General features: G+C 35.7%; 3 protein-coding genes and 3 long non-coding RNA genes across 15 annotated transcripts; 3 read left to right on the forward strand and 3 right to left on the reverse strand.

Annotated features, from left to right (window-relative positions):
* Positions 1–4198: 4198 nt before the first annotated feature.
* Positions 4199–220739, reverse strand: GRIK1 (glutamate ionotropic receptor kainate type subunit 1). Of its 9 annotated transcripts, none has more exons than XM_087895062.1 (18): positions 220574–220739; positions 215745–215892; positions 85822–85989; positions 77877–78134; positions 71895–72076; positions 63096–63149; positions 61081–61254; positions 55297–55440; positions 48682–48789; positions 33361–33474; positions 31697–31900; positions 30324–30547; positions 22693–22811; positions 18570–18787; positions 16391–16616; positions 11924–12174; positions 9918–10083; positions 4199–4639 (listed from the first exon to the last, which is right to left on the reverse strand). In XM_087895062.1, the coding sequence occupies exons 3-17, from the start codon at positions 85973–85975 to the stop codon at positions 9934–9936; spliced, it is 2580 nt and encodes an 859-aa protein (XP_087751188.1). In that variant the 5' UTR covers positions 85976–85989; positions 215745–215892; positions 220574–220739; the 3' UTR covers positions 4199–4639; positions 9918–9933. The 9 variants fall into 9 exon arrangements, with proteins under 9 accessions (XP_087751188.1, XP_034286054.1, XP_034285973.1 ...); XM_034430163.3 differs by lacking the exons at positions 215745–215892; positions 220574–220739 and adding exons at positions 41192–41236; positions 161129–161879; XM_034430082.3 differs by lacking the exons at positions 9918–10083; positions 215745–215892; positions 220574–220739 and adding exons at positions 41192–41236; positions 161129–161879.
* On the forward strand, positions 22341–46760 carry LOC148113361 (uncharacterized). 2 transcript variants are annotated; one of them, XR_015734468.1, is made up of 3 exons: positions 22341–22453; positions 26060–26154; positions 46708–46760. It is a non-coding gene; the product is annotated as an uncharacterized LOC148113361 (long non-coding RNA). The 2 variants fall into 2 exon arrangements; XR_015734469.1 differs by lacking the exon at positions 46708–46760 and adding an exon at positions 27973–28160.
* LOC117673451 (uncharacterized) lies at positions 56002–63856 on the forward strand. The gene is made up of 3 exons (XR_009621071.2): positions 56002–56024; positions 60367–60431; positions 63362–63856. It is a non-coding gene; the product is annotated as an uncharacterized LOC117673451 (long non-coding RNA).
* LOC117673501 (uncharacterized) lies at positions 116474–152024 on the forward strand. Its single transcript, XR_004593497.3, has 3 exons — positions 116474–116581; positions 141590–141721; positions 151607–152024. It is a non-coding gene; the product is annotated as an uncharacterized LOC117673501 (long non-coding RNA).
* Positions 220740–232048: 11309 nt separating the features above from the next.
* LOC117656721 (claudin-17-like) lies at positions 232049–233964 on the reverse strand. Its single transcript, XM_034404925.3, has one exon. It carries the CDS (start codon positions 233883–233885, stop codon positions 233247–233249), a length of 639 nt encoding a protein of 212 aa, XP_034260816.1. The 5' UTR covers positions 233886–233964; the 3' UTR covers positions 232049–233246.
* Positions 233965–241274: 7310 nt separating this feature from the next.
* LOC117656819 (claudin-8-like) lies at positions 241275–242844 on the reverse strand. Its single transcript, XM_034405027.3, has one exon. It carries the CDS (start codon positions 242635–242637, stop codon positions 241957–241959), a length of 681 nt encoding a protein of 226 aa, XP_034260918.1. The 5' UTR covers positions 242638–242844; the 3' UTR covers positions 241275–241956.
* Between the last annotated feature and the right edge of the window lie 949 nt (positions 242845–243793).

Raw genomic sequence — 243793 nt, forward strand, 5'->3', positions numbered from 1 at the left:
ATCCTGTGAATAGGCTTAATCAGTCCTCTGTGATTTTTAGTACTCGACTAATACATGTCATTCAAGTGCATTAATCTGGGGATGGTGGATGCATTTTTCTTGAAATAAAATGTCTGAAAATAGAAATGTGCCATGAATTGCAAAATGCTTCTGCCATCAGAATCAACTGATTATAAAGCATATTGATGGACATATTGTTCCGTGTAATGCACATATAGGAGGCAGAAGGCTAAAAATAACGATCAGAGTTCTCTGCCCAAAATAGTCACTTTCACTAGCATACATCGCTCACGTATATTGTTCGGATATATATATATATATATTTAGCAAAATTCTTGTCTTTCTAGACTGTACACTGTACCTGGGATTTGTAAGTAGAAAATATAATATTTGTTGTTGAATAGAGTATATGATTCCTTGAACTTGCTAGAAAGGGGTGATCATGGGATTAAAAAAAGGCAGGGATTTATACTTAAAGAGAAAAAAAAACCCTTCAGTTTGTATCAGTGTAATTATAGTAGCAATCAAATAAACTGCTTCCTCAGAAAAAGTTTGGTTATAATAATATGAGAATAATATGGGAAACGTACATTAACTATAAATAGGAATTAAAAAATAATTTCCAGATTCCATCAGGAATGAAACTGATTCAATTCCAGGTTTGGTTTACCTTTGTCCAATAGGGAACAATATTCCACTTGGTTTTTAAAATGTGCAAGTTGCCCAAGATTGAAGACATTTGTTTCCTTTATTCCTTTTATGAATTAAAAGGAACTCATGATTGTTCACCAGCTCCAGTTGGGCAAATTTTCCATTGGGGAGAAGGTGGATGTTTTTATAAGAGTAGTAAAAAATGTCCTAGATCTTCTGCCAATATTATACAGAAAAATTTACCAGATATAAGATGGTTTGCTGTTTCCCTATTAGTGGATTCCATACATTTTACTGGTTACATACAATCAGTATGGCAAAAAAGTGGAAGTCTGATTTGTAGTTCTGTATGAATATTTATTGAAACAGAGATTACTATGTCAGAGTAGAAGATCCTTTACAGATAGTACTGCAGAAATCCACAGTGCTTACAAAAAGTAATTTATGTTTATGTTTATGTTTATGTTTATTATATTTGTATACCGCCCTTCTCCCGAAGGACTCGGGGCGGTGAACAGCCAGCAGATAAAATACAAAAAATACAAAATTTAAAACAATATTAAAATCCAATTAAATTAATTTGGCCCACAGTTAAAACACCCCTATATTAAACCCCATAATTTAACAATTTAAAATTAAAACAATTTAAAAAAGTTAGGTCAGGTCAGCCCGGCTTGATGAAACAGAAACGTCTTTAGGGCACGGCAGAAAGTGTGCAGGTCTGGGATCCACCGTATCTCCGGGGGCAGCTCGTTCCAGAGGGTAGGTGCCCCCACAGAGAAGGCTCTCCCCCTGGGGGCCACCAGCTGGCATTGTTTGGCCAACAGCACCCTGAGGAGCCCCTCTCTGTGGGAGCATACTGGTTGGTGGGAGGCTACCGGCAGCAGAAGGCGATCTTGTAAATACCCGGGTCCTAAGCCATGGAGCGCTCTAAAGGTGGTAACCAATACCTTGAAGCGCACCCGGAAGACCACTGGGAGCAAGTGCAGCTCGCGCAGGAGAGGTGTTACATGGGAGCACCGAGTCGCCCCCATAACCACCCGCGCGGCTGCATTCTGGACCAGTTGGAGCCTCCGGGCGCTCCTCAAGGGGAGCCCCATGTAGAGAGCATTACAGTAGTCCAAGCGGGAATTTAAGTTCAAAACTCTATTAGTTTCTATTAATACCTGTCTTTCTGGCTCAATTTTGTTATATTTACTTAGTCTTCATTTTCTTGAAATCACTGGATGAATATTTTGCCAATGCAGAAATATTTGAACTCCCTTAAAGATTTGTGCCATAAAGTTCCCAACAAATAATTTTTTATAAAATATCTCTGCATTCCTTCTAAATTGCCTTAATAAACAGAAATCACTGATTTTGTCTGATCAAATTCAGTAATAAGTTTGCTGTTTTATGCATTTTAAAAATTCAAGAGGTCGCTTTTCTGTATTATAGGAAATATAACAATATTTTATACCCTGTTTCCCCTAAAATAAGACATCCCCTGGTAATAAGCCCTCCCCAAAAATATTTAAATGCATTCACAGCCGGTCCCCACCATTTCCTCTGGTTAGGTTTAGGGAGACAGAGCTAAAAATCAGGTAAGATGGCAAGAAGAGCCCCATCTTGCTCCACACACCCCAAAATAATAAGTCATCCCTGAAAATAAGGCCAAGCACTTATTTCAGGGTTCAAAAAAATATAAGACAGGGTCTTATTTTCGGGAAAACACAGGTATATAACAATCATTAATGAATATTGATGGACCTGCTATCATATTTTGCACCTACTCTCATCTGTGGACTAAGCAAGTATCAAGTGACCAAAGTCATTCATTTAGGGAATTGTTCATTCTGAACAATTATCAACAATTTTTAAGGAAGATTGTAGAGGAGGTGATTAGATAGCAGTTGCAGAGGATCTTGGAGAAAATGGATTTTCTGGATCTGTTTCATCTGGATTTCATAGTGGGCTATAGTACAGTGTTAGTTATGTTTGTTTATAACCTTTGCTATAGATGTATAAAGGGCATCCATCTTTGAATTTCTTGATCTCTCACTAACTTTGGATACCATTGACCAAAACCACCTTCTGGACTGGCTTCAGGGATTAGAAACGTGAGGCATTCTGTTGAAGTCATTCATCTCCTTTCTAAGTGACTGGTGTCAGTTAGTGTTGATAGGGGGAAAATTGCATTGACATCCCTACACTTGTGGGATGTCTCAGGCCTCAATATTCTCTTCTCTTTGAAATCAACTTTTCTTTTCTTTTAAAACAAAAACAAAACATAAAAACATTATCATTCCAAACAATTACAGACAGTATATCGATTGGTGACATTCTTTTGTGCTCCTCCTCTCTTCAAATTATCACTAAACATCCCATCTTATTTCCATAATAATTTCACTTAATTTATCTCAACTTCCACTTATTTACTAATTATCTCCAGATTTTATTGTCCATCCATTGATAAAATAGATCCCATATCAAATAGACCTCAGTATTCTCATCACTGTGTTTAACATCTACATGAAACCACACCTGATGGCCTTCCTGGATTTGCTGCTTGAAGAGCAAGTGGCAGCTGTGACAGGACATCCTTTGCACAGGTTCATCTTGTGTACCATTTACACTTTCCTCAACTGGAAGGCCTCTAAGGTGGTTACTTAGGCCCTGATCACCTCACAGATTGGATTATGCTTTCTGCATGGAGATTATTTTATTATTGCACTGCACTCTATATGGGCTTGGCCTTGGAGAACATCAAGAGGCTACAAATGCAGCAGTGTGAGAAGTAATGGCACTTTTGGTTATGTCCATGTGTCACTGATGCTGCGGAAGCTGAATTAGTTTCCAGTCAGTTTCCAGGTGCAATTCAAGGATTACATGTACCTGTAAGCCACCCAGAGTTGCTGGGAGTATTATTACCTGTGACATAAAACCTAGTATCTGAGGATCCATTTATGTCCAGTTGTTTCTGCCTGCCCTCTATCAAATGATGTCATCATGCAGAACTGAGGAAATGTACCATCTGTGTTGCGATCCCCACCTTCTGGAACAGCATCCCCCCCAGACATACAGACTGCAATCTATCTCTTGGGATTCTGGAAAGCTTGTAAGACCTGGCTCTTGGCCACGGCCTGGGGTTTGTGGAGTCCCTGTTGTATAGTTACAATTGTTTTAGTTTGGGTTGCCTGTGTAGTTTTTTGTTTTTAACTATTTTTTTACTATATTTGTAAACTCTCCAGAGTCTGCTAGGATGGGAAGCCCTAAAAAATATAAATAATACAACAATAATTAAAGCCTATCCCGGCCTTGAGAAGGACTCAGTAGGTAAATAAACATGCTAAATCAACTCTAAACAACTGGGTGTCTGAGGAACCAACAATAACAAAACAAATCTTGGAATCACTGAACTAATCTAATTTAAGGTACCACTAGACTGTATAAAAATGCTTGCTAATGAGGATAGATGGGTATGTAGACATTCTTATATGTGAAGATAGTTTCATATAACTGAAATAAATATTTGATGATTTCTGATATGAAGAAATTGATACTCCAATCCCCAAAAATCTTTTTTTATTTATGTATAAAGCACATACAGCAAAGAACAGGGAAGAGCAAAGGGATGCAAAATAGTGATATTATTCCAAAAGTAAGAATGAAATGCTTTGGGATGATTAGTAGTCTATGAGTCATATGTGAAGACTGAATCTGTTGTATTTCCTCTGGATTAAAAAGAAGAAAATCAGACTATGAAATAAAATAGTTGTCTTTTCATAAGTAGGCATCAAGGTTTGTTTTTGCCTTCTATCCTGATATTTCCTACAGGGAAAATTGCATTTATTCAAGCCATGGTTTCTTTTCTAAGAGTCCGTCTTTGATGACAAGTAAGGATATTTGTGAAAGATGTACGCCCTTTAGTTCTTGATCTTTTCTTTAATTTCTTCTGATGTTTGAGTGAAATTCCAAGTTCCTCCATTATGGCATTAAAAGAAAGACACTGATAAAAAATAGGAGAGAAAAATTTATTGGAGTTAACAGCAGATTTCTACCATGAATTTAATAGAATTTAAATCTAGCTGTAAATGTGACAATCATATATTGTGGAAGTAATTATGAATATAATAGTGATTAATTTGTCCACTGATATCAATAAAATAACCTCCTCTTAAATACAAATCATCATTTTGGTGGATTTCAGAAAACTTTTGATGCCTGATAATTATTTGATTATCATCTTTATTGTTACTGATTGATTATATATTATTAACTTTTGGACCAGAAAATATAGTCAGTTCTTTCTTCAGCCTTCAATAGCTCTTGACTTAGCTATGGTTTTTCCACCCTGTATGAGGTGCACTGTGGCTAATAAATCTCATGTATAGTAAAAAGTATAATAAATGTATAGTAAAAAAGTAAATAAAACCAATATAATTTTTTTAAAACTATAGTGGTACAGCCATGAGAAAAACAAAAGAAAATTAACTATACCAAGATTAGTACTTAAGACCCAGCAACAGAATTACAGCAGTGTGGAAAGAAGGTTTTGTTTTCTTCATTTAAATCTGTGTCATTTGCAATGCAAGCCAGATTCTTGTTTCTTTGATAAACAAATTAGGAGTCAGTTTCAAGTTGCAATGCTCATTTTAAAGAGCAATTTTAAGATACATCTGTATCTTGACAAGAGGAATAGCTGTAAATAATCAAAACCATATGTTTAGTGAAAGTCTTTAAATTGTAGACCTTAGTTTTCTACACCATTTTTAAAGATTAGAGTCCTGGTCAATTAGTATCTTGTAAAAAAAAAAAAGAATATACTGTAGGAAAGGAACTGAAAAAGTCGTAATTAAACAAGCCAAGTGACAAGGTTGTTCATGGCCAATAGGGAACTTGTTTTTCCCCTATTCCATCTGTTTTATTGAGAATGAATAAAATGTTTTTGTTGTTCCAAAAACACCTGCAGTATGACTGTTTTTGAGGACTGGAGTAGGAAAAAAATGCAACTTTCCAGCAAGTAGGCAGGTGTATATATATGAATAGACGATTCTCATATTTATCTTCAAGAAAACACCTTTACTCTGTAGAACGCAACATGCTTTGCATGCAGTAAGTTCCAAATTCAACTCCTAGCAACTGAAAATAGTATAAAAAAACACTTTGGAGAATTGCTGCCTGTCAGAGTAGCAAGCCATTTTTCCATGTTTCTGTTATACGTTCTGTGTAGAAGTCATTGTCTGTGAAAGTAGAAACCTGCATGAAGTTTTTTTTTAAGTCCTTATTGTTCTTGATAAGGTCACCTCCCAAGAACATTATCAACTAATGTAAAGACCAGAAATCTGTACCATTATATAATAAGACAATATTCTTAACACATAATAAGATAAAAATATAGGACGCTCAAAATATTCACATCAGGGGAATGAAAACAACAAGAAAACAACAATCAAGGAAAAACCATCTGTATGGTCTAGATGTTCTAATACCTGTGCTCTCTTGGGAAATGAAAATTGTGGTCTTATACATCTGAAGACACAAAAGTTGGAAAGGCTGATGTAGAATACAGAAATATGCAATAAATGAGTATAATGATCTAATGGTCAGATTGACAGGTTATACAGTATGTATAAAACATGCAAAAAATATTCTTCACCCATATTTTTATATATAGAAAATATTTTTAAAAATGTAATAAGATTATGACTTCTTAACCCTACATCTTCATTTATTTGAATAATGGTTGTATTCAGAATAGTTAAGATAAGCATGAAACCAGTGCAGAAACTCACTGTAAAAATATTAAGCATAGTTTAACACCTTAATATATCAATTTAGATAAAAGGGAAAATGGCTCACAGAGAATATAAAAATAATTAAATGTCTGAATCTGAAGACTAAAACAATTGCAATCACTTTTGGAATGTTATTTCATATATAAACATATTAACAAATCAAGGGCCTTAATTATAATCTGAACTACCTTAAATTATTACATTCAAATTCACACAAAGAGGAGGATCTAAACAGTTTTATATCTGAGCAGTTTTGTACCTAAAATGACTGAATGAAAGTTTGGGGGCTTCCTATTACTTAATTTCACAATGAAAACCAAGCAAAAGTTGAGTTGATTTTACAAGTTAAGAATCCTATTTATAATGCTGCTGGAATGGGCATGTTTACTTTTTTGCAAATGTACTGCAGTCCTCAGCAATTGGCAGCCAAACATGCTATGAGGCAGTGAGGACTTCTGCTCTACCCTAACCATTTTGTACCACAAGATAAATCCCTTTCCACTTTAGTTTAGTTTAGTTTAGTTTAGTTTATTTGATTTGTATACCGCCCTACTCCCGAAGGACTCAGGGTGGTGAACAGCCAAACAATAAAATACATATATACAAAAATTTAAAAAACCAGATAAAATCGAATTAAACCATTTTGGCCCAGACAAATTAAAACACCCCAATATTTAAAAACAGATTAAAATTTACATATTAAAAAGAGGGAAAAGATTAGGCCAAGCCCGCCTGGTGGAATAAAAAGGTCTTCACAGCGCGGCGGAAGATGCGCAGATCCGGGATCCTCCGTATCTCCGGGGGGAGCTCATTCCAGACAGTAGGTGCCTGGACAGAGAAGGCTCTCCCTCTAGGGGCCGCCAGTCGACATTGTTTGGCTGACGGCACCTGGAGGAGTCCCTCTCTATGAGACCGTACTGGCCGGTGGGAGGCTATTGGTGGTAGTAGGCGGTCCCGTAGGTAACATTAATAATAAATTTAAAAGATATATTGTGTACTTGTGTACAGTCCACTTATCCTGCGTATTGGGGCACCCTGTACCCAGTCCTCATTTTCTGCCATGAGACCATGGTATTAGGAGTTAGAAGGTGAATGAGCCAAAGATTTCCAGACTATCCACTACAACACAATCTCTCACACAGTACTGCCATTTCTGCTATAATTCTCACTGTGGAAAAATGGGAGTTCCTAGTTTAAAACAAAGTGCTACTAAACATGAAGAAGCTGTGGAAAATGCTATAGTAGACACAATCTATTTGTTGAGGTTCAGTTTGATTTAATGTCAACCTGTCCCAAAAAGTCTTTTTTCTTAGAATTTTTTTATTTTGCTCTTTTTATGTCTTTCTTTTTGTTCCTGTTCTATCCATTTTGAAAAAGACATTATAGACAGCAAGAAACCATATACATTGGCCACAACATACTCAATCACTAGTTGTGCCATCATAAAGTTACTTACCTAACAGCTGTGACTTTGGATTTTTAAACATATATTTCCAAGTGCTGAGCTCCTGGCTCAGAGAAGAGAAAACTGTAGGCAAGTACCAAGTTATTGATGAACTCTGGCATTCTGTTAAAGATCTTACGCATTGAAGCCTGATTCAATAGTTTCCTTGGCTGGATTGTAGGGGAGGTGATATCTTAAACTATAGTTACAAGGCCTTATCACAAGGCCAGAAACAGTAGGTTTTTGGCAAAATGAACTCAGGTAGAACAAAAGAATGGACTACAGAATACAAATAAAGTAGGTTATAAGATTCACCGTAGAGTATTTTAGTTATAGGATTAATTCTTAGCTCATCTAGTTTATTTTAATTATTCCTTATCTTACAGCCGGTGTAATATATTGAATTAGATAACTATGATTCTTCCCCCTTCCCATTATTGCATATATCCCTGAGACCATTAACAGCCAATGTTAACGGGCTCCTGCAGGCTCTTGTTTGGAAAAGAAAGACCTCATTAACTTATTACTAAAGATAATGTTTTAAAACCTCATTTTTACATTCACTCCAAAGGAAAAGTATGATTTTAATTAATTCCATCTGGGAAGTAAAATGAAGGCAAATTATTCATATCTGAAAAAAAAGATGAATCATACAAAAATAATCCATAGTAGTTACTGATCCCAATGGAAATGCAGATGCAAGCAGCAAGATAGTAACTGTTAACTGCTGTAAGTCATGCAGGGCCAGCACGAATGAGCATTCCCACTGGAGCAATGGAACAAGATTCGTATTTCTCTCCACATGGTTAAATAAATGATAAGGCCCATGCACTGCATTACAGATGAGGATTCTATCTGATCGCTATTGGCCATTTTAAAGTGTTTTAGAGTGTTTCAGAATAGCCATGCTCACACACACTTGTTCTGTACAGAACTTATCATTTGAGGAGTAATTTGACATTTCCATGCAAGACCTAACTACCATATCCGTACAGAAGTACAGGATGATGGTTGCTGCAGCACAATCAATGCCCCACCATTTTTCATAATTATATCAGTGCACAGAGGATGGGACTTTGATCACATTGTCACAACTGTTATATTTATTTATTTTTATAATTGTTCCCTTATCCCAATCTTGCAAACATCACTAGTCTGCTATTCTGGAAAAGAAAACAACTTATTGTCATATTATATTCATAATGTTCTACTATACAGTTGTGGCCAAAATTGTGGAAACCTTTTGGGAACCGTGTATTTTTGAGGTTTGATGACTAATAACATCACTTTCTTTGGAGTTTCAAGATAGTCATATTCCACAGCTGGAATGGCCTGGGAATAGCCCAGACCTTAACCCAATTGAAAATCTATGGAGCCGATTAAAGAAACTTGTTAGTCAGAAGCGACCCAGCAATAAAACTCAGTTAATAGAAGCAATCATTCAATTTTGTTTCACATTATAACAGCTGCAGAACTAAGAGACTTAGTTCACTCCATGGGAAGATGCTGTAAGGCCGTAATTTATGCTAAAGGTTATCCAACTAAGTATTAACTGACGTAATAATTTTTGTATATCTTGTTTTTTCTATGGTGATAATTTTTGTATATCTCATTTTTTCTATGTGTTTCACTTTTCTTCTTTATACTGTAACTGCTATTCTAATAGCAAATCCTTCATGAAACTTATTGCATTACATTCTTGATTCAATTATCTTTCCATTGATATATAATTTTTTGGTACTACTAAAAAAAAAGTGGTGTTATTAGCTAGTTTTTTAAAAAAATAAATTTTTCCCAAAAGGTTTCCACAGTTTTGGCCACTACTGTAGTATGGACAATGTAAGACATTTACCTACATTTTCTCAAATAGGCTGAAGGATTACTTGTTTTATTTCTTCTTCCTATGCTATTTCACATGCTAGGGTTCTATTGGAAATACCAACCCCAAACATCCTTGGGTACATGAAAAAATAAGTTATTTTGACCTTAGAGTTTCTCCCCCTTAATGTATGTTGTGGTCAGAATTTGCTCTTAGCTAAACACACCTTTCCTTTATGGTAACTATACAGTATGGATTGAGGGTTGTGTTCGAATCCCTTGTTCTTCCCGAATTAATTTGCCACAGTCTAACTCTGTAGATAAGGTAGTTCCAGAAGTGGAGTTGGATGGATGAGTTTGTTTACATTGTTGTCCATAAAAGAAACAAAAGGCCTTGTTGCATGCAGAAAGGAAAAGATGGAAGAAAAAGAAAAATTAAGAATATTAACTAATGTAACAAAATTTTAAAGAGAATGATACCAAAACTTATAAAACAATATACTTATAGAAAATGAAATTTGTGAAACGTATCTAACTTCTCTAGGATACATATGTAGATTTTACTGTATTATATAAAATGTGTTAATATATTAAAAATTAACAACTACCTTCATATTTGTCATCTCTTTTATTAAAACTTGATTGCAGAAAAGAATTTGAATTTTTACTTTCTTATTATTTTATTGGCTGACAAGAATCAATCCATTTTCTCAGGAATATATATATATATACACAATATTTGAGTCAACTTTGCTTTAATGTTGATCTCTATCTGCTTTAGACCATTAAGAAGGTAACATTCATGTACCTCATATAATTTTGTAACAGAGATCCAAACCAATCCCAACATGTAAGCATAAAAATAAGGGATCATTGCAATAATAACAAGTATTTATATGGAAAATTTTGAGGGCAACCCCAGGCTTTGCATATTGAGGGTCAAATCTTCAAAAAGGCAGGATGCCTTTTCCTGGAGGTGAGGAAGAGGAGGATTAAGGGATAGTTAATCCTTTGCAAACGTTAAAGTAATCAGTTTGCCTCTTAACTTTTCACCTCAAAAATAATAAAAAGAGCCAAATGGGATTTAGGGTTTGCAAAGAGATGCTGCACATTACAGTATGTACCCTGCTGTAAATCATGGTGTTTTCTAGCATGGTTTGGCCAAACATGGCTGTTATATGATATGGGGCTATACTCACACATACTAATTCATCTTCATGCAAATATGCACATAGGGGCCCATATTATCATAGATCGTAATACCCTTTATATTATTTATTTATTCAATTATATATATTTTATATTCCCTGCATTCTCTCTCACACCGAGTTATTTTTGCACTCCACCATTCCCATGAACAAAGATGTTCATTCTTTGCAACCCTCACTCTCCTAACATCAACCACTTGGACTGTGCACTCTACACTGAAGGTGTACAGTGAAGATTGTACACCTTCAGATCAGTCTCCTGATATGTCTCTCTTCCAACTTAAGTTGCAACTCCAATGTTAGAGAAAATTGCTCATTGGGAGCATCATTCTTATGTGTCATCTATTTAAATTATACTTTTGCTTGCACCAGGAGTGGCTTGGGGAGTATTGGTAAGGAAGATGCTTGTGTCCTTTTTTACTTAGCAGGGTCATTTGTTCCAAGTAAGGCTTGGAATTCTTTGTTGAAATACCACAGTTTCATTCCCTTTCTCTGCCTCACACAAATAATGACAAAAGATTTAAGTAGTGGAGGCTGAAAAAAGCCCCAGTCGTATCCTCACTTTGACTCTTGAAATTCTATAACTTCTTTTCAGCTGACCCTTAATTACTACCCAGTATACTCTCCTGCAGATAAAAAGCATGAACTCTGCATTTCTTTCATTGCACTAGGTGGAAAGGTCTTATCGAGATTAATGGTATTGTTATAATGATGATGAAGCAATGACACATTGACTTTGCTGACAGTTATAGCCTTATAGAAGTGCCCATTGCACTAGCTGGAACCTATTGTATAGAGCTGATCATTGGGAAAAGGCTGGTGTTGGGCAGAGTGGCTAATAAAAAGACACAAGTGGTTCATTATTAGTTATTTCAGTTATCTTAGTACAAAAGGCTTTAGGCCTGATCAGCAGAAGGCAGTTCTTCTGGAATTCAATAATAAGGCAAAAGTGGGTTTTCTCTGCTTGATTGGATCCCATTCTTTTATGTGAAGGTACTTCCCACACTGAACGCAGCTGGACTTACCTGTTCAATGTCACTATTTTTCCTTGATTTGTAAAAAAATTCTCCAATAGCTACAAACACAGAAAGAACTAGTCCTGCCGCAAGCACTATGAAAATGCCCCCAATGTTTTCCACGCCGAGGGCACTAGCTTCTTTACTGTCCTCCTCTGGGCAGCCATTGCCTCGCCACCACTTTTCCTTCATCATGTGCAACTTTCCTTCCTCCTGTAACTGGAGAATGGCAATGGTGATTTTGTCTCTATAAGGAGAGCCTGAAGGAAAGGAAAAGGAGTAAAACAAAATTGAATATGTCAGGCTATATAGGACCATGTTAAAAACAGTCACACAGGTGCAATCCTCCCCAGCGCACATTTTTTTTGTTTATTTGTTTGTTTGTTTTTAATTTAGAATATAAATTCACCCAACTCAACACTGATTCAGGACTGCAAGCAGTAAAATACTTCAGGGTTATAATATTGAATTATAGTATTGAATTGCTTCCCTTTGGAATAGTGAAAGTCTTATATTGGTATCTTATAACATTTGGTTCATTTACCAATCAGATTTGTAATCTAGTTACAAAGGTACTTTATCAAGAAATAAAACATAAGATAGCCAGTTAGATATTTCAAAATTTGATCTTTATCTAAGAATCTTACAAAAACAATACTAGTTATTTCTTCTCCAGAGAACTGGTTAAAAAAATGCTTTGACACAAACAGATTGTGCATATATTGGCAAAATCTGGGATGGTGACTTTAAATCAATTACTGTGTAATTATTATTTTAAAGATTTGAATTTGGTCTTTTGTAGTTCACAACAATGCCAATATTCCCAGATTAAGCAAGTTTTAATAGCTCAGTTTGGGGCCAGATGCCTTGGCCACTTCAAAGGCACCTGAGATACATGACTAAACATATTCTCAACATATCGTTATTAAAAGTTTGAGGATATTTTTATAGTACCGGAGTAGATCAAACATGGACCATAGAATTGGAATCTCCACCAATGCTCCCAATAAATGGTTTCATGTTCTTAAGAAAGTTTAAATAGTAGTGATGGATTTGAGATTAAAACTGATTAATAAAAATATATATTTAGATTGTATTAGACTCCCCTAAGAATAGATTCAAAGCAAGAACATCAGATTTTCTCTGTTGGAGGATTTGACTACTAGCTGAAGAATGGTGGAGTAGTACATTTCTGAATAAGCAGAAACAATCTCATGGTCTTGACCAAAATACCAGTAAGTAGACTATCCCATAATACTTCCCTGGTTAAGGAGAGGATGGGAGATCATCCACTGGTATTCTGGATGGCTGTTTCTCATAAACAGGACAGGCAATTTTTGGAGACAAAGGAGAACCATCACACTCTCAACCACAGAAGAGCTTTTTTTAGGACACTGAGTTCGCTAACCTCACTTTCTAATCACTTTCGGAAATTACATGTAACTATTTTAAGGCTAGTAGAGATCTTTAAAATGACAATTTTGCTGAGTTTACTTTCATCTAGAACAAAAGAAAAATTATAAGTTTAAAAATTTAGAGTATTTGAATTAAATGGCAAAAAGCTGAATAAGACTAAGAAAGTTATAAAAAAATTAAGCAATCAGATGAATTTGGAATTTTAGGATTTTTGCTAAAAGATTTTGGCAATAATTATTTTGAATTATAATTATATAAATAAATATTACCTTTGTGGGAATTAAATTATTTAGTCTATTTGAATTAAAAACAGAAGTTTTGAGATAAAGGCAAATTTGAGATTTTATGATTTCATATTTTGGACACTAGAGGGGACTAAGTATTCAGGCATAAAAGAAAAAAGAGGCTTGTCTTGTTTCTGGTCAGCATTGGGACAAAAATGACAAAAAAATGATATGACATTTGAATTGTTTCAGGAGATATTTAAATTATGGGGACAGAAACTATAGCAGCTCCAATGTCAGCAATAATGTCTGCTTGTTTAGATAATTGATGTGGTGGAATGTAGTCTGGATTCCCAGAAGGGAGGGGCTGCATTCCAGAGGACAAAGTTGCAGCTAAGGTTAGATACTTTGGGAGAACAAGAGTTAAACAGGCTCCTCCCTAGCAATTCTTAATGTATATATATATAGTGATACAAGTAGTTGGTTTAGTTGGCAATATTTCTGTTTACAAGTGAGGAATAATAAAGGAAACTGCTGAGAAGTAATTCCATAAGTTGTTCTTGGTTCCTGGGGCCTGAGAGTTTATTTCCAAAAGGGGTTAAATACGAAATGACAGATGCGAAAGAGAATGTTCTGAAAGATTTACAGGATCAAGAACTGAAAGAAACCTCATCCAATGCAAAAATATTAGGATACAAAAAATATGTTGAAATATTGGAAAACTAAAAAAAAAAAGTGGATTACAACACAGAGACGGCAGTTAAAGTGGAAATACAAATGATAAGCCAACAGCCATTATCCTGCTGGATAGTGATTACTTAGTGGATTTACAAAAAAGGTTTTCCTAAAGCCTTCAAAAAGACTTTGAAATGGAAAAAAGAAAATGGAAAGGGAGCTAAATCATATGACAACTTCTGAATAAATTAAATATCAAGCTTGTTAGAAGCAAAAGGAAGGAGTGCAAAGTTGGTTTGTTTGACCAAAGTTAAAATAAAATATGTTTTTATAAAACACTGGGAATCCTTTTAGGAGTTTTTGCTGACACCATGACTGAAATGTTGATGTGCATGGATATATGCATGAATCGGTCATCTGTACTTTTATAACTGTCTGGTTTGGTACAGCAACCAAATAACACAGGTACAGTCTTGAATAGATAGTTAGGACCGCAGGAAAAAACAAATTGTAATCAGCCTGTCTTCTATTGAGGACCTGCATACTGCATGAGCCAGAAAGAGGGCTGAGAAAATATCTACAGACCCCCCATATCCTGAACATAAACTGTTTCAACTCCTCCCCTCAGGACACTACTGTAGGGCATTGCATGACAAAACAACTAGGCATAGGGACAGTTTTTCCCTAGTGCCATCACTTTGCTGAACATCTAATTTCTGCAGGACTGTCTTATGTCTAAAAATGTTTAGCCATGTAGCAGGGCTGTATTACTATTAATCTTCTCATTTTGCCTTTTGCCTTTTACTATTGGTATCTTATTATTATATTACTTTGTTGTTTGTATGTACACTGAAAGTTTATGCACCAGAGACATATTCCTTGTGTGTCCAATCACACTTGGCCAATAAAGAACTATTCTATTCTATTCTATTCTATTCTATTCTATTCTATTCTATTCTATTCTATTCTATTCTATTCTATTCTATTCTATTCTATTCTATTCTATTCTAATTCTAATTCTAATTCTACTCTACTCTACTCTACTCTACTCTACTCTACTCTACTCTACTCTACACTACTCTACTCTACTCTACTCTACTCTACTCTACTCTACTCTACTACTCTACTCACCTCTACTGGAAATTATAATGATTAAAGTTAGTATAAAAGTTATTTTAAAGATTAATAAAGAGTATTAGCATAAAAGGTATAGGAAAAAGAGATATTTGCATATGCCCTTGTGGGGTAGGTGGGAGGATAAAGGATCATTAAGTTTATGTGTAGTGATGAAGATCAAACTTGCTTCTTTAAATATTTTTTCTCTTTTTTCTTTTTTCCTCTTCCTCTTTTTTCCTTTCCTTTCTTTTATTGCATGTTGTATTGTTTCTTTTTCTTTCTGAATTTAGTTTGCACAGTCTTTTATTATTATTACTAAATTTTTTCAATTAAAACTATTTTTTAAAAAACATTTTATCTTTTGGAGCTACAAAAAATATATTGAGAATTTGGATAAGTGATATTATTCCAGATATTGAGGTTTGGCATTTGGAAATATGTGATTTATCTGTCCTTCAAAAGGCATTATTTTCTATTACTGAAAAGATGAAGCAAGAAGTTGATGTTTGGCATATGTAGATTTTATATTTTACAATAATATTTTCATTATAATATTATATGCTACATCTTTGTAAACCAGTGGCTACAAGTTCAATATAAAATTTTGTTTTCCTTTTTTACAGTTTTCTTTTCTTTCCTTTTTAAAAATCATTTTTAGTTTTATGGTTTATTTAGTTTACCACTGCTACTGTTGTGTACCTTGATACTTTGCTTGTCTTTTATATATTCTTAAAAAAAAAGAAATATACTTTAATGATTTTAAACAATCAGAGATTAAAAATAGCAGCAATGATGATGCTTTAAACTCTTTGGATTAAATTGATTAAAACAAGTCAGGAGGTAGCACAATACTGTATGTGAACTATCTGCATTTATTTATAGGACATAATATAATTTTTCCTGCTTTTCAACCTGCAAAACTTTTGTTGACATTATGTTAAATAAAATATGTTTTATATTACAAAGTATTATGAAGTATTACGAAGTATTCCAAAGTGCTTGCCATCAGCTATCTACCAATAATTATATGTATCACTTTTCTTACCAATGGGAGTTCCTACGCCATAACCTTTTGAATCAATGAGTCCCCCAATCTGGGTGAGATTGCAGTTTCTCTGAGTGACATATTCTATACTGGTTGATTCCATCAGCAGAGCATAATCAGTAGTGAGCACCCGCTGGATGCCTATATCATTGTTCTTCACCAGAGCTGTCAGTTGCCTGCTGCTCATAAATGCCCACATTTTCTCATATGTTGATATTTTGGATTTCTAAGGAAAGAAATTATAAGCAGTAGAAATCAGTACTCTTCATGCGTGTTAATTGCTAAGCATTCCAAGATGACACTATCCTTGATTTGGACCTCAGGAAAAAAGGACCCAGTTGTCTTTAAATGATTTCTGCTAAATTTAGTTCTGTGGACAGCATTTTTACATTCAAAGAATTTGCATCAGCCAATAGATTGTTCATGTGGCTTCTAATGTCCTTTTTGGGGGTGTGCATTTTAGAATGCATTGCATAACAGAATAGTGGTTCCTCTGCTTGACTATGGTAGATTGTATTTAAGGCTAAGTCTACGAATTTTACAGATTGTTGTTAATGTTTTTTTTAAAAAAGATATACAAAATATATAAGGGAGTCAGATAGGTAGCTAGAGTTTAATAGAGTGAAATTGTTAGTTATGTCAACAACAAACTTCATCCAAGGAGATAATAACGTTTCTTTTGTTGCCGTGTCACATCAAGTGTCTGGTAGTTAAGTTCAAGCCTAACAAAAGAAAGAAAGAAAGAAAGAAAGAAAGAAAGAAAGAAAGAAAGAAAGAAAGAAAGGAAGGAAGGAAGGAAGGAAGGAAGGAAGGAAGGAAGGAAGGAAGGAAGAGTGAGGAAGGAAGGAAGGAAGGAAGGAAGGAAGGAAGGAAGGAAGGAAGGAAGGAAGGAAGGAAATTGAAATGTGGGTTTGGAATAATGAAAGATAATCTTTTTGTTTCATTACTAGAAATTGACCTATATGTTAGTTAGTCAAGCATAGGAAAAACATGTGTTCCTTTCTACAAATTTTCAAACATTAAATAAAAGTGAACTGAGAAGCATGCATATGAAAAGCCTCTAGGATGATAACAACATTCCTATGTTGATGCCTATATTTCAAGCTTGTTCCATTTACAGCATATTATGTGAAGGAATATTCCTGTCTGTTCACATTATATTTAAATCATTTATTAATAGAAAGAGTTACTTCGATCTGAGAATAGAAGAATAGAAATAGCTACTTGGATCTGAAATCTTTTTACAAAGAAAGAAAGATTCCAAGGCAGAGAGTTGCTATTGGAATGATCAACGTTTACATGTATCTTTAAATTATCACTTAATTGTAGAGTTTATTGTACTTTAACTTTTAGTAGTTAAAACTCTTGGTGAGACTGCATATTTCTAAGTGTATTTAATATTGTGAAAACCCAGAAACATTCAAATCAACTGCGATAATAAATTTAAAGAATTGTAGTCTAAATATAATTTAAATGAAACATCATATTTTATTTATTTATTTATTTATTTATTTATTTATTTATTTATTTATTTATTTATTTATTGGTTCGATTTATATGCCGCCCCTTCTCCGGAGACTCAGGGCGGCTTACAATGCATTAAGCAATAGCCTTCATACTTTGGTATATACCTGCTTAGTAGGGCTTTCGCCCCCCCCCAAGCGGTGTTCTTTTTTATACAAAGTCAGCTTATTGCCCCCACAATCCGGGTCCTCATTTTACCTACCTCGAAAGGATGGAAGGCTGAGTCAACCTTGAGCCTGGTGATATTTGAACTTGCAGTAATTGCAGGCAGCTGGTGCTATTTAACAGCACTTTAGTCTGCTGCTCCACCAAGGCTCTATATATTGATATGTATTTTTTAGAAAACAGCTTATTTAACCTCTGTTGGGCTTTTTTTTCTTTCCAAATTATGGCTTAAATCCCAAATTGATATTGGCCATGCCTATTTACAGGGGGACAAATGAAAAAGTTGGAATTTTCCTTGAAGGCTGACCAACATATTTTTGAATAAACACCTAGAATCAGAAGGATCCAACAATCAGAAATCCAATATGTATATCCAGTTTTGACTTACCTGCATAATTTATTCTCATTGTCCAAATGTACTATTCAATGTATAACACAGTATTAAAAAATCTTAACATTTCACCAACAAAAAGCTTTCTTAGCATCTTACCTTGAAAAATGTCATGGTTGATCCATCTCTAACAGCTCCATATTCTATCCTAGTTTGTTTTGCTAAATCATCTGCTGAATCAATAGGTGACTCCATCCTCTCAACCGTTAAGAAGGCAGCCAAATTAGCAGTGTAGGATGATATTATAATTAAGGTAAAAAACCACCATATTCCTCCTACTATTCTGGTGGAAAGAGCTTTTGGCATCAGCTCTGATCCTGTGTGACACCATCAAAACAATTTTATTACAATAGGATGAAAAGAAATTTTAAGATCTCGCTATGGAATGTTACTTTCAGAAACATGTTACATTAGGAATACAGAACAAGAATGATTTGATGCTATAATTTAGATGTGTAGTGTAATGATAGACTCAACAAATACTTTTCATAAGATGAATGCAGTGCTAGATGACAAACAAATAGATGTCTTTGGATCAGAATTGCCATTTACTTTTTTTCCCCTTAATGATTAACATATCCCTTAATTGCTTTTTGAAGTAAAACAGCTGAAGTATGATGATGGATATTCTTATTTGGAAGTAAGTTTTATTGATGTTTCTGTAATAAATAGGACCAGAATCAGAATGAAAGAACTTTCAATATTATGCCCTATAATATGAGGATATATTACTTTTCCTTTACTGATTTCCTCAAAATATATGAAAAATTAGGCAATATTAAATATAGCAAGGTCAGGAAAGTAAATGGATAATTGCATATTATTTAATTATTAAAGCATTTTTCTCCCTCACCCTGGGAAATATCAACATTCGTTCTAAAAATTCATATTGCTCCTCCCACCCCATAGTATCAAGTGAGAAATTCTTCTGTACATACATTTGGGGAGAAACTTGTCATTTGTTTATTTTCAGAAAACAGAATATTTTCAATAAATGTTCAGTTTATTATAAGTAATGATTTACTCTAGCATTTCCAAAAATGTTCTGGTGTAATCTTCCCTAATTGTCCTTTGACCTTGTCTATTTTGTTAAAAGTGAATACTGGTTTAATATTATTGCAGACTAGGATTATGCAAAATGATCTGAACTCAAGACATCTTGCTCCAAGCCTGAAATATTGTTTTAGCTGCACAACATCTGATTCAAACATGAAATTGGGAGTTTATATCATTTGGAAATCTTTTGAATTCAAAATTTTAATTGGAAATTGGGCTCCGGATTTCAATACACATTTTTCAGATTTCTAGTTTACAAATTGCATATTAGGCAAGAGTATAAGCAAATTAGTTTGTTGAAGCTGCCATTGCTACCTTTAAATAGACTTTCAACTTTCCTTTATTCGTTCCTCATTTCCATGTTACATAGAATGAAAACTACCCTGCAACATCTAACTTAGATAAAACAATACCATTCAAGCTGCATCTGGAGTTTTGAGCTGCATATGATGCATAATTTCTGATCTGTCAATAAACAATTGCAGAAAAATCCAAGCAAACCTTCTATCAAGGAGATAAAAAAATCCTTCAAATTTTTATTGAATTTCCAGTGATGCTTAAAAAAGCATCAGCAATTAAATTTCCTCCTCTTCACAACACCTCAGCAGGTGGTCAAACTCTTTATACGCTGACTATCATGAAAGTGTATTAACTGATCTGATTTGTTTACCAAACCTTTTTGGCACTGAGGTGCTATACCTTCTAAAACAATTATGTAGAAGGAAAAAGCATGATTTATGACATTGGAAAATATCTTTATTTGTAAACTGAATATTGTATTTTCCAAATTAAATATTGGAAAATATCTAATTTGAATATTTTTGTTGTTAGCTGCGAAGTCGTGTCCGACTTATTGTGACCATTTTCCAAATTAAATATTTCAGATAAAATCTTGTGTTATGTATGGTTTAAGGCTGCAAATTGTATTTATATAAGACAGTCAATGGAACTTAGCTCTGTCAATAATACTGTAATTACAATAGCTGTAATAACAGCTATTGAATAATAATTCAATAGCTCACCGTGTTATAGCATTGCAACTTGCCAAAATGATATGATTTCTGCTTCCAATATAGATATTCTACACAGGGAGGTTCTGAAATTCTTACATTCTTTAATGTTAATTTTGAATTTCCTTTGATTTATAAGAAAAGCCCATTGCTGGTGTGAAAAGAAAGAATGCATTTCATTTAGACATCTGCTTGTTGCCAACCATACAGGTATCAGAAGATACCAAGAACAATAACTTCAACCACAGAAAAGCTGAAACCATACCATTGGCTGACAGAATGATATTCCCCTGGTTTTGATTAAATCCAAAAGAAACAAATGCCTGATATTGAGCAGAATGCAGACTTCTTTGAAAAATGAATGATCAGATATAATTAATCCTTACAATTGCTACGTGAGCATCCTTCCCAATTCATATTATGGGAAAAGAGTACTGATACTTTTACATACAGTCTATTTAGCTGCTAAATACATGAAATAAATTTGTCTTTTCTGTATGTGCATAGTTGTGGTATGTGCAGAAAATTGCTGTGTCTGATTTTTATGGTACATTATGGAATCTTATCTATTATTCTTAACAGGTTCATCATTGATTCTTATAAGACTGCATTCGTTGGAATTTATAACTCTACTGGTTAATTTGCATGCCGAATATTGACTCGAGTAAGTACAGTATATTTACTAAAATCTAAGGTGCATTGAATTCAAGGAAGTTATTCCCAGAGAATTGGGATTAGTCATGACAGCTTTCTGGCTTAGAATAACAATTTCACTGTGGTTATATCGGCTTGTAAGCGGGGGATTTTAAGTTGTTCTGTTTTCTATATACATTAATCTCTAATTATATTGCATGTTCAAAGAAAAAATTGATCTGATTTAAAAATCAGGGAATGGTAGGGAAATAAATGTTACAAATGAGTGACAATACTTGCTGAAGACTCTCTAGGGTCTGTTTTATTTGTTTTGGCAGACATGACAGCCAATCCTGATCCAGACTTTGCTCAATCTCTGTAGAAAAGAGAAAGTCTGATGATCACAACTTACAATTTAATAAACAATGCTTTATGATTCAGCAGCTTTTGTTAACAGAAAAAGAGCATACCAACAGGTGCAGAGGTTAAAGCCATTCATCTCTTGTTCAAACACTTCATGTTAATGATGCTGCCCTTATAGTCCACACGTACCACAAGTTTGTACATGGAAATATTTGCTGCGGTTTACAAATGTTTGAGTTTAGTTTTCTTTTTTAATGCTTCTTCAAAGACAAGCAGAGTCTGGTTGGGGCTGACTGTCATGTATCCAAGGTAGTGGTAACTTGCAGACACGACATCCCACAGTTTGTTGTGGATGTTGGTAAACTCCAAAAAAAGAAGATGATTAAGAACACCAAATTTAAACATAAAGTACTCTGAAGTATACACCTGTCCAGTAGTGAGAAATCTTAATTGCTATATTCACCAAATGACAAAAAGAACTTACTCTAATGGATGAAATTATATTTCCTCACCCTGTGTATAATATACTTTGGTACGCATATCTTCCTACATATGCCAAAAAAGCTAGATGAATACAAGAAAAAAAATTGGCTTATATTTTTTCCAGATTTTAACAATGTTTTATACTAGCAAAGCTTTTTAAAATGTTGTCTACTCTAATAATTTGCTTAATGTGTGATCAGTATTGAAAGGATTCACAGTAACATAAACTTTATATAAATGTATGTGTCATATGGAGGCAAAAATGCAAGTCTCCCAGTGAATACCATACAGTATCAAAGGCATCCTATTAATTTCACAGCCAAATGGGCCTTTTGTGCAATTTGTAGAAACAACTGCAATTGTGAGCATCAAAGATTGGATCCATTTAGAAGAGGCAAACATCTTAAATATCTGCAGAGAAGTCTTAATTCTGTTTTGGTAAGTAACATAAGTTTGACAAGTATTTTCAAATGAAAGGCTCTTTTCAGTTGGGTTCCATGGTCATTCTTCCCAAGTGCATCGTTAAATTGTCAGGACATAAACAAATGTAATTATATTTTTCCTTCCAAATTAGGCTTTCAAGTTTTTGCTATAGCTACCAATGGTGGAGTTTACCAGCAAAGCAGCCCTCCATCAAACTGTGGGATATGTGTAGGAGTGAAGGGTAACCGCTGTACCTTGCTGCATGAGAGCTCCAACTCCAAACCAGAAACTATTAAGTAAAGTAAAATTGTTTTCCACCACATCTGAGTCAGGGTTGCATGGGTGGGGGTTATACCACTCGTAGGGTGTAAACCTGTGGTAGTTAACAGAAAGAATTGGTAAACATCACATAAAAATATGCCAAACACTGAACAAAATCCAAAGATTAATGAGAAAAAGGAAAAAAAAAAAGGAATCAATTAAGGCCATATTCATAAATATGCAATCACAGCATAAGAGATCCAAAGCAAATTTGCAGTGCAAAGCATTTTAGAGTACACTTTTCAATAAAAAGACTAATTCCATTAAAGTCTATTCAACTTTGGTTCATAGCCAGCATGTAAGTCCATGCATCATATAAAAATTAGGAAAACCACTTTTACACGACAACCTTCCACAATGCACTTTTTTTAGACTAAAGAAAAGTAGACCAAGGATTCTTCAGAGCTGAAGAAGCTTCTTGGATGAGAAGCAAAACGTCTTCAAAGAAAAACCAGAAAGTCTAGTTGCCTCTTGAAAAAGAATCTTTGGGACAACCATGACCTGGATGACTGAGAATCTCTATAGACCAAGGATTGCAATTTGTAAGACACTGATAAAAGTGAAACCAATTGCAATAGATCCAGATATCAGGTCTTGATAAAGGTGCTCCAGTTACATGTCACCTATTTTCTTTATATGAATTATCTTCTATGTCAATAATATGTGTCTGTATATTTCTGGAACAATCTTCCATACAATAATAGTATTTGCCAAGTATCTGTCAGAATTTTTATGTGCGTAGGTTGGATGCATGAAAGCAAATTCACAAATGGATGTAGCCTATGTGCTATTTGCTGCACATTCATTGTACAAGATACTTTCCTTATCCTCAACTGGTACAGGTAAACAGAACTATGCAAGGTTTGATTGAAAACGATCAGGGGTAATTTCAATAGGAAGACAAGAGATAGCAAATTCTTCAGCACATGGTTGTACTCTCAACTGAATTCCATTGATGAACCCACAAAATTTACGTGAACTCTTATTGTTAATGTTTTTTAAAAAACTAACAAATAGCATTCAGAAGTACATTTTGCCCCATCTACGACTTCCTTTAATTTATATTTCTTTTGTTATCACTGGAAATTATACAACCAGATTCAAATCATTTATCAGGAAAAAACCTCAATGAATGATTTTTCACTCTATTCAATTTAGCATCATTATTTTAGAACAATTTTAACTTTATAAAATATTTTATACCACCTCTACAGTATAGAAATGGGGGAGATGTATGAATCAGGATTCTCATCAGGCAGGCTTTATATCTTATTTAATTATTGGAGTTCTTCAAACTTGGCTGTTGGGAAGAATGAATTAGTGTCGTGCCAGATGCTACAGTTCCCATTATCACTCATAATTGACCTGACTTCTACAATTCTTGTAGAACTATCCAAGGAATGACAGGCTCCCCATACCTTCCCTAGTTTCTTGAGATCCATTTGCCTGCAACCAATCATGTAAATAAGGTTATATTTGTCAAGATCAACACTTAAGCTGGAGTATTACTTCTGTCACATGATCCATTAGCTCATCCAATTGCACCGGTTCTTAACAAACAATTACTAAGGACAGAGCCCAAATCTTCTTGGAATAAGAACTATAAATGTCTATGGCATTAATATTTTGTTTTAATTTTTAGAATTGTTATGCAAAATTATATTAAAATCAGCAACATTATTTTAAATTCATTACCTATAGATGATTGCAGATGGATAATTTCACAATTGCAGGACATATTTTCATTATTATAAATATGGCCTTAATTGACAATATCATGCCAATACAACAGTACTTAACTATATACTTAAGCTTTGAATATATGCATTCTTGTTATAAGCATTCTTGTTACTGAGCATTGTGTTAGACACGAAGCAATGAACATTGATAATAATGAAGGTACTGATTGAAACAGTTTGTAGTTTAGGATGCTGTTAGTTAAATAATATAATCATCAGTATAATAGCTAATTAAAAAAATCAAAACGAGATGGTTATTCAAGAAAACATCTCACATGCATTATATGAAATGTACCATTTAAAAATACTCCATCAAGCTCTTGAATTTGAAATTCAAAATTAAAGTAAACATTTTAATCAACAACACAGGATCTAATTATGGTAACAACAGGACTGTGCCAGCATTGAGGCAGAATATGCTTCAATTTAAAAGGCAATATTGAGATTTTTAATCTATGCACCATCATTTAGAATATTACGTGCTTAGGTTTCCATGACTATTAAACAAATAGCACCACAGGCAATATTGGGACTGGGTAATCATGCTTTGGGATCAGAAGATAATGGATGGACAAAATAACTAGTGGCACTATATGTAAGAGTACCTGGGAAAGAAAATTTCATCATACCAAAATCCTGAAACTGAAAGTGAACTCAACTCTTCTGTAGAACATAGGACTGTATAAATTCTAGTCAGTAGGACCAAATCTTCTAAGATAAAATATATAAACTCTACCAACCAAATTAGGTGTAATCATAATGCATATACAGGGAATCATCGATTTACAACAGTTCATTTAATGATCATTCGAAGTTATAATGGCATTGAAAAAAATGACACAATTGTTTTTCAGACTTATGACTGTTGCAGCATCCCCATGGTCACATGATCAAAATTCAGCCATTTGGAACTGACTTATATTTATGATGGTTGCAATGTCCCAAGATCATGTGATCACATTTTATGACCTTCTGACCAGCAAAGTCAATGGGGAAGCCAGATTCACATAACAACCATGTTATTAAATCAACAACTGCAGTGATTCACTTAACAACTATGGCAACAAAGAATGTAAAATGGGGCAAAATTCACTTAATAAATGACTCACTTAGCAACATAAATGTTGGGCTCAATTTTGGTCCTAAGTCAAGGACTACCTGTACACAAGAGAATATGCTCAGTAGCATTTTGTCAATATGTAATATTTGAGGTTTGTGGAACAAATTATTCAAAAACCGAGTTTGCCTTTCATACAGAGAGAAAAGAAATAACATCTTGAGTAAGAGATAGATTCTTGTGGCATATTGGTTTGAATGAAATTTCTTTTCCTTTAATGAATTTCCTTATATCCTCACTGAACTATTAGCCAAATAAGGAAATTAAGAAAAAACTAGGCAGAATCTCTAAAGCTCAAAGAGTCCCAAAGAAGGGAAAAAAGAGTAAAAAGCACTGAAGGGTAAGTAGCTACCCAATTCCTCAGTGGACACATCTGTTGCGAAAATAAAATAGAAAATAAAACAAAGTGTCCTGACAATCATGTGACTGAATTTCTTTTTGCAGGAGAGTTCCTGTGAACACCATCTTGATGCAAAAGCCTAAAGGAAGTACAAAAATTGCTGCAGTAATTCTATGTAACCAAGCTGGCCAAGACTTAGGTACTGAAATGTAATTGAGTAGTTACCTTTTTATTGATTGATTGATTTAATTTCTAACGCCACCCAACTCAACCAAATGACTTTAAAGAAAAAAGGGAAGTAAACAAAGCAAAATAAAACAAAGCAAAGCATAATATACTATAGTATATGCTGGAAAATAATTGTGGAATTTCCATGCATAACCAATCCTCATTCCAGCAGGTTTTTTAAGAAGTCAGTGAAAACATCCAAATTTAAATTAGATTGAAATTATTATTTTACAGTATAGTATTTTATGAATTATTCTGCTCTTGACCCTGTACTTACAAAGTGTAATGCTGAATAGGGAGACATTCCTTTCAGGACTTGAAGGGATGGGGGCCATCTATGTTTATTATAGAAATGCACCACGCCAACCTTTATTATAGAAATGCGCCGCGCCGCGCCAACCTAAAGACATGGCTCTTTCAGCAAATTCCCTGATCTGCTGTGCATTTTAATTTGGGGAATTTGGGGTTTTTAAATCGAATTTTAACATTTTAATTCTATTTATTGTTGGGTTGTTTTATTCTGTGAGCCACCCCGAGTCCCTCGGGAGAAGGGCAGCATATAAATATGACAATAAAAGAAAATAAATAAATAAATTATGCATATACACATATTTTATTGCACCCTTCGAACCTTGGGGCCTTCAGTCCTCAGTTACCATTGCCATAACTCAAGAATTTAGAAAGTTTAAGTCACCTCATCTTTAGATCTTACTAGCTTGCCAATTAGATCAGCTATGGATCTACATTTGAAATTGACCTCAGTCCATACCAACCTATGCCGTAGTCATGCAAAAATTTTAGATTTTAGGGTATTTCCAAATGATTTATAATATTTACAGTGCACATGTTATAGTTGGTTTCTAACAGCAAAATGGAAGAATGGAATGGAGAACTATCCAATTACACCAAAAAAAAAAAAACAAAAAAAAAAAACCTCTTTGCCAAAGGGCACAATTTTGAAGCCTAGTATAAATATCTGACAAAATTCTTGTAGGTGCTGACTTTTTATAGGGGTTATATTTCCCTATCAATTATTCCAGTTCCTAGCTTTAAAAATATAAAATACATTATTTATTTATTTAAAAACAAACCATAAATTGGTTTATATATAATTTATAACAAATTATAAATTGCAGAAAATAAAAAAAATAAAACAAACAATATTATGTGAACAGCTTTTAAATATGATGCCTAATCCTATTATCTTTCTTTTTTTATTCACTCTAATGAAAGCCTGAGGATTTTAATATATTTTATTGAAGTTGTTATGGAAGAAACAAATAAAATTGGATTAAAATCTAATTCTGAAGTCATCAGTTGCAGCTGTGCACAAAATTATGCATATATAATTTCCTTTGGAGGTATTAAGAAAATGTCAGAATGAAGTTTTGCATTGGGTGTAGGATGTAAAATAAATTCTAACTTTCACTTGTAGTTCAAGGCATCAGATACATCATCAATTAATGTCTCAAATTGCCAATACATCTTGTGTGTTCTAATTCTGCTGTTTTAAAATTCTATCTTCTAAAAATATTTCTAATTCTATTTTTTAAAATTAATTTCACAGTTACTCATTTATTCTCCATACTGGAGCCTGTTAATCAATTATAAACTTGAAAACCTTATGTAAAATGAAATGTAAAGGCAATTTGGAACTATGAGTAGAAGGTTCCTGATTTTTATATCATTTGAATATGCAATCAGTAGAAATTGTATAAGCCAAAGATATATTTGTTATTAGTAGAACTACTTTTATTTTCCATTTCTCGATACATTTTTCTATTCACAGAGTCCAAAATTCATATCAGGGGCTACAAATGAAAGACCTTTAGAAAACAGCTTCCACAAGAAGGATGAGGATATTAAACTAAGAAACTTGATGACAGAGAAATCCTTGAACAAAAGTATAATAAGCTAAAGCTGCCTTGTTTGCTTTTGTAGATACATCATAGAAATATAAGCCCAAATCTTTTAACTATGAAGATCATTAAAAATAACGTTTAGAAATAAGAATAAAAAGTGTGAATGCTTCTAATTTGGCCTCACTGAATATTTTACTCATCTAGTGAAAATTGTAAAATGATCAAATCTTTATCCATTATCGAAAGGAAAGAAAACACTAAATATACCAGTTTTACTTTTTTGGGCAGTATTTGCATATCCCCAAACCCACTCTATGTCAGAAATACGGCAAATGAAGTTTTTAATGAATACTTTTCATGTCTCTGCCATGAAAAAAAATCTATTTGGGAAATTCCTATCTTTGCCAGGACACACTTTGTAAGAAGCTATTTAGATATCCAAAAGTGTTCTGCAAATTGGCATGGCAACCTTTTGAGATTATTATTCATTTTAGACTTCTTCAATGTGGAATCAAGCCCTTGTTAGCAAAGGTTCCAGGTAGCTGATTTTTATCCATCTTTCTCACAGTGGGAAAACAGAATAGTTTTCAGTCTTGCCTCATTACACAGAGGAAAAAAATCTGGCAATGATGATCAGATGGTTATTAGTCATTCCAAAGTTGTTGATTTACAAATAGCCAAATCTGTGCTTCACAGTACAGTGAGCATAGTTCATAAGCATTTATTGTTGCAAATGGTAGTTTTCAAGAGCATTGTATCAGATTTGCATGAAAATCAAGGCATTAATTCACTACCTGCCTTGCTTTTGACACATAGCGCTAAGCAGAATATCTGTCTAAGATATTTTGTTACAACTGTTCTTTCATTGCCTTACATGAAATATGCAGTTTGGTGTGCCAAAAAATAATAGCTTGATAGTACCTGTGCTTTTTACAATCACTTCAGTGCTATTAAAATTATTTATTCTGTAGCTTTCAAACTTTTAATCTTCAAAAATCGGTCCATAGCAATACATTTTCAAGATGGACTTTACATTGCTGGAGATTTTGTTAAATGTCCTACAGACAGTTTAACATAAAAATTCTGCCTGATACATCTCTATCATCTATCTATCTATCTATCTATCTATCTATCTATCTATCTATCTATCTATCTATCTATCTGATAGATAGATAGATAGATAGATAGATAGATAGATAGAAAGAATATTATTCTTTCTATCTATCTATCTATCTATCTATCTATCTATCTATCTATCTATCTATCTATCTATCATCTATCTTGGAAACATAGTTTTGGCTACCATTATCGAACTTGCATGGTATACATTATACTTTTCCATCCAACTCTCCCACTTGCTTCACCAAAAATCCAATGCCTTCTCCTTTGGGTTAAGGAGAACATGGGATATGTAGGGAGAAATAAGGAAAAGAGAGTGCCAAAGCTAGACAGAGACAGATTGTACAAACATCTTCCACCTGAACTGGCATGATATATTTGTTCTTTTCTGTTATGAGAGGCAAGAACAACTAGACCAAATATGCAAGATTCAATTTGCTTATGACTATGGGATATCTATCAAGCTTTGGGTTAGAAATCTCTGTCATCCATCCAGAGCAGAGGTCCCCAATGTTTCCTACTTTGCGGACCAGTGGGGGATGGAGAGGGGATGGTTCCCCGCCAGCAGCTGGCATGCACTTGTGCCTGCCACTCTTATAAATGGAGTTTGCGCGCATGCACTTGCCTGCTGTTCGCGCAAATGAAGATGTGTGCATGCGGACGTGCACTCACTGTTTCTGTGGCCTGGTTGCAATCCCCTCATGGTCCACAGGTTGGGGACCGCTGACCCAGAAAATCTAAGGGTTCCTTGGAATATAATTTGAAAACCACCAAATAAAGTGTTAACCTGAAAAACGTGGCAATACAAAGAATGTAACCCAGACAAGGGTACAAAGAAATTAACTGAACCTTTAGTTGTGTGCCTGCTTGTCCCAGGCAGGAAATGAAAATTGAATTAGCTACTGTCACTGATCCAGCAGGCCTCTTTCCTTTCTTTCTGCATAGATTGCAGCCACTCCGATAGCTTCCCAAATTCTTTCTCTTCCATTATTTGCTTTTACAGTGTCCAGCTTGGCAGATTCACATTATTAGAGGGTAGTGATGCAGAAGATGTAATTAGATTATCATTTCTGAACCAAGAATAATTTACATGCCCAGAGGTATCACTCAGAGGAATGCATGTGTTTTGCTATTACACAAGTGGGGCCTTTAAACTCACCGTGCAATGACAAAGAGCACACAGCTGACTCCCAGGCAGGCTAGCAGCACATACATCCAAATATCAGCAGAAAGAGGGTTTAAAAAGGAGAAAACCCCAGGATTGGTGCCATTAGGCTTCCGGTACAAAATACTGATTCCCAACGTCATGAATGGCTTTGAAAAGTCTATTACTTTTTCTCTTACGTAGGTAATAGTGAGGGGAGCAACTGCCAGGTCAGCTTTCTGGGAATACAAATTGAAGAATTATCTACTCATTTCCACTGTAAAAACAAATAAACATATTTTTATTGTATCAGTTACTCTCTCAAGCATCAGTATAGGTCAATAAATTTTAAAAAAAATGTTTTTCTCGTTAAAGGTTGTTGAGAAAGAAACAGAAATGTGCAACGTTATTGTATACATGTCTATTCAGCAATAAGTTGCCATTGTATTAAGGGATACACTATAAGAAAAACACACTTATGGTATCTTCTGTTTATTTATTCAAAAACACATAGCGCAAGGATGCTTTGTAAATAATGTATTTTTATGATTACAGTATATGATTTAGTGTGTCATCCTTTTAGGTGGCTCTTGAGCTGCTATGATGAAGTGCTCTTGGTAAACACTGAGTATACCGAATCCATTAAGTGTAATAGGAAAAGTGAAACTCTGAGAGATTCCAAAAGTGATGTTTTTCAAGGGAAATTTTCTTATACAAATATAAATTTAAAGTGCAATTTACTTAGATTTAATTCTACAGTTCTTCATGCCTCCTTGTCCATATATTAGTTGGCTGTTTCATCTGCATTCTAACAGCACATAATGTTCATGTTGTAAGGAATGGTCTAATACAAAACATTATGCTCAATGAGTGAGTATAGGCTCTCCTTCCCAAATGTTAATTGTGATAAGGATCACAGTCAAAACTGATGGATGATACGAGTTGTGTTCCAGCAAGATATGAAGGACAACATTTTGATCATCTCTGATTCAGAGAAGCAAGGAATATAAACCATTAATGTGAATAAAATTAGAAGAAAAGTGGCCATCAGCCATTTCTTCCTCCTATATCTGTAGTTAAGGGTGCAGAATGTTCAGAGTTCTTAAAATACCTGGTTTACTAATTATCACATGATAGCTTGGCTCATAGTAAGGGAATTGCATTGCATGTAAATTTTTAAGATTGAAGACTTTCTGCAAAAAAAAAAAAATATCTCTCCATTCTAATTTTGTTCTTGTATCAAATAAGTACTTAATCTACAGAAGAAAAAGAAGTATGGAGGTCTAGTAGTTTATATGCTTCTTTTAGTGACCAATGTCAGTTTATATGTTTCTGTTAGTGATCAATGCAAGCTGAAAAGAATGACCAAGATGACAATTCAATCTTACATGATCTATGAGTTCTTTGACCATCCCATTCCATTCTCCTTTGTCATTCTGGGCTCCATATTTTCCATCAGATACTAGTTTTACTTCATAGATGAAGCCTAAAATACTTGATAACTCCTTCAATAAATCCAGGCAGTAACCTTCAAATCGATCATTACCATAGAGAGGTTTGTCAGATTTCTTGTACATGACATAGGGATCTTCCTGTATAAAAATACATAAGTAAAACCAGCTATTTTTGAAATACAGAAAAAGATTAGTGATATGCTAAAAAGTACATATGCTTAGCTTAATATTAACATTTTATCTGAATCAATTATGTGAAACAGAAACTCTAGCTTGATTTGTTTTCTGAGGTCATCACATAGCTAAATCTGATTAAGATAGTAAAAAGGAAACCAATTTGCAAGGATTCACTGCTCAATGTATTTATTCACACACTAAAAACAAACAACTGAAAATTTTAGGATGTACTAAATCATACAGTTGCTAGGATCACAGTATGGTAATTAAACCCAAGTTATTAAACAAGAGAAAACTCTACACTCAAAACCACCTTGAGGTTTCCTGCCTAGTTGTACAGTATATGGAACAGATAATTAAATAGGAAACACTGAGATAGTGTTTTCTAAGATTAATATTGTTATTGTGGTATTAAGATGTACTGCTGCCCAAGATTCAGCAGCATGTGGTCATTCACTCACATTAAGGTGCAACCATATCACCCTGGTAAATAACATGGAAAATCCTACATTAATTTGTCAGTTCCTCCAGTAATAAGAAAATAATAATAATTAAGAATTGCTGATCTTTCATGAAAGATCTAAGCTTGTTGTTTTAGATGGATTCATTGTTTGACATTGCAGTAAGTTATATGTTTTTAGTACCAACATACCATAGAGCCATTTCACGCAATGTTTAAAACATTTTAAAAACATAATAAATAAAATGAGTTAAATTCTAAAATAGCCAAAGTCTGACGAGATCATACTATATATGAGAATCTTTCAAGAATTGGGTAATTTATGAGTTATTGACCATCTTAACATTCTTTGTTTGTTTTTTTAAGGGATATAATAACCAGTGATATTCCTGGGCATCAGACTGTCAACCTCAATTTTATATATAGTGTATAGCCATTATTGTTCAGAGGTAGATTACAGACACATCTATTTCTTTTCATTTTCTTCTCAAGATTGGTTTCTCAAACTTGGCTTCGAAATAAAACATGAACACATTTCATCACAGACTCAAACACTACTTCTATGTTATAATGCATTTGCTTTAAACAAATAAGTGAACTTGCCTAAATAGTTTGGAAACACGATGAAGTTAGGAAGAAAAATAGGAACATATGCTCTAGAAATGTGGGGTTTATAAAATATAGAACAATTTCATCTGTGACAAGATTTAGATGATTACCTCAGAGTATATGTGCTGCTAAATTGTATGTGTGACATCTACAAGGGTTTATGCTTACACTATTTAAATCCCCAATTCTTGTGACGCTGGTACTACAGGACATTGTACTGAGAGCATCTGTAATATAAGTTTGTGATTAATTAAAAAACATGTCTTTTTTTAATTAGATAGGCTGTTAGCAAAGCAAATATTATCTGTAAGAAAAGCAAAGAAAACTAACCAGAAAATATGCCAGAACTTACCAAAATAGTGGTGACTATGAGTGTCCGGTTTGCTAGTGAATCTGTTATATTGGTAGACCGGTCTTTATTGCTGTTAGTCATATTAAGGCCACGGTTTGAATTCCAAATCCCAATCTATATAGAAGAAATTGGATATATGACTGCTAACCAGTAATTTTAGGAAAATGTCTTTATACAAATGAATGTGTATTATGGATCTGTTGTGGAAATGTTATGATTCACATCACAGCAGCAGACTAAAATAGCAGCCATAACAGATACTGAAGGCATGGACCAGACATATTTGAAATTACCAATCTAGAAAATGATGGATTATCAACACAATAAATTACATGAAATACACTGCTGAGATGGGATTAATTATAAGGGAGTGATGTTAGTTGCATACTAGTTACCAGAACTACTTTGTCTTAGAATACATGAGTTTTACATGTTGCTTTTGTCTTTTTAATGAATGTTTTGAAAATGGAAAAATGAAAACCTGGTTTTCATAAAACACACTAAGAGTATGCTAACAGGCATAATCACTAATCTTTTTCTTCTCTGCTGAAAGCAGTGATTACTTGACTATTCTAATGATGGAATTAATAAAATGATCACTGATCAATGACACTTGGAAAATTGAGGCTGAGTGGGAAAATTGAAGCCGAATTAAAAAAGAGAGATGATTTCCCAACTTCTTGACTAATATTTACAGAACATTATAAATGATTTGGCCCTGAAGAATTTCAAGGGAACATGACACTATCTAGTTGTGTTAATTGAAATTACAAAATGGGAATGGCATACTTATAAAATCAACCTTACATAATTTCATCTTTAAGTTTAATGGTATTGGAGTATAATGGAATTGTAGCACAGGAACCACAGTATACTATAGTTGGCAATTATTAGTCAGTTATTCTTTTTGCAGTGTAAACACCAGCTTCAGGGGAGATTGAGCAGCATTAGGGGAAAAAGTGATTATTCTTGGCTATTCTTGGTTATAGTAGATAAGGGAGATCCACCCCAGGCACTATTTACATTGACAGAAAAGGCTCCATTAAGGTTATTTACTAATACAAATAACAAGACTGGAGGTCTTTTTGTTCAGATGAAAGGAATAATTTTCCATGACTTATATTTGCTTTAAAGATTAATACCATGATTTCATAAATGTCATATTTCAGTGAGTGGGTGAATTTTTACAGATATAAACAGGTTGAATAACCATTTATTACCTAGCAAATAGGGAAACTACATAAGAAAGGGCAATTAATCTGTCAAAATCATTCCTAGGTTTTAAGAGTTAGAAGAGAAACTGGAGCAAGGCATAAAGAAAGAAATCAGAAAAACAGAAATGTTTTCAGAAACTTACAGTGAAAAATGACAATTATCCAGTTCATGATTAACCATTAGAGCAGATCCCTCAAGGATCAGCCTATTGCCACAGCCGAAGCAGATTAATGAAATCACTTTTGGGAGGCAAAACTATAAATGCTAAAATTAGACAATGGACATATCTCTTCCATAAAAACACTGAGCACCCACCTGATCAGGTTTATAGTTTATATGTTTATACTTCATGCCTATGAGATCTTTACTGAGATAACCAGTGATAGACTCATTTCTAAGCTTCCAGAAAATCATTGTAAGTCCGTCAAATAAAACACATCTGAATCTATCGTATTTTTCGGACTATAAGACGCACCTTAGTTTTTGGGGAGGAAAATAAGAAAAAAGCTGATTGGTGGGTGGATCGGCGTCCCAGAATACCCCCAATCAGCTGTTCCCAGAGGTGAACTTTAGCAACAAGTTCATTGGTTGTGAGTTCTGTGCCTTGCTTTTTTTTCAGCCTCTGAAACCTCCCTTTCAGAGGCTTTTTTCAGCCTCTGAAACTTCCATTTCAGGGGCTTTTTTTTCAGCCTCTGAAACCTCCATTTCAGAGGCTGGGTGGGGCTACATTCAATGTATAAGACGCACCCAAATTTTCACCCTCTTTTGGGGGGGGAAAGGTGCACCTTATACTCCAAAAAATACAGTACATTTTGTTGAACAAGTAACATAAGACACTAGTAGATCTTCAAGAATATCATTATTTAATGTTTTCACCAGGAAAATGACATAATGGCTCTCTTGACTGATCACAAAAAAGATTCAGTATAAATCAAGTTAAATAACACCAGAATTAGAAATCATGAGATTATACAATGTATATATAGCAGAAAATATAGTTGTCAACAAATTACCAGGATAAAAGAGACAATGAAACTGCAAAAAAAAAAATTACAGTAATTTTTTTTAAAAAAAAATAGGAAGTGGATAGAAAGCGCTACACAAGGGTCCTCCAGCATAGTGAATATAATTAAGAAAAAACATAATGAAATGATTTCAGAATGGTGGAAAAAGTATATTAGAGATTAGCATGGTGCTAATTGAAATGAATTCTATAAATGTTAATGTCAAAACAAAATGATGAAAATAGTCATAAATATTGTGAGGAGGTTAAAATAATTTAAGGATGCATGTGTTGACAGTGTAACTGGAGAAACGTTAAAATATTTTTGCTTAAGGAGAGATTATTCAGCATGTATCTCAAGCCTGTATCTATGCTTGATAACTAGAAGAATGCTGTTATTCTCTCACATGAAACAAAATGTCACAAAGTTGAATACAGAAATCATAGACAGATTTATTTATTTTATTTATATGTCTGCTAACAAAGAAACAGAGTTTGGGCAGTTTACAGAATTTGCATAATAAAACAGACAAAATCAGAATAAAGGTTATTAAAATAATTAATAAAATAAAAAGTAGAATTCTATAAAGTAGGGGCTAAATATAAAAGCTTTTTTTCCCTGCTTCTGGAAAACTATGAGAGCGGGAGTCATATGAACTTTAGAGGAAAAACTACTCCAAAGGGGAGCTGCTACAGAGAATGCTCAATTATTATCATTTCCCCTCAGATGAAGATGATTGTTTAGGTAGACCAGGAAAAAGATTTCTTGTTTGATGTACTAATTGCCATTTGATGATCAGTCTCAATGTGAGATTGACCTTGTTCACTTTACTCCCAGTAGCATCCATTCCTTTTTTACAAAGTTTAGAAAAAATACACAAGATGATGAACATACCAATAGTCCTTTCTTGTCCTATTTTCCCAACAACAGCGATCTGCGAGGTAAATTGGGCTGAGAAAGAATGACTGGCCCAAAGCTACCTAGTCCGCTATCATGCCTAGTGGGACTACAACTCACACTCTTACTGGGTCTATCATCTTGTTCATAATTTATTACAAATAGACCTGACAGGGAATCATCCTGAGTCTGGAATGGCTAGCAATTCATTAATCTAATTCCCAGGTTGAAGTTGGGAGGCCAGAAGTAAGATTGGAATCAGATTTTGAATTTCTTTCCCCTGAAGCAGCTTGAAAAATTAATCAGTTAAGTTTCACAGAATTCTGATTGAAAGAAGTACAAGCTGAACTGTATCTTTTGCTCTTCAACAGACAATAGATAATTTAATTTGATTTAGAGAAAGTATATGAAAACTGGATAAAATAATGGAATTTTTCATGAAAATGGAGTTGAATGATTGTTGCTAAATGGCTTAAGAGTAGTATATGATGGAAGTTCAACATGAATGAAAGTAAATTACATTTTTAGAAAATAATTAAACACTGAGTAGTTAGAGAGACAGAGAAAAACATTTAATGTATTTATGGATCAATGTACAAAGAATGTTTATGATGATGTTAGATGTATGCTGGCAGGAAATGTGAATGTGTGTGTATATTTGAACACACACAGAAGTTATACATAAATTGGAACAAGTAGATAAATGTTTACTAATGATGGGGACATGGCTACAGACATTTAATACACTATGTGCCAATTCTTTTAGGAAAATAACAAGTAACATGTAGTTTGATGACATGGGTGAATGTGTCAAAGTAAGTAAAAATCAAGATATATAATTGTGTGCTTCTGTGTCCTTTGTTCCTGGAAGTGAGACTTAGCTATGTCACAAGAAACAAAAAAATAATGTGAATGCAGTGGTAATGGGTGAGTTTTGAAGCATCATGTGTCATCTATGGTCAATGGATGATGAATGAATATAAATTGTGTAAATATAAAAATGAGTGACCAATGTGAAAAAAAAAGTTTTTTAAAAAAATAGTTTTTATTGATAGAAAATATACAAACAAACATAAATACAACGTACAAAACAAACCAACATCAATTCAGTCCCCTGACTGACTCTTACAGTTTCTACATCGGTGGGTTATCAAGTTCTCTTATCTTTCTCTTTTCATATCTATCTATATGTTCACATATTTATATGATTGTATATAGGACATTTTGTTCACTCTTTGTTTAATTCTATACATTCCTATTGAATATTCAAAAATTGTTTTTATGTTCCTATTTTTCCCTCCAGCCAGCTGTACCAACTTTGCCACACTAAATAGTAATCAGTATCATCCTTCTCTTGTAGTTCTTTTGTGAGCTTATCCATTTCTGCACACTCAGTGATTTTGTCAATTAGTTTATCTTTTGTTGGTAACTGCTCAGATTTCCAATTTTGGGCAAATAGTATACGCGCTGCTGTGAGGATATGAATAATCAGATATTTTATTTCTTTGGTGTATTGTGCTGTGATCATTCCCAATAGGAAAATTTCCGACTTCATTTCCAGTTTTTGTTTTGTAATTCAAGATATATAATTGTGTGCTTCTGTGTCCTTTGTTCCTGGAAGTGAGACTTAGCTATGTCACAAGAAACAAAAAAATAATGTGAATGCGGTGGTAATGGGTGAGTTTTGAAGCATGCATGTGTCATCTATGGTCAATGGATGATGAATGAATATAAATTATGTAAATATAAAAATGAGTGACCAATGTGAAAAAAAAAGTTAATGAGATGGTTTAGGCATGAATATATGAAGAATATGTGAATGAACTAAGAAAAAAAAGAGAAGACTAAAATAGTTCTGGTTGGACAGTGATGATGGGATTCTCAGAAGGAGAAGGAGGAAAAGTTTAAATAACAGAAAGGAGTGCATAATGGAATGCATGGTCAGGGAGGAGGCAAAGATGGCTTTGCAAGGTTAAGTTATGTAGAGATGCTTTTTTCTGAATTAGTAAATGGTGTTCAGCTATATTTTGTCTTTGCATTTAATTAATTTTGCTTTCTATTTCTTACTTCTTTTCTGTGCTTTGTATGATACCGCTTATGCCCCAAAGGATATGTGCATATACAGTACATATTTGAAGGTATGGGTACATCTTTAGATTTTCCAGGATTCAGTACAGTACTTTGGTGAAGTCTTTTCAGATTATAATCTCACAGACACCATCTATGAGTTGGCTCTCAAAAGTAGTTTATAGTCTGTTGGTTGGTCTTTTCTCAAATATCAAAATCTGATGGCAAACTCAAAGCAGAACTATACTTATTTTCTACTTCTACAAATCCAGAATAACAGTGCCATTGTTTCAGATAATTATTATATGCATTTATAAAGAAATAAATTCAACAGCATTGATTCTAAATTATATCATAAAGTAGGGTTATTTCTTCCCCCCCCCGAGAGAAGTATACCATTATACAAGAACCAGAGAGAGGAAAACCTCTAGATGTTGATGGAATCCAAGTTCCATATATTCTATCCAAAATGGCCAGGAAAGGGAAAATTAAAATGATAGTCCATTTATAAACGATAAATTAATGGTCGTCCTCTTTCTCTGGGCAGTAAAGTCATAAAAATAAGAAGATGCTGTATACTAACCTTGACCAATCATCTAATTTCTCTGGTGTTGATCAGCACAGCAAATTTCAGATTTGCTTCCCAGCTACTTGAGATGTACTGACTTAACCAAGATTACTGGTTATTGAAGCCTGAGTGGCGTAGGAGGCTAATGCCTCCTACTAAGGCCGCATTTAACATCCAGCTGCCTGCAATTACTGTGAGTTCAATTCTCACCAGGCTCAAGGTCGACTCAGCCTTCCATCCTTTCTAAGGTGGGTAAAATGAGGACCCGGTTTGTGGGGGCAATAAGCTGACTTTGTATAAAATATACAAAAGTATGAAGGCTATTGCTTAACGCATTGTAAGCTGCCCTGAGTCTCCGGAGAAGGGCGGCATATAAAAATAAATAAAAATAAATAAATAAATAAATTGAGAATGCTGGGCAAATTATTTCTTCTTTTTCTCCATCCCTGGAAGCTAGACTTCTATTTTCCTCTGTTTCTACTGAAGGGCACATTTATTAGTATACGTTTTCTCTCCTGATCTCTTTCTTTAGTCTGATATGCTGTTCCACTGGCTCCAATCCTACCCTGACAGTGTTAAAGCCACAATCTTTTGGTTGTAAAGATTCTATGCTTTCACAAGTTGCCACCTTATATTTTAAAATATTTTAAAATGTGTTTGAAATACAGGCAATGAGAAATTATAGAAGCATCAGTATAAAAACAAAAACTAAAACCAACCAGCACAGTCACAAACAGTACAAGATAAAATATAGAACTACAATACATTAATATTAGTGGGATGACAGTGTTAGTTAGTTTTACAGCAATGAAAGATCATAATTGTGTTTGAAGGAATAACATCACGGATCACATCACTAGGGGAATTCAGGTTTATTGCAGTTTAGTGACAATTCACTGTGAGAAATACGTCCCAACACATGAACTGAATAAGAACCAAATTAAATTAATTTAAAATAAACTCCCTTCACATATATTATTACATGTCAGATTGTGAATGATAGTTATCACTGATAATAAAAATATTAAGAGCATGCAGATTGTTTCTGATTCTGAATTTGAGACTTTGACTCAGACTTATTCGGCTTCATTAATGAATTCAAATGATCTGAATCGTTTACTAAACTGAATCTTTGCATTCAGCTTCAAATAAACTTTTGTTCCTTATTAATTAGCTTCACAGTTATAAAAAGTTTAATAATTAGATATTTTATTAGGAATATAGCTCAAACTAAATATACTGAGCCAATTGGTGCATTATAAAAAAGACTATGTTTCCTGATTAATTTATTTGTGGTACAAAAATATGTGATACAAGGGATTTAAAAAACAGGGAGTGATTCTATTTAATGACTTTTTCAATATGCAAGGGGATTTATTATGGATGTATTACTTTTCATTCCAGTGAACAATTCTCAATATGTCTCTTATGTGGAAAGAAGTGTTCTTTGATAAAAAATAATTTACATCTATATTATAACTGATATTGGTTTTTATACACGCACATGCCCATATATATTATATTAGTCCATATTAAGCCAAAAATATTATTCAATATCATCCACAGTAATGTTGCATTGATCAAAACATCTTTGTATCTACATCCAGTGCTCAGTAGAACAAAAAGGTGGATTATAAATCACATTAAAGGAATCTGATCCAATCATTATAAGGTGCAAATTGATGTTAAATCAATACCTTGAAATGCATGTAGCACCCTTTCTATTAAATCTTTTACTAACTATTACAAATCCTTGAAGGAGGGAGATCTTTATTCATTCATAAAAGCACAATGAGAATTTAATTTTGATTTTTGGCAGTACAGCTAATACTTTGGTTGACTATGATTTGGATTAAATCAGATTGATAACATCATTGTGTTCTAAATTGTAATTATTATGCATTCATCCCAGTCTATTGTGTAGCAAGACTTCCTATATGCTCAAAAATCTGTTTTGCACAGGAAAACACATTCCAATATATTGTCTCTAAACTGCAATTTAATACCATTTTTCAAAATCCCAAGGAATAGTTTGAGACTTGAAGTAACAGTTCCTTACACAACTTGTCTAGATACAAACCTTCTTCCAAACTTTATATAAATGATTAGAAACTTCACCAGCAACCTTAATTTATAAAAAAACAAAAAAGAATACATAACAATTCTTCATTAAAAATAAAATGCAAAACTATTATAATTGTATACTTAGATTTTCATTATAATTCTCTAATAGCATTAAGATTTACTGAGTTAATTATTGCTGGATTATTATATTTAATAATTAATAGTACTGATCTTTCATCTATCTAAATTAGAAATGCCCTCATATTGATTTTATTTCAATTTTTCATATTTCTTACATGTATTTTCTATGGGCCCTTTCTTTCAGGAAACTTCACAAAATGTATTTTGCTTATAATTAATATATGGATCTGTACTAGACCTGAGCATTTTTTTTTCTGTTCTATTCTTGTAATATATACATACAGTAAGTACTACAGTACAATTATCATATATGGTGACAGGAATAACTTGGACAATCTTTTTCACTTTAATAGTTATATAGTTTCTGTTGTAAACTAGAAATAGATTTTGACATAATGAATTGACTAATTAATGAATGAATTCTTTTATTGAAAAAAGTTGGCTCATCAATAAAGTAGCTAAATGAGGAGATGAATCAAGCTAAGGAATATACATCACATAAGGCTGAATTTGAAATTGAATTAACTTTCTATTATGTGGTTCCAACCAATTTGTATGTACCACAAAGTAAAGCTTTGTGAAAAGTATAACATTTGAATATTGCAGATATACAGTACTATGCATGCGAAAAGATTCTACCCTTGTCTGTCACTTTTCCAAAATAGGGAGAGAAGGGGATAAACAAGTAAAATTGAATCCATAATGCTGAACTGGGTTCAAACTGGACTATATGGTCACTATTAATTTCTAAACCAGATCTAATCTTATGGGATTCTAAAGTCCATCTTGATAGAATAATATAATCTGATAGTTTTGCTTATATATGGACATCTTATTGAAAAAGTTAGCAAAATATGAACTTGAACAAATGGCATGATGTCATCTCATGCAAATATAGTGTTTGTGAAGGATATATATTTAGAGGAAAATCTAAAGAAAAATCTCTGTCCACTCAGTCTGAACACACAGATGCAATGATTTACCAAAGTAATTTGGTAAAATAAAATATTTGTGTCTCTTGCCCTGAACACATATCTTTTTCTTCTTCCGAGATTTGTCCATACTGTATATAATTGTGAGCATTAGCTATGTGTGTGTTTGTGATGGATGTGGAAGTAGGGCTGTGTAAACTCCCAAAGAGACTCCCAAACACTTACTTCTTATAAGGAAAGATTAAGTCTATAAGATCATATTTATGCCAATAAGGATAGTTTGCAGAGGAGTAAAAACTTGTATGCTATGAAATAACATAAACCAGCCCTGATGCTTCCATTTCAGATATGGAGCTATATGTGAGCACCATCATCTATTAAATTCATCTGTGCATGCATTACATAAATTGTGGCATTACAATAAAGTGGCATATCAGAATGATACTGGTTTCCAGATTCAAATGTAGACCAATATATCTATTATTCAGTTTATATACATTTGACTGATCTTGGGGTTAGTTTGTCAAAATCCTATATATGCCTCCAAAGTTAAGCTTATGTTTTCAAATTTGTCACCTTTGAACCTCAGCACAAGATCATGGACAATTCCTAGTTTCAGATATTGTAGATCCTTGTCTACCTACACAACATGCTATGGCTTTCTATAATTAATTAGAATTCTACACCAATTCTTAGATATAAAGGCATATCAATTAAACTGATGTTTTTCTACATACAGCAGACTGTACAATATATTTGTGCATTTGGACAGCTGTAAATATAAATTATCATATACTGGAAGAAACAATTTTTTGCTCATACATATATTATTAAACTCTTAGATATACTGTAAGTTTAAAAAAAAGTATTGTATATCATTCCCTTTCAAACATATACCACAATTGATTTATTAAAATTAAAACATGAAAATAAGTAAATAGACTGTATATTGCTAATATATTTATTTCTTTGAGTTATTACTGATTCATAGTTTATATAAATTTCTATATTCCAATGTTCAAGGCAGCTTACAAGAATCTACAGGTTACCTATTACACACCGGGTCTGTATTAAATTCAAAGGCTCATTTTTATTTATTTTTCTATATTTGTTCCAAAAGAGATTCATTATAAACATAATACAGATGCAAACAAGTTTGTTTTATTTAGCTGAAGGAAAGTGAAATAAATGTCACTTTGAGTAGTGAAAAAGCATTCAGATATTAAATGACACTCAGCAAATCAAATAACATTTAGTGTTAATAGTATCAATGGCAATAGTTGAAATAGCATGCACACAGCTATTCAAAACTAGTTATAACGATTTGTATCCATTCTTTGGCAGTGAGAGAATAATAAAGGGCCAAAATATCAGTATATTTGTAACAAGTTTTATAGAAAAACGTGTGCATAAATGTTTAGATTGGTTGAAAAAAGTCACCTGTTTCAGATTTTTTTGAGCATGTAGTTCCTAGTCATTCTTGCAAATTCACAAAGCTTCTAATTATGTAGGAGCTATCATATTTATCATTAAAAATAAAAGTTACATGAGCTGTAAGAAGTTGTATAAGACTTATATTAAAGACAAATGTTACAAGTAAATAATTGGATAACTTCACACTAATGCTGTCAATTGGTACAAACCATGAAGTGTATATTGTTACAGAAATAGTGAAATAAATAGGATATTCATAGGAGTGAAGAATGTTCTTGCAAGTAGAGCCTTTTAGGGAGCAAGATGGAAACCATTCCCGACTACACACCGCTTTTTTTCTTTTTCTTTTTTTAAAAAAAATCAGATTTATGCCATTTATTCAAGTTGTAGTACACCAAGATGAGTAACTTTTTCTGTATTTTGTGTTTTCCCACAAACGTTCCATTTACCTGTTATCGGTCCACTTACTTATTTTCAGTTTCATCAATGTATGCTCTGATGGCTTCTTTTCTCTAGGCCTGCTAGAAAGGTAGATTGCCTCAAAGTCAGTTCAAGAAGCTTTCCATCCTTAACTAGCTTACAGAATGCTTGTGGAATCAGCTAAAGTTTATCTTTTTAAAATAGAAACCCAGGTTTTAAAAAAACTGATGTTCAGAAACTATTCAATAAAAGGGGGGAGGGGGAATCACAGAAATAGTTCACTGTCTGGGATACAAGGTGGAAGTGTCTTTAAACTTAATTTTTTGGAAATGGAATGGGTTACTTTTACAGTTGAGCAGCAATAATAAGAACTATACCACACTCCTTTTCTAATATATGAAATAAATTATTCCAATAAATCAGCAACAAAAATATAAAGTGGCTCTTCTATTACATCTAATCCTATATTATAGATTTTAAAAAACAAGGCTGTCCAAGAGATTATAATTCTACACTTGGCTCTGTCTCCAATTAGTTTTGATACACATAATTCTAGATTAAAATTTTAGTGCATGAAAATTACTAGCAAACTAAATCTATAAAATCTCAAATAACAACAACAAAAAAAAATTGCCTGTATTTATTGAAACTGAACTACCCCTCTTGAAATTCCTGCTTGATGTCAAACGATCAATAACCAGCAACTGATTCTCCTGTTTTGAATTCACTAACTCGAGATCAAATCAACCAACCTCCTGAAAACATCAAAAAATAAAATATCAATATGGGTTCTGATTAAAGTTTTAGGACCTATTAGTGTTTTATCTTCCATCTGTGGCTGATGATGAGAAACACACACACACGCATACACATACACATTATAATATCAGCACTTCAGTTGCAAAGAACTAAGGAAACAAAAGAACTAAGAAAAGTCAGTATAGCTAATACTCCATAAAACAGGTAACACTTCATAAAATGTATATGGAGATTCTCAGTCATCCAGGTCATGGTTGTCCCAAAGATGCTTGTTCAAGAGGCAACTGGACTTTCTGGTTTTTCATTGAAGATGTTTCATTTCTCATCCAAGATGCTTCTTGAGCTTCTTGGATGAGAAGCGAAACATCTTCAAAGAAAAACCAGGAAGTCCAGTTGCCTCTTGAAAAAGCACTTTTGGGACACCCCATAAAATCTTCACATTATTGTACAAATAGAGCAATGAAAAACAAAGATATGCTCCCCAAAGCAGTAAAATCTATTCATCTACTTGTATTTGATGATTTCAAACTTCTAGGTGTGCAGGAACCTGGGCAAGTTACAGAAACTCACCCCATCGTATGGGTCTTGAACAGTGGTGGGATTCAAGTAATTTAACAACCGGTTCTCTGCCGTAATGATTTGGCAATTTGCCAAACTGCTCAGAAAGTTAACAACCAGTTCTCCTGAAGTGGTGCGAACTGACTGAATCCCACCACTGATCTTGAACCCAGGCTGTCTATCAGGGAAGAACCTAATGTATCAGCAGAAAATATTCTTATCATCTAACCTTTGTAGACAAAAATTCATTTAAAGAATTATTAAAGAAATGTAAAATGTATATGTTGATAGAAACTCTGACTATTTTCAGAACTTCAATGAAAAATCAGAATAGGATTGGGTAGCGCAAACATTTTCAAAAGTAAAACATTATTTGGCATCCTCTGTACTGGGTTGAACATTAAAAAGTAGAGAGAGATGTAGCTAGAAATGGCTGTTAAATCAATAGGAAATATTTTCTGTTTTGCCTATAAAATTCTACTGATTCACAAATATAAAATATATTTTTGTAAAAGGGGATTTTTTAAAGGGAAAGAAATATGAAAAAGTATGAAATACTGTATTTTGAAAGGTATGGCCTAGCATTTACAGAACAAATATGCAGAGAACTCACATACATTAGACATACATAAATATGTCTAATGTATGTGAGTTATAATTATGAGCCACAGTGATGTAGTGGTTAGAGTGCAGTATTGCAGGCTACTTCTGCCTGTTGGCTGCCTGCAGTTCGCCAGTTCGACTTTCACCAGCGCAAGGTAGACTCAGCCTTCCATCCTTCAGAGGTGGGTAAAATGAGGACCTAGATTGTTGGGGATAATATGCTGACTCTGTAAACCGCTTAGAGAGGCTGTAAGGCACTGTGAAGCGGTATATAAGTCTAAGTGCTATTGCTATTGCTATTTCTATTGCTATAATTATGTTACAAAGTTTCTTACAAAAAAAAGGGTTCCATTCCATGATGAGATCCAAGTTTGGGATCTCTCCATAATGGATCTTACCTTAGACCACTGGATCTTAGCATCCAGTTGGATCTTATTCTTGGGCGGTGCATGACAGAGCATGAAAATAAAGTCAACCTTTCATATACCTTTTCACATTTCTGTGGTAAACAGATTGAACTAAAGATGAATTAGATATGTATAAAAATAATTCAGGAAATTAAAAATGTGTAGAACTTATCTCTTATTAATCCTATACCTGGCATTTATTTTATAAAGATTGGACGTGCATTTTTCAGTATTGTTTCATTGAAGAACTGACTTTTATGTTTTGTGCCAATTGACAGCCCCTCTGGAGAAACCCAGATCAATGACCTTGAAATGAAGAACTGCATAGGACACAAATAGGTGAGATAATGCAAAGCATGTGACAGCAATATCAGGTCTTTCCCAGCTCATCTAAAAAGCATGAACAACACACTCTGTTGCCACTTGTGTTGGATATTCTCTGAACTTGGTTGGGGTAATAGTATAAATAACAACCTTTGTTTAGAGGCTTTAAACACATTGGGGCTTATTGGACCAATTGACCAAAAGCACTATAATACACCAAACAGCATCTTTTTTTAAAAAAAATCCACCATCAAGATAAGGCTGCATGGAAGAGCCCATATAAACCGATTGCTTTCTTGAAAGCTTTGTTAATAATTTCAAAGAAAATATGGTGAACAATGGCAGAACTATAATGGTGATAGCTTTTGAATAAAACAAACCAGATCATGGTCTGCTACAGCCAGCATACAATAATTTCAGAATTTGCTTATGTGGCCCAATGAGTGGGTCAGAGCACCAGGTGGAACCACTAAGCAGTAGCAAAGAGATACCTGAATACTTAACTCTTTGCTGTTATTTAGAGGTTATTAATTCTTGCAGGCCAGACCTGTACTGATAGAACATCCAGTACTATGCCATCATTGCTTCCTGTTGTTTCCAAAAGTAACTTGTGTATGCAAGCTTCAGGCAGAAGGCAGTACTGTTCCTCAAATATAGATACTATTGATCACATATGGTGGAACGTGATGTTTACCATGAGTCCAGAGAAGACTCCTTATAACCTTGGTAGAGAACATAGAAGGAACTCTTTGGTAACAACTAAATAAGTAAATAAGACAGTAAAGCAATGTCCTGACTTGGATTTTATTGTGTTAGCAAAACACTCTAAAAGTCATTTTCTGATCTTGGGAGAATAATGTTTTCTTATCATTTTGTTTATGATAGCTATAACAGTTTTGAACATTTGAGGAAGAATAAAAGAGATAACGAATCCTCAGAGGGAAACCACATGCTTAGATGAAAGATCAACATGAATGCACAAATCAATTTTTCCAGGTAAAAAGGAGATTTGCAAACCAACTAGAAAAGATAAGTTTAGGCTGGAAATCTATTACATTACATTAAAGATTGTTCAAAAAATGTTCTTCATATATAGTAGAAACAAATTTATCTAATTTGCTGACCTTGCACAAGGCTTCTGAAAAACAGGATCCTTTCAAGAGGAGGCAATGTTCTTGGGATAGCTTGATACAAAGCTTATCAAATTTACTTTTCTTTAAAATGAAAACATTTCCTTCTTTTTTTAAGATAACAGAAATGGATGAGATAATTCTAAGACCACACACAATACTGTGAAAATTGTTCACAATAAGGCACTTGTGAAATGTTACTATCCCTACTTCAAATTATGAACAAAATAGAGCCTTCTCCAAACTAACCCACTTAAAAGTATTACGGTCTATAATGCTGCAGGAAATATATTAAAAATAATTTATATAATGATGACAGGATGTAGGCTCAATTTAAAATAGTCATGGTCTCTACCCGGCATGATGGTAAGTACTAAGGAAGATATTGTCCTTATATCTAAATTTGTTTATATTAGCATATGGAATATGAAAAATAACACAATTTGTAGGATTCCTATCTTTTGCAGAAGAAAACAATAGTAGTGCTTTAATTTTATGGGTATTTTATTTTAATACATTATTCTCTTAATTTTGCTGCCAATGTAAATAATTTTTAATAAGATGATATGATTCTAGCAGTATTTTTTTCAATCTGAGAAAAACATTAAATTTGCATAGGTTGCTATGAGAAGAAAGTGGTGGAGAAAGGCCTTGAATATTCATTTCAATGTGCCTTGGTCAGCTTATGGTATAGATAACAATATAGCCATCTGTAGTCAACTAGGCCTTTAAATATCTACCGCCTTGCTGACTGTACCATGGGTCACATTAGGAATACAGTGGTACCAAACTGGTTACCTTTTCCATTCCTTCTTCCTTCAGGCTGATGATATCCAAATCAAAATCTTTTCTTAAACCATCTGTTTTGTTGAAAGAAATGCGTCCTGTCAAACCACTCCAGTGGCCCTAAAAAACCAGATTGAAAGGGAGATAGAAATATGATTATGTGCAGTATGTTTAGCTTCATCTTTTATAAATAAAAAATAGATGTGTAACTTCTATTCCTTGATATAATTACTTTTGAAAGTGGTTAATGTAGCTTTGTTTGATTAATTCTATAAAGGTAAAGGTTCCCCTCGCACATATGTGCTAGTCATTCCCGACTCTATATAAACAGATATCTATATCTATATCTATATCTATATCTATATCTATATCATATCTATCTATATAGTTTATATAAACTCTATATAAATGGAGATGAGCAGTGTTCATCTCCGTTTCAAAGCTGAAGAGCCAGCGCTGTCCGAAGATATCTCCGTGGTCATGTGGCCGGCAAGACTAAATGCCAAAGATGCACGGAACGCTGCTACCTTCCCACTAAAGGTGGTCCCTATTTTTCTACTTGCATTTTTTAGGTGCTTTCAAACTGCTAGGTTGTGATCTGTCCCCGTCCCCACACACACACAACACAGCCAGCCGAGGGTTAAGGAAACACTTTGGAACGCACCCAGTTCTTATCTCCCTCTTGGCAGCGATAGACACACCGTCTGCCAAGGGACTTTATTTTCACAAACAGACAGATAAGATACGAACGTTCAAGAAAGTCCAAACAGAAATAATATTCCTCCCAGCAGTTCCGGACGAGGCTTTAGTGACTGTCCAAGGTTTACTTTGTTCGTCACAAAAGATCCTTGACCACCACCCTCTATTATATAGTCTCTGGGGTGTGGTCCAGTGACTCAGTTCTAATCCCTAGCACGCCTCCCAAGCTGCTGCAAACGTTTATCACGCCTTCGGAGGCGTGAGTCCAGGAATGATGTTTCATTATCACTTTGATTCGAATCAGCTGTCTCCTCTCCCTCGACCGGCACTTGAGACAATGCCAGAGGGGAGGGGCCTGGAGAGGGAGGCCTGGCTGACTCCTCTTCCTCATGCTCGGAGCTTTCTTCCTCCGATGGGACAGGCTCAGAGGGCGGGGCCACAACAGGTTGGCAGAAGCTGGGACAAGTAACAGGAGCTCACCCCATTATGCGGCACCAGGGATTTGAACCACTGAACTGCCGACCTTTCTATCGACAAGCTCAATGTCTTAGCCACTGAGCCACCTCATCCCCATTAATTCTATACTTTTCTTTAATTTAGTATTTCATCAATAGCTAAGTACTACATGCACAGAAGAACCTGAACAGTGTAGGAATGGAGCTCAGTTCTTTGTTTCTCTAACCCAGTTCAGGATTTTCCCTCCCTTCCATCCACAAAAGGGAACTTCTGCAAATGAGCCAAACTTTCCTTCTGCAGTCTGACAAAAGGATTTCCACACACTTCTCCCTGTTTATGGAGGGGAGGAGAAATCCTTCAGCAGGTAACAACAATTTGGCTTTCTAGGGAAGTTGGCAAATAGCGATAACATGTTCATAGAGTGCTTGATAGCAAGTTGCCAAGCACCTAGATCACGATATGTGGCCATCGGGGACAGAGCGACATTTTAGACATCGGAAGTGTTTTACAAATCTTTCCTCAGCCATCATAACTTTGAATGGTCATTAAACAACTGGTTGAAAGTCTATAATACCTGTAATAATGATACTTAACAATACAAATATTGAAGCCAGAAAGCAGATTATGCACTAATGAAATTGAAAGAAAAGAATTTCAAGGAATTTTGAATTACCATTTATCACAGTATTATTCAACTCCTGGAATTATTAACATAATTTACGACAGAAATTTATGACTTGAGATAATAATATTTCCATTCCCATCTTATTTATGGTAACATTACTACATTTTAAATATTTACAGATATTTACAGAATTTATAGTATTCATGGATTTTTATACTGATGGACTTTTATATTGGATTTTTATATTGCTCCCAAATCTTCAATTTCGTATCACTAATGTTGAGTATAAATCATATATAATACTCATTCAATCCATATAGGTAGGACAAGGCACATACATGCCTTTTCTGTTATTAATCAGCCAGATGTTTAGACTGAATTTAGCATTTTTATCCATCAATCAAGTCCTTACTAAAATCCTGGGATAGGTTGTTTGATGGTGTTTTAAAAACATGATAGTTATATCAATGTATTAGAAATGTATATATATTTGAATAATATTTTCATTAGAAAAGTATATATAGAATTCTAACAGCGTTATTGTAATTACATACTGTATATTTTTTTATTGTTGTATTTCTATCACTTTTAGAGCACTTTTTATGTATGCATCTCCATTACTATAACATTGTTATGTGTTTTGCTCCCCTTTTCTTTGTTATTAATTAAAAAGCATGTGTGTGTGTGTGTGTGTGTGTGTGTGTGAGAAAGTTTTGGTGTATTCGGGTCTTTTCCCATGTAAGATTGAGAGTATCTTGGCGACGTTTTGACGAGGTCCCACTCGTCATCTTTAGGCTGGTGTCTTCGGCTTCGTGCTTGTGCGAAGTTTCCTTGCACAAGCACAAAGCCGAAGACACCAGCCTGAAGATGATGAGTGGGACCTCGTCAAAACGTCGCCAAGATACTCTCAATCTTACAAGGGAAAAGATCCAAATACACAAAAACTTGCATACTCCTACCCGTGAAAATCTACGAATATATATATTCAGCCAGTTCTATCTGGTTTGGGTGAACCAGTAGCGGCTGTGGGAGGCTCCACCCACCCACTGAGACGTCATCATGTCCCATTTTTTACGCTCTGCGTGCACGTTCACATTTCCGAACTGGTAGCGAAGGTAAGTGAATACCACCCCGATATATATATATGTGTGTGTGTGTGTGTGTGTGTGAGAGAGAGAGAGAGAGAGAGAGACAGACAGAGAGAGAGAGAGAGTGGAATGCATTCTTATGCCTCCAGAAGGCTTTGCCACATCAAAGCAATGTGATGTATCCCAGTGAGATTCACGCATAGAAAGATACATATAAGAGGCATTGAAAGTTATTTGATGATTACTCTTTGTTAGACAAATGGCTGTTATGATATAGTTTAGGATGGATGCGTGCTGAATTTCTGAAAACAAGGATATATAAAAATACAGCATCCATAATACATTCCGCTATGTAAAAATGTGTCCTTGTTATTCTGACGTGGAACACATAGAAAGCAGCTGTGCACTTCTATGATGAGAGCATAAAGAATGCACATGTATTCACAACAGAATAAACTCTGCCTACATTTGTGTAGAAAGTGAAGATGAACTTTACTCATCTGTGACCGTGTAGTATTGCAACCTATTTATTCTGTATCATAAAGAGTTTGGCAGCTCCTAATTCCAATTTCAAATCTTTATTTGTTCATTCATTGGATAATCATATAAGTGTTCCAAACAAGCAGACAAAATGACTTAATTTTGTCACTAACATTATGGGAAAATTGATTTTAATAGGGTTTTAAAACCAACAATTTGTTACAAATTATAAAGACCATCTTGAAATCTGTTTCTGCAGCCTGGTGTTTCTGTTTCTGCATGTGGGTGGATTGGGATTTCTTTTCTTTTCTTTTCTTTTCAGCATTCAGCTTTTCTTAAAAACCTAGCAAATTATCTTGCCATGCTAAGAAAAATAGCCAAGTGTAGATCAAATGGTGTATATGAGATATCTTTATGTGCTCCTTATTTATTATTAATCCTTATTTAGCAGCTGTTTTAGGAAAATATTTTGAAGGGGACAGATTTAGGAATAATTATTTAAGCTAAATGAAAAGATTATACAATATACTGAGAAAAGATGGCCAGTGACCTTGTGATCCTGTCCAATTTTCTGAGGCTAATTGATTTGAGGAAGAAAATAAATGTGAGGAAAGAGATAGTTATATTTTTCTTCTCAAAAATGCCATTAGTTCCTCCTTTTATTACTCAAGAAAAAAATACACCCTTGTTTTTGCAAGGAAATTACCGCTTTTTCTTAAGGAATATACTTATTTTTAAAGGGAGAGTGAAGCATTAATCTAAATTTGATTTAGATATCAAATGACATAAGATTACAGGGGTGAAGCCTTTTGGAAAAGATTTAATCTCCATGACTGATTGAACCTGAATGCATGGTATATCATATCAATCCACATGAAAACTAGTTGATGACCTCTAATTCTGTTATATTAAATCACTAGAGAAATCATAGGCTGATTTCTAATTCTCCTACATATACCAGAAAGTTTCATTTGTGCTATGAAATAATTGTAGGGTGTTTTGAATTTTTGACTTTGGGTCACTTTCTCTTAACCCAACCCATGTCATAGGATTGCTGTTGTGGGGAAAATAGGACGAGAAAAGTATGTTGGATAGGGTCTAGGACTTTTTGTCTCTGACTGTTCAGTGTATTCTTTACTTCCGAGTAAACCAACTGTTTCATTTGAAATACTAGGCAAATATTTCACACTGCAATCCTAGCATTGAATTTGGTGAGACTTACTTCTGAGTAAACCAACTGTTCCTCCCTGTATTTGGAGGGGGGTAGAGAGGAGGCTGATGGGGGGAAGAGAGAGAGAGAGAGGGAGGAAGGCATTTTGGCAAATTCTTTTATACCTCTCTCCTTTCGCTGGATTTCTATTACACCCACTCTAGCCAATTGGATAAGGGCTAACTGTCACGGAGGGCGGAACACCCAGGAGGAACCCTCTTTCTGCGAATGGGCCATGTGAAAGGGTGCGGGATGCAGGGGCCGGTAGCCCATTGCCCAGGGCAAATGAATGGAGGTGTGTCAGCTGAGGAGATAAGTCGGGGGAGAATCGCCCAAGGAGAATGAACAGTCGGAGACGAAAAGTCCCATTCTGGTTGGATAGGCTTGCCAGCTTGAGTTATTTGTAAAAAGAATGAATGAATGAATGAATGAACAAACAAACAAAATTGTTTCCCAACCCAGAGATACTGATGGCGGTGATATTTAGGTTATTAACCAGAAATATAAAACTTTAAAACAGATAGACTATTTTCAGCTAGGAAAATTATTTTGCTGTATGTGGAATGTAGAAATGTTTTATTTTGTTGTTATATAAAATTCCTTGGACGTTTACCAGGTAACCCAACAAATAATGAGGGTGGCTGTCTTCATAGAAATTGCAATTTAAAACAATATGGATCCCTGTTTTGATATTTCCTGTGCTCCATAGACAATTACATTGTTCAATCTCTTCTATATGCAAAGCATCAAAAAAGGCCATTGAAAAATTCTGTGGTATTTAAAGTTCGTAATAATCCCAAAATAGGTTGCTGCTCAAGTACAGATCTGATTTATGGGATATGGGACTACTTTTGCCAGGTTAGTATATGGGCCTGTTTATGGTAACTATAACACAAATAGGATTTAAAAATAATATTTTTATTGCAATAGAAATAAATGGATTACCTTCAGATCAATAGTACAACATATGATACAATTTGAATGGGCAATTCTGTTTCTTGAATTTTCCAAATTGTATCCATATTCTTAAAATGGGAAATCTGCTCTACCCTGTGATTATTCCATCTTCTTATTTTAGTGTATTCATAATTTATTCATAGCATCTGTAAAAATTTTAGTGCTATTGTGATGAACTGTAAATTCTAAGGTCAGAAACAAATCCATTTAGCAAAATAATATGCATTTCTCTCTCTCTCTCTCTCTCTCTCTCTCTCTCTCTCTCTCTCTCTCTCTCTCTCTCTCTCTCTCTCTCTCTCTCTCACACACACACACACACACACACACACACACACACACACACACACACTACCCAACCCCCCCTCCAAAGTCCTGTGGTATGAAAAGATTCTGAAGCAATCAGAAGAGGATCTAAATTTTATCTTTAGATATCCAATGCTGTTATAGCATTCAGTTGTCTAGCTAAGTGTATAAAATCTAGCTGAAAGCACTGCCTTCTCAAAAGAAGGGAGGGAGGGAGGGAGGGAGGGAGAAAGGAAGGAAGGAAGGAAGGAAGGAAGGAAGGAAGGAAGGAAGGAAGGAAGGAAGGAAGGAAGGAAGGAAGGAAGTTTCCCTGTATGATATAACACACAGGACAATTAATGGCAATTCTAGTACATAAGAATTGTAATACAATTGTAGACATAAGCTAGATAAATTTCACTGTTGCCCTCTTTGTGAGAAAAAATGAATGAGCTTTTTGGAAAAAATACTTGAAAACAAGGCCATTCATTCTCTGCATTTCAGCAAATACATTCTTTTGAGGGAATTCTGAAAAAAAGAATAATTGTTTCAGTTTCCCAAGCTGAACAAATAGAAATTTACTAGAAGTTGAAATTTAATAGTTTCTTGATTAATTCTGAAGCCAGAATTACTGATGTTTAAAACTTAATTCTCCTTTACAACAAACTAAACAAAATTTGGGCAATGCTAAGATGATGCTTCTTTGTCAAAGAAGGGAATTTGAATATATTGGGACACTGGAGAGACATTGAACATTATGAATAAAATAGACCATATTCAGTAAAGGTAAAGAAAGCATCGTTTTTGATGCCAAGAACAACCATATATACCTCTTTTATCAGATTCATAAAGCGAGTTCCAAACCTCCATGGCTTATGCCGGTGACACTGGAGGGAACTGACTGTCATTTGGAAGGCCCGTTGGGACGCCACTGCTACCATGTAAACGCCATCATACATCAAAGCTGATTCTGTCTGTTTTGGGGAAAAGACAAAAAAACCCAACAACATGAGAGGAATAGCATGTTTTCGAAATCTTATTTTCTTCTAAAATGCTAGTTATTTCTCCTATTTTGGGTTTTCTGCCAATTTAATGATTTTTGTTTGTTGTTTGTTTGTACATTGAAACCAATTGCTTAGACTTTGGGAAGTATATAGAAAAGCAGAAGTAGAAAAAGTAATAGAAACAGCATAAGAGAACTAGAGGTTTCCTAACTTTTACATTTTAAAATTTTACACTTTTAGCCAAACTGTCTTCAGAGCCTTTCTGGATGTAAGGAATGATGGGGTCAGTTGTAGTTCTTGGCCAGTCTTTTCCATGCTGTGAGGGCTACAGTAACTCATTTCTTCATACAAATAATTAATAAAAATTTTGAATAGGACAGGGCCCAAACAGAGGTCTGGGCTTGTGGTATTTGTCCCACTGCTATATCCAAGTTGCTATGGAGCTATCTATGACAACTCTCTGGATGTTGTCATTCAGCCAACTATGAAGTCATCTAATAGTTGTATCATTGCAATTTAACAAATAATGATGAGTAACTTTATTGAATAGTAAGGTCAGGCACACAATTTCTATGGCATTTTTCAAAGATAGTAAGCTAAAATGCCTCACGTTATGGTTCTTGTTGCATTTCTATCACAGTATTCCCAAGTATGTTAGTTCATAATCTGCTGGAGGAACTTGCCCAATTTCGTTCCTTAGGATGAAATTCATCTCCTCCCCCACCACTGAATTTGGTGCCTTTGAGTTTTGCTGACTCTTGGTGACTGCCTGGCAGTCCAAGCAGTTTTCTTAGCAATAGTTTGGAAGGGCTTTGCCTTTGCCTTTTTCGAGCACTGAGAGAATATGACTGGCACAAAGTCATCCAGCTGGATTTTGTGCTCAATGTGGGATGAATCGTGGTGGCACAGTGTTAGAATGCAATATTGCAGGCTAATTCACTGCTCACTGCAAGGAGTTCAATTCTGACTGGCTCAAGATTGACTCAGCCTTCCATCCTTCCAAGGTCAGTAAAATGAGGACCCAGATTGTTGGGGGCAATATGCTGAATATGTAAACCACTTAGAGAGGGCTGTAAAGCACTGTGAAGCGATATATAAGTCTAAGCACTATAGCTATTGCTAGAATGCAGGGTCTCCCAGTTTTTGGTCTACTGCAGGGGTGTCAAACTGGATTTCTTCAAGGGCCAGATCAGTATTGTAGTTCCCCTCCATGGGCCACGCATGGGGTGGGGGCACGTGTGGCACCCCTGTGCCCCTGGATGGCCTCCTGCACCCTGTTTTGGCCAGCAGAGCATTGCAGGAGGTCTTCCAGGCCAAAAGTGGAGTGTGGGGGGCACACCTGGCCCCCTCATTCTCCCTTTTATCTGCCAGAGGCACCATGTGCCAGTCCTTTGCTATTTGCAAGCTGATTTAAGCACCCCACAGGCCAATTTCGGTTTGCAGGCCTTGAGTTTGACACCCCTGGTCTACTGCCTTAAGCACAATGCCAAATTGGCTGTCTTCCATTTGGCTGTAATGACCTACCTGAATTCATATAAAGTAATTAACTGTTCTTTTCACTTTTCATTGTTTGCAGTTGTATATCTCTTCTTCACTACTGGCATAATTAAGACTAACTATGGCTTCATTTCCTTTCTGAAAGAAGACTGTGTCAGGGTTCTGACCGGTGCCCTAATTAAATCATGAGCCTCGAGCCAAGCTTCAAAAGAAATCCCGTTATTTATTAGGAGCTTCATGTCAGCACATTCCAAGTGAAGCCAACTCTGACCTCACTTAATTCATGCCCCGGCTCTGACCCTGTTCCCCCCTCCCCCCAAGGTGTGTCATCAGTCACATTTCCCTACAAAGCAATTTCACGGGTTGTAGAAGTCCCTTCCTCCGGCTACTGTGGGTCTCCGTAGAGATAGCCTTGACATAGAGATGGCTGGAATGTGCTTTTGTTTTGACTGAAGTGCAATTCCCTCACTTGCGAGGCTTGGTTCCCCATCCCCCTGCCTATGGCAACTCGAGAGCAGGTCAGGAATGCTCTGCGAGTTGACAGACTGATTTTAAAATATTCTTCCTCCCCACTATCATGCTTTACCAATTTAGCCCCTTGTCCTTACAACGAGCTTATGCTTTCTTTATTTTCCTTTTGTATCTCTCATACCCTTCAAGCCTTTATTGTTGCTTGAGCACTTTTCACAAACTATCTGAAAATATATTTCCTATACATATCTCTCCATTCCACACACACACATGAATTTTAGAAAACTCTGCATCTATCTAGAGTTTTAAATGTTTTTCATTTCTTTCTGCTACGAATTTTGCAACTGTCCTTCAAGTATCTTGTTTCACTTTTTTTAACCTTTCCAGATACCTTTCTCCATCACCCTTTCAACTATTAGATCTGGCTTATCTTCCATCCAAAATATTATAAAACCAATCTTGAAATATAATAAAGAAGGTGACTCTTGTCTATTGCTTCTTTCCTTACCATAACATGGATAAGTTCTCCCAAGATTCCTGTCACTTCCTTTAACAAACTCCCCAGGGGTGGGCTGCTGCTGGTTGTAACAACCAGTTTTCCCAGCACCAAAAATGTGAATGTGTGTGGCCTTCTGTGCATGTGCGTAGCTTCACAATCATGGCGATATAGGATAGGATAGCACAGAAGTAGTCCGAACCGGCAGCAGTCCACCTCTGAAACTCCCCCTTTTCATGAGAATTAGGTCATGGATAATAAACCACCTTATTCTCAAGAGTTTATGACCACAATGGCAACTGTGAATGGGCTATTTGTCTACCCTTATAAATAAAGGGACCTACCCTTTAGCCACCCTTATCAAAACCACCAGATAATAAACTGGTAGTCTTATTTATTTGTTTGGTCGTTTATTGAATTTTTCGCCAATCTCTTAGCAAATGATTTTATAATGTGATTCATTCCTTGTTTGAAAGAGTTAGGCTGCTTTTGCGAGTAATCTAATATATGATGTATAACATTTCCTAGATTATTACACAATTAAACTTTGACTGGACAGAGTTTGTTTCCTGTCAGATAGAAATGTGATTTTATCAGATTATCTGGGAAGAGTCTGAGCTTGACTTCTGAGGAAGTCATCAGAATCCTCGTAATAGTATGTAGGAATGACATTACGAGAGAGGAGGAAGAGCCATGGGCTGGACTACCATCATGTAAAGGATATCTTAGCCCACAGAAAGGGGTGTGTGTGGGAAGCATTTCAGAAGGGACCCTCCCTATTTTTCTGGAAAGTAAAAGGACACCTCTGTTTTGTGAGCTGTGTTAGCAGCCAGCGAACCTCTGAGTTAATTCACGATGCTAGTTATAAAGCAGTTCATGGCATAAGGGTTGGTTATTTGAGGATTCAAACAGTATTGTTGCCGTTGCTTAAACAATGTCACATGGTGGGTCTCAGGAAATGGCCTTTTTCAACCATTCTCCCCATGATTCATGAGTACCCCGCCCCCATTCTATTTAAGCAAGCCATGAAATCCTGGCTCTACCCAAGGGTGAGAATTCTATCCCTTGAGTATTTTTTAAAAAAATCTTTTGAGTGGTTCGGGTTTTTTCCCCAGCCTTTTTTCCTCCCATGTGATTTCTTTGCTTTTATTCTTTTGTGGTTAGTTTTGTATTTTCTAAGCCATGTACTATCATGACAAGCTGAGGCAGACTGTAGCTCCAAACTCGATCAATAATTTTTTTAGCAGAGTTAGACTTTCAGCAGATGTAAACTAAGCTGAAATTTCCTGCTATCACACACTTCTTTGAAAGAGACCAATATCTTCTGCTGTCCTGGCAGATAACTTCCATGAAGTTATCACTTGTGTTTCTCTTTCAATTTATTCTTACCCAAACATTCACTGCAGAATTTTCTTCCTATGGTTCGTGAATTTCTGTGTAGGCATATGCTTTCTTTATGCAATACATTTATGGCTTTACAATAAATTGTCTATGATAAAATAGCAGTAGGCCTAAGTTCAGACATTTGTTTTCTGGACCAGCAAGTCCCTGAATCAGGTCACTAATTAAAATTTGCTAACATTAAATTGTTGAGATGAGAGCCTTACAATGTTTAATTGGTCTAACCCTGTGATTTGGTTAAAAGACTAAAACCTGTAGTGAAATGTAGCATTATTTATTATTAAGCTTCACAGTTAATTCAAAAGTTAATTGTTCAACCTGAAGAAGAAGAATGGTTTTGATTGTTTTTTGAGGCAGATTGTTATATAACAACCAGCTAATATGTACTGTTGTGCTATTCTGACTTTTTTCCAATTCTTAAATAACATTTTTTCCTAAAGGGGAAAAATGTGGTAGGTTACCAGTACAAAGTAGTGTTGTTTTCCCTGACATACAAAATTTAATGAATTAAGCAAGAAAGCTGCATGATTATCCTGATGAGATAATAACACTATTGTGTAACAGCTAAGCTAATCCACTTTGTAGTTACATGTCTATGCCAGTATTATAAATCCTTCCGGAAATTAACAGATTACTTCTCTGTTTCATTAACCTACATAGATCATTGCAAAACATAGGCAATGTGAATTTATCAGTTACCTTTAATTGCAGCACAACTCTGGAATCCCTTTGAAGTCTCAATCAATACAACTAATTAGTATTACATGTGAACTATTCCTGTACTTTGTTGTATTTATATCATGCCTTTCCTTTAGAAGCACAAGGTTGAATTTGAAGACTGGCCCAAAGTCATCCAGTGACATTCCGTGGTTGTGGGTGGGTGTGAATCTTAATCTTCCTATCTTAATTCAATATACTATCATCATACCATAAGCTCCAAACTTCTCACAAGCAGGAATTTAGCCACAATCCACACATCGAGAATCGCTTTGAATTGTTTAACAACATAGTTTCTTACTTTTTTTCTTTAGAATACTGGATGTAAAAGAAGAGACCTTAGGATATGAGAACACCATCAATACCATAGCAACTGCAGGTAGTTCTCACTTACTGATCACAATTGGTACCAGCAACTTCATCATTAAGCACAGTCATTAAGTGAAACATCATGCTCTTACGATAACAGAAATTCATTGTTTTCAATGCATTTGCAGGTAAACACTGCCTTGCACTGTAAAGAGCAGGTTTCTGGGTTGTCTCAATTTCTACGGCATTTCTGAAAATTCAGAATTGTTCAAAAAAAAAAAACTTACAGAATTATTCAAAGGCATTACTTATTCCAAAATTACCTTGGCTTCCACTCAGTTGTGGCTATCTATAAAAGTATGGCATGAACTTCTTTTACCTAAACTAGAATTTCCTAAGTTTCTTCCTGTACAAAACACTTTGCCCTGGAGAAATGTTGGGCTAATTGCATCTTGAAAGGAAGCCATTTGCAGTCTGATTTCAATTGGTTTAACCTGGGACATGATTGCAATTAGATTGGTTCCAAAGATGTTCCAGATCTCATAGAGGCATAAATGTACCATGTTTCTGCAGCTCATTAATATAACCATATCTTTGCATATGAACATAGAGCAGCTGCAATACTCTATTGATTTTATGTCACCAACTCACTTAGAATTTGCTTGTCATTAAAATAATATAACTTCTTATTTCATTTCAAATGGTGTTTTGTCACTTACAGTCATCATGCCGTCCAGGAGTCCAGTCTCTGGCTTGGGTGGTGCCTGTAATCTTTCCATTGACCACTTATCAATAACAGAAGCCACTTGTGTATTGTCAATGTTAAGCAGACGAAATCCAGTCATATTGACTCCACTGTACCTATAGGGTTCCAGGTCTAGTGCAAACAAATCCTGTATTACCAAGATTTTGTTGGTAATACAACAACAAAAGGAAAAGACAAGGGCATTAAAGATAAAATGAATCATGTTGTATTACTTCAATCCAATAACATGAAAGTGCTACACTGGGTTGGTAGAACTTTATATCAATTATATAGCTTCCAATTAGTTATCCTTGTATTATTCTTTGAGCAGAGAAACTGAAATAGTCCAATATGGAAAATAGTATTTTGTATCAACAAATACCATCTATGTAGACTTAAAGCTGAAATAATACAGCTGAATGTGAAATCTTATCTTTGCCTTTCACAATTTCTGCCAAATCCCTATTGGTATTGAATATATATTTTTCTTCTTAAGTCCAGGTTTCTAGACACTGCATACATTATTAAATCTAAATAATGATGAGCTGAATATGATTTATTAGATATCATAGGTATGATTTGTGTTAACACAGAACTCCAGATATTTGCAATATTATATTCTAAGAAAGGTGCCCAGGAGTATATGTGCTGATTTATAATATTTTTGTAATAATGTTTCTGCTACAAACACCGGGGGGGGGGGGGAGAGAACCTACCCAGAAAATCATGACAAATTGATTGTTTCATCCCTTGAAAGAGTCAACAACATAAACAATATAATTTTACAATTTAGAAGCTTGGTATTTCTCTTGCCTGCTACCTGGGGTAAATTGCTGTCATTTTATCTGATGTATGTATTATATCAGCGAAGAAGCAGTTCCATGTAAATTAGAGGTTTGCAAAGCAGGAATATAAGAGCTAATTTGAGTGATTGTGTGGCACATTTTAAGATCATGTCATAAATAACATAACATGAAAGAATATAAATCATTTGTCAGGATGTGAAATCCTTCCGTCCATCCATCCATCCATCCATCCATCCATCCATCCATCCATCCATCCATTTAGATACTACTGTATACTCTGGTTTTAATTAGAACATTCTCATCTTTCACAATGGTAGAAATAATTAAGTGAGGGAAGAAAAAGGAAAAAAATTCTTTCTGTATATTTGAAATGTTTTCTCAATATGAGACTGTAACATTTACAAAAATTATTAATAATAATTTATTTTCAAGGATGTTAAAGTAGAGTTTTTTGTAACAATATTGATTTTATGGTCAACTTTTGTACACAAAAGATAATCCACTGATATAATAGGAATTATTTGAGAAGTTGCCCTTACTTTCATTATGGAACATCTCTGGCTTCATTTAATAAAATCCTTGAATAATATGGATTGCTCTAAATCAATAACATCCTGAAAGCCTAAACAAATGTGTTTGATTCAGTTAAAATATAATCAGAAACAATTAAGGATACTAGTTTGATTTTGTGACCAATTCCTCCATTTTAGAGAAATCCTACGGAAACCTTAAGTAAGACTAGTTCAGCATTCACCCACTGGACATACTCCATCTATGTTGATTACAAAAATCTATTGTTTACAGCCAACATGATCACAAGTTCCCAGAGTTCCTGGTTGGAGATAATTATTCTATGACAAAATAATTACAAATTTCATAGTAGACTAGTAACTTTGATCTTTTCCTCCTGCCCAACATTTTCAAGAATATGCTGTTAAAGTGTGAGTTCTTCACTAAATTAATTAGCAGATTGAAGAGAGATGAAAAGAGAGTATGTGAATTGCTGATTGAGATGGATACGCCAAGCCATCTTGTTTACAAGATCTGACTGCGAGCTATAATCATTTTGAGCAGAATTTTATTTTTTTGAAATCTACCATGGCTATACATAGAACACTGCCATAAAATAAGCTCTTCAGCTATTTCTGTGGTAATGGTACAAATAATTACCGAAGTATCTTACCAGAGTTGTAAAAAAGTAGTGATAATATTCAGTCATCATTCCCATGGAGAGAATCTGAGAAAGAACAAAGTGGGGAGATGAACCAAAGTGAAAAAACACAGCATAGGTAATAATTGATTCTGTAATGCTGCAGTTTTCAAACTTTTTCAGACTGCAGAATCTCTCAGTTTTTTAAAAAAATTCTCCTGAGCCAGAAGCAAAGCTCTAATCATAGAAAATTGTTTGCATTCACTTTATTTTTCTTCCTTTCTTTTTTTCTTTGTTAGAGCCTCATCCGAAGGAATCCCAGCAAGCACACATCCTGGAAACTTAGGGTTGTGCACGACACAATGTGAAAAATGCTGCTCTAATATACCTGTGACAAAATCTTCATAGACTATGAAATAGTGCAAAGCAGTAGTGGAGGGCCGTATGCCTGAAGCAGAAGAATAGATGCCTATTTATTTATACTTGTAATAGCTTTGCAATAATTACAGTAACCACAGGCAAGTCATCAGCACCCCCTCTCCTTCGGATGAAGGCTTTTTGATATAATTTTAAGGTAAATAAATTGGTGTGGAGTATAGTAATATCAAAGTAAAAATCTTTGATGCAGTTCATGGTTGGCAGAATGAAACAGCTGCCAGAGGAAGTGGATTTTAAATGTCAGGATACCACAGCAATGATTTTAAATTTATTGTCATTGCATTTACACTGCCAGGAAAAGGAAAATGTGTCACTGGGAGCCCTTCTCCTACCAGAAATTAAATAACTTGACTGGCTTTGGTGCATCTTGCCTTGTATGCTATTTGTTATTCTTCAGTCTAGTTTGCTCTAAATTAGAGGCATAGAAATCAACACCAATGAAATAAGACAAAATCCTTAGCGCACATTATATAATGTGCTGTATTATAATAAGAAAATCAACATGAAAAATATAAAATCCACAACAGGATGCTAACCTCCCATTATGTGTGATTAAGTTAAGATTTGGAACCAGCTGATAATGTCATTGTTTCTACCTAAAAACAAGCAAGTTTTATCAGAGTAATAATATTTAATTTGGGGGAAGCAACCAGTTCTAACCCCCAAAACAGCAAATAGCTGGCTGATGTACTGATGTGAGGACTGCATCTATACTGCAGGCTGACTGTATTTTCATGATCAATTTTTTTTGGGTTGCCTCGGGCCATACCCTCCCCCCCACTTTTTGGCCTGTGCAGGCCTCATTATGGTCATTACCCCAACTGCGTTTTTGCCTCTTCTCTGTCTTTCCGTGTGTCACCGAATTCTGCCCCCAGGCTTACTATTTACTTCTGCCTCCTGGCCTGGCTTTATTCCATCTATGCCCCGGACTATAGGACAAATGGACAGCTTTGATGTGGGTTCTGAGGGAGTCCAGGTTACTACTGCCATTCCTTACCAGAGGGGACAGCTTTCTGAACTTCTCCATAGCATATTCCATCTGGCCACGCTGGACCTGGTTTTTATCTCTGGACAGTGGTTGAGTGATCTGGAGATAGGGGATATAGTCACCGAGCCCTTGTCATGTTGGATCACTCTCTCCTTCACCTTGACCTTCGAACCGCTGCACCTCGCCGCAGGGAGGCAGAGCTGGTAAGATTGTTCTGCCCCAGGTGCCTGATGGAGCCTGACAGGTTCCAGATGAAGCTTGGGCCATTCCCTGAGGCTCTGGCTCACACCTCGACTGGAGACCTAGTGGCCGCCTGGGACAGGGCGGCCGCTGGAGCTCTGGATCGGGTCGTGCCTTTGCTGCCTCTGACCCAGCGCCGATCTCATCTGGCTCCTTGGTTCACTGAGGAGCTAAGGGAGATGAAGTGCCAGAAAAGACGCCTAGAGAGTAGTTGGAGGGCCAGTCTTTCTGAGTCTGACTGGACACTGGTAAGATCTCATATTAAGAATTACCTAGTGGTGATAAAAGCAGCAAAGTGTAATTATTTTGCTGCTCTTATTGCGTCATCAGAGAACTGCCCGACCGCCCTGTTTAGGGTGACCCGCTCCTTGCTCCATCAGGGAGTGCGGGAGGACCCCTTGGAGGGTAGAGCTGATGACTTTGTACAGTATCTGCATGACAAAATCACTCAGATTCGGGAAGGTCTGGACTCCGACTGGGTAGTTTCAGGGGGGATGACTGAGGCAGGTCTTGAGAATGTTATCTGGGATGAGTTTGATTCTGTGACTCCTGATGACGTGGACAGGATTCTGGGTAGACTGAACGCAACCACATGTTTGTTGGACCCATGTCCCTCCTGGTTAGTGCTGGCTTCTCGGGAGGTGACGCGAGGCTGGCTCCAGGGGATTATAAATGCTTCATTGAGTGAGGGTGACTTCCCTGCCGCCTTGAAAGAGGCAGTGGTGAGGCCTCTCCTCAAGAAGCCTTCCCTGGACCCAGCAGTGTTGTCTAATTATCGTCCAGACTCCAAACTTAGCTTTGTGGCGAAGGTTGTTGAGAATGTGGTTGCGCGACAACTCCCCCAGCACATGGATGAAACGGTGTATCTGGATCCGTTCCAGTCGGGCTTCAGGCCTGGGTACAGCACGGAAATGGCATTGGTCACGTTGGTTGATGATCTCTGGAGGGCTCGGGACAGAGGTTGCTCCTCTGTCCTGGTCCTATTAGATCTCTCAGTGGCTTTTGATACCATCGACCATGATATCATGCTGCACCGACTGGAAGAGTTAGGGGTGGGGGGGCACTGTGTTGCAGTGGTTCTCCTCCTTTCTCTCCCACCGGTTGCAGTCTGTGTTAGCAGGGGGGCAGAGGTTGACCCCGAGGTGCCTTGGGGTGCCACAAGGGTCGGCCCTCTTGCTCCTTCTGTTCAACATTTATGTAAAGCCGCTGGGTGAGATCATCCGTGGTTTCGGGGTGAAGTACTATCAGTACGTTGACGATACTCAGCTGTACATCTCCACCCCGGACCACCCCAACGATGCCCTTGAAGTGATGTCCCGGTGCCTGGAGGCCGTGCGGATCTGGATGGGGAGAAACAGGCTCAGGCTCAACCCATCCAAGACCGAGTGGCTGTGGTTTCTGACGTCCCGATATAGTCAGTTGGTGCCATCATTGACTATTGGGGGCGAATCGCTGGCTCCCACGGAGAGGGCTCGCAACTTGGGCGTCCTCCTGGATTCACGGCAGTCTTTAGAAGAGCATTTGATGGCCGTGACCAGGAGGATTTTTCATCATGTTCGCCTGATTCGCCAGTTGCATCCCTTTCTGGATCGGGACTCCTTACGCATGGTCACTCATGCCCTCGTCACTTCCTGCCTGGACTACTGCAACGCTCTCTACATGGGGCTCCCCTTGAGGAGCAGCCGGAGGCTCCAACTGGCACAGAGTGCGGCCGCGCGGGTGGTAATGGGAGCGACATGGCGTTCCCATGTAACACCTCTCCTGCACGAGCTGCACTGGCTCCCGGTGGTCTTCCGTGTGTGCTTCAAGGTCTTGGTTATCACCTTTAGAGTGCTCCATGGCTTAGGACCTGGTTATCTACGGGGCCACCTGCTGCCACCAGTAGCCTCCCACCAGCCGCATAGAGAGGGGCTCCTCCGGGTATCGTCGGCCAAACAATGTCGACTGGCGGCCCCCAGGGGGAGAGCCTTCTCTGTGGGGGCACCTACTATCTGGAATGAGCTCCCCCCGGAAATACGGGGGATCCTGGATCTACACACCTTCCGCCGCATTCTCAAGACCTTTTTATTCCATCAGGCTGGCCTGGCCTAATTTTTCCCTTTTCCCCTTTTTAAAACGCAAATTTTAATTCATTCTTAATTTATTGGGGTGTTTTATTTATTTATTTATTTTATTTATTATTTCAATTTGTATACCGCCCTACTCCCAAAGGACTCAGGGCGGTGAACAGCCATAGAATAAAACATATAAATACAAAATTTAAAATAAAGTAAAACGAATTACATAAAAAAAACCCTCAACCCCCTCTTCGCCCCATGCCACCTCTCTGGGTTCCAAGACCCGTCATTGAGGTAGGCCCTCGATAACGTGGAGGGCCAGGCTTGCAAGAGGGGGGAGTCTCGCAATGCAAGAAGCTGTGCCCTTAAGTACATCTAAGCTCTGAGGTAGTGATAACGTATGGCCAAGGGCTCCATCCTAGATGGTCAAAACGACCCCCAGAGACCCTCACAAGCCAAAACACCCCATCTCTATTACAGCGAGCCTAGAGCCGGGTCGCCATCTTGGAGCATGTTAGATCTGTCTTCGGCCAAATTGTTTAATTCAGTTTTATTCTGTTTTTAAATTTTGTATTTATGTGTTTTTATCTTGTGGCTGTTCACCACCCTGAGTCCTTCAGGAGTAGGGCGGTATATGAATCAAATAAACTAAACTAAACTAACTAAAAATAGTCTCATAGTGTTATCATGGAATAGTTTTTTAAGTACAAGCTTTTAATGTAAATATATGGCAGTCCATTTGACAGAAAAGTCAGGTATTTTTTTCTGAACAAAATATATAACTGGATAAGCACCCCCAAAAATAATAATTCAGAAATGTTCTGTAGCTTGGAACTCCAACAGCCATTTTGGGTATTCATAAGAAGAAACAAAGCCGAACGATGAGGTTTAAATTTTAACAATAATATAATAATGATATCATGAATCATGCAGATGCTTCAAGTACTATCAATCAAAATATCTACCTGCATATACAGACTTTTCCTACTGTCTCAGGTAATTACAGCAGGTCACTGATTTTCATAGCATTCTCTTAGTAATCCCATATCCCCATATGATGGAAGAATAACAGAGAGCATTTCTTTATTATCTGCCCACAGAAACCAATTTAACATAGGCATCCCTTTGGCACTTTGTGGAAAGAATAGGAAGGAAGTTGCTGTCATTCTAATGCACATAGAAACATCTAGTGATTGGCTTTGGAATGAAGTCACATTTCTCAGAGGTATTCTGTCAAGCACAGCATGCTAATGATAAGCATGAACAATGCCAAATGGAGCAACATCGTCTTTTCTTTCTGCCAGCCTCCCTTCTGATAAAACATGTAAGTCTCCTTCCCTACCCTGAAAGGGAATGTTTTATGTTTTACTGGCATGAATCAGAGAGAGTGAGAAGCTAGTCCTGCCCTTATTGATACTATTCTCACTTATCAGCATTAACCAAAAGTTTTCAGCTTTCATTCAGTTGTAATTCATTTGGATTTTTGCCTGAAATTTCTGGATAGAAATGTTGAATTTTTCCTCCAAATGTTGAATATCAATATTATGAATTATTTCAATGTACTTTAGTTCTTCGTCCCAGAGTACCAACATCCAGGCTAATTTTTCTAATTAAAGTTACCTGTGGGCATTCTTGATATCATTTTCTAGCTACACTTCTGGTATAACTATTGCCCTTCCCAGAGAATTTTTTCATGTTTCATTCATTGTATTACATTCTCCTATTTGTTAGTCTATTTCTCTGGACAGTTAATCTGTTGAGTAAGCCTATCATGCGGAAAGTCAGTGAAATAGAACCGCCAAATTTTTCTCCTCCTTATAGACACATATCTCTTCATGCAGTGCACATATATGTGTTTTATTCTTTTCTGTCTGCTAAAGCTTAGCAGAAATCCTTGGAAAGATTTTTCCCCCCATATATTCTGTTCTTATATATATTCTCATCCTGACTTATCTGCACAAAGCTGAAACCTCGCTGAAACTATCAAGTACCAATTCTCTCACTTCCCTTGCACTCCTTTATTACTTTTGTCAGGCTTCCTTCAACTTATTTCTTTCTTCCATGAGATACTAGCAGAATACAGAACAGCATTCTGTACTCAATACAGTACAGTGACTGGCAAATTAACCAGAACATTTAGGCACACAGTTTTCACCTGGAAGCAGAATCTGAAATGATATAAGCTAAAATTGCTCATATAGCACAGTTTTCATCAATAATAAATTATTTTTACATAACTTGTGGTTTAAAGAAAAAGTTAGTTAAAGAAATAAGTCAGAATGCATAAGGTGTCAATGATAAATTTTGGTACAATTCTTGCTAGACAATTTTCTAGATATCAGAGAAGTTGAATTCCATCAAGGGAAGTACTAACTGATAGGATTCTAAAATCCCAATTAACCCTTTCTTTGTGTGGAAAAATCTGCCATTTTTGTGATGTGTCCAATCTGCTTTCTGTCAGGTTGAACTAAAAATTCTCAACCTAATTGCAATAGAACAAGTCCTGGATTTTAAAAAAGAATTTACTCGAGTGGAATTCTGATATCTTAACTTTCAGTCCAATGCACTATCTCAAAGACATTAGTCCCTTTTATTAACATTGGTTTATTGGTACAGGCATCTATTACACAATGAAGAGCCAATTACTTGCAGACTAGAATTTCTGACCTTCAGTATTTGACTGCCTGTATTAGCTGAACTAACTCTGGCTTCCTCAAAATGCTGCTTCAAATATGTTCCTGCTTTAGCAGAGGTGTCACTGCAGTGGACACTGAGATGCAGCTGCAGAGTCAAAGACTGGGAATAGTTCTGCAACCTTGATTCCATGCATTGCATCACAAGTATTCTATATTCTCCATCTGAGTAAGTGTGAACATACTATGACACTCAATCATGAATTCTTCATTTAATGAACATTCACAACTGAATGAATGTTCACAGTATGCACTAATCTTGATAGCAACTTTCTATCTGGGCATATGTTAAGATTACTAAAGATTCAGTTTTCCAACATCTCAAGGTACTTTCAGTATCTCCCTAATTGTTACAATATATACTATGAAATAATATATTCAGTCTGAGTTAATTAAGATAATCCTCAGTTAGCTACATCTACGGAGAAAGACTCCATATGCACTATATGCTGGTGTTGCAAAACAAACAAATGTACACCAATGAAATTTAAAAATAAAAACAAATCTACACGAGAGCTAAGAAGTCTAGTTATACATTATTTATATTAGGATTTTAGAATGATTGCAATTAGTTATAAGATTAGGAGATCAGTTATTTATTAAGTGATTCGGCTATGCAAATAATATTTGTTTCAGAATTCAAAATATACCAAAAGCTGAATAGTGCTTTCTGCAATGTATAGCATTGCTAATTTCAGATATCAGTCAAGTTATTGCTAATGCTGTAGAAAATTCAATTCCTTTAGCCATTCATATTACCTTGAAAATGTACAGAACAGGTTAGTCTTGTCTAGATGATATATAACTCCAATACATTATGATAACCTTCCATCTGTTTATAATCATTGTCCATAACAAAATTCAAGAAATTTATAATGAGGCCTCTATTCTAGTTTACATTAGATAGATAAATCATTGCTGCTTGAATGGGTTTTTATGTTTTTGATTAGCTTCAACCCTTAAATCACTAATAATATTTCAACAGGTGTGTATGTATGTATGTATCTATACACACACACACACACACACATACCAGGGTTGGGTTTCACTTACGTTTGCTACCGGTTTGCACACACGCACACCACTTCTGCACATGCACAGAAGCTTCTGCACATGCACAGATTGTACTTGATGATGTCCGGGCGGGTGGGCATAGCCTCCCGCCACCGCTGCTACCAGTTCGCCTGAACTGGGGTGAACCGGTAACAACCAACCACTGACACACACGCGCGCACACACACACCCCCACCCCAAATGTAATATTATTTCATTTCCTCACTAGTAATTTACAGCATTTTTTCAGTCATCAAACAGCATCATGTGCTGACAGAACATCAGTGATAATACATATTGCCTCAACCATGTCTGAATAACAGGTTTGTGTATAAATAACTTTAGTTTCTTCCTACAAATTCAAAAGTTCAAAGGTCTAAGGAGACACTCAATTATCCAGGTCATGGTTGTCCCAAAGGTGGTTTTTCAAGAGGCAACTGGACTTTCAGAGCTGAAGAAGCTTCTTGGATGAGAAGCGAAACGTCTTCAAAGAAAAACCAGAAAGTCCAGTTGCCTCTTGAAAAAGCACCTTTGGGAAAAGTTCAAAGGATTCTAATAATACAAAATATAGTAGGATTCAGTAGAGACAACTAAACATGTAACTGTAAACAACTGTCTGAATCTCAGATCCATGGGTCTTGACCCTTTGATCTAAAGTTAAGATTTCAACCAGATGTCAACATTTATTTGACCAAGGGACCTCCCATTGTAATTATTGCTTTTGCCCACATCAACTATTGCAGTTGTGTTTATGTCGTTGATTGTTAACCAGTCACAATTTTGAGCAAATTTATTTGCAGCTTTTACCTCGATCACACTGGCAGCTCCCAGGCAAACAATAATAAAATATAATTCTTCATAAAACAAGAAATTGTATCCATAAAACTGAAACCTAGGATATAGCTTTGGTAAAAATACATGTTAGGAGGATGCAACAAATCCTGGGATATTTTTAAACTTTTCATTGTTCAAAGTGTCAGGTATGCCTCCATGGGGGAACAAGTTATACATTAGGATAGCTGTCACTAGCAATTGGGCAAAATTAAGTTTATTATTCATTACCATCCATCATTTTTTATATCAGATGTCTGCCATTTGAAATTGGGTATTTAGATAGTGCTTAAGCTTAGGACATGCGTATAATCTTTATATCTGCTTGAGATGAGTGCTATCCCAGAGGCCAATTGCTGATGCTGATCATAACTTTTAAATGGGTTTCTCCTTCAATCAAGAAGGCTAAAAGAACTTTTCTGTTCTCAGAGAGGGATTATGGTAATGAACAAAAGCTTAAACCTCCCCCAAATGATGCTGTGCTTTCTAGCAACTGCAAACCAGATGACGTGGGTCTTTCACTCCTTCTTACCTGTTTCATGATTTCAGCTGCTGTGTCATGTGAACAATCAAATATCACAAAGAACTCTCTGCCCCTCTTCATCTCCTTGAGTAATGGCCGAGCATCTTTATTTCCAGAGGGCAATTGGCGTATTTTGATTTTAATGTTATACCTTGAAGGGGCTTTGATGAGTTCTTGCAGACGAATTAGACCTAGAAAATGACATGCAATCATTCAGATGTCCTTTCTGTTCAATGAATCTTTGCTGCCATTTATATTCAACATTTAAATTGACTGTTCTGCAACAAATTTCAAGTTTGCACCAACTAAAAGCTTAATTTGATAGACTATAATTGATCACACAATTCATTGAGAAAATTTATAGACTTTTTTCCCTTCCTTTTCTGAACTTTTATGATATGCTTTCAAACCAGGTTTTTGGGGCAGCCCTACATCAGAGAGTTTTACCAAGGTCATTGGAATTTTTTTTTTGTTTGTTTTACTACCATTTTTTCTTATAAGAAGAAAAATAAATTAAGAGGGAAAGCTGAAAGATGTATTTGTATGTTAGTGCTATAGAATCTTCATCTAGAAAAAGAGTAGAAACTATATAGTCGTCAAATAAATTGACACATTTTCCTGTGGGAGTGGTTTTTTTTTGTTGTTGTTGTTAAATGAGTTTTATTATTTAAAACAGGGGTGTGCAAGGCCAATCCACATGTAGACTTTGAATAATATATAAAAAGGCATAGCCAAACAGTGGGAAGATCTAGGACAAAATTTGCTATCTTTGCATTACGAATGGTAATTAGCCAAGTTGTATATTTCATAATTTTATTTCACATTAAAAATTAAAATTTAATGACAAACTTTGGAAAATATTTCAGGAGCTCATGTGTTTCATGTAAGTATACCCTGGTATAAGTATTGCCATTAAAAAAAAAACCTCTTAAATATCCAAGATCACTGAACAATTAAATAGTGCACAAATGGAATAACGTTTCATAAAAAATTCAGCAAGTGAACTGTTGCGATATTCAGCAGTATTTTTTTTAATTTTTTATACTTTTTTATTACAGTAGAGACATAAAGCGAACAGGGGAAAAAATGATAATGAATAAAGAATTATTTATTGATTAAAATAAACTAAAGAAAAGGGGGAAAAAAGATCCCGAGGATAGCAACGTAAAATTAATTTACTGTTAAACATTACCAACTGCATACTGTTAATATGAAAATATTTTGCTGGTCAGTTTCTTTGCTGGTCAGTTTTCACCAGCACTGACATGTTCCAAATGTTGCCTTTAGTACCATGGACAGTGTCCATGCAACCATGGGAATTTTGGAATTTGACATCTATACACCTAAAAGACGGCCAGGTTTGGCAATGCTGAGATAGGCAGCAAGATGAGGGAACCAGCCATGTGACTCCCCTGTAATCCAAGATTCAAAAGGAGATATCAAAGTGAAGGAAACAGAATTGTGGTGGGTTTGGCAAAGGAGAAATGAGACAGTCACTCCAAGGTTGTAGAGGGAATGAAACTCAGAAAAGTTGAAGTTACATAGCAAGATAAAGGATGGGAGGTATATTGAAATATGGCATAACTGGGTTAGAAATGCCTAATGTTTTGCTAGCTTTGGCCAAGGACAGAAACACAGGGTAAAAGGGGGTCTACACAAGGTGACTACGTCAGTACCAGAGCTCACAAACAACTTCCCTTTTTATACATTACTTCTATCATATTTCTGAAAATAACTAAACAAGAAATGAAAACATAATGAGGTGCTACACATGAAAAATAGTGCACAGGTATCAAACATAGAAATTTAAAGTGGTACAGGATGCTGGAGAAAATACATACAGTTGAATATTTTATGTTTCCTCAAAAAGTAAAGATGCTTCCGATATGTGTGTGTGTGTGTGTAATAACCTTGTTACAAATATGAATGGATGTGTTTTGCTAAATTCAGTATATAGGTAATCCTCGACTTTCTGTTGTTAAGCAAGACAGCTGTTATTTGAGTTTTGAAAAGTCTATGATTTTTCTTGCCACAGTTGTCAAGTGAATCACTTGCAGTTGTTGTCAAAAGGTTACAAAAGCTGATCACATTACCCTTGGACACTGCAACTGTCATAAATGCATGCCAGTTGCCAAGCATCCACATTCTGATTAATTGATGATGGGGATGCTGCTATGGTAAGTGCAAAAAAATGGCCCAAGTCACCTTTTCACTACCATTGTAATTTCCAACTGTCACAAAATGAATAGTTATAAGTCAAGGAGTACCAGCATAGTACTCTCTATCAGCCTTCCAACCATGTATGCAAATAATTCTTCCTTTATGCATATATGTGCATATACATATTTAAGATTTTTTCCTATTAAGTCAAAAGAGAGCCTGCAAAGAAAGAATCTGAATACAAGCAAGGGTTGCTTAAAAGAACCCTCTAACAAATGGTAATTATGGTAATGAATCTTCAGCAGATTTGTGAATGGACCCATTTGCTTTGCTTTGTATGGCTCCCTTTAACAGCTGCAGCATAAGAATTGCACTAAAAGAATGCAAACTGATGTATAAAACAGCATAAAGCATCACTCTAGTTACTCTGATGTGCAGGAGTGATTGCTCTCTTGCCAGCTATTGTCTTTGCTCAAGGCCTGATAAAATTGACTTTTTTCCTGGTAGACTGATTTTCTTCTTTCAGTTTTTAAACATCCACAAGCCAATAAAAAATATAAACCATTATGACTATTGAAGTGAAAATTGTAGAAGCACTAAACAAATCTGGTATTGGCTGGATCAGGTTTGTGGGCCTCCTGAAAAGACTTTGAATATAAAGGTAGATATGTAAGTTGGCTGTAAATCGACAGCTTGGCTAACTTAAGCTTCTATTGCCAAAGAAGCTTCTTCAGTCATTCCTGAAGGTTACAGTAACAGAGAAATGCATAATAATATCTGCTGTAATTATGGTTTAAAACTTCTTGGCTCAAAAAGATCCTTTATCATATGGTGTCCTCAGCAAGAAAAATTCACATTATAGCTGCTGGTGAATTTTAATGGGGGAAAATGGATTAATTAAGGAAAAGTCTAATCCATAATGCCTACAGATCTCTTTTCATATCTACAAATATGTTCTGTGAGGTGACAAGAAAATATGTCAAAAGGAAGAAGAGATTATATTACTTTTCAACCCTTATCATTTTTGGTTCCTTTCCCATTTAGCTCCAAAATAAATGAGAGCCCATCTGATGCAAAAATGATCTTGTCATGAGGATTAGAAGGGATCTAACTCTTTGCTATCTGCTCTAGCTTTGGTTTGAACAGGGCTTCCCACTCCTATAAGTTGCATGCTGGGAAGGGAGATGGTAGTTAAGATCATTGGGTGGTTTTTTCCCCACTCTGATAAATTACAGACACATCGTCCCTTGATATGCATCCCTGATATTTCATAGCTTCCTGTCTCAAGGATAGAGTCTGAGTTTGGATTCAAATGCCTACTTTGGACTAAAAAGAAGTAATAAATATATAATGCATAAATGCTATGTAGGCAAAATATCATTAAAAGAATTCAATATTTTTTAATTAATTTAAGAATTACTTACAATAGATACAAAAATAGGCTGGCAAACCTACAGAAAATATCATTAAAAGAATTCAATATTTTTTAAATTAATCTAAGAATTACTTACAATAGAAACAAAAATAGGCTGGCAAACCTACAGAAAAAAATTAAGAATAGAATCCCATGGATTACTTGATTGAATGTCTATTCCATTTTCGTCTATTGGAGGTGGTGCAGTGGTTAGAATGCAGTATTGCATTCAGCTCACTGCCAGCAATTTGATTCTCACCGGCTCAAGGTTGACTCAGCCTTCCATCCTTCCGAAGTTGGTAAAATGAAGACCCAGATTGGTTGGGGCCAATATGCTGACTCTGTAAACTGCTTAGAGAGAGCTGTAAAGCACTAAGGAACAGTATATAAATCTAAGTGCTACTGCTATTGTTACTGTACCTCAGGGGTGAAATCTAAAATTTTTTGCTGTGGGCGTGGCTTAATTAGTGGGCGGGACTTGGTGGTAAGGTGACTGGGTGGGCGTGGCCAAGTCAATGTCACTTCTTTGCCCTTTTTTAACCTACAAAACACAACACAACACAACTGGCTCACCCACAATGTAACAGCAGCTGTGCTAGATCCAAAATGGCCCCGCAACAAGCAGGAACCTCACACAGCCACAAAAAGCCCAAAAAAACAACTTTCACACTTTACACACACACAACACAACACAACACAACTGACTCACCCACAATGTAAAAGCAGCTGTGCTAGACCCAAAATGGCCCTGCAACAAGCAGGAACCTCACACAGCCACAAAAAGCCAAAAAAACAACTTTCACACTTTACACACACACAACACAACACAACACAACACAACTGGCTCGCCCACAATGTAAAAGCAGCTGTGCTAGCCTCAAAATGGCCCCTGCAACAAGCAGGAACCTCACACAGCCACAAAAAGCCCAAAAAACCAACTTTCACACTTTACACACACAAAATTCCACATACAGCTATGTGAGATTTTGTGTGGTTGTGTAGTTAGAGTGAAACACTACAGAAACACACTAAATCTCAGAAAGCTGCACAAGTACAGCTATTTTATTTTAATTTATTTTTATTTTTATATAAAAGCAGCTAAATTTAAAACTTCCTAAACTTTAAATGGCTAGGCCTAAAAAAAGAACAACTAAAAAAAATCCCAATTAACTATTTTTTTTAAAGCTCCCAAAGGGGAAAAAAACTTACCCAATAGAACAGGGGTCTCCAGCCTTGGCAACTTTAAGACTTGTGGACTTCAACTCCCAGAATTCCTCAGCCAGCTTTGCTGGGAGTTGAAGTCCACAAGTGCAGATAGAGCGGCTCACTGATGAGCTTGATTGCAGGCAGAGAGATTCAGTTGCTTGCTGATGCAATGGATTGCAGGTATTACAGCAAGCAAAGCAAGGCAGGCGTTGTGACCAGCAGCTAAGGTAAGTAAGCTGGAGGCTGGGGTGGGGGGGGGGGAGGAGAAAAAGAAACTTTTTTTCTTTTAAATGGGTCTGAAAATCCAAGCTGAGTTGCCTGATTAACAGGCAACTCAGCTGGGATCGTCAGAGCTTGGCTCGTCAGAGCTATTTAAAAGGAAAAAAAGGCTCTGATGATCGCGCGGCTCAGCTGGGCATGGGGGGCAGGGATTTTTGCTACCGGTTCTCTGAATTGCCCGCCGCCATCGCTACCTACTCGCCCGAGCCGGTCCGAACCAGGAGCATTTCACCCCTGCTGTACCTCCAATTCATCCCTAATCCTATAAATGTTCATCTTCTGTTTAGGTCAATGGACCTTATTCCCAGGCAAGTATTTAAAGGACAAAATTTCCATAAAAAGATATAACCAGCATCAAATAGCAATGAGATAAAACAACAAGCATAATGAGAAAAACTATGCACGTTTTTAAACAATAAGCACCTCCATGAGACCTCTGTGATGAGGTACTAGGAAGCATCATGGAGGTATCCTGGAGGCCTTGCAAGGTGAGGTGAAGTGTCACAAAGACCTGATGAAGGCCTAACAAACAGCAGCAGTTGCCTCAGCTGGGTATGCTTCATCAGTAGCAAGAAGAAGACAGAGAAGGTAAGCTGGTGATAGTGGGGGGCAACATGGCTAGGCAGCAGTGGCAGAGTGGAGGGCAGCCAAAAGGGTAGAGATGAGGGGGATAGGTGAGGGGGGGGAGTTTTTTTCCTTCTTGCAAGAGATAGATTGGGCTAAGTATCAATAATTAGCCCAAGGTCACCGATTGAGTTTCTGTGGCTGAAGGTTGATTTCAACCTAGTCTTCTTGGTTGTAGTCCAGTATCTTAGGTGAATGCAGAAGAAGAAGGCATAGTGCTTCTGAAGTTCTGATCTAATAATTAAGCAGGCAGAAAATCGGGAGCATTTCTGTTAATATAATATTTTTAAATGTTTCACGATACTTACTTGTACTGTCTTCATATACAACTGTTACTATCTTCCAGTTGTAATGTAGCACCAAATCTAAAACTGCCCGGCTGATGGCTGCATAGTCTGGATAGAGGTTGATGTAAAAAGAGTCTTTGAGGTCCACTGTTGGATGTTTCCATCGTATCTGAATATGTGGAACTTCAAGGGCATTGCAAATAGATTGTACTGCACTGACTGATGAGCTGTGGGATGGTCCAAATAATGCAGCTACCCCAAGAGCAAGCTGGTCACATGCTGAGAGAGGGGGGGAGGGAGGGAGGGAGGGAGAGAGAGGGAGAGGGAGAGGGAGAGGGAGAGGGAGAGAGAGAGAGAGAGAGAGAGAGAGAGAGAGAGAGAGATGGAGTTGTAACAACATTTCTCATTTGTAATGCTTTTTCTAAACAGAAAAATGCAATAAGAATAAATTGTTTCATTTGTGGAAAAATAATTACACGGCAGAAAAAAGGGAATTATGTGTTCATCAATGCTTCACTGTTTTAAATTAACCAATAAGGAGGCTTCCTGTTACAAAATTCAGCATACAAAATAAATAAGGGAACTAAAAACAACAACTAAAACTAGAAAATCATAGGCATACTAATTATAGGTATACTAGTATTAACAAGAGCCGCAGTGGTACAATGGTTAGAATACAGTACTGCAGGCTATTTCTGCTGACTGCCAGCTGCCTGCAATTTGGCAGATCAAATCTCACCAGGCTCAAGGTTGACTCAGCCTTCCATCCTTCCGAGGTCAGTAAAATGAGGACCCAGAGTGTTGGAGGCAATATGCTGACTCTGTGAAACCACTTAGAGAGGGCTGTAAAAGCACTGTGAAGTGGTATATAAGTCTAAGTGCTATTGCTGTTGTTATTAAACATTGAATCAAGTTTTTAAAAGGTCTATATCTAGTAATTGTAGTTTGATTTAATCAGCTATGTTTATTGAGAATTTCTCAAGATAGGTTTAAGCTCAAAATTATATAACAAATATTTATTTTTTTATTATATAAACCCAAAATAAACAATTTAATTATTTTGAATATAATTTTATGAGTAAAGCTTTCAATACAACTTAATGAACAGATGAGAGTAATTGCTTTGTCATTTTTATTTAATCATAGATATACTAATTCCAATTAATTCTAATTTCTATTTTGTCTGGATTATCCTATGTAAACACATTTTATGTGTTGTATACAGACAGACAGACACAATATATTAAAAAGGTTAACAAGAATTTGAAACATCAGAGGAAATATACAGTTTTTCCACACACACAAATATTTATAGGTATAACTATGAATAACATTTTTGTCTGACATACTGTTTCCAGCTCTAAATAGATACCATCCTGTTTTTTAGGAAGATTTCATTTAACTACTCTACAATTTTGACTTATTGATGAATTGATTATGTGCAATCAATATGCACTGAGTGAATTAGGTGCAAGTCATTTTTGACTCCTAGAGACACTGATAGATTTTCTCCATGACAACCTATCCCTAACCTAGTCTTTCAGGTCTTCCACTGGTGTATTCATTACCAGTGTAACTGAATCTATCCACCTTCCCTTTGATTGTCTTCTTCTCTTTCTTTCCCAGCATTAATGCCTTCTCCAGAAAGCTAGGTCTTTGCATAATGTGTCCAAAGAAGGATAATTTGAGCCTGACTATTATTTTTTCTTCTTTTAAACACTCAAAACCCTCTGAAAATCAACATATACTATCATTTTCATCATTATTTTATCATCCCTTCTTCCCCTTTTTTCTTTGTTTCCTTGATCTAACCAAGGAAGGCACTTTTGGAGACTATTAGACTATTATTTGTTTTTGTTGCCCAATTTTGGCAGTACAGTGAAAGGATGCTATAGGGTTGTATGTGGTCTGTAGGCTGTCCTTTCCTGTATTGAGGATATTATAGATAATAATCCAGGAGACACCTGACTTTTTCTTATGAGCCAAGATCAGCCAGCATAATACAATTATTCAAGATGATTCAGAAACGAATTACAGGAGGTTGTCAGAGGATTGACATAGGACAGTTATTCACCTAGAGCATATTAAATTATTTTGGCAATGTTTTTGGGAATATCAGCAGACTAATCTTATTAAAGTTGGAGGCTATGCACAAAAAATCAGAGATTCTTTTACATGTACAATGAAATAATAAGGGAATTTTCAAATTGTTTCAAATCTCAAAATCTTCATTAAAAGATATTCAGGTCACAAATCCAATCTCTGGTGAGAGAAAGTAAATTGGGCTTAAGCAAACTTTTTTCTTCTGCCCTTAGTCTCTCATGGAACCCATCAAATTCTTGTGGAGCTCCAGAGTTCTGTGGAAAAGTGAAAAGTCCTGTTGTAATATATGCATCAAGAAAAGATATTGAGTAAAATTAAGGAAATTGTCTATGTTCAATCTACACAGGTAAGATTGAGCAAATAATTACCCAGTATTAGATGTTTTCTATCCAATCTCAATCTAATGAGTGGGAGACCATGATTCTATCTTTCAAAAGTTTAGCATTTGAAAACGATCTTTAACAAATAGTATACTCCAAATGAGATAAAATATAGGAAAGAAGACCCCTAACATTGTATTTGCCCTGGAGGAGATTATAAAGATGAGTTTTATTTATTTTATGTTTATTTTATTTGTTATTGTTTTTATTCAAGAGATTTTAAACAGAATAAAAACAATGCAAATGCAAAGACAAAAAGAATGCAGTGCAAAGACAAAAAGAATAGGGGAAAGTAATAAGAAACTGAAAAGAAAGAAAAGAAAGAAAAGATAGAAAGAAAAAAGTAATAAAGAAGTGGCAATATTAACAGCAGTTTTAAGTACATTTATATTTTTATCCTTTCTAAGATGTCATAATTCCCTTATTTCTGTATTCTACCCGTTTGAATCATTGAAACCACAAATCACCAGTTCACTTTTCTTTTCAGAAAAAGTCCTTTAGAGACTTTCAATCACTAATAACTGTAGTAATTGATCTTTCTCTAAGCAAATAAGTTGCCATCTTTGCTAATTCCATCTTCTTCACCAACCATTCCTCCACTGTGGGTAGAATAGAATAGAATAACAGAGTTGGAAGGGACCTTGGAGGTCTTCTAGTCCAACCCCCTGCTTAGGCAGGAAACTCTACACCACTTCAGACAAATGGTTATCCAACATCTTCTTAAAAATTTCCAGTGTTGGAGCATTCACAACTTCTGCAGGCAAGTTGTTCCACTGATTAATTGTTCTAACTGTCAGGAAATTTTTCCTAAATTGCTACTCTCCTTAATTAGTTTCCACCCATTGCTTCTTGTCCTACCCTCAGGTGCTTTGGAGAATAGCTTGACTCCCTCTTCTTTGTGGCAGCCCCCGAGATATTGGAATACTTCTATCATGTCTCCCCTAGTCCTTCTTTTCATTAAACTAGACATACCCAGTTCCTGCAACCATTCTTCATATGTTTTAGCCTCCAGTCCCCTAATCATCTTTGTTGCTTTTCTCTGCACTCTTTCTAGAGTCTCCACATCATTTTTATATCATGGCAACCAAAACTGAACACAGTTTTCCAAGTGTGGCCTTACCAAGGCATTATAAAGTGGTATTAACACTTCACGTGATCTTGATTCTATCCCTCTGTTTATGCAGCCTAGAACTGTTTTGGCTTTTTTGGCAGCTGCTGCACACTGCAGGCTCATATTTAAATGGTTGTCCACTAGGATTCCAATATCCCTCTCACAGTTAGTACTATTGAGCAAGGTACCACATATACTGTACCTGTGCCTTTTGTTTTTCTTGCCTAAAGGTATTTCTGAATCTTTCCATTTTTGCACATATAGTAGTCTTAAAGAGGTAATTGTATATGAAAGTAGTCTTCCATAGCGTTTTCTAATTGTCTAATAGTACCAGCAAAAAAGTTCTAATTTAATATTAGTCTTTAAAATTCTTTGTATTATTATATGTATCTGAACCCCAAATTTTTTGGTTTTTACAAGGCAATCAGGAATGATAAAATGACCCTTCCACATTTCTAACAAAATTTGAAATACCTTTATACATTCCAGATAATATTTTGGGAGTCATATTCCAATGATATATCATTTTATAAAACTTCTCTTTTAAATTATAAGGTAATGTGATTCTTTCAACCACTGTTCAAACAATATGTTATAACCAAAGTTCATAGCCCTTTTTATCATACAGCCTATCACTTATTCTTCCTATGTTTTGAATTTCAGCAAAAGTTTACAATTTCAGCGATTATAATATTGAACAATAATTTTAAATTATTAGATTATTATTTAATAATTTTATTGAACAATAATTTAAATGTTACAGCTAAGGTCTAACCTTACCTTTTGCTTCAGTGAGACACTTGAGGTACACTTTAGTAGCCTAAAGATGCTCTAACAAATTTTTACTGAATGACATATAGAAACTGATCATCTTTATAAATACAAGATTGGAATTCATATAATAGGGAAGCTACCTTAAGTATAGTAGGGATATAGTTGCTGCCCTAGTAGAAAAACATAAAATAAAGGAATAGCTAAGTCTCCCAACTGATAGCATGCTGAAACATTGGCATTTCTTTTAACTTGTATTTATCTGAGCCAAAATACTTTTGATGATATAATAAATAAATAAATAATAAATAAATATAATAAATTAGGTACAGTTCAACATTGGATCAAAGAGCTATTTCTCATGTCTTGAAAAACAATCAAAATAAATGATTTATTATATATCTCCAATGACAACAAAGATAATTAAGAACATACGACTGTACTTCAAACATCTCATAATTCTAAAGAAGATCCTGACACAATTAAGTCATCAATAAAACCACTCAAGCAAAAGCTGAAAAAGAATGGGAGAATAATGTATCTTCATTATGATAAATATAGCAGGTAGGTCTGATCAAATTAAGGAAATGTCTAAGCAAATGTTCTACATTAGTGTTATTGCCAGTAAAGCTCATAACATTACACACACACACACACACACACACACACACACACACACACACAAACACAGAGAGAGAGGGAGGGGAGGAGGGAGAGGGAGAGAGAGGGGGGAGAGAATAAAGGTATTTAGGGTGTTTGAATTAAATGTCTGAATGATTTTTTTGTTTAATATGATAAGGATATTAGATACACACATCCTAGAATCCTTAAGATGCTAAAACTAAGGGGCATTTTAATTTTATAAAGGAAAAATGTCCTTCAAAAAGCATGTACTTTGGAAAAAATAAATTGAGAAGTTTTTTTAAAGTGCAATTTTATCAAGATAAATACTAATTTACAACCCTCCCCTAATTATTCCTCTAATGAGAAACTAATAAAAAATTGAAATCAATAAAAATAGGAATCCTTCTTCAGATTTATTTATTAAATTTATTTTGAAGTGACTTTGCATGGCTTAAAAATATGGTTTGATCTCAGAGCATAAACCAATAAAATAAGCAATCAACTATACTGTAAATTAGAAGGCACAGTGGCAATGCCTTCATGAAATACAAATGGTTTTGGCTGCAATTATGAAAATCCTTAATTTTACAGAGAGGAAAATGAACTTAGTACTGTTTAGAAGTTTTACAGCTCTACAACTGTAAAAACCAGAAGACAAAACAAGAGTAAGAATAAAACAACTGAAATAATTGTACTAGTACATAGTACATAGTATAATATAGCAATCACTGGCTCTTCATTTTAGAAGAATATGGTATGAAGGGAATAAGAAAAGTCAAATTTGACAAAGGAGATGCAAGTAGAAAATGGAAAAAAGATTGAAATGGCTGATTTTTAATAAGATATATTAATCTACTATGTAAAAGTCAAATGTTCAACTACAGCAAGAAAGTGAGTGTATCATATTCAACCTTAAAAACAATTACACTGTTATTAAGCAATTTGAATGTATAAATGATATGTATTAGGAAATGAAATATATTAGAAAAATATCAATTCTTTAAAAAATAAAAAAAAATCTATTAATAATAACAGCTCAATAGCACTCCTTTATAACAATAATGATTATGAATTTAATAATCTTAACAATTCTTAGATTGAAAGCAGTGAAATAAAACAAAAAACTAAAGAGCAACCTATTAGTAGCATTTTAAAATATATGCTGAATTCATAATTATTTCAATGAATTATACATATTGTATTAATCCAAAAACATATAAAGTTAATGTACTGAAACAGGAATTAAGATAGTGCTAGAACTTTTATGGGTATTTTTTGTGACAAATTACATTCATGGTCCAGGAGTCTTAACTGTGAAAAATGATCCTTAAAAGCTGAAAGGATTTAAATCAGGTCAAGTTTTAACAATTTGCACTTTATGTTTATAGTCTGAAGTCTTTAGTTAATGTTTTATAATCATTGTTTTCCAGGTTATTATTTTAAAAGTTCATTATCAATGTTCATTATTACATTTCCTTTCCACAATATGAAGTCCCAAAGCCAAGTGTTTAGGCATACAAATGTTTAAAAAATTATAGCAGATTATTGGCCAAGAATGACAGCCTAGCCGCACATTCAATAGAATTACAAAACTTTGTAATTCTATCTCCTTTCAATATTACTTTTTTCTAAAAAAAATTAACATGTTCATTATTTATTTGTTGCCATCATCTTATATCGTACTTTATATAATGATATAAGCAAAAGTGAAGTACTTGCAATCACTAAAGAGTGGGTAGAGAGAAGATTAGATATAAAAGATATGAGAATAATTGTGTGTTCACACAGTATTTATATTTCATTTCCAAATTGTTAGACACATTTAGGTGTTTATTATATTGTTCTCCAGGATGCCTGACAAACAGGCAATTAATCAATTTATCTTTTTCTGAAAAAGGTAACAATACAGCAAAAGTCTTGTCATATCATCAAAAAAACAAAATGGAGACTGCAAAATACAGAGGCAGAGGATCTGCTTGCCAATTTATTCAATAAATAATGGCTTTTAAAGTTCTGCATATCCAATAGTTTTACAAGCAATTATATCTAACATGTTTGCTAGGCTGTTGTGAGGCATGTAATTATTATTTAGCTTATAGTAATACAGTTTATTTTTCTAAAATAACGAGCTAAATCTAACTTTTTACTTTATTACCTAATTGTTAATTTAAATGTTAAACCTTTCAGTTCTACTTTTAAATTTTATGTTTTTGAGATTAAAACACTTAAGTCTGAATTTATAATGCAGACCAATCTTCTCCAATCTTGTGGAATCCATAATTCTTATCCAGCATAATTAACGGCTTTGCTAGCTCAGGATTTGGGGATGTGATATACCTAAAAAATGCCACACTTGGGAAAGTGAAATAAACTTTAGCCCTTATCACTATGAGCAGGTCTATATTTAAGAAAGCTTGTGTCAATACTTCCATCTAATTAGAAGGGCTTAACTGAAAATATATGGCAAATCCTCACAACAATGCCACAGGCAAAGGGAAGTATGACAAAGATTAAATATCTCTCTTTAAAAAATGACATATTTCTGGTGGTGAACTTTGGAATGTAGACACTATTAAGAATGTAAATTACGGTTTAAAATCCTGACATACTCAAAATAGTAGGAAAAAAATCCATTTGCAAGTAAGGAAATGTTTGAATTTCTGTCACAATCTATTATTATCACAAAGCCAAACATTAGCAAAGAAGATAAGTTTAGTGTGGCTTTCTAGGTATTTCAATACTGAAGCACTTGCAGCTATTTTAACTCTTACACAAAGAATTGAATCATTTCAGATAATTACACAATTAATGCTCAGTATATGGGTGAAAAAATATGATTCCATCACAGGAAGAGAAAAGTAGACATTTAATTAACTAAATGGAGTTATCATGTGTGGATTAACTATTGCAAAAACTGAGAAATTTTAGAGAAAAAATGGGCAGACTCAATAAGGCATTACAAAGCTGAGATAGTTACCTCGTCTTGAGGCTTCAAAACTATCGAAGAGATTAATTCTCTGGATGTCATAAGTCAATGTAGTATTAGGCATCAGTGTTCTGTTTCTGTTAATATTGGTGACTGCAAACTTGAAAGCTAATTCTTCAACATTAACAGGTTCATTTTCCACCATTTCAAATATCCCCCCTGCAAAAATAGAGAGACAAGAAAAAAAAAGTTATCCTAATTCTAGTTTGCTATAAAATCAACAATATGGAATCCTTGGGTATCAAAGTGTTGAGCAGAACAGCATTTTTCAATCTCAGCAACTTTAAGATGCATGGACTTTACCTTCCAGAATTCCCTAACCAACATGGGGAACATCTTAAGGTTTCTGAGATTGAAAAACAGTGCACTAGTTAGTTCAAGATAGAGCATGGCTAGAGGGTCATATGCAACACACAATCAGCACACCTGTTGTAGCCTTCCAGAACTAGAGTGATGGGGTCAAATATGTAAAATATTTTGCACTTGGGGATTGGTTAGTTGGTTGATTAAAGTTCAACAATTCTGCCTTAAACCTTGATATGTTTAAGCTTAACATTTTTTAAATCTTTGAAAATGATCCACTTGGAAATGTATAACTTCACAGAATCATAGAATGTATAACATGTATAGTTGTGTATAAACTAATCCACACAAAAGCCGATTCTCAAATTTTTACTCAAAATACCATGGAAAATGAGCCAGATAAACTGACCCATATTTTTCATTGTATTTTGGTTAAAAATGTGAAGTCTGCTTATCTGCGGATGGGCTTGCAATGCAAGCATATATGATAAATACTGGTACTTAAAAAAATACCATATATACTCATGGATAAGCCCATCCATAGATAAGTCAAACTCAGTTTTAGGGGGCATTTTGACACTGAAAATGACAGCCAATTCCACCAGATGATGGTCTTGCATTAACATTCTTCCCTATAGATTTACCCATTTATTATGGTCCTGCTCTCTGGGACAATAGAGACTAAGTCCACACCTTGTATGTGATAATTATACAGATACAGGTAGTCCTTGACTTATGACCACAACTGAGCCCAACATTTCTGTTACTAAGTGAGACATTTATTAAGTGAGTTTTGCCTCATTTTATGACCTTTCTTGCCACAGTTGCTAGTTAAGTTGTTAAATTTAAGTTAAGTGAATCACTGCTGTTGTTAAGTTAGGAACTCAGTTGTTAAATGAATTTGGCTTCCCTTTTGACTTTGCTTGTCAGAAGGTTGCTAAAGGAGAATCGAATGACATCAGGACACTGCAACCATCATAAAAATGAGTCATTTGCGAATAAGTTGGGTTTAATAACAGAAACAAAGATGATAATGTTGAGTTTAATAGTAAAAATAAAATGATTATGTTGGAATTAAATATTTTTTGAATGCTTATAATAGCGGTAATTATTTATATTTTAAATATATATCCATCTAAGTAAAAGAAAGAGAAAAATGGAATGATATTTGGTTAGGTTTTAAGATTTAAGTAATGGGTTTTTGGGATAATGGCATAGTTAAATAGATAGAATTGAGGGAAATAACTGAGTAAAATATTAAGTTGTGTTAATTGAAAATTAAGATTTGTTCGTGATTTGTATTAATCTGTGACCGGATCAATGCTTTGTTTTGGAAAAGATGTGATTTATGTTTATGTTTTAAAAAAAATAATAAAAAACTTTTTTCAAAAAAAAAAATGAGTCATTTGCCAAGTGTCGGAATTTTGATCAGGTGATTATGGTGATACTACAACAGTTGTAAGTTTGAAAAATGGTCATAAGTTACTTTTTTCAGCACTATTATAATTGTTATATTATATGAATGATAATCTGAATTATATGAATGATAATAAATGAATTGTTATAAGTCAAGGACTACTTGTATTTGAAGATTGCTAACATATTTCCTCTTCTACGTGCTAAAAATACTGTTTTCTTTTAATGCTTCCTCACAGAGCTAACTTTCATGCCTCTCACTTAATGGCCTTATTTTGAACTTCTTCCAAATGGTCATTGTCCTTTTTGAACAGTGGTACCCATAAGCAGATATAATTCAAATATCTATAATATCTATAAAGATACCAAATTAAAAAGGAAAAAATAAAAGTGGCTTCCAGAAGCTGCTTTTGATTTTCACATATCATTTACTCATTTAATGTTAATCACTAAAGAATAAATGGATTTTTTCAATCATTGATTCCCCATGTAAAATTTATGATTGACGTAATTTATATTTCTCAGACAAGAAAATGTAATCTTGTAATATATTGCAATGGACTTTGATTTCAGTATGTCCCATGAATAGAGTAGCATAATTATTAACTGATGCAGGAAAAAGAAAAGCATAACAGAATTGTAACTCTTCTATATCTTAACTTAATAGTAGCAGTATTAATAATACATAGGAGAAAACAAGTCTAAAAAGTTATGGACTGAATTTTCTTGCCTGTACATGGCTATAGATATATTTGTAATATTATTTCAAAGGTGAGAAGATAAATGTTATCATTTATTTTTTATATCTATTTTTTTTTTGCATATAGCACTCCAAGTGACTTACAGCAATTAAAAATACAAATTATGAAACAGCACAATTAAAACTAAAATCAATACAGTAATGCTAAAATAAATTAAATTAACCAAACTTGGTGAAAGAGAGAGGGTTTCATAATTTTCTTGAATATTGAAGATGTGGTGGACTAAGTAATTTCCTTTAGGAACGTATTTCATAGGCATTCACATCTCACAAAAGAAGGATCTGTCTCACATACTGAATATTCTGCAGCAGCAGATTCTTCAAAAGGGGCTATTATTATTATTGCGGTGGTTTGTATAACTCAGTATCATATATAATGCTCCTACCCTCGTGCTATAATTAGATAGACAAGTTCACTGACTACTTCTCAGTCAGGCTATAAGCTATTTATGGCTTCAAGATCAAAATCAGCCTTTTATATTGTATCTGGTTGGCAGCTGGTTTACTAATTCCACTGGCTCAGGAACAAGCACATGTATGGCTATACACGTATCAACGTGTAGCTATCCTCTTTAAGTCCAGTGATAGGTAGAGTCAAATATTCCCACATTGTGAATCTGCTCTTTCTAGGGGAGGGCAACTCTCTTCAAATATATTTCAGCTGAATTCCAAGTACATCTATCTCCTTACAAACATCACTTGTTTCATCTGGATTAATTTCAGTTTATTCTCCCTCATCCAACCCATTATTGAGTTCATGCAACATTAAAAGGTACATTGAAAGCCTTCTTGGATGGTAATAAACAATAGAACACTTCATCCCAAAGTTTTTAATGATCATGCCTAATATTTTTATGAAGTAAACAATACAAAGGACAAAATTAGCCCTCAAATTGGGCTCATCTCCTTTGAGACATTATCTTCATTTTCCTTTTTGAAAACAAAAGGAAATGATTGATTTGTGTGTTTTTGTGCAAGTTAGAGCAAGGGATAACAACCAGCCCTTCTCAGATTTATGAGAACTAGCATATGAGAGGTCAGAAGTAAAGGATATGAGACCAAATGATTGGTCTATTGCAATTACACTACAGAGGTGTCAATAGCTCCTCCTACTACTGAGAAACAAGATGCTTAAGTAATTGTTTTATTTTATTTTTACACAGATATTACATACTTTTTAATTGATTCAACCAACTATTCTATGCCTTTTTTGCTAGATATCTTGGGAATTTTGTGTTGTCCTTTTCTCTTCCAAATTGAATTTTACCATTCTATTCATTTTTGAAGTTGAAGTCTAAATATTATCTAACAAAATTTTTCAAACAGTATGAACAACTGTATTCATGAATAAAAATGATACATGTTAGAGATTCACTGAGTTATGTTCCCCTACTTAACTGATCATTATTAAACTTCACCAGCAATATTTTTATTGTCTAGAAGTCTATGGTCTGTGGTTCTTTTAATGAGTAACAGACAAGTAGCTTCTGTCTGAAATGACATAAAGCAAGTTCATTATCCTTTTTTAAAAAGCACTGCTGAGAAATTTAGGAACATTAATTATGTCAGTTGAGCCACTGGGAAATATCTTCAGGCTTGAAAGTCTAATAAAACAAAAAACTCCAATAGGAATTACTAATCTTCAAATCCTATTAGACCATAGTAAAGCTTTAAGATCCTTTTAAAACAATCTGTGGATTGTGCCATGGCTCCAAGCAATCATTCTAGGCCAAAGTTACTGATTCAAATTTCATTTTATTCTGATTGTGTCCTCCCACAAATCTGAGTCAAAGCACACTTAAAGCAGGGATTTGGTTCATTTGATTTAGATTTCAACAGGCCCAATCCTTGTTCTATGTTCATACAGTAAAATGTGATTTGGTTAATAACCTTTAACTTATTGAAAGGTAATATTTTAAACTAGTATGGGTAAGTGTGCAATGTAAATGGCAAAATTACTTTAAATACTCATAGGATTAATGGAGGCAGCCTTGCAACTGTTTGTCTTTCATGTGATGAGGAAAGACATGTATATTTTGAGAAGTGCCAAATGAAATGTTAGGAGATGCTTCTCTAAAACTACAAATTTATAACTCTTTAATTCCATATTATACAGGAACTGCATGGAAGATGAGCCAAATGCTTCTGCTTTTACATTTACTTGAATACCCAAACTGCCATAAAAATCTATTTTTATAATTGGTATAGTTTAATTTGTTATAAATATATTGGCTTCTGTCTCAGCAGCACTTGACTTGGATGAGGTCACTCTGAAGTGTCCTGAGTTGCATGTTCCTGTCATTTCAGAAGTTAATGGCTAGTATATCAATAGAGGTGACACATTAATTTAATCAAAGGGTCAATGTTCATTTCCTCTGATGGGAACTTGATTGCAATATCCAAAGTATTGGATAAATCCATATAAATATTTCTAGACCATTAACATTTTTAACACATAAGATTTTCAGGTTTAATGAAGACATCTTTTCCCAGTAATACAGTACTTTCTGAGAAATCTAGGAAATCATTGCCTGAAATTGTGGGATCATTTTTTTTAATCATTCAATCCATGTGCCTGACTTCTGCAGCTGTGAGCCTATGTCGTCTTGATCCTGCCTGTGTAGTTTCTTTTTGTTTTTCTCTTTATCTGATGACTATTCTGAAATAAGCAAGATACCTTGCATAAGAATATTTTCCAGAGTTATGATATAGTTTCAATTCAAACTGCACAGTTTTATATATGTGCAGTATTTGGGGGAAATTATTGGGAAGAGCCAGAGTGGTTAGAATGGAGTATTGCAGGCTATTTCTGCTGACTACCGGCTACCTGCAATTTGGCAGATTGAATCTCATCAGGCTCAAGGTTGACTCAGCATTCCATCCTTCCAAGGTCGGTAAAATGAGGACCCAGATTGTTGAGGGCAATATGCTGACTCTGTAAAACTGCTTAGAGAGCCCTGTGAAGCTGTATGTAAGTCTAAGTGCTATTGCTATTGCCATTTTAAAATGCTTATTTTGAGGGTGACTAATGTATGTGTGTATCTTGACACACAACACAAACAACACAAATATGGAAACTAATGGAACAACAATGGAAATGGTTGTTTGGCCTAGATATTAATTTATTCACTCCTTTTTAAAAGAATTGCAATTCATTAATTGAGGAACCAAAGTAAACTGGCAATTCTTCCCTGCTTCCTTTTTTATTTTACATTTATTTTGTATTTATTTTTGGGCACAAGGTATAGAGTTTTAATTAAATCTTTTATGCAATTACTATTATTTGCATTTGACACAGTTATCTATGGTTAGTTTACCTATGGTTTATCAAAGCAACATTTCTGGGATTGGATAATAGATTACGGCACCAATTAGCCACAGGCACAATTCGTCAACACTCTTGTCTAAAATATAGTCAATATAGTTAGGTTAGGATCTAGGGCAGTGATGGCTAACCTTTTTGGCACCGAGTGCCAAAAGCACGCACGCACACCCATAATGCAATGTGCGTGTGACGCCTATGTGTGCCCCACACCCACGCATGCATGCGTGACCCCCATGTGCACCCCATCTCCCCGTGCATGAACCCCCATGTGCCCCCCACATGCATGCATGACCCCCATGCATGTGCGCACTTCTCCCACATGCACCCTACTTCCTGCGCATGTGTGGCAGAGACCCAAAAACCAGCTGGCTGGCAGGAGGCGTGAGTGCATGCGCAGCGAAACTGAGCTGGGGCAATGGCTCACGTGCCTGCAGAGAGGGCATCCCGGGTCTAGGGTGTCATGGGATTACAGTCATATTGTTGTTTCAAGTTTTGCAATTCTTCCTTTCCTTCATTGTTGTCAATGGAAATTCTCTTTTTAACCTACATTCAGTTTTAAGAAAGATAAATACACTCTATGGTAATAATAATCAGCATTAAATACAAACATATGCTTAGTAGAAATTAATTCACAATTAATTCAAACAGACATTTGGTTAATTTAATGATAAGTATTTACATAATGTGCATGACAGTATCCAATCAGTCTAGCTGGGAAATTTGACAAACATTTTATGCAAATTAATTTCTAAATTAGAAATTACAATTTCAGCCTAAGATTTTAGCAACACACATCTGAATGGTCTAAGCACTTTCGCAGATCACAGCAAAAGGGAAAAGAAATCAGTTCGCCAATACCAATATGCTAATAAGTAATGGTTGATCCCACTGTAACCCTTATGAGTTATGTGCTAATTCTTATAGTCCCGGTCATCTTCAGTATAACAGAGCAAAAAGAGTTCAACCATGTATGGAAATTACAAATGTATAACTCATGATCATTTTTGTAATGAACAATAGATTAGGCTTGATCTGTACTTGATCTGTAAAGATCTTCAATCATTATAGAAAATAAAGACAATAAAAATAAGAACAATAAACAACTATTGTTCAAAATAGTGTCAGAATTTTACAAGCAAGAAGTCAACTTTCACCTGTAAGCAATAGCTATCATTCAAAAATGGAAGAAACTGTTCAGTAAAGAAAACTAAGGGGTAAAATTTCATTTAAACCTCTGTTTTAGGACTGGTCAGGAATGAAAAAAAATGGAAATGTAACTGGAAAACCTAGAGAATGCTTTGTTCTTTGTAATCTCAACTCATTGGCTGTGTGCATAGTATGGTAGATTGGGCTTAGGTTGCTGAATTATAATGTCCAGTTTCTTGACTAGGGCATCAAATAATTTACTAAATCAAAATTATGTACAGTATTTGTTCATAAACTATGTAATCTTTACATTCCATTTTAACATTAGTGGAAAAAGACATACAGAATGCCTATGGTTTATCTTTTTTAAAAATGCTCAAAAAGAAAATTTTTATGATCAAACTTCTGCAACATATCTTTCAAAGCATTTTGAAACTGAAGAAAAAAAGTAAGTCCAGTAATATTGTTGATAGCTATGAGGACACAAAATTTCATTGATATAACTTTGAAGTAGCCATTTATAGAAGTACTGTAAAGAAGTAAATGCTTACAGTATAAGGCAAAAAATTTGGCTTGTACCCACTATAATACTATAATTTCACTATAAACCCAACAGCAGCACCAACTTGAGAAATTCAGATTGTAAAATTTATGATAAATTATTGAGAACATATATTTTCAGTGAAGTGGCTTTCATTCCATCTTCCACCTCCAAAGCCAATGTAAATTTGTCTCTTCCACATCTGAATGGACATCTTGAAAACTTCTCCTCATTTACATAGGAGTCTTTTTTATATATTGCGTAATTTGAGACATGTAGTACATTCTTATATACTTTTAAACTGTACGACTATCAAAATACTCACAAGTAGCTGGTTTTTCTATTGCAGCCTCAAAATGCCATTTCAACATTCAGACTATTATATTTATTAAATACAGGGTTGTGCTCCTCTATGCTTGGTTCAACTAATTTTATACAATTACATTCTGTATTATGTTGATAGACCGTGTTGTGTAAAATTATCTCTCCCTCACATGCATACTTGTACCTATAGTAAATACAGTTTATTTACTCCTTCTGGATAATCAGAAAGTATGAGAAACTGTAATTTTGCCTTTTTCTATCCTACAGTTTTAGGCAATGTGATTTAAAGGCATGAAAGCAGTCTTCAAATTCTTACATACCGAAACTGATGAAATAATTATGTTAAAGTTGAATAAAATGAATGGCTTAAATGGGCTTCTAAAATCATTTGCTATGAATCTTATTTAGAAAATGTGACAGGCTTCTTTACTCTGGTAAATCTATATGTACTGAACTCAACTCCCAACTATTTCAGCCAGTGATCATGCTAACTGGGAGTGACAGCAACAGTATTCAAATATATATGGAGAGAATCATGTTAAAACAGGCTATTTTATCCTTCCTAATCCATGCTATCTAAGAGGTGTACTAACACAATGACATTTTCTTTCCTCTTGCAATACCCTAGACTCCTTAGTGTTGGTGATTTAACCATAGATTTTCTTATGTAGTTCCCAATATAAAATACAAGACTTTAGTACTACTGGCTGAATATACTATGCAGTACCTATGGACAAATCACAATGTTTCCTACAACCACCCTCAATTTAAAAATCAGAGAGGTTATTTATGTTCTGCCATCTTTTACTTTCCAGGTTCAACATCTACATTTTTTTCCCTATGTCTATCAAAGTCCCTGCTATCAAATCCGTGTGTGTGTGTGTGTTCCTAGGAGGAATGAGAAAAGAATGTCATGAGTGTATGCCAAAAGCACATGTTTCCTGCAGAATCACCCAAGGTTGAAACTCATCCCAGCTGCCCAGCTAAAGCAAATACACACCTATACTGTGCAGTAGTGATATAGGAAAATATTGGAGCCAGATGATAACTTTAGTGACAATGTCAAAGCCATCCATTCATACTGTGTGGGAGAAGGCACTGGTAAACCACTACTGTATTTTTACCAAGAAAACCACATGAGTAGGGAATAAAAATGACAATATAGTGCTGGATGATGAACCCTTCAGGTTGGAAGGCACTCAACATGCTCCTGAAGAAAAGTTGATGATCTTTTGGAGTTGTGTAAGAGTGTTTATGACATGGCTAGATTGAAGCCTTTGGGACATCTAGATTATGTTGCCATGTAGGAAAAGCAGCAAAGATAGAGTTACAGTAGAAATGTAAGAAGGACGAACACCGGAAAGCTCAACACAGTGAAAGGAACAACTAATAATTGACATTTTAGGCATCAGAAAATTATGACAGACTGGCATTACATACTCTCTGTCAGAAAATCACACTGTTTATTACTTGGAACATGAAAATGTAAAAAAAAATCTACAAGTCCAAGTAATAAAAGTCAAAGGGCAAAGTGAAAAAAATGGGATTATAAAATTAAATATAAAGAAGACCAAGCTAATGACAACAGGTAAAACAATGAACTTAGAATTAACAGTCAAGATATTAAAATGATGGATATATATTTTAGAATCAAGCATAATTGGTAAAGAAGCAAACAATCAAAAAATATGTTGCCAATTAGCATTTGGTAGAGTAGCTATGAAAGCCTTGGAAAAGATATTAAAATACCATGGTGTGTTTATACCTATAAAGATGAGAATCATGCAAATCATGATATTTCCTATGACCGTCTGTCGAAATGAAAATTGTACTTTAAAGAAGCAGGATATGAAGGCTATTGATACTTTTGAACTTTGGTGTTGGAAAAGACTGGAAATGTCACAGATTGCCAAGAAAATAAACCAATGGGCCATCAAATAAACCCAGGTTCAAATTATCCTACTTCGGAACAGGGGTGGGCTCTAAATTTTTTTACTACCGGTTCTGTGGGCGTGGCTTGATGGTCATGTGACAATTATTTAGGATTTAGCAGAGATACTGGTCTACCAGGCTTTTAACTGCTTGCAGAGCTGTACCGATCTACCCATTTATTTTTGCAGGCACTGATCTACTCATGTATTTTTGCAGGCAATGATCTACTCATGTATTTTTGCAGGCACTAGTCTTCCCATGTATTTTTGCAGGCACTGTCTACTCATGTATTTTTGCAGGCACTGATCTACTCATGTATTTTTGCAGGCACCGGTCTACTCATTTGTTTTCTTTTAACACTGATCAGCTGAAGGGCGGCCCTTTGAAGCCCTGCGGCAAGAATTTAAACAGTTTTTTTCCCTCTAGCCATCAGCTGGGACTCAGGAGGCAGCAATAGATTGGGGGTGGGGCCAAATAAAAGGTAAGAATAACATGGGGGTGGGAGGGTGAGGGTGGTGGGGAGGCAGAACCGGTTCGGTGATGTTATATTGTCACTGCTACTGGCTCGGCGAAACCGGCCTGAACTGGGAGGAACCCACCACTGCTTCAGACCCACCTCTCTGGAAAAGGCTCTAATGCTGGGAAAAGTGGAGAGAAAGACATGAAAAAGCTAACCAGCAGGTGAACAGGCTGAGAAAAATCTACCCATAAGGTTGTAAGAAGTCAAAAATAACTTGATGGCACATAATCAATCAAACTATCGAAGTATTTATAAAGCAGTTTTCAGAGTTCTCCAACCCAGTAGAACGTGTATGTCTTCATGGTCTGATTACGGATAGTCTTCATTTAGTGACCACAATTGGGACCAGCAACTAAGTCATTAAGCCAAGCAGCCACTAAGTGAAACCACAACTGTGATTATTATCTTACTTCAACTTTCCTTTGTTTTTCAGACTTGTAAAGCTAATAAATGTGAAGATTGATCACAATGTTTTTTTTATTACTATTGTAACTGCAAATGATCACCTTTGAGGCATTCACTAAATGAGGACTACCTATATAACCTTTAAATAATCATTTAAAGTGACTTGTAGATTTAAGAATCATGAGGGCATGTAGAATGTAAATCACTTACAGACCACAGCCTCCGGCATGTTGTGTGTGGATGACAGGTTGTGCCAATCCTATAGTTGGGTAATTTTTTCCAAAAGGTAATAAGCTTACAAGCTTTTACAAAACTAGTGAACGGTTTGCATTCCAGGCAAGCCTGACAAAGTTGAAAAACCACATAAATATACAAACATGGACATTTTAAAAAATGCAAATACAAGTTTAATTCATGATAAAGAAAAGCACCGGAATAGAGAATAGCTAAAACAACTTTGTTGGGATAAATTCTTTCATTGCCAAGATAAGATAATTTGGCAAGGTAAATAAGATCTTTTTTCTAGTTTAATTCTAGTACTTTAAAACAGGCAATTAGGGATTACCATCCACTGTACTTAATCGTAGATCCAGCGCAAATGGGGGGTATTTACCATGATTACAGAATGTGCATGAAATGTTTTAATGATTCAGATTGGATCCTGTTCAGAGGGGTTTAATTTAAGGCACATATGACCCTGAGATCAATTTATCTGCAGCAGTTGATTGAATCTTATGTTTCTCCCAGAGCTTTAATTTAGCCAGAGATTATCTTTATAATCTGACTCTACAGCTTCAGCCATTTCTTTCTCAAATCAACTCCAGTCGCTAGCAATATTATTTACATTCCTATTTTATACTATTACTTCAAAATAATCTATTAAAATGTTGCAAACAATCTTTTTCTTACAACTCTATCCTTATTATTTTTAGCTTAATTTGCTAAAAATAGTTATACATAACAGCTTTCTTAGCATTGTTAAATGATGTTAGGATCTTGCAAAATTTAATGATTCAATCTATAGTACATGATATTTAGGCTAACTCCAGAAAGGAAATTAGATTCAATATAGATAACTACATTTGTAGCTGTCACCTCATAACTTCATACTATCGGCAAATTTCACAATGTTCTTCTTTTGCTGAGAATAAAACAAATGCATTGGGAACTTCTCAGACAATGTCACAATTAATTATATAAATCTGTACTAAGATTAATTTTTAACCGAATGCTTTCCACTGTATGCTGGCTGCCAAAATAAAAGTAATATTTTGCAAAATAACCTGAAGCCAGCGGACCATCTTTTCATGATTTCCAAGCCTCAAGACACCCATTCTATGGCTGAATTAGTAGCAATAATAAAATCCTGGCTGCAATTGTGATGATTATAGATTAAAGCAGCTGGCTCTTGCTATTTATCATTGCATCCAAAAATAAGTACATTGTTCTACTCAAAATGTTAAGTAATTTTGATGGAAAGTTTTTTGTTGCTGCATTTTGTTGCAAATTTTTGGGCAGTATGAAATACATTCACAAGTAATGTTGAAGCAAGCTATATAAAATATCTATCTATCTATCTATCTATCTATCTATCTATCTATCTATCTATCTATCTATCTATCTATCATCAGTGTGATCCAATATTAAGCACTGGACGGACAAGATTTAGGTTCAACTCCATGCTGATGCATGGATGTTTAGGGGTAATTTTGAATCAGTCATTCTCCTTAGGCACAATTTAATTATGAAAATTTTTGTGTAATACTTTTTTTATACACAAATGTACATGGTGCAGAAATTATCATTTCTAGCACCTTAATAACTATGTAAATTTCAAAAAATTTACTATATTGTAATTGCTTGCCAACTAAATTCAAGCAATTTTGTAGCACCCCTGGTTTATAGCAAATTATTTTATTGACTTTGCCAATATTATTTTATTTTTCTTACTTAGAGATTTACATTTGTTCATACATTACATCGTAATTAAAACGTTCACTTAAACTGGGTTGGATAACACTCTCTCATTCACTGTGCCCTTTGCACTTGCTGGAAATAGCTTGTCTTTGGAAAATTATCCAAGTGCTTATTTGAAATGACTGCCAAAAATTAAATTGCTTCCAGTTTCTAATGTTGTACTCTTAAATAATTTCAGATGCAATGGATTTAAATATATTTTACGTTATGTATGTATTTGGTATGTAACTGCACATCACAAAATAAGTAATTTGCTTTAAAACACACAAGAAACAATTTATGCCTAATGTACTTTGCTAATCCAGAGTTCAATAGTGCAACAGCAACTATTAGATTATGTTATGAATCAATCCCACGATCCTATGAATTAGGACAGCATTACAGAAGGATGAGATTTGGGGTCATATTTTAAAGAGAGTGCCTGATTCACCTTCTCCTTAGGTTAGACTTAGCCAGATGGGCATATTTTCTATCTTGAGTAACTGCCTTGGAAGCCATTGCAAAATACAATTTAATATAATAATTTTATTAATTATTACAACAATAAAAATAAATGAAAAAAGAATAAGAAGAAAAATAACTCCAGATAAGAAAAAAGAGAAAGAGAAAAAAGAAAAAAAATAAGAATACAATAAAAAAGAAATATATAAAGAAGCAACTATCCTCTTCATCACAAATACAAACTACTTTAGTGACGTATCACCTTCTTTTAAAATACAATTAATGATCTCTTTTACCTATATCCTGTCTCTTATCTATGAATCTTTAAATCCTCATCACTTTCCGTTCTGATGAAAGCAAAAGTCCATTGGTAGCAGAGATAACAACATATCTATTTTAACCTTGGTCAAATAAACCAACCTTATATTATTTTCTTTTACTTCTGGTAATCTTGATCTTTAGTTCCTTCAAATAATGTCCTAGCATTTTATTTCTTTCCATATAAATCTAACCCTAATCTATAATTCCCACTGCTATCTAATTTTTGAAGTTTTAACTTACATTTAAAAAAACAAAAGCATTTTCCACAAAGATCCTTTATAATCAATTCCAAAATCTTATTTCAAATTTATTTGGGGTCTTCATTCGTTTGTAAATTTCAAAAATAAAAGTTTTAATCACCCTTTTATTGTTTATTCCCCAAAATTAATTTTAACTTGTTAAAACTTGTATTGAAAACATTTTTCACTAAAGATTGTAGAAAACTCACCGTCTGAACTGAAATGTCAGTTCAAAAGATTCCTACTAGCTGAAAAACCCTTGTTGTTGTTAGCTGCAAAGTCGTGTCTGACCCATCGCAACCCCATGGACAACGTTCCTCCAGGCCCTCCTGTCCTCTACCATCTTCTGGAGTCCATTTAAGGTTAAGCCTACTGCTTCAGGGATTCCATCCAGCCACCTCATTCTCTGTCGTCCCTTTCTTCTTTTGCCCTCAATCTTTCCCAGAATTAGGCTCTTGTCCAGTGAGTCATTCCTTCTCATTAGGGGGCCAAAGTATTTGAGTTTCATCTTCAGGATCTGGCCTTCTAAAACCATCATTTGAGCAAGCTGGCTATTCTCTAGTTTCCCAGAACTCTAAGCCCACTGGAAACCACTGGCCTGTGGTTCCTTGTGAAGGCAGCTGCCTGGGGCACTAGTGAGCAATTTCAAGTCCTTTACCTATCTGGAGATGAATTAATGAAGAGCCAATCTACTCACTGCTCTTCATTCTCTGCGATCACCAGCTTAAATTTTTGCAGAGCTGTCTTCAGCCATTTCCCCAGAGGCTGCAAGATGAAAGTTTTTGAAAGTATTTCCATTTTGGTTTTTTGCATTGGTTATGCAAAATCAATCAATCTCATAAAATATGAAACTAGTTACACATGCATATAGAATCTGGTTTCATTCATGGCACTAAGCCAAAATATACAGGTATTCCTCAACTTACGACCACAATTGAGCCCAAAATTTCTGTTGTTAAGGGAGACATTTGTTAAGTGATTTTTCCCCCCATTTTATAACATTTCTTGCCCAGTTGTTAAGTGAATCACTGCAGTTGTTAAGTTAGTGGCACAGATGTTAAGTGAATCTGGCTTCCCCGTTGACTTTGCTTGTAAGAAGGTCACAAAAGGTGATCACGTGGCCTCAGGATACTGCAACTGTCATCAATATGAGCCAGTTGCCAAGTGTCCGAATTTTGATCACATGCCCTCAGGAACACTACAATGGTAATAAATGTGAAAATAAGTCCTGTCGCTTTTTTTCAATGCTGTTGTCACTAAATGAATTGTTGTAAGGCGAGGATTAGCTGTATTGTAAGAGAGTTCAATGACAAGAAAAGGATTTTTAAAAATGACAATTTGGTTTACTATTTTTGATCAAGAAAACTTGAGCAAACATTCAAATAAAGGAATGGAAATAGAATAGTTTTTTCTAGCTACTTATACATCTGTTTTAGATAGAATAAAGTGTGTCTCTTAAATTATTATCTAATACAAATGATCCCGTCTAGATAATTTTAAAGGATAAAGGGAAGCAAGTAAAGACAACATCAAGCATCTGCTACCATGCCAGCTGGATTTTCCATTCTTCATGCTTTAAGAATAGAACTCTTCCACAATCACATCTTTCCGTTGGGGAAAAAAAATAAGCGAAACATGTCAGATACCCACTTGTGCATGTCAATATGCTTGGGCATATTTTGTTTCATTTTAAGAGCATGCTTTTTTTCCTTATTGTAGACATTTCACACAATCAGTATTTTATATTTTTGACCTCAAGTCTTACAGTATCATACTTGTGCCATGAGTGTTCTTACCACTTCTCACATTTTTGCTACTGTTCCTTCCAGCTAGCTAATAAACATATGTATAACACTCACCTTGATTGCACAAAGACCACCCCTACCCAAACACAAAAAAGGAATTATATCGGAGGGGAGATAAATTAATCCCTAGTGTAAAGTCATAAGAATGATTTTCTTGCATTAAATGCTCATGTGTTCTTTTGTTCTAGTACCCTTTGGTCCAAACATTTAGACTTTCCCAATTCATAAATATTTGTCCCAAGATAAAATAGTTTAAACTTATTAAGGTTACTTATAATTTTCTGCAGATGTGTACAATGTTACTTTTATAGCTTTTTCTTATCTGATTTGGCAAAAATAAAAACAAGCAACAACTGTTATTAATAAATGGTTTTATTTTTTTCCCCAAAAAGTTGAGTAAAAGTTGCTTTTTTGCTCTCATTCTTAGACCTTTGTAAATGGTATTTTTACAGTACTTTCCACAACTGAGGTAACTTTTCTAATTATAAACTTCGACCACCTATCCATTAATGAGTACAAAAGTACAATTAACCGTAGCAAGAGTGGGACTAGAAAAGCATCGAAGCATTTTATAGAAAGGCCTTTAACGTTGATCATATCAAGCTGTGGAATGTGAGAAGAAAAAAAGTACATCTCATGTGAAATCTATATACAGGTCAGGAAGTCACAATATAAATAGAACGTGGTGAAATAGATTAGCTCCAGGTAGGCAAAGCAGTGAGACAAGACTGTGTACTCTCTTCTTTGTTATTCAGCCTATATGTTGAAATTGGAGACTGTATTAGAGGAAGATGACCTGGTTTTAATATTTCAAGACAAAACATCAATAACTTGATGACACAAAAATGCAAAGAATCTGCAAGCTCTAATATTAACAGTCAAGGAACAAAGTGAAAATATGAGACTAAAATTAAATATAAAGAAGACCAAACTAATGACAATGGGTAGCACAATGAGCCTTAGAAGTGACAAGGGAGCTATCGAAGTGAGAGATAGAATCAACTCTCAACAGTAAAGGATGATGCAGTCAAGAAATAATATACAACCTAGGATGTAGTAGATCAGCCATGAAGGCCATGGGAAAAAACATACCAATTATGTGATGTATCTCTACCTAAAAAATCAGAAATGTGAAAGAAACGGTGTTCCTGTGGGGAACTTTTTTGGAAGCAAAAGTTGGACTGAAGAACCAGGAGAGAAAAAATATTTATGCTTTTGACACTGGATGTTTGAGATGACTTCTGAGAATACAATGGACAGCCAAGAATACAAACAAATGAATCCTTGAATACCTGAGGGAGAATGACTGACTTTGTGCCTAAGATAGGACTAGAATTCACAGACTCCTAGTTTGTAGCCTAAAGCCTTAACTACTACACCAAACTGCCTCTCTATATTTCACATATGCTTGTATCATTAAAGGTAGTCCTTTAGTTACAATGGTTGCTGATATTGGTTGCTGTCATTACATGATGCGGTCATAAAATGTAATGTCATGCGACGGTGTTAATTAGCAATGGTAATTATTGCTGCCAATAAGTGAGGATTATGTGGATGATTAAGCAACGGCTCCACATCACCATGACTTCCTATTTCCTACCAGCTTTCCCATTGACTTTGCTTGTGGGAAGCCAAAAGAGAATGTCGGAAATTGTGATCATGTGATTGCAGCTTGTGGTAAATGTGTTAAATGTGAGCTAGGCATCCAGGTCTTGGATCATGATCACATGATTGTGGGAATACCACAATGGCCAAAATTATGAGGACCCATCATAAGTAACGTTCATTCAGCATCACTGTAACTTTGAATGATCAATAAACAAATTGTCATGATCCAAGGCCTACGTGTATTTACCTGTATCCTTCTACAGGTAAATGGATCTTATTTTAAATATATATATATATAGACCTACCTACTGAAAACAGAAATTCTCTTATTGCAAGTTCTTCAAAAGAAGACGACAAATTAAACACAAATTGATATTTAAAGAAATATATGCCTCTGCCTGATCCACTAGGCCAGTGATGGCTAACCTTTTTGCCATCGCGTGCCAAAATCAGGGAAAGTGCGGGGTGTGTGTGACACGCACATGTGCCCACACCCATAATTCTATGCACCCTGCCCCCTCACATATGCGTGTGTGACTCCCCTGCGTTCCCCCCGCTTTTGGGATGTGATGGCACGGTGGGCCTGGTAGGCCTGTTTTTTGCTCTCCCGAGGCTCCAGAGCCTCTCTAGGAGCCTGGGGAGGGAAAAAATGGCCTTCCCCAACCCCCAGAGGCCCTCTGGAGGCCGGAAACAGCCCATTTCCCAACTTCTGGTGGGACCAGAAGGCCCATTTTTTGTTCTCCCCATACTCCAGAGCCTCTCCCCATACTCCCCATACTCCAGAGCCTAGGGGGAAAACAGCCTTCCCCATCGCCCCCCCAGGGCCAGAAGTTGGGAAACAGGCTGTTTCCGGCTTCCAGAGGGCCTCAGGGGGGGGAGGCCGTTTTCGCCCTCCCCAGCCTCCTAGAAAGGCTCTGGAGCCTGGGGAGGAGCGAAAAACAGGCCTTCCCCACCCTCCCAGGCCCTCTGGAGGCAGGAATCAGCCTGTTTCCCTACTTCCGGTGGGCCCAGAAGGCCCAAAAATCACCTAGCCGGCACGCGCATGCACACCGGAACTGAGCTCGCATGCCCACCATTATGACGATAGGTTCGCCATCACAGCACTAGGCCATTGTCTTAGCAAGCAATCATAAACGAATCTGGTCCTAAGTAAATCTTTCTGTTTTAATGGAATTTTTATAGGCATTTTACTGCATTTTGTGGGCAAGGATCACTACTGATACATGCAATCCTGATCTTGCTTGTAATGCCAGTGTGGAGGTTAAGCAACTTAGAACTAGAGTATTAGAGTTTCCAGTTTCTTTAAAATTAAAATCTAGAAAGGTGTATGTGGTAAATACTGACAAAGGTGACACTTTTTTATGGAGGGGCATTCATTTTTTACACAGAAAACCTCAACCAGTCTTTCCAATCTCCCAACAAATTAGAATGGAAAATATTTTCATTCAGCATGACCACTGGAAATATTGCATTAGACGTATTAAACTTTAAGATCCTCTCCAAATCATTTATTTTGGGACCATTTCCAAAATAATTGGCTTTAGAAAGCATCTAAGCTTTGCAACTGCATTTTAACAATTTTGTTGAGATCCTGCTCCTCATCAATAAGGTACTTTTAAATAGTGTGTTGTTGCTAAAATATAAACATTATGAAAGTGTGGCCAAACATGGTGCCAGGAATCAGAGGGGCTGCTGCCAAAAGGCTAAATGAACGATACTTCCTCTAGAGAATTTATTCTTTTATATAACATTCCTAGATTAGGAAGCGCACTTCCTAATTATGTCACACTGTGGATACTGCAGTCCCTGTGCAATTTCAAATGAAAACATGTTCCCAGTCATATATCACAACTGTTTGCACAATTTTGGCTCCTAATAAGCAGCATCGATGCCTCTAGGAATGAACTCTCTCATTTCTGGCTAGATTGACAACATTCTAGAAGACATATATAATACAACCTTAACATATGCTTAGTCATATTTCTATATACTCTTAATTTAACTCAGTATCATTTGATGTGCACCTTTAAGCTTCCTATCACTTGTTAATGAAATGCTGCCATATCTCCCTATGGTAATTAATTCTTGCATTTTAGGCATACACATTGTTCCCCTGATAGTACAGAAGATGACAGCATCCAGAAGCAACCTGCCAGATTCAATAATTTTTATAAAATCAATTACATTTTTTTTAATAAACTAGATTTTAAAATTGAGGTAGCCTTCATTATTGGATGGTAGGCAATTTATATAAGTCCAGTTGAGATAAGCATTTTGAAAGTATGGCCTAGATCAGGGGTGGGCAACTGTGGTCCTTTTACAATCTGTGGACTTCAACTCCCAGAATTCCTGAGACAGCTTGGCCAGGTTGTAAAAGGGCCACAGTTGTACACCCCTGGCGTACTGTAGATATTAGTCTCACAATACTTATAGCAAATAACTAAGAATATTATCAAGAATATGTCTAAGTTCATATGAATACAGAGGGTGTATTTTTTCTCTCTTGAAAAAGCTGTTATTCAACATAGATGGAGACTGAACTTTCAAATGGTTGGTTTTATATATCAACAGTAAGTCATAATATGTTTTGATTTTGGTTTAGCCGAATATATGAGATTAGGCTATAACAGCTAAGGTATGTAAATCATGGAGTGACTTGTGTAAACCAACTGTAGCTTAACATGATAAAACTTAACATGTTAAAACTAAGCAGGCTTAAACATGAAGAATGAGAAAGGTCATTGTCAATCCTATGAACACAAAGGCCATAGATTGGAAAACTGGTCTATTGGAATGAGTTCCCCAAACTAAATAGGCAATATCATTTTGCTTAATATGGAATCCAGAAAAAGAGATTTACATGACTCTACAACAGGGGTGTCAAACTGGTGGCCCACGGGCCAGATGCGTCACATGCAGGCCACACCCACCCCAGCTCCGCGAAGGGGGAAAATGTCACAAAGCATCATGTGACAGCAACATGACACCGCGAGTTTGATACCCGTGCTCTACAACATTCTGATGAATCCTGAAACTAAACTTCATTAGCTAAATTCACACATGATGGGAAGTAATGATGGATTTGGAGGGGCATTGTCTTAGCATGTTATGAGAACCTAGCAATTATGAACCATTGTTTTTCTTAGCCAAAAGTGGCACATTCAACAAATCACGATTAACAATATAATGGTTTATTTCATATATATCAGGAACAGCCAAAAGGAAGAATAAATGTAAGTGGCCACAAAAAATAAATGGTATTTTTTCCTGAAAATTTACACCAACCTTATTTCTTTCCCAGATTTTAGTCATAATATCATAAGTACATTATTTGAGAAATAAGTAAATCTATAATTTTTTTTTTCTGAGGAAGCAAGCTAGATATTATACTATATTAATGAAATCATTCACAACTATGACTCTGACCATTTTTTTTTCATTTCGCCAAACTAGTTTTTGGATTCACCTTCTGGTCATAAGCCTTGTTTTTTTATTCAGAAATCAATCCAGGGTGGAATTCAAGAAATGAGAAGTAAAACCAACCATCTACTATCATATTATATTGGGAATGCAATGAGGCAGATATATCTGAGAGATGGCAAGAAAGTATCATGGGTAATATGGACAGAGAATATGGGACAACAGCCCAGGAAGAGCAGTTTGGAAAGTGTAGAAAATAAGGAACCTATTTAGAATTAATCAGAATAAGTACATCAGCATCACTCAAATGTGACATTTCTTTTCTTACAAACAAGTAATAGGAATCAGCATGGAAAACATTTTTAAGTAATGAAAGCAGGAGTGAAATGCTCCAGTTTGGACCGGATCGCCTGATCCGGTAGCGATGGTGGCGGGTGGTTCAGAGAACCGGTAGCAAAAATCCCTGCCCTCCCCATGCCCAGATGAGCCGCGCAATCATCAGAGGCTTTTTTTTACTTTTAAAAGCATTTTTCTACAACCTCTTCAGCCAAAAAAATGCTTTTAAAAGTAAAAAAAAAGCCTCTGATTGCACGGCTCAGCTGGTATCGTCAGAGGCTTTTAAAAGTTTTTTTTTCCTGCAAGCTCTTCAGCCAAAGAGGCTGTAGAAAAAAATGCCTTAAAAAACCTCTGACAATTCCAGCTGAGTTGCCTGATCGTCAGAGGCTTTTAAAAGCATTTTTTTCTGCAACCTCTTAAGGTTGTAGAAAAAATGCTTTTAAAAGTAAAAAAAAAAAGTTGGCAATGCCCAGTCACATTACCCACCACCACCAAGCCATGCCCACAGAACCGGTAGTAACAAATTTTACATTTCACCACTGAATGAAAGGAACAGTTTAAGCCAGTGTTGGCTAAACTTTAAAAGGGGGAGTGTGGGGGTCGCACACGCACGTGCCCACACCCATAATTCAATTCCTCCCCATGCCCTGCCCCCCTGCGCATGAACGTGTGAACCCCCCACGGTCCCCCCTGCTTTTGGCACATGACAGCAAAAAGGTTACTGGTGGGCCTGGTAGGCCCATTTTTCACCCTCCCCAGGCTCCAGAGGTTTCCTGACTTCCAGTGGGCCCGGAAGGCCCGAAAATCAGCTGGCTAGCGCACGCATGCATGCTGGAGCTGAGCTAGGGCAATGCTCGTGTGCTCACAGATATGGCTCTGCATGCCACCTGTGGCACCCGTGCCATAGGTTCACCATCACGAGTTTAAGCAATACTGTATTGATAGGATCTCGTTCAACTGAACTAACACCTTTCTGATCAGAGCCTGCAATTTCCAAAGAGAAAGTTCCCAAAAGAATTGGAATTATTTCCAAGTTAATATATTTAATATGATTTAAGATTTGGCTGTAATGTGACTCTTCCCATATTTTAACTCTGCCAGAGGGACTAAACTGTGAATCTGTGCAAACAAAGATTTTATTAAACAACCTTACTGCCCAATATTTTTGCCAATATGTTTCTGCTGTAACCACCTGCATTTTTTTTTTTTACCATTTTGCTTTTTCTCTTACTAGAAAAGAATTTGATAAGGAAGAAAAATGGCATCACAGTGCTAGGAGCCTCTCACCTTAAAACACCTTGACCTCTGCAGAATTATAATGAAGGTGTTATTTTAAACTATTATGTGACATCACAATTATAACATTGCTTCTGCTGCTTCCAAACCATTGCACAAGAGTCATGAACAGATTCCAAAGAGAATTTGCAGAAGCTATGCTTAAAATTAATCCATAATTTCTATGACAGTAGCCCAGAAAACCATGACCAGATAAAATTCCCCAATAATCCTCCTTACTGCTAATATCCTACTGGCATTTGCAGTATTGGGCAGTCAAAATTTTTCATTTGTTATGTTGCTTTACTGAAGTGAAGTAAATGTAGGAAAAGTGGCCCTTGCGGTGCAGTGGTTCTTGCACTCTATGTAAGTCAATGAAGGCTCTTCTGTTTTCAAAAGAATATCTGCAAAAAATTAAACATTAAAACAGAACAGTTGTAAAAATGGCTATGCTTGATGGTAACTTGTTTACCTTGGACTAGAGGCTGATTAACTATAACCTTGCTATTAATCTAGGATTGGATGATCATAGAATCAAGTTGGACTGGATAAGAACAAGATATGGTGTCAGTGTTACATTCATTAAAGAAGGAGGGAAATAATTTTTTTAGGTACTGAGGAAGTCATATTACACAAAGGAATTCAAATAACCAAAATTCATATAAGAAATGTATGGCTTCATTTTAATCCTTTGAGGATTGGATTTGGAAACAAAGTTAGGATCGGTCTTGGAAAAGAATAAGGAATTCTGCCTTTTCTTGGTGGCACATACAGAATTACAACATATGTCAGCCGGGTAATTCTACAAGTGAAAATTTATTATTCTCCTTCACTATTAAAAATACAAAATAACCTTCTTTTCCCCCTGGCCATCTATGGAGGAAGTTTAATTCAAATACCCTTTCAACCAGGAAATTCATGGAGAAAGGCTACTTTCAGTCAATTTATTTTCTGAATAAACAAGATAAAACACAACAATGAGCTTTTTGGACAAAACATGAAACTGTTGTGGTTAAAAGTTCTCTAAGCCATTTTCCCTCTTGACACATAATGCAATACTTGCAGGTGTATTTCTGTGAGGTCCATTTATCCACCTCATGGCTGTTTGCCTCTTTGTATTCTATCTGCCTTTCCCAGCATCATCACATTCTCCATAGATGCATTAGCCCTCTTTGTATCCCCAAAGTATGAGAATTTTTGTTTCATGATCCTTGTTTCTACTAAGTGCTCTGTCTTGATTTCCTTTAGCATTGAACAGATGGTTCTGTTGACTGTCCAATGAATGTAAACCTCCTTGGACAAGAGTTAATCATCTTACTCTAGGTTTTATGTTAAGTGCGACCTTCCAATCTAGACATCATAACTTAATATTATTAACTTAACCATTTTAGCTTTTTCATTGATTGAGATATTTTAGTCTGTCCTGATGTTTGTTTAGACCTCTCAATGTCTTTTTCCTCTTGTTATTACCTTAATTTCTTTTCCACATCCAGTTTCTAGACTCAATTCTTGAACCTAGAAAATTTTAAACATTTGTAGTGGTCTTCGGTTTCTAAAATCAAAGAAGTATTGTCTGCATATCTAAGTTTATTGGTATTTCTTTCACCAATTTTGGCTTCAGTTTTTAGCTCTTCTAGTTCTGCAGCCTATATAATGTTTTCAATGTAAACATATAAAAAGAATGACATGTATTTTAGATTGAAGATAAAAACCCAATAGTCTTCTAAATACTGCTGAAATAATCCTAAATCAATCAGATGTCCTGACTCAGAAGCATAATGAAAGACTGCAGTAGAATTCAGCAGTTTCCTAATAGAATCTATCCCATCATTTGAATTATTTGCTTCTCGAGCTACAGGTACTCCTCCACTTATGACCATAATTGCAAACCAAATTTCCTTTGCTAAACAAGATGGTTGCTAAGTGAGTTGTACCTGATTTTATGATCTTTTTTGCCATGATTGTTAAATGAATCACTGCAGTTGTAAAGAGATTCCTTCATTGACTGTGCTTGTCGGAACCCAGCTGTGAAGGTTGCAAATGCATATCACATGACATCGGGATGCTGCATTGTAAATACATGCTGGTTGCCGAGCATCCAAATTTTGATTATGTGACCTTGGGGATACTGCAACATTCATAAGTGAAAGGACTACTGACCATAAGTCACTTTTTTCAATGCTTTTGCAATTTTGAATGGTTGCTAAATGAAAATTTATAAGTTGAGGACTATCTTTATTTGTTGTCTCTTTTTATGAACTTTCGCCTAACCCAGGTTAGTCTGAAATCAGATACTATACAAAGGTTGCTAATATCATCATAAAAACAATGGATTTCTTATAATCCATTAATTAGCCAAATTTTTCTAAGCAGCTGAATAAGAACTGTGAGTAATGTTGTGTACACCAATCAAAATGTTCACATTACATTGCATACAAATCAGAAGCCCACCTAAAATGTCATGTTTTCAATAATTTCTGGCAGATTGTTCCCAGAACACTGAATCACTCCTCAGCCTCTCCTTCAAAAAGTTAATCATCCATCAAATAATTAATAATGGATTCCAGACTGACAAAGAAGAGGGAATAAGAGTACATGCTGTTAGAAATGCAAATCTAATCAAGGTGATCTCTACTGTCTGTACACATATGCATGTCTCTATAGTCTTTCCTTACTGTTTTACCCATTCTTCTCGACATGCAGAATAACGCTCTTTATAATGACTCCTTTCATTACCAAATGGCTTTGGCTTGATTTCAAAATTTTAGTGATCACAAAAACTCTATTGCTTCATACAGTATAAACTTCCATTCCTTAATTATGAAAAAAGTGCCAGATATTATTTTTTTAAATTAAATTATTTCCATACCTAGAAGAAAAAGATAACTACATTGTTAGCAATGAATACAGAGCTCTAAGTAGCTTCTAACCCCAAATTCTTTTCTTTTTCTTTTTAGGAATCCTTGGTATTCTCTGAGTTTGGCTGTTTTCTTGTAGACATTTCATTATTTTGGGTAATGAAATGTCTGCAAGAAAACAGCCAAGCTCAAAGAACACCAAGGACTCCTCATTTCAGCCCTGAGCTACAAATATTCGTTATTGATTCCTTTTTTATTGTCATCTGATAAAACCAGTTATTTTCTAAAATAACTAATGTAGGATTCAGCTTGATTCTTGACTCCAGATTCTATCATTTTTAAAACAGACCTTTGGTGTTCCTGTGACTCTCTATATCATTTTTTTTTTAGTTAGGGAAAGCAGTTGATGTGACAAATGTTTAGTTGTCAGAAATCCCACACACTCTGCCAAGTGACAGAATCTTAAATATGGCTCCACAGTTCCTTGTCAATTAACAAAAACCTGTAGCTTTTTAGATGCTATTATAGACTTTCCATTATATCTCCATAGATGTCCATGGAAGAGATATACAGTGACAAATGTCAAAATATGGGTTGTAATGTCATACTAGCAATAGCAATAGCACTTATATACGACTTCACAGTGCTTTACAGCCCTCTCTAAGTGGTTTACAGAGTCAGCATATTGCCCCAACAATCTTCCTCATTTTACCGACCTTGGAAGAATGGAAGGCTGAGTCAACCTAGAGTCAGTAAGATTTGAACTGCCAAACTGCTGGCAGCCTGCAGTCAGCAGAAGTAGCCTGCAGTACTTCATTCTAACCACTGCGCCATCATGGCTCTGAAAATCCCTTACTTACTTGTAAGCACAAATCGCTTCAGTAACACTGTGGTATCACATCACATATTTCATCTTTTTCACTGTTGGATTTAGTATAGGATACCCATGGACTAGTCATGACAATTTTAGTTGAAGACCTGAAGTGAATTTTTCTGACACTTTCCATAAACACTCCAACACAGCAAAAGAAGCCTTCACGTTTATTAACTTTCTGAATAAATTGTATTGCGGATTGCAGATAGACACAGTAAAAAGTTAACTCTGGCTTGCTTGTAAACTTCCCAGAAGCATAAGATTGACTTGATTAAGGTAAATCATCTATGTTTTCCATGTTGTTTTTGATATAGTTACTATGATTTACTTTAGTTCATGATTTTCAAAGTCAAGTACTTTAGTGTTTCTCATTATCACTCATTAGTCCATCCAAAAATAAACATGGCTTGATATATGGATTGTGTTTGCAATCACTATACACAGGAGATTGTTTTTAGTCCCAATGTCCAAGCTAGAAGTAATGAAAGAACATTCTGTTAATCTCTGCCCTTGGGGAATAATACCACCAATGAACACAGATCTTTTTTTAAAAAAAGAAAAATCTTGTTTATTATCAAACTGTTAAATAAATTTTAAGGTAGGGATAAGAAGAGAGTAAATATAATTTACTTTATTGTTGAGATTCCAGGAGTAAACCCCCCCATCCTTATTTTAGATGAGAAGAAGAAAAATATTTTTTTTATTTATTTATTTATTTATTTATTTATTTATTTATTTATTTATTTATTTATTTATTTATTTATTAGTTCAATTTATATGCCGCCCTTCTCCAGAGACTCAGGGCGGCTTACAATGCATTAAGCAATAGCCTTCATACTTTTGTATATACCTGCTTAGTAGGGCTTTTTGATTTCTTCCTATCATTTCTAATTTGCTTCTATGTTCTCAAATAATACTTCAATAATTTGGCTTTCCCCTCTAGAGGCGATGATACACCCGACCCTTTATAACAGAAATAAACCATTAATTTACCAAGTTCTGTTGGATCCTTTAGGCAAAATAAAATCTCGAAATACGCTGGTGGAATTAGGCTATGAGTTAGATTGGTGGATATACAATCAGATCCAATCCAGGACAGCTCAGGACAAAAATAAGGGAGGAATTTATAATTCCCTACAAGAACTTGATAAGATCTTGTTGGGGAAGGATGAGAAGGTATTATCCAAACTGTATCAATTCCTCTTAATGGATTGGATTGGAGTGGAAGTTATCAAGGACTCAATGATTGCCTGGGGGAGAAATTTGGGATATTCGATTGAACTTGAAAAATGGGAAGGAATTTGGGGGAAAACCTTACAACTAACAATGTCAGTTTCCTATAAGGAAAATACTGTATATACAAAATGTTGTATAGATGGCACCTGCCTCCGGCTAGATTATTGAAGATGTTCCCGGGAACCTCTCCGGTTTGTTGGAAATGCAATGCCGGTATGGGAACTTATTTTCATAGCAGGTGGACCTGTCCCCGAGCAAAAGAATATTGGGCTAGAATTCAAAAATGGATTTTAGAAATCATAGGATGTAGGATAGAATTGAACCCGGAAATGTTTTTACTAGGTATGAAACCAGAGAACTTAAACAGATCTAATTGGTATCTCGCTCTCCACATCATCATTGCAGCCAAGATCTCGTTTGCGCAAGAATGGAAATCCAAAAATATTCTATTGGAGGCTACGTTAACCGCAAAGATCATGGACTGTGCAGAAGCAGACAAGCTTACCGGACTTTTGCGAGATAGACAAGAATCGGGGTTATATAGGAGTTGGGACAGGTGGTATGCTTGGCTGCAAAAAAAGAAATCTTAAGAAGAATGTAAAATATTAATCTTAGTGTGAATGTGGGTAAATATTTATAGGAGCATTGCATGGCAGTTGAGAATTCTTTCTTCTGGATAATCTTTTCTTTTTTTGATGATTTGGTTTAATGAAGGTTTGTACTATCTCTAGGTGAAAATTGATGCTTTAAAACGCTATAGGTATTATATCACTCTCTGCAATGCTATCCATATTGCTATATTTTTTTCTGTAAATTTTAATAATTTTCAATAAAAAATTAAAAAAAATAATACTTCAATAATTAAGAGCAAAATTAGAGAAAAATAAAGGGAAATAGATAGTGGGGGAAAGCAAGGGAAAAAGAAAAAGAAAAGGCATTGACTTCCGACTCCTTTGGTGCAGTAAAATGATGCATTAACATCTACCCACAACTTTAAAATTTTTCATAATAATAGAAACTAGCCATTTCTATAACAACCAATCTATCTAATCAGTAAAACCCAAAATCAAAAAATCAAAGTTTTATTTTTTTTCCACCTCAAGTACAAAGTCCAGAAGTGGTTTCCAAATAGAAATAAAGGTATTTGTGTTTTTTTTCTTTAATCAAAACAGTCAATTTAGCCATCTCTGCTAACTCCATCTGTTTTTGCAGCCATTCATCCATTGTGGGGATCAAGGTGACCTTCCATTTCTCTGCATAGAGTGGTCTTGCTGCCATCAGCATATATAACATCAACATACAGTATAACAAGACTTGGAAAAAGAATTATCAGCTACTTTCAATCCAAAGCCACTCACTATGTGTTTGATAAAGATATGTTAGGACATATTTGGATAGCTTCGCTATTTTAAATTAAACCTATCAAGCTCTTAATAATTCCTTGCAAGTACACCCTTCATGTGACAAATACCACACTACGGTGTTATGATTCTTTGTCACATGTGAGATCATCTTTAATGTGTCATTATTATTTGACTCTCCTGAGATAAACAGAGCAATTTGAGGTTTTAAACAAGCTAGGATAATAATTAGTGATGATTTAATAATTAGTAATACATTTAAGGCAAATGTTTATTTAATTGTCAAACCATTTTTCACTAATACAAAAAGCAATAATATTTAAACAGCAACAATGTACCAAACATTTCCTAGGTGATGCACTATGTCCAAACTATTTGATATTGTTAAGCAGCAAATAAACTCTATATGAATGTGATTTCAGTTACAAACATTGTCTATGCTGCCTTTATATTATTAAAAAACTAAGTGAAAGTACTGATTGCATGATGATGACCATGGCTTATAGAAGATTCAAATGTGGAATATAAAAACAAATAGTTAAAGAGCACAACTTAATGATTGCACAAACACAAATACCCACGGACACAAACATAAAGTCATGCACCCACATCTTATAAATTTAAGAGAAAGGGGAAGAATGCAATAGATGTGAATAAGTCAGTCTGATTTTGTGGAATAGAAGTGATGAATGAACGTGAGGAAGCAAAGGTTTAGTTTACTAAGAATAAAGGCCTAAAAGCTATGTCAGATTATACATTGATTTGATGTAGACTGTTGTAGAAGTTTATGAAAATAGGGAGTCAGTGGTTAGTGATAATTACATATACTTGATTGGTAATAATTCAAGAAGCAGGGACAAGATTGGCTAAAATTAACATTTCTGAAAAGGTGCAGAAATATGAAAATATGCTTTGTAGAATGATAAAATGAAAGAGGCTATGAGTGAAAAAATGCACATAAATCAATTATTCAAAAATAATGACAATTCAAAGTATGTAGTCAACAACAGCAAGTGTTAACATTATAAAATGCTGACAGAAAATGCACAAAAAGTATTATTTAAATAATATATAACACCACAGCAAACAGAAACCTCCAGTGCAATGACTGAAACTAAAAAAAAAATGGTAATGTGTCAGAAGGAAACTAAAGGAGAGGAAAAATGGAAGGAGATTTTTTTAGAAAAGTTAGGGATATATCAAAGAATAGAACTGCTATAATCTGCATCTACACAGGGTGATTGGAAGTACGCCATTATGAGTCCTGCATAGAAAGGGAATTCAGCAGGAGTTGATTAAAAAGTTACAATATTTTAGACGGGAAGGTTGTTTCACAGAATTCCTTCTGAAAGGGGAAATATGGCAATAATGAGAATTTGAGAAGAACAATTTGCTTTTATCTTGAGCAGGTGATATTCAGACAGAAATTTTGCTCTTTCAAGAAAGTCACTGAGAATGAATGTGATGAAGAAAGTTTATTGTACATTTACAGATTTATATTTGTATTATATTATAACGTGAATAACATTATGAAAAGTTTTGCATTAATACAGGCTTGTACAATAAAGTTTATTCTTCAGTTCACATGTAGTTCAGGACAAAAATCCAAAGCTAAGCCTCTCATCTTGTAAAGACTCTTCCTTACGACAGTCAAAATTACTGCCTCAGTGCTACCTCAGTACTTGTTGTTAATTAGTTCCAGGAGGTGCATTGAATACCAAAAGTTATAAGTACCAAACATATTTTCCCCATAAGGAATAATGTATTGAGTCATAGAGCAGACACCAACAAAGTCACCAACAAACTGTGAGTCCCACAACAAAATTTTCACATCAAAATGTGCTGAGCACCAAATCCAATGAGTTTCAAAGCAGTTGAGTGCCAAGGCACCACTTTATACTTCATGCAACCTATGAAACTTCTTTGCACGATTTGAGAAAGAAGTGAACAAAGATGAAGGAAGTTTTTTACATCCTGGTGCAACCTATCGAAGCAGACCCAAAATTCTGTTGATTAAATTGTAATCTAATGGCTAGAAAAAAATGGTCTTTGAAACTGTCTCTTGGCTGAAAGGCTTTTGAAAATGTGAAATGTTTTTTCTAAAGATGGGTGGAGTTCCCTTGTTTCCCCCCCCCCCATTATTTAATTTTGTTGTCAGTATTTTAAATGTTGATTCTACTTTGCCTTAAAGATTTGCAGAGGAAAGCCAAAATTATGTGAAGAGGTCCTTGGTAAAGACAAGGGAAAGAACATTAATCTTCTGACTCAAGATTATTAAATGTAAATGTTGCCTTGAGACTGGGAATTCAGTGGAGACCTTGTATACAGGTATTTATTTGTATCTTGTATTAGAATGGTGCAAATGAATTACTTATTAGAAACGGAGTGGTGGCGGGAGGGGTCAGTGAGAGGGTGAAAAGAGAAAAACAGGCAGAGACAAAGTCAACACTAATCTTGGTGAGCAAATGTATAATACATCCAAAAGGGAGTAAATTATAGCAAGTAATATGAAAGAATATGTAAAGTGACAAAATTCACTTCTAATAACCAGACCTACTGTTGAAACAATACATAGCAGATAATCACGTTATGGAGTTACACAATCTTTATTTTTATCTATAGTTCTTTTTTCCTTTCCTTTTCTTCTTCTTTTTTTGCTAAGGTACTATCATTACATGCTATTTTACATTTTTTTCTCTATTAACATGAATTATCTCTCTCATTCAATGATGCATCTTATGATAGACTCATTGCTAAAACATACCTGATTGCTCATTTAAATTAGACTGAACAGTATATTAATACCATGCAAATACACTGTCAAATTGTTGTCCCTCTTTCAAAATGCAAGACTAGCAAAAGCCTTTTTTTAAAAAAGGAAAATATTTTAAAAAAGAGCCTTGGTAGTACAGTGGTCTAAGGCACCCTGTTATTAAGCTGGTTATTAAGACCAGCTGCCTGCAATTACTGCAGGTTCGAATCTCGCCAAGGCTCAAGGTTGACTCAGCCTTCCATCCTTTCTAAGGTAGGTAAATTGAGGACCCAGTTGTGGGGGCAATAAGCTGACTTTGTATAAATATACAAAAGGATGAAGGCTATTGCTGAGCACATTGTAAGCTGCCCTGAGTCTCCAGAGAAGGGTGGCATATAAATCAAATTAAAAAAAAAAAAGATTTGAAGGAATGTATTTATGTTTATATGTATTATCATATTAATAAGATTCATGAAATGTAGCTTTTGTATATATATAAAAACAGTTCTACTTACACACACACCTGTTGGCAAATAATAATAATTACAAATGGAATTGGGCAAAAATAACAAGAATTTCAGTTTAATAAAAGAATTCAAGACTTTCTAGCCAAATATTTATGACAATAGGCTGACAAGGCTGCCTTATCTATATTTTAATGTAAAAATGTTAATAGTAATTCCAGTTTTTATTGCTCCTTTATTTTTTTAAAAAGTTCAAAACTGATTTTTATTTTGTATGGATACACTTTAAAAGTTACCGTATATGTAACTTTGAAACAGTCTAGTCTTCTAAAGTATTTATCCTATATTAAATATTCCACTGCATTATTTTTCAGACAAATATCCTGAAAAACCTTTTCTTAAAACATGATAACTACATATATCTATTGTATTTCAATTTTCATTAGGATTGTGCAAAATCCAAGGAGGTTTCAGTCAAGTTTTGCAAACAGGAGACCAAGTTCAAAGGGCTTCACATCTTCTTACAATACCCAATAGTATATTTTCCCTTCTCTAAGCATGATATGGGTGGTAAATTGAATGGTTTGATGCAGTGGTGGAATTCAATTTTTTTTTACTACCGGTTCTATGGGTGTAGCTTGGTGGGCGTGGCAGGGGAAGGATACTGCAAAATCTCCATTCCCACCCCACTCCAGAGGAAGGATACTGCAAAATCCCCATTCCCTCTCCATTCCTGGGGGAAGGATATTGCAAAATCTCCATTCCCACCCCACTCTGGGGACAGCCAGAGGTGGTATTTGCCGGTTCTCCGAATTACTCAAAATTTCCTCTACCAGTTCTCCAGAAACTGTCAGAACCTGCTAAATAGCACCCCTGGTTTGATGGCCTTTCTGACATTACTATGGGGAGCTACCAGTTGGTTTCACCACTTCATTAATCTCTCTGCCTTGTAGAGATCTTTTGAGGATCAATAAGGCTGATACCAATTGGGGATTCTTTCGGTGTCTAAATTCACAATGTTTTTTATGTGGCCAGCCACTTTGCTCCCAGAAGTTCTTCTCCTTTTTTCTCAATATGGATGCACTTGCATCAAATCTTACTTTCAAATTCTGTATTATTACACAAAGTTCAAGTCTCTCAGTAATATGTGAATAGGTGCCAGCCTAATACTGGTCCTAACCCAAACATTTACTGTTCTAAAGACTGGGGACAGCAAAAGTATGAATGCAATTTTTCCATGCCAGCCTCTTTTTCTATGACCTGCTTTGTAGCACTGTATCACACTTCTTGTTTTTGGTTTCTGTGGCTTCTGCTAAATAATTAACTGAGTACCGCCAACAAGCCAGAACCCTGACACAACTAAGTGTGGTCAGTAATAAGGGAAGTCCTTTTAGGAGTGGCCAAATTGTTTGATTAGCTGGGTCAGCCCCCCTGGCATCCCAGAAAACTGAACTGTCATTGAACAATTTAGCATCACAACACTGTCCTATCTGCAATCCTGCTATTTCTTGACTTAAAAGAGGTTGAAGAAATTATTTATTGGTTTTTTTCTACTGATCAAACAAAAGAAACTAGCAACAGTTCTTTTGACTGAAGATATGTAACCACAAATATAATATATATTGTATATATCTTACCGTATTGTATTATAATACTGTATACAATTTCTATAATTTTGCTCATTTTGCAGAAAAATAAAATAGTTACAGCTTGGAGATACTGTACATTTTTGTTTTCTTTTATTTTGAATTGTGAAACGACTCAAGTCAATTTGTCTCAGATATTTAAATTAGGCCACCATATCCTACAAATGGCTTTGCATTGTATCCTTTCGTGCATAAACATAGGGAAAAAAATTTCCTTTTTCCTTTTCTTCTTAGTCTCTCCTTGGTCAAGTTGAAAATACCTAAAGAAGGATGCAAGTAGAAATTGGTACTGAAAGGATTTTTTTAAAATAGATTTTTATCTCTTTGTTTAATAAATAAATCTTTATATTTTTCATATTCTTCCATACACTTCCTTACATCAGTCCTTTTTAGAGTGTAAGCCATTGTTTTGCCAGCCTTAGGAATCAATATTTCATATTAATGAGAATATTCTCTCTGTAATAAAGTTTTGATTTCCTGCTGCCTGTAGTAAGTAATTTCTTATGTTTTGTTTTACTTAGTACCTTTGAAATGCAGATCAGTTCAGCTCTTGAATAATTCAGTAAGTCTATACTATCCAAATGCATCATATAAAACAGAACCATAAAACAATAAAATCACTAATAGAAATTGTGAAGAATAACAGTGGCTGGGCAGGCAGTGATGATATAATTTATTACTGGTTGGTGAAGAATACTAGAATTGATTGTAGTGGATTTTTTTTTTTTTAAATGAAGAGAAAAATTATTGTTAGTGATTTTTATCTAAGTTGAAGTCTATGAGTGTAAGTAGCTTCTTTTTTTCCTCAGGTAAAACATAACTTTCTGAATAGTCCTGGTTTTGCTGTTCTTGCAAACAACGTCTATGTGGAGACAACTTAAAAACTTCAAAAATATAGCTGCAGCAAATCTGATTTCAGAATTGTGACAGCAAGATGATAGGTACATTAATAAATTAACATTAAACATTACAATACAAATACCCTTATTGTATATTATTATAATCTCAAATATACCTTTAAAATGGAAACATTCAAAGTCATGATTTTTGTTCCGTCACTGGCTTAGACAGTCAAAACTGGGCAAAGGTGCCTCTAGAACAAATTGTGATCCTGCTCCCTTACAGCTAGTCTCTATCCATCCAGAAATAGCCCTTCTTTTGACAGAGAGCACAAATGTATAAATAGAATTCCATTTTACTTAGGTTCAGTGTCAGTCTGTTCTTTCCCATTCCAACCCCTATAGCCCTAAGCCCCAGGTTACAGCATTGCCAGCATCACTTTATGATCAACAGTGGAGATGTAAACCTGGGGTAATTAGCATGCTAAAGATATCTGAACCATAACTGACTCACCCAATAACTTCATATAGATTTTAAAGGCCAAGGGCCTCTCCTCTGCTCCAAAGCACAGTTTGAAGAATTGTGACTAATATTTTCAGATTTATGAAATTTAGGACTGAAGTCACAGATGAGCAGTTTTTGGTCAAAGAATTAGATCCTGAATTCAGTTTCAAAAGAAAGAAAAGAAACTATGCTATTCAACAATTCTACCAGTAAATACAAAAATGGAAAAGAGACTGTGAGATAATTAGAGAAGAATGGGCTAATTATTAATTAAGAATGGTTAATTACTTTTAATTATAAATTTAATTAATTTTCTAGATCCAGTATATCTAGAGTTTTCTAGCATCTCTAGAAAATGTTAAACTGAACTTTCTAGCATCTAAAAAAAATCTTACCACTTAATTAGCATATAAATATTTGTCAATCACCATTCACTCATTAGTTGTATAGTCTTCATTCATATAGACACATTCAGAATCATAGTTGTTAATATGAAAGAATAAAGCAAATGTGTGAAGGGAATTGTAAAAAGAGATGTGAGAGTTAATGAGAATTATAGAACAAAACCCAATGAAGTGTGGCATACATATATGTGCACATGCCTAGTTTAGTAACAATTATTGGTCTTTGTTTAATTTATGAGAATGGTCAAATTAAACATAAACCTTTCTAAAGCACATGAAGGACTGTAACATAAGTACAACCATAGTGTTAATGGCATGGTGGTACTGACAAATGTGCTGATAAATTGAAATCCAGGCATTTACCTATGTTAATATAGGAACTTATTCCTATATTCCAAGAGCCCTGGTGGCGCAGCAGACTAAAGCACTGTTATTAACATCAGCTGCCTGCAATTACTGCAAGTTCAAATCTCACCAGGCTCAAGGTTGACTCAGCCTTCCATCCTTTCTAAGGTAGGTAAAATGAGGACCCGGATTGTGGGGGCAATAAGCTGACTTTGTCCCGAGCCCTCCAGAGATCATCAACCAACGTGACCAATGCCGTTTCCGTGCTGTATCCAGCACTGGAACGGATCCAGATAGACAGCTTCATCCAGGTACTGTGGGAGCTGTCGCGCAACCACACTCTCGACAACCTTCGCCACAAAGCGAAGACTGGAGACAGGACGGCAGTTTGCCAAAACAGCCGGATCCAGAGAGGGCTTCTTGAGGAGGAGCCTCACCACCGCCTCTTTCAAGGCGGGAGGTAAGACACCCTCATTCAGAGAAGCGTTAATAATCCTCTGGAGCCAGCCTCGTATAACCTCCCAGGTAGCCAGCACCAGCCAGGAGGGACACGGGTCCAATAAACATGTGGTTGCATTCAATCTCCCCAGCATCCTGTCCATGTCCTCAGGAGTCACAGGATCGAACTCCTCCCAGATGACATTCTCAAGACCCGCCTCAGACACATCGCCTGAACCCACCCAGTCAGAGTCCAAGCCGTCCCGAATCTGAGCGATATTGATTTTAAGACAAAGGTTTGCTCTATAATTCACCCTGGCATTATATTAAAAAGATTTTTTTGTTGAAATAACAAGCAAGGAAATTCTTTGCAAACAAAAAACTCCTGTTCCCAATCTTCTTTATAATTGGTGATGAAAAACCAAAGTGGAAGTGCAGAAATATGAAGTAAAATATATTTTGGATATGAATTGGCATAGATTCCCAACTAGGATAGATAAATTAGGGTAGATTCTTATCTTTCCTAAGTATGTCTTTGCTCACATCTCCACTCAGAAAGCTTTCTTTCTTTCTTTCTTTCTTTCTTTCTTTCTTTCTTTCTTTCTTTCTTTCTTTCTTTCTTTCTTTCTTTCTTTCTTTCTTTGAATGTATTGGCCACCCAACTCCAATGGACTCTTAGTTTGTTTAAACATACTATGTATTAATTTTATCATTTATTGAAGTATTAAATTTAAACAGACACAAGAGATCCCTAGCTAATCCAAATCTAGTTTTCACACTTCACCTTGCTAACTTTTTATAGGGTTAGGTCTTTTCAATTTAATAAATATATGTTTAAGACATACCATAACAATCTTTATTTTCTTGATGGAAATTTTTTCTATCAGGGTTTGAGTACCTTGAGCTGATGTAATTGTTCTTATACAACATTCATAATGATCTGAGTTGGAGATCCCAGATCTAAAGGTATATTTTTCATCACTTTTTCATCACATCACCCTTGGCCCAAATTAGAAAGCAATATTTCTCTAGTCTTCCCAAAGTACCATCATTTATCTCATTTTACTGACCATAAAGTATTTTTAAAAATAGTAGTGGGATGATCCTTTATTGGCTTGTTCTCCAAGATTTCCTTGGTTAGTAACATCCTGCCCTTTCTACTGGTACCTTTCTCTGCTTCAGCAACAGAATGGAATGGCACTTTGCTCATTCCAAATGATTGTTTCTGGCACCCAAGCAGAAGCACAAGGCGCTGATGTTGGATGAATTCAAGACGTTTTTTGAAAACCTCTCTGCTCTGAAGTGTTGTCTGATAGAGTTCAATACAGCGTACTGTCCAATATGAATTATGCATTGACAGTTTATTCTCGCATCATTATCCCTTTCATTTTGCTGGGTCTGCACAGATAAGATTGATTCGTGCATCCTACATTACTACATTTATTATAACAGAAAAAATAGAAACATTTTCTTTGTCATTTTGTTAAGTACAAAAAAGAAAAGAAATAAGAGCAGAAGAAAGAATATATGTATTTGCCATATGGATTCTAATCAAGCACAACACTTACAAAAAGCTTATTGACTTTTATCAGACTATTTCCCTATTTATGCACTAAAACCTAATTACATGCAAAAAGTCTAGTGGCCACAACTAATGATATTAAAAAGGAGTTTGTACATGTTTAATGTAGTTCCTTTCTTACCATGTTCAAACCATCATCTCAAACAATCCAAAGGTTATATTATGTCATGAAAGTTCATCATTTAGTCTAGGTAGCAGATTAATAAGGATAGAATTGCTGCAGTGGAAAATGCTATCACTTGCCAGTACAGGCAGTCCTCGATTTACAACAGTTAATTTGGTGACAATGGCACTGAAAAAAGTGACTTATGACCATTTTTCACACTTATAGCTGTTGTGGCATTCCCAAGGTCACATGATCAAAATTCAGGTGCTTGGCATCTGACTCATATTTATGATGATTGCAATGTCTTGGGGTCATGTGATCACATTTTGCAACTTTTTGACAAGCAAAGTCAATGGGGAAACCAGATTCACTTAACAACTGTGTTATTAATTTAACAATTATAATGATTCACTTAACAATTGTGGGTCATAAAAGAAAGGTCATAAAATGGGCAAAACTCATTTAACAAATGTTTCACTCAGCAACAGAAATTTTGGGCTCAGTTGTGGTTTTTCTATCTCGATGGCTTCTCTGATTATTCTGTTGTTAAAGTGTTCAGTTTCGGTGATAGTTCTGGTCTTTTTAAAGTCAATATCATGTCCTGTGGCTTTAAGGTGTTGGACCAGGGAAGAAGTTGGTTCCTCTTTTCTGACTGAGTTCTTGTGTTCTTCAATGCATGCACTTATTCTTCTGTTGGTTTGTCTGATGTATGTGGTGGGGCAGGCGGTGCATGGGATTTCATATATTCCTTGATTTTCTAACTCAATTTTGTCTTTGGGGTTTCTTAGGATGGTGGATATTTTTTGGTTTGTGCAGAATGCTGTCTTGATGTTGTGTTTGTGGAGGATCTTGCTGATTCTGTCTGTGGTGCCTTTTATGTATGGGAGGAGGGCTTTGCCGTTTTCTTGTTCTCTGTCTTGGGTTTTAGTGGGGGTTTCTTTTTGGATTAGGTTGGTAATCTTATTTCTTTGGAATCCGTTGGATGTTAGTACGTTAGTGAGAGTGTGTAGTTCGGTTTTAAGGTGTTGTTTGTCAGCTAAGCATTTTGTTCTGGAGATGAGTGTCTTGGCTACAGAGTTGATCTGTGCTGGCTGGTGGTGTGAGAGTGCGTGCAGATAGCAGTTTGTGTGTGTTTTCTTCTGGTAGATGGTGTGTCCTAGGGAGCCATTGGATTTCTTGTAGACTAAGACATCCAGGAAGGGAAGTTGGTTATTAGCTTCTGTTTCCATGGTGAACTGTATTTTGGGGTGTAGGCTGTTGAGGTGTGTGAGGAAGTTGTCCAGTTTTTCTTTCCCGTGTGGCCAAATTATGAAGGTGTCGTCTACGTATCTGAGCCAGAGTTTGGGTTTGTGATCAGATTTTTCTAGAGCTTGGGTTTCAAAGTGTTCCATGTAGAGGTTTGCAATAACAGGTGAGAGTGGTGATCCCATGGGTGCTCCTTCTATTTGTTTGTATTTTTGTCCATTATAGATGAAGTAAGCGTTGGATAGGCAGTGGTTGGTCAGATCTAGGATGTGCTTGGGGGGGTTATATTTGTTTTAGATAGCTGTCAAGGTTTCTTTGATTGGCCCTTGGGTGAAGAGGGATATGACATCAAAGCTCACAAGTAGGTCGCTGGGCTGTAAGTTTTGTTTCTTTATGATCTCTATGAACTGGAATGAGTTTTTTACGTGTGAGGTGATGGATTCTGCATAGGGTTGTAGTTGTTTGGTGAGAAATTTGGCTAGGTTTTGTAGAGGTGAGCCTATGGAGCTGACTATGGGTCTAAGTGGGATTCCTTCTTTGTGTATCTTGGGGAGACCATAGAGCTTAGGGCATTTGGATGATTTCTCTCTGGGAATGATTCTTTGCTGGATCTCTTTGCTGATGGGGGAGGCTTTTATTTTGGATCTAGTGGTTTCTTCCAGATAGGTGATGGGATCTGTGTTTAGGGGTTTGTATGTGGAGTCTTGGAGTAGGTTGGTTAATTTGGTTTGGTAGTCAGATGTGTTCATAACCACCGTGGCGTTTCCCTTGTCTGCTGGTAGGATTATTATGCTGGTGTCTTCTTTCAGGTTAAGTAGTGCTGTCTGTTCCTCTTTGGGTAAGTTGCTTTTGGGTGGCTTGCTGGTGCAGAGGATGTTGGTGATTTTGAGTCTGATTCTGTTAGCATCGTTGGGGTTGATTTTGGTCAGGCTGGTTTCAACTCCGCATATAATGGTTTCAGTGGGGATGTGTTTGGGAGCGACTGCAAAGTTGAATCCTTTGGAAAGGACATTGGTTTCGGTTCTAAATCAGGGACTACCTGTAGTTGAAGTGGTGAAGAAAAAGGAGAAGAAATAGAGTGCTGTGCTACCTTTATAACAATGGATTGATGCTTGATTGGAGACATAACATTTTGCTCTGATTTCCGTATGCTTTCATTGTTTCATCCCTAGGGGGTTGTTTTTTTTTTCTCTCTCTTTTCCAGGTTTCCTAGAAATCAAAATATTCAGGAAATATTTTGTTTAAACATTCTATCCATATCCAATAAATTTATTTTCAATGGAATGATTGCCTATAAACAAATTTCCTTTTATAAAGAAGAAAAAAGGTAGATTAAGAATGTTTATAAAATCAATGTTCAGAAACCAAAAATAATTACAAGATTTTGAATGCAAGGAAAAATCAATCTTCTGTAAAAAGAATCTGGTTGTCAGATAACTCACTCAGTAAAATACCTTTGTTTTCATTTGACAGGCAACAATCAAGAATATGCCAAAATAACTATGTTAAATAATGGCAAAATATTAAGAGATTTTGAAAGTTGAATAATTTTAAAGTTATCTTGGTTGTGATCAGTTGCAATTACCACAATGAATGTACTATCTACGATAAACTGTCTACTCCAAATGGTGCCAATTAAAATTTCAGAGGGAACTTTCATAATTATAGAGTAAGAGATAATTTTGCAATTGCACTTATACTAAATAAAAGATCCAGTCTTTTTTATTTATCTATTTCCAGAGTGGCAGTTAGCAAATGTATCTTTTAATTTGCAAGGGTCTGCTTTCTCTTCTCAATGAGATTCACAAGTCCCAACTCAATGCTGAAACTATTCTGTAGATATTGCCTTTTTCCCCCATTATTTTGATCAAAACTAGCTCCTCAAGCCAAATTCAATAGATCTGTCATTATCTGTTACCAATCCCTACACGTAAATTAAAGCCAAAGTCTCCCTCAAGTTGCTAAATACATGTCTATGCCTACATAGTTTCTTTGACTACAGTATGAAAGTATTAGCTATTTCATTTTTCCAAGATGTATTTTTTCACTTACAATCTATAGCCCTATGATTCTGTGATTTCTTAGTAGTTTCTCACCTAGTTGATAATAAGATCAGACCCCACTTAGCTTTTCTAATATCAACCCATTCAGGCAAGGGCTGTAGTTGCTGTGACAGTCGTGAATGACTCGTATTCTGTACTATGGATAAATTTATAAGGATCACTCATGAAGGTACTCAAAGGCTGACATTACTGATGTTAAACTAAGTCAGCAAATATTTTAAAAAGGAGCATTTACTTAGAAGCTGAACTCAATAAGAAGTAGCCCGCCTTGGACAATAATTGATGTATGTTTTAGTATATGTGAGTTTCTTCTTCTTTTAAGAATGAATATTTTTATGTACACATTTTGAAAAGTGTGTCTTTAAATAACATATTTCCCACTGAAAGAAAAGAATATAGCAGATTGATAAAATGTTCATGGTACATGAACATGGTACAATAACATCTTAAATTGTATTGATTGATTAATAAGGGAAGTGGGAGCAGGTTAATACATATTCTTCTTTTGTACTTTTTTTTTTGCCTAAATGCCTAGTTGGGATTTTACCTTTTACAAAGGTAAAAGGACTTTTTCCATATCTATGACTTTATAGTTTAACATAAATAACATGGAGGATAAAATATGGCTTTTGAGCTGTCTAAGTGATCCATCCTGAAAAAGATGCATTTGCTTTATTTATTTATTGTTTATTTATTTATTGGTTCGATTTATATGCCGCCCTTTTCCGGAGTCTCAGGGCAGCTTACAATGCGTTAAGCAATAGCCTTCATACTTTTGTATGACGTACAAAATTTTCTTAATTTAGATGAATTAAGAAAACGTTGTTTCATATGGAAAAATGATAGCCAATGAATGATAATTTTTTTAAAGTTATTGAAATTCCAGTGAATTCATACTATTATTTAATTTGGGAGCATTATCAAAATCTGCGTACAGATAAAATATGTAGCCTAAGTGTAGCAGAATCTGCTGTACATCTCAATGTATATCATATTCACTGCCTTTTTAAAATATTGTAAATATGTCTTAAAAATGCAAACTAAAAGTAGTAGCCTGGTATACGAAAATCTGAACAATTCCTATGAAAAGTTCTTGTGGCCTTTCAGCCTATAGAAAATGACTGACTTCTAGATTTAATAACATTGTATACACTGATGTTAAGATACCGTATTATCTCATTTATTAAACTAAAAATATACACTCTGTAGAAATGTACTTAAATACTGAAGCCTATCCTTGAATGATTAAATGTGATATTGGTTTTGACAATCCTTAATCTGGGGTTTAACTTGGGAGCTTTTTATTATTTCTTCTAAAAGGAGATTAATGACTACAAATCCCCACTAATGGTATCTTCTAAGAAGGTAACTAACTACTTTTACATAAAGGTTTGCTCTACTGATCACGGCATGATCAAATTCAAACTAAATTTTCCATAAATCCATTTTGTAATTACTTCAAGTCCTAAGGAACGAATATCCATTTTTAAAGAAAAAACTGATAAAAACTGTATTTTTTCTTTGCCTGAAAACCATGAATGAATGAACTAAAGAAGACCAGCAAATATAATATTACTCCCATAATGTCTCATAGGCTGCTCTGCTCTTTAGAAATAAAACAATTGCTGGAGAATATCATAAAATTTATTCTGTACTCAACAATAGAAATAAGGAATTATCCTATAGCAGATACATCTCTGTAAAGCCACAAAGCTAGCTTTTGCTGACACATCATTGTAGCGATGAAATTGGAAGCTTGCATAATTCATAATACAAGCACGAAACAATCATAAGGTCCATAGGCTAAAAAAAAAATTAACCAACTGAACAATAAGCAATGGTAAAGGCTTGGGTTGCAATCCTGTGGGACCCTGGGGAGGACCTGAGAGAGAAACGCTGGCATTTGAAGAAGACCATTTGACTTCATAATTTGTAATCCCTTTCCTCTGTCTTCTATGACCTCTGTTGACAGGATATAGGCCATCAGCCTTCATATACACTAACCATCACTGATGAACTTTGGTGTTTACAGTAGAGGGGAAGAAGGATATGTGTTAGAGTTGTGTTAAACTATAGAGTTTGCATACTTCCCCCTAAAGTTAGAGAGAAAGTGTGTTATTCTCCTCAGAATTTGCCTTTCTGATCCACCAGTTTGCCCAGATCCACATTCAGCAGCATCTTCTCACTGCTAAAAAATATTTTTCAGTAAACAGTAGGCTGGTTTAAACTACATCCAAATTAATCCCCATCGTGTCATGTAGTGCCTCGGAAAGATTTCTGATAAATACATAAAGAGAGTAACACTTAGATGGAGAGGAAAGTGTTCCCTTTGTTGTACCTATTCCAAAATCTACTAAATTTTTACCACTAGAAACAGAGCTCCAGTGAAAGACATCTCTTATACAAATTGCAACTTATTGTACATGCTGTATATATCTAGATTGGGATGGGGAGGAGTTATGAACTTGGTTTGAGGAATTATCATGTCTTCCTTATATTGATGTTGCCATATATCAAGACAGATAGGTACCTACTGAGAATCAACCATCCTGAAAACCTGTTTATAATTTAAAATACAATGGAAAACTAGATATTTTAAAATACTCCATTGCTTAAAAACTTCTAAGAGTAGGTCTCAATTCATAAATCATCAAGAAGTAATCTGTAGAACAAAACAGCAACTCTTTAAGTATTTTTTTTTCTTTATAAGTGATGACATCTCCAATTGTTCAGTACGTTCCTACTACCTAGCACGCTTCACAAACTCCTTTAAACCATTTCCTCTGAGTCTAGAAGAATTTTACCAGTTAATAATCGTAATATCATAAAATTGGAATGGATCTTAGAGGTCAAAAATAAAACCTTCTTCCCCTTTTCCCAGCAACATCTACTTATCTGATTATCTCTAGCAGGGTGGGCTTTCAATGAGAGGTCAATATAACTATCCTCCAGATAATGCATTATTTTTATTGTTTTGAATATGATTCCTAATTTTACTTGATTAAAATGGGATGTTTTTAATCTGATTTGTATCTGAGAGAGATAGGCAGGCGACAGAAACAGACAGACAGATTGAGTGTCTTGCTCAATATATGATTCTCTAGAGCATATCTAAGAGATTACCATTATTCCTCATGTCTAGCTTGAATGTTCTTCTTTATAGTTTTAACAAATTCATTCTGGTTCTGTTTCCTCCAACAGAGGATGTGTCTACTTCATCTTTGGTTTGAAAACATTTGATATATTTAAAGCTATCATGTCTCTTCTCAAACTTTTCTATCATCTAAGCAAACACAGAACATTTAACCATTCTTCATAGGGCTTGGTTTTAGACCTTTCACCATCTTAGCAGCACTCCTCTGAACTATCATTACTCTTTTAGTGTCACAAAGTCTGCACCATACTCCAAAAGGAGTCCAAGTAGGACAGAGTAATATGAACAGTTACTTCCCATGATGTTAAGTTTAATGCACTCCAAGACAGTTCTGGTCTTATTAGCAAGGAAATCCATAGCCTTGCTAAGTCAAGTTTAGCCCATCTTATATTTGTGCTTTTCATTTTCCGGTCTAGCTGCAAAACCTCTAAATTACATTCTATTTGTTTCAGCCTATTGCTCAAATCTACATTTTTTTTCATTTTAAAATATTAGCCACCCTTCCAGTTTTGGAATGTTGTAAGTGTCCCTTCAACTATCTCATCCAAGTCATTGAGAAAAATTAGAAAGAGCATAAAAATTGGGACTGAGTCCCCTAGGGCTCCACTTTTCACCTCAAAGCTGTTGCCACTAATTATTTTATTTATTTATTTATTTATTTATTTATTTATTTATTTATTTATTTTTAATGCACCCTCTTTGGGTGTGATTGCTCAGCCACTTGTGACTGCATCTAATCAAAGCCCCATTCTCAATTCTCTAGTTTCCTCTGTCCAACCATTGGAAACCTTTTCAACAAAGAACTGTCTTTCATAGTTTTGTAATTCCAACTCAATATTTCTGAATGGAAGGGAAGTACTTACTCTGATGATGCTGGGTTAGGCTAAGAGATAACAGCTCAATCAACATATTGTCTACTAATTTTTCTTAGAGAAAATTTGAGTTATTTTGCAATAAGACTACCAAACATTCCAAGCCAAGTACTGTAATTTTTTTCACTGAAAAATAATGAAAAATTAGTGTATTTGTCTTCTCAAGACTGAGCAGCTACAAATGGTTGAACCTTCATTTAGTCTCTACACCACTATCACAAAATATGTCTTTTGCCAGAATTGCAGTAGTTCGTTGTTTGAAATAAGCAGTTATTATGTTAGAAATGACTATGCCCCATTTGTTGAAAAACAGTGCTAAAATTATGGTGTACATGCTATATAATTTGGAAAAATATTACTTTATGTTTTCATATTTATATGTGCATTCAAGCAGATATTTGGACAGAAAGTACATTAGTAACCCATCAGAGTAAGCAATTTTACATATTATTTAGAGGAAAGTTCAATTTTCAACACCATCCTGTTACTGACCTTAAAGTACTGTTTTGTGAACCAATAAAACAGTGCTAGACTAATGTGAAACTCATTACATTACAGTTTAGCAGATAATTCAGATCTGTTATCTATGACTTGAATTCACTTTTTAATTCATTCTTTTTGAAATGAATGAGTACTAATTATTTTATCTTTTATCACATTTAAATGTCAATGCAATGTTTGAACTGTTCTTTTGGGGTTTTGATGTTATTCATGAACGCACTATTGTATTCTTTACATTATTTATTGCATAGCTGTGATGAAAGGATTTATCCTATGCAAAAATTGCTAATCTTTTAAGGTTCATGAGTTAGGATCTTTCCTTCGTTAGCAGGTGTTATTATGACCTCTTATACATCTCCTATAAAATGCAGTTGAAAGCTGCAGTTAAAGTGGAATTAAAGTTTTATGTTGGATGTTCTTCATTTACATCACAATCTTATGCATGTTTATTTAGAAATCTATCCTGCTATTTTCACTTCCAAGAAATTATGAATAAATTTGTGCTGATGCCCATATCTCATATATTTGCTGCTTTCAAGTTTTCTAATTGACAATTGCTTTCTCTTCTTCACTTAGCTTTTGCTTCTCTTGAGACAAAAGCCTCAGAAATTATGGTCTTTTGTTACAAGGAAAGTTGAACCAGTTCTAAATCTTATCTATTAAATTAAGCTATTGGGTCTCCAAGGAATCTATTCCTGGGTTTTGAGCTCATCTGTGTTTTGTACTTTGTGTTCATTTTGCTGTGTTATTTTTCATTGCCTTGGCCCTTCACCTGCATTATTTTCATTCGCCCTTATCTGACATTACCACTGGCAGTATGTAATTGTTCATATTTGTTTCCACTGCTTGTCCTTTCTATTTTCATTTCTGCATCTCAAACCCACATAGTAGCCTCCACAGGAACATATAGTGTAATATTTCTAGTGCTCATGCTACCTAATGAGTTTGCTTCTTCTCTCAATTAATTGTTTGCAAGTTGGGTTAAAGATTCATCATAATAATTATATTATGAAATCGTATGTACCAGTTCCTAATTAATGCATTACTTATACAGAGCCAATAGGTACATGGGTTTTGTTGTTAAGATATCCTAGAAGTCCTAAAATATGTTTTATGGAAATCTTGGGGAAAGGATTATTTGGCTACTTAGAAAGTGAAAACTGAAGTTTATCCCATTTAAAGTAGGGAAAATATTACTTTAAATAGGCACAATTTGTTTATTATTACCCAGTCTGCAATCCTCCAACCTTTTAGAGAAATATTATTGTTGGATTTATTTATTTATTTATTGGTTTGATTTATATGCCGCCCTTTCTCCAGAAACTCAGGGCGGCTTACAATGCGTTAAGCAATAGCCTTCATACTTTTGTATATACCTGCTTAGTAGGGCTTTTGGCCCCCCCTAAGCGGTGTTCTTTTTTTTTTATTGAAAAAGTTTTTCAAATACAATTTTCCCCCCCTTTTTCCCCCCTCCTCCCTAACCCCCCTCCCCCTCCCCCCCCTGTGACTTCTTCTTAATAAAACCCAAATTCATAACAGATTATATAATACTTTACCATCCCCTCACTCGATCCCCATACGCTGACCCTTTCTTTCTAATAAGATTATCATATCCCCCTTATACTATACATTTCAAAATGACATTCTACAATAACATTATATAATAACTCCTAATTTGGCATAATAATAAGTCAAATCTTTTATGTATATTAATCTAACATTTCAAAACAACCTTCCGCTATAAAACTATATAATAAATCCTAATTTAACATTTATTCAGTTCATAGTCTACCCATTTCCTTCACCCCCATCGTTATATCTTTTAACTCAGATCTTTTACATATATTCATATCTAAACATAATATCCCTTTTCTTAAACTAAACAATCAATAAACTAACCTCACCCACTTTCCTACAAGACTACTGTACTTAATAATTCTTAATATCTTTATTCTTCTGCCCACTCCACTAAAAAATATTCCCTTATGTAAATAAAATCCTCTTAAAAAGACTTTAGGCTTGTAATCCATATAATATCTTCTGTAATGTCTTTCACTGGATTATAAACTCCATCACCCATGTTAGGGTAACATCACATCCTAATTCCAACAGTATCTTCAATTACCATCTGCCCCCATCAATAGCAAATATCTTCATAATAAAAACAACAACAATAATCACCCGAGTGACTTTGTATTTGTATTCCATATAGTGTCTGTAGAGGTGTCTTTTATCCAAATTATTAATTCCAACCACTGTAATAGGGTAACAACCAGATCATCTGCGTGCCCCAATCCCATAACTCTCTTGCCTTGTAACTCAGCATAAACGTAGTATATTTATCAAAGAATCCAAAAAAAGATAGTTCCAATCCATTCAGTTTAAGGCCCTTTTCACATCCCAAAAGTACTGCACTGCAGAGGTCTGTCACTCTCCTCAGGATAATATAAACCAATACTTTGCCGATTATCTTTTCATATATTCAATCATCTCTTAAATAACTGGCATTACACTGTTGTTTAGTTTAAAAGTTTTTGTTTTTGTGAGACCTGCTTCTTCTTTTCTTGACTTTTTGTGGGTTGGATCTCCATCCTGAATTCCTTTCTGTAAATTGTATATCAACTATTTGGCTTTCATGCTGATCTATAACTTGATCTTGTTGGTTTTGCTTTTGTGGCTTAAATCTCCATTCTGGTTCTATAAATTGTATATCATCTGATTGATTTCCATGCTGGTTTGTGACTTGATAAGTCATTACATTAGAATCCAGAGTCGCCTCTCTTGTATTAAATAGTCCAGCTGAGACCTCTGAAAGAGAATCCAAAAGCGGCTCATCTGTAGAGACCTCTATAACTTGTTGTTTCTTCATTACTTCCACCTCCTTCTGCTTTTCTTGAATTTCTATCTCTTGTTGATTTTGCTTTTTGAGGACCTTGTAGTAAAATTCTTCCACTTTTTCAACAGTATTTAGCTGATATCTTTCTCCTTGATATCTCAATATTATACCAACTGGAACATCCCACCTGAATGAAATATTTTGTTTTTTTAGCTCAGTCACCAAAAGTCCAAATTTCTTTCTATCTTTTAACATCTTAGGCGGCAATTCTTTATATATCCAGATCTTTCTTCCATACAATTGTGGAGTAGAATTAAAGGATTTTTGCACAATATCATTTCTTATTTCTTTATCTGTGAAGTAAATCACCACATCTCTAGGCAGTTGCCTTTGCTTTGCAATCCAAGAATTTACTCTATAGGCCTTGTCAATCTTACAAGATACCTCCTCAGGATGAACCTTTAAAATCCCAGCCAGAACTTGAGCAGATATTTTTCTTAGATCATCTCTATTATTTTCCTGTAATCCTCTCATTCTGACCGCAAATTCTGTGAGCCTGTATTGCATCATTACAACTTCTTTTTCAATCCCTTGCTTTATATCTTCTGCATTGTAAGTCTAGTGACCAGCTTCCTTTTTAGACTTTACTTCTAAACTATTGTCTTGAATATTTATCAAATCATTTTCAATTCTTTGTATTTTATTGTCCAATTTATAAATCTTGTCATCAACTTCCTCCATTTTAGACTCTAATAATTTGATATTTGTATCCATCTTTATGACAACTTCTGAAAAAGCATTAGTCACTGTTACAATCTTTCGTTGCAGATTATCATACTTTAGTTCTATCATTTCTTTAATTTCCTGCCTTAATTTTTCAAATTTCTGGTTCACAGTCTCATGATATTTTGCCATTTCCTCCTGAAGAAATTCTTTTAAATTAAAACCATTCTGCAGAGTCTGTAGGCTCAGAGCTTGTTCAGATAATTGTGGATGGGGGAGCACCCCCCCCACTGCTTGTTTGTCAAGCCTTATTAGTTTCAACGCCATCCTGTCACGCAAAAAAAAACTTTTTTTTTTTAAAGAAAACTTTTCCCCAAACAAGATCAAATACAGATCTCCAAGAAAAAAGAAACTTAAAATGAATATTTTCCTTCTAGTCTAGCCGGCACTGTATATTTCGCTACTATGTAGCTTATTACGGAAGGACTTTCACTTTCGGCTTTCTTCTCAAGCCTCAGCAGTCGCCATTTTAAACTTATTTTTTCCGTTCAATTAGAAACACTTGTAAAATCATTAAAAATACTTGCGATTTAGGGTCCCAGGTACAAGTCTTGCTCTCTTTAACTAAACCATCTGTTATTTTATCAGTTGGTCCGGTCCCGGCGCCTAGCTCTGCAAAAAGGCAGAGTCCTCCCGAAGCCTGGAGCAGCGGCGAGCGAAAATAGGGAGCCCCGCTCTGCTCGTCCCCAAGAGTAAAAAAAAAAAAACTCTGGGGACTTCCCAGAGGGCTCTACCTGCCCTGCCCGGCTCACATTTCCATCAGGAAATGGAGTTTTTCGAGCTGCCTTTCAGATGTAAAGGCAGCTCTTTACAGGCAATGGGGCTGGCGGTCACGGAGGACCGTCTGGTGGCGACGGAAGCCAGACCGGAAGTCAGCGGTGTTCTTTTTTATACAAAGTCAGCTTATTGCCCCCACAATCTGAGTCCTCATTTTACCTACCTTGGAAAGAACGAAGGCTGAGTCAACCTTGAGCCTGGTGAGATTTGAACTCGCAGAAATTGCAGGCAGCTGGCAGCTAAGTGCTACTTAACAGCACTTTAGTCTGCTGCACCACCAAGGCTCCTTATGGATGATGGAGAGACAATTATAGAATGCCCTTAATTATTCCTGTAAATGCCAGAAGAGCTAGAATTTATTTATTTATTCATTTTATTTGTATCCTATCTTTATTATTTGTATAAACTCAATGTGGAGAATATATCTTAATTACTCTTTCCTTCTCCTACTTTCCTCACAACAACAACCCTGCAAGGTGAGCTGGGCTGAGAGAGAAAGTGGCTGGCCCAAGGTCAACCAGCTGGCCTTCATGGCTAAGGCAGGATTTGAACTCACAGACTCCTGGTTTCTAGCCTGGTGCCTGAACTACTAGACCAAACTGGTTCACATACAATACAGTTTCTGAGATAAAATTTTATAACTCTGGAACAGCGTATACTTTAAATTTAATTATGATAGATATTCTCCAGGATACCGTATTCTAGGTGCTTTAGGATTAAAAACAGAAGACATTATACATCGCACAATTATGATAACAAATAACAATGAGCCAATATATTTTTTCCAATTTACATTGAATTTTCATTCACCATGGTGGAAAATTCAGCAAAAATCTGTTGCATGCTATAATATCTTGTGGTTTCCCAAATGGCTAGCATAATCTTATTTAAATGATACCCACAAGTTGATCCACAACATGGCATTAAAGATAGTTTCTTTTCAGGAAAGTGAATGTTTAGAAAAGGAATCATAGGAAATTATTATCTAGCAAACATTTGGGTGTGTTGCTGGCATGGATGGCAATACATATCTTTTTACAGATTTGAGCAGCAAACCAATTAAATCTTTCAGGACCAATTACATTTTGATATACTCATTTATGCCCTAATTGCTTCCATGCTAATGTATTCTATATGGAGTTACCCTTCAAAGTGAATTGCTACCACGGCACCATTGATTGGAGGCAAGCCTTCAGAACATATTATATAGAATATTCACTATTGGGTGCCCATTTCTGAGATCAATTCAACTGTTAATGACTGAAAACATTAGTGATTTAAATGTCTTTTTCTGCCACGTGCACCTCATATATATGTTCAATCATTTTACCCGTGTAGAACGCTATCTCTAAATGAAATATGTTCAAAATGCTATCTCTAAATGAAATATGGAAGACATTTATGAAACCTTGGCAGCATAAAGTCTTCTTCACTAGATGCAATAATGTTATTGTGATTGACAAGAAGCTAATATGTCTATGACTATAGATAAAACAGTAAATCTAATCAGAATAAAATTAAACATTAAAAATTACAGCAATTTACTTTTGAAGTTCAGATGAGTGAAAATAACAACTGAAAGCAACAGAAATTTGTGACAAAAAATTCTTTGTGTTGCTAAATAAATAATTATCTGGATAGTCTTTTTTTCAGGCCCAAATAAATGGGAGATAACAGTTTTTATTTGCTCAAATTCAGGTGTTTCACATCATAAACTGTTTCATTTTCCTTTTTTCTACAGCAGTTAGCATTAAGAAACACGAGGAAACTGTGGTGTACTGCTGAGGAGTGGGTTAGCAGCAAGTTCCTTGGACTAGGAATAAACCATAGTTGACACATTGATGATTTGGTCGATAAACACTTGCTCTTGGGAAGGATCCCATCTCAAAGAAAAAGCCCATTTGCTTCTGATTTATATTCACACTGCAATAGATAAATTCTGGTGCCATCCTGACTGCCTCTTATAAAAATATTTTCATCTACCTACAAAACTAGTTTCTTTCTGTATGCTGGGTTTTTTTTTTTTTACATTCATACTTTTTAAAAATCTGATTAATAAAATTCTACTGTGACCTATTAAAGTTGAGAGTATCACAGCAGAGTCTTCTTTATAAGCTATGTTTTTTGTCTGTTCAAGATACCGTACTTTAGTTAGATGTTAAAATGAGACATGCTGTATTTCGATGCCTCCATTGCTAGGGTTGCCATTTTTATCCTCTCTTTGCCTAGGGTCTGTATGTTCATTTTTATAATATTTAGCTTTGATTGTGGGTTTTCTATTTTTTTCTATTTGTTGTTTTATTTAATTTCTGCACCCTGCCCAAAGTCACTTTGTGTGAGATGGGCAACTATACAAATTTGATTAATAAATAAACAAAATAAGTGATTAAAGTGGGGTAGGTATTACTTTTTTGGTATTTTGCCTTTTCTGTCTTTATCTAGAAAGAAATGGTGGACCTGAAGCATTCCTATTAATCATTAGTCATTTGCAGTTCATGCACTCTGGTGAAATGTGCCTGACTGCTGGAATCTGTCTCAGGTGATCAAACCTGACTTGTAAGATTGGGAAATTCACAGCAAAGCTCTTCCTTAAGTTTTCTAGAGCCTCTGGACATTCTGTAAGAAATATATATGTCTCTCACAGCACAGGTGCTCTCTAGATGCTTGTATATTTTTGCATTAATGATGGTGCAAAACACTTCAGAGGAAGGTAAGAGAATAGGAAGTAAGAAGTGAAGTAAGAATAGGATGGTTCTGTGTATATTTTATTAACACCTATCCTTATTGCTATTTGCAGAACATGGGCAACAGAAGGAGAGATTAAAAGCTAGATGCTTATTCTTTCATCCAATTTATCTCTTAATACTCTTTATCCACATGTGTTTTGGGATATTACAAAGACACCAAATCATCTTATATAACAAAATTGGAAGTAATTGCTTTCCATCACAAAGATTGATTTTTGTACAGTGCAACACAAGTGCTTTAAGAAGGACATTATAGCCACAGAAGTCAAATTCACAATGACATGAAGTCTCAAGTGTGGTAGAGATCCAATCAAATGTGAAGAGACTTGAAAAACAATAACAAGACCTTCAAAAATAAATATGAAATAATTTAATGGCTGTAGACAACAAATAGCTACAGACAAGTCTGTTCCCAGAACTGGAATTAATGTGGCTTTAATTTATTAGTTGAGCCCGTTGTATTTTTTTTTTTTTTTGGTATAATTTATATTATTTGTCCTTCTAGTTGTCTTGACTATCTGCTTTTGTGTTGGTTTTTTCTACCCAGAGACTTCTAAAGAAAGCAGCCATTTTAAATTGAGTTAATTAAATTAAATTGAATGACAGTGATGAGGTGGCATCATATGAAATAGCTAAACTTGTATACTGAGGAAGAAATAAAGATTCTTTCCCAGAGGATGTTTTGTTTATTAATTTTGTTTGTCCATCATGCCAAAGAAGACACATTAAATTTGAGTTTCCATTCATGGAGAAAAGTCATGCAAATCAATACTATCCAAAAATCAGAAGGTATTGGGTAGCACCTTAATGAATGTTCTAAAACACCCTGTTGATCTTCAAAGATGATACCATTATTATTATTATTATATCAGGGTGAGTCATAGTCTGGGATTGGTAAAAACTTAACAGTTCAAGTCCTATCTAATGACATAAGTGCTCTTAAGGTAATGTCTGAATATATAGGCAGGTCCGTGTAGGGTGTCCCCCCCCCCCCCCCCCGCGCAAAGTCAGGATATTCAGGTCTAATATGTTCAAAATTTCCATGTATATTATTATCATTACCATGCAACAGAAACTCGATATGGGTAGTCCTCAACCTACGAACACAATTGAGCCCAAAATTTATGTTGTAAAGTGAGAAATTTGTTAAATGAGCTTTGCCCCATTTTACAACTTTTCTTGCCACATTTGTTAAGTGAATCACTGCAGTTGTTAAGTTAGTAACCTGGTTGTTAAGTAAGTCTGGCTTCCCCATTATTTTTGCTTGTCAGAAGATTACAAAAGGTCATCACATGACCCTGAGACATTGCAACCGTCATCCATATGAACCAGTTGTCAAGCATCCAAATGTAAATCATGTGTCCATGTGGATGCTGCAATGGTCAGAAGTGTGAAAAATGACCACAAATCATTTGTTGTCGAGGTCTACCTGTATGTACAAATCAAGGACTACCTGTAGGTACAATAAGTACCATATATTTTGGACTGTAAGACACACTTCCACCTCCCCAAAAGTGGGTGGAAATGTCTATGCATCTTATAGAGCAAATATTGCGGTGGGGGGAGGAGGGTTGGTGCGGCGCCAATCAGCTGTTCTAGGTGATGGGGACTGCTGCCGCCGCCTATTGCAACCACTGCTGCCCGTTCTCAGCAATCTGCACTGAATGGGCCACGGCAAAAGGGCCACGCCTGCATGAATGGCCCACAATGAATGGCCCGCGGCAAATAGGCTGCAGAGAACGGGCCATGGCAGCGGCAAATGGGCCACAGCAAATGGGCCATGGAGGCTGAGGCAAATATTTTTTTTCTTGTTTTCTTCCTCTAAAGCTAATGTGCGTCTTATAGTCTGGAGCATCTTGCAGTCCGAAAAATATGGTAATAGTAAATACCTCAAATTTATGAAGAAGGATTTTGAACAGGGAAAGATTACTAAATGTAATAATATTAGCCAAAAAAAAAATGGAAAATGCCTGAAATCATGGAAATCATGTTATATTATGTATTTGTTAGATTGCGAGTTGCCTTTACTTCAGGAGCTCAACGTGGTATTAAAGCAATTCCTCCTCCATTGCCCAGACAACACTGGGAGGTAATGTAGAACTAAGAGAGAATAGCTGGCTGTAAGTGATCCAGTGGGGCTTAGAGATCAATATAATTCAGTTAGGCCATTCATGGCTGGTAGCTTGTCTTGGGTGCCACCTTAGAGTAACCTTATATTTAATATCCCATTTAAAAATATTTATATGGAACAGAACCCATTCTTTCACATAGCTTGGATTGTGTCTTAAAATGATTTAAAGAAACAACAACTGGAACCTCATTATGCAAACTGGAGCAAATGTAAACTCTAGATTAGGATCAGGTGGATAAGCAGAACAAGATAAACCAGCATTTTTCCAATATCTTCCTAAAGTGCACTTCAGCATAATAATTATGCCCATACCAATGATATATGCTCATTTACCAAATAATAAAAGCAAAATTATGTCAAAAGCCACATGTCATTCTCCAATCATTTTAGTACACAAAGCTCATGGCAGTTGACTTGATCTTCAGCAACACAGGTCATTATTGCATTATTTTATTTTATTATATAAAATAAAAACAATTCCATATTATTTAATTTGCACTAGATTAAAAGGAGTCATTTAAAATTTTAAGAAATAGAAGCAAAGGTAATGGTAGATTTAAAATAGAACCATTTCAATGATGCATGCTTTTCCCTGGGTCACCAAGTGTTTTTAGTTTCCATATATACGAGAGAGGCTCCAATATACATAATCTGTATTGGCACATGAAGACCATACAGGTGAAAGGGAGCAAGCCACTTCCTCAAAACAAGGAAGACCACCACTATATCAGGGGTGAAATACAGCAGGTTCTGACAGGTTCTGGAGAACCGGTAATGGAAATTTTAAGCAGTTCGGAGAACTGGTAACAGAAATTTTAAGTAGTTTGGAGAATTGGCAAATACCACCTCTGGATGGCCCCAGAGTAGGGTGGGAATGGGGATTATCCTTCCCCTGCCATGCCCGCCATGCCCACCAAGCCATGCCCACAGAACCAGTAATAAAAAAATTTGGATTTCACCACTGCACTATATTTTATAATGGCTGGGTAGGAAATCTAGTAAGAAACAGGCAATAGAGTGATTTAAAGACTAATTAGGAAGAAATGTTGTGGATTTTATATGTGCACAGCATATCTCTCCTACTCATTAAAGCAGCCAATCTATTTTTGTGGCTGCTGCACAAGTCATTTGTCCTTTTTTTTTCAGGCTCATGAGGGATCCCTCCCCCAAAAATTCTGACAACTTTACTGAACTACAGAAGAGTGCTGAGCTTAGGTCCTACTTCCAAATCATCTATAACAAGGCTCAAGGTTGACTCAGCCTTCCATCCTTTCAAAGGTAGGTAAAATGAGGACCCAGATTGTGGGGGCAATAAGCTGACTTTGTATAAATATACAAAAGTATGAAAGCTATTGCTTAACGCATTGTAAGCCGCCCGGAGTCTCTGGAGAAGGGCGGCATATAAATTAAAGAAAAAAAAAAAGGCTGTCAAACTTCCAGCCCACAGGCCAGATGCGTCACGCACTGGCCATGCCCAGGCCCAGTTTAGTGAAGGGGGGAAAAGTCCCGATACATCATGTGATGCTGCTGTGATGACATGAGTTTGACACCCATTGTCTACAAAGTTTGCAAAGTCTTATCAGGCAATCCAAAGAATTCTAAGCATGAGAAGAAGAAACAACAATGATGCCAAGAAAAACACCATATGCAATTTTTTCCATTAAAATAGAAGGTGGAGACTCCCCTGAAGCTCATAGCTTTTCTTGCTAAATGAGGCATAGCAAAATAATGGCTGTCATCTCCAATACTTTAAAACTTAACTTCCTCTTCTCTTTTTTTGAAAAGAGTTAGTAGTTAGTATAATTAGCAGCACATGCCTGAAGATCTACTTCAGTAAAGGGGCTGTAATGATCTTAATCCAGGACAAACCCCAGAAGAATAAGGGTGGCTAGCAAGGAATACATTTGCTCTTGTCAATATTTAAATTAGTGAAAGTCTACTATAAATACTTTTTTTTTTTTACTCAGACTGGTGTGAAAAATAATCACAAATGAATCTGTAATTAAGATTTGATTCTTGTCATGCTACACTCAGTGGTAAACTTATGTTTACTACTCACTATGATCAAATATTTTGACCAAATAATTTGGCCTTAGGAAAAAAAATAAGATGTTTTGAAGGAGATGGAATACATGAAAGCTTTACATGAAAGTTTGACATAATAGGAGGCCATGTAACCTTTTGGCCAAATGGATATGTTTAAAGACTTAAAGGGTATGAATGCAGCAGTGTTTTTTAAGTATTTGGGAAAAGGGCAGAATTTATGATTTCACCTATTGTACTTTATGGCCTTTTAAATTTTTCATGAGGTGCCTAAAATCATAGGAATAGGCACATAATTTCATCAAATAAGAAGGAATTCATTAGATATCTCAGAAGGCTCAGAAAGCATCCAGGTTTTGAAAAGCCATATGAACCTTTTCATGAAATGTTTAATTTTTGCTGCAGTTTTCTTATAATGGAAAAATAGTATTCTAAATGAACTGAAATATATGTTATGTTCATACATTTTCTGTAATAAGTTATGGCTTTATAAACAACAATGTGAACAAAAGCATGCTGATATATCTAAGCTAGGGAAGAGATGGTTTTCTAAACCAGAATTAAGACTAATTGTACCTAAACAAACCAAGATTGTAAAGACGTATGAGCTGAAATAATGGTTTGCTTTGTTTAGGAATCCTAAAATATTTTGCAACAATAAATTGGATTTCTAGGTTCAGATACCATGCAAAATACAACAAATATCCCAGAATGCTTCTCAGCTGGATTTTTGTACACCCAAGCAATTCTTCTTCTTCTTCGCAAATCTATAATTTTATCTTTATTTAAAGGCGGGTGCGATGCGAACCATGATCACAATTAGTTAAAAAAATACAGATATTATTTTACCAAATTTTAAGCAAAATAAAACACTGACCCAAATTTACAAGGACTAATATTTATAACAGTGGTACAGATTGTCCTCCTACTGATATTTTATACTAAATATTTGGCCCATGTAATTCTTTTAGATAAAGTAGTGAGTTGAGACAGTCCTCTCAGCCTTAATGTGGTTTCTTTGATACACGTAGCCCTTGACTTATGACCACAGTTGAGCCCAAAATTTCTGTTGCTAAGTGAGACATTTGTTAAGTGCCCCATTTTATGACCTTTGTTGCCACAGTTGTTAAGTGAATCACTACAGCCATTAGTTGTTAAGCAGCTTGCCCATTGACTTTGCTTGTCAGAAAGTCTCACAAGGGGATCATATGACCTATATTTGTGCAACCGTCACAAGTATCTGAATTTTGATTACATCACCATGGGGATGCCACAATGGTCATAAGTGTGAAAAATGGTCATAAGTCAGTGCCATTGTAATGGCAAACGGTCACCAAATGGACTGTTGTAAGTCACGGACTACCTGTACTGCATTAGTGCAACAGTTGTTCACAGCCATTGCATTTTATAAATCATGATTCAGCATTATTTACCATTTAACATTATATGATGTTAATAACTATGATTAAGTCAGCAAGCAACAGTTAAATTTCATAGTTTAATACAATGTGACAATTCAGTTACTAAAGTTTCTAAGTCTACCAAATAAATGTTTCCACATTATATTAGAAGGAAAGGCTATCTCATGTTCATCTTTTAATTTAATCACTACCCAATAACCTATCAGAAGAAATTCAACTAAAAAGGAGACAAAATCACACAATTCAATTGTACTAATAAAATATTTTTACTTGATAATTATTATCACATTTCATTCATTAAGTTTAGATGGTTAATCAATAAATAATTAATCACTAAGACTACGATCATAATTAATAATATGTTATGCCCATATGTATTTTAAATAGAGAATATCAGAAACGAAGATTTCCTAATCCATAATTTTATTGTTCTCATTATTCCATTGATGCCCTCTTATTGAGAATAATTGATCAGTTGACTTTGTTGCTTGTTCTATGAACGCATTTTTTTAGGTTGTGCATCAAATGATGCCAAAAATTTGTTATAGGACTATTTTAGTTGAATTTAATTTCTCTATAATTAATTTTAATAGGACTTCATTTTGACCATTAAAACCAAATTATTTAAAGATTTGTTTGTAGACAAGTAGCAATACATTGAACTATTGAACTATTTGAACTATTTGAACTATTGAACATTGAACTATTTGGAAAAGATGGTATGCATATAAATTAGAACAAAGCTAAATGTTATTCTTTTTACAAAAATCTTTATTCAATCTTAATGAATAAATGAATGTGTGTTAACCCTTTTTACTTTTCATGATGTCAAGGACCAATATGTGTAATTTCTATGGTAATGCAATTTAAGAATAATTATTAATTGCCTGAATTGTGCTAAAGAATATTTTAATCCCAGATGATACAAAGAATAGAATCTTGAACTCAGGACTATTTCATCCATTAACCAGAGTCAAATTCCGATTTTCTCTAGTATACCACCATTTGTAAATTTACAGTTTATACAGAAAATTATATAACAAAAAGGTATATTCTCACTGCATTTTATATTTTAAAATTTAGATTTATATCTTAAAAAAAATAAAATATGAGATTATGAATTGAATTTCAATTCATTGAATGTCCCAGGACCATTCCCTAATCCATAAACAGTGCAGTATAAAAACATAGCTTATTTATTTATTTGTTAAAATATTCCCAACTCAGTGCATATCAAGAGATTTCAGAATGGGATACAATTAATAAAAAAATTCAACTAACAAAGAAAAGCCACATTTCAGTATAGCTATCATAAATAGGCTAGATAGAACCAAAGCTTGTCATAAGATTATAAATTCTACTTTTTAGGAATATCTTTCAGTATTGCATTGAGATTGTTAGCTATAATATTTTCCCAATACTGACATTGGGAATATTTACCCATATTCCTGTGATGTGGATGCCATCAAAACCACAACCTATATTCAGTGGTGGGATTCAAGTAATTTAACAACCGGTTCTCTGCCCTAATGATTTCTTCCAACAACCAGTTTTCCAAATTGCTCAGAAAGTTAACAACCGGTTCTCCCGAAGTGGTGCGAACTGGCTGAATCCCACCACTGCCTATATTCATCTGTATTTCCAGTACTACAGGGACATTTGCCACCAATGGATTTCTCTTCTTTTATTTAAATTTCCAGGGCATTCTGACAGCTTTTAACTGCAGTATGTGTTAAATAAACAAGATAAATTTATTTCTTCAAAAATAGCAAAAAAAAAAAATTGCTACTTTGTGTGTAAGGTTCTCCAACAAATAGTTTACTAATAGTTCTTGCTGTTAGGGGATAGTTTTGTGTGTTCATGTTGTCGATTCCATTTTTATTAGTCAATGACTGAAAGAAAGTTCCATCTATCTATCCGTCCATTTAATGTAGAGTCTTTTCCTCTATATTTCATCAGGTTTAATTTTTAAAAAGACTAGAGTGTCAGACTAAAAAAGTAAAGTTCAAAGACTGTGGAGCAAAATATTCCTTTCTTTTTAATTTGGCACTTTTGGAAAGGCTGTACATAGGTTAGAAAAGATCAGAATGTGAAGTATGAAGGTGAGATTTTCTTTCAGAATATTCAGGGAGAGACTGAGGTCTGCCTACCTGGTTGTTCCTTCATTTAAAAAAAAAAAAACCCCACCCGATTATATGCATTCACCACAACAAATAGAGAGTTTTCTCATTTCTTGTACTTTCTTTCTCCTTCATGACTGATCCAGGTGACCACCAAAGTTGCTTAATTCCCTGACCAACATTTGATCATCTAATAAGACTACATTTACATGAACCACCAGCTGCATCAGAGAAGATGCCATCACCACCACCAAGCTACCTTAAATTAAAATACAGATAGACATTTTCCAATTATTACTTTTTAAAAGGATCCCTCAAGACAGACGTGGTGGCTCAGTGGCTAAGACATTGAGCTTGTTGATCGAAAAGTCGGCAGTTCAGCAGTTTGAATCCCTAGTGCTGTGTAACGGGGTGAACTCCCGTTACTTGTCCCAGCTTCTGCCAACCTAGCAGTTCAAAAGCACATAAAAAATGAAAGTAGAAAAATAGGGACCACCTTTGGTGGGAAGGCAACAGCGTTCTGTGCGCCTTTGGCGTTTAGTCATGCCGGCCACATAACCACGGAGATGTTTTCGGACAGCACTGGCTCTTCGGCTTTCAAACAGAGATGAGCACTGCCCCCTAGAGTCAGGAATGACTAACATATATGTGCGAGGGGGACCTTTTCCTTTACTTTAAAAGGATCCCTCAGTTTTATTTATTTTTTTAGTCCCTGCAAAAAGAGGGATAAAAAGACATGCTTATTCAAAAGGTGTAAAGAAAGTAATAGGAGTCAGCCCAGCATTTGTTTATCTTATTTAAAAACCAGTAACTCTACTGTAGCATTCCTCCCAGGGCTTCAATAAGAATAAAAGAAAAGCTGCATGTGCCTTGAATGTCTTGAAGAAAAATCATATATCAATCTATAAATAAAGATAAATCAAAGGAATGAAATAAATACTGACAGATTCTTACCCAGATTTTGCTGGCAGTAAAATGCAGATTGTTCAGGGCTTTTTCAAATACTTGTCTATGAATAAATGCACATCCATAAACAATTATTTAAAATATGATGGACTATGATTTTGATAAAGGTTAGAAACAACTGCTTAAAAATTAGCTACCATTAATGCATGCCTAGGGAACTCTTCTATGGGAGGAGAAGAGCTGCACAAGAGCACTGCAGCAAGTTTTTGCTGCATTGTTTCATTTGAGGGCTCTTGCAGAGCTCCTGTTCAATTCAGCAGGAACATGGTATCAATCCTTTACAGATTATCGGTGTAATTCAAGCATCTTTCCAACAGCACTGATTTTCAAAGCCACTATTTGGCTTCTAAAGTTTAATTAGCATCAGCAGAGAAAGGAGAATGTGAAATAATGAGGCCATTTATTTCTTAAACCTTTCCATATTCATAAACTTAGCATAAACTAGGACAAACTGATCTTTGAGGTCACAATTCCAAAACCATCCAGTAAAACTAATCTGTTCTGGGGACAGGATTTTTAACATTATTTTTTAAATTGCTGAACAATCTCTGGACTAGTCAGTCAAATCAAGCATTTCTAAGAAGATTAGGACAGTTGCTTAAAATGCATGGAGGAAAGATTTAACATTCATTACAGTCCAGCATGTTTTTCAGCCCTTAATGGGAACAGAACATATTAAAAAGGACTGTGTTCTATCACAGTAGACAAAATCTACTATCAATGAGCCATATGAGATCAGTTATAAAGATAAAGGTTAACCTTTCAATTTCCTGATACTTCCTGATCTTAGGTGGGGAAAGTATTATATTTAGAGCACTGGTTTATGCACAATTATTGATGAGAAACATTGTATATAGAAATGTATTATGCGATAGGTTATGAATTAATTCTACAACAACTACAAGGCAAAACTAACTAGATCACAATGCAAAAATATAAAGCAAGTTGAAAATCTACATCATCTTCAGAAGTACACTAAAATTGGTCATTTCTAACTGTGAATAGATTGGTCAAGTCTGGTTTTACTCAATTTTTTCAGCTTTACCAATATTTTATTCTGTTTCCACCTATGATTGCAATTATTTTTTCCAAGTAAAAGATTTTTGCAGCAAGTCATTTTTGTAAATTATTTTTCATCAAGATATGGATTCTTAATTTATATGAATTTTTGTGAGTGAATATTTTTAGACACATTTGGGAATGGTACAAAATCATACTGCAAAATTTATAACGTTATGAATATCAAAGGATAATCACGTTTCAGTTCAAACTAAGCTGCAAATCAAGCAAATTTCGTTCCCATTCCTAATTGCCTTCCATGTATTTGCCAAGGAGCTCCTGGGACCACCAGATGGCTCGTAGCCCAGCCAGATTGATATAGAGATGTTTGCTAGCTCCATGCTGTATCTGTGTGTACATGCAGATGCTCCTGCTACAACTTTTGGTGAGCTGCAAAAAACTGGAAAAGTATAGGGAGCAAATCTACTTTGTTTAAATGCATATTTACAATACATACCTTCATTAATAATACATGGAATTCAGCTGACATCTAAAAATCAATAATTGATGCAATTGATGACAAAAAAGATAATTCTTCTGTGGTTTTATAACTCTTATTTATGATGAGATCAAGTCTCAGTAATTTATGTCAGAGGTAACTAGAGAATCTTCTGTTTTGTTTTTTATAGGCTTAAAAGCAAATCATTCCCCTTCAGCCAGAATTTTTTCAGTTCTGCATTTAATTTCTCTTTAGTTTTTAAATTATTTGTCATACATCTGACTATGCAATGAGAATTTCATGCACTATATTCCATCTGTATTTTTTACATGACGCTACCAGAATTTGGATGAAAAATGTATATAACTACCAGATGACATTAAACAGATACAGTACAGAGAACTGTAGCTACATGGTTTTTTGCAGTTCAGGTCTGGTAGCCCTACTTTTGTATGTACAGGTGGCCTTCAACTTACAATAGTTCATTTAGTGACTGTTCAAAGTTACAATGGCACTGAAAAAAAAAAGACTCATGACCATTTTTCACACGACCGTTGCAGCATCACAATGGTCACATGATCAAAATTCAGACACTTAGCAACTGACCCATATTTATAACTGTTGCAGCGTCCCGGAGTCATGTGATCCCCTTTTGCGACCTTTTGACAAGCAAAGTCGATGGGGAAGCCTAATTCACTTAACAACCCTGTTACTAATTTAACAAGTGATTCAGTGATTCACTTAACAACTGTGGCAGGAAAGGTTGTAAAATGTGGCAAAATTCACTTAACAGCTGTCTCACTTAACAACAGAAATTTTGGGCTCAATTGTGGTTGTGAGTTCAGGACTAGCTGTATTTAAATTGCTTTAGTTTCTAGGAGGGGAAACATTGTAATATGCTTTGAAAACATAAAACATTATTTTCTAAATGCAGTACTTTGTGTTGATTTTTTTAATGTGTTAACAAGATTAAAAACTAAAAACAAATTACCATCTGATTGCCTTTTCATAAGTCAGTGAAGTTTATCCATACTGGATAGTATGAATAGTGAAAGATATAAGTCTCTAAGGGATAACTTCCTAGATTGTTTTACCACAATCCAAACAACAGAATTAGATTTTAATAGTTCTTTAGTTTTTTTATACCAAACTAAAATTACAGATATATATATATGTATGTATATGTATATATCGCCAATTGCTTAAAGAAAGAACTTGTAAAGTAGAATTCCTCAAATACTAAGTTTAATGATTTCTTATCTGTGGATCTCTAACTAGGCATGTGTAGTTAAGGTACAAAGATATGCTAAGATAGTTCTTTGTTATATTACATCTTCAGAAATAGTTTTGAATGTCCTTTATAAGTATCTGCATACAGATGATTAAACATAATTGCAAAAAGACAATTTCAGATGTAGTCCATCTTGAATGAAATTTTGAATGAAACAGTGAATGAAACAGTGATGAAAGCTGGAAGATGTGATAATAGTGGTTTACTTCAATGTTGTAGACTTGTGATATCTTACAATCTGCCTCTGCTTTTCATGGCCATATAATTATGCTGACAACTTGTTGTAGGCATAATTGTTTGGAATGCTTTTTCACTTGGACCATCTTTAGTTATGCTAGCTGGAATACTACAGCCTGATCATTGATATCTGCAATCAAAATTGTAAGGATGCATTGTTACAATATACTTTTTTTTCCCCCTAAAAGAACAACTTCCTGAAGAACATTCAAGCTACGAATATAAGAATTCCATGACATGTTATATACATACATATATACATACATTTATATATATATATAAACTACACCTTGTCCCAAACATCTTCACAGTACTGCATTGTGGCAGTTTACTTCTTTATTTTTATTTTTTGTTATAATAAAAAGCAAGAAAGAATAGCATCAACTTTAAAGAAATGTGAGATTGCCCTAATTTTGAGAATAATTTTTCATACGATGTTTAGTCCAGGTGTTTGTTGCAAAAGGAGTGAAATTCATTGCTAACTCAATCTGAGAATTCTAAAGAAGACAAATTTGATGCCAGAATCAACATTTTACTTAAACATTAAGAGAAGCAGAAAAAGTTATATATGAAAATATCTCCACTTACACTTACTGTACAGAACTGAATTAAATGAGTATATTATTCACACATGTAACCCATATTGAACAGAATGAGAACTATAAAAGTCAAAAAAATCAAATCAGTTTTTTTAAAAAACTAGCGCAGCTAATTATTACAACTATTCTATTCTATTTATTTTATTATTATGGGATTGAAAAAAATCCCATAGGGATTTCATTGCTAGGAAATATTAAGGAGTATTTTAAAGAGTTAGCAAATATACACAATTATCTACACAATACATTTTAATCAAAGCAGAATACCTGACCATATGCTATTATGGTAATATCTGTGTTTCCTTATAAGCTTCATAGGAGTGATAAGTACTGTACTTTTCATGTCAAAGCAGCAAATGTTTCCCTTTTAGTCATTTTTATGTATAAGAACGTCTAGAAGAAGGAAAAGGGAGGGCTATAGAAATGAACATGATATAGGAGAGTTCCAATCCAGATAAATAGATTTCTGGGTACCCTGTTGCCTGGTGGCTCATATTGTCAGCGCTTTGCTATCACTGAGCATCTATCAGAGGAAAGCGAAGGGATGGTAGTTCTCAAATAAGATGTCAGGTTTGTTAAATCACCTAGTGCTGTGCTGATCTTCTTAGTCCAGTTGAACCAACATGCAGTGTGTGTGTGTGTGTGTGTGTGTTGTGTTGAGTGTATGTGTAACTGATGATCCAGCAGAAGGATCTGAATATAAATTCCAAACATTCATATTTGTTTTAAAGCATAGCCTGCAACGTTGGGCAATATGACTAAATTAACTGAATTTGCATTCAGCGTATATTACTGCAGAATGTCTTTCTGGGATCATATTATAGACTACTGTGCAATGTGTTTATCATTTCATGTGTGAAGAAGTCTAACCTGCAGTGGCAACAGACAGGAAGCTTACTAACCATTGTCAATACCATGGTCGGAGGTTCTCCGGAACTGTGTTTCCCAAACTTTCCTGTCATTACCAATGTCTCTGTTTCCTCAATAGAAATACTCAGAGAAGCAACAGAGAAGGGCAGCAACTTCCAGCTGCTTCATTGTTCCTCCGGCAGAAGGCAGCTATCCAGATTGGGCTCAAAAGCAACAGAGATGGACAATGACCACAGCAGAAAGACAATGTGAATTGTCTGAATGAAAAGAAGCATGCAGAGGATATTTTACCCTAGCAGCTACCAAAAAAACTAGAAGAGGCACCGGAGAGCATGAATGTGGGATGAAACTCCCATATTTCTCCATATTTCTCCTTAATATTCCATTTTAAATATGGGAAGTTATGCAGATACCATTGGATGCATCATCCCATCTACAATTTTTTTTCATGATGTAGAATAGAGGCGAGGTCCCTTAGACTCCTATCTCTATTCTGCTGCTATTTTGAACATTAAAGGTTTACAGGTAGTCCTTGACTTATGACTAGCCTTTGAAAGACCTTTTAGAGCTACAACACCTTCGTAAGGGGTGCTTTACAGTCCATAAAGCACTTCTGTCAATCATAAAATGTCACACCAACCCCCTTCACTAGTCATCTGGCCACATTTTGGTGACCATCTTGTCACCAAATAGGTTACAGATTACCACAATCACAGCACTTTGTGGTAATCTGTAACCTATAATCACAGCAATTTGTGATGCCTTTTGCTGGTTTCTAATGGTTTCTTTTTTACCAGTTTCACATAATAACTTCTGTAAAAAAAGGTTGAACAATTGAGTCTGGTTATGTGGTGCCTCAACTTACAACCACAACAACTTGCGATTGCAATTACAATCTCCATTGTGGTCATAAGTCAAGGGCTACACATAAAGCCACAATATGGTTCCCAGTAGCTCTAGAACTATATCTGGATTTTGTTTCATTTGGTTAGAGATATATAGATAATATACATACTTCCTTTTTCATCATTTCTCATTGTTTTTTCCTGCCCGTTAGTGTATTTTTGACAATTAAACATTTTTTATTTTTGCTGAAGAGAGAGGGGGGGGGAGAGAGGGAGGGAGAGAGAGAGAGAGAGAGTGAGTGAGTCAGTTTGGTTAGGCTAGAAACCTGGAAACTATGAGTTCTAGTCTTGCCTCAGGTCCATTTGGAGGCAAATGATACCCCAAAGTGAGCAACTGTGTTATCATGCTTTGTGAGCCTTATTTATTAGCCTTAACTATTTGTTCTATATTCTTTTCATAAAATAAAATACAAGTGACATGTTTCCCTTCCCCCCCCCCCACACACATTTCCATCTTATTTCCCTTGATACTTCCCTTAATAATGGAAAACACTCTCTAAGCTTCCCTGGACAGAATTTGCATTGCCTGTGCCATCTTTTACTGGCAAGGTTTTACTGTTACAGTATACGTGAGCCTTAATTTATTTTTGTTTTCCTAATTTTCCTTTTTTTTTGCTTGTATTTTAATTTTATAATAAATGTGTAATCATTTTTTCTTCTTTTCATTTCTTGTCCATCATTCAGAGTCATGACATTGTGCTGGGATATAAATTAGTAATAAACACACAAACAAACAAACAAATATTCACTGAATTCAGAGAATATCACCTTGATAAATGCCACTTTGGAGAACAAAACAAAAGAACCTACTCACAACATGCTTGAAATTTTGCAAGACAGAAGAAACATATTTTTTTACTACAGATTTAATCAAACTCTAACCCAGGGATCAGCAACCTGTGGCTCTGGAGCCGCATGTGGCTCTTTCATCCCTCTGCTGCAGCTCCCTGTCGCCAGCTGGCTCCACCATTGATAGGGGGCTTTCAGTTAGGGCAGATAGAGGAAAAAGAACGCCGTGCTGGGAGGGGACTCTATGGTGGGGGGAACAGGACTTCTGGTCGGCTCCAGAATTGAATGGGGGGCTTCCAGTTAGGACCTTTGTGGCTCTTTTAAGTGTTTAAGTTTGCCAACCCCTGCTCTAACCCAAACAACAATGTAATGGGTAACTTAAAAGCACTTAACACTGGTTTTTATAAAATCTACCACTTTGTAATGATATCATGTCACACATGTCATGTTTTTATTCTACTAAAAATGAAATGATGGACATCTGTATTTTTCCTTGTGCTGGACAACAGGAGATAACAGTCATGAATTGGATACTTCTGCAAAAATCTAGAGCTTCAAATCAGAACCTCAGGATGACCAGTGAATCTGTGCACATCCATCCTTTGCATAAAAGTTTTTTGCATTCAGGAAATGAATAGAATTGTATCCCAGTCTATCTCCTTGAAATATCATAGCATGGAAATGATAACATCTGAATGCTTTTCCTGCCATGAACAGAAATGAAAATGGCTTAATGCTAAATCAAGTGTATTGGATGCATGAACTCTGTTTTTGTTTTTTTTTGTAATATAATTGAATGTCTGTGGGTGTGTAGTTATATAGACAAAATATGTTATTGCTAGCAATTGTGTTGTAAACTCATCTATCAAAGGAAAGCTTTTGTTCAACATACTTGGAAATAATAATAAAGTCAGATACTTGCTGAAATCAAAATATTATATAATAAAAATGCCACACTCTTTATATTTATCAGTATTCCAGTGTAATTTTCTTTCTTTCCTTTCACTAAGGTTTTCAAAAAGATGGTGCCCAAGCACCATTTGGAATGAATAGAAGCTAGAAAAATGCATTCAATAAATTGCAGTTTGGATACTTATTCCACTACTAGGCATTCTACTTCTTGCAAATGTTTTAATGCTTAAATATATTGTATATAGCTTTGGGATAATCAAAGTAGTTCATGTCTCCTAAACCAGCGGTCACCAACTGGTGGTCCGTGGACCACTGGTGGTCCATGAGAAAATTTTGGTGGTCCGGAGAAAAATTATTTGCATTTTTATATTGCACTAAATCAAGGGTCCTCAAACTACAGCCCCTGGGACGGATACGTGCAATGAACGTTTGTGTTGCTGCAGAGAGTCTCCCCCTTTAGGGTCTTTTTGTGTGGGTTGGAGGGGGGCAGAAATTCCAACATGGGGTCTCCTGTAGCCCCCTGGTGCGGGGCTTTGGGCGAAGGCTGGAGGGAAGCGCCGCTGGTGGCAAAGAACTGGAGGGCCTTATTCCAGTGGGACTGCATCATGGTCTGAAACTAGCTGACCATCTCAGCCCACTGAGCCTCCAGGGGCCGGTACCTGGACTTGCACTCCCGCAGGTCTTCCCTCTGCTTGGAAAGCCTATGCTCATAGTCCTCAGTGAGGTGCTTCTGCTGAGCCTCCTTCTCGGTCAGATCCAATTTGAACTGAACAGCTGTTTTGCCAATTCTTTCTCATGGTGGCTGCTTAGCTCCTACAACTACTTCCTGTTGGGGCCCTAAGGAGCCCGGGCGGGCAGGAGAGGAGGAGCTGGGAGAGGAGGGGTGAGTAGAGGCTGGCGAGGCGCCCCTCAATGTGAGTGACACTGAGTTGACCACACCCACCCAGTCACATGACCACCTAGCCACGCCCACCCAGCCGGTCATTAGGCAGATTGTATTAGTGGTCCGTGAGATTTAAAATTATGAATTTAGTGGTCCCTGGAGTCCAAAAGGTTGGGGACCCCTGTCCTAAACTACATGACTATAGGGCAAGATCTGACATTTATTTTTAGTACTATCAAAACCTTACATATGCAGTTCTAGCACCTTTACCTTCTACAATTTGCAATTGGATTTACTTTCTAAATTTGGCTACAGTCAAATTTCCATTATATTCAGAGATGATTTCTCCACTGAAGGATTGTTTTATTAAGTAAAGATGCTGAAAGTTTTGAACAAAGATTTCTTCCAAGAAGTGATAATTTTATCAGATAGAATGAATGAGTCTAAGAACTCATCCTCAAATACTATCATTCAGACATCTAGGAAGGTTCAACCAAACCTTAAGTAGAAGTAACCTCATAAATGTGTACTGGATTGATTTTATACACATATGTCCTTGAAGACATAGAACTGTGTTGTAGGCTGTCCAATAGCTCAACTACTATTGTCAGCCCTGGAGGCCATCTTTTTCTTTGGATCTTCAGGGCTGCCACACTTTTCTTGCAACCGTTTCATTAACCTAACTAGATAACATCATCAGTGCTGGTCAGACTAGTTAGGGTAATGAAACGTTTGCAAGAAAACAAGCAAGCTAAGAGAGCATCAAGGACCCCTCATTTCAACCCTGAACTACAAATATTCTCTTTTATTGCTACAGTTTAAAGCTCTAATTTAAAACCGGATGTTTTGGTTTGAACTACCTAGCTGGAGATGGGAATCAAGTTATTCCTATCTCTACTTTATAGAAGAGATGCAAAAACAAATTCATTTATATATTCCAAACATTTACATCATTAGCTAAACCAAATTCTTCTGTTTCTAAAAAAAAAAAAAAAAATCATCACATTACATGTCTGCGGTTTAAGCAGAACTATCATTTTTGCTTTTGATTGGATTTCACTTGGTGTAGTTGCAGTGCTCTCCAGAATCCTGAACAAATGAATTCTACGTTTTCTTTCTTTGGCAGTTTATGTTGTCTTCTTTTGCTTGAGACATTTATCAAATTGGCAGAAATCTTTGTTGATAATGTGACAAGCCATTCCTTTTTATGGATGATTAATCTATCAACAGCAGCTACTTTTGATAGTTACAGTCCTGAACTTATGAACACAATTGAGCCCAAAATTTCTGTTGCTAAGAAGACAGTTGTTAAATTCATCATGCCCCATTTTATGACTTCTTTGCTATGGTTCTTAAGCAAATCACTGAAATGTTTAAGTGAGGCATACAGCTATTAAGTGAATCTGGTTTCCCCCATTGACTTTGCTTGTAGGAAACTCCCTAAGAAAGTTACAAATTACAATCCCAAAACCCAGGGACACTGCAATCATCCTAAATACATGCCAGTTACCCAGAGTTTGATCACATGACTGTGGGGATGTTGAAATGGTCGTAAGTGTGAAAACTGATCAATAGTCACTATGATCAGTGCTGTTGTAACATTAAACGGTCATTAAACAAATGGTTGTAAATTGACGACTACCTGTAATAATTCCTGAATCACACATATCTTAAATATTAGCTGCAGAACAGCAATAGTGGAAAAGAGCATTTCCCCCTAGTCATCTTGTGTAGTTAAAAGGGTCTCCTGCTGTTTTAAATAGTGTCTTATTTATTTCATAGGATGCTTCAACAACCAATCTATATGTTCCCTATATCTGTGTGAGAGAGAGTATGTGTAAGAGAGTGCATGTGTATGAGGGTGAATGAACAGGAGAGAGATTTCAAACTAATGGATTTGCAAACACTGCAAAAAATAATCGATTTAAAAATAATAAAACTTTGTCTTTTGTTCAAATCCAGCCATTTAACTGCTAAGACTAGGCAAGCTTTTTATAGCCCGTAAAAATAAAAAAAGATAAGTGCCGATGTGTTTTTCCCCAGAGATAAAGAACATGGATTTCAAGGATAACAAGAACCTGCTGCTCTCTAAGAATAGCTATAGCTGATCTCCAACGAAGCTCTGCAATTTAGGAAGAAGTAGATTGCTGAGCTTCTGACCTACCATTTTCATGTTAGATAATCAGAAAAAGTCTTCATAGCAATTTCTGTGCAATAATTAAATATAAGGAGTTTAGGAGTTTAACCTTAATTCTTCCTAGAGTAATTTCTAAAGCAGGTCATATAAAGCTGATAAATTATTATTGCACATCAAGCTTTAGTTTAATAATACAAAGAAGTTCATTGGCTTACTGGCAATATCGTGAAAGTAACTGCACAAGTATTCTCATGATCAATGTTAGTTGTAAAAGCACTTCAGTGTTAATTTTGAAGCCATTCTTATAATTTAAATTGAACTGTATGACTTTCATATTATCCACTACAATCAAGATTAAAATATATGAAAATAATATATATATTTATGCATGTAGTTTTGGCATCTCCACCCCGGACCACCCCAATGATGCCCTTCAAGTGATGTCCCGGTGCCTGGAGGCTGTACGGATCTGGATGGGGAGGAACAGACTCAGGCTCAACCCATCCAAGACTGAGTGGCTGTGGTTTCCGACATCCTGATATAGTCAGTTGGTGCCATCACCGACTATTGGGGGCGAGTCATTGGCCCCCACGGAGAGGGCTCGCAACTTGGGGGTCCTCCTGGACTCACAGCTGTCTTTAGAAGAGTACTTGACGACTGTGGCCGGGAGGGCGTTTTATCAGGTTCGCCTGATTCACCAGTTGCATCCCTTTCTGAATCAGGACTCGTTAAATATGGTCACTCATGCCCTCGTCACTTCCCACCTGGACTACTGCAATGTTCTCTACATGGGGCTCCCCTTGAGGAGCACCCGGAGGCTCCAGCTGGTCCAGAATGCGGCCGCGTGGGTGGTTATGGGAGTGACGGGGCGCTCCCATGTGACCCCCCTCCTGCGCGAGCTGCCCTGGCTCCTGGTGGTCTTCCAGGTGCGCTTCAAGGTTTTGGTTACCACCTTTAGAGCGCTCCATGCCTTAGGACCGGGGTATTACAAGACCGCCTTCTGCTACCAGTGGCCTCTCACTGACTAGTACGCTCCCATAGAGAGGGGCTCCTCAGGGTGCTGTCGCCCAAACAATATCGACTGGCGGCTCCCAGGGGAAGAGCCTTCTCTGTGGGGGCACCCGCCATCTGGAATGAGCTCCCCCCGGAGATACGGAGGATCCCGGACCTGCGCGCTTTCCGCTGTGCCATCAAAACATTTCTTTTCCAGCAGGCCAGCCTGGCCTAACCTCTCTTTTAAACTTTTTAAACTTTTTAAATTTTTTAAATTTTAAATTTGTCTTATGAATTGGGGTGTTTTAAATTTTGTTTTTAGGGCCAATTATTTAATTGTATTTTAATGGTTTTTTAACATTTGTATTATATGTATTTTATTTGGCTGTTGACCACCCTGAGTCCTTCAGGAGTAGGACGGTATATAAATTCAATTAATAATAATAATAATAATAATAATAATAATAATAATAATAATAATAATAATAATAATAATAATATTGATGTTTTTCTCCAGCCCCAATAAGTCAAATAACTGTTTAGAAAGGAAGATAAATCATTTTATAGTTTATAGGGCAAAAAAGAGATCATATCCCAAGATTTAAATATATAATATTCAAATTTTTTAACCGTAGTCAGGTTGCTAATTATATTTTGTTATTGTTTAAACGCAGAAAGAATTTTTTAAAGTTCTGGCCTTATTATATCTTGTTTAACTTCTCTGTGTGTGTATGTGCACATATGCACCCATGCACCCATGCAGCCAAGCACACTTACATTCTTCAGATTAGTGTTGACTCCTGGTGACTACCAGGGCAAGTTCTTACTATTTTGGGGAGGTAAGATTTCAGAAGTGGTTTTGCCATTGCCTCCTCCCTAGATCTAAGAGAGAGTGACTGGCCCACAGTTTCCCCTCATGGTTTCCCAGTTTCCAACCTGATCCCTAAAACACTACCCTAACCTGGCTGTTTCTTTGTATCTCACACTTATTTTCTTACTCTATTTTATTTTATTGTGATTTTCCTTTATTGTGTTTATGTTACATCACTTTGTTATGATACATGATTACAACAATAAACTTACCCTATTTCCCCCAAAATAAGACATCCCTTGATAATAAGCCCAATCGGCCTTTTGAGCACATGGCAATAAGGCCAACGCTTATTTCAGGGTCTTATTTTTGGGGAAACATGGTATTTATGTGGGGTCCTTGGTACTCTCTGAGCTTGGCTGTTTTCTTGTAGATGTTTCATTACTCCTACTGTTGAGGTTGCCCAGTTTGGTAATGAAATGTCTGCAAGAAAACAACCAAGCTCAGAGAGCACCAAAGACACCTCATTTCAACCCTGAGGTACAAATATTTTTTTTGATTGGTAATCTTATTTGTCCATTTACTATCCAATACTCTCATTTCTCCTTAAGTACATCAAGAATTTCCTTCTTTTCATTGAATTTATCACAATACCCTGAGAACAACTTTTTCAGCATAGCTTTACAGCCATTTAAAATATATAGTAATTTAGGTCAGGTTTTCAGAACATTAGTCTACTATTTATAAGTCACTAAGTACAAAAAAAAAAACAGAATTCAGAAAGTTGGCTTCCCTTTGTGTAATTGCTTAGTGCCTGCTTAATTTTCTACCTACATTTTTGATAACTGATATTCACTGTCCTGTTGACCCAAAAAGCCCACTGTAGAAAGAAACCCTCCCTATGAACTTTGTTGGGTTTCCATGGAACAAAGTTTGCTCTTTTTCTCAACCATAGAGTGGCATATTCTTGCTAAGGAGGATATAATCAAGATAGTCCATAATTGCCTATCAATCTAACAGTATGGCATATATATAAATATAAAGACAATCTCTTTATATTTCAACTCTAACTCTTTCAGTCTCAAAGAAGAATAGGCTATGTAGCCATTTCTGGTTCCTAATTTTTAAGTGACCATGCCAATATCTTATACCAGTCAGAAAGTTATTTTAATATTTTAGTTATTACATTGTGTATTCACAGTTCCAGTTTCTAGATTGTTTCCTGAAGTTGGCATCTTCAAAAAGCAAATATAAATATTGACATGGCCAAAGGGAAATAGCTGGTTTTTGGTGACTTCGAAATGAAGAACGGTTAAGCAGATGGCACTCAATATTTGTTTATTTTGAATTAGCACAGAACAGCTTTCCCAGTCTGGTGCCTTTCAGATGTTTGAATTACTCTGCCCCTGGTGATGCTGGTAGGAATAATGAGAATTGTAATCTCATACCTCTGAAGGGCTCCAAGTTGGGAAAACAAATTTAAAGAGAAGGAACTCTCTCTCTTTCCTTGGAAAACACAAGCAAAGGATCTCACACAAAATGTATCTAAAGATGGTTGGTGAGGAGAATTCCAAAAATTCTTTTAAAGAGGAAAAAATGCTTGCACATGAGCACCCACAGAGACATGTATACATACACAACACAGAGAGAAACAAACTTCCTTTGCTAAGTCTGTCCACCAACTGTCTGTGAGAAAAAGCTTCTGAGTAAGTGAATAATAAGGAGAAACAAAACCACTCTGGAGGAAATCAGCCACTGAAACAAAACTCCTGGGTAAGAGGGACCTAGGCAGCCATCCCTGAGCAAAAGGTCAAGTGTGCACTCTCTGCTGGTCTGAGCCAGATGCTTCATCCTTGGACTAGCAGCCTGCCCAGATAGTCACACTGCAATCCAGTGCCAGCAATTGTAACAAGCAAGGAGTGTCTGAGAGGTTGGTCTAAATCCAGAGAAAAAGAGAAAGGTCCAGGTATTCTTGACCAGTTTCCGGTCTAGCATTTCTTTGGAGCAAAGTACCTGGGGCCAAACTGGAATAGACCGATTCCTTCTACCCTGTGAGCAACCAGCAGATAGCAGAAGCTTGATCTCCTGGTGCTTGTCTTGCGGGGGTGGGGGGGTGTTTCCATACCAATATAGGAGCCTAACCAAAACCACCGGAAAGATCCCTTAACACATTCACGAACCCTCCCTGCCCCTTATTTCCCGGCACTCACCGATCCTGAGCACTTGCTGGGAAGTCTGAAGGACGCCCAGGCGAAGATAAAGGAGGAGAAACAAGAACCTCCTGCTGGCTTCCATGGCAGAGTCCATGGGCTCCTCGCAAAGGACTCTCTCCGCTTTCTTCACGCTCTGGCTGGGTGCATGCTTCAACCTCTCGGCCACATTTCTCCCTCCTGCTTCGGCATTCGCTGCTCGGGCTCAGACTGGTTGGCAGCCCCTCATATTTTCCTTTAATTCTCTCTCTCTCTCTCTCTCTCTCTCTCTCTCTCTCTCTCTCTCTCTCTCTCTCTCTCTCTCTCTCTCGAGCGCGTGTATCCCTCCTTCCTTCAGCCCATCACTCCCGCTGGCGTCCCAGCCAAGCGAGAGGGTCTGCAGAGGGTCTCCTCGACTCTAGGGCAGCGAGTCATTCGATGGGAAAGTTGCCTCTCGGAAGGAATGACCCGGCTTGGCTCCCGCTTTCGATCTGCCGCCCAACGACCGAACGGGGAAGCGAAGAGGCAGGAGAGACGAGTTCTCACGGCAAATCCGAGCAGCCGCTGCTGGGAGCCCGTCCCGTGCCTTCTCCCAACCCCCGCACCCCTTTCCTCAGCTACTTTCTGCCTCGTGGACCTAGAACTGATTGGATCGCTGCTGTCTCCGAGCTGGCTCTCCTCTCCGGATTAAAGGAACCCGGTCAACTCGCAGCTGGTCAGCTGGAGAAGAATGAATGAAGCCCCTCTGGTGACGTCAGCCCGCCTGGGAGCATCACACGCCGCGCACATACATACTCATACACATACATTACATTTATCGTCCCACTCCCAGCCATTTATCATCAAGCCTCTGATAAAGCAGCACAGCGTCCACTTAGGGATTCTGTTGCTGGGACTTGGGCTGAGATTTGCCCAAAGGAACATAATACGGGACGATTTCGGAGGCCAAAACTCGGGGGAGATTTGAGCATCTTCAGGATGAATTTCCGAGCCCCTTGAGAAGGGAAAGACTTGACTCCAGGAAACCGTGATAGTTAAATATGGGATGGTAAAATAGGATCATATGTCACTACCATTTACTGTTAGGGTACTTTAAAAAAATAACTAGGGACACCTCTGTATCTCCCCCAAAATGGAGAAATCTCAGTGGGAGAAGATTCCCTATCCCAATGGGATTCCCCCACCCCATAGAATGAAATTTTTATATCATTAAAGAATTCCTTTGTCAAATAATTACAACTTTGGGCTAATCGCTGAGGATGATTAGTGAAAAGTGAATGAAATTTCTGCATATTTCAAATGTGTATAAAAGAAAACATGTTATACTGCAATATAGGCATTTTAAAAAAAAATGATATAGAACAGTTCTGAATTCAAGATCTGAACTGATGTAGACCAGTTACACCTAAAGAATTTCCTGGATTCTAAATGTTTTGGTAAATACTTACAAACAGGCAATTTTGCTTTTCACTCAAACTGTTCACAGCATTCAAAACCATTATTACAACAAGCAGTGATACCATTCAGTATGTCAGTCTAGCCATCAATAATGAGTTTGATCAGAAGGAAAGACTTGTAAGTTACTTTGTACTCAGAATGATTTTATTTGTTTGCTTAATTTTTATTATGTGTTTAATCCACCTGTTAACAAGAATTACCTGAGGGGCCGGAAATTGAAAGAAGTATCACATGTTCCAAATTTGATTTTGTTAAATAGCAGGCGGTTGAAGAAAGGACTTGGCACAAAGTTTAATATCAATGCTTTATTTAAGCTCCGTAACAGCAATGGCAATTCCAGCCGTGGCAGCCCTTTTTAAACCAGAGCTGTCCGCGGCTTCAGCCACTGACATTTCTCTAAATTTCCCGCTCTCAGGATTAATTCCTGATTGGCTTATTTAAACTGTCACTTAATACTCAACAGATTTGATAGGTAGAAATTGTATTGTTGAAACAGCAATAATATACATGTCTATCTCTATATCTGTACATACACACATATATACATATGTATATATCGCTACTATTCCAATATAAGCCTTGGTGGCACAGTGGTTAGAGTGCAGTGCTGCAGGCTACTTCTGCTGCCTGTTGGCTGCCTGAAATTTGGCAGTTCAAATCGCACCAGGCTCAAGGTTGCCTCAGCCTTCCATCCTTCTGAGGTCAAGAAAATGAGGACCCAGATTGTTGGGAGCAATATGCTGATTCTGTAAACCACTTAGAGAAGGCTGTAAAGCGGTATATAAGTCTAAGTGCTATTACTATAAGAACATTTTTAAAAATTAGGGTGTCAAAGTAAATACATGTTGAAATACTATAATAGTTTCTTATCCAGTCATTGATCACTTATGTGCAGTGATGGCTAACCTTTTCCAGACCGAGTGCCCAAAGCACGCTTGCATGCGCGTGAATGCAGGCACGTGCACCCAAATCCCCCAAATGCAATGCACACATGGGTTCCATGCATGCACCCCCCACACATGTGCACACACCTCCTGCATGCACCCCCTACACATGGACATGCGCCCCCACACGCCTCCATGCACATGCATGAGCAACCCCCACACACAATTACGCCGCCCCCCCCGCATGCATACATGGCAGAGACCCCGAAGACTAGCTGGCCGGCAGGAGCATGCTCACATGTGCGATGGAGCTGAACTGGGGCGATGGCTTGGGTGCCCACAGAGAGGGCGCTGCATGCCACCTCTGGCACGCATGCCATAGGTTTGCCATCACTGACTTAGTGTATACTAATTCACCTGTGTACAACTCAATCTTTCCCTCTCCTGTCCTTTATCACTTTTTTGTACTGCTTAAATATAGAAAACAATAAAAAGCAATTATCCATCTAAAGTATCAAATATTTAAATGAAAGCCATGATGTTTATTATTTTAGGGAAATACCTTAAAAATTACACACTCAAGAATTTGATTTGCCATTTTAAAAATATCAGTTTCAGAATCAGACTTCCTCACAAATACTGAGCTCAAATTATTCCTGCCAACTGCCTTTATGGTGCATCCATAGCTCTATAGTATAATCTGTGAAACTTTCACTGCTATCAGCTAGTCTCTCATCTGACGGTGAAGGTTGTGAAGCCTCAGAAGAAAGTGAGGCTCATCTACAAAGCTGGAAGATAGAAGTCCTGAGATATGAACTATGCTTATCTCTTTATGCCAACACCAGGCTTTTTTTGGAGCAGGATAAAACACAAACGTGGTGTGTGGAAATACCATGAAGCACCATTCTAGATTTTCTAAAACAGAATAAAAAAAACTACTCCAAGTTTGCCATTAGAGTAGATATTTCTTACAAATACCTCTCCCCCAAAAGGGAGGGAAAAATATGTAGGGGTTGTGGAATAGAGCAGAAATAGGGGGAAAAAACCCTGGAGAAATCATTGACCTCAGTGAAACATTGAAGCTTGGAGCATGGCTCCATAAGGAAGCTGTAGTTACATATTTAAAAAATCATTTATCAAGAACAGCTGAGTGAAAAGATTCCAGTCAGTTCTAGTTACATTTATAAATATGGTTTTAAGAAATGCTAATATCTTATTCCATTTCTTAAAGGCACAATGGCTTTCAATAAGCCATTTTATTTCTACATTTTAATCCTGACAGCTACATTATGAGTACCTGGGATAATGTTATGCATAAGCAGGGAGATTATTACTGAAGACCCAGTCCAGTTACAGACCTTCAGCGATCACAAAGGCATGGTGAGACCTTAATGACAATTGCAAATTTGTGTTATCAAAATGCAACATTCTCTGGTGACCAGAGACATGCCTGCTCGCTTCCAAACCGGAAAATATCAAAAGAGACTCATGATATCTTGCATTACACATCATCACAGCGGCGAGATTGGCGTACGCTCAATTCTGGAAAAATCAAAATATCCCAACAGAGGAGACAATTATAAAGAAGATCTTAGAATGTGCGGAAGCAGATAAATTGACCAAAAAACTAAAAGACAGAGACCAAACACAAATATGTCTATCTTGGGAAAAATTTTATAAATGGTTAGAGAAAAGGAAATTATAACCCACACTAGATGAGGAATTGTATATATTGAGAAACTTATATTGTACAAGTAAAGTGAGGTCGGATAGACGTAATTGATGTATAAAGGTATATAAGTTGTTCTATCTTCTCCGGAACATAATATGGAAACATAGTACCGAATATTAGGTTATTAAGGTACTACATAGAAGTATGCCTGTTTTCTTTCTTTTTTTTCTTTGTTATGTGTTGTATTGTCTTGTGTGTTATTTATATGATGTGTTGTTTTTTCTTTTTAATGGAAAATGTAAATAAAGATTATTTTTTTAAAAAAAAATGCAACATTGTCCTGAGAAATTTTGAATGAAACATTTATGATGTGGAGACACTGTCCACAAAAGGAACTGTTATTACTGTGAGGTATGTACTCTATACTGTACATTAGCTCTGTGTTCATTAAATCCTCCCCTGTTTAGTTGTAGGTTAATTTGATTGTGACTTCAGCTGTTATGATTTCTAAAAACATTTGTGACTTAGTATGCCATGTGAACCACATCATTACAACTGTCTGAAAAAAGCAATATTAAAACTAATCATAGCACATGGTCTGATGGCTTTTGATATTATAGGAAATAAAGTTCAATATTCAGTGAATATTCCAGAAACTGAATAGCAAGAAATGTAGATTAGCTAGGGAAGCATAAGTTCAGAAAAGAGAATAAACAACATTGTCAATATTTTAAAGCATAGTTTTATGAGCAAATCATAATGTCTTGTATGCAAAGAATACTAAGTAATAATTGCTTACTTTCACACGATAGTAAGCAAAACTCCAGTGAGCATTCTGTGCCTTGATTTGAGGAGCTAACTGATAAGTTTATAAATTTGCACTAAGAATGTCTTTACATGCCCTCTCTATGTCCCCTTTCAGTCTCTTTTAGTGTCCATTTTGCTTTTATTTATAGCTTATTATATTATTTCAATTGGGTCATATTAATAATTATTTTCACATTTTATTGTTATCTAGTGGCTTTTGGAAAATTCTCATTGTTTCCATTGGGGAAGCTTATGGATTTTATTATATTCCAGATTATTTTAATAATTAAGCTTAGAGACAATACATTTGGCAGCATAGAAAACATTATTATAATAATACTGTCCAGTAGCAGCAAATCTTTTAATTTTTAAATTTTCTTCTGCATTTTTTCTTGGGTTGCTTTGCAACATCTAGCCAAGTGGGGCATGTGGTCCTTAGGAATACAAGTAGCCACTTTATAGTCTGCCATTCAAATCATGCCAGATCTTGGTTTAAGCTTATAGTGAACAAAATAGTCATCTTTTTAACTACCATATTTGTGTAATAATCCTTCTGCAATTCATCTTTCAGCTTGTGATGAACAAGGTATAAAGGAATCTGTATCCTAAGCTGTTCTTATTCAACTATAATGAATTCCTCTTGACATTCTTCAACCTGAGATCTGCAGAAGTATTGGACTACAATCTCCATCTACAATTGGACTACAATCTCCAAACTACATTGTGCCATAGGGGAGAAAATGCCTTGGGCAGCTATCAAAGTAATTACCATGAAATCGCTGGCGTTTTTGCTTGAGGTAAGACTGCCTAAAAGATAAATGGGATGTAAGGAGAGTAACTGGGATGATTGAGACAAAGACCTGGCTCTATGTGAATCACTAGTTACTGCCATATTCCCCTGCCCCCACACACACACTGCAATTGCTCATTAGAGCCTTACATTGTCAAGAGCAGTGGCAAGAACCTTAACATAATACTTGATTTGATTTGATTTGATTTGATTTGATTTGATTTGATTTGATTCGATTCCCTTTCCCTTTCCCTTTCCCTTTCCCTTTCCCTTTCCCTTTCCCTTTCCCTTTCCCTTTCCCTTTCCCTTTTCCTTTCCCTTCCCTGATAGGGCAATTTTAATGGCCTCTTGTTCATTATTTCCCTTTGGGTCATTTCTGCCCATGGGCCAAAGTCACAGACATTCTAGACTCCATGGCTGAAGGCTAAGTTCCAGGTCAGAATCCAAAGCCTCAATTTGTGGGAGTCTGACTATGCCGATATTAATTTCAAACATTTGTGAAATCCTACCAATAATTTCCATGAAATTTTGACTCAAAGGCGGTTTGTGTGGAGTTATCAGTATCCTGAAAACTCCTATTACAAAGGCCAAATGATGATTACACATTTTTATTTCTACTGCTCTCCTGACTTGATTCACAATGGGGATGCATGGATAAGTATCAATTTAAAAGTCAATCACCATACTATCCACTTCATTGGCATAAGGCTATCTTTCTCAAGCAGAAAATTGAAATGGAAAATGCAGTGACTGCACTAGCAATTTATTTTACTCCCTAAATTCATGTAGATGTGCCTGCACAAGGGACCATAAAAGAAATGAATAAATATACATACAAGAAACATAAGAAATTAATTGCTGAGTATGCATATCTAGCTATCTGTCTGTACATCTATCTATCATTGAGAAGCATATATATTTGTAAGAAAACATTAGAAATATTCAAGTATTACTTAATACTGGTTGTTTCCATTGAGAGTTAAAATATATCCAAATCCAATGGTGAATCTTTCTGAAGTTGGCATCTTCAAAAAGTGGAATGTACTTCCACTGACTGAAAATAGCTACTATGGCACAGCTGGTATGTGACTAATACACATCTCTAACCCAACCTGTGTAACTAATTCTGTAAACAGGAGGCAGAATAATTATGTTCAATTTTGAATTATATGTCACGTTATATAAAGTCAATCAGTACTGGAAATATCACAGAGACCAAAATAACGATCCTTCAGATGAGTATAATATTTATACAATAAACAATTACACAATGCTGTTTCTATTTCCCAATCCCTTAAAAACAGTATGAAGAAGATTCACAAAGAAAATGCAAGGAATATTAATAAATATTCCTCTTCCCACTAACTCATGCACAAAAGACAAATAAAATAAAAAGCATGCTCCCTCGTTTAGCCATCCTAGAGCCTTACTTCAAGTGTCTTCTGAAGAAGAGTAAAAACCCATGTTTTCTGTTGAAGCCAAGAATCAGGGAGACATAATGAGATGAAGCTCCTGCAAATACAGTGGGTAACTGGATTGTAGAGCTTTAGAGAACCATGGGGTTAAAAAAAAAGAGAGTGATTATTTTTACTGTTACTTTCAAATGCACCAGGGAAAACTCAGAAAGAAATCATCATAAATCTCAGTCACAACCAGTACTGTAGAACTGCATTTCAACTAATACAGAATGGAAATATTCCCAACTCATGTAGTCTTACTACTATTATATATGAGAAAGATGCATTCAGTAGAATATGAAATATGATTATTTTTGCCAGACTGAGACTGCTAATTATATTGAATTATATTTGAGAATACTTAGAGATATATCTCAAATGATAAAACTTAGTTTTATTGGACTGTTATTAGAAACAGCAACATATTAAGACAGATGAGCCTCATTTAAACACAGGACATGAAATAAAGTTCATTTTGTTATGGTACATTCAGATATGTAATGCCCTGTTTTAGAGGTTTAGTTGGAAAAAAATCTCCTCTATATTTTTTACTCAGCTTAATTCTCAGTTTGTGAAGGAGATTTTCATTTTTCAGATTTCAATTGAGAGTATAAAGTTTTCAATGAATTAATAACAGGTTTTGCCTACAGAAAAGTGGCATCCATGTGTTATTTTGGAAGAGTATGTTTTAAGTCACTTAGAAGTAAGGGTAGTTTGGGTTACAATTACCTTCTTCCTTAGTTATTTGAAACACTTCACTATTTATTATCATGCTAAACTGACATAATCTTAACCTTAACAATGTTTATTTGGAAAACATGAGCAAAGTGTGAACTTTAGTAGGATCAGATACCCTTGTTGCTTGCCAAAATTTCATAGTTAACAATATCTTTATTTAAAATATCATTTTGATAACTAGATATGATCAAGGAGCACAACACAACTATAAGCATCTTTTAAAGAAAATATTTGATGGATCCAGATAATTGTTGAAGATATATAATCCAATATTTAATACTGGTTTATTTGTCATGTTTTTATGGTACAGTGGGTTCTTCTGGATAAAAGTTGTTTTATGTATTACTTTCCATCTGTTTTTTGTATATTTTAATCTTACTTTGAATTATATACTAGTAATTAGGAAGCCAAAAAAAATAGAAATGAATATAGCAATGTTATATAACCCCCAAAAATAATTCTGCAAGGGTGAAGTAAATACACTTATGTCCAATCCTAACTACTGTACTTTAAAGCTTTGATATTGCCATTCAAGTCTCTGGCCAGTTTTTTCTTCCTTTCCTAGGAACATTTAAAACTGGTTTCTCAATATGAATGAGAAAATAACTTGTGCAAACAATGAGAAAGGTCAAAACTGATAAAGAATCTTATGGCACTTTAAAAATAAACAAATGTATTACCACCTAGGCTTCCATTGACTACTTCATTTTATAAGATAGCTAGAAGGTAGTTTTATGAGAGAAATACAAAATGCATCAACTGTTGCTGGAGAGATATCCTGAAAATAAAGGAAGGAAGCAGAATTATTTCAAATAATAATCAGCTCATTGTTAAGGTGCCATGGAACTGCTCAGGACTAACAAGTCTATCCCTGTAAAACATGTATCAAAATGTGTTTCCCGTCACTTTCTTTTCCAGTCACTCTTTTCCATGCCCATATCCTTTCCAGAAAATAGCTACTGTGTCTTTTTCCACCATTTCAATCATTCTACACTCAGTGTATATTTGGGCATAGGCAAACCTAAAAGTTACTTGAATTAGCATGCAATGATTTCAGGACACTTTACTATACTTGGAAAGCTGCATGATTTGGAGGCGCAACCTGTGTTCATTTCTCAAGATTCAAGATTCAACCTTGTGATCTTGGGAAAGTGAAACAACATCATGGTAAAGAGATTCAGAGGAAATCCAAGCTTTTTCTAGTTAAAGCTCTCTTTTCAATTCAAAAGGATTTCAGTGTCCAAGACCTTTTGCATGTGAGATGTTGTTTTGGAACAAGCTCCCTGCTTGTGCTATCTGCCAGGATTTAATCCAGTGCATCAGTAAACTGTTTTGGAATACTCTGAGAATGTTCTCACAGCCAGAGCAACCCATTGCTGAAAGCCAAATGTTTGCAAACTCCTCTTAGAAAAGATTAATCCAATTGCATGAAGAATCACAAGAGTGGGGTTACTCAGAATATGCAGGATTACAGAGATGCTTTATCCAGAAAGATCAATGTTAAACTAATGTTTACAAATAAAACGGCTCCTGTGTAAGTAGAATTGCACATACTTTTTTCTACCTTTAATCAGTAATCTAAACAACAAAATTGATTATTTAATTCCTGTTTAATTAATGTAACCATATTGGTTATTTCCTGTTTGACTAGTAAAGCATACTTTTAATCAGATAAGTTGCCTTTTAAAACCATATTGTCCCTGGTGAATTACCTGAATAGCAGATTGAAGAAAAAAAATACACTATATGTTGCTGCTTCTGACAATGCCCTATAGTTTTATTTATTAGCATATAAAGTAGACATATTTCCTTTAATAATCCCAAATCATGATATATTGTCAAGGTTTCAAAATATGTATGCAAACCTACATATCAAACTAAAGAAATTTCCATATTTCCGATGCAGCATTGGAACTAGACTTGAGGGCAATTAAAAAAAAAAAACATTAGCCATCGTGGTTAGTGTTTGGGGTACATTTAATACAACTCTTTGTATTTGAGCAATTCATGCTGGCCATTATGTAAATATTTTAATGGATTGGTCCAACAAAAAAAAAACAGTTTTTCTTTAATTAAAATGATTGCGGTCAACTAGCAACCTTACTTTTGGGAAACTGGTTATACACACAAGCATATTCAGATGCAATTAGCACCTTCTCTTATTTTTCAGCTCGGAGAAGTCAGGACAAAGTAATAGTCATGACTAACTTTATCATTAGTAAAACTCTTCCTCGTGCATTTCAGGTTTTGGGTGAAACTGAGGGTCAAAATGAAACCACACACATTTGTGTGTGCTCTGAATGCAACATGAAAAAGCTGAGGATTTTTAGCAAAAGGGAGAGCAACAGACAAAATATGCCCGATTACATCATCACAAAAATGCATACAATTTCTCATATAAGCCAACAATCTCCTCCTTTAGTTTCTTTCACTTTCTCCCACTTGCCCTTCTTCTTCTCCTTTACCATCAGTTCTTATTTTGCAACTTCCTACAGTTATGTGAGCAATATTTAGCAAGGAACCAATTAGAAAATGGCCAAAATCATTTTCTATTATGCTCTATAGAATGAGTTTCTGGTGATAGCTGAATTAGGAACTTAAGTAATGAAGATGGATTTTTTCCAATGGCTAATTTCATTTCTTCAAAGTCCAAGACTTAATTAATTACATTTGTTATGATGGAGTCAATTCATTGGCAGCTTCTCTTACATGCAGTCCTACAAAACTGCAGAGTCATGGCCGAGATTTGGGGCAGGAATGCTATGTTCATTGGCATCCACAGGAGAATTATATCAACCAATGGCAAAACATGTGATGATGCCATCATTCAAATGACAGTTTACATACTTATATGATGCATTACGTGTCAGGACACAAGCGCAGTCTTGTAGCATTTATGTGATGACAGACTAAGCATGTGTCATTATGTTGGCATCACTGGGGCAAATGCCATTGACTGAGTTGTCTAAGATCATTAGCAATCAGTATTTAAGACAAATTAGCAAAGCTGGATGCAAATATCAGTAATTGCGAGACTCACAAAAATGTAAGGCCAGTGTCCAGTAAAAAAAAATAGTTATTGTAATTAGGCAAAGAAGGAGAAGAACTAGAGTGGAAAATGTGGACAGAACAGCAGGAACTAGACCAAAGTATGAAACAAATAAAGAACTTAAGCAAGAACGACTTCCATACGTACATTACATCTCGCTGGAATACAAACATTTATAGTATGGCTTTTAAAGGGATTTAAATGCTTATAAACAGTGCAAATTGGTCTGAGTACAGAAAATGGGGAAGTTAGGAATTAAATATTTACCTTTTCCACTCGGCTCTTTTTTCTCTTTTCCTCTTTTTTTTAGTACTCATAAATAACAAATAATAATAATACCATGGAGACTTTAGTATTAAGTTAAGTATTAAGTATAAACTTTTTTCATATTACAAAATAATTTGATTCATTTTGCAACATCTTATCAATGTCATATTTAGCATTCACTGTATAATTTAAGGAAATTTGTTCATTTATATTTTAGAAATCATATTTAACATTTATATATTTTTTTCTGTTACAAGATTTAATATTAAAGTTTATCACCACCATAGTAATAGCTTCCACTTTATAATTATTTGTATTTTCTAATAAAACAATTTCAGGGGAAAGAGAAAGAAAGGTATAAATCATAGCACAAGAATGACAGCTGTTTAGCACATAAATAGTGCATATGTAACCTAGGACACAAACATCTCTTTTGTGGGTGGAATTCTTAAAAGTGTTGCATAAATTCCAAATTCTGTTTAATAATGCAAATTTGCAATCAGAATTGAGCAGCAGAATATGTATTATAAAGGTGAGAGTTTCATTAACACAAAGCCCTGGAAATGCTTTATAGAAGTAAATTCTTATAAAATTAAAAGAATAATTATGTTCATATTTGCTTGTCCTGACAGAGACAACACTTTCAAACTAAATTGGTACCAAAATATTTGTGAGCTAGTGTATCATAGAGGTTAGATAATTATATGTTGTGCAAAAGATCCTAGAATCAAAGTCCAAACCAACTCTGAAGTTGATGACCACTGTCTTTCAATCTAATCTTTGTCACAAGACTACTCCCAAGATCAAATAAGAAGTACTCAAATATATATAAAATTTTATTATGGTCACAGACCACTAAATGAAAGCATTAAAACAATAATAGTAAAAAAATTAGTAAAAAATAAAAGATAAACAAAAAAATATATTGTAATTGGTGGTGGATTAACAACATTCAGTTAAAGTTTGACCTAACTCCATGGAAGCATAATGAGATAAATGGATTTATAACTGGCTGACCAATCACACTCAACGTGTGATCCATGGAATTTCATCTACATGGAGGGAAGTATGCAATGGGGTACCCCAAGACTCTGCCTTAGGCCCAGTACTCTTCAATATCTTCATCAATGATTTAAACAAGGGCGTAGAAGGGAACCTCATCAAATTTGCAGAGGACCCCAAGTTGGCAGGAATAGCCAATACTTGAATACAAGTTCAAAATACAGAAGGATCATGACAGACTTGAATGCTGGACCCTATCTAACAAAAAGAAGTTCAATGGTGAGAAAAATAAAGTTCTACATTTAGGCAAGAAAAACCAATGCACGGGTATAGAATAGGTGGTACTGGCTCAATAGTAGTAACTGCAAGAGGGATCTTGGAGCCCTAGTAGACAATCACTTAAATATGAACTAGTAGTGTGCTGCAGCTGACAAAAAAGCCAACACTATCCTAGGCTGCATTAACTGAGGGACAGAATCAAGATCATGTGAGGTACTAATACCCTAACCCTAACCCTAACCCTAATACTACTTTATAATGCCATGGTAAGATCACACTTGGAATATTGCATCCAGTTTTGCTTACCACAATATAAAAAGGATGTTGAGGCTCTAGAAAGAGTGCAGAGAAGTGCAACAAAGATGATTAGGAGACTGGAGGCTAAAACATGCAAAGAATGGTTTCAGGAATTGGGTATGTCTAGTTTAACGGAAAGAAGAATTAAGATTGACATGATAGCAGCATTCCAATATCTAAGGCACTGCCACAAAGAAGAGGGGGTCAAACTATTCTCCAAAGCACCTGAGGGCAGGACAAGAAGCAATGGATGGAAACTAATTAACGAAACAAAGGAGAAATTTCCTGACAGATAAAACAATTAATCAGTGGAATGATTTGCCTCCAGAAATTGTGGGTGCTCCAATACTGGAGTTTTTTAAGAAGAGATTGGACAACCATTTTTCTGAAATGGCACAGGGTTTTCTGCTTAAGCAGAATTCTGTTGTTCTGTAAATAAATACATTCTTGGGAAATAAACTTTGAAAGACAGAAGTTTTCCCTTTGTGCATGTTTTCTTTATATCACCTTTCCCATACTCCAAAGAACTGAGAGCACTGCTCAATAAAAATCTATTATCTACATCTTCATCTTCATCTTCATCTACATCTTCGTCTACATCTACGTCTACATCTACGTCTACGTCTACGTCTGTCTGTCTCTGTCTGTCTGTCTGTCTGTCTGTCTGTCTGTCTGTCTGTCTGTCTGTCTGTCTATCTATCTATCTATCTATCTATCTATCTATCTATCTATCAATTTATTTGCCACCCATCTTGAGGTTTATGTCACTATTAGCTTTTTATGGATTGATAATAGTTCACACAATGTTTAGGTTACCCTCAGTTTATTTCATCTTTGCTTTAGACTAATCTACATTCTGTCCATTCAGTTGCATTGCTTCATGAAATCAGTGACACAATCTCTTGATGACAGTTTTGTTCATTGAGCCAGTTACAAGCCAATTCACTTGAGGTACTTTCTGAACAAAATAAAATCCTATTCTACTCTACTCTACTCTACTCTACTCTACTCTACTCTACTCTACTCTACTCTACTCTACTCTACTCTACTCTACTGTCATTTTTCAGGGTTGACAGTACCACCATCAACTAAATATAAAAACTTGTAAAAATATTGTAATGGCAGGGTGGTTTAAGACATCAGCCATTTTCAGTTCTGGTGCCTATGACTAGCTATTAAGAATTCAAGATGCAGCCATAGAAAATGTCAATCTCTGTTTTAGTAATGCTGTCAAGAGCAATAGCAGTCTCTTTCATAGATCACGTTAGAACTCTTGTGACTCTTAATTATCCTAAATTGAAGATAATTGAAGCAATCCATTTGATATAGGTCATCCCAACTGTGATAGTGATACATAATGCAGTGTTATAACAATAATAAAATGCCTTTGAAAAGTGAGAAATCAATCAACACAGTTATTTTTAATCCCTTGGGTTTCTACACATTTTGTTTGTAAAGCCAAACTGTGCTATTTCCTAATCCTTTTCTCTTGCTCAGGTGATGCTTTTCTCACTTTATGCAACATAAGCTTTACTTTTGGGACTCAATCTGGCATGTTGGCAAGAAAAAAGAGGAAACATGAATGCTATTATTTCAATTTCAGAACAGAAATGGGAAAAAAAACTTCATTTCTCTTCACTTGCCATGGTTTGACCAAAGTAAGCAATAAAGAGTTGAAACTTCACCTAATTAAACAAATACAACTGATTCCAATTTTATTACATTTATTTCATTATCTGAACAGTATCCAAAACACTAAAGTTGTTAAGTAGCTTAGTAAATAAGTAAATACACATATAAATAACTAAAACAGTGTACAGATTTTGTTTTATCCCTCTGCCTTATTCTGGATTGTCTCTTTCACAGTAGAAACCTCAAATATTGTGGGGGAGTTGTATTTCTTTTCACCAAGAACAATCCTTGTGTAACATAGGTGAAAGTATGTCTAATACTACAGATATCATTAGACACCAGAAACCAAACTATCTTGAATTTTACATTCCTGTACTATAATCAAAAACATCTTTCCCAACTGTGGATCCAATATCAGTGAGAAAAACTGAGAAGTATCACAATTTCCTCTTGTGAGAGTTCACAAAGAGAGAATGGAAGATTTCAGGCTCCTTGGGTCAGAGGTTTATGAGCAGCATCTTCTTCTAGAAGTGGAATAGAGAGATTTTTTAATCCCTTAGAAGATCTTAAGGTTTACAGTTAATATTCAACTGGTGAGGCCTCTTGATCTGATCTGGGATCAGCACCAGCTTTCACTGAAAGTTGATAAGCTTACCTGACTTCAGCTATAGTTTAATTGAACACATTCACTTTTGGTTCAGTTCTGTCATTAGCAATACAAACTATTTGTTTTAGCAACTTGGGACAGGTACTATCCCACTGACAGGAATTCTTGTTTCTCCGTGGCTACCATTTCCTTGGATCCGTCTTCGGTCTGACCTAAGCATAGTACATAAAATCATCTTCTACAATGTTCTACCAGCCAATGAATACTTCAGCTTCAACCAAAACAATACAAGAGCACACAATAGATACAAATTCATGGTAAACCAATCCAAACTAGACTGCAGAAAATACGACTTCAGTAACAGAATTGTCAATGCCTGGAATGCACTACCTGACTCTGTGGTTTCTTCCCCAAATCCCCAAGACTTTAACCTCAGACTGTCTACTGTAGACCTCACCCCATTCTTAAGAGGTCTGTAAGGGGCGTGCATAAGACCACCAGCGTGTCTACCATCCAGTGGTGAAATGTAAAATTTGTTACTACCGGTTCTGTGGGTGTGGCTTGTGGGGGGGGATAATATGACTGGGTGGGCATGGCCAACTTTTTTTTTAAAGCACTTTTTCTACAACCTCTTCGGCTGAAGAGGTTGTAAAAAATGCTTTTAAAAGCTCTGATGATCAGGCAACTCAGCTGGGATCGTCAGAGGCTTTTAAAAGCTTTTTTTTTTGGCCAAAGAGGTTGTAGAAAAAATGCTTTTAAAAGTAAAAAAAAATAGCCTCTGATGATCGCGCGGCTCAGCTGGGCATGGGGGGGGCAGGGATTTTTGCTACCGGTTCTCCGAACCACCTGCCGCCATCACTACCGGATCAGGCGATCCAGTCTGAACCGGGAGCATTTCACCCCTGCTACTGTCCCTGTTCTAATGTTTTCTTTTATTCATATCCTTTTCATGTATTTATAATTATGTTTACACTTGTATCTGTCATAAAATACATGCTTGATGAAATAAATAAATGAATAAATAAATATTAAAATAAAATAAATAGATAAATAAAATCCCTTCACTTTCTGCTAAGTCACTTTACCTTCCTGTCTTGCCACCATGACACCAGACATTGTAAACTAAGAAGATATTCATTATAAGCAGAAACAGGACAAATTTTCCTCATGAACCCAACACTTCAGTGCAAACGTGGACCGAATATAGCAGAGTTTGAGGAGTGGACTCTGACAAATCTGTTTAAATTCAATTTCATACTTCTAGTTACAGACACACTCTCAGTTCATTAGCTGCTTGTTTGTCAATCTTGCCTAAACAGATGCTATTCCTTTTAGACTTAATACTTAAGATTTTGATTTGTCAGGGTATATTTTTTCTTGAGAAGAAAGCAACATTAGGTAGAGCTGGAGGATAAGCTCACTTCCAGCACTTTTTGTCTGTACAAGTTGAATGAACAAACCCAAATTGCTTTATATTAAAATAAAAGTCTAAAGGTTATAATTAATAAAATATTGCACATGGAAGCATCTGATGAGGCTAAATATATTAAATTAAACTATACACAATTTGAGCATGTTTATTTAGACTTCTATCAGGCTTGCATCAAGTGATCTTAACAAAATTACCAATAGTTATCCATTTCATTTTTCTAAGGAAAAGATGAAATCATTGTAATAGGTGGGAAATCCAACTCTGTTTTTAATTTCTCATTTTTTTGTGACCAATTTATAGATTAAAAATTCATTTATCTTACTGAGTTCAAAATTCTTTGAAAAACTATGAATACAGGAACACCTCATCTTTTTATCTATCATATTTGAACCATGGTATTGAGCTATCTGGGAGTAGGACTAGGAGTGGAAAAACACTGCAATTCTGGGGACAGGTCTCTTTTTTCATATTTGCTTTCATTTATTTAATAAATCAGAATAAAGACAAAAACTAAAACAGCAACTGTAACATTAAAAAAGTAGTGCAATAACAAAAAAATCACATACAGGAGCTTCTCATATATGTATATGTTTGTTAGATCAAAGTCCAATACAGTATGAACATATTTTATCATAATCATCTATGTCTATAAGCAACATGTTTATTTATTTATTAGATTTTTTATCTCATATATAATTTTCAAGTAACATCAAGTCTTCAGTCTTTTGAGTAATTGGACCATATGAAGATATTAAATAAGAGTATTCCATAGGGGCCCAGGAAGGAAAATTTATACTAAATAAAGGTTTCTAAAATGCTGTACTAGTTGAAAGTTATGTATAATACTATGGTTCAAGATTTAGGGGATCCAATTAAATGCATGCCTTTTTTGCTTCTTTCACTAAATTCAATATTTCTGGCTGAAGAGATAGAGTCATGATCAAACATATCTAATTATTTACAATATCTCAACCTAATATATCTCTTGTGAAGCTCGAATCAAATTCAGAGGCTCTATGATTTGGCAGGTCCAGCAGTAGCATTCAACAAATCTGTTCTTGTTTCTCAAGTGTAATAGTTTTATGGATTTATCCATAATTCACTTGACAAAGAAAAGTGTTACTATAGATTTATATCTTAATCTTATATTGCCAGCATTATTATCCCCAAGCTCAGAATATAAATTGAGGTGTAATATATATTTATTTGTTCCATTTGTATGCTACTAAATCAACTACTATTTATGATAACAAATGCAATGAAAGGAGCTACAAAATGGAAAAAAATGAACACCTATGGTTACATCCAAAATAAAAATTGATATAGAAAGTAAGTGTAGTAATAATAATTAAAGTGATGTAATAATGAAAGAAAGTAAATGGAAATAAAATAAAGATACAGCATAAGTGACAACAGCAAATTAAAAATAATCATAATCATAAGTCATAATCATAAATTTATTTGTCAAGCATATATAAGATAACAGGTAAAAGTATAAACGTAATTTGAATACATGAAAAGAGTAAGTAAAAAGGAATATTAGGACAGGGACAGTAGGCACGCTGGTGCACTTATACACGAACATAATATCAATCATCACTACAGGAGGATCAAGCAAATTCAATCTGGTTATAATATGTGATCCAAATCAGTTTCCAGTATTAAACATTTGTTATAATTATCATCATCTAATGTATTTTGCAAGGGAATGGGTGGGAATTTTACTTGATTCATTTGCTGCTAAATACTTAACAAAATTAGCAAATCAGTTGTAAAGATAATCTAAAAATGAATGCTGTAGGAAAAATCTATCCAACTGAGCAGAGTGATTAACTCTTAAAGAATAAGAGCTGTATTTGTCCAGTAGGGGAGAGACCAAGTCCAACATCTATAGTTAATTTAGTTTAGTTTACTTTATTGTCATTGCACATGATACAATGAAATTAAATGCCGTCTTCAGTGTACATTATAACTATAAAAATAAAAACACAAACATACATCCTTTACATTCTATATAATTAAAATTGAAAACCCGATATTGCACTGTACCGTAGAATTCAATATGGTTACTGCCCTGGGAGCTGTTTTTCGGCCTATTTGTCCTTGTTTTTATTATCCTGTACCATCTGCCAGATGGTAATAGTTCAAAAAAAGGGTGCCCAGGATGAGATGGATCTTTAAAAATGTTTTGAACTTTCTTAAGGCAACTTTCTTATATACCAGACAATATATATTTAGGCTCAACTAAAATGCCACAACAGCAGTTATTCATTATTTACTAGACAAGATCTTAAAAAACAGTGGGAAAAAGTAAAAAATCTAAAAATTAGGACAGGGCTTTCAGCCATATGTTTCTATAATATAGTTTAAAGTCAGAATAGATGAAGATTTCAACCTAAATATATGAACTAGTGATAAATATTGCTAACATCAGATTGCAGCTAACATTCAGAAACCAATAACAAGGTGTTGCAATATTTTCAGGATCAGACTCAATAATGATAATAAAGATTAGAGGTTTAAATATATCTCTCTTTATTCTTAACAGGCATTCTATATTTACTGAATATTTACAGATAGAAGCGAGGGAAATGGTGTAGGTAGCTCCTTATATATACAATGGGTGGAGCTATATGTGGGAGTGGTGAATTATGAATACATTAAGAAGTGAAGAATAAGTTAACCCCTGATACCCTGTCTGTACACTATTTACACATTGGAGAATAAGGCATTTACATCTGACAAATCCCCCTCTAAATGCCGATTCGTTATACAACACCAGTTACATTCAGATTCAGGACAATACAAAACATACAACTTAGAGGTTAAGTATTTATGCTGTTTAGAAGGTAAAGGCTTCGTTAATATATCAGCTAATTGTTCTGAAGTGTCGCAATGCACTGCTTTAATAAATCCATCCTGAGATAATTGTCTCACATGTTTAAATTTTATATCTATATGTCTGGACCTTTGTCCAATGGCATCAGATCTAGATATTTCAATGGCTGCTTTATTGTCTTCATGCATAACAAAAGGCAGAGCAGGTTTTTTCCAGACATCTGAAATTAAATCATTAAACCATACAAGATTATTTGCGGCTTTGGATAAACAAACATATTCCGCTTCTGTTGTTGAAGTAGCCACTAGTTCTTGTTTACCAGTGTACCAGTAAACTGGACAGTCATTTAAGAGAAATACATAACCAGATGTGCTTTTTCTGCATGAGGTGTCTCCAGCCCAATCTGCATCTGCATAACACGTAAGCTTTGGTTCTTTAATATCATTAGGTTCTAACATTAAACAAAAGTCTAGTGTACTTTTTAAATATCTTAAAATTCTTTTAACAGCTTCCCAGTGGTACATTGTTGGTTTGCTGACATGCCTAGATAATAAATTGAGTGGTAAAGCGATGTCCGGTCTAGTCCAATTAGATATGTAAAGGAGTGAACCTATGATTGATCTATAGAATGTATTGTCCTTGAACTCGGGAGAAGATTCATCAGAATTCCTTAGAAAGTCAGTTTGCATAGGGGTATCACAAGGTTTGGCATTGTTTAAGTTGCATTTATTTAAAAGATCTATGATCTTATCTCTCTGGGTAAGTTTGAATCCCCTTTTTGTCTTATTAATTTGGACACCAAGGTATTTGTTTACCTTGCCTAAAGATTTCAATGAGAAATGTTCATTTAGTTTAGTTACAAAAGTTTCTCTTCTTTCTTTATGTTTTCCTATGTATAAAATGTCATCCACATAAATCAATACAAATTCAATGTAATCATCACCCCTCTTGACAAAGAAACAATTATCAGCAGTGGTAGCGTTGAAGTCCATGGTCTTAAGTACTTTTACTAAACAATCATACCACCGTTTACCAGATTGTTTTAGCCCGTATAAACTCTTGTTTAACAACCAAGTCTCATTTTTGTTTGTGTATGGACTATGAGGTGCTCTCACGTATATTTCTTTATCTAATTTTGCGTGTAGGTACGCAGTCTGTATGTCATATTGGAATACATCTAGATTGAGTGCTGAAGCTACCACTAGAGCTGTTTTGACACTCTCTGTTCTTACAGTGGGGGAATACGTGTCAGTATAGTCCTCTGGATATTTCTGTGCATAACCCTGTGCAACCAATCTAGCTTTGTATAGAGTATTTCCTCCCTCTAAATTCTTAATTTTATATATCCATCTGGTACCAATAATTGTCTTATCTTTAGGTGCAGATGCAGGTGTAAATACATTTAGTCCTTGTAAACTTTCCATCTCTTTCTTCATTGCTAATTCCCATTTTTCTTTTTCTTCGTGAGGAAGTTTTAACACTTCCTCGTATGTATTGGGTGTTGTTGGTTCACCATTCATGTGCATTACATAATCCTTGTATTTATTTGGCATTTGATTTCTGGTGTTTCTAATGATTTTCTCGGGTTTACTATCGTTATCATGCAAATATCTTGCTTCCTTTTTTGTTAGTGTGTCTGTCTTTATTTTGAGTTGGCTATTTGTCCAAGTTTTAGTTTTGTTTCTATATTTGTTGATATTTTGTTTTTCTATAGTCCCTTTCTCATGAGATTTTGTATCTTCATGTTTATTTGGGAATATCTCATTAAGATGTAATTTAGACCAGTTAGCTTGTTCATGGAACACAGCTGTTCTGGAGACTATAAATTTGTTGTTACTATCAATGAATCTGTATCCTTTAGTGCCAGTCTCATATCCCATAAATCTGAGTCTCCTGGACACATTTTCTCCCTTTCTTCTTAATTGTTTAGGTATGTGTACGTCTGCTGTGACTCCAAATATATGCATGTGTGCTAATTTTGGTTTTCTATTATACATCACTTCATATGGTGTCTTATTTATAATGCTGGACCATGTTCTATTTTGTGTGTAATTTGAATAATGTAAGGCTTCTGACCAGAATTGTTTGCTTAAGCCAGCATCTTCCAACGTGCACCTAATCATGGTTTGTAACGTGGAATTTTTTCTCTCTGCAATCCCGTTTTGGAACGGAGAAAATGGACTAGATGTGTAATGTAACATTCCTTTGTCTTTTAACCATTGTGAGAATTCTTTAGACATGAATTCGCATCCTCTGTCTGTCATAATTTGTTTTATTTTGATGTTGTGTTGTGTTTCTATGCGTTTGTAAAATTCTTTAAATTTTTGAAATGTTTCATCTTTGTGTTTTAGTGTGTAAACAAATCCATAGCGGCTATAATCGTCCACTATTGTCAGGAAGTAACGTTTCCTATAAGTGATTGATGGAGTTAATGGACCAACTAAGTCCATGTGTACTAAATCAAAAATTTTGTTAGTTGATCTGGTAGATTTTCTTGGCCTGGGACTAGTTTTTAGTTTTGTAGATTTACATACTGAACATTCCAGATAATTTTCACAATTCTTTATTTTAACACCTTCTGCGTGTTCAGTCATTTTTTGCACTACAGGAAAACTGGCATGTCCTAACTTCCTATGCAATATGTGAGCACACTCATCATGAATTGGTTTGCCTATCTTTGGCTTCTTATCGTTGTGTGCATCTGTGTGATCATGAGATATTTTACATTCATCATTGTCACTGTTGCTAACATTCTCATCATCTATCTCAATACAATCTTCCATATTTGAATCAATGTTATGTAACCATTTTTCTTTTGTTATTAGGTAAGGTAGTCCTCCTTTAGTCACCACAGTGCCTACATTTATTTTATTCTTTTCCAAAGTTGCCTTTCCTTTTGAAAAGACAATGTTAATGTCAGAATCTCTGCTTAGTTTTATGGCACTTAATATGTTATGAGGTATTTCAGGTATTAGTAATACCCCCTCTATTTTTCCTAAACCAGGCAAGGTTACATTTCCTCTACCTAATACTTGAACCTTTTCTTGGTTAGCAACCTTAATTACAAATTTATCTTCTGTAAATGAAGACAATATACTTTTGTTATTAGTGGTGTGATTAGTTGCTCCAGAATCAATAAGCCAATTATTGTTCTCACTTTGTTGTGTGTTAGTGTTGTCTTGTTTATTTAATCCATTCAGTGAACCAGACTTTCTATCCTTTGAATTGTCTCTGCCCCCTCTATTCTCTCTGTGATTTGGTGGGCTCCTATATCTATGCCTTTCTATGGAAGGCTGTCTATAATCGTATTTGTTTCTGTATTCTGATCTATATCTTTCTTTTAAGAATTTTGGGCAATCTCTTCTATTGTGTTCCCTGGATCCACAATTATGACATTTAAATGTTCCACTATATTTTTCTTGGAAAGCTACTTTCCTATATGGTTTATGTTCTGTGTGATTGTTAGAACGATTCCTTCTAGAATTATCTTCTGTTATCAATTTGTTAGATAGACTTTCTATGGATAAATACCCTAGATTGATTGTGTCTAAATGTGACATGAAATTGTCCCATGATGGGTCAAGTGAGTTGATAATGACACTTTTCATTGTTTGGTCTGAAATCACTTCCCCCCTTAAATGCAGTTCAGCTCTTATTTTGTTCAAAGATATTAAATGTTCACTTATGGAAACCCCTGGTTTTATCCTAGATGAAAAGAAGTCTTTAGATATCCTTGTGGTGGTGGCTACACTGTCACTGTGAAACAAATTAAACATGCATTGAATAATTTCTGAAACAGTCAAATTTGGCTTAATGCTGTGATACATTGCGGGAGACACACTAGATATTATTAAGAAAAAAGCTCTATGGTGTAAACAATCTATTTTTAGTGTCCAAGGTCTTTTTGGGGGACTAGTGATAAAAAACAGTAAGTTTTCCTTCATAAAGACAACCTGGAGCTGTTGATACCATTCTTGTAAATTAATGCCATCAACCCTTAGTTTTGGGAAGTCACTGGGTAAATTTCCGACATTATTGGGTCCATTACTTACAACCTGAGGTAGTCCGTGGTCTCGTAAATGCAGAAAATTGCAAAACGGCATGGGGATGCTCGCTACGAGTCTGCATGATCTTCTTGCTGATAGCTGACGCTTGCCTCCTTTCGCCAAAGCCGCTCCGCTTGAAGCTCTCCACCTCTGGAACCGTCTGCGGCGTGGGATAAAACCTGCAGGGTCCTCTGGGCTCAGGTGTTGTCATCCTTTCTGCACGAGTTGATCTGGATATGTTCTGGTTTGTCTGTTTGCTTGCTTGTCTTTTTGTTTTTGGGTCATTGACTTCCGTTGATTTTTTTGCCATTTTTAAATCTGGATCAAAAGTTTTAAATAGTTGTTTCTTGATTGCTTCGACTTTCAGTTTGATAGATGTTTCTTCTGCGTCCGTATTTGATTCTTCTGAAGAATAAAGATTTTCTTTACTATTTTTTGTACTGTGTGATTCTTTTCGCGCCAGAGATTTTGAATGGTGTATCGTGATTGGCTCTGCTTTGCTTGCCTCAGTGGCCGGTTGAAGACAAGATGGCTGCCATTCAAAATTTTGAGCGGGATCTCTGTTCTTTCTTCTTGTTATTTTTTCTTTTATAGATGGGTCGCTCACCGTTTTTGTTTCTTTGGATTCAGTTGTCTCGATGCTATTTTCTCTCGCTGCTTCGTTTTCTTTCAAGAAATTTTGAAGGTCCGCGATGAGATCGTAGTCATCCTTTTGTCTTTTTAGTATTCTCAGTATCTCTGATCTGAGATTGTTGCTTTCCATTTCTTTTTTATACATGTTTATTTTATTGAGTCAATTAACCATCCTCTGCTACCAGCTTGTTGCAATATTTTCAGGATCAGACTCAATAATGATAATAAAGATTAGAGGTTTAAATATATCTCTCTTTATTCTTAACAGGCATTCTATATTTACTGAATATTTACAGATAGAAGCGAGGGAAATGGTGTAGGTAGCTCCTTATATATACAATGGGTGGAGCTATATGTGGGAGTGGTGAATTATGAATACATTAAGAAGTGAAGAATAAGTTAACCCCTGATACCCTGTCTGTACACTATTTACACATTGGAGAATAAGGCATTTACATCTGACAAATCCCCCTCTAAATGCCGATTCGTTATACAACACCAGTTACATTCAGATTCAGGACAATACAAAACATACAACTTAGAGGTTAAGTATTTATGCTGTTTAGAAGGTAAAGGCTTCGTTAATATATCAGCTAATTGTTCTGAAGTGTCGCAATGCACTGCTTTAATAAATCCATCCTGAGATAATTGTCTCACATGTTTAAATTTTATATCTATATGTCTGGACCTTTGTCCAATGGCATCAGATCTAGATATTTCAATGGCTGCTTTATTGTCTTCATGCATAACAAAAGGCAGAGCAGGTTTTTTCCAGACATCTGAAATTAAATCATTAAACCATACAAGATTATTTGCGGCTTTGGATAAACAAACATATTCCGCTTCTGTTGTTGAAGTAGCCACTAGTTCTTGTTTACCAGTGTACCAGTAAACTGGACAGTCATTTAAGAGAAATACATAACCAGATGTGCTTTTTCTGCATGAGGTGTCTCCAGCCCAATCTGCATCTGCATAACACGTAAGCTTTGGTTCTTTAATATCATTAGGTTCTAACATTAAACAAAAGTCTAGTGTACTTTTTAAATATCTTAAAATTCTTTTAACAGCTTCCCAGTGGTACATTGTTGGTTTGCTGACATGCCTAGATAATAAATTGAGTGGTAAAGCGATGTCCGGTCTAGTCCAATTAGATATGTAAAGGAGTGAACCTATGATTGATCTATAGAATGTATTGTCCTTGAACTCGGGAGAAGATTCATCAGAATTCCTTAGAAAGTCAGTTTGCATAGGGGTATCACAAGGTTTGGCATTGTTTAAGTTGCATTTATTTAAAAGATCTATGATCTTATCTCTCTGGGTAAGTTTGAATCCCCTTTTTGTCTTATTAATTTGGACACCAAGGTATTTGTTTACCTTGCCTAAAGATTTCAATGAGAAATGTTCATTTAGTTTAGTTACAAAAGTTTCTCTTCTTTCTTTATGTTTTCCTATGTATAAAATGTCATCCACATAAATCAATACAAATTCAATGTAATCATCACCCCTCTTGACAAAGAAACAATTATCAGCAGTGGTAGCGTTGAAGTCCATGGTCTTAAGTACTTTTACTAAACAATCATACCACCGTTTACCAGATTGTTTTAGCCCGTATAAACTCTTGTTTAACAACCAAGTCTCATTTTTGTTTGTGTATGGACTATGAGGTGCTCTCACGTATATTTCTTTATCTAATTTTGCGTGTAGGTACGCAGTCTGTATGTCATATTGGAATACATCTAGATTGAGTGCTGAAGCTACCACTAGAGCTGTTTTGACACTCTCTGTTCTTACAGTGGGGGAATACGTGTCAGTATAGTCCTCTGGATATTTCTGTGCATAACCCTGTGCAACCAATCTAGCTTTGTATAGAGTATTTCCTCCCTCTAAATTCTTAATTTTATATATCCATCTGGTACCAATAATTGTCTTATCTTTAGGTGCAGATGCAGGTGTAAATACATTTAGTCCTTGTAAACTTTCCATCTCTTTCTTCATTGCTAATTCCCATTTTTCTTTTTCTTCGTGAGGAAGTTTTAACACTTCCTCGTATGTATTGGGTGTTGTTGGTTCACCATTCATGTGCATTACATAATCCTTGTATTTATTTGGCATTTGATTTCTGGTGTTTCTAATGATTTTCTCGGGTTTACTATCGTTATCATGCAAATATCTTGCTTCCTTTTTTGTTAGTGTGTCTGTCTTTATTTTGAGTTGGCTATTTGTCCAAGTTTTAGTTTTGTTTCTATATTTGTTGATATTTTGTTTTTCTATAGTCCCTTTCTCATGAGATTTTGTATCTTCATGTTTATTTGGGAATATCTCATTAAGATGTAATTTAGACCAGTTAGCTTGTTCATGGAACACAGCTGTTCTGGAGACTATAAATTTGTTGTTACTATCAATGAATCTGTATCCTTTAGTGCCAGTCTCATATCCCATAAATCTGAGTCTCCTGGACACATTTTCTCCCTTTCTTCTTAATTGTTTAGGTATGTGTACGTCTGCTGTGACTCCAAATATATGCATGTGTGCTAATTTTGGTTTTCTATTATACATCACTTCATATGGTGTCTTATTTATAATGCTGGACCATGTTCTATTTTGTGTGTAATTTGAATAATGTAAGGCTTCTGACCAGAATTGTTTGCTTAAGCCAGCATCTTCCAACGTGCACCTAATCATGGTTTGTAACGTGGAATTTTTTCTCTCTGCAATCCCGTTTTGGAACGGAGAAAATGGACTAGATGTGTAATGTAACATTCCTTTGTCTTTTAACCATTGTGAGAATTCTTTAGACATGAATTCGCATCCTCTGTCTGTCATAATTTGTTTTATTTTGATGTTGTGTTGTGTTTCTATGCGTTTGTAAAATTCTTTAAATTTTTGAAATGTTTCATCTTTGTGTTTTAGTGTGTAAACAAATCCATAGCGGCTATAATCGTCCACTATTGTCAGGAAGTAACGTTTCCTATAAGTGATTGATGGAGTTAATGGACCAACTAAGTCCATGTGTACTAAATCAAAAATTTTGTTAGTTGATCTGGTAGATTTTCTTGGCCTGGGACTAGTTTTTAGTTTTGTAGATTTACATACTGAACATTCCAGATAATTTTCACAATTCTTTATTTTAACACCTTCTGCGTGTTCAGTCATTTTTTGCACTACAGGAAAACTGGCATGTCCTAACTTCCTATGCAATATGTGAGCACACTCATCATGAATTGGTTTGCCTATCTTTGGCTTCTTATCGTTGTGTGCATCTGTGTGATCATGAGATATTTTACATTCATCATTGTCACTGTTGCTAACATTCTCATCATCTATCTCAATACAATCTTCCATATTTGAATCAATGTTATGTAACCATTTTTCTTTTGTTATTAGGTAAGGTAGTCCTCCTTTAGTCACCACAGTGCCTACATTTATTTTATTCTTTTCCAAAGTTGCCTTTCCTTTTGAAAAGACAATGTTAATGTCAGAATCTCTGCTTAGTTTTATGGCACTTAATATGTTATGAGGTATTTCAGGTATTAGTAATACCCCCTCTATTTTTCCTAAACCAGGCAAGGTTACATTTCCTCTACCTAATACTTGAACCTTTTCTTGGTTAGCAACCTTAATTACAAATTTATCTTCTGTAAATGAAGACAATATACTTTTGTTATTAGTGGTGTGATTAGTTGCTCCAGAATCAATAAGCCAATTATTGTTCTCACTTTGTTGTGTGTTAGTGTTGTCTTGTTTATTTAATCCATTCAGTGAACCAGACTTTCTATCCTTTGAATTGTCTCTGCCCCCTCTATTCTCTCTGTGATTTGGTGGGCTCCTATATCTATGCCTTTCTATGGAAGGCTGTCTATAATCGTATTTGTTTCTGTATTCTGATCTATATCTTTCTTTTAAGAATTTTGGGCAATCTCTTCTATTGTGTTCCCTGGATCCACAATTATGACATTTAAATGTTCCACTATATTTTTCTTGGAAAGCTACTTTCCTATATGGTTTATGTTCTGTGTGATTGTTAGAACGATTCCTTCTAGAATTATCTTCTGTTATCAATTTGTTAGATAGACTTTCTATGGATAAATACCCTAGATTGATTGTGTCTAAATGTGACATGAAATTGTCCCATGATGGGTCAAGTGAGTTGATAATGACACTTTTCATTGTTTGGTCTGAAATCACTTCCCCCCTTAAATGCAGTTCAGCTCTTATTTTGTTCAAAGATATTAAATGTTCACTTATGGAAACCCCTGGTTTTATCCTAGATGAAAAGAAGTCTTTAGATATCCTTGTGGTGGTGGCTACACTGTCACTGTGAAACAAATTAAACATGCATTGAATAATTTCTGAAACAGTCAAATTTGGCTTAATGCTGTGATACATTGCGGGAGACACACTAGATATTATTAAGAAAAAAGCTCTATGGTGTAAACAATCTATTTTTAGTGTCCAAGGTCTTTTTGGGGGACTAGTGATAAAAAACAGTAAGTTTTCCTTCATAAAGACAACCTGGAGCTGTTGATACCATTCTTGTAAATTAATGCCATCAACCCTTAGTTTTGGGAAGTCACTGGGTAAATTTCCGACATTATTGGGTCCATTACTTACAACCTGAGGTAGTCCGTGGTCTCGTAAATGCAGAAAATTGCAAAACGGCATGGGGATGCTCGCTACGAGTCTGCATGATCTTCTTGCTGATAGCTGACGCTTGCCTCCTTTCGCCAAAGCCGCTCCGCTTGAAGCTCTCCACCTCTGGAACCGTCTGCGGCGTGGGATAAAACCTGCAGGGTCCTCTGGGCTCAGGTGTTGTCATCCTTTCTGCACGAGTTGATCTGGATATGTTCTGGTTTGTCTGTTTGCTTGCTTGTCTTTTTGTTTTTGGGTCATTGACTTCCGTTGATTTTTTTGCCATTTTTAAATCTGGATCAAAAGTTTTAAATAGTTGTTTCTTGATTGCTTCGACTTTCAGTTTGATAGATGTTTCTTCTGCGTCCGTATTTGATTCTTCTGAAGAATAAAGATTTTCTTTACTATTTTTTGTACTGTGTGATTCTTTTCGCGCCAGAGATTTTGAATGGTGTATCGTGATTGGCTCTGCTTTGCTTGCCTCAGTGGCCGGTTGAAGACAAGATGGCTGCCATTCAAAATTTTGAGCGGGATCTCTGTTCTTTCTTCTTGTTATTTTTTCTTTTATAGATGGGTCGCTCACCGTTTTTGTTTCTTTGGATTCAGTTGTCTCGATGCTATTTTCTCTCGCTGCTTCGTTTTCTTTCAAGAAATTTTGAAGGTCCGCGATGAGATCGTAGTCATCCTTTTGTCTTTTTAGTATTCTCAGTATCTCTGATCTGAGATTGTTGCTTTCCATTTCTTTTTTATACATGTTTATTTTATTGAGTCAATTAACCATCCTCTGCTACCAGCTTGTTGCAATATTTTCAGGATCAGACTCAATAATGATAATAAAGATTAGAGGTTTAAATATATCTCTCTTTATTCTTAACAGGCATTCTATATTTACTGAATATTTACAGATAGAAGCGAGGGAAATGGTGTAGGTAGCTCCTTATATATACAATGGGTGGAGCTATATGTGGGAGTGGTGAATTATGAATACATTAAGAAGTGAAGAATAAGTTAACCCCTGATACCCTGTCTGTACACTATTTACACATTGGAGAATAAGGCATTTACATCTGACACAAGGACTATTCCCTTTCAATCTGGATACCACAATAAACTGACTTTGTATAAAAAAGAACACCGCTTGGGGGGGGCAAAAGCCCTACTAAGCAGTATATACAAAAATATGAAGGCTATTGCTTAACGCATTGTAAGCCGCCCTGAGTCTCCGGAGAAGGGCAGCATATAAATTGAACCAGTAAACAATAAATAAGAAGAAGAAGCCAATACAAATATGAGTGGTCCATTGCCTGGTGGGGAGGGATTGTTCTGTTGTTATCTTGCTATTTCATTGGGTGTTGTGAGCTGCCTATGATCACTATGTCAGATAGGTGGCCATATACATTCTACAAATACATACACACGTGCATTTATACGTTCCTATTTAGCCCATAGAGAACATCTTGGACAAATCTCCCAGAACAGTTTGTTAACACTTTATTATAAGATGTGCTCCAAATGTTTGTTTCTGTTGTAAGCCAGGGAAATTATTATTTTTTTCTACCCAGTTTTTATTTTCCCAAGACTGCACACATACGTATAGAAGAAAAGAAGATTATACTACCTCACCCCTTTGTTCTAGCAAGGGAGATCTGTTTGCTTGGCAAGAGTGCTACTGGAGTCCATGGTGAATCTCAGTGCCTCAAACATTTAATTAAGATTTTATAAGTTAAACATATGAAGACTACATGACCCAACATCATGCTTCTTTCTTATATCTACAATCTACGAGACATTATTAACAATATCACACATGTAATGAAACTCTTTTATGCCAGAGTGGTTTCAATAGTCCAACAGCCTCTTATCAATGATGAGATTTAGGCTGATTGCCAGATGAAGCCTAAATTACACAATCGACATCTCTAATTGATTTTTACTTGTCTTCAGGAAAATTCAGTAGACTACTACAGTTTCTTATAATTTCTTCAGACTTCATTCACATACAACATTTTCGTATTTATCCCAACAGGAAATATCATGCTTGATGTTGTCTTCTAAGTAATCAATACTTTTTTGCAGCTTGATTTCATAAAAAAGCAAGGAAGCTGAAGTTTTCCATGAGATTCAGTATTATTGTTAGACTGATTATACTGAAAAACAGTATGATACCTTCTATGGTAAGTTTCGGTGTTGTTCTTCCAGGAAAGTTTGTGATTTCTTTCCTTGGGTTTTGGATGTGATCATTATTTATTCATTTTATTCTGCTTAAATGTGACATGACTCCAATAGACTTTGGTCAGCTCAAACCATAAAAAACAAATCAACAAATTTGTACAATAAAAAAATAGAGCATGGCAGATCTTATAAACCACAGCCAGCATATCCAACAACAGGCTCCAATAACCCAAACAAAAGCCATATTAAAGCATTGATTATAGTAAACCAGCTACAGATTTGATAGCGGGTGGGCAACTATGAGAACATACATGGGGACAAAGAGCATATTGATTAATATTCAGCTATAAGACTTTTAAGAGTAAAATATTCATGGGTAAGAATCTTATTTCACATTCACTGTTCCCTGGAAAGTTCATCCTTTATTATATAGTAAAATTGTGTTAATAATAAAATGGGAATTTATTTATTTATAAATCAGATTTATATAGCCGCCAATCTGACTGAATTGATTTGCTGCAAGAAGTCATTTGAACCAGTAATATGCCTTTTTTTTTAGTGCAATGCAGAGAACACTCAGGTACTTATCTTCCAATCTCTGCATTCTTGCCATATAGCATCTATCTTTTCACAAAAACCACACTCTTCCATTATGTGAAGCAACCCAGAACTCATTTCCTTCTCTTGTTCTGTAAAATGGAATGTGGGTGAACCATTTTCTCCCTTAGGAAAGGCCACAAACTACATGCAGCATTAGTACCAGGAATGAGAGATGGCTTTACATTATCAGCTAAAATAAATTTCTGCTGCAGAACCCCAAAATTCAGTTTTTAATAAACAAGCATTTGCAACCACCTGAGAAATAGTGCACAGTATGCATCATTTAGTAGTTTGGGCCACAGAAACTTAATTTCCCATGTTTATTTGCCCTGAAATCATGTCTAGCTTCAGGAAACTATTCTGCTTAAAATATATTCATAGCTCCTGGAAGGTGCTGCCCAAAAGGATGACAGCAGACTTAGGCTATTTCCAGACAAGACTTCTTGTGCAATTACTCTGCTTTAATCATGGGACCTTACAACTGGGCTAGACAACATCACCCTTATTTATAGCATCCTTTACCCTTTAAAAGTGGAAAGGTGGTGACTTTTCCTGTTTGTTTTTTTTTTAGAAAACAATTTTCGAAGAAGGATGGTACAGAATAGATCGAGACATACGAGCAACACTCATTATTCATGAGTTTATATTTGTGAATTTCCCCACCCACTAACAATTTATTTCTAACCCTAAAATCAATACTTGTGATGCATTCATGGTTCTTTGCACACATGTACAGAGTAGCAAAAGTTTTGAGCCACTGTTCTGCACATGTCTGTTCCCATACTGGTGATTTTGCTTGCTAAAATAACTCGCAAGCCTAGTCCTCTGAAACGCAAGAAAGCTGTAATATGCCTTAGGGAGAAAATACACATGTTGGATAAGCTTTGTTCAAGCATGAGTTATAGTGCTGTTGGCTGTGAGTTCAATGTTAATGAATCAACAATATGGAACATACAGAAAAAGGGGAAGGAAATTTGCCAATCTGTATATGAGGCTGCTTTCTAAAGTACCAAAGTAACATCTATAGTAGGTGATGATGCTATGGAAAAGCAAGTAAATTTATAGAGTCATAAGACAATGACCAATTAAAAAAAAGCATAATGGACAGAAATTTGTGGTCATGTTACTCAGGATCAGGAAAATGTTAAACCCTTCTTGACTAGTGCTTGCTCGCTTTCATGTTTCAAGAAGTAAAATGTTAATAGTGTGAAACTGTTAAACTTGCAGATGAAGCAGGTTGTTCAGTAGACTGTGTAAGAATTTAAAGAATAGCTGATAAATGCTATACAGGAAAAGAATTATGTGGTCTTTTTCTTTACTGTTAGGATTTCTATAGTCTCTTTTAAATGTTGTTTATCTCTATAGAGAGAACCAATCAATCAGTAAACAACAGCCTAATCAAGTAACTACCAAGGTGAAAAAAACACCCCCACCAATACTGACAGGGCAAGCTACCATATATAAACAAAGAGCTCCCTGGTCCCTTCTAGAACTATATACTGTATGTTATCCAGTCTGGAAAAGAAATGTCTGCGGGCAAACAAACAAGCTCAGAGAGCACCAAGAACTCCAATACCCTATGTCTCAGATTAATATGGTTATCAAAATTCTAACAATCAAGGTAGTTTATTAAATAGTTTATTTAAGAACAATCAAGGTAGTTTGTTTGTTTTAATCAGACATAGATCTGACCATATTCAGTTTGTAGTGGATTTAACTGTTCTGAATAAAAATAAAAATGGTTAAGATGTACAGCACTTAAAGACACTGTATGTTTAGTAGTAGTTCTACAATAATTGTCTGAGGAATTTACCAACTGGATCCCAAGATTTCTATAATAAAAAATGCTAGGCAAGAATGATTTTTTTATATTTGTTTGACACTACTAGCTTGTTCTATTAGAACAAGATTATAACAAATGTGATTCATATTGTAATTGTTTTCAGAGTATATATTAGTATTATTGGCTAACAGAAAATGTTGCACTGCGCAGCGGACTAGGCTAGGTGATAGCCATGTTACTTTAGTTTTGTAATATTTTTCATTTGACATCATCTATAATTTTATAACTAAGTTTTAACTACATTCACTTTATTATAAGTCACCTAGAGTCAGGTAAAAGTGAGATAGGCAATAGCAATAGCAATAGCACTTAAGACTTATATACCGCTTCACAGTGCTTTACAGCCCTCTCTAAGCAGTTTACAGAGTCAGCATATTGCCCTCAGCAATTTGGGTCCTCCTTTTACTGACCACAGAAGGATAGAAGGCTGAGTCAACTTTGAGCCCCTATGAGGATTGAACCCCTGTCAATCAGCAAAATTAATTTGCAATACTATATTCTAACCACTGCACCACCACAGCTATATAAATTGAACAAATCAATCAATAACTATCTCCAGGAACATTAATGAAAATACTGTATATGTAATGTCTCTAGCTAATTCTTCTAATTATCTGCTTTAGTCCAGTTGTGCTATATTTAGAGATTTCAGAATGTTCTCTCTCTCTTTAATTGATAGGACATAATGGGAACAGATAAGGAGGAGACAAAGAGAGGCTAGGTACTGAAGTCTAGAGGGAGGGTGACCCTTGATATGAATTGTTTGTCACTCTCTAGATTAACAAATTTCTCTCATTATATTTTGTACAAAGGAAAAAAAAGACAGACCTCAGCTCCCTCACACCATCTCTTTCATTAGACAGAATAAGGACTGAATAGCAGATAACTTCATACAGTGAAAAGAATGCAAAGTGAGATAAATAGTATAATTAGGAGTCTATTTTTATAAGAAAATATTCTTGAATAGAATAGAATAGAATAGAATAGAATAGAATAGAATAGAATAGAATAGAATAGAATAGAATAGAATTCTATTGGCCAAATGTGATTGGACACACAAGGAATTTGAACCTGGTGTTTGCAGATAAAGATAAGCTTTATTTAGGAAATAACATGAATTATTTAGGCATGTCCACAGCCATGAGTCATCATGAGAAAGAGAAAATCAAGTAAGTACTACACAGTTCAGAGTTTGAAGAGAAAGAAAAACTAAATTGAGAAAAGAAAGAAGTGATGAAACAATATCACTCTGACATAAAAAATAAGTTTCTTAAATAAGACTGTAAAGTCTTTTTTTCCTAACTTGATATTTATTGCCAGTAGAAGCCAACACATTTATGCATAGAACAGCAGTATATGAAAAACTGTACTCCTACAGCAGGGGTGGGTTCTAAAATTTTTTACTACTGGTTCTGTGGGCATGGCTTATTTTATGGGCATGGCTTGATGGTCATGTGACAATTCTTTAGGATTTAGCAGAGGTACTGATCTATCAGGCTTTTAACTGCTTGCAGAGCTGTACTGGTCTACTCATTTGTTTTTGGAGGCACTGGTCTACCCATTTATTTTTGCAGGCACCGGTCTACTCATTTGTTTTTGGAGGCACCGGCCTACCACCACACTGCCTTTTAACACTGATCAGCTGTAGGGCGGCCCTTTGAAGCTCCGTGGCAAGAGTTTAAACAGTTTTTTTCCTTCTAGCCAATCAGCTGGGACTCAGGAGGCAGCAATAGATTGGGGGTGGGGCCAAATAAAAGGTAAGAATAATGCAGGGGGGTGGGGGGGCAGGGGTCAGGGAGGGCAGAACCGGTTTGGTGACATCATATCATCACCGCTACCGGCTCGGCGGAACCATGTCCAAGTTTATAAATTTTGGACCTTCTTTGCAAGGGAGGAAGCTATTATTGTTGCAATAGATTTGTCAGTGTTTAACTAGGGCACAGTGTTAAACTTGATCATGTCACGTGACATATCATGACATATCGTGATTTTTTTTGCCTTTGCAGAGCCGGGGTGGGCATGGTCTGCACGTTACACATCCCATGGGCTACCAGTTTGACAGGCCTGAAATAGGGGAATAATATGTATTTTGTCCTTTTTTTTAATTCATATTTTTTCAATGTTTGTGTTTAGTTTTGTTTTGCCTTTGTTCGTTTTTTAAAAAATTATTTTATATTTTAACTTTTTGAATAAAATAAATCCAGGCTGTTGGGAAATCCAGGCAAGGTGCCAACTTCCTGTATCATGACCATGTAAACAAGGGGGCACCGCACCAACTGGAAGTTCCAAAAACAGTTATAACTACTACTTGTTTGAGTAGTCGCTGAATGAGTGGTTATTAAACAAGGACCACCGGTATTACAGAGAAGAAAATTCTACTTCTAAAATGATATGCATATATTGTTGAAACATATATATCTATATCTATATCATAACATAAATCAATCTATTTCCTCCACCTCAGTAGAATTATTGTTTCAATAAATAATATGCAAATGCATACAGATATACCTGTTTAATTTCATCTCTTCCCACTGTTTAAATCAAGGACAAGTTGTTGACAAGTGCACTGAGAGAAATAATAATGCTAAGACCAATTTGTTCTTGGAACTCATTTTATGCATACATTTGGGGAATTTTTTTTTTTAAAAAAATTAAGATTGTATAATTCTATGATTGATTGAGACAAATAATTCAAGTACCTACATGGTGTTAATTAAACTTTAAATTTTCATGACTCACAGATCACTTCTATTCTTATGCAGTTTCCTTTCAAGTGCCATAGTTCAACTTAAGGAAATGCTTATCAAAAATGAGTCTGGAAATGGATATTTGTGGCATGGAACATTTTGTTGACAATCAATGGGTAAAAGGAGAGAAGACAAAGTTTTGTTATCTAAGACAGAGATGCTGCTAATGCTGTGATTCTAGGCAAAATTATTATTTCAATCACCTACCCAGAAAATTATCACCATTATGAAAGATCTGGAGTTGAGTAGGGAGAGTAGCTTTTTAATGACTACTCTGCTTAAATTAATCCATCAATATGAAATCTGATCTTTATATTCCATGTGAATGGCAAAAGTATTATTGCTGTGCATATGTTACTAAATGTTTGATGCAGGTTAGTGATTATGGAATAACTGAGAATAATCTATTTAAGTTTAATTTAGCTTCTGTCCATTCTTAGAAATGTTTATTTCCTAATTAATCTAAATCATTAATTAATTAATGATTCTAATTAATTCCCAAATCATTTTAGTCCTTTCATTGGTTCCGTATCCCTGGTCCAATAGAGAGAACAATTAACATATCTGTCATCCTAGCTGCATAGTTTAAAGTCTGTTTATTTCCTTCACATTTTACATTCTCACCATTTAAATAGTTCTGTTATAGAACTGAATTCTAAATTTTATTTTGTGACAGGAAATTTGAAAAGAGGATTAAAAAGAAAAGTTTGGATAGGCAGTAACAAATAGCCATAATAAAGAGAAATGCTTTGCCTGGTGTGAAAGCCTACAGGATGAAAATAGTTTAGAAGTGAAAACTTTGTTTTAAATCATTCTGGATTCCATTCCAAATCAATTTTTTTGGTTTTTGTCACACCTAAATATTGTTTCATAGGTAACAGTAATGTCAGGAAATCAATCTTACCTCTTAGAGTTGAAACAATAGAAGTTCCCCTATCTGAGTAAGAAAGATACAAAAAGTCTATAATATATGAGCCTATTTGTCCATTCTGGCAACATAATCATTGGTGGGTTTCTCGCGGTTCGGTTCGAGCAAACCAGTAGTGGCGGTGGCGAGAAGCTCCACCCACCTGCCCAGATGTCATCAAAAACGCTTTGTGCATGTGCAGAAGCGCCGCGTGCTCGCAAAGCGAGCGTGCGCACCCACTCGCTACCGATAGTGAACCAGTAGCGCCAGGATTTGAAACCCACTACTGAAATAATGTTAAATTTTGATAAAGAAGCCATTCGTATAACTGAAGACATAAACACTCCTATCATCCTGGTAATAATAGCTGTCAAGTGCCATCATGAAATCAGGAGATTCAGGCAGTTCAAATGAGTATAAAGATTTATTCTAAGCTTAAACTCTTTACAAGAATCTGAACTACTAATGGTCAAAGCAATTTGGTGGTAGATAAGAATTCACGGTGGGTTGGACTTAGATCTCTTATGGGGCACGAAGGGGCTCATGTCTGATTATGCATTTGACTCTTTCCTTCAGCTCAGCCTCATCTCCTACAATGGCATTCAAATAGAGAACAGAAATAAAAGCTGTACAAGTTTGAGTACCTTACATGCTGGTGTCCTATTTACAGTGAAGCTGCCAACATAATGCCTTGTTTGTTATTAAAAGACTGATCCCATAGAAATCTGTAGTACTATTTAAAAAATTATTATACCTAACTCTCAGCTGAACCAGAAAAAATAAAAGGAAAGATGCACAGAGCATGACTGATCTCAAATAAAAGCTAAAGTGTTTTTACACAGAAATAAAATTAATAGAGGAACTAAATGTTACCTGCATGGTAACTTCTTATTAATGCAATAACTGAGAAAAAATTGGCAGTCCTGTTTGAGCCTGTACTTCTATTTTTCCAAATCAAACACATTTACCATTAGTTCAGATCAATGGGCAAAAAGGATATAATCCAACACAGACAAAATTATGCTTAAACCCATTCCTCATAAATGACTCAATTGGTACTTAATTCTGAAACCAATTGGCCAGAAAAATTATACTTTGTGAAAAGTAAATATGCAAATAAAACTTAAATCCATCAGCTTTTGAATCCTGAAACTGCAATTCTTTGGCCAGCTTATTAATATGTATCTCTCATCTACAAATTTTTCTCATTTATATACATAACTACATTGACATGAAATATAACTTTATGAACTATAAGTAGACTGAACTGGACACTGATTCATTGCATAATGATCTACTGAATGATATAATTATGGATGACGGAGATATTCTTCATCTTGCAATTACCATGTTTTCTGATATCTTCTTCCAGATAAAATAAGTTAGATGCAGCTCATTCAAATTAGATGTCCCTGTTAAAATGAGACATCTTTAAAGTTTGTTTTAGAACACCCACACATACTGACTGTATGTGAATCTGGAAGAGTCAGCAACAAGAGTCAGCAACAAGAGTCCAAAACTATACAGGAAGGAAGAAACAGGAAAGAAGAATATCTGAAAGCTGGCTTAGACCATTGCTTTATCAGAGTAAAAAGTGTATTCCAGTTTAACTCTTTACATCATGAAAAATATAACAACACTGTCACCTTTATTGTACATCAGGGAATTAATGCAATTAGGTAGATGAGAAATTTATCAAGCATTACATAAACATAGATTTATACCAAGCAGTTAATAGTAGGGGTGAAATCTAAATTTTTTTACTACTGGTTCTGTGGGCGGGGCTTAATTAGTGGGCAGGGCTTGGTGGTAAGGTGACTGGGAGGGCGTGGCTTGTTGGTCAGGTGGGAGTGGTCAAGTCAATGTCACTTCTTTGCCCTTTTTTAACCTTCAAAATGCAACACAACACAACTGGCTCACCCACAATATAAAAGCAGCTGTGCTAGACCCAAAATGGCCCCTGCAACAAGCAGGAACCTCACACAGCCACAAAAAGCCCAAAAAAACAACTTTCACACTTTACACACACACAACACAACGCAACACAACTGGCTCACCCACAATATAAAAGCAGCTGTGCTAGACCCAAAATGGCCCCTGCAATAAGCAGGAACCTCACACAGCCACAAAAAAACAACTTTCACACTTTACACACACAAAATTCCACATACAGCTTTGTAAGATTTTGTGTGTTTGTGTAGTTAGAGTGAAACACTACACTACAGAAACACACTAAATCTCAGAAAGCTGCAGAAATATTATTTTATTTTAATTTATTTTTATTTTTATATAAAAGCAGCTAAATTTAAAACTTCCTAAACTTTAAATGGCTAGGTCTAAAAAAAAAACAACTAAAAAAAAAACCCAATTAACTATTTTTTTAAAGCTCCCAAAGGGGAAAAAAACTTACCCAATAGAACAGGGGTCTCCAACCTTGGTAACTTTCAGACTTGTGGACTTCAACTCCCCAAATTCCTCAGCCAGCAAAGCAAAGCTGGCTGAGGAATTCTGGGAGTTGAAATTCACAACTCCCTGCCTGCTTGATTGCAGGCAGGGAGATTTAGTTGCTTGCTGATGCAATGGATTGCAGGTATTACAGCAAGGCGTTGCGACCAGCAGCTAAGGTTAGCAAGCTGAGGGGGGGAGGGGGAGGGATTTTTGCTACCGATTAGCAGGCAACTCAGCTGGGATCGTCAGAGCCATTTAAAAGAAAAAAAAGGCTCTGATGATCGCGCGGCTCAGCTGGGCATGGGGGGCGGGGGCAGGGATTTTTGCTACCAGTTCTCCGAACTGCCCGCCACCATCGCTACCTACTCGCCCGAGCAGGTCCGAACCGGGAGCATTTCACCACTGGTTAATAGACTACTTTGTATGCAACCCTATCATAATAAATATAGAATATAACCCGCATCAAAAAGGTGTATATATTGTTCTAAAATCTGTTTGCCAATGTCTCTGTGCTTTGTGATGCTGTCTTTCCAGAAAGGCCAATTCTTTTTAAATTAAGAACTGAATCAAATCATCTTTTCCTAAGCACATCTGATTAATCTTAGAAATCATCAAAATACATGTTATTGGTTGCTCCACAGATCTCGACTGTCACTTGTGGGGAATATCAAGGTTTGATAGCCCTTGCTTTTTGTCTAGATGAAACTACTGTCTGGAGTCATCCATCAGATTGGAGTTTGGTATCATCAGGATATGGATGATACCCAACTATATAGCTTAACGCAGGCTGTAAAGCAGGGGTGAAATGCTACCGGTTCGCACCAGTTCAGGTGAACAGGTAGCAGCGGCAGTGCAAAGCTCCGCCCACCTACCCGGACGTTGTTACTCCCTAGTTTTAATGCATGCACAGAGGGTCCAAAATCGCACGTGACATGCGTCCACATGTGCAGAGCATACACTTCCGAATCAGTAGGAAGATAAGTAGATTTCACCCCTGCTGTAAAGTCGAAGCTGTCAATGTACTGAACAAGGCATAATCATTGAAATCTGGTAAAAGTTTGGCATTTTTATTATTATTTTAGTTTTAAGAGAGATAAGATGTTGTATGGAGTTTAGTGGATACTTTAAGCAACACTGATTCCTGTACTATAACTAATGTGCTACCTATATGTGCACTTTAAGAACATCTGTTCCTATTCAAGGGTTACTGGATAGAATTAAATGGAAAGCTTACTCATTTGTTGCATTCAAACACTCATTCTTAGTAAGGTTGCTTGATTCATCTTACCCTATGGTCCATTCATCATTAAATGCTTAATATTATACTTAATTTTCAAACTGTTGGCTTTATTTAATTGATGATATATCTTTAATAATTGGGTAGTCCTGATTTTTAATTCATTTTATGGTATTCAACAGAACCATAGCAAAAATTAATTAGTCCATATTATATCATGGGTGGCTGTCTGGGTTATATAGTAATAGCAAAATTTTACATTTGCACCTGTGCACACAGCTTCTGTGAATATAATACCTAAACTAGGCCAGGTAAGAAAATGAGGAATACCTGGCCTTTATTTCATTAGCCATTGGATGTCACTGTTTAGCTATAAATGGATTGGTTTTTCCCAATAATAAGATGACCCAGAGCACAATTCTTTGTCTTCTAAAACCTACTTCAGTAGGGCTTACTCTGAGAAAACTAACTGAAAAATAGCTCAATAGGGAAGAAGTTGTGCCAAATGGGAGAAGATAGAAACTGGGTGGTTTTCCAGTTGTTTAGTGCAAAGAATTAAACTCCAAGAAAAGGGATGAAGCCAAGTGTGATATTGATTTATGGAGCTATGGAAAGGCAATCAGGTATTTTTTAAAAGTCTCATTATTGTCCCTTTGGTCCTAAAGCAGTGTTAAGTTCTACTTCAGAAGTTAATTTAACTTGGTAAGCATTGAGTAACATGACTCTTAGTCGTGTTCAGTGGTATTGACAATAGTGTACTTCTGGATTACTTAAGAGGATTGAGAGTTGAGGTACTATTTTGCAATGGTTCTGTTTCTATTTCAGTTGTGATTTCACCTAACACCTAAATCTAATAAGATAGGAACTGGACAGATTTCAGTTGCCAGGGATATTGAAAAATCATGTTTACCGACCTCCATTCCCCTAATTTAATGGAAATGAGGTAATGCTAATAGAGTTTTATAGGAGCTTCACTTTGAACTGACAAAACTAATGAAAGAGTTTGAGACCTATAAAAAAAAACTCAGTGCCAATCCATATTGTTGTTTTAACCATTCAGTCATGTCTGACTATTAGTGACTTTATAGGCAAGTGCTCTCCATGCTACCTTGCCAATCCATATAAGGGTATATTACTTGAAAATAATATATCATTATAAAATAAGCATCTGACTATAGATATATGTCTGATTTCCTTACCTCTATGTAAAGAAACAGTGGTAAAGCATCAATTTCAACCTTTCGATATTTAGGACTGGATATGCTCTCCCTGCCTACGTGTTAATACAAGACCTATTTATCACTGTTTTTGTATTCTTCTACTCTTTGGACTTTGGTTCCAACATCCTAGTCTCTAAGCTATTAATGATGTGTAGCATTCATTTTTCCTGCATTTATTTTTTCTTTCTTTTTTCCTGCCCTGTTAGGAGTTTTGTCAGAAGCTGTCAGTTTAGATTGATGGAGCTTCTTTTAGCTTGAGCTTGAATTTACACACTCAAGTCTACAGTTCATGAATTGAAATATGTTCATGCTGAAACCATTAGGGAAAAGACAGATGGAAAGTAGCTGGTCCTTCATAATTGTATCACGTCTGTTCTCTGTCTCATTGTATGTTATTCATTGGGAATATATACTCATGCAGAAAAAAATACTATTATCATCATGAGATGAAAGTAGCTCGTGAATATATTCTCTATAGATGAGATACTTTGAGTCAGCATGGTATCTTCTTATCATTTATTCCTTAGTCAATGGACTACATAGTAAGAACTTCACATGGTGTAAATTTTTCAGAACTAAAAACATTAATTTGTGAGAATGAATCTCACAAATATAATGCTTTCTATTTCTTATATGGTTTTCCCAGTTGCAAAGTATGGCTGTGAAAGTTGGACCATAAGGAAGGCTGAGCGGCAAAGAATTGAGGCCTTTGAACTATGATGCTGGAGAAAACTCTTGCGAGTCCCTTGGACTGCAAGGCGATCAAACCAGTCAGTCCTAGACGAGATCAACCCTGACTGCTCTTTAGAAGGCCAGATCCTGAAGATGAAACTCAAATATTTTGGCCACCTAATGAGAAGGAAGGACTCACTGGAGAAGAACCTAATGCTGGGAAAGATTGAGGGCAAAAGAAAAAGGGTACGACGGAGAATGAGGTGGCTGGATGGAGTCACTGAAGCAGTAGGCGTGAGCTTAAATGGACTCCAGAGGATGGTAGAGGACAGGAAGGCCTGGAGGAACATTGTCCATGGGGTCGCAATGGGTAGGACAGGACTTCGCAACTAACAACAGTTTCTTATATATTGGTAGATAGTTGAAATATTAGATAATGGGAAATCCTACTAGTAGCTGGAAAAGGCTGAACTAAAAGGCAGCACTGAGGCACCAATTAAAGCAGTACTAAGCACCAGATCCATAGAAGCAGGTGTCTACCACATTAGACAAGATCCACAGTGCAGACTATGTAGAGAGGTCTCAGAGACAGTCAAGCACATAATGGCAAGGTGTAAGATGCAGGCAGTAACAGCATACATGGAATGGCACAATCAAGTAGCTGTATTATGTACAGGAACATCTGCACAATGTTTGGGCTAGACCCTCCCAAGATCAGATAGGAGATTCCACGAAAGATCATAGAGAATAAGAGGACTGGTTTCCTGTGGATCCAGACAGGCAGGTATTAGCCAATTAACAGACATCATAGTAAGAAATAAAGAACAGAAGATAGCAGTGGGGTTAGCTATAGAGGTGTCAAGTGACAGTAACATCAGGAAAAAGGAGTATGAGAAACTGGAGAAAGTATCAGGGCCTGAAGGACAAACTAGAGACGATATGAAAAATAAAATGGTCAAGAGTGGTTTGAAAAGATCCCAGGAATGAGCTCTCTGTCCAGAAGAGTGCAATATTAGGAACAGTTAAGATACTACACAGAATCCTCTAACCCCCAGGCCTCTGGAAGATGCATACCACTCAGAGGGGTAAGAAGGGAATACTTTTTTTATATATCGTAACATTTTTTGCAACAAATTTCAAGAGTTTGGGCTTGGGGTCCAATGGGACATCCTATTTTGGAGGTGGCTATTAGATTAGTAGAAGATTCCACCTCTACCCTACCTATGCATTAATATTTTTATCTGTTTTAATATTTTAATTTTTAATGCCCTTTTAAATTTTTAATCCTGTAATCCTTTTGTTAAGTTATTTGTGATACTGTAGACACCCAATGTTGCTTGGTAGAGAGATGGGCAGCATAAATTAATTTAATAAATTTAAATAATTTAATAAATTTAAATAATAAATTTAATAAAGAAATAAATTTAAAATCTAACACAGACTAAATTTAAAGAAAAAGCAATGTATTTTTTATATTTCATATTTATTAACCATCCATCTTTCTCAGATTTCTATAATAGAGCAATTCTTAGTGGTATAGATCATTTTCAGTTTATGAATTCTTAGTCCTAGAACTACTACATACATTAATATATAATATCTATAATATGTGCACATAAATAGAGTTAAAGGATTTTTAAAGAGTTAATTCATTTATTCTTACAATGTAAAAATTGCACAGAACTCTTTCTGAGACAAAGTGTATTGATCAAATAAAATGAAATTATCTATTACATTTCTCTCTAGCCTGTCTGGTATTTTTATTAAGAGGTGTTAATAAGTAAATGTGACAGATCTGTCTGTAAGAGGAATAGAAGAATATGTGGCCTACAATCTCTATTTCATGCCTATTACAAGGACATATATGGTAAGAGAAAGACGTGTTACTATATCTGCCCTACTTAATTTTAAGTAGGACATAAAATTACATCATTGTAAAAGTTCTTTGTTTCGTCAAGGTTACTTAATTTAAAGTTAGCAGACAGGGCTAATAATGTGCTAAAATGAAGTGAAGGATGTCTTATTTATAAACTAACATGTTTTGCTTTTCTTTCTTTTTCTTTATGCTTCTCTTTTTTCCTCTCTCTTTTTAATGCAAAAACATTCTTTTCCTATGGTCTTAATATTAAAATTGAAAAAGGCATTCTTGCACTTCATTCCAGCCATCTATCCCCCAATCAAGTTGATGGGGGATAATTGGTTGGAGACTCGGAATGATAATAATGCTATGCATTTTTAACAAACAATATATATATTTTCACTAAATTACCTTGAGTAGGTTGAGCAAGAAAATATTCTTGCTTATGAACAGAGAAGAAACTTCTGTTCAATGTCCAATGTGTACAGTATTACCTAACAGGGAACCAGATTTTGTGTAGTACTTTGTGCAGTTTCTGTAGATCTCAAATCAGGCTTTTAATTTTAACCTCAGTTATATGTTGATTGATTACAGAGAGTTCCAGCTACCTCCAAAGTCAGTACCCATTAATACTAATCAAGCAATTGAACTATAATACTTCAATGGATATGAGATGTAATAATCATTGCCAGTTTTTTGACTCTATTCAAACATAGTTGGAAGTTAATTAAAAAAAACTTCTTTCTTTCTTTTTGTTAAGTCAAGAATGGTTTTAATTTAATTATTCTGCTGTTTTATAAGTCTCTTTTGCAATACAGGTAATCCTCACCTAACATCCAGCTGCTAAGAGACCATTCAAAGTTACAACAGACTTCCTCACAGCTATTTATGACTTGTTTTCATAGTTAAAATGGCGGCACATGCCACTGCGATCATGTGACCCCATTTTGGGTGCTTGGGAACTGATTCATATTTACAGACATTTGCAGCATTCTGTGGTTACGTAACTGTGATTTTCAGTGGGTTTTGTCAGTTTCTGGTGCTTGCTTCCAATTTCTGGCAAAAAAACCACCCATTGGGGAAAATTGACTTGTTTAATGACTGCTGTGTTCATTTAACGCTTGCAATGTTTGCTTAAGGACTGTGGTATTCACTTAATGACTGCTGCAAAAAAAAATTATCAAATTGAATGTGATGGTGTTCTGCTTAACAATTATCATGACTTATGTCTGTAATTCTGGTTGTAAGTTGAGGACTACCTGAATCTCAGAAGGGTTTATTACTTTGGGTTTTCTCAAAAGGGTTTATACTTTGCAGAAAAGACTAACAAAGATGATAAAGGGTCTGGAGACTAAATCATATGATGAATGGCTAAGGAAAATCTGTTTAGCCTAACAAAGAGAAGGCTTAGGGGAGACATGATATCCATCTTCCAATACTTGAGGAGCTGTCACAGAGTAAGCTTCATTTGACACAAAGGCATCTATTTATTTCCAAGCACCCGAGGGTAAGACAAGAAGAGTTGCTTCAAAGCAAGATGCTTCAAACAAATTTAATAAATAAACAAACAAACAAACAAACAAAGGGTGGAAACTCATAAGATGTAGATCTATAAATAAAGAGTAATTTTCTGACAGCAAAAACAATTAATCAATGGAACAGTTTGCCCCCCAGAGTTGTGGGTGCTCCATCACTGGAGGTTTTCAAGAAAAGGTTGGACAACCACTTGTCCAGGATGGTATAAGGACTCCTAACTTGGGCAAAGGGTTGGACTAGAAGATCTCCAGCCCTATGATTCTATGACCTCATAGACAATAACTCAGCCTTTGGTTAACTGATGGATTAGTTGATTATGTGCCATTAAGTCAGTGTCAAGTCTCAGAGATCACATAGGTTTTCTCCCAATATGTCCCTAGCTTGATCCTTCAGATCCTCCAACAGCGTACCATGCAACTGAGTCAATCCATCTTGCTGCTGGCACCCTATTTTTCTCTTTCTTTCCACCAATCCCAGCACTACAGACTTCTCCAGAGAGTCAGGTCTTTGCACCATATGTCCAAAATATGATAATTGAAGCCTTTTGTGCTTCCATGGTTTGAATGTGAATTTTGAACTGAATTATTCTATGATCTGTTTTCTTCATTATTCATAGTATTCTCATGAGTCTTTTCCAATACCAAAGTATCAATACTTTCCATCCTGTTTTATCAAAGTCCAAACAATGCCTGATATTAAGCTGATATTTTCAAACTGGGATTATTCCAGAATGTAAATTGGTTGTGATTAAGAATCACATTTCATTCCAACAAACAAACATTTATTGGAATATGAATGGAAGAAGAACTCCAATCCTACCCAACATGAATGACCAATGCAAAGACTACCAAAACTGCAACTCACAAACCTTGTTTGGTTTATATAGTTCTAGAGGTATACTCTTTCTTAGCTTTTCCAGTGTTCATCTTTACTGTCAAATTAAGTCAAAGGCAGATATTGCTGCTTTGTATTGAGTAGGAATGAAAATGCAGCACCCTACTGAAGCAAACCACCCTTTTTCTTCCTCAGCCCCACCCCTTTAGTTTTTGTATGACCCTGAAAAGTACAATCATTAAATGGTGACATTTTAATACGCTCATTAAAGTAATGTGGAAAGAGACACACATTTCTCCCAGATGTTTGCTCTTCTGTTCAGAGTTGTTAAAGCAATAGACATTCCTTCACTGAGGTATTTATTGATACACAATAAACATAAATACATTTTTTTTAGTGGTAAGATTTGTTCTTCTGTCTGTTCTTCTGGACAGGTTACTGAACCTGTCTGCAAACATAGTAGCCTTTTCTCTCCTTTTGGTTATTAACCTACCATTTAAAATGTGGAGAAAAGTATGATGCAACAGACATAACTTAAATGTGTATAAGGTATTTTAATGATTGAGGGACTATACCGCAAGGAATGTTAGTTTTATCACAGTTTATAGCTTCCAAAAATTGCAAGATTGTCCTTAAGTATCATGATCATTTTTGATTGTATGTCTCCAATGTTTAAGCAAAAAGAAAGGAATAAATTATTAAATATACTACAAAAATTTGGAAAATGCTGAAAAGAATAATTTATTCATTATTACCAGTACAGTCAACTGCTTGCCTTAAGTGTCCCTGGGCATTTTTTGAAAAAAACAGACTATCTTAATTTGTTATTATAAGAATCTCTAATTCATCTCTATATTGCTTGATCTGTCAAAGGCTGGATGTTTTCTAGCATTACAAACTATTAATAGAACTGGAAATAATAGTTGATTACTATTACATGAAATGTCTTGCTAATATTCATGGCAGACATTTGGGCTATCCTACCCTCTGTGCCCACTATTTATAGCAGAAGATAGCAGTGTTTTCCTTGTAGTTGTAATACATTATAGGTGTCACCTTAGGACTCAATCTGCTTGTTTGGCTAGCAATGTTAACTGCTCTGCCAACAATTTTTCCATGAATTAACTGTCAAACAGAGAGTGGTTTTTTTAGTCCCTGTTCATCTAAGAAACAGCAACAAGCATGAAGAACATTTCAGGCTCTGTCATGGTGCTATCAGACAAAACTAAATAGGAAGAATATAAATGGTGAAGAATTCAGCAGCAAATATTTCATTATGTCTTTCCACAAGTCAGTGTTACTTTGTATATATTACAAGTAGTCCTCAACTTACAACAGTTCATTTAGTGACCTTTCAAAATTGCAACAGCACTGAAAAAGGTGGCATGACCATTTTTCACACTTATGACCATTGTAGCATTCCCCATGGTCATGTGATTTACATTTGGATCAGTGGTGGGTTACTACCGGTTCACCCCAGATTAGGCGAACCAGTAGTGGCGGCGGTGGGAGGCTCCGCCCACCCACCCGGACGTCTCTGCACATGTATGAGCGCGCACGTGCCTACGAGCAAACCGGTAGCGGCCGAAATTGAAACCCACCCAACTGACTCACATTTATGATGGTTGCAGTGTCCCGTAGTCATGTGATCCCCTTTGTGAGTTTCTGACAAGCAAAATCAGTGGGGAAATCAGATTTGCTCAAAACCATATTACTAATTTAACAACTGCAGTGATTCACTTAACAAATGTGGCAAGAAAAGTCATAAAATGGGGCAAAACTCACTTAACAAATTTCTCACTTAACAACATAAATTTGGGGCTCAATTGTGGTCATAAATTAAGGACTATCTGTATCATACTCAATACATGGGATTTGCTGTATAACATATGAATGCACTTCATCAAGAGATTATTGAAAATTCCTGAAAAATACAAGTACAGTCAGCTCTAGCTATGATAATTTTGATGATGAAGATTTCTGAAGTTGCATGGGGAAACCTTCATTTGACACATGAAATAACTTTTATGTGTGGTTGCCTTTCCATTGTTGTCTTATTTTATCCTTTTAACTTCTCTTACTTGCTCTTTCACTTTTTGTGCATTTTCATATGGTGCTTCAAGTAAGTCCTCATATATTCACTGAAAAATAACATAACACCATTCAGATTATTAGGCGGGGGGGGGGGGGGACAAGGGCAATTGGAGAGAAGCCAACTTGTCCAAGAAAAGTGGCAATGTAATCTCTCAAAAAGGATGAGAAGGAAAACAAAATGCAACTAAGCTTGTACATTGGTTGTTCTTGAGTAAGAGTGATTGCTGACATTCTTTGACTATGGCTTCCTTCTATCTATCTATCTATCTATCTATCTATCTATCTATCTATCTATCATCTGTACTAGGTCCTGAATTTTTTATAAGCTTGTCCAAATGCTTCATTTATGTTTGTGAGGGATGGTTTCAAAATTATTTTGGAATTATATGATGGATATGTATAGACTTGACAATAGCAGGGCTTATGCTGGTCTTGTTTCTACATTGAGATCTGGAGGAGGATGGAGAATTAATCTTCAACACTGCCTTAAGGACTATTGTATTAAGTATAAATCAGGAATCTGTAGCACCTACCTGAAACTGTGATCCTAGTTTGTTTCTATTAGCCATTGATTATTACCCTGCCTACATTATCACTTAATTGGAAGCCTACAAATGTAGGCCATATATTAATACCTTTGAAGGAATTGATTGATTGATTTCAATACTAGATATGACCATCTATCTTACTACTTGGCTTTTTTTTTTTTTACTATGCTCATCCTTTCTGTTGGTGTCAAGGTAGATGAAATCCTTTTTTTTTTCTTATTCATTATATAGATGCTAAAGACTGAAATTAATATTAGTATTTTAGCATTTTAATTTGGTACAGTATGTGCTTATGTATAAATGCAGTACAAAATTATTTTTACCCAGAATATTAACCCTGTGCTGTGCTGAGAGCTTATACCTGGCTAAAAGGCATCTAATGAGCTACTTTCACTAAAGGTGGACTCAAACTTGGGTTTCCTTACTTTTACTCAACGTCTTAAGCACTAGACTCCACTAGCTTTTATACTAGGACACTGAATGAGCTAAATAAATGTGAAGTGGTGGTTCACGATTCCATGATAAATGAAGTTTAAATGGCAATTATAGGAGCCACAATGTCCAAGAAGTATGGATATTCATTGAGTAAAAGAAAAATTACTGTTGAGGGCCAGGTGGACAGTATTTTGCAATGCTCAGAATGCAATTGTTAACCAATGACTATCATAAAATAGATCAGATGGCCATCCAAGCATCAAAAAGTGCAGTCTGCTCTTTCTTCTCATGAACAGATGGATTCTCATCACAAGGATAGAGCCCTTTATTTTATTTTATTTTATTTTATTTATTTTATTTTATTTTAATAGTTCTTTTTCAGTTCTGCATTGCTAGCTATAATACAGAAACTTTATTGCTATTCAAAGGTCAACATTCTGTTCCCACAAGTAACTACCAGATGTCTCTGAAAGCTTATAAGCAAGGCATAAGAATAGTAGCCAGTCAAGCATCTGCTACTTAGATTACCTTTGAATATGGAGCTTCACTTACATTGAAGAGATAATGGAACTTTGTTATTTATTCCTCAGACATTTTTCTTACTATTCTTTTAAAGTACTTCCAAAAACAATGCCATGTCTTCTATGGTAGAATAAGAGAATTCCAGTATACTATTTTGTATAAAATCGTACCATATAAAACTAACAGTGATCTGAAAACATAATTTTAAAAACTCATCTACTTATTTAACAAAAATAAAAAACAAAATGAAAACAAATGTTAAATATCATACTTCATTCCATATCACTCCATTTATTTGTTTGTTGCATTGACTAAACCAGTAACAAGGAATGATTTGGTGATTAGGGAATCCATCATTAAATAAACATGGCATCAGTAAATAAGATACTATGGGTGATACCAAGCAGTTTGTTTTTGCAGAGATACACAGAAGTAAAGTCAGAGATATTTATTGTTTCCTTGTTAACTGGGTTATTTAGGTAAGAAGAAATGGGGGGGAGGGATGAAAGATGACGTTATTTGAAACCTCCACAGTAAAATTTTGGGAATGGGGCTGAGTGATAAAATATTAGACAATCCATCATCCATTGGTTCATCCTTTCAGGAGGTATTTCCTTACCAGCTTCCTCAATGCCTCCACAATGTCAGGCTTTTTCATATACTGCCTTCACTGGATAAATTGAGATACTTTCAGAGATGTATCTGCCTTGAAAATAACCCATGTTGAATTGTATAGGATAAATGACAGCACAGGAAATGTTCTATGACATTTTGTATTATATCATAAACTATTTTGTGATAATTTTTATGCCAAAATTGTTTTATAAAATGTGCAAAATTTACATTCAATGGGAGTGATGTTAGATGCATTCTATACATTAGTCTATTTGAGGTACCTTGGTTCAAAAATTATTGCCCTGTGATGCAGCATTTTGCCCAGTTAAACGTTATAGGAACAATAGTTCTAGTAGTATATTAGGCAGCCCATGACCACTTGAGTCATCATTTCAGATATATTTCCTTACCAGATTCCCCAATGCTTTCAACAATGGCAGAGCTTCTAATGTTGTGGAAATGTTCTTAAAAATTCAAGAGAGATATTCAGAGATGTATCTGCATTGAAAGTAACCCATGTTGAACCATATAGCACAGTCAAACATGAGGAGTTGACCACAGGAAATGTTTTATGACATTTTATATTATGTCATAAAATACTTTATGATAATTTTATGTCATAATTTTTTTTATAAAATTTACCAAATTTCAATTCCAAAAGACTCATGGGTCCCAGATTGTGGATACATTCTGTAAATTAGCCCTTGCTTTAAAAAGTTTTGGTTTTTCTTATTACATATAGTGGCTGTTTGCTATCTCTATGGATTCTGTACTCATTTGACCACAGAATCATGAATCATGAAGGGGATGAACAGGAGAAATCATGGACAACATATAGACTTCAGCCATCAAGAGACACCTAAAGGTACTGTAAATAAAACCTACATACCATACAAAAGAGACAATCAACAAGCCAAAAAAAGGAACAAAAAGGCCAAAACACCTTCCCACCATCAATTAATGTCCAGGTGAGCAGAGATTCACACCAAGATTAACATCAGACCACAATCAATACCCTAATCAAGGAACTGCCCAATCAAGGAACTGCTCAGCATGCTAACAATAAGCAGCTCAACAAAGAATCATTAAGACCACTCCCACCAACACTAAAAGGACAAGCCACTATAATATAATTTGAGAGCAAATCCCATTTCCTACTAGCACTGATGATGTTACCTAGTTTGGGTAATAAAACATCTGCAAGAAAACAATCAAACTCAGAAAGCACCCTCATACAGACCAATTACTTATTAAAAAAGACATTAAAAAAACCAGAATCTGACCATGTGTCCAAATAATACATTCCCAAATTCACAGAGGAACATGAGACAATACTGTAGATAATCTCTTCTTTTCCACCATTGAGTTTATACGTCTATTCTACTTTTACTACAGTCTTATAATGGATATCAACAGAAAAAATGCATAAGAATTTTCTCAGAAAAAAGAATGTACATATTTTGACAGTGATCATTTTTATTTTACAAATATTTTGCTCTAATGTGTACTAAATATAAAAGAAAGAAGCAATGATTAATTTGTGTGTCCTTTTATATTGCAAAATATGTCAAAAACATAAATATTTCATACTTGGCTATCTCCAACTCAGTATAATTTATCATCTAACAAGCAAACATTTTACTTATTATATTGATTAGATTATGGGATATCTCTGGTAGAAATAATGTAATCATAACAGCACTTTGTCCAGAATATTTCCCATATCCTCAAATACACGAGACAAGTAAATTGACTTTGTTAGTTGGCTTGAAATAAACATAATAGTAAAACCATCCCCAATCTGGTGCTCTCAGTTGTTTTTTGGGAGTACAACTTCAAAAATTCCCTGTCATCATATGACTTTGTCATATTGGTTGGAAATTCTGAAAACTGCTATCACAAATTATATAGAAGATGCAGACTGTAGAAGACTGTTCTAGCAGAAGAAACTTAGTTGTGACCACATATAACTTTTTACTTCAGAAGCACAAGAACTGAACTCAGATAAGAACATTTCAGAATGATTGCCCTCTATCAAAAGCAGTGAACCAGGAGAAAGACCTTTGAAAGAAATGGAAAATGCTTCTACTTCCATCAAGATTTAGTCTCATCACAGGTCATGGGATCTACTGAAGCTCAAGGGAGATCTGCTTCATTTATATCCAAACAATTGCAACCCTGAAAAATGCTAGCTATGTGTTACTGTGGTACTTTCCTGGAAGCATTTTTCTACTGAATAATAATAGAAAAAGATCATAGAGAAAATAACAAATTGTGATCCATTACTTTAAGACATATAGTGGCTAACCAGCAAAATGTTGATCTTTTTTTAAGATGGATACTTTGATAATACCTTGAGTCTTAATATAAAGAAAAACTGTATGTGAAAAACTGGCCTCTATTAATTGTAAGGGTCTGGGGTTTTGTACGGGCTTTTGCTGTTTTAAATTGCTTCTCAGCACATGAGAGAGAGAGAGAGAGAGAGAGAGAGAGAGAGAGAGAGAAGGAACTAATGCAGTTTGCCAATTGATTATGAGATTGTAAGCGTGTCATTAAAAGGAACAAAATGCACATACATTTCAATTTATAAATAAATATAAATGAAAGTTATCATGTGTGTATATCTATACCAAATATTATCTCTATCAATCTATATCTATCTATCTATCTATCTATCTATCTATCTATCTATCCATACATACATACATACAAACAAAAATACATACATACACACACACACACATACGCATACAGTAAATCTATTTATAAATAAATATAAATGAAATGAACATGACATTTAGAAATTTACATACTATATATAATAAGAAAGTGTTATTTATTATTGCTGTTTGAGAACACAGTAATTGCAATTTTGATAGCCCATGTTAGCAGAATGGCAGATAGGGAAGGAATAGATATATTCTTTTTGCCTGTACCAGCCATTTGGGGAAAAGAAGGTAAGGTCATTTGAAGGGAAATAATCTATGCCAACTGTAATGAGAAAGAGGTCAGCTGAGAGAAGCAATTATTTTCTCTTGATAAATGTGTAAAATACATTCCTAAGTGAAGAGAAATTTTCTTTCAAAGATTTCAGGTCATTATCAGCCTAGGACCTAATGCCTGTGGGGGGCGGTGGGGGGGGAAGGCCTATAAAGAGGATTTTGGTATAATTCGTAAAAACACAAGCAAATACAGTATAATCAGAAATCTCTAAGATGCCCTACCTAATGCCTTTTAAGATCTGTACACTAGCTCAGGTTGATAGAGTTCAAGTTGAAGTTTAAAAGACTCTGCTCATGCCTGTTTTATAGAGAGCTTTCATAACTTCAGAAGTGCATGTAATCAAGATTCATGATAATATGTCTCTCTATTTTATAGAACATGGTAGAAAATCATCGTATTAGTTCTAGTAGTCACCAGAAGAGTTTTCTAAATTTATGGTAAAATTTAATATAGCCCCTGACTACAGACCACAATGAGACTGAAACTTCCATTGCTAAGTAATGCAGTCATTAAGTGAGTCATCATGTGTCTGTGCTCGATTTTGCAACTTTTTTGCCAATGTCTTTAAGCGAATCATCACAGTCATTATAATGCTGCAGCCATCATAAATTCATGCCAGTTGCCAAGCGCCCAAATTGTGATCACATGATTGCAGGGACACTACGACAATCATAAGTGCATAAGGTCATAAATCCATTCATCTGATCACTTTCCTTAGGGCCATGGTGGTAAACTGAGGATTACCTTTATATATTGCTCAAGCTGCATGAATTACTATGTAATCTGGTTTTGTCAAAGACTGAATGCTGTTCCATTTATATCTACCTTGTATCCAAAAAGCTGTGTTTATGTTCTTTGTTCCAGCAGGCAAGGGACTTGATTCACCAATGTTTAATTCATGAACACGTATCTTCTGAGTATAACTTCATTGCGTAAAAGGAACAAAAGGAGTCACCTCGTGAAATCTCTGCTTCTGTAGCAGTGGGATAGCAAATGAAATTATCACCACTAATGGATACCGAGCTCTAACTATTTACTATCAAAAACAGCATTTTGCCAGAAACACAGAGCAGTAGTTCATTGAGGCCAAGAAAACAAAACATTATTTCTATTTCCGTTCCAAGGCAAAGAAGGCTAAACTGCTGTGCTACAAATCAGACAAATAGCTGTCAGTTTCTTAGACTGTTACTTCCCATTCCGTTCTGTCTCATATTACTGTTCCACCCTTCATTTCACATTAATAGACATATCCATCCCTGAGAAAATAAATGCATTCTAGAAACATTTGTCTTGCTTTGTATATATTAAAAATACTTATAGGAATGATTGCACTGATGCCAGGAAATTCAGCATTTTTGTTTGCCCTTTGGACCTTGATCCAACTGGCAAACAACAAAACTATTGCACTAGGGCAGCTGTTCATAATCATTAGCTATTTAACATCCTTCAACACAAGGAGAAGGTAGACCAAAACTGGGTTTGGTCAGCTACTGACAAGTAGAAAGAATACAAAGGATGAATCAAAGCACAGCTTTCTATTTGTCACATGAAAAATAATTTGCCTTTCCTAAGATTTCCTGAACAGTAGCCATGTTCTTTTTATTATATTTATCTTAGCAGCAGAAACAATGAATAGTCTTCAGCACTGCGGTATTTTTCATCTGATACATGGAATATAATCCAACTGTGGAAAGTGATCCAGGCAATTTATTCACTAGTAAACTGGTCAATCTTTCAGGTGCTTTTGCTGTTTCTACCAGTGAATATTATGAAGGTAAAAGTGCTAAATTCTTATCCCATAGAATATTCATAAAGATACAACTGACATCCAAATATTTAAAACCCTACATTTGTTTACAATGGTTTACACAGTTTAGTAATCTTAGCTCCTTCCAATTTCTATTTTGAGCATAGGCTGCAGTACTGAATCCAGTTACTTCTTAAAGTCTACTTGAAGCTTCTGCAATTAAGTTATGTAAACCACTATGCAGAGGATAAGATAGAAACACAGAAAACCGATGGCAGAAAAATACTTAGTGATCTATTAAATCTGTGCTTTGAGGGTTTTTTGGTTTTTTAATTTTCTTTTTAATTAAGTATTGGGTTTTTTTAAAAAAAAATTGGTTGGATGAGGGACCAATGCTTATCCCAAGCTCATTTAAATTCAGTTACTGATGACTGACCCATTACCTCCACTGGAAGTTAGTTCCAAGCTTTCACTACTCTTTCTGGGAAATAATACTTTCTAACATTATTTTTGAAGTTCCCTCCTGATAAATTGAGGTAATGCTTTCATCTAGATTTTTGCTAACCAGGATGATGGGCTATTTAGAGTGGGTTAATATGCTCTGTAAAATATATACTGCATAGCTGTAAAACAACTTTCATATGGAGTAGGAGAAATTTTCTGACTGCTTTGTTTATTGCATAGGACCGAGTTTTAACTTTCACAGCTTTAGAAACCAGGAGACTGTGAGTTCTAGTCCCACATTAGTCATAAAGCCAGCTGGTAACCTGGAATCAGTCACTTTCTATCCTCCCTAGGAAGAAAGCAATGGCAATCCACATCTGAAAAACCTTGTCAAGAAAACTGCAAGGACTTTTCCAGGCAGTCTCCAAGAATCAGACATTCAGATTGAATGATAGACTAGATAATTCCCTACTCCCATATCTCGTTACTTTGACTGCAAAATATGAAGCCTACAGTCATAATAACAAGAAAATTAATCCATGGTGGTTTCATTGATGAGCATAAAGCATAAAACATATTTGTGTTGTGTGCTGTATCTTTTATTTCTGCAGTCTAATGTTGTTTTATATCACAACAGCACTTCTCTGGATAACGGCTGCTTTAGATATAGAATAACTTTTTTGTCTGGAGAAATATTTTCTTGGGGTGCTACTTCATACATCATAGTCTACTATATTTTTCCACTATTTTTCTGAGTAACATTATGTGGTACAGAATTCTGTGCAGATGGTCCATAAATTTAAAAAAACAATCATCAAATTATCTGTAGAACTCCTCCTCTAAATCTTAAAATATTAAAGCCAAAATAATGTTGCTCTTCTGAAAAAGCAAAATCCTAAACATCCTCTCAAAACATGAAATAGAGAATCAACAGTATGTGACTTCAAGGGTTTAACTACGCCTTAATGTTATGAGCCTTCCGAACACTTTTTCAGCAATACTGCATAACCATGCCATAGTAGCATCAGTATGTTCTTTCAGCTCTGTGCATACCGCAGCAATCCCAGATCCTGAGATCTGCACAGTGAGAGGTGCACAGAACTGATCCTAGGTCATGTAAGGAATACATGGAATTTAGATATTTATGGTAGAAACTAATGGAGTGGAATTATGAACAGTCTGGAACCAAGCCAATGTATCAAGTTGAGTATTATATTTTTATCTGAAGAATGACAAAACATGGATAAACTGCTTTTCTTAGGCAACCTCAGGCTGATCCTCACTGAGAGAAATATCTAATTGGGAGAGTGTCTTTGAACAATAGACACAATACATTTTTTACTCAACTTCAGCAAGAAACTGAGACAGTCCTTGAAATTCTAAAATTCCTGGCTCACACATATGAAGTGTTGTGAGGTCTTTTTTTCCTTCAGTTTTGTGGGATTTTTTTAAAAGAAGAGTGCTTTTCATCTTATGAAGAATATTGCAGTTAATAATTTGAGGAGGATAAGATAAAAAATGCTGGCTCCCTCCTGGGCAAGTCACAGCTCTTTGGGGGTTAAAGGGTAAGAGCACTAAGGAAGACAGCCAGGCAGGAAAATGGCCAGCTAGGAAATAGAATGCTCTGCAGAAAACAGAACATTGTCAGGTGATGTAAATCCCACTGTGTTTAATGGGTTTGCTTAATGGCTGTGTTCATGCATGTGTATCCATAGTTGACCTAACCATGGTTTATTCACTGACCTTCAGACAACATACTGAGAGAATCTGAAGGCTGGAGTTAAACTACAAACAATTGGTTAAATTGTACTTCAATGTGTGGTGAATGTGTGTAAGATTTAATATGAATATGCTTAAGTTTCAGCTTAAGTTTACAGATATACAACAAAGGGAATGGTTTACTCCTCATACTTTTATTTCTTTAACCAACTTGAATCTGGATTCCAATATGTGATTTGTTCCATGGCTCCTGCAAAGATGATTCTTTAGACTCTGACTTCTATCTATCATTCCAGAGTATGAACAAGGTTTAGTTTAGGGTTGGTGTGAAGATGTGTATGTTTGTTAGACAATGCCTTTCATGAAGCATGTAGCAAATGTTAGCAATAACCCACAAATGCTGGGAAAAATAAATATTATAAATATACCTAGATAAATCTAGATGGAAGTTCATACTTTCAAACGAATTTCCAAATATATGGTTCATTCATGGATAGTTTAATGAAAAATCATAGAAGTAGTATTACTGACCATTACAAGTATAACTTGATTTTAAAATGTGAATTGCTTGATTATCTGAAGAAGAAAATGCACTCCAGGTTTTTATGGTGCCTGATTATAAGAAAAAAAATAAAAAGAAACGATAGTATGGCTTTTTTAGCGTTCCATCAAAGAATCAGAGGATGAGAGCTCAGGCTATTGGAGCTCCCACTTGATGAAAAGAGAAGAGAAAAAGATATCAGAGAGGCTATGTCAACAAATTGATCATTTCAATTGCGGCAAGTCACAAGGCCAAGGTTTCATTCAGCAGTCTTGTGGTGAATTAGGAATGAAGCAGAAGAGCTATTGCTAAGAGTAACCTAGAAACAAAATATATTGTTTTCAGAGTCGGCCTTTTTAATTTATGGCTGCTCAGTGTTACACATGCATGCCTTCTCAAAAATAAATCTTATTGAGTGGGGATTTTCTTCAGGTAAATGTGCCTTGCATTGTCTTTCAAATGAGAAATTCCTATCTGTACATTTAAGAAACTATAGTGGGAAGAGGGCGGCTGATTGTTATGTATCTGGCTCCTGGCAGCTAATCTATATTTCAACTCTGATGCTGAAATTGCTGACAATTCATTTATTTGGCCAGCTATGGTATCACAAGCCAGTGGTTCTAAACAGCAGAACCATTTTATTATCTTGTGAGAAGAAATTCATGATTATCTTTCATCTTCTTCAGCAACAACTTTTGTTTGCTGGTGTGTGCTTAACTGTTAGGTAGTAGTACACAAATGTTTTCTTGGCACAGGTTCACAAATATTCCAGCTAAGGAGCGTCTGCTAGATTTTAGACTTTAAAACATCATTTCTTTATTATATTACTTAGCAACTTTTTGGTAATATGTAATATTTATTTATCATTATTTTGCTAACTTCAATAACCTTTTAGTATGACTCCAATTTCTCAGTGGGGTGGAGATCCAATAATCCATTCTGAAAAATATTACCACAGATATTATGTCTTAACTCACAAAGCTTTTAATATGTAACTTTACCATAGAGTTTCATTTCATAATATTACATAATATTAGTTGTTAAACTGTTAAACTGTGTAAATGGTAACTGTAGTGTCATACATCTCAGAGTAAAAAGCTAGCCTTCAGCCATCTTTATTCACCAAAATGACTGGAAGAGTTTAGCTACTTGAGTGCTCAGTGTTTAGAAAGATGAAATTTAATAACTAAAAGCCAGTCCTACCATTATGAAGTATGAGTCACCATGTTCAAACATCCAATTTTGATGCCATGAAAGAGGAATTGCATTCATTGTATGTTATATTTCTGTGGGATTTTATGATTTTGGATGAGAGGTCTCAGAGGATACTCCACTTCAGAGCAAGTTGTTTGGTCCTGGCTGTGTTACTGAGTTTTATGAGGTCATAGAGACATTATTATGAGGCAATGATGATAGACAGATGAAGGGTAGCACTTTGACAAAAAGAAATTTATAGGAGAATGGACAGAAAGAATTAAAACAATTTGAATTACCATACATTGCTATTAGTCAAAACAGATACAGAGAGAGAAGAAGAGAGAGGTAATATAACCTGAAATGAACTAAGGAAGACCCAACAAAGTAAAAGGAACATACAGGAAAATAGAGTTGAAATGTCAAATAACACATTTTGTTGCATGAAGAAGAAAAAATAATTCCTGAAATGCTGATTTAAAGACTGGTAGGAAAAACAAAAGTCAGATTACACTGGCCTTGAAGAGGCTGTTGAGTAAGAAAATAAGTTAAAGAACAATCCATGGAAAAGAGGTGGGCTGATCTGTGTTTAGCAGAATAATCCTCCTTCCAGATTCTTATGGGCTGGAAGGAAACAAACTATTTTTCCTAATACTCCCCATTTTTTAATCTCATTGTCAACTTTCTCTTTTATAAATGTTTTCCTTCCCCTTAATTCCCCTAGGAGACAAGACAAGATAGCTTTTTTTAAAGTGTAGTACACAACATGTTCATAGTGAAATTGTACAGGAAAATGGGATTGATTGATTGATTTTTAAAAAGTTTTTTTTTTAAAAAAGTGGCCAGACTGTATCTGTTTTTTATTCCCTATCAATATGATAACAATAACAATGCAACATTTAGGATGCCTGAGCTTCCCACCATCCAACATAGATAGAGTACATCTGGCACATATAATGTCCCTTATATAATAATCCTTTGGACTTTCTCAGCAGGATTATTGGTACCACAACTATCCGTCTGTCTCTCCATCAGCAGGATAACTCTCTGAAAATTAAAAAAAAATGGATCAAAGAAATCAGAAAGATTGCCTTTGAAAATGGGCCACACCCTGACTGGGGATGGAGGGGTGGAAATCCCATTGTATCTCTATTAGAGGAGCCAATGGGCAGTAATTTGAAACATGCCAACTCCTCCATGCTACTCCTTTTCATTCCTAGCCATGGGACTTTGAGAGGCGCTATTATTAGGGGCTTTCAGAATTATTCAGAAACCATGTTTTTCATGCTTTCCCTATCTTGTTTAAAAGAAACAAGAACTTTATAGATGTAATCAATGGCTGATTGATTGATTGATTGATTATTAGTCATATTTCTATGCCGCCCACTCTCCGAGGACTCTGGGCAGCTTACATCAAAGACAGTATACTAAATAGCATATTGCCCCCTAACAATCTGGGTCCTCATTTTACCCACCTCGGAAGGATGGAAGGCTGAGTCAACCTTGAGCCGGTGAGATTTGATCCGCTGATCTGCTGAACTAGCAGTCAGCTGAAGTAGCTGCAGTACTGCACTTTAACCACTGTGCCACCTCGGCTCATGAAGGTCCATGGTGATGGATATTTATTTTTATAATTTTTTCTTGTCACACAGTCCTGGTGAGCCAACATTTTAGACCTTTTCTTGCATGGAATAGTTAGAAAGTTTTAATTGGACAGAATAGGTGCCTTAATCCTTGAACTTTACCTATGGAGGCCTTAGAATCATCAAACATATTATCCAGTGTTTCCTATTGTAGGATTGATAGGACAAATGTTAAGGTATCTTTCCCTAATTACTTTGACAATATCCTGAAATTATAGTCATGCCCCCTTGAATCTCTTAGCATTCTGTCTGAGGAGATAACCCAGATGGCAATGAAGAAAGAGGTTGTAATCATGGGTGACTTTGACAACCCCAACATTAATTGGAATCTTTCAACTGCCCTAACAAACAGGAGCAGGAATATGTTAGAGGCATTAAAAGGTGCCTTAACAATTAGTAAAATGCCCAACAAGGAGGGACCATATTCTAGATCTAGTTTTGACAAATGGAAATATGGCTACCAGAAGTTGAGGTGAGGAAAAATGTAGATGCTAGTGATCACCAATGCCTTTGATTTGACATTAAAATTAAAACGGACATAACATCTACTAAAACTAAAGTTTTAGACTTCAAACAGACGAATTTTACCAAAATGGGGGAGTATTTAAAACATAAACTTGAAGGGTGGCATAAAGTGACAGGAGTGAGTGTTCAATGGATGCTGATAAAATCTGCCATCTTGGAAGCAAACTAGACTCTATATGAGGCACATTATTAAAAGCAAAAGAAAGAGAAATCACTCACAGCAGATGTTGGTAGGATGGTAAAGGAGAAAAAAATCAACATATAGCAGATATGAGAGCAGCAAAAACAAAGTAATCGAAGCTTAGAACCAACTTCTTACGGAGGTATTGGGTAACTGACTGTAAATTTGCTTGGGATAAACACATGTTAATCATCCAACAAAGATTTAAAAAATAATAATAATAAAATAAAAATAAAAATAATTATTAAAATAATATATAAACAAACAAACAAAACCTCAAAGGACACACACAGTGGAGCACTGGGTCTTTTTTTGCTGTCAGTTTTCTGTGTCTGGAAACTAGAGAAACAGTTTTCTGTTTTTCCAAACTAAATAATTAAAAAATACAGTTCCTTCTTCCAAAAAAAATTCTTTGTCTCTCCTCCACAGAAAACAATTTTTCATTATATAAATATGCTGAACATCATAAGGAGTCCTTTTGTATAACATATACAGAGTTGTACTGTCAAATAACTTGTTCTATACATACACATTTAAAACCATGAAAGTTTCAATATACAATCTGTATGTGGTTTTTATTGTTTATATATTTTAATTTATTGTTCATTTTATCATTATGTATTGCTGCCCAACTCTCAATTGCAACTCTGATTGAGAGAGATAGGATTAAAAATCAACAGCTCCTCTGTAAGGGAGACAGGCAGTTAATAAGATGATGATAGATTGATGATAGATATAAATTAGATAGATAGATGATAGATAATAGATGTAGATGAGAGAGAGGGGGGGAGAGAGAGATGATAGAGATAGATAGATAGATAGATAGATAGATAGATAGATAGATAGATAGATAGATAGATAGATAGATAGATAGATAGATAGATATAGGAGAAAAAGACACACACACACACACACACACACACACACATATATATACATACATTGACAAATTTTTAAACATGAAAACCTAATATCAATGTTCATATCAGTCACTTTCCATATTTTAATGAGTTTAGTTTTTCTCAAAAGTTTCCTAGTTCTTTTCTGAATATCTCCATCCCTTCATATCTATCCCTTCCCCTCTTTCCAAGCAAAGAGGTAAGGATGACAGTGAGATCTTGATGCAGGGATACTTGCCACAACATCATTTCCTGCCATAGGTGAAAGCTAGTTGTTCTGAACCAGGAGGCATGGAAAACAGTTCCCATTCATCCCATCTTGAAAAGGAATTTCTGGCAAAAACTTCATGTTGTCCTTTCTTATTTCCAAGCAAGAGGTTTTATGCCAAACTATTACAATTAATTTGAATGTTCCAATTCTGGCCATCATAGCATATGTCAAGAAAGCCTCACCCCTGGACTTCTGGTTGGCACCGCCGTCATCGCGAACGGTCTTTTCGGACCGCCAGCCCTGCGATTCCGTTGGAGCCGTTCTGACAGCGCTAATCAGCTGTCAGACGGCTTGAAAACCTCTCCTTTTGGAGAAGAAGGAGAGGAGAGCCGGTGGGTGAGGGTAGAGCTCCCCGGGAGCCCCTGGAGAAATTCCAGGGGCTTGGAGGGTGAGAGCTCCCCGTTCAGCCCACTGAAGCTCCGGATCCGTGGCGACTCCTTTTTAAACGGAGCTAGACGCCAGCGACTGACTTTGCTTTCAACAAGGAGATTAAGTGATCCAAAAGCAGACAGAACGGAAGCAGGAGAACAAGCCTTTGCAAGTATGTTGCTTAACTCCGGGGATACATTGTTTCTACTTGATTTTGCTGAGCTGGAGGAGGAAATGGTGTCTTCATTGTGGCTGGAAAAGTGAAAGTTAAGTGCTTGTTAATAGATTTGTGCTTAGAGACTGGACTTAAGCTGCTGGGATTTGAGAGCTGGGTGTAGAAAAGACTATCTTGCTTGATAAACTACAAATAAATCTGAGAAAGCTGCTCAAGAGATTTTATGGCTTTGAAAAGAAAAATTCTTTTAAAATAATATGGCTTCCAAGCAAGGAGTTCCTGAAAGTGGTGGAAGCTCTCTAATGGCGTCAGAAATGACACAGAGAACTGACTCACAGAGCCAGGAGGATTTTTTTTAGAGACCTTACAGAATTTATAAAGGAAGCCATGAACAACCAAACTGCAATTATTAATAACTTTACAGCAATCATGGAACGAAAATTTATCGAACTGGTGGAGGATATGAAAGCAAATGAGGATGTTTTTGAAGGAAAGCACAATGACAATGTAGGAGACATTTTGACTAAAACAGAGAAGCTGAATTTGGCTGATTCTCAAGAATCTTCAAACTTTCTTCCTGCTCTTTTGGAATTAACTGACAGAACTTTTCAAAAATATAATTTGGAGCAGAAAGAAGAAGAAACTGACTAGCCCTATGAGGTTTTGGAAGATTTGGCAGAGGCTTTCACACAATTAATTGAAATGCAACAACTGGACTTTTCTTTGCAAACTCATCGAGTTAACTCTTCGTTCTATGAACTGACTGATTATATAAGCAAGAAGAGTCGATATGGGGGCTCCAAATCAGAGGAAATGGTTCCAAGAAAGGGACAAGTTTTAAAGATATATCAACCCCCAGTTGAAATTCAAAACCTCCTCAAAATAAATGTAGGAGGGAGGAAGAAAGATTGGAAAAAATACAGAAAGAAAGGAAGAATGGAAGATTAATTTTCTTTGGTCTAATAATTGGTGTATTAATGACTAAGTACAATGATTAAGTAAATGAATTAAGAACTCAATGATTAATCAAGGTTTAAGAAAAAATATTTGAATTTTGAGAATAAAAGTAGGAGGGAGAGTAAAATGATTAAGTAAATGAACTAAGAATATCTTACAGATGTATTACGAGAATTTTAGGCTTTGAATGATCTATTAGTGTTTGTTAATGTTTTTAAAACTCTTAGGCTTAAAGGATTATATGTTATTTTGAGTTTAGGGAGGTTGATGAATAATCTGTAGAAGGGGAGTTAAGGGGTCTAAGAAGTTTTAAGTCTTGCATTAATTTAGCATATTTTAGCGTATGTTTGGTAAAAATTTATACCCTGTTTTTCTTCTGGGAAGTCGGGGGAGGGGGGTGGGAAGTGGGGGTGGAAGGTTGGGTTTATAAATGTTTAAATAGACAAGTGAAAATGTTATTTGTTTGATTATAAAAAAATAATAAAAACTTTTTCTCAAAAAAAAAGAAAAGAAAAAAAGAAAGCCTCACCCCTCCCCCAAGGACTCACATTTATACTCCAGTGCCTGCAGGGATTGTGCCTGCATTTGTCAACATGGTATACAATAGCCGCAGACTCCATGAGATCTAGAAATCTAGATTCAGATTTATATGGAAGCCTCTCCGTGTACAGCTGTGCTGTACTTGTCAGGGCCACTTTTCTGCAGGGAAGGATTACATGTCACAGACATCAGCCAGGAGGCAAAATAGCCACTGGTTTATTTGTTGAAGCAAACAGTAATTAGAAGTTCTGAACTCAGCAATGCTTATTATTTAAACCAATAAATTCACCGCCATTGATCGGTTTAAGATGTAGCTCCCCTTTCCTATTTTGCATTTAATGGTAAATCATGCATAACATGGGGCTCATCTGTATGCTACATTCCTTTCCCTCCCTCATTCTCTCTTCCTCTCACACACAAACACATACATATTCAAGTACCTCTTTAGGTAAGATTTTCATCTTAATATCATACATAGTCAGCTTCCTGTGTCTGAAGGAAATATATATGTTAATACTTCCCTTCATTGAGTACTTTGTTTAGACTTGGAAAATAGCAACAGTGGGTGATGTGTTTGTTATTCTTTCCACAAATATTGCAGCAGATGGCTGACATTCTACACAATCTAGGTGTGTACAAGGGATGAATGGGAGACGCGAAATGACACATGCATTGTTTTTCTTGGTGGAGCATTCCCTAAAACAGCCACTCCAGAAAAGGAATAGCATTTCAGAAATTGCAAAATCAGTCACTAAGTATGCAACTATAGGTGGTCGGGCCAGATAAAATATCTTAACTCAGCCATTCAGTGAAAACCAATCCAGGCTGTGTCATGATTTCCAAGGACATCTTAATGGAAGTTAAGTTAGGCATGAGGAATTGAATACTGCATTAGCAATTCTAGCTATGTAACTCCCACATTTGCAGTGATTTGACAAACCAACCCTCAGATTTGTACCCAATCACTGGATTTGAAAGCAAATACAATAAGCTTACATTTGAAAGTTATTAGTGCATTTTAGAATCACAACTGACAATGTATCAGGATATCAGTAGCTTAACAGAAAAGTGTATTACTTTTGACCCATTTAGACTTTTTTGTCACTCTTTTGCCAGCTAGATAATAGCACCTAGCCCAGTGATGGCAAACCTTTTCGGCACCGAGTGTTGAAAAGGCTGCACGGAAATGTTGTTTGTGTATGCACACGCTCATTGGGGCCACGCTCCGGAAAAGCCAAACTTCCGGGTTCTAGTGCGCATGCGTGCCCGATGATCAGCTGGCCAATGCGCATGCGCACACCAGTTTTTGGCCCTGCCGCACACGCAAAGGATAGTTAATCATCATGTGTGCATGCATGCCAGAAACCCAGAACACAAACAGGAAAGACCGTGCGTGCCAGGCGACATGGTTTCATGTGCCACTTTGGGCACGCATGCCATAGGTTCGCCATCACAGGACCTAACCAAATCTGCTTAATCTTAAAAGCTTAAAAAGTTCAGATTTGATCAGAACCTGGATGGGAGGTAACCATAAAATCCATATGCTAGAGTGAAAAAGAGTAAACAGCAACAACATCATCCCAGAAGAAAAAGGCAGTAGCAAACTATTTCCAGATTGCCAAGAGAACAATACAAACGTGACCATGAGGTCATGAGCTGTCAAGCTTGACTAAAAGCAGACTTATCTACCTTTTAATGTCACCAGTACAGAATGATGCTGCAGAAAGAAGTAAGAATGAATATTGTACAGTAGGTCAGTTTATAAATAGTAATGGATTTATCTGTGGTTTCTTTTTAGATTGTATGAAGTTTTCACTTCTTATAAAATGGTAATGGATTTTGTATGGTTCTTCCGAAACCATCAATGAAATGGAGTAAGCAATATAAGTTTATTAATGAACAAACTAACTTTGACTGCTGATATAAATAATAAAATATTGGAAATTATCAAACTTTTGACCTGATTCATGTTCACTGGAGGAGGCCATAAATAAAAGGAAAAATGCTTTGGGTGGAGAGCTGCTAGTGCTACCAATCTAAAGGTTATTATGCATCTATTCGTTTGGTTCTTCCTCATTTCACATAATCCTTGGCTTATGACCATTTGTTTAACAACCATTCAAAGTTACAGCACTGAAAAAAGTGATTTTCAACCAGAGCGTGCACTTATAACTGTCAGAGAGCCCACACAGTCATGTGGTCACCACTTGTGACCTTCTCAATTGACTTCCAACAAGCAAAGTCAGTGGGGGAAACTGGATTCACTCAACAACCAAAGTGATTCAGTTAACAACTGTGGCAAAAAAAAGGTCATAAAATTGTATATGTAATTATGTGTAACAATATGTAACAATTGTATTCTGAAAAAAAGGAAATTTGACAAAACTTAAGAGACAATAGCTGAAACTAAGTTTGTACAAAAATAATAAGAAATAAAAAAAGTTATCAAAAATAACTTTTTGATTTCAATTAGATCTTTACAGTATACAAGTCTCAGTATATTTAATCAGCTTCTAATATGTTTTTCAGTAGCATGTTATTTTGTATTGAAGGCGAATCAATTTTCTTAAATTCTGCCAGACTCTGACATTAACAAATGTATAGATGAACTTCTTTATGTATTGTTGCAGCTAGGATTCAGAAACTTCAAAACTGCCCTAATAAGCTTAAATTTATAATTCCATTAAGCCATCGCTCATAACTTACAGTAAATTGTTGTTGCTGTTTTAAATCGAATGAAGTTTCTTTTTTTAATTTTTTTATTAAATTTTATTAATTAAAAAGTAAAACAAACATAAATACAAGGATACAATATACAAAACAAACAAACATCAATCAAGTCTTACGACTTGCTCTTAAAGTTGTCACATCGGTAGACTATTTTTCCCGTATTTATCTATATATCTATATATTTACATATTTACATGTGAAGCATTAATATACGTTCCATCTTTAAATTGTTATACTCCTTAATTGGTACTCAAAATTTTGTCTCAAAATTGACCTTATTCTTTAGTGTCCCTTCGAATGAAGTTTCAAAAATTCAGATGGAAAATAAAACTCCCACTTGGATGAACAAATTGGCTGTTTCAAACTGATCTGCGAAACAAAGACTGTTCTTGTTCATAAATACAAATACACTAAAGCGGTACTTCCAGCAGTTCACAAACATACTATATGGCTTGTCTGGTGTTGGTTTAGTCTTACATGAGCCAAGACAAATATTGTTTGTTCAACAAATCAAGGACAGTACCCCTTCTTCCAGCTGTTACAACCAAACTCTGTCCCAGAAGATTTTATTCTGTGCCTGGAGAGGAAGAGGGGCTGTCCAGCACGGAAGTAAATAGGACTAAGCTGTTTATTCAGAGCAGAACAATAGATATAAATGTTAATCCTTTACATCCTCCTAATCTGGGAGGAATTTTATTCTGAGTCAATATGCATAAAGTTGGAGAAATGAATCATTTGTATTTAAAAAATAATTTCAAAGGAATTATTGTGTTATCTTAGCAACTCTAAACATAGCTATAGTCAACATATTATTTGTCATGTGGTTCTCATACCTTATTATCAGTATTGAAATGTAAATATATTCCAATCATTTGCATTTAGTTGTTTTTATACAGTTTAAAGCAAGAATCATCGTGAAAGCAAGCAGCCCCTTCTTCAGATAAAGAAACCTTGATCATAATGCTATTTCTCCTTTAAAATACCGTATATTTAAATTAGCAGTGCTTGTTCAGACACCAACTTTCATTATCTGAATCCATAATGTAGCTAGAAAATAAGCACACATATAGCTTATTGTCCTATTACTTCCCAAACACGGGAGTAGAATTTCAAATATTTCAAACAAGAAGGCTTATTTTAGTGACTTATAAACTACTCCAAAAATCTCTACTTCTCTTTAGCTCCTCCTCCTCCTCCCTCCCCCCTCCTGTGTTTGGTGTATTTGAGATTTTAAGACTTTATTTCTTATTCTTGAACTTTATTAGCAACTCTGGAAAACATTTTAACTGATTATTGTGTATTAATTAATTAATTAATTAATTACTTAATTATCTTCTAAGGAATAATTCATTGGTATTTTCTGTCCCTACCATCTTTCTGTGGATCATTCCAAAGCATTTGTCTGGGAAAGGAAAACAGGAAATGGCACTCACAACAAAATTATTTGTAAGTATTAATATTGTAGCATACCCTAAAAATGTTTGCACTGATGTTTATGCTTTGGCCAGTAAAGCTTCCCTATACCGTATCCCATTCTTTTTTGGGGGGAGGGAGGAACTGTCAGCAGGTCCCACCCCAACAATTACTTGCGATCTTCATGTGTAAAACCTATTTTCAGCAAATAGGTTTTCTCTGAAATGCCAGAAAAAACAAATTCTTGGTAGTTTTTCATTATGAACCTCTGCTAAGCTGGTCTCTGACTCAACAGACACAAAAATTCTTAAAATGGTCAAGTGTCCAAACACCACCTTAATTGAATCCATTCTCTTATGCTCTGTAACACACTGAGATCTGCAAATGGGAAATGTTTCCTCAAAATCAACACTTCATGGTTAACACAGCTTTCTTGGAAACGAAAGTCTTTTCTTAGAGAACTTCTATTTAGTTGCTAGCCTGGGTGAATGCTGATTAAAATTTAAGAAGCTCACATCATAACTCCATATACCATTCTTTTTACCTAGGTAGAGTCTACATGACATTGTTCTTGAAGATCATTTGGAAGCTGTACAGGTAGTCCTCACCTTATGAGCACAATGGAGCCCAAATTTCAGTTACTTAGCAAGACAGTTGTTAAATGAGTTTTGCCCCATTTTATGAGCCTTCTTGCCACAGTTGCTAAGTGAATCACTGCAACTGTTGAGTTAGCAATGCAGTTAAGGGAATCTGGCTTCCCCATTGACTTTGCTTGTCAGAAGGTTGCAAAAGGTGATCACATGATCCGGGGAGACTGCAACCATCATAAATATATGCCAGTTGCCAAGTGTCTGAATTTTTATCACGTGACCATGGGAATGTTACAATGGTTGTAAGTGTGAAAATAACAGGCACTTTTTAATATGTCCATATGCCATGGCTACTGAGTGAGTTGCTCTGGTTGCCAGTCAGCTTCTGGGTACAATTGAGGCTTTTGATCCTTATTTATAAAAAAACCTTTATGGCTTGGGCATCTCAGGTCAGCCTATCTCCAACTTTTTCTGCCCAACTGATACATTCCAGGAGAGTGTGTATGCTCCAGGTCCCTTCTATTAAATATGGTCATCTTACAGAACTAAGGAAGTGTGCCTTCTCTATTATAACTATTGCCTTCTGAAACAGCATTCCTCCAAAGAGTGAGGACTCCAAAGAGCGAGCACCCTCTCTCCTAGGACTTCCCAAAACTCTCAAGATCTGGCTTTGGTCTCAGGTCTAAGGTTGATGTCCTTGTGGGGGCTCTTGTTTGGTTTGGTTTCTTATTGTTTGATTGTTTTAGTCTAGGCTGCCTATGTGGTTGCATATTATTTATATTATTTTGTGTTGTATTTATAAGTTGTCCAAAAATCTATGGGAATGGACAGCTATAATTAATCAATTATAATGTACACGTAATGCAGGATGCATGCATTAAAATGGATTCACAAATGTTGTATGGGTCTAATAATAGGGAAACTATAGAAGGTCATAATTTAGGTGATGTAATATATAGTGTGTGTTTTTTGTATATTTTCAATTTAGGTTGTACAATAACCTGGAGAGAGATGGAGACAGACAGATAGGCTGACAGACAGACAGAGAGCAAATCTTACTATTAGAGCTACAGTAGCATATACTACCGTATATATTATTTATATTATTTATTTATTTTAACTTTATTTATTTATATTAACTTTTTCTTTGTAATACGTATTTATTTTGTCCTGAACAGAATCACAAAGATAGGTTATGCAGAAATTTATTGAACATTGAGCAAGCAAATGCTGAAGCCACACTATAAGTTTCTTGGCAAAAATTGGGAAAATCCAATAATAATTTACACTGCACCAAAAATTGTATTTTTCCAGAAACTCAAAGGCTTTTTTATTCACAAGATCCCAGGCCTTTATTCATATATTTATGTAAGAGGTGTCATTTAGCAAATAGAACTTAGGAAAGAAACAGAATCAGGGATAACATACAAAATCAAATCTCTTACAACAGGGACACTCTTTAATGTATTTTTCCTGTTTATTAAGTTTTGTCAAATTTTAAATTAATGCATTCCTTTAATACACTTGCTTTGAAATTGTTCTCTCTGTTAAAGTTGTACTGGCCATTCTTATGCACTAATCTCCTTTCTGTTTCCTCTGTGTTTTTTGAACTAATCATGAGCCATCAAACAGAAATATTAGCAAAATATTATGACCCATTTAGCCAATTTCCCCTAATCTTGGTTGTTTTAGCTGCAGTAACAACCATAATTCTTAGCAAAGGGTATGTCAGCTTCATATGCCTGGGAGTTAAAATCCACAGATCTAGGGATTTCTAGGTCAGAAAAAAACTAAATTAGGGCTTGATAAATTTTTTACTTTTCACATTAATAAATTAAAAAGAAAAAAACTAAAGAAAATAGATATTAACTATAATATAGTAGATTTTTCCTAAAAATTCAGCAAGAGTATTTTAGAAGGAAGGAAATTTCAGCAGATTTAAAATTCATCTGCAAGCTTTCAGGTTTCAACATGTGAAAGAAATGCTTCAATGTAACTGAAAGTTGTGTGCGTGTGTGTGCATCCCACTATCTGTCTATAAGCATGCACTTCACATCAAAATGTTAGGAATAACATTCATCCTGATGAATAGAACTTCAAAAGTAGGAGAAAACAGATTGAATCTAATTTTCTTTCCCTGAAAACACAATACCTTATGTACACAGTCTGAGAGTGTTGCAGCAAATACAATGTCTTCATACTGTTACATGTTGCATTGCTAAGTAAAGGAAGGGATCTGCGCAAAGAGCATACTCCTAGATGAAAATCTGTTTCAACAAATCAGCGGTATTGATTGGATCTACATAACTGTATTGTCCTGGATTTAAAGTTAGAATCCCAAAATTCATTTCTTTGTCCCAGACAAGTTCAGGATGCAGACCTGAAGGAATCACACATAGGAACGCATTGCCATAGGCTTGATTTGGCTGCATGGTGCTGAATGCTCATATATTTCAGGTTCTTCAGGACAGCAGCAGAAACCACAAAACATGCCTCCTCCACAAATTAGAAATGCACCTGAGATCCAGCCTAAATAGAGAGCAGCTCCCAATTCACGTTTCCGAGCAGCTTGGATTTCTGGATTGTAAAAATTCTCGATGATATCGTTGGCAATACAGGAAACAGGAATCAGCACAAAGACCCCAGCCAGGAAAAAACTTGCTCCGGCTGTGAATAAAATGTTTCTTTTGACTTGTTCATTATTGCCTGGACTTCGGATGCATTTCATGCCAGCAAAAGCAGTCAGACAAGCAATAACTGACAGCGCACAAGCCGTGCACATTAATCCTCTAGCGGCGTCTAACAAAGGTGGAAGGGCCAGAATGGATTTGTAGAATTCGCACTGATAATTCTTGATGTGACTGACACATACCATCCACAAGCCTTCCCAAATAGTCTCAAAGACTATGATGTTGTTTCCTGTAAAAGCTGATACTTTCCACTGAGGCATCAGAGTGACAATAACCGTTCCAAACATGCCAACAATCCCAAGCAGCCAAGCCATCATTTGTACCGCACAAAAAGCCATCTCAGAAAACTGTACCCAGAAAAGCAACAGACAGAATATTCTTTCTAAAGAAGATCTTCATTCCTCTGAAAAGTTGGCAATGTATTCATGACTTCCTCCCGGGTCGGATGAATTTAAGATCGTCTCCATCTATACCAGTGAAGAGTTCAGATCACATCTGCCTACTCGGAGGAAACTGCTATATATCTCTTCTAAGAGTCTACAAAAGCAAGACCTAATACCTGGGTAGCAAATCATATCCTTGGGAAGGGTGAGTCTAACTTATACCTGACGTTGATGCTTTTTTGAATTTCAATGTTTCTACAAGACTATAATTAAATGATTTGGTTCTAACTATAGTGCTGATAATTATTCTACAACAATAATGATTGCATCAGTGTCAAAATATAATGGGTAAAATGAACCTGGTGTTCTGTCTGCTAAAATAGAATTACAAGTTGATGACAAAAATCAAAGGCTGGCTTTAGGATATTTGGTAATATTTCAAGGAATATTATGTGAATGAATGTGAATTACTGATGTAAACAAACTGAGGGTCCCTGTTTTCATTCATTAGTTATGAAATTAGTAATGAATTAGTAATTAGTAAACAATATTGTGTGCAGAAGGTCTTTTTCAAGCTATGCCCTGATAATTCTCCAAATCAATGAATTGCATTGCTTAAGCAGTTCTTTTAACACAGATAAGTAAAAACAAGATAAATAGATCCTGAAGTTAATGAACTGAAGCACTGGTGAAGCCCTGTGCATCCAGATGTCTATAAAGTCCTGGTAATGTTTTGGCAACCTGAGATTACTTATTGAAAGTTAAAGCTCAGCAATTATGGAAATATTGCAGTAATTTTTTTTTTTATTTATTTATTTTGGCATCACAATATTATGGCAGCCTCTACCCACATCTTCTCCTTTTGTTTTTCAATCTATATGATGAATATTAAGAGATCAGATCTACTTCCAGGCAACATGTCACGAATAAAAAAGTATGGCTGAAGTGAAAGGTTCTTTCCCCCAAAGTTTTTTGCTTACTAGAAATTTGTAAGTCTGATTTGTTTGTTTAGAAATCAGGGTTACCAAGTTCTCTGATTAAATATTGTTCCCTGACAATTAGTTTACCTTCATTAACATAAGAGTTATATTACTATTGATTTGCATATTTCATCAAATTAGAAAAGTAATTAAAGTGAGCCAATATCAGTTAAGAATTCTAATTCTCAGGATTTTGATTTTGATTACCGGTATTTAAATTTTTACACATGTTGTATAGTTACAATAAACTCAAACAGTACTGGTGCAAGTCAGTGTAAGAAGTTATCTGCTATTCAGTTAGACTTGATCCATCTAGATCAGGGGTGAAATGTAAAATTTGTTACCACCAGTTCTGTGGGCGTGGCTTGGTAGGGGGGGTTAATGTGACTGGGTGGGCGTGACCAATTTTTTTTTTAAACTTTTCAAAGCATTTTTTCTACAACCTCTTCGGCCGAAGAGGTTGCAAAAAAATGCTTTGAAAAGCCTCTTTCGATCAGGCAACACAGCTAGGATCGTCAGAGGCTTTTCAAAGCATTTTTTTTACCACCTCTTCGGCCAAAGAGTTTGCAGGAAAAAATGCTTTGAAAAGCCTCTGACGATCCCAGCTGAGCTGCGCGATCATCAAAGGCTTTTTTTTTTTACTTTTAAAAGCATTTTTTCGGTGGAAGAGGTTGTAGAAAAAATGCTTTTAAAAGTTAAACAAAAAAAAAAGCCTCTGATGATTGTGCAGCTCAGCTGGGCATGGTGCGGGGGGAGGCAGGGATTTTTGCTACCAGTTCTCCAAACCACCCACCGCCATCGCTACCGGATCAGGTGATCCGGTCCGAACTGGGAGCATTTTACCCCTGATCTAGGTCAATACTATTGTACCCTGACAATATCTGTGTATCATCTGAAAAAGGTCGTTTTCCTACTAGTTGCTAAAATATGCTATCAACTAGAGGTGAATTAAACTTACTACTTTCTTCAGGAAAACCAACAATTCCATGATTGAACAGACCATCATCTTGCAGTTCCAAAAGCCCTGGGTAAAACTGATTATCTAGACCCATTTCAGTTGGGTTTCAGGCCAAGTTATAACATGGAGATGACATAGATGACATTTATCAATAACCTCTAATGAGTTCAGGATGGGAGTGATGATCTTTCGGGGGCCTTTCAATTATGATCTTCTGGATCAGTTTGGGAAGTTAGGAATGGAAAATATAGTTTCACGAGGATTTCCTTCTTCCTCTGAGGTCAGTTCCAATCAGTGTAGAGGGCAAATAGGTCCAGTCCCAATATCACTAGGTACCTCAGAGCTCACCTGTCTCCCCACTCCTTGTTAAAATCTACATGGTGAAAGGAGTCACCATTCCTGCTGGAGGCACATATGATAGTCATGACCAGAAGGGACTTTAAATCCACCTTGAGCACCAATTTCACCTGTTGCTGGATCAGGGAACTTCACTCACATCACTCATGCCTTAGTCATTTCCTGATTGGTCTCTTGCAATTCATTTTACATTGGATTGTGTTCTATTATAGAACTGGGTAGGCGAGGAAGGAGGCAAGACAGGGTAACGATTGAACAGGCTTTATTGCTAACAGTAAACAGCTAATGGTGGACTCGCTCTGTGCTAACAATATAGGAGCGAGCTGACTTCTTTTCCTTTGACAGCTCTTATATAGGCGAGCTTTCAGATATCGGGCCAATCAGAAAGCGTCCCTTTCCCGCCTTCTGTGTGCCGGTGGTTCAGCCAATCAGGAGCACTTCTGCCTCCATGTGTTGCTGGGGGAAACGTAATACTCCTCCCCTCCTGGATAGTGCAGGCATAGTCAGCTAGATAGGCTGGGCATCTGCGGTTCCTCCCCGATCTGTGCAGTTCCATAGGAGTTGTCGGACTGGGCACATCTATCGCCAGGGCCTCCGGAACTTCTGGAGACACTGATACCGGCTCCGGCAGATGAACAGATGCTGAGGATGTAGCAGCAGTCATTAAGTCCTCCGATGGGTCGACGAGGGTCAGTGACTGTGGGCACCCGTCGTCGTTGGTCTCGTCAAATGACTGCTCTGTACTTGTATTTGGGGCGTCACTACAGGTCTCACTCGATTCCGCCCTTAGTGCAGGGAACCGGTGGGTCCGCAGCTGGTCAACATGTCATTTCCACATGCGGCCGTCCCTTAGCTCCACTCTGTATGAGTAGGGGCCCGTCACATCCACCACCAACCCAGGCATTCCATTTTGGGTCTCCACAGAAGTTCTTAGCATACAATCCCAATCTCCTTTCTGGAATGCCCTGGCCCCACCAGAGGAATCTACTGGTTTTTCTTCGGAATAACTAGGGTGCATATGGTCTAGGTCTATTCTTAGCCGCCATCCCATCAGCAGTTTGGCAGGGCTATGTAGGGTGGATGGGCATAGCATGGTATGTTGGGCAAGGAGATAAGAGGTGATCTTATCTTATCGGTTGCTGACTGTGAACCTCACAATGTCGAGCGAGGTAATGGGCAGTTGTTGGTCATCGATCAAAAAGATGGCAGATGCAGGGGCAGGGTCTTGAACAGCCGCCGTGAGGGGGCAGCGGCTTAGAGCATCGGTGTGTCCCAACACCTTGCCTGGACGATAGGACAACTTGTAATTATAAGCTGCCAGAAACATGGTCCAATGTGTCATCCTGGGGGATAATATCTGGTGTGTCTGGTAGTCCCCGGAGAGAATACCCAATAGAGGCTTATGATCAGTCACTAATTGGACAAACCAGCCATAAACATAGTCATGAAATTTCTTTACACCTGCCACTACTGCTAAAGCCTCTTTGTCCATTTGGCTGTAATGCCTCTCCACCGGGGACAGGGTCCTGGAGAAAAATGCAATGGGTGCTTCAATCCCATTGGGCAGAGTGTGACTCAATACCGCCCAACCCCATAAGGAGATGCGTCACTAGCAAGGGTGAGAGGAAGGGAGGCATCATACTGTACCAGGACGGCGTTGGATGTCAACAAGTCTTTGTCAGCAGCAAAAGCAACAGCCTCTCTACATCCCCAAGTCCATGGTATGTGGTCTCTCAGCAAACTATGTAACGGCTCAGCGATGGTGGCTTTGTTCGGCAGGAACATATTATAAAAGTTCAGCAAGCCCAGGAAAGCCTGCAATTCTAACTTGTTAGAAGGCGGTGGCGCGTCCCGTATAGCCCAGGTCGTGGATGGAGTAGGGTGTATTCCGCGCGCATCCAATAGGAACCCCAGGAATTTGACCTGAGGGACACCTATATAGCACTTTGTCCTCTTCAGCTTGAGGCCAGCCCGCTGAAATTGAGTGAGCACGGCTCATAGGCGGCATGCCAGTTCATTATCATTAGCGGCGGACAGGAGGACATCGTCAAAATATGGCATCACACTAGGGATGCCCTGCAACAGCCTTTCCATAAGGCTTTGAAAAATGCCAGGGGCCACACAGACCCCAAATTAACGTAACAGATTGAAGACCATTTCAAAGCTGCAACTGGTACAGAATACAGCCATGTGAATATGTAAAACCACTGCTTTGTGAATGGCACAGAGCAAGAGACTTCCTGTCTCTGATCATTTCTACTCATCCCACTAGATCTGGCAGAATGGACATGCTCCAGGGCTCCTCTATTAAACGGCATCATTTAGCTGAACCCAGGATATGTGAAATGGATAAAATGAATTGATGTAAAAAAAAAAATGAGAAACTGAAGAAAACCAAACTGATGGATTATCTTTACCTGTTACTGCTCTTACCTCTAAGTTCTATTATGTGAAGTCTCTCTTCAAAGCACTCATTTGCAATAAATGTTACAACTATTTAGCTTCATTCCAAGTGTGGAGCAGTGGAGCATGCTAAAATGTAAGTATCAAAACTCAAGAAAATTCAAATTCTGAATGAAATAGCAAACACGCATGTAAACCCAAAGAGAAAAAGAAAAAAGCAGCCAGTGGTTTTGGGTACTCAATTTAAAGCATCTTCAGAATTAAAAAAAGAAAAAGTAATACAGATATACAATTATTCCTATCTGCTCAGCTGAGGAAGTAGTCAGTAAATGCCAAATTCACTCTGTGCTATAGATTGGAGATGAAGGAGGTTTGCCCTCTTAACTCACCAATGGACCTTTAAAATGAATTTTGCAAAGTTCTCAATAGTTGTACTACTAATGCTAATTATTTTATACTATAAATGCAAAATGAAAGAGATCAAATAATTAAACAGGAGCTATTTATATAGCATCTTCTATAACTAATTGTATCAAAATACCTGAAGTATTAATTTGAAGAACAGAATTAAGCCATGGAGACTTAATTAAAGACAGACTGCATTTATTTTTTATATCCATGAATATAATATAAGCGCACTGAAGACATAAAGTCTGAGGAGATAATACTGAAACTTGAGGGAAGTAAAGCAAAAAAATTTCAATAGAAAGAGAGGGAATGAAACTATAAGGATTATGAATTATACTTACCCAGACAGCTCTTGTACTGGTTTCCAAAAAATATTGAAAATTTGATTTTTCTTTCCTATTTTAAAATTTTACATTAAAGTCAGGAAAATTATTAAAGTCTGATAACAAATCAGATAATTCTCTATTAGAAGAAAAGCACTTTATTTTCTTGCCTGTTAGTTTGTACAATATCTGGAAATCTGCTATTTGCTGTCCAAATACATTGGTCTACCAATTCCATTTGTGTGTGTGTGTGTTTGTATACACATACACACACACACATACACATCCAGTAGATAGAAGCCTCTGAGTTGTGGAAAGCTGGAATACTCTGCTGCATGAAATGAAGTGAACGTTTGGAAAGGAGGTTTACTCTTTTTTATGCCTAATTCACATCTCCAGTGCTCAAAATGCCATCATTTAACAACACTAATAGAAAAAGACCACAGATAATCTTCTATGTACAACCACAATTGAGCCCCAAATTTATGTTACTAAGCAAGACAGTTACATGAGTTTTGTCCCTTTCTATGACCTTTCTTGCCACAGTTGTTAAGTGAAACACTGCAGCTGTTAAATTGGTAACACTGTGTTAGGAATAAGACTATTACCTAACTTGTTGGGTTGGCAATATATAAACAATAAATGTATGTTTGCATTGTATTGTATTGTATTGTATAGCTTTAAGACTGCTGTATGTGTCCTGATTGGTTAGCTTTGTTGCCAATCTCCTTAAGAGGGGGCTAGAAACATGGCTTGTTCTCTTTGTTGTTCTTGCTCTCTGATATCTCTATCTGATTTACTGTATTATTGTTTGCAACTCCAGAAGAACTATTTACTGTGTATGATTACTACGACTGGTATGAAGACTTTGTTTATTGGACTGTGCTTTATTTTTCCTGAATGTAAACTGTAAACACGACTCAGTGTATCTGTGTGGTGACTGTGCTTATTCATAACCACTCTCAACCGCTTTCATGTGCACAAACTTGCTACTCAAGGGTTATTCCTTAACACATAGTTGTTAAGCTTCCCCATTGTTATTGCTTGTCAGAAGGTCACAAAAGTGATCACATGACCCTGGGACACTGCAACTGTCATAAATATGAGTCAATTGCCAAGTGTCTGAATTTTGATCACATGACCATGGGGATACTGCTATGATCATAAGTGTGAAAAATGATCATAAGTCACTTTTTTCAGTGCCGCTGTAACTTTGAGTGGTCACTAAATGAACTGTTGTGAGGGCTACCTGTATTCCAAATGGTAAATTGTGCAATTTCCCTCAGATATAATAATCATTTGTAAACAGCATTTGTGATATTTGAAAATACATTCTAAATCCAATAATATTTAACAGTAAAATACATAACCCTGTTAATGCAATTGGATTGCACAGCTTCTTCCTATTATTAATTGTAAACAAATTTTGTTTGTTCTTCACTAACTATAAGCTGTATTTTTCAACAATATAAATTATACTGAATAGTCAACTTATCCTTCACTATAGTCTTATTGCTGTAATCAGTTTCCTGCCATATTTCAGCTCAAGCAATCTATGAAAGGAATATCTAATTCTTTATTCTAGAAGAAAAATGCATGTATCTAGTTGTGTGATTGACATTATTAACCTTTTAAAACCTGAAAGTAATCTCAGCAGCTATTTTAATACATTGTAATATGAATGGTTGCATTTCCTTTAGGCCTGTCAAATATAAAAATTTAAGTGCTTTGTACATGCAACATATCCTGATAAAAAATATATAACTTAAAATAAATCCTACCTGCTACTCAGATATATTTCCCCCCTCAAAATCCATCTATTGGTCAGTCACATGGGATACTTTCCATATTTATTGTAGATTTCACATTTTGAATACAAATTAGATTTATTGGAAAAGTCACACAAAACTTGTTATCTGATGCAATATGAAATATGTTTAATAATAACCTTTTTTAACTGCAGAATGAAATAGAATACACATCAAATTAATGTCAGATTACAATTTACAACAAAAATAAACATTAATTATTCAAAAAGCCTTATGTTTACACAAAATATTAATGTTTTTGGGATAAACTAAAGAAACATTTTGACAGAAAATGAAAATCAACTACTTGAAACGTATAATTTCATTCTTTCTGACAACTGAAGAACATTTTATTAAAGACTGCCTATGCAAATAATCATTTACAGATTTAAAGTGGACATTTCCAGTCTTTCCCCATCACCTTCATACTATATCATATGATATATTTTAGACATTACATTATGAATATACAAAATTTCAAGGCTTAAATGTTTATCAGTGACAACAATATTCTTCCCACCACTCTGAAGATCTGTATGTGTCATAGAGTATAAATATGTGAATACTTCTTAATAGAGATTAATTAGGAAAGGACAAATTGGAAACAAGATCTAGCTTCAAGTTCCATTCCTACTCTGAAATATCTGAAGATATTTCTGTCTTTTGTTTTAGAGTTCATAGATAAAGTGGCATTGCAGCATGCACAGTATGTTACTCGAGCAAAGCTTCTTCTCACCTTATCAGATTTCATGTTGGATGCAAAAGATTTTTCCTCTTGGATCAAGACAACTAAACATATTGGCTTTTAGAATATGCACTCTCAGCTCTTCTTTGAATGTTGTGGCTGCGGTAGGTGGTTGGTTGTGAGGGTACCGAGTACCGGTAGCTTCGGGTTTTTTCATCGCAACGGCAGAAACAACATAAAATTGCCCCTCCAGCCACAAGACAGAAAGCTGAAGTCCAGCCTATATAAAGCGCTTCTCCAAGCTCTCGCTTCTGAGCCACTGTGACGACGGGATTGTAGAAATCTCGGATAATGTTATGGGCAACAAAGCACACTGGGATGAGCACCACAATGCCAGTCAGGATGAAGGAGATGCCACCTGCCAGCAGAATGTAGCCTTTGATGCGGTCATCATTTCCTGTGCACTGGGTACACTTCATGCCAAGAACAGCCACTGCAAAAGCGAGGAATGCCAGAGCTGAAGCTGCACACATCAAGCCTCTTGAAGCCTGCAGGTCTGGTGGGAGAGCCAGGAGGGAGTCATAGACCTTGCATTGCATCCTGATGGATTCTTGCCTTATGCAATTCATCCAGAGGCCTTCCCAAAATGTCTCAAAGACAACCACATTGTTTTCAATGAAAGCCGTCACTCGCCACTGGGGCATGCCAGTGATGGCAAAGGTCCCAACAGTGCCAATGCCTCCAAGGATCAGTCCTACAATCTGCAACGAAGTCGCTGCTGCCATTTCCTCATTCCAAGTCAGTAGAATGTTGTTCCAGAGAATTTTAGATGAATCTTCTTTTACTTTACCGATTCAGATCGGCTGTTGAAAAAATAATGTTTCAAAACACCTCAGGTACAGAAACTCTGTTAACTCAAACCCATTTCAGTCTGATCCGCAGTGATTAGTAGTTGGTTGTCTCTTTGCTGTTTTGAGCATATCACTGCCCCTATTGATTGGAAAAGATAAACTTATCGGTCAGGTTTTACAACTTTCAAAGCGAGTGAAAGGTTACACATAACAAGGCTTGCAAAGCATACAAAAATCCTCTCAGGGCACACCTAAACCTTTAAGGAAAGTAATTTTTCCCTTAAACTTTCTTCTCTTTTTATCACAAGATCATGTTATAAAACTATATTGTGCTAATATAACACAATGTTAAAAAAACATCCCTCCAGTTAGAAACCAAAAATATTATTGGAAAGGTCTAACATAGCATTGACATGTTTATCATCTTAGAGTTAGACTTCAGATAGAAATATAAGTTAACTTTGATTTTCCTGTATTGACCAGTGAAACAAAAGTTTTGAAAACTGCAACTACCGTAGTAGTTAAATATGAATCCAAGGCAAATTAACCTTGAATGGAGAACAATGTGTCAGTGACTAGATTTTTAAAATGTCATATGAAAGATTCAAGCAAAGATTTGCCAAACTTCATTATAGGTAGTCTTCGGGATATGATGGCAACTGAGCCTGGACTTCTGTTACTAAGCAATACAATTGTAAAACCCAAAGTCATGTGACCATATCACTTAGCAACAACAATCCTGGCAGACCTGGTAGCCATTATAACCACCAAGACCACAAGGGTCATTAAGAGAGGACCCCACATGACCACGATGTGAGAAGAGGGAGAAATGGCAGACAAGCAGTCAGCAGGCTAGAACTCCAGATAAGATTCACAGGCTTGTGCTGCAGGCAGGCAGGTGTCCTGTGCAAGTGCTATAAAGCTTAGATGGATTGGTGCCACAGGCAGGTGCTATGCAGTAAAGGCAGGTACATGGGTGCGACTGTGTGTCACAGGGTGGTGCTATACAGTACAGGTGGATTGAAAGTAGCATGGAAACTGCACAGGTGATGTGGCAGGCACGATGGAGTGTGGGAAGGCATGCAGGTGC

The sequence above is a fragment of the Pantherophis guttatus genome, chromosome 5 (genome assembly GCF_059756535.1).
Source record: "Pantherophis guttatus breed Tessera chromosome 5, ASM5975653v1, whole genome shotgun sequence".
In the NCBI taxonomy this organism is placed as follows: Eukaryota; Metazoa; Chordata; class Lepidosauria; order Squamata; family Colubridae; genus Pantherophis; species Pantherophis guttatus.

Coding starts and splice junctions, on each gene's coding strand:
- LOC117656819 (XM_034405027.3), bottom strand. CDS start 242,637: ATGGCAGCAGCGACTTCGTTGCAGATTGTAGGACTGATCCTTGGAGGC.
- LOC117656721 (XM_034404925.3), bottom strand. CDS start 233,885: ATGGCTTTTTGTGCGGTACAAATGATGGCTTGGCTGCTTGGGATTGTT.
- GRIK1 (XM_034430082.3), bottom strand. CDS start 161,225: ATGGACTCTGCCATGGAAGCCAGCAGGAGGTTCTTGTTTCTCCTCCTT. Junction 55,441..61,080: donor TCCTGGACGGCATGATGACT/GTAAGTGACAAA, acceptor TCCCCAAAACAG/ACAGAATCAGCTTTGATGTA. Junction 12,175..16,390: donor TGGCGTAGGAACTCCCATTG/GTAAGAAAAGTG, acceptor CCTTTCCTTCAG/GCTCTCCTTATAGAGACAAA.